At 35.1% G+C, this 288,358-nt stretch overlaps 5 protein-coding genes across 6 annotated transcripts in view; 4 read left to right on the forward strand and 1 right to left on the reverse strand.

Moving 5' to 3' along the window:
• The first annotated feature begins 9,732 nt into the window (after positions 1–9,732).
• On the forward strand, positions 9,733–61,455 carry LOC126976393 (transcription factor Ken). 2 transcript variants are annotated; one of them, XM_050824704.1, is made up of 5 exons: positions 9,733–9,967; positions 56,114–56,296; positions 57,333–57,453; positions 57,546–58,013; positions 58,193–61,455. In XM_050824704.1, the coding sequence occupies exons 2-5, from the start codon at positions 56,121–56,123 to the stop codon at positions 59,111–59,113; spliced, it is 1,686 nt and encodes a 561-aa protein (XP_050680661.1). In that variant the 5' UTR covers positions 9,733–9,967; positions 56,114–56,120; the 3' UTR covers positions 59,114–61,455. The 2 variants fall into 2 exon arrangements, with proteins under 2 accessions (XP_050680661.1, XP_050680660.1); XM_050824703.1 differs by lacking the exon at positions 9,733–9,967 and adding an exon at positions 19,772–20,149.
• Positions 61,456–72,335: 10,880 nt separating this feature from the next.
• Positions 72,336–78,295, forward strand: LOC126976414 (apolipoprotein D-like). Its single transcript, XM_050824733.1, has 5 exons — positions 72,336–72,478; positions 73,814–73,971; positions 74,509–74,693; positions 76,979–77,214; positions 77,817–78,295. The coding sequence occupies exons 1-5, from the start codon at positions 72,398–72,400 to the stop codon at positions 78,147–78,149; spliced, it is 993 nt and encodes a 330-aa protein (XP_050680690.1). The 5' UTR covers positions 72,336–72,397; the 3' UTR covers positions 78,150–78,295.
• Positions 78,296–81,370: 3,075 nt separating this feature from the next.
• LOC126976428 (apolipoprotein D-like) lies at positions 81,371–98,678 on the forward strand. Its single transcript, XM_050824758.1, has 5 exons — positions 81,371–81,508; positions 92,898–93,023; positions 93,949–94,079; positions 94,906–95,087; positions 97,133–98,678. The coding sequence occupies exons 1-5, from the start codon at positions 81,374–81,376 to the stop codon at positions 97,267–97,269; spliced, it is 711 nt and encodes a 236-aa protein (XP_050680715.1). The 5' UTR covers positions 81,371–81,373; the 3' UTR covers positions 97,270–98,678.
• Positions 98,669–115,781, reverse strand: LOC126976383 (uncharacterized). The gene is made up of 13 exons (XM_050824688.1): positions 115,316–115,781; positions 115,080–115,243; positions 114,365–114,564; positions 113,677–113,791; positions 113,404–113,603; positions 112,948–113,201; positions 112,607–112,861; positions 112,358–112,502; positions 109,719–109,870; positions 109,138–109,314; positions 104,620–104,762; positions 103,400–103,621; positions 98,669–100,326 (listed from the first exon to the last, which is right to left on the reverse strand). Exons 1-13 carry the CDS (start codon positions 115,596–115,598, stop codon positions 100,090–100,092), a joined length of 2,547 nt encoding a protein of 848 aa, XP_050680645.1. The 5' UTR covers positions 115,599–115,781; the 3' UTR covers positions 98,669–100,089.
• Positions 115,782–188,138: 72,357 nt separating this feature from the next.
• Positions 188,139–288,358, forward strand: part of LOC126976434 (protein bunched, class 1/class 3/D/E isoforms) — a 109,825-nt gene continuing 9,605 nt past the window's right edge. The window contains exons 1-4 of the mRNA XM_050824764.1: positions 188,139–188,157; positions 189,672–189,698; positions 232,546–232,591; positions 281,003–281,054. Coding sequence (XP_050680721.1) covers positions 188,154–188,157; positions 189,672–189,698; positions 232,546–232,591; positions 281,003–281,054 — 129 coding nt within the window. The 5' untranslated portion in view covers positions 188,139–188,153. The remainder of the gene's footprint in view (positions 188,158–189,671; positions 189,699–232,545; positions 232,592–281,002; positions 281,055–288,358) is intronic.

The raw sequence follows: 288,358 nt of genomic DNA on the forward strand, positions 1-288,358 counted from the left end.
GAAGAATAAAGAAATGCCTATGAAAGACAAAAGGAAAGTATTTAATACGTGCATACTACCATGCTTATTGTACGGTTGTCAGACATGGGCATTGACAGAGCAACTAGCCAACAAAATTAAAATTTGTCAGAATGGAATAGAAAGAAGCACAATAGGAGTAAAAAGAAAGGATCGTGTGAAATTAAAAGCAATTAAAAAGAAGACAAATTTTAAGAATGCATACAAAACATTCAAACAATTAAAATGGAAATGGACAGGTCATATGATAAGAGAAAAGACAGAGAAATGGGCAAGACTAATAACTGAATGGGAACCACTAGATAGCAAAAGAAATAGAGGGAGACAGCCTATGAGATGGGAAGACGACATCAAGAAAATAGCGGGGCAACTATGGACTCGTATAGCAAAAGATAGGACAGAATGGAAATCTTTGGAGGAGGCCTATGTCGGAAGACAAGCTGTACCACAGTAAAAACCGTTTGCCGATAGCATTTAGAGGCACTTTTTTACTATTTTAGTACCTAGTATGTAAAATTTGTACAGTAATAAAGGCTTTTTTATTTTTTATTATTTTATTTATTTTATTATATAGCAATATAATTTTCTGGGTCAGCTAGTAACATATAAAATCACGTTTTAATCCTTGCAAGCAAAGGACTTCAATTACATTTTGCACGCTCCATAGAATATACCATGCTTGAGTCAATCCATTTTCTCTATAAACTTGAATGAGTAATAAATGACTAGATAATAATATTTAAATAATTAAAATCACTGCATGCATGACTCTGCGATCATACTATAATTATTAGTTTGGTAGAGTGTGTCCTTGACTTTGAACATTATCTTCGCAGACTTGTGACGTCACTTATGAATCATGGACACTAATAATGACTGTTTTGCTTATACTAGAGGCAGCCATATGTCGTTGATTATTATTTTTATTTCTTTTTCAAACTGACATTACATTAAGTACGTTCTTTACCAGTACTAAAAGTTATGTGCCATTTGTTTGACATTCTGACTCTATATTTGATATTGTTTCTACTACACGGCCATATTATGATCTCTGGATCTCGGGAGAACTTTGAGAACCTATTTCTTTTTTGAAGTTGGTTAAAAATGAAACTATAATAAACACACTCTTTGAAAGGATTTACATTGTATACATAAGAGAGTCCTAGATTAAAATCCTACGAAATGGCGGTCTAAGTATCATTAGCAACGATTTACCATTGCAGCAGCTATTGAAAAGATCTTGAATAAATATATAGAATTTTTATCGTGTGTAAGTCACATACCGCTCTGATGACTACCTCAATCTTTGCAGTAAACATCACATCCTGCCTTAAAAGAATCTTCATGAAATAGCCGATATTACTCTCCTTCTAAAAGTAGCCCAAGGGCTAATCGACTGTCTAGACCTTCTTGCTAAGTTTTAGTTTAATACCTCTGTTAGATTACTGCGACAGTATGATTTACTAACTACAGATTGAGATAAATTACTACCTTCTACTGTCAGTAATTAGCTGTCAATAATGTGAAGCTGTCCTATATACCCGATAAGTCATTCTTATCGCCTTATATTAGGACGCGTGAATTGCAATTTCCATACAAACTTTATATCGCTGGTATACGTAGTCCCATTGACAAAAGGCGTGCACGGATAAGGTGAGTTACCGTCGATAAATTTATTGGGACCGAAAAGTAAACGATAGTTACGTATTTTATCTCAAGTAAGAGATAGACTGAATATTGGGAACGGCCGTAAGACTTCAACACACTAACCTAAACTATAAAAGAAATACTTTTACTTGGCGAGCAAGCAATAGCTTGAATATCTGTCAAGTAGTGATAATAATCTAGATCTCTTCTGTTCCAGCGTAGACTCTGTACGACGTACCTTAACCAACAAATTCTTTACTAATAACCTTATATAGGGACAGCCCTCTATGCAGAGGTTGCCTGGGGGCAGAGGAAACAGCCGCTCACACTTTGCTAGAATTCAGTGAGCTGGCAAACTACAGGGCGAAACACCTGGGGTCACCAGGCACTCTTCGGGAAGTCTTCCAAGACGTTAAGAAGTTGGGTGACTTCTTGGAGGAGCTTAGCTGGTTGGAGTAGCCTCTACCACCCTCACACGCAAAATAGGCGCATATGACGTCGAGTTGTGGAAAGCGCCCGTATGCAGAAGAAGAAGAACCATACATACTCTTGTGTTGTTACGTTATCTTTAACTTTATTGACCATGTAAATTGTATTTTGCGAATTGTATATGCTCATGTTGTCAGTTCCATATTTCTAAACTAGCACTAATTTTGGGAACCTATGATTGGTTCTCTGTAATCATCTTAAATATCATTTAAGTTTTTAAAGCTGTTTTCCTTACTTAATAAAATAAAATACGTGAAGTTGGAACCGACAATCATGATGTATTGTGGACGCGCTTTGCTCTATCTTTTCTTGGAGATAGAGAAGCATATGTTATCTATCATTATATATATAATTCTTCTTTTTTCTATCATTATATATAAACTCCTCCTAGACGGCTGGAGCGATTTTATTGAAACTTTCTGTGTGTCTTCAGGTGGTTTCGAGAATGGTTTAGATTCACAATTGAACTACCTCCTGAACGGCTGGACCGATTTTGATGAGATTTTTGTGTGTTCCAGTGAATTTGAGATTGATGTGTGTCTTCGGGTAGATTCAAGAATGGTTTAGATTCCCAATTAAACTACCTCTTAAACGGCTGGACCGATTTTGATGACTTTTTGTTTGTTTCAGTGAATTTGAGATTGGTTTAGATTCTCAATTACGTCCATATAATATAATTCTCCTGCTCATGTGTATGTTAGTGAACTCCTCCTAACGGCTGGACAGATTTTTCAAATTTAAGACGTGTGTAAAGGACAACGTCTGTTGGGTCCACTAGTTTATATATATAAAAATGAATTGCTGTTCGTTAGTCTCGCTAAAACTCGATAACGGCTGGACCGATTTGGCCAATTTTAGTCTTGAATTATTTGTGGAAGTCCAGAGAAGGTTTAAATGGTGAATAAATAGGAAAATGCTGCTTAATAAAATAAAAACAACAAATTTGTTTTTCCTTTGATGTGTCCATACATAATTTCTATGACAGAATTTATTGACGCACGGTTTGACAGTTCTGCTGTGAAACAAATTCATTACGACAGCAGGGTGCATATTTTACGAAGTAATTGTTGATGTTATGATATATTATTGACAAATTCATATAAAAACATTATTTTATTTATTATATACAGAACAACGTCTGTCGGGTCGACTAGTACTTAATATAATAATTTTCCAATACTGCAACAGAAACAAGTAATCCAGCTTATTAAAGAACAAGTCTAAATCTTTGTAGCAACTCATGTAGCACTTAATATTGCCATGTAGACGTGTACACTTCAATACCATTATAATCTGCTATAGATCAATAATAGAGATATATAAATCAAGCATGTCATTATAATACGAGCTAAGTACTTCCATTTATGAATTCAATTACAATTTATATTTCTTTGTATTTGTAAAGCGGACTTCAAGAGCAGAATTACTTTAAGCCCGATTATAAACTTATTTTAATTGATGAATGAATGACAGGAAAGGTTTATAATACATTAATTGTTTAATATAAATGGAATATGGTGTCGGAATAAAGCCGTTGACTCTCACCACGTTGCCGTTGGTTCAATCCTCATCAGCGGGACTCAGATAATTTATAAGTCTAAATAGAGCCTCTTGGTGTTAGACAACCGATGAAAACAGGCCAGGTTTCTTGCTTTAGATTGCGTGACAAGCTATGTCTTACACTCGCGATTTATCATTTTGGGTTACTAAGCGTGCACTGCACAAAATAGACGTTCACTGTCAACCTCATTTTTATTGACGTTTTCACAGCTGTCACAGCCTATCTAGACGTATAAATGATCTAAGAGACATTTCACTGTCATCTCGCACTTTTTAGATTACATAAAACTCTACAACTTTTCTATAGAAAGCATACATACACCGTCATTAATATTATCGTCAAGGCAATGTACGTATGAACGCAGTTGTTTGATTGACATTGTAAAACTTATGTTGCATATTAATCATTCTATATATTGCATTCCATAAATAGTTGCAAAAGATGCAATATTTCTCAAACAACACTATATTTTAATCTTCAATCAAAGAGAATACTCTCACTTGTAAAGCTATCTCTAAGACCACTAAAGTTAAAGACAAATATTTTTATTCAAGCTGGTTCATTAAAAAAAACCTTTGAATCATTAATTAAATATTTTACTGCCATTAATTCAACTGCCTAAGTTGAGAAGAAAACATGAAACTCGACGATTACTATTTTAAAAGTCAAATCACTGCATAATATAAAACAAAGTCATGCCTCTATGTAGGCTTAGATCTTAAAAACGGAATGGATTTTGCTGCTGTTTTTTCAATAGATAGAGTGATTCAAGAGGAAGGTTTATATGTGTAATACGTGCATAATACAGTAGAGAAACACTGACAATTTAAGACGTTTCTAATGTAATGTCGTCAATAAAAACATTTTTTGTGCTTACATTGCAAACGCTGGCTGAACCCTACACGGATAGATCAAAATTATGTATTATATACACATTATATACACCATAATAAGGTCTACAAAAAGTTGAAAGGTATATGTCTATCTCTTAGGGATAACCCACGCTAATCATTTATATCCTTTACTTTTACGAGAAATAATGGCTTATTTACGAAGCGATTTTAGGCTATACAGTATTAATCATGATCCAATTAAATACCCTATATACATTTTTAATTTAATATAGATCATTATGGCCTTTTACAGCTCGTATATTAAATGAATATTTTCGAAGATATTACAGATTTAAAATGCAGGGACATAGCGGTTGCGGCGGTACCGGCTGGGAAAGCATTAGAATTAGTATCAAGTTTATAAAGTATTGCAGTCTACGAAACTTATTTTTGTATGTTATCGCCGTTTATTGTTGAGATATAAATAAAGAGATCACTCGGAAATTACACTATATTTATTTAATACTGACTTTTAACTTTTGACAAAACAAATTCTGTCAAAATAATATAACATAGGTAGTAGGTAGTATAATCAATAATTATAATAATATTAACATAAAGTAAAGAACAAAATAATTATGAACCAAATACTAATAATATTAATCTTATCAAAAAGCTATATATAGGTATTTTTTTTTTTCTTTGAGAGGAGGAAATACATGTATTTACGGCAAATTATTAATAAGCAGGACCAATATGTCAGGCTCGGCTGTCCGCGTTATTCCCTACAGATTAAAAATCTCTCATATGTCGGTAGCTCAACAGTTTTTCCAGCGAAACCGGTGGAGGGTTTAGAGTTGTAAATTCTGTTTCATCTCATTGTAATTCTAGGTCTGCCAACCGTACTCTAAAATAGAAAATTGTACTGTATTTTATGTATGTGTATTCTGTCATCTAAGACACTATGAAATACTACACATACACATTAGCATAACACAAAATATGTCTTCCTCAGAGAAACACAATATACGTCTTGTTGATACCCAAAGTCATAAAACTCTGAACCCAGCCCCAACCAGTCACGTATTAAATATATTTTTTTTTCCAAAATAAAAAGTTTATGAAACAAAATTTTTAAAAAGTTTTGGACACGTTGTTCATTTTAAATTATCTCTTTTTAATCTTTATTTACCCTCTCTGAAATGAGATATAATATTTTTCTTATAGATAAAATTTGCAACCCTCTATATATTCTGACTGACTTTTGTAACTTTTGTAACAAACGACTATAATGGTGTCAAGCATAGACTTACAATATACTAGAGTGTAGAAGAACAAAGTGTACGAGAGAGTAGAACATCAAAGATACAGCAAGATGGAAAACTTGACTCTATTGCTACTGTAACCGATTTTTATTAAGAAGAAGTCTTTTCAATATTAAATCCATGCTAACGCACACATTGTCAAATCAGAATTGAAAGAAAGAAAGAAAGAAAGAAAAAAGGTTTATTCATGACGATATAGTACAATACAACATAAAACAAAATTGAGAAATATTATTTTCTATACGTCACAAAGTGGTCCTAACTCAGCATATTTGCTGGTTTGAAAACCAGCGCTGGTCTTCCGTTGGACCATTTGGTGACGTCGCCTTAAAGATATAGTAATTATATAGTAACTAATGCGTAGACTGAGTAAACAAGATAATGTATTTATTGTTATATTTGTATTAATTGGTCACGGAATATCGGGCTGTCAGATCGTATATACACTACTGTATACTAAGTCTATGGCGTAGCATTATCTACACTTAAAACATATTATATGAAATAATTACATATCAGGCGCATTAGTGCATGTTTCGTTAAATCTGTCATCCGTTCTCAATGAACTTTTCGATAAAATATACAACTATATGATACCATACAATAATCATTATACATCCGATTAAACAATAAAAAATTGAACATAATATAATAATATGTTATGTTTTTAAAGTGAAAACCCCCTAGGATTAAAACACAAATAAAATTTGAAAAACAAAATTTTATGAACGATGCGGTATTCGAACCCACGACCCCCGGCGTTCCGTGCCGGTGCTCTAACCAACTGAGCTAACCGTTCGAGTACCGCCTCGTTGTAAAATTCTGTTTGCTTTGTTCAACTATTAGGTTGTGGCTTCATCTACAGGATCTACTTTACAGTGGATAACCTGCTCAACAGTATCATAAAAAATAAGGGTCTATAAGCAACGAAGGGCTATCGTATGAAAGGGCTTATATCGTATTAATTATTTTTATTATAGTTTTCTTTCTTGACGAAGAATGGAAAAAAAACTTTTCCCATTTTTAAAAGTATTATTTATTTATATGGAGAGGGTAGGTTTTTGTCTAGTTCTGAGGAGCCTTAGTAATACCGTGTACAGAATTGAACTATTGAATGTTCGCCAATCATACTTATAGTTCGCCACCAACCACCAACCGCAGTATATTCTTGACGCGAGTATTACAGACAGCATCTGGGATCAGGGTGTAGTCACCAAGGATGGTGTTACACTTATGCATTAGCGGGTTGCAATCGCCGGAGGTCGGAGATGAAGAGGCGTTTCATCAGTCTCAAGGCAAAGTCTGCAAGTTTTATCGATTTTGATTCCGTTGCTGTTTAGGCGACAGTGCCCAGTTAGCATCCTGGTGAGTACGCATATATAAATTTTTTATGAATATAAGGTACGAGGCGAGCCGGACGTTCAGCTGATGGTAAGACGGCCTGCCCATTATAATGCAGTGGCGCTCAGGATTCTTGAAAGACCCTAAAAATGTGAGCGGCACTACAACTGCGCTGGTCACCTTGAGACATAATCTGTTAAGTCTCATTTGCCGAGTAATTTTATAGCTACGGCGCCCTTCAGACCGTATTACAGTAATGCTTACACATTACTGCTTCACGGCACAAATAGGCGCCGTTGTGGTACCCATAATCTAGCCGGCATCCTGTGAATAGGAGCCTCCCACTGGTAAGTATATATAAGAATAGATAGGCACCTAATATATATCTGGTTTTTTATCATATCTGGGTCCTTAAACCACTTGGTCAACCTGACATGAAAGCAGTAGTTTGAAAGTGTAAATTTGTGATTCAACTTCACCCCTACTGCGCCACCGGCCGTAATGCGACATACGATAGATGGGTGTAAAATTTGAGGCGATGTAGTAATAGTTTCATTTCCAAAAATCTCGATGGCAAAGAATCTCTAGACAGAGCAGTCTTTCGCGAAACCATTTTTACCGTTTTATTAGTACACGATGCAATATATATTCTACATTGGTTTAGTTAAATGTAGTTTGAAGGCATCGCTTAGCATAGTTGTATCTGGATGATCCTGTTACCATAAACTCTGCTTCATATTTTTAAAATTCAAATTATCATATTTCTTATATTCGGTTATAAAATGCTCGCATAAGGTATTATTAATTTATTTATGTGGATTGATGGATCCTGCGCCTACTCAATAACTTCTTGCTAGTACGTATTAATTTGAGTATTTTGTTGCATCGTGAGTTTCTTGCCACTTCTTCTCATTAAAGCTCGACCATCTCCGAAGTGGTGGTAAATTTAAAAAAGAAAAGAAAACTTTTAAATTCACAAATGTCATTTCCCTGACTTGTGTTATTTCTTTGTATTTGGACTAAAATAATTTACCACAAAATCCAATGACGTTCTATACACATATAAGGACATATCATTCGCAGTCTGATAGCGGAACGGCAAAAGTGTGCTTAAAGACAATGTAAGCACACTTTTCTCCTTGGTATTGTGTCAACTGTCACTGTCCGAAGCAAACCTGAACTGAATAAATGATTTACATTGCCGCTTATTGAACAAGAATAGTTTAAGCAACTGGACTATATGCGGCAATGTATAGATTTAGCAGTCGAAGCTTAGTATGGTGTAAGTTGTGGCATATTTAATTTTTCGGATTTTTTTATATGACGTGATATATCTATATGTATAGAACGTCATTGACAAAACCGTTCAATATAAAACATCTACATAGGTACTTCGAAACAACCGTAAAGTAGGTAAGCAAGCGGCAAGAAGTATTTTAAATTGTATGACTCAATTTATAAATTAAAAATTATTATTTATACTAAACATACTTCAATATATTTTATTGATATCACTTAAACGTTCCTATTCTCTCTATTTGTTATCCATTAGGGTTATAAATGTACATACGTAATATATTAAGTGATTCATAAATCTAAGAGATTTCCACGTATGTACTCATCACTGTCATTGTCTATTTACCAAGGAAGTTGCGGGGTTACAATAAAAATACTCATTTTTAAACTATAGCACTTATACGTAAAATCATCAGGCAGGCTACATAATATCACGCCAGATGCTGGCATAGTATTTTTATTACTCAGCATTAGCATCCACGTGGATGACGTCACAGGCAGCATCTCCTGTCATCACGTCGTCACATACAGTAGATACTGTGATTAAAAAAATAAACATAATTTAGGCATAAAAGGTATTTATTTTCTCAAAATGAATTACTTTAGAATTCTTTTTGATGGCATTTCTAATATACTAGTTACTACTACCGCTTCGGAAACAAATGGCGCTCTGAGAGAGAAGAAGAGCCGCAAGAAACTCTCCCAGCATTCTTTTTTTTTGTGCTATTTTAAATGAAATATACAATATTGTACTGTCATTGTTATTGCTATAAAATAATCATAATCTAGTCCCAGACTGTCGGATCACTTAGATATTCAACTGTGGAGTAGTAAATCATGATTTAATAATTATAATTGTTTTAATGAAAAGGTTGACTCAGCATTTTATTGTTCTGCACTTGGCAGCAGCGGTGACATTTAGCCCGAATTACATGTACGTCACAAATGAGATTAGTGACGTACCGCTAAGACAAGTTCTTAAAAAACGAATAAATTATGAAGCCACCGGGCTCATTCAGCGGTTTCAATGTCACGTGTATTTCAGGTCGCTTGGTCGCCGCTGGGAGGCGGGAAGCGACCTTGGCTCTCCGTGATTCATTGCGGCGAAAGTGGGAGAAATGCCTCGCCCCTCGCCGTTTGCCGCTCACTTTTACTTTCCATCGTGGCGCAACGCATGGCGGCGTCGGCGCACGACACTCGTTCGGCGCCCGCGGCCCAAAGCGCCGTTGCGGCCTACACACGCGTTCCCGCGACCACAACAGTGCCAGGATTACAGTGTTCTAGTGCTAACTTAACCCCAATCCTTCAAGTGTGGTGAAAGTCGCCCCTGCACGCGCGAAACTTCACAGGAAACGTGTCGCAACTGCGCTGCAAGTAACAAACGTGGCGCGATTGCGCGCTACCACCCTGGATTACGAGACCTCTGAGTATCAGCTCCTATCCGACATTATCCCTTGGTAAGAAATATTCATTCACCTTAAATACGGGAGTTATTATTAAAATAATACAAGCAGTTTGCTTTTCGAATCAAATGGGAAACTAACTCTACAAGACTAAGCATGTTATATCTCGGTGAAGGGGACGTGATTCCAAACACATTCAAAGCGACACAATTTACGTCAGCGAGTGAACTTAGGCTCGAGTGTCGGAAACGCAAGAAATAAAGAAGTGAAATATAACCAAGGACAATCCAACTTTCAAGTGATTTCGCGCGCGGCCGACAATAAAAACTTCGTAACGCCTGCGCAACAGCACCGTCTCACTTTCGACGAGTACAACGCTGAGCGATAGTCGCTTTACAACCACTTTCGATACTTATTACTAAATCAATTTCAGAATATCGTATCGATTACTATTCATTAGTGAAGTCCAGTCTGGAAAGTCCTCGTTTAAAGTTACGCTTCACATAGTTTGTTTCAGTACATGGCTTTTAAAATGATTTAGTTTTATACAAGCGATAGTCGCTTTACAACCACTTTCGATACTTATTACTAACTCAATTTCAGAATATCGTATCGATTACTATTCATTAGTGAAGTCCAGTCTGGATACTCCTCGGTTAAAGTTACGCTTCACATAATTTGTTTCAGTATTTGGCTTTTAAAATGATTTAGGTTTATACAAGCGATAGTCGCTTTACAACCACTTTCGATACTTATTACTAAATCAATTTCAGAATATAGTATGGATTACTATTCATTAGTGAAGTCCAGTCTGGAAAGTCCTCGTTTAAAGTTACGCTTCACATAGTTTGTTTCAGTACATGGCTTTTAAAATGATTTAGTTTTATACAAGCGATAGTCGCTTTACAACCACTTTCGATACTTATTACTAACTCAATTTCAGAATATCGTATCGATTACTATTCATTAGTGAAGTCCAGTCTGGATACTCCTCGGTTAAAGTTACGCTTCACATAATTTGTTTCAGTATTTGGCTTTTAAAATGATTTAGGTTTATACAAGCGATAGTCGCTTTACAACCACTTTCGATACTTATTACTAAATCAATTTCAGAATATCGTATGGATTACTATTCATTAGTGAAGTCCAGTCTGGAAAGTCCTCGTTTAAAGTTACGCTTCACATAGTTTGTTTCAGTACATGGCTTTTAAAATGATTTAGTTTTATACAAGCGATAGTCGCTTTACAACCACTTTCGATACTTATTACTAACTCAATTTCAGAATATCGTATCGATTACTATTCATTAGTGAAGTCCAGTCTGGATACTCCTCGGTTAAAGTTACGCTTCACATAATTTGTTTCAGTATTTGGCTTTTAAAATGATTTAGGTTTATACAAGCGATAGTCGCTTTACAACCACTTTCGATACTTATTACTAAATCAATTTCAGAATATAGTATGGATTACTATTCATTAGTGAAGTCCAGTCTGGAAAGTCCTCGTTTAAAGTTACGCTTCACATAGTTTGTTTCAGTACATGGCTTTTAAAATGATTTAGTTTTATACAAGCGATAGTCGCTTTACAACCACTTTCGATACTTATTACTAACTCAATTTCAGAATATCGTATCGATTACTATTCATTAGTGAAGTCCAGTCTGGATACTCCTCGGTTAAAGTTACGCTTCACATAATTTGTTTCAGTATTTGGCTTTTAAAATGATTTAGGTTTATACAAGCGATAGTCGCTTTACAACCACTTTCGATACTTATTACTAAATCAATTTCAGAATATCGTATGGATTACTATTCATTAGTGAAGTCCAGTCTGGAAAGTCCTCGTTTAAAGTTACGCTTCACATAGTTTGTTTCAGTACATGGCTTTTAAAATGATTTAGTTTTATACAAGCGATAGTCGCTTTACAACCACTTTCGATACTTATTACTAACTCAATTTCAGAATATCGTATCGATTACTATTCATTAGTGAAGTCCAGTCTGGATACTCCTCGGTTAAAGTTACGCTTCACATAATTTGTTTCAGTATTTGGCTTTTAAAATGATTTAGGTTTATACAAGCGATAGTCGCTTTACAACCACTTTCGATACTTATTACTAAATCAATTTCAGAATATCGTATGGATTACTTTTCATTAGTGAAGTCCAGTCTGGAAAGTCCTCGTTTAAAGTTACGCTTCACATAGTTTGTTTCAGTACATGGCTTTTAAAATGATTTAGTTTTATACAAGCGATAGTCGCTTTACAACCACTTTCGATACTTATTACTAACTCAATTTCAGAATATCGTATCGATTACTATTCATTAGTGAAGTCCAGTCTGGATACTCCTCGGTTAAAGTTACGCTTCACATAATTTGTTTCAGTATTTGGCTTTTAAAATGATTTAGGTTTATACAAGCGTTAGTCTCTTTACAACCACTTTCGATACTTATTACTAAATTAATTTCAGAATATCGTATCAATTACTATTCAATAGTGAAGTCCAGTCTGGATACTCCTCGATTAAAGTTATGCTTCACATAGTTTGTTTCAGTACTTGCCTTTTAAATGATTTAGGTTTATACGAAGACTTGTTAACATTAGTTTTAGCCATAGAGTTCTAGTATACTAGGGCATAATAACACCTCTAACGGAGGCTGATTGAGACTGCTGTAACCTATTTTGAATGACAATTCGTAAACAGTCAGCCACGCTTGACATTACCTCTATTATTTTGAATAATAAACCACTATCTAACGCACACCAGTTACCAGTGGGAAGCTCCTTTGCACAGGATGCTTGCTAGATTATGGGTACCACAACGGTGCCTATTTCTGCCGTGAAGCGGTAATGTGTAAACATTATTGTGTATCGGTCTGAAGGGCGCCGTAGCTAGTGAAATTACTGGGCAAATGAAACATAACAAGTGACGAAGTGACAAGCGGAATTGTAGTGCCGCTCAGAATTTTTGGGTTTATCAAGAATCTGGCGCGGCACTGCAATTTAATGGGCATCAAGTATCAATTACCATCAGCTGAACGTCCTGCTCGTCTCGTCCCTTATTTTCATAAAAAAGCACATTAACTGTCAGGTCGTTTATACGTTAGTGTATTCTAAGTCAATCGTTTTATCATAACATTGCTGTTACAAGCAGCATATTACAACTGTCATCATTAAGTAAATCTGAAAGGAATGAGCTTCAAGGCTAGTTGGATAACGAATTTTCGTTTAATATTAATAAATGGTTACCACGGGTGATCGTGATAGTAAGATCTATCATAGATACGGATGTAATAAACATATTATATATTATGTTCAATAACACTTTCACGCCTTTTGCGCCTAATCCATGTATCACAACACACAACTAACGGCCGTTCCCAATATACTATCTACAGATAGAGATAAATTACTACCTTCTACTGTCAGTAATTAGCAGTCAATAATCTGAAGCTGTCCCAATATACCCGATAAGTCATTCTTATCGCCTTATATTGGGACGCGTGAATTGAAATTTCCATACAAACTTCTATCGCTGGTAAGCCATACATCGTCCCATTGACAGACAGCGTGTACGGATAAGGTGATTTACCGGCGATAAGTTTATTGGGACCGAAAAGTCAACGATTGTTATGTTTTTTATCTCAAGTAAGAGATAGACTGAATATTGGGAACAGCCGTAAGAGTTCAGGCGTCTATCAATAGATTGTGAGAACGTCGAAAAAATTGAGGTTGACAGTTAACCTCTATTTTGAGCAATGCACGCACACTGACACTAAGTGACATACAAATCGCGAGTGTAAGATGTAACACACACACTAAAGTAATAAACTTGGCCTGTTATAATCGGTTGTCTAGCAGCAAGAGGCTGTACCTAGATGTTTAAATTATCTGAGTAATTTCAACGCTGCAAAAATACCTATATACCAAGTATTAGCAATATCATTACACAAATAAAATTTGAAATTAAAATTTTATGAACGATGCGGGACTCGAACCCACGACCTCTCGCGTTCCGTTCGAGTGCTCTTCCAACTGAGTTAACCGTTCGAGTGACGGCTCGACAGAAAATCTTGTATACTTTGTTCAACTCTCAGGTTGTGGCTTCATCGTTTATCTTTCATTCTTCGTTCCAAAAAATTTGTTTTCAAATTTTATTTGTGTATTAATCCTAAAAGTGCGGGTAATCACTTTAAAACATAACAAATAGTTTAGTATTATCATTTTCTTAAACCTATAAAGCCATAACCATTTCAACAGTTTTACAAAGGCTGTTATAAAAAAAATATTTAACAAAAAAGCAACCGACTTCAAAAACACTATTCCAAAACAATAGATATAATATGCACTAAAAAGTATGAAAATAATTGCGTATTTTTTTATACAATCTTATTAATAAATCTACTTCTAGGAACGATTATTGTTATTTTTGGAGTAAGAGTCAGACAAGGTAGGTTTGTACTACAAGTATAGGTGAGATTATAGTTTTCTCATGGTTGCCATTGTCAGATCTGGACTATTGCAATGGGACCACACGGGAAGCACCAGCTTTCAAATAAAAAAAGAATTATCAAAATCGGTACACCCAGTCCAAAGTTTTGAGGAAACAAACATAAAGAAATAAAAAACATACCGACGAATTGAGAACCTCCTTTTTTTGAAATCGGTTAAAAATTACACAACATAGGCCCAACTTTCCTTTTCAAATATGAACGAGTAGGCGTGCCGTTAATATTAAGATTATATCTCGATAAAGATCTCGGTTAGCTAGTGACAAAAGTACAATACACACTTCAGTTTAAACTTTCTCCCGGTGAAATGGTTATGGGAAAGTTACGCCTCGGAACCGGATGACTTCATCCAGAAAATATGGTTACTAAACGCATACATTTTTGTTTTTATTTGTAAGAGCTTTTATTAATTGAAGTAGTACTTTGCGGAAATCCATAAGAGTTATCAAATATTTTTTTTTTTCATTTAGGATGCAGGAATATTATTAATCTTATTATAATTAGATCGTAGAAAAAGTTTTTTTCGTATTTAACAAGCACAAAGTCGCTATTTTTATCTGGTTGGTTTCGATCCTATCATATAAGTGACAATTAAAATAATTAAAATTATCCAAATGATTTGAGTTTTTTTTTAATGTTAATTCCGCCAATATTTGTCTTCAAACAATTCGACACGTGTTTCGCTTCTACACGAGGCATCCTCAGGACATGATGATGTCGCCAAGTAACGCCTACTTCAATAAATTTTTTATAATTATGATTAACAATTTTTGGCTGCGAAATAAGACATATATAACCGTTTTATGTTTCTTTTATTGTAAATACAAACCAAAATTGGTTTCAGTTGATGCTCTCGTTGCCGATGCTCTAAATAAATAAAATAAAAATATAAAAACGTTAGGAAAATTTATTGAATTAGGCGTTACTTTGCGGAAATCCATAATTATACAAATGATTTAAGTTTTCTTAAGTGTTAATTCCGCCAATATTTGTTTTTAAAACAATTCGACACGTGTTTCGCCTCTACACGAGGCATCCTCAGGGCGTGTTGTCTCGCCAAAATCTGGCACGAGACATAAAAACGTTAAATGATACGATCTTTTATGGAATTTTATTACAAACAAGGGATAAATGTGATCCAGGCGGCGAAAAAATGCGTTTATGGAGTCAGTAAAAATAGCACAAGATTAATATAAATAAAAATAAATATGAGTCATAATTAAAAAAATACTTTTGACAAAATCCTTCATTAATATAATTTTATCAACGGTAAGCTAAGTAGACAACTAATTTGTAATTGCTAACATTTAGTTCATAATTATTTTTATTTGCATTTAAGTAATTTCTATATCTACTACTTTGTTTAAAATAAGATCTTTTAAATGTAATTCAAAATAATTTTTCTTTTCTTTTTAAGTATTATGTAATTTACTTTTAAGCGGCTTCACACACAGATAAGTTTCCTTAAGTTTAAATTTGTGTTATTATATTGTAAGCTATAAAACTACACTGTATGTTAAATAAATATTATTAAAAAAAAACTCGTTCGGAACTCCTTGCAAGGCATAAAGTCAATATCGTTTTTGAAAAAACTGAAGCAATATCTTAGAATTTCAATATTTTTCATTCAAAATAGGATACAAAACCTCTTATTGAACGTCAAAAACAACCGTCCATGCAAAAGTTAAGATGCAAGAATTGAAATGTTTAGTTCTTTAAATTCAGGGAAAGACCAGAGGAATCACAAGAATATTGCAGACCTTATAAAGAGTCGAATAAATGTTCTAACCACCGGAATTTTTATCGGATAAAAGGGCACATGATTATATTTTAAGATAAAGAAAAAAGATAAAAAAGAGAAATGATAGTTACACGTGGTAGCTCAACTATGAAAAAATACTTGACGTTGATATAAAATACGTAAAGCATTTCCCCGACCTATTTTACATTACAAATCTCAGCGAATATAGAAATCCTAGAAGGATAGAAGCAACAAATAAATATTATGCAACGATATTCTGTTGCTGAATTAAATACTATTTTAACACCCTCTGTTCTAGTGTAAAATTAAATTAAATTGAACAGGTAATTAATTCTACAGGCGATAGTTACACTAATTAATATTTTTGTCAATACTAAAGAAAATTTTCGAAAATCAATTCCATCATTGCCAAACAAGAGATCATAGATGGAGCGATATTTTCTGTTTTAAATAAATTAAAAAATTCTTTTTTAAATTTAAAATTACAAGATACGAGTATAATGAATACAACTCTTAAGATACTAAGGTCACAAAGTACGTAAAGAAGAAATACTGTCGAAATTCTTGTACTCGTTGTTGCAAAATAAAAAAAAATATTTTTCACTATACTTTAGTAGTCCTTAGTCTGCAAGTTAGTCTCAGTTATACACAGTATTTAGGGACTAGCAGCAAGATTCGTGGACATTGAGTGAGAGACTTCTCACTGGCAAAGCCTGTTCAAATACAACACCAAATTACACACAGTCAGCACATTGAATCACTGTTGAAATTCAAAAAACAGGTTGCCAAGACGCAAAGTACAGAAAGAAAAAAAAACTTTCAGTTATGTTTCTTTTACATATAAACCTAGTTTATACTTGAATATTTGGGTCTTATGGTCAATTTACAAGTGTATTGTACTTGGACTAAATAATATGCTGATTATATTAATATATTCAGAGTGGTTTTGCCCGCATACAATATGCAAAAAAATGTCTTCCGGTTTACCAAAATAACTTAGTACTAAAACTTTTACTCTATTAAAATTAATTTTGTCTCGTAATAATTTAAGTTTTATTTCTACTAAAAGTAATTGAAGAAAAAAGTTTGAATGTGGGATAACTATTTATTCTTGAATGAAATTTATCCTGTTTCCTTTTACCCTTTTACGTGTATGTGAATTAACATAATAATCGGATGGTTCAGTAGAATGTGTATTTACAAAATAACTTTCACAATGTTTAATTACTAATGATGTCCGTATTCCAACAGCATTATTTTGTTTAAACTGACTAAAATTTTGTGAGTCTATTTGCTTATAGTTTGTTGTGTCTTCAGTTCAGTGAAAATAGGATATGAATCATGAACAAACTTTGTTGAAATAAACCGAAGGAGGAGATAGTCATAAAATTCTTGGTAGGCAAATTCTGAATAGCAATGATGCAATCACTAATAATCTTCATAAACTGACCTTCTAATTAAACAAAATTATCATTGTTGCAAAATTTTTGACGGTATAATAAAACTGTCTACATTTAAACATATATGAATGGTTCAAAAGAGACTTTGCAAATACCAAATGCCCTTTGTTCAATATTCAAATGAAAATATGCTTTAGTGATTATATATCGTAAATATATTAATAACATCAATGTAGAATATAATAGAAATTCCAACAGGGCGACACAATCATCATCACCAAGTCTGCAACTTTTAATCTTAGCTAGTCCGTTTATAAAGGACATAAAAACTAATATATAAATTAATATGATGACATGTTATTGATATATCGCTGGTAATTTCCGTATTGATGATATTTTAAATAAAAAACGACCCACTAAACATGTAGTTAGCCTCTCACTTGGCTACAAATTTATCAACAACAAATCTGCGATTTACATAAAAGTATAACAAGAACAAGACGCAATTATAACAATTCTCACAGAAGTAGTGCATATCATATTTATGTAATTTAGCACTATTCGGATGATCTTTGCGAAGTTGAATAGTTATTTAATCGTTGTTCAGTAGACAATGAGAGTAAGAAAATGAAAGTGAAATGCTGTTACGTTATCAACGGAACCAGTTGTTCAAGTTGTACAGCATAATCTTATTAAATAACCGGTTCGATGTACCATTTCACTTAATTAACGCCTTTTGATATTTTATATTGTTTCAAGATTCGGTTGCAATGCTTGCTTTACACCAATAAGTTACTTGCTACATGGTGAGTTTTAAAATATCATAGAAATAGTAACAATCTAAAAATAATCAAAGTCTTTCCGAAAGTATAAATTTTATCTTTACATAATATATATGATATCAACGCTAAAATCAAATGTACATTTACCAATTTTTGTCTAGCGTCCTGTTCCTACCGTCTTATCTCCGAAACGTCTGGATCTATTTCAACGGTTTTTTCATAGGCAGATAGCTCTATTATTAGGAGTAAATAAGGCTTAATTTTAATTAGAAGCAATGAGTGCTCAAGAAATTGTGAATATCATCCGATTTCATCACCGGTTTGTCAAGTTAACGAAATTTACGTGTGCAAAATCGCGGGCCGCTGTTAGTTATTAAACTTAAGCAATATAATACAAAAGTATGTGTAATGAACTACATGATCGTAACGAAATTGGGTAATTCAATTCGTTTAGTAGAGAAAGGCCGTAAACTGCGTAACCCCATGACCTATTTAGCATAATTATCTATACCCTCGTTTACATCTTGTGCAATATTCTGACTTCCCACGCGTGGAACGTGTCTAGTTGCTACCATCGTTATCAAAATTTGTTGCATCATCGTCATTGACAATAATTACACTCTTTGTTCAGTCGCCGCTGTCGCTTCAACAATAAGACGATCTGCTTTACTCATTAGCTACAATAGCATCCATGCTCTTGATTTTTACTTCGTGTTCTCATTTTTGTGTTATTGCGAGAATATACAAAATATTAACAACAATCGTCATTCTACAAACCATTGACTTTGACCCAAATCACCTAAATAGGACGCCACTTTTTAATATGCGTACATTTAAAATATTAAATTAGTTTGACCTTACGCGAAGATCAGAATCTTAGACGTCAGCCGTTTTTGCTCATATTTTAAATGGAATGTAGAAAAACAAAACTTTAAAATAGGAGTTATTCAGCATTGTGTCTGTCAATCAATTCACTTATGGCAATTCATCGCTTTCGAGCTATTGCGTCGTGGCCGTGCGCGTCATATATACGATAGGTACAAATAGAACCCCGCTTTAGTCTGAATCCTACAATAACTATCTTGATTTGCTATTCAATGCGTTACTTGATATGCAGTGTTAGAATAAAGTGCATGGAATCATCGTTTAATTTGTAAGTACCATCAGCTACTAGGCAATGGCAGCGTAGGCGAATGCGGTATACATTGCAGAGCCGATTCAAATCCAAGGTCTTTCCTTGTGGAAGAGAACGGAGTTTCCTGCGGCCGCCTATCTCTGCGCACACTTACACGTGCACGCACACGAGCCCACGTGTCGCTTGTGATCACACTCCTAGCTACCGTTTAGAACATCTTCTTTTTGTGGCGAGTGTCCGCGTATGAAGTGAAGTCGGAGCCTCCATGCGTTTCGTTATATAGGCGAATAGCGTTGCGCGCGTCCGCCGTCGACTAGTTACTGTGTTACTGGAACCCGCGCGAGAGGTGGCCTGCAAGGACTGAGCGCCGCTAACCTTTTTTTCTGTGCGTGCGATGTTTTCACTTTCGTCATTTTGACCGGGCCAGGCCAGTTTGATTTGACGTCGCTGGCGCACAGACGTGCCGGGGCTCGGACATTGTGAAATCCTGTGATCGCTGTTGGATTGTTGTTGTTGTTACAATATTGTTTTGTATCATTTTGTGAAAGATATGGCTGTGATGTAGTGTTAATATGTTCGACACCAACTTCCTTTTAAATTTTTACAATGAGATTGCGAATAGAAGTGCACTACAGTTGGCAAGGTGAGCCTATTTGTTTGTTTACTTAAAGAAATTCGTTTTGTTATGGTTTTATCTGAGTTTTGTGAATAGTTTTTACTGTGGCACACAACCTTGTATCTAATGAACGCACTATTCATTTCATCCGTCTTTTGCCTTCGCCTCTGAGCCTCGCTAGAAGAGGTTAATAGGTTCACATTAGATGGTAGTTTGCGAAATCGACTCCGCTCAGTGGAGTCGGCGGATGAAATGCGCCTGCGCAGCTCGTTAAAGCGAATTTCGCGCCTATTTATTTTAACATTCATATTTAATTATTATCTTGTTTTAGTTTTTAAATAATATTTGCTGAATACCTTAACTTAAAAATGAACTTTTTCTTTAATATTCAAATTAAAATGTACTTTGTTGAAGCAAATTAATATTTAAAGCCAAACTGATTTTTTTTACTTTTTTTAAAAATAGTTGGTAGATGCGCCGTCCAAGTAATAATTTTCCTTGCTTGTTTTTCGTCACTATTTCATAAAGGAGATTTAAGTACCAACACAGACTCTCGTGAGTCATTCTTTAAACAAAAACATCTTAAATTATAGGCAATTGTTTGCAATTTTATGTAAATGATAATAATTTTATCAGAAATCACAATCCTTGTAAATATTTCACAGGGAATACACACACTACAATATTAGGTGTTTGTTTAAATTATTATGTTTTAATAAGAACGGACGAATAGTAAACGAGATGGGAACAAGCCAAACTAAATAATATGGCCTAGTTTTTCAATTGCTTAGCAAAGAATTTAGATAACAGGAATTATTCAATCGATTTTTTTTATGTTTATTTACTTTGATATTTATATTAAGCGTAGCAGTATAATGTGTAATTTATTGGGAAATATCTGCGAACTAGGTATAACTGGAAAAAATTATGCACCGCAGCATAGAATCGTTAGATTATTTAACCCAACAATTTTTGTAACCTTTATAGGTATGGACTGCCATAAAAACATTGATACTTATTTGCTATTTAGTCGGAACAAGAAAGACAATCTTCAAACAACACTATTTAAATTTTTTGTAATTGTCGCGATTCTCTGTATCAAAATTTATTTACCTTTAGATTGCAGAGCTAACCTGGTTCATTCATGAAAGTATTCTTATCTTATGACACCTGTTAGGAAATTTAATAGTGGTTATCAAGAAGATTAAAACCTGCAAGGTAGCTAGTCAGATAATGACAATTGATAACGAACACCCGAGGCCTAATTACTAATTATTACCAATACATCCGTTAACAAAATCTTTCAACCCTGTTTATAAGACATTAGAAATGTATGAAGAGGTGAACGAATCGTTCAGTTCTCTGTCAACAGCTTGGTAGCCTTGCGTTGATGATTTTATCTTAAAAAAAGAAATCCGGGCAACAAAAAACTAGCAACCATTCAGGAATCTCAGTGCTATGTAAGAGATAAGAGATAAGCATTCTTCTTCGTTTTTGGTTCTTCTATTGTGTGCCCTGTCATATATTTTATTGTGTCACACACAGGCAGTGGTTTTCGCAGTTTAGTAGTAAAAGACCATGCGATACAATTTCGTATGAAACTCTTTCTAATGCTTTATAGTGCATCTGGTTCTTTAGAGAACGGAAATACTCTTGTTAACTCAAATATTATCGACGTTGCACATTCGAGGTTTCAAGAATTCATCTCTCTAAGGTCTGCAATCCAAAAGGCGTCAAAAACTTATTCCGTGATTAAATTTTTTATATCACTGTCTTTTTGAGTGTAGATATAAGAGACAAAAATGCACTATCATCAATAACCATTATACAAGTATTATACAACTCAATAATAGATGTTCATATTTGGCATTTGAATCGTTTTCAATTTACAAAATTTTCAAAACACATCAGTGAACAGGAAAGATATACTTTGCTTAAAATCATACTTTCGCTTAACATTTATTCAAACTCGTGATACAAGTAGACAGTTTATGCAAAAATTAAATTTTTATTTATTCAGGTGTGAAATATACATGATGTTATTTTTGGAACAAGTAAGCTTTTTATTTATTCATACTGTTCATATACGCTATCACGATTATTAATGTTTACTTGTATTACCTATGTTTTGAGAATTTAACTGATATACCCACTTATTTTACATCGACCCCAAAGATTTGATTTTGATTAGATTTGATTTGATACAAACCATCATGATAAAAACCAAGAAAGCAAACATAAATTTCATATATCTACCTCATATAATGAATATTTATCCAAACGACTCGAAAATCGATGTATGAATCGAATATAACATACGGAGCGGTAGGTCTAATTCACTGTCCACACCACTTATTAGGATACATCCTTCAATGGTCTTGGAATGTATGCCTAGGCTACACACACTCCGTAAATTGACTTTGACAGCTCAGTCAATTTCATCCATCAACAAAACAAACTCATCATTCCCTTTTGAATACCACATATTCTTCAACTCCTTATCGCTCCACGTTTTTAGCTAAGCATGTGTCACTGTTATAGAAATTTTAAACGATATTTTCATCACCTTCAACACATTCGATTTAATTGACATTAGTTGTGGAAAAAAAATCTCCAACACTCAGTAGTTAGAATATTTCTTAACTTCTACATTTTTAACTTTTCTTGTTTTTTTTTTCAATCTTCTAGGCACTAACTCCACATTATCGATATATATATATAGACATACTTCGATTTGACATAATAAAATTTCTACTGTATTTATTCTGATTTAATTTACTTCTGCCACATTTAGCACTATTGTAAGTAAGCTTAGGAACCAACATTTGTAGAACCTATTTCCGTCTCAATACCAACGTAATCCATGATCAAGTATATCATATCACTGCCTTCATAATTGTGCATGAAAGAGACAAAAATGCAACTGTTGAAATGAATGAAAGAGACAACAACACATTGAGACAATTTCTGCAAAAACAGGTACAGAGAATCAAAAGATCTCGAGTGATCTATGCCTAATTGCCTACACCTCGACTCACTGGGAGTTGTCAGTGGAATATTGAGGTATTTCGCAAGCTAGGACAATAAGTACAACTCTACAGAAATATTACGTAAATTATACAAATGATATGTAGTTACTCTTGAATATGGGCTAATTACTTGTGCTAATTTTCCGATTGGTCCTATACAGTGATGTTGTCAATCGCAAAGACAATATTGTCATAAAGTTTAACCCAAATACATACATTTCATATCGAACGCGTGGCTATGATCCATTTTTCGTCGAGCACTAATTATTATTGTTTGAATAGATGTAATCTAAGGAACAATGTATGCCACGACCACAAATGTTTCCTTCAATTAATTAGATTGAAATAATTTTCCTGGAAACATTAAACATATCAACACTTTACGATGCATTTTATGTTATTGTATGTTGATTGTGGTAACTATTATGGGGGCTGGTTCAATTATTTTTCTGGTAACGTACTTATATTATCTAAATTAATATTCTATTTCTACATGAATATAATAAAAATTTTCATTTTTATTTCAGTTAATGGCCGATTTAGTTTTATTATTTATAATGCTATGGTATTTAAATTTTGTACAAAATTTTATTCCTCACATTGAACCGCAACTTTTTGTAGATTTTCTGCCAGTTTTAGGTTGAGAGAATGTTATAGCATTTTGGGTTTTCACTTGAATTTTTTTTCAGTGAATTTTTAGATGGCCCTTATAAAGCAAATACTTATTGTAAATTATCTATATGTAGGTACAATTACCGGGAAAATCGGTACGGATTTTTCATTGTGCTGAAAAAGGAGTATGACAATTAAAACAGTAATTTATTTATTGGGCTTGTATTAAAGAAACAAAGAATTGGTTTTTAGAAGAAACGTATGAAGGCGATGAAAGAATTCAAAAAAATTACTCGGTTTTGATGTAAATATTGAGATATTCAATTATTGTTGTTGATTGAATCATTTATGACGTCACGCCTCAATAATCTTCATCGCTTTTCTTGAAGATTAGGCTGCTTGATTGATTTCTGAAGAGTGACGTCATAATACCACCATGTCCACCATGACACCTCCAAGCGTTTTCGCGCGTTATTGAAAATAGATTCACTAAAATAAATTAATAGGCGTTGCAGATTATTTGATTTCTGAAATGAAGAATTTTTTCGAAAATAGTAGACATATTGTCCCGGCACAAGATATGAGAAAACTAAAATCTGTCTATATATCATATTATGCCTATTCTTTCTTATCGGAAATAGCATTTACAGTGTAACTAGTCTTATAATGAATTTAGTTACTAGCTTTTACCCGCGAATTCGATGCACGTGCAATTCTTTGGGCAGCCTTTTTTGCTTTAAATATACTCACTTTATAAATTATACACTACAAACTGCCGTGATTAATACATTTTTATAACCTACCAACTATTGAACTTTCATTCCCCTTTTTCACCCCACACAGGTCTAAATTTGTTGGTGTTATCTTTGATAATGATGTAATTTCATACGAACTTCCACCCCCTAATTTAACCGCGCCTAACCCTTTATTCGTGATAAAGCGTAGCCTATGTCCTTTCCCAAGCTAATGTCTATCTCTGTAATAAATTTCATTAAAATCGGTCTGGTGGTTTAGCCGTGAAAGTGGAACAAACAAACTTACATTCACTCAATATTAGTAGGTTAACGTTATGCTAAATAGGCGTAAAAAATATCAGCTAGTCAGTGACGTTCTATACTATAGAGCTAGTTAATGCGTCTATCCTTGTCAAACTTGTTACAAACAATATAAACATGCACAAATTCATGTTCATAATTTAGTAAATAGCCAAAGCACTCAAAGCAAGTAGGTTTACAGCCATGCAAACATCACTGAAATTCTTATGTAGGTCCTAGAATGGCGCAATCGCCAATGCTTACGCGTATTCCGAGAAACGGCCATCGTAAAGACACATGTGTTAAACTTATAGAAAATCGTTTAATACTTTATGGGCACTTATTATAAATTTCAGTTAGCACTGAAAATATTAATTGTTTTTTTTTGTATTTTAATGATGCGTTGCATATGATTTGTTATGTATTTTGTAAGTACTCTGATATTTAGTTTATGTAGATATTTGCTTATTAAATATCTTATGATAAGGTTTACTATAACTTATGGTAAAGGTTACTGTAATATTTTCTATAATACCACTCTTTTTGAATGATGTAGTATCATTAAAAATTTGGGAGGTGGTATTTTTGTGATGTTTTTTGTGATTTTATATCCTACTTTGAAAAAAAAAATGATTTTATGTATAGAAGTAACGTTTAATAACAATTTTCACCAATACACAAATCTAAAGAAAAACTAAATGATGAAATAAGCTGTGTTTTTATTTTTTTGTCAAAATTTGTAACAAATATTAGTTTAATGACTCGCTGATACAACATACGCATTTTTTCTTTTCCCTGTATGACGTTCTTTAACTCAAGATTGGCTTGACCATAATAAACAAGTTATTCAATCTACGTATTATTGATTGATGAACAAATGATCTCGATTCATTAGGAAATTCGTTCTTCTCAGGCTGGTGGTACAATTCGAATTTATTCGTAAAGTAGGAATTCATGAACACATGGTAACTAAATTAAGTAACGAACAATTTTGATGAAATGTTGCAATTCCTATCAAATGCATTTTCCCCTTCCCAAAAGTGTCCAACGTGTCGAAAGAAGATTTCGCCTAAAAATCCTTTTATTAATGAAATGTAAGCTGGTGCTGATTGAAGTTAAAGTGGAATTATGTCATGCAATTAAATACAACATTTAGATTTTTTATTTCTATACTTATTTGAATATATAAATGTAGTACATATTTTATACCATAAAAATTATTGTACTATCTTTATATTCTATATATCTATTTTTAAATATTCTTTTAAGTAGAGCTCGTCAGAAGAACATACAAAAAACTCAACGGCCACTATTTTAAAGCAAATAGAGTATTTTACAATGGCTGTAATAATACATATATAACAAATTACTTTGTAAGGTGCTGCATTCAATATATGAATCGTGTTCAAAGCTAAAAGAGTCTTAAATGTCAAATAGGTATTTCATAAAGTAATAAATAATAAAATGTATAAAAATAAATTATCTTATATTGGACGCATCAACCTTTAGAGCTTGAATTCATTGTTTGTGTAAGGATGCTTCGTGAACATGATGGTCGTGATTACTGTCATAATTAGTAGTAGCATCCAATCTATTTTACCAGTTTACCTCACTTTACCAGTGAGAGGCTCCTTTGCAAAGGGGACATTTCTGCCATGAAGCAGTAATGTGTAAGCATTATTGTCTTTCGGTCTGAAGTATTAGTATCTAGTATATTAGAAATAACATCAAAACGAATTCTAATGGAATCAATTTTGAGAAAATAAATGCCTTTTATGAAGGGCGCCGTAGCTAGTGAAATTACTGGGCAAATAAGACTTAACATCTTATGTCTCAAGGTGACGAGCGCAATTGTAGTGCCGCTCAGAAATTTTGGGTTTTTCAAGAATCCTGAGCGGCACTGCATTGTATTCGGTATGGCGTATCAATTACCATCAGTTGAACGTCCTGCTAGTCTCGTTACTTATTTTCATTAAAAAAAAAACATCCATCCATCCCAAATCTGAGCTATTTATAAAACACTAGATTTTCAAGTTAAATGTGTCAGTAATCAGATGTTTTAAGTGTTTCTGTAAGACATTAGTTTAAATGAACTATAATTTTTATATTAATACTAGCTGTCCCAGCAAAAGTTGTAGTGCCGATATTAAAATCGTGATACAAAACTAACTGTTGATCGTAGATGGGTGAAAATTTGAAGTTGTATGTATTTTTAATGCTGACTCATAATCAAACAAATTTAAAAAAAAAATGTCAAAAAAATAAAAAAGTAAAATGGCGTGGACCACCCTTAACATTTAGGAGGATGAATAGTAGATGATGTCCGATTCTCAGACCTACCCAATATGCACTCAAAATTCCATGAGAATCGGTCAAGCCGTTTCCAAGGAGATTAACTACAAACACCGCGACATGAGAATTTTATATATTAGATTATATTAACACACTTATTAATGTGACCGTCAAAAATATTAGCATATTGATTATTTCTCTTAAGTACGCATAAAAGGAAATAAATAATTTAGATTCAAAACTATATATTATATAAATAAATTCTCATTGTGACCTTTAGCTTACCCACAGAATAATTTATGACCACGAATTTCTTCATGCGCCCGACATTGAACTAAATTAAAAATGTTATCGGAGGACTCCACCATATTTATATATCAGTCAATATGTGTTGTGAAACCGTCTGTAAAGTGTAATCTCTACACACTAATACAACACGTCATGTTTTACATTAGAGAGTTATGAACAATGTAATACAAATTAAACTGCTTAATGATTTTAACTCAACAATTCTCTGATCTTACAATACAATAATTGTAATTTTCCAATTTTTGTTTCCGTTTTTTTTATGGAATAGGAGGACAAACGAGCGTACGGGTCACCTGGTGTTAAGTGATCACCGCCGCCCACAATCTCTTGCAACACCAGAGGAATCACAGGAGCGTTGCCGGCCTTTAAGGAAGGAGTATGCGCTTTTTTGAAGGTACCCATGTCGTATCGTCGCGGAAACACCGCATATTGACGTTAATATCTAGAATGAAGTACTTGTGAGAGGGTTTCGTTATATCAGTACGCTTCGCCTTACCTCGGTTTATGATGCGTTACAACTCACGTCATATTTTCACCGCTTAACATCCGATCATTCCGACACTTATTCTTATATTTTTTTTTATTACTGATGATTTCACATGATGACACAATGAAGAGGCATAGGGTACACCAGTGGAAGGCTCCTTTGCACTGGATGCCGGCTAGATTATGGGTACCACAACGGCGCCTATTTCTGCCGTGAAGCAGTAATGTGTAAACATTACTGTGTTTCGGTCTGAAGGGGGCCGTGGATAGTGAAATTAGTAGGCAAATGAGACTTAAGTCTCAAGGTGACGAGCGAAAATGTAGTGCCTCTCAGAATTTTTGGGTTTTTTCAAGAATCCTGAGCGGCACTGTATTGTAATAGGTAGGGCGTATCAATTACTATCAGCTGAACTTCCTGCTCGTCTCGTCCCTTGTTTTGGCGCAATAGGTGGAACCGTTAACTCTCACCACGGAGTCTTCAGTTCGATTCTCGCGCGCCACGTTAAGGTCGGCAACGCTGTGTTCAGTTTTGGCTTTTTATTTCAATCGCATTTGCAGCGGTGTTTTAGAGTAATTCATTTTATAGTTAAATTCAAATTTAAACCAAAAGTAGCTATTATCTAAAGAGTGATATCTTAACATTGTACCACATTGCTCAATCTATTTTTAATGTTCATTGTAATGATTGTAAAAGTCTATTAACATATTTAAATCAATGCATTCTTTAACCTTATTTACATCGACTATAGCAATATACTTGTTCGTGATAGAATTTCGAAATTCAGTTAGTATCAAAGCTGCAGTATATCGTCTCTAATATATAAAATTCTCGTGTCATGGTGTTAAACATTGAACTCCTCCGAAACGGCTTGACCGATCCTCATGAAATTTTGAGTGCATATTGGGTAGGTCTGAGAATCGGACAACATCTATTTTTCATCCCCCAAAATGTTAAGGGTGGTCCACACGATTTTGTTTTTAATTTTTTTGATAATTTTTTATTTATTTATTTGATTATGAGTCAGCATTAAAAAATACATACAACTACAAATTTTCACCCATCTACGATCAACAGTTACTTTTGTATCGCGATTTTAATATCGGCAATACAACGTTTGCTGGGTCAGCTAGTGTTCTAATATAATAATAAAATATATATTTGTTTATATTCAAACTAATCTGTTCGACGAATATTTTATATTTATAGTTTTATTCTTCTATTACAGCCGCGACCTTAGTTCATAGAGTTTGATCTTTTATCAGTGATTCTTGTACAAATAATTTCACTTTTACAACCATAAGCGGCCCGCAACTTTGATCCTCTGAATACCTTATTTGTGGCGTAATGTCTGACAATGACCGGTAGTTAGCCCATCGGCACATCGCAAAGCTTTGTCGCGAACAATAAATTTTATTATACGCTGTCAAAATTACTCACAGCCCTTTCTTGTTCCTGGCGGTACAAATTATTGAAGGACGCCCGAACTGGGTCACTTCGGAAATAGTTTATTGTTATCGGCTAGCGCGTACGCATTCACACACACCGATGCGCGTTTTCAAACGCTCACACACACATGGACAACTTCAATTAGGGCTTGTACATCATCAACTCTTAATCTTACTGGTTCACCTTCGCCGTCCCGGTAACTATTTGTAGTATTCCTAATGCCTTCCGCTTTCGTACCAAATTTGATTAACTTTCGTAAGGTCGACGGGTCGATAAAATTCGAAAAGGCGTCAGATTTATGTTTTCATAATATCACATTAATATATTCAAAGGTCATGTTTGGTCTATTAGCTATATTGCTTTACCCTTGTAGTATTTTATGCTTTCGTACACACAATAATTAAATCTGCTTTAACTGTTCTTATAATTATTATTATTATATTTACTTATATAACTGTTTTAACTGTACATATATGATTATAAACATTGATTTAGCCTCTTCCCTGTCAGCATTAAATATTTAAACAAGCATGTAAAATGTTTAACTGTTAATTAGTTTCTATGACAACCTTTAAAACCTTGACCAAGTGTGTAAATCTATTGCTACTGTGGATGGGCCACCAGAGGTGTAGATTGTTCGGTTTATGTTCAATTTGATTGTTCACAACTTGTAAAGTTGAGTTTCAAGGTTTCTAAACAATAACTCACTCACACACGTATTGTGAAACGTGAATAGAACTATCAATTTGGTCTAGCACATTCACAGACTTGAATCTGCGCTCATATCCGGAGTAGGGCGCGGGAGCGTGTGTGCTTGCTCTAACTGTGTAACACAAACGCACACACACGTGGCTTCCATACACGCACACATAAATCATGAACTCACGCCACGCGGAACACACACATCCATTCAGTCAAATAGTCACAGATAACGAAATCAAATGTTTCTCATAGTATTTTTAGCAATATGTCATTGTACCTATGTTTGTACGCCTAGGTCAGTTCACGATTATGAAAAATACATCGTAAATTACGTGAAGTATCAGTAACATCGCGTTTGTAGGAATATTATGACGAAGTTTTACAAACCTTATAGTCGGATGTAGTGATGTTTGCCATTTGGCGCGAATAATGTCAAATAAATGTATAGAATATTCTCAACGTAGGTATTGAAGAAAATCACTGCAAATTGAATAACACGATATAAAAATATTGACTCACAAATTGTGTAAATTATTGTGTCGAAACCTAGAGAGTTTTAATAAAAGCCTTAGATTCGCATATCGTACATACAGGGTTGCCAATTATATCAAGAAGTAGACTGTCTTATTTCAAAGAGGGTAAAAATAGTGATATTTAATTAAAGTTTTAAATATTTTTTCTCCTACAACAACGTGTCGCGTTTGACATTGACAATGACATTTTAGCGTTGACTTTTATGGTTCCAACCAGTATATTTAGTTACTTAATTAAATAAAAAAAGTTTTTTTTAGATTAATGTATTGGAGTTTTTTTTTTTTTTTTTGCGCCCAAGCAAGGGAATGGGCTACCCTCCGGGATAACGACGGGAGGGAGGTGGTGAATGCTCATGCATACCAACGCAGCCTAAGTCTGCGTTGGTTATGTGGGACTCAGAAAACCTAGGTGCCTACCCACTAAACACCACCTGCAGTTGGCTTTGGGCAGGTGCCCTCTAAGCCTTCATCGAAGGCGACCTTCTCATGGGGAGAGAGAGGCGCCATGGGGAGAGAGAGGCGCACAGTATTGGAGATAATAAGTCACCCTTATTAGTGATCTTGTTAGATATTGGTAGATTATAAAGTACATGATTTTTTTTTTGAGAATAGGGTTGGCACTAGGCAACACGACTGCTAGCGCCATCTACTGAACGAGTCATATATAGTTTATATAATTTTCTCGAAATGATTCTGATATGACAATTAATGGATTTTCTGATTCAGTTTTTTTTTATGAATAATGCTAACTGCTGACTACTTAATACCAACTCGTGCGAGTAATTTAATATACATTCTAGCCATTGTGTTATTAGTAGTGTTAGTGCTGTCCCAATTGCCGATTCCTCGCACGAACATACTCAACGATTGCATGACGCATCGCAAAACTTGAACGAGTCCTCTTATATACTTTATAAGTCTAAATAGAGCCTCTTGCTGCTAGACAACCGATGAAAACAGGCCAGGTTTATTACTTTAATGTGCGTGACAAGCTACGTCTTACACTGGCGATTTGTATGTGACTTTGTCTTGGTGTACGTTTTTATTGTATTGCTCAAATAGAGGTTAACTGTCAATCTCATTTTTTTTCGACGTTTTCACAGCTGTCACAGTCTATCTAGACGTTTAAATGATCTAAGCGAGTCTTCATAAAAGTATAATATTTTGACGGAAAACTGCTTAGTCATTATTGTTAACTGGTGACCTTGCCAAAAGCCAAATTTGTATTTAACTCGATGGCTACCTAATGTCGCAGGTTCTCTTGTTAGATTCATCTGAAAATTTCATCACAATCGGTCAATGCGTTTTGAACTCCACATAACAGGATAATATCCATGAAATCGTTGCTAGTGGATCAATCCAAATATATCGTTTTCATATATATAATATGTAAAAAAAAGTGTATAGTAAAGTGTAAATTATACTTCTTTGGCGCAACAAAATGAAAATCCTTAAAAAGAATATTCCTGGTACTGCTTTACGTTTGTAGATAAAACAATACAATAAATGAGTTATTAAATACAGCCAATGATAATATTATGAATCCGCATAATTTAGTTACATACATAACGTCGGGGTGTCGAATTTACGTGAATATGTGCGCGCGCATCGTAAAAAAACATTCTGATATTTTTTCCCGAACACACCAAAAACCGTCTACGTCCGGCCGTACCAAATCCGACTATGTGCTTTGGCTATGAGGAGCTAATATGTATTGTGTCATAGTGGGTTTTGTTACAATAGCATTCATTGGTACTATTTTGGTGAAAGAATCCTATGAAGTCATCAACCTCAATCACCATAATGTGTTGTCGCTGACGCTTTATATTTTATTCGTAGTTAGTATTTATAAATATGTTATCATTCTTGCGTCATTTGTCACAATTATTATTATTCAAGCGTTGCTGGAAAAGTAGTGGTTAAGATTAATAATTAAACATACATGTATACATACATACATAAAATCACGCCTCTTTCCCGTAGGGGTACGCAGAGACCACTTCTTTCCAATTGCTACGATCCTTACATACTTGTTTCGCTTCGTCCACTTTCATTATTCCTTTCATACATGCTCTCCTGTTTAGGGTACTCTTGACCTGGCCTTTTTTCAAGACGTCCCTGATTTGATCTTGAAACGTCCGCCTAGGTCTACCCCTTCCAACACTTTCATTCACACTGGCTTTATACACTTTCTTCGTCAGTCGTTCTTTATTCATTCTCTCGACCTGTCCAAACCATCTCAGCAAACCTTTCTCAATTTTTGTCACAACATCTTCTTTCAGACCACAACGTTTCCTTATCTCACTATTTCTTATCCTGTCACTCAGTTTGACTCCTATCATACTTCTCAACGCTCTCATATCAACTGCATTTATTCTGCTTTCATGTTTCTTCTGCCATACCCAACTTTCACTTGCGTACATGACTGTTGGAACCAACACCCCCTCATGCACAGCCAAACGAGCCTTATTAGACACCTTCTGCCTGCTCATAAAGGAGTGCAAAGCTCCATTCACCATGTTTCCTGGAGTCACTCTTCTTATAATATCACTCTCATACTTTAGTATAATCTCATATAATTAAACAATTAAGGAAATTTCAAAATTGTTATAAAAATAAGTTGCGTCTATATTTGAATATTTCCTTTTGTTTTACTTGTATGTTATATTTGTTAAATAAATAGGTTTAACCGTTAACTCTCACCATGTAGTCCACGGTTCGATCCTCGCTTGCCACGTACCAATGTATTTCCGTTTTCGAAGTGATATGTACGTTTATTTGACACTTTATCAGATCGGCAACGCTTTTGTGATTGTGACCAGTATGCTCAATAAATAATTATTCGTTTTTGTGATGTGAATATTCCTATCCTAAATAGAAACTGCACCACCAATTATTAAAAAATAAATAAATAAAACTCTAAACTAGTCAAGAATTTTGTCAATATTGAGTACCTTACAAACAAAAATTGACGCGATTCACAGAAATAGTTGCGCACGTAATATTTTGTGTTGTGAGATTCTGACGACGCAGAATAAATTAATGTGTATTATTATTAATATTAATATAAACAATTTATTTATTAAATTCACGTTTTTCGTTATTATAGTATTTTCGCTCAGCTGTTTTTACAGTGCAAACATTTCAAATACATATTATTGTATAAAATAACGATAAAATATTTTTTCAACATTAACATTTCCTTACGAGTGAATTGTAAAAGTTGTGAATTTTGTTATCAACTAATTTAATGTTGTTTTAGTGATATGTTATGATTCTTAGCAGGACAGCTATTTTTATTTTCCATAAATAAAATCGGACGTTCGTGAAATACTTGTTTGGATAAATTATTATTATTAACAATACCAGAGAATATATAATACCTAGTAGAAGTTTATATATATACATTTAATGGAATCCAACGGTATGTTCTATTGTCTGTTTTCATGGGCTTTTGTGTGCTTTTGCTTAGCATAAATCCCATCACTAATTACTACATATTATAAAACAAAGTCCTCCGCCGCGTCTGTCTGTCTGTACGCGAAAAACTCTAAAACTACTGCACCGATTTTCATACTTTTATCACCAATGGACAATGTAGTTCTCGAGAAAGGTTTTAGTATATAATTTGTTTAGTTTTTGTAAACATTTTTGTATAGATTAACGATATTTGTTGATGGTGTCGGAAAAAAATAAACCATCTGGGAGCTTTCAACGAAGCTTTTGAGAAAATAATGTATGGTGAATTGGTGTATCTTATATAAGTCTACACAAAATTCAGCGATGATTTGTGTTTATCTCTTAAAGATAAAATACTATATCCATTTTAATACTTAAAAAAATTGGCAACTATGAAGCGGTATTAATACTTATCATTTTATTAGTACATATTATAAACTCATTCAAAATAACGTTTTTGTTTCTTTTTAACTCATTAACGATTGAACATTTCCGATGGCTTAAGACTATATTATCCCCGAACTATTATGTAAATTTTTTCTTCAGTCAGTTTGTTTATCTATACATATACTATATAATATATATATATATATATATTATATATATAACATTTTTTAAAATTTTTGTGTGTCTGTTTGTTCCGGCTTATCTCTGAAATGGCTGGACCGATTTTGACGGGAATTTTATTGGTAGGTAGTTGATGTAATAAGGAGTAACTAAGGCTACGTTTATTTTAGAAAAAATCTAAAAAAAAATAATAATATATAAAATTAGAAAAATAAAGTAATGTTGCAATGTCCATGAAACGGTTTATATCTAAAAATAAAATAAAATAGTTTATATGGCAAAACAAAGTTTGGCAGGTCAGCTAGTAGTAAAATAAAAGCGACAAATACATATTGTCTATGTACGTACAGAGGCAGTTCACTATGCACAAGACTTGTGAATACATTGTAATTATACAATTATTACTGATCATCTTGAGTAATGATGTTTAATTAAGGGAAATGACAACAATCGCTGTATTCTGTTCCTTATTTTTTTTCCATAAAATTATAATATATTCATCCTTTCCACTGTTGTAAGATTATATCACATTGTCTTCATTGTTAGCAGCAACAACTAATTGTCGGACATTGATTTATGATTAGTTATGCAATGCGTTATTAAGAAATGTTTTAATTATTAAGCTTTGATAGTTGCTGCCCTATTTTTAAAGTGATTACTTGTTATGGGTAGCCCAGGGATGGGAAACGAAGACGGCGACAAATGAAGTACTGGGAGGATGATTTCAAAACAGTTGCCAGTGCAGAATATATTACACTTGCAAGAGACGGAAATAGGTGGAACTCTTGGAGGAGGCCTTTGTCGAAGGACAAGCTGTTGTTGAAAAAACCGATTGCCAATAACAAATATATATACTATTTGCAACTTATTGTAAAACAGCAATAAAGGCTAGTGGGAGGCTCCTTTGCACAGGAGGCCGGCTAGATTATGGGTACCACAACGGCGCCTATTTCTGCCGTGAAGCAATGTGTAAACATTACTGTGGTTCGGTCTGAAGGACGCCGTAACTGCTTTACTGCGCAAATGAGACTTAACATCTTATGTCTCAAGGTGACGAGCGCAATTGTAGTGCAGCTCATAAATTTTGTGTTTGTCAAGAATCCTGAGAGGCACTGCATTGTAATGGGTAGGGCGTATCAATTACCATTAGCTGAACGTTCTGCTCGTCTCGTCCCTTATTGTCATAAAAAAGGCAATTTTTTATTTTAACTTCTTGTATGATACTAAATCGCTTCGTAACGTAACGCGTTACGGCGCCAGACTGTCTGGTTTCCCCTTCTCTCACACCTACGACCCAGCGGTATTAAGGCTCTTCGGTCCTCCTCTCGTTGCGGGGCGTTAATCTCACTTCTCCTCCCGTGAGCCTCTTGCCTGTTTGCCCCCTCTTATATAAAAAAGAGACTTACGTGATGGAACTAGGTAAAATGGACATCCGCAACACCAGGGATCAAGACACATGTGGCCGCTTTGTAAGTTGGGAGTATGGCTCTACGCTTGATAGTCCCTTACGGCCGTTCCGAATATACTATCTACAGATAGAGATAAATTACTACCTTCTACTCTCAGTAGTTAGCGGTCAATAATCTGAAGCTGTCCCAATATACCCGATAAGTCATTCTAATCGCCTTATATTGGGACGCGTGAATTGCAATTTCCATAAAACTTCTAACGCTGGAAAGTTATACGTCGTCGTCCCATTGACAGACAGCGTGCACGGATAATCTGAGCTACCGTCGATAAGTTTATTGGGACAGAAAAGTCAACGATTTTTACCTCACGTAAGAGATAGACTGAATATTGGGAATGGCCGTAAGTAGTATCACTAAACTGCAGCCGGTAAATGATACCAGAAAGTGACTGTAAGGCAAGTGATTGCTCGCATACCGCGCGGTTGTAAAATGCCAAATGTCAAGTTGGTGCGGTTGGAATTTCACGTTTAGACAGTGCGGTGGTAGAATTCGGATACTTTCATTCAAATTTGCTACATAAATGTAAGAATTCAACCCATTCATTATAATATATGTGGAAGGAGATTTGCACAGGATGCCGGCTAGATTATGGGTACCACAACGGCGCCTATTTCTGCCGTGAAGCAGTTATGTGTAAGCGTTATTGTGTTTCGGTCTGAAAGGCGCCGTAGCTAGTGAAATAACTGGGAAAATGAGATTTAACATCTTATGTCTAAAGGTAACGAGCGCAATTGTAGTGCCGCTCAAAATGTTTTTAAAAATCCTGAGCGGCACTCTATTGTTATGGTAAGGGCGTATCAATTACAATCAGCTGAACGTCCTACTCGTCTCATCCCTTAGTCTCATATATATCATCCTTCAATGGAATTACGCATATTGATAGTTCAAATATTTAATATTATAATAGATACTGTCTAATGCTGTTTTATTAAGTGATTTAATAGTCTTACAATATTTCACCATTAACCTTTTTTATAAACATTAGAGTATAATCTGTTTTAGTTGATTTTATTTTTTCATCAACGTTAAATTAATAAGTCAACAATTTGATAGATAAATAGTCACTTTATTACAACCATACAGACTTAAAAATAAAAATTTATAAATATTATAATATATAATATAAATATTTATAAAAGATCTAAAGCTGATTACAGTCAAAGGATTTTTAATTTAATCAAAAGCAAATCAGGTTGTTAGCGCTCTTACCAACTGAGCCAGCCGTCCGAGTGACGCATCGACCGTAAATCTTGGTATGTCACATTCAGCTCTCAGGTTGTCAGAACGGAACCCGAGAGGCGCGGATTCGAGTCCCGCATCGTCAAGAAATTTCGATACAAATTAAGGTTGTATAAATAAGTCTACAGTTACTTACGATCTGTGTAGCCTTTATACTGCAAAGTAACGGAAGCGTGCGGTGAGATTGTACCCATGACTTAAACCATCGTTATCAACGTCACCCGTAGTCCCGTACACACTTCATTTTGATATTTGACTTCCGTGATAACACGAAACTGGAACAGACGACTATCTGTGACTGCTCGATAGACCCACCTTCTTTGATTTGCCTGATATTGCCAAATATTGAGTTTTGATAACACCAAGGTCAGCGACATGTTCTATAAAGGTCAAAATAAACAATACCACACGATTTGCCTGAGCTAAAATTATAACTTTCTTCAGACATGTTTGTGTTGGTTTCAAAATTTGACAAAATATCTCTGTTTTTTGTATTCAACATGTATTTTTTTGTGACAATAAGGGACGAGACGAGCAGCACGTTCAGCTAATGGTTATTACATATACACACGACACACATGATACACCATGCCTATTACAATGCAGTGCCGCTCAGGATTCTTGAAAAGCTCAAAAATTCTAAGCAGCACTTCAACTGCGCTCGTCTCCTTGAGACATAAGATGCTAAGTCTCATTTGCCCAAGAATTTCACTAGCAACGGCGGCCTTCAGACCGAAACACAATAATGCTTACTACAGAAAAAGGCGCCATTGTGGCACCCATACTCTAGTCGGCATTATCTGCAAAAAACCTCCCACTGGTATGATAGTATATAGATATGATATGATTATTTCTATATATAGTAGCTGTATTAGTAAGTATTGTTGCTCATCGTATTTAAGTAATAAATAATTATAAAACATACAGTCAAAGTTGATATATCTCACTTCATCAGTGACGTATAGACAATATGCTGTATAGCGTCGAAGTTTAAATCACTTCAAATCATAACCTTACTTTTGACAATACAGTAACTGTCTAAAACCAATGTCATATCATTGACAATAAAATAAACACCATGAATTTGTTATCACCAACACTAATTTATCCAATCCCCAACAATCAGTGCGACATAATTCAAACTCTATGTGTCACACGAAGACCAGGAAGTAAGACGAGTTAATTGTACACGTGCTAATAACTTAGTCACGATTACATTCCTACATCAATAGATAGATACCTACAATCTAAAGACAACTGCCGGACTATACTGAATACTCTGGGAGAAATAAACAGAGTTACACTTCGATGAATTCCAGGACATCGAAGGGGGCAGCAGGGATTGAAGGCAATGAATGCGCTGATGAACTTGCAAGAATTGTTTACCCATTCCAAAACCTTAATCTAAGCCTTTAACAAGAAGGCTGCGCTGGCAATAGGACTAAGTAGAGAAAACTTACGCATTCAAACCAGGACACTAACGGGGCACTGCAGATTAAACAAACACCTCTCAATTAGGCCTCAGAGATTGCAGAGCGTGTAGATTCTGTAATAGTGCAGATGAAACTCAACGTAAAGATCAAATTCAAATATGTGTATTCAAAATAGGATGTGACATAACTTACTGAAATACAAAATCTACCACCCATTCCAAAACGAATGACCTGACCTGAGAAGAATCTCTGGGAGAAATAAACAGAGTTACACTTCGATAGTTCGATAGGATAGGGCATGCAGGGATCGAAGGTAATGATTAATTTGCAAGAATTGGTGCTAAAAGCACTCAATTTGGGCCTTTTTTGATGTCCCAAGGAGTCATGTTAAATCAAACCTCTATATATCATGTTCACAAGAGTATGATAAATTCTGAAGCAATACTCCGGGCTTACCCATTTCAAAACCTAAGTCCTAAGCCTTCAACAAGAAGGCACTAAGACTAAGGGAAAACTTACGCATTCTGGCCAGGACAGTAACGGGGTACTGCAGATTAAACAAACACCTCTCAATCTTAGGCCTCAGAGATTTCACAGCGTGTAGATTCTGTAATAGTGCAGATTAAACTCAACGTAAAGCATCAAATTCAAATATTTGTATTCAAAATAGGATGTGACATCACTTATTGAAAGTCAAAATGTACCACCCATTCCAAAACGAATGACCTGACCTGAGAAGAATGGGCACAACAAACTCAGCGGACTCTTTTTTTAGATCTCTTTGGGAAGTCGATTTCTTCAACAACTTGAGATGTGCGTCAGCTCACTGCAAAAGATAGAACAAGATTCATAAAAAAACCAATCTAAGCAGTGAGCTATAGTTAACAGTGACTATCACAATAGATCACAATGGTCGCAGTGAAACAGGACTGCACTAAACTGTGCTAAAGCAACTTTACAGACCATAACCATCTACAATTCCAAATAAAATTCCCAACAGAAAATGAATCGCACAATTTTCACAAAAGCACGTACAGTTGTTAAAATTTACACATATTTATTTGAAACGCGCTGTATCTTTTTAGGCTAGTGGTCGACACCATATTATTGTTTTAACTATTTCACACGCTCTTTCAAGCGCAAAATAGCTTCTATGGACATACAAATGTGATGGTTTGTTAAAAGATATAGAAGTCTTGTGTTTGTCTTATCTTAAAGTACGGAATATTGCTTTAACACTGTGGTTTATATTGGATATAATAATAATAATATTGACATACTTTTACTCAAATTATCTATCCCCAAACTAGACATAGCCTGTACTATGGGTACAAGACGACGATATTTTTAATACAATATACTTACTTAAACATACATAAATACATATAAACATCCATGACTCGGAAACAAACATCTATATTCATCATATAAATTGCACCTACCGGGATTTGTACCCGGGACCTCTAGCTTAGTAATCAGGGTCACTAGACATTCGGCTATATGGGTCGTCGGATATAAATTCACCTGCGGATAACGGTGTGGGTTCTCACTAGAAATTAATTTAATATCTTCTGTACTTTGAAATTGTAAAATGTATTGTGTGAACTGTTTGTTATCCCAAAGAAATAAAATAAAAATAAAATAATTTTAGATGCTTATGGAAAGCTCTTTACTTTTTCACATAAAAAAATAAAGCCGATTGATAAGATCATTAAATTCTTGACACTTCTTTGCAAGCATAATTACAACGCCGTTTTCCGAAGCAAAAAAAAAACATAAAACCCTGTGTGAATCTTTTCCTACTACCCTACTAGACTTGCGTCGGTAAACATATAATAGAAGTTTAAAACTTTGTATCGCAAAAGTTACTAAGTAAATACTCTACTAACAAAAACAATATTCGGTTAAGCAAAGATAGCCCAAAAATGATGTAAGTATAGTTAAAGTAAGGAAATCAAAACCGACTTACAGCTCGTTACGTCGGTATTACGTAAAGCCTTTCGTATACTTTCTCTGGCAGCAAAATTTAGCGTGGAGGCTTACGTAAGCCGAAATGGCAGTAACGAAATTTCATCATTTCGACAGTAGAGAGAACGCGCTTGTATGGAGAGCTGTGTCGAAATGTGAAATGCAACACGAACCATCGTATCAGTACCTACTTCTTAGCCATGTTTAGATTTTAGCTTGTATACGATATCATACAATAGTACACTACATAATCTATATATTAATACGTAGAGCGAAAACTTTGTACCCCTTTTTTTTAAAACTGCGTGAACGGATGAGTGTGAAATTTAACACAGTATGGAGAAGTAGTCCATAAAGCTATTATAAAAAAGCCTTATGTAAAATTATATAAAAAAAATTATTAAAATAGAAAGCTCAAGTACGATAATGTACCATGTACCATGGCAGTGGGCCGAGCACATAATTCGACGTTCATATGGCCGATGGGGCAGTAAAGTCCTCGAATGGCGACCACGTACCGGAAGACGAAGTGTTGGTACTAGATGGACCGACAATATGGTCAAGATCGCCATAGTACATTGGATGAGGACAGCGCAGGACTGATCCTCTTGGAGATCTTAGCGAGAGGTCTTTTGGTAGCATTGAACGACCCCAACATACACACACATATACTGTAGAGGTATATATAGTCTTTGACAAATAAATTCTTAATTGAGTTCAAACAAAAGTTAAATGAATTATGATCGAATTTCGACCTCTGGGCGACCACTAGTATACTACATATTACGGCGAGTGTTGTAACAAAAAATAATTAAAATTATCTATAACTAATCACTGTAGGTATTTAAATTAAGCTTGCCTATCATTTTCAAAAAGCATAAACATTAATAGATTTGACTACAGACTACCATTTATAAAATACTAGCTAATCCGGCAAGCGTTGATTTGCCACATAATTATTTCTAGTTTTCAACCGGTTTTTCTCCGACTGACTTTCAAAATCCGACTACCGCGAAAAAGTCTTTTCATTTTTCGGGTAAGTATAGCCTATACATTCAAAAACAATGTGGCTTTCTATTGGTAACAGAATTTTTAAAATCGGTTCAGTAGATCCAAAGATTACCCCCTACCTCCCAAACTCACAAAGTGTACGTCATAATAATATTAGTATAGAGATGAACTTGAAAATTTTTTTCTTCTGTACAATAATACATATTTAAAGTGAAACACTATTAGTATGCCAAACAGCTGGGACGGTTCACTAGTCAGTTCATATACCTATAAACGAAACAATGGCATGTTCGCTTTTAATAAATATTGCTTACTTAGTAGTAAGTATATAATATTTATTAAATTTTATCGTAATGACAACGGTTCAAACTCTCCCATTCAACTCATGTGTAAACTATAATAAAATATTTCAATTAGTTCATAATATTGATATTTTGTAAAATTTTAACTTTTATGAAAAACAGGGGTCTTCATCCATCCATGGGTGATTAGTAGTTAATTTAAATTGTTTTTAGCTTTCGTTTAGTTTAGTAATGTTGTGCATACCTTTAATTTAGATATATAAAAAGTAAAACTTATAATTGTTTATCTTATTCAATTTTAAGTTTTAATTATTATGTTAAATTATTTATGTAGTTGGTAAGGCTAAATAAATAAATAGTACCTATTAACGGTTCGGTTCGCTACAACTCAGAATCAGACCACCAGAATGCCTTAATCCTAACCTCAAATCTTAACCAGTGGGAGGCTTTGCACAGGATTACTGGTTAAGTGGATACCATCTTCTGCCGTTAGCAGTATTGTTTTTCCTCTAGAGAACATAATAATATTATTATTATAACATAAAGAAGTGGCAATTTAAAAAATCCTGGTGAACGTTCCAATAAGTTCAAATGTAAAGCAAACCAACGTGAAAACTTAAACAGCAATGTAAAACGATAGATATAGTTTAATATATAATGTAACTTTCTAAAATCAGCGCGGGTGACCTTGAAACAAAACGTCTTACAAAACCACGTACAAGTCGAAGTCTAACCTCCCACCATCGCCGTATCCACCACTCCCAACCCAACATCTACTACGCTCAAACAACTTGTGTCTGTGTGAGTGACACACCCACAAGCGCGATCCATGTGTGCGTCACTACTGACTAGAAAGGAGTGAAAAAACTAAACTGACTTATGCTGGTTGCTTTGATTTGACTTTTAAAGATCAGCGTGGAAAATTGACATTTATAATCATGCAATTTTAGCACTACGGTATATGACATGATGACACGATATCAAGAACCAGAATCACATTAGCAAAATGTTGACGAAAATGCTTTAAAAATAAAACAAGAGATTGTCGGTTTAATTGGCAAAATTAATGAGATATACTTAAAAGTTGATTCAATTCAATTCCTTGCTATAATGATGAAAATAAATGGCAATCAGGCAATGTTTTATTTATAAGTGATTTAACGTCAATATTTATTAGTATGTCTATTAGTTCTATTATCATCAAAGCTTAGCGCACATTACGTAGGTATTTATCAAAGAATGCTGTAACGTTTGCCACCTTGACAAACGACAACGCACACGCTAACAAAACACACCTTAAAAATTCTAGCAGTTTTGAAATCTTCTTCCAAATATGTGAAATCCTTGAGCACACTATGTGGGTCATGATCAGGCAGATCTGCCAGGTCTCCGATTGGACTATTAGCATTAAGCATAGCGTCGCTCGCGTCGATACATTACGCAACTTTGTTGACTTTCCTCTCGAAGGTCAAGTGCCATCCTATTTCAAAATGGACCTTGTCTCTGCCTAGTTCACCTCGGTTGGTTTGTTGAGAGCAAACTTGAGATGCTACTTATGGATTCATTCAAACATAATATTATGCACACTTTTCTAACGCTTGTTCATCGACGCTTTTCTACTCGATTGCAAGATAAATAACGATAAGTGTAGGTATACATAATGGTTCAAGGCACCTACCGGTTTCAAGGTCAGACGATTTCGTGCGTGAGAACTGCCGCATATGACTTCAGCTATCATAATTTGTTGTAATAACACGATATAATATTAAAATGGCTGCCGACAATCAAATCCGACCTTTTCCTAGACACGCTCTTTATAAATAGTCATCTGACTGCCACTCTGTTCGCGAAATGTCAAACACGAAGTCGATTTTGTGTCTAAACGAATATTGCAAAACGTAGAAATGCTCCTAGGGTACGAAACTAAATATGAGAGGAATAAATCATCTTATGGATATAATATATTCAAATCATCATCAATCAGTCTATTAGACTTTAGATACGTACGAGATGGGTCCTTTAAAAAATGCCTGCACCTTCCTAAAAGGCCGATTGTTCTGGTGTTGCAGGAGAATGTAGGTGATGGTATTGACTTGACATTAGGTGATCCATCCGCTCGTGTTTCCTCCTATTCCATAAAATTTTAGTTTAATAATGGTAGTTACTTTGACATTGTTAATATATACTATCACTATATCAAAAACAAATCACGTACACAAACAAAACAATCGTGTAATTTTATCACCCTAGGCAAAAATGCTAAAATGGTCAAGCTATACAGATTATTAAGAAGAAAGAAATCGAAAACAAAAGTAGAAATATTTAGAAATCTACCATTGTTTGTTGTCAGTTGGAGTGTATCTGGCACGAAGATCTATCGTCAATCAAAAGCAAGGTAAGAGACTAACTCAGATCTATTTTAGCCTCATCGAAGGTAAAACTCATTCGCGTCTTCGACCCAAGACGCTTACAAGGGTGCCATTTATAAATAATTTAATTTCTCAGTTGCCAACAAGTTTGTTTAGGACATTGCAGCACAGAATGGCCATTCCCATAAGAACCATTTGAACATTGTGTGTGTATGTACTAACAACTAAGCCTGCTACATCTGCTGAATCGGAAAGTATGAGAACATTCTATCTACTTTTGTGTTTCACAATTAGTAACACGCCTTTACAATTCATTCTATCACAACAATGATGTTATGTAAATCATTGTATTCATTTCTACCGGTTATAACCTGTCCTGGACATCTTCCTGGTCACTTTTTTCTTCCGCCACAACTTACAACTTTAAATAATAGCTTATGAAATAGTGTTTTAAAAATAAATACCCTCATTCATTCTCATTGTCAAAACATAACTTATATTTACTCGGATTGGTTAAAAGATAAACTTTAACATACCTACAAATCTCAAGAACGTAGCTGTGACGAAATAACAAATTATCATAACGACAATGATCTCGACTCTTGCTTAAATATTATTTACATAAATTTAGACAGTTCCTTGTTTTGATACGTAGAAGAAATTATCGGCGATAACCTTATCGTGAGTAGCGTAAACCATTTTAATGTAAACTACAACACTGATTGGGCTATAGTTATTAAAAACTTTACCACGTGCATACATGAACTAGAACACAGATGAATAGCAGATAACTAAATTGGCCGTGGCTCTTATGAATGAACTGACATTTGTTGTACAGTTGTCGTTACATAATGGTTAAATGTGATGCGGTGGAGCTCAGTCGACGCTGACAATATATTGGCACTAAACATTTCGTCCGAAGGCCGCGGGTACAAAGCGTTCGAGTGTGTGGTATCACTAGCCACGCGCGACTCGCTATTTCCTGTTTGACAGCTATCTGCTTACAGCACTCTCGTTTTCTGTCATACTTTTCAACTTGTATAGGGGCTTGTTACTAAGAACATTAATGTTCAAAATAGTTTGCCTATTGTGGCTCTATATATTCCATATTATCAGTTATGTTCATAGCTACAATAAAACGACATCGCTTCATTGAACTCTGAAATCTAAAGCTTAGTTGAAATTGTCGTAGTTGAATGAAACTGAGTTCATATACTTCTTTATTTCCATTATTATTTCCATTATATAGTAACATGAAAAATCTCTTCCTCATGAGAATCAGAAATAACTTCAGTTAATACACCAACTAATTTGTCATAAGCATATGATTGACAAGCGTGAAATATATTGTCGTTGCTGTCACAAATTGCAACGAGCGTACAATGATCGTTGGAATGGTAATGGACAATTCAATTTATCAGATCATTTCAGGGTTGTAAATAGAGCATGAAAATATGGCAGGCATGCAAAGGCTCATGGGTGTACTGTCGATCGATCGACCGTCAAAGTTCAGTTTGCAATGCGAAATCGCTGAGGCATGCGAAGATCTAACCTGGATTCTAGACAATATAATTGTTCTCTGCATTCCTAACGTCCAGATTTATTACTATGCGCCTGAGTAGTTTGTGACTACTTATTGGACAGTTGCATCATTTACTTTATTGTTTCGACTCAAACCAAACCTATCTTTAAATATTGGGATACTTGTTTATCTACATTTCACACAAGAAAGAAGTTGCTTTTTAATTCGACATTAATAAAGTTTATTTTGGTTTTAAAACTAAGAAGATACTTTTTAAAAGCAGAAAATATATAATATATAAATATATATTATGGAGATCGTTTTCTTCGTTCTATAGCAAAATAATGAACACTGAGATTTTTACAATTTAAAAAAAAAAACAGTAATTAATGAACGAAACCACTGAAAATATTGTATTGCCATATCATATGGCTTCACTCGTTGTTGAAATCTCTAAAGCAAACATAAACGCATACATACTATATAGCGTGTATATAAAGAGTTTATAATTATGGTATTAATAAATGTAGGAATAGAAGAAATTACAAAGGAAAACCAAAATTACTGCTCTAATCAGTCCAAATAACAATCATCAGATATTGAGAATAGTTTACCTATAGATGTTTGTAATAATTTCTATGTATCTAAATACAATCGGATTGGATTCAAGAATATATTTAGTAGGACATAGTTACCCACTCAAATATAAATCGATGTAATTTAAAAACAGTAGCGACTAGTTATTGATGGATTAAATAAGTAAGCACGACTGTTTTAATCAAAGGGAGTGAATTTGCAGAATTTAAAATTACCTTCATCCATTTTAGAGTGATGATATTTAAAACTGCACCTGGCATGTTATTTATGACGATAATATATAAAATTAAAACAGACATTAACACAGAGATATTTGCAATTTGTCACCCAGGCCATTTACGCCTTCACTTTTTGCCTTCTGAATATATTTGACGAATGGTCAGTTAAACGCTCATGCATATGAGGTAAGGTGGCATTGCACCTTAAGAAATGATCTTGTTTGATAATTGGAGAGATTAAAAAAGGGTGGGGATTCCGTTTTTAATGGCCCATTAAAGGAACTTTTTCTTCAGAACATTTTCAAAATCCTTTAATTAAGGCTCGTTCCAGTTGACTACAGACAGCATTCAAGCACGCAGACAAGTTGCATAAAACATTATTATTATTGTGATTCTCTTAGCAGTTACGGAGGGGAATAGACATTCTCTTGCACCATCAGAGGAATCGCAGAAGTGTTGCCGGCCTTTAAGAAAAGTGTACGCGCTATTGAAGGTAACCATGTCGTATCGTCCTGGAAACTAGGAACAAGGAAGCTTAAAGAGAGATTGGTTGTACGTGGAAGAATGTTCCTTGAAAACAGCACTGCAGAGGAAAGCCAGACATCCAGTCTATGGACGCAACTCTAGCGTTGTGCTACAGGAGCTACGTTATAGTTAGTAACCAGTTCAACAAATTTACTTGAAATGACGCTCTTTCATATGAAAACACTGCAACATTATATCCCGCACTATTCATGGTACCTATGAATTGATTTTTTATGAATTTAGTCTCAGAAGGGACTGAGATATGTGATATGACAGATCCTCTTAAGAGTTACGGAGGAAAATTGACAGACACATTTGTTATAGCTCTGGGAGACTCTCAATGTATTGTGAAGTGTTACATTTCCGCATGTACTTCTAAACAACCACAAGCCTAGGCCGTTTACAATTGTGTCTTGGGCGAGTGGCTTTCGTCTTCGATTACGCTGACATTGCTATCATATGTCGTTCTTTACAAGAAGCATAATGCAATTGACCTCGTCTCTAGCGTCATTCGACGTAAGTGTTTTATGTTGAATTATACCAATTAACTTCAAATCTTATTACTTAAACACTTCTCCATGCGATAATATAACTTTAACATGCAAAAAGTGTAATTGTTGACCAAGTGTTTTTCAGTATAATCTCCAAAATGTAGCTAGGTTTAGAAAATTTCTAAATTATCACAATGTATTTGTTTATTTATTTAAAAGTAAAAATTCGTATCAAAAATGCATTGTTATAAATGCTACTGGTAACAGCTAACTATATATAAACAGATTCCATTAGAAACATAGTAAGCAAACGTTTAGCAAGAAAAGGAAAGTTGTTAAATTTTCCCAATCGAACGGTCGAATAGGTCGGGGCTCGCGGTATTTCACAACTAGACACTCAATGAATTGTTATTTCGCAACCATTTTAATCAACAGTTATTATGTTTCAAACAATAAAGTTTCAAATAGTATTTTAATTACTTCTTCATTCTACATCTGAAAAATCGTCAATATAGGTATAATGTCTCTCCTTCGCAGTCATAATACCAAAACTAAGTGAGATTTTATTTATTTTACGCATTATTTATAAAATCTTTGTTATATTATAGATGGTATTATGTGGATCAATCAACTTAAGTCAAAGCAAATATTTATATTGTTCTCGCCCTAAATTTTAGTAATGCTTCGGTAAAATTTAACCTTCTTAGAAGTTTGAATAAACTTTCTATATAAATAGATTAATAACAATTAACACTTTTTTTCATTAAATGAGTTCATTTAATTATTGAAGATAAATTTGTGTTTGCGAAACAAGTCACTAACTTTAAAAACTGTATCAATTGAATATTTTGTAAAACTTTTAATAAGAACAAAAGGCGTTAATATGTAAAACTTTGCCATGGTTACTCAGCAACTATAATTATATTATGAGCCTTGTCTAAGCTGATGATCGTATAAAATTATTTACCAGAGACGCGCCAATCTAAAGAATTACGAATTTTTATTTAAAAATATTATTTCACAACAAAATTGTCTTAATGTTAATCTTCGCACCATTAAACAGCGGCGTTCTCATACCCTCTCACTTCTACAGCGTCGCGGTCGCACTCAAAGAACAATCACTATCTCTTTAAATTCATTTTACTGTAATAATTTTATAATTTATATAATGCACTCCTCAACGCGATACGTGGGTATATAATTTTGTTAAAGATATATTAATATTATCACCTCCCAGCACAACTTGATAAAGTATTTAGTTGTTTTTGATAGAAACTGCGAATTGAGTTTGTTCTAGGTTATGGTTGAATAAATCATAATCTGAAGCCTGAGTTAATCTTTAGAGCATTGGTACTTAGACTTTCCTCAGACTTTACTTATGTAAAACTTAGTTGAGTGTGAGTTTAGCATAATCTTTGATTTCGTTTTTATTACCAAGTGTTTTGAGTTTTCTTTAGTGTTAATTCCGCCAATGTTTGTCCTTAAACAATTCGAAACGTGTTTCTCTCCTACACGAGGCATCCTCAGGAGATGTTGACTCGCCAAACTCTTGAAGTGAGTCTTCGAGCCAGATAATTATGTATTTCCGCGAAGTAACGCCTACTTCAATAAATTTTCGTTTTTATAGACAAGATAATGCAAAAGTCAAATTCGCATTTTATCACTCTCACCAAAGTCTTACGTAAGTAAAGTCAGCTTATTAAGTACGCTCTGTTATAGATCTCAGCCTCAATGTGTAACCCTCAGTCACTGAACAGATGTTCGTTACTGAAACAAATGATACTTACATCATATTTTATACTAATACAAAAAAAGTCTTTAAAATAATACTTGAAAGAAACTGATTCAGTGAATTCCGAGATTGCCAACTTGAAAAAGATTATACGTGTTAATGTTTGAGGTATGTAAACAAAAACGCCTCGTGTAAATTAAAAATTATGTTTTATAAGAATTTATAGCAAGTGTAAAGCAACAATTACCACAATGATTTAACTATCCACTCTAAGACAGCATTTAATTATTATGTAACACATCTAGCGCGGTAAACCTTGGACTGTACTTGGGTCTAGTGTACAAGATATTTTTATTGTGCCCACCTTGTTTACATGTGCCTTATTTATGTGCAATTCTTCCTGTTTAGATGCAGTAAAGGCATAAACGGCATTTATTTTCGCAAAATTGATTTCCTTTAGAATTCTTTTTGATGTTATTTCTAATATACTAGATACTTCTACCGCTTCGGGAACAAATGGCGCTCTGAGAAGAAGTGGTGCAAGAAACTCTCTATTGAAAGGCTATTTTATCTCTATTGAGTTCCCGGAAGAAATTGGGTCATGGCAATCGAGCTACACAATACCTCAACTACAGACTAGAGTTGCATTATTTTAGGGTTACCATTAGTTATGAAATCCAGGCAAAAACGCTGACATTTCGATAAAAGTCCAGACTTTTTTGTTGATCTCACTTAGATTTAGTTTCTCGTTAAGATTAAAGAGTTATTTGATATTAGTTAATAAATCCGGACTAGTGTATTAAAATCTTGACGGATGATAACCCTTTAAAAGACACAACTGCGCCGGCGCGGGCCGAAAGCGTGAGTAACGCTCTCACACTTGACACTTCTCTCATCTGTCATTTGGTAAATCCCTGTCATATCATTCGACCGCGCTAAACGCGGAGTTCCTCAATGTCAAGGATTTGCTTTGGCTGGTTTAATTAATTCAGTTAATAAGTCTGGATGGAACTTTCTTCAGCAGTGTCTCACGAACATCAGTAAATAGTGCTGTGATAGTCGAAAGAATGAGATTATTATGTATTTGAAATTATTTAGCGATAGTAAACAGTGTAGGAAAAAGGATGAAAAAATTTAGATTAGGTAATCGCGAACGAGTTGTAATAAAAGCCTTTTCATTACTACCAATTGTTAAATCAAAACAGTTTGTGCAACTTAATACAACCTTCATATTTTGTCGCTTTAACCTTATAAATAATTAAGGAGTATTATTATAATGCATACAAATATATTTAAAAAGTGATTGTTTTCAATATTTCCGTAATACTGTTTACTAAAATACTAGTGAAATTATGAGCCAATATATTGAAGGCCAACACTTACCCACTTTCGAAGAATAATAATATTCCGTAATATCTGTAATTTAAAACTTAAGCGAGTGTTTTATTTTAAATTGAATTCATTCCAAACATAATGCTACTAAAGTTTTTAGAAAAGCGCTCTCTCGTGGCACGGGCACAAACTATTGTTGAATGTGGATGAGTTAGATAAGTTGATGCTGTTTTCAACAGATGGCAATGGCACTGTCAACTGTAAAAGTAATCAGCCAAATTTAATTATTTTAATATTTTAATGATTAACAATGACATTAAATAATATTTCCTTTTTATATATCTTTGTTATTTACAATCAACAAAGTTGATATTTTATAAAGTAAATTCTGAGTTTATTCATTCTCATTGATTAAAATGATAATTTGTAGTACCTATATTATAATATACTTAGGACTTACTGTATTTATTACTATGATTATTACGTACTTACGTAGTTATTTATTACCTGAAAAAATTACAAATGCTGTTTTTCTATGACCTATGTGAAAAAAAATCCATACCTTCGTAGAAATGACAGCAGAATAAAAACACAAGAACACTATTTAGAATTTTCCTATTGGCATGCTGTTATAAAATGCGGACATTGCTTGTGTTTGTAATAAAAAAGAAATTAATAAAATAATTGAATAAGAACTTCCTCAGTACGTAGACGTTCTTTGTTCAGCCACACATTTATTAGATCATTTGCATGCCCGTTAATTATAATTAATTACCTTGGGGCTAATTACTTTTTTATTGCTTGGATTGGATAAATAATTATTATTCTCATTTGAAGTTCACGAAAAGGCTTAACGACTTGTTAATAGGCAGATGTAAATTATTTGAGTTCAACATGTTTGACAATTATTTCCAAAATAGGATAAGTGGATGCTAAATTTAATAACCGCATATGCAGATGGAATCTCCGAGGAGATTTTTCACCAAATATGTAACTCCACCCCTATCATGTTTTTGCCCCTCACAGCTCAATTGTGGGAAACTTAGGGACCTTCAAGATTATGCGGTAATGGTTACTTAAGTGACTTTCTTAAAAATACCACAGATTACGAATGGAGCGACCGCCGTGTAAACAATGTAGTTCGATCCCCGTGAAAACTAGTTTCGCATCATCCTCCACAAATACTTACTTTCTAGTTTCTTTCAAGTGTCTCAATTTATCCAACAAAAATATAACGCCATTAAAGATATCTTTTAACACTTCTCATAAATAAGATCCTATATCAGATATATATACTTCCCAAATTAGATTATCAAGAAATTTTTTGAATAACATCTTGTTGTTTTGGATACAAATTGTTTGAAATTTTGAAATAGTTTTGAGATGATCAAGCTCTAACAGATATAATAGTATTGCAGGGAAAGCATACTTTTTACTACATTATAATTTTTCTATACGTTAGTTCTATAGTTTATTTATTTATTTTTCTTGGGATAGTTGATAATTTCGAAACGCTCGGTTCTTGAGTTCATAGTTAGTGGCCCTTAAATAATATTGAATTCGTGCATACTGCAGATGTCCGAAAGCCCATCAAATTTTGTGCACCGATATTTCATCGTTCAACTGATAGAGGGCATATCAATTACGCCGTGCCCATTACAATGCAGTGCCGAACCTTGAAAAACCTCAAAAATTCTGAGCGACACTACAATTGCGCTCGTCACCTTGAGACATAAAATGTTAAGTCTCATTTTCCCAGTAATTTCACTAGCTACGACGCCCTTCAGACCGAAGCACAATAATGCTTACACATTACTGCTTCACGGCAGAAAAAGGCGCCGTTGTGGTACCCATAGCCTAGCCGGCATCCTGTGCAAAGGAGCCACTGGTAAAAATTTCATTATTTTGTTAAATGGCACAAGTGTATCTTTTATATATACTACACATTGTGCTTTCTAGATTTTTCCGTGACTTCTCTTTTCATACGGTAATTTTACTCTGGTAACAGAAAATAAAATTTATTTCTCGAAACAAAAATAGTAGTGCTAAGAAATAATATGTATTTATATGACGATAAAATAAACAAAGATTACTAAAATCGTGACACAGTCTGTGATAAAAATCATTATAAACGTTTCTGTTGAGCTTAATGCGATCGTACTGAACAACCTCCATCTGAATTAAGGCTGTGGTTTTAACCTTTCACATAGATGAACATTATACATCGTGGCACGCACACATTTACACTTTAGAAATAACTGACATAAAATTATCAAATTTTCTGTATTAATTATAATATTAAAGAGTTTGGTGAATCAACACCTCCTGAGGATGTGTCGTGTAGAGGCGAAACACGTGTTAAATCGATTAAAGATAAATCTTGGCGGCAAATACACTCAAGAAAATACACAAAAAAAATGGATAATTATGGATTTCCGCAATATAACGCCAATTCAATAAATTTTTATGAAAGTTTTCTGTAATACGTCTGTCACTCATAAATATTAATATTGTCATGATACTTATCGATGTCTTCTCTTGGAACACCAGAGGAATCACAGGAGCGTCGTCGGCGTTTTAGAAAAGTGTACGCGGTTTTTGTGAAGGTGCCCTAGGTATGTCGTATCGTCCTGGAAACACCGCACAAGGAAGCTCATTCCACAGCTTGGTTGTACGTGGATAAAAGTTCCTTTAAAACCACGCCACAAATCCAGATGATGGGGATGATTTTATACGTGTCGTGTAAAGGTGGAATTTGGCGGCAGGAATCAGGTCAAACAACACTTTCCGTGATAAAATATGCGGTAGAAGATAAACAATGAAACCACATCTCTACTCAACGCCAAGTGATCTACCCGTTCACAGACCACTGTATCCCTGATAATTCGAGTAGCTCTTGGGTGCGCCAGACCAGTGATCACAGCAATACTCCATATATGGCTGGACTTGCGCTTTTAAGAGCTCTAGGACATGGGCCGGCTTGAAGTATTGACGTGATCTATTTCTCTCCCAGCTTCTTCAAATCTATTTTAAACCAAACGACCAATAATAGCAAGAAAAACCTTATCCTAAGCTCTATATATTCTCTTATTTAAATCTACACAAAGGCTGAAAACAAAAATAGATTACATACAATGATATTGAAACGTTTATCACTTCACGGTTCATTGGGTACAGCCTTGCCTTCCTTACATCGGCTTCAGCCTGACACAGATCCGACCTAATGAACCGAAAACATACCTCCATTTCAGATTTCACTAATTTACAGCGTATCGTGCTAACTTGCTCACGAAACTGCAATTCTAACCACAATTATGTACGAGAAGAATAGATTAAGTAAATAATGTTGTTCGATGAGTGAAACTTAAAATAGCTGAGTAGAAGGGATCTAATCTTTAATCCATACACGCAATATAAAAACGCATCATAACTCTGGTGTGTGTATGGTGTCCCGGTGAAATATCTTTTCAAGTTTATCAGTGGGAGGCTCTTTTTCACAGGATGCCGGCTAGGCTATGGGTACCACAACGGCACCTATTTCTGCCGTGAAGCAGTAATGTGTCAACATTACTGTGTTTCGATCTGAAGGGCGCCGTAGCTAGTGAAATTACTGGGCAAATGAGACTTAACATATTGCGTCTCAAGGTGACGAGCGCAATTGTAGTGCCGCTCAGAATTTTTGGGTTTTTCAAGAATCCTGAGCGGCTCTGCATTGTAATGGGCAGGGCGTATCAATTACCATCAGCTGAAGGTCCTGCTCGTCTCGTTCCTTATTTTCATAAAAAAAAAAAAACAACATTTAGAACAACTTGTTTTGCTCGGTCGATACGCTCTTGACAGAGCGGTCGTGATTATCAAGAAGTTTAAATAGGGGTAGATGCAATACACCTCACAATTTCTCGCCATCGATCGCCATGTTCTCTGCTCGTCTCGTCCCTTATTTTCTTAAAAAATAAATCTCTCTTGAATTAGCACGGCCTACATTATTAAGCGTCGAATATAAACGTAGGTATATACGAATTAGAAAACATAAAACACATTGATACATGACGGCCAAGGATCCGAAGATTGATCTAGTAATTTCTTATGTGGGTGTTTTATAAGAAGATTTTTTTTAGTAAACTTGTATTTTTTTTGCCAAAATATAAATAACTGGTGTAGATAGAAAAAAAATATATCGTAAGGTAGTCGCGATCAGTAAACTTCAGACAATTCAAATGTTCGGTTCAATTCAGTCCCCCTTGCTCTCAAGAAACGTCGGGATAGCTAAAATGATAATAAAAATATAACTTTTACAAAAACTAATGTATAAACACAGTTACGTTTTAACTATTGCATTTTAATCCTTTAAAAAGGGTTTTATTTAAATTCAAATTCAGCAATGATTATTTTCCACATACTATTTAAAAATTAAGATAATCTGTTTCAATAAAGGAACGTACGTGTTACGCAATAACAAGTTATCAATTAAGCCCTGTTACATGTCAACAACTATAATAATAAATCGTTTATATTTATCGAATATCAAAAAAGACATTTCAGAAATTCACTGACAAAAACATAGCATTCAACAATTACTAAGAATTATGTCGACCTCTGCAAAATAACGTGTGACTTCTTCCCTGTTAATATTATAAAAGTGAATGTTTGTTACTCTGTCATGCCTAAACCACTGAACCGATTTGAAATTTAGTACAAGAATCGACTAGAGCTTGGGAAATAACATAGGCTTCCTTTTATCGCGAACAAAAAGCTTGGAAGGGTTGAAATAGTAGTGGAAATTTGTATGGAAAATGTTCATTATCGAACATGACACTATGAAGCTTTTCAATTTAGGCACTAGATAAGAAATAAATATTTATTCTAGCGTTTTTGAAATTTCAACCTAGGTGGGAATGAAAGTTCTATAGTTGGTAAAATGTATTGACGACAGCAGTTTGTGTGTGTATTATTTGCAAATAATATAAAAAATTCTGTCCAAAGTAAATATTCCACGCACATACAGTCGAGCGTAAAATTATTTATATTTGCATAAAGCACTAGCCGATACCCAGCAACGTCGTTCGCGTACGTATTCTTACACCTTGGGTTAAATTACAGGACTTTTAGTAGGGATCCCAATTTTCTTGAAAATGTTATAAAGCCTATAACAACCGGGGATAATGTAGCTTCCCAACAGTGAAAGAATTATTCAAATCGGTTCAGTAGTTGCGGAGCCTATTCAATGCAAATAAATAAACAAACAATCAAAACTTTCCTCTTTATAATATAAGTATAGAAGTATAGATTAGTAACAGGAAGTATTTATTTCAGCGCTGGAATGATGGGAGAGGGATTGCTGACTCTCACATACGGCAAGCACCACGCCTGCATCCTAAACGAAGTGGGCGCGGCGTGGCGCGGCGCCCGCTACTCCGATCTGGTGCTGATCTGCGAGGACGCCGTGCCGCTCGCAGCGCATCGGATCGTCATGGCTGCAGCCAGCCCCCTCATCAGGTGATTGGCACATACCACCTCTCAGTCATTTAAAAATAGCATCTTCAAAAATATCTTGTAATAGTTCTATAAGTATTAAAATAATCAGAGTTATCTCATCGGCATTATCAGAAAAACTATTTAAGCTTCTCGAAGTTATGAGCCGCATATTATATTAAACATTTTATTAATCACAACCATTTTATCAACCACCAAACAAACAGTAGTCACGACTATCATGTTCACGAAGGATCCTTACACAAACAACGAAATCAAGCTCTATAGGTTGATGCATCCAATTTACGATAATTTATATTTATACAGTTAATTCTTTTTATGAAATAATTTATATTATTTAAACACGAATCATGTATTGGATGCAGCACCTTAAAAATTTATTTGTTATGTATATTACAGCCATTCTAAAATACTCTAAATTTGATTGAAAAGAGTGGCCGTTAAGTTTCTTGTATGCTCTTCTCACGAGTTCAACTTTTTCCGAACATATGGTAGATTCAGTTACAGATTCAGTAATTTAAAAGAAATATTTACCGTGACGATTCAAAAGCGCTTAATTTAATTTAAATCAAAAGATTGTATAATCAGTTTAGATTAATAGTTTTATATTAGTATTTTACATGATATCTGAAGAATACGTATACATTTTTGTGTCCCATTAAAGTCCTAAGTTTTATGTTTTATGTTTTTTTTTATGAAAATAAGGGACAAGACGAGCAGGACGTTCAGCTGATGGTAATTGATACGCCCTGCCCATTAAAATGCAGTGCCGCTCAGGATTCTTGAAACCCCCAAAAATTCTGAGCGGCACTACAGCTGTGCTCGTCACCTTGAGACAAGATTTTAAGTCTCATTTGCCCAGCAATTTCACTAGCTACAGCGCCCTTCAGACCGAAACACAGTACTGCTTACACATTACTGCTTCACGCAGAAATAGGCGCCGTTGTGGTACCCATAATCTAGCCGGCATCCTGTGCAAAGGAGCCTCACACTGGTAAAATGTATGTTATACTAAAAATGTGATATTATAATTTTTCAGAAAAATCCTGGATGACACCCCATCAGTTGAGAATCCGGTGACAATACACATGTCAGGAATCAATAGCACTTTGATGAAGCATCTCTTGGTGTTTCTATATAGCGGCCAGGCATACATTGAGGTGAGAATCATACAGTTACATCAGAAACCACAAATTTGAAACTAAAAACTTCCAACAAAACTTGATAATATATTTTCTTACTTTATTTACAGTCGGGAGAGATCGATGATATGCAAGAGTTATTTGAACTCTTAGAAATAAAATCAGATGTTTGGAAGTCTACTAAAGAACGCCAACAAGCTGAAGAAAGGAACCGATCATGTGACAGATTAAAAGCAAAAAGGACTGATATTAACAGCAACGAGAGCAGTAAACATGATGCACCTTCAGGATCATCACATTCCGAAAGTGAAAGGGTTACGCCTAGCGCAGGCTTTAGCAGGGAGAAGGAGAGGGGAGAATCTGAATCCTTAAGTATAAAGAAAGAGAGCATGTCAACCAGCAGTACTGATGAAAGAGATGAAGATGACGCGGAAGGTGATAAGGAGTGCGGCAGATTATCATCGCGCAGACGGAGTTCCTCAAATCCTGTTAATCTGTCTCTTGGCAGAAACGCTGAAACGACTGGTAGTGAACATGATGATTCGCAAGATTTGGATGTTGAAACAGTTGCCGCAAAGGTAAATTTTGTTTCTCTTAATATCCTGTTTATCAGTGTAAGAGTTAATTATTGTAACAATTAAATTTCACATTGAAATATTAAACTATATCTTTCCATGAAGGAAAAGCAAAGCTTGTGTTTAAAAAGATAAATTTATCTTTAAGGTATTTTATTTAAAACTATGTACAACTTTTTCAGAATATTGAACGAAGACGGTCTACAACGTCGAGTCAAGAGGATCCGCCCCCTGAAACTGGTTACCGGAGGCAACTACTGAATGATAGACTGGGAAGGGGCATTGAGAGAACAAAAAGAAAATCACATTACTTGGAACCACCCGAAATGGACTTACGGACCGTTAAATTAGAGGAGTATGCTCATCTAAAACCACCAGATCAAGATCTTATGTCACTCGTGCAAACATCGCCAGAAAATTATGTTGTAACACCCCATCGTAAGCGGAGACCAGGATTTCACAATTCCCCCTCACAAAACCCTCCATTCGTTTCGTTTCCTCCCAGTTATCTTGAAGAAATGGCACATTTACGGTACGCACAAGGCCCTGGCGTGGCTGCAGTAGCTCGACTTGGAGCTCTACATCCACTAAGTGCATCAGCGCCCCCATTCCTTCCAGAGAGAAGTACTACTCCTCCATTAGCAGCACATGATGACACACTTAAATATCGACCTCCAAGTGCGGGTTCTTGGGGTCCTTGGCTCTGTCAACCACAAATGGGCGGGGATGACACCCCAACTGCCGAACATGAACAAGGTTCTAGCAAACAGGCACCAGTCAGAGAATACCGATGCGAGTACTGCGGTAAACAGTTTGGAATGTCTTGGAATCTCAAAACACATCTCCGCGTGCATACAGGTGAAAAGCCATTTGCGTGTCGTCTTTGTGTAGCTATGTTTAAACAAAAGGCACATCTACTGAAACACTTATGCTCGGTCCACCGGAACGTGATATCATCGAGCGAGAATGACGGCCGAACGAATACTCCAGGTCGGTTCAATTGTTGTTTCTGCCAGTTGACTTTCGAAGCGTTGCCGGAACTAATCCGCCACCTTTCCGGGCCGCACAATAGCCTTCTACTCAGTAAAAATTTACATGAATGACGCCCGTGTGCCTCGTCATCGTGACATTTGTCGCGCGTTCTATTGGACTTTGAAATTTCTCTCTTTGAGAGTGCAATTGTGATATGTGTTAAAGGTTATTTAGAATTAGTTATTAGTTTGTAAAGTTACAATATCGCAGAGCGATACTCAAACATTCGTAAAGAAACGGATGTGGTGTTAATGAACAAGAAAGGATAACGTATGCCGAATGGGTCCAATCCTTTATAATTTGTTTAAAAATTATAATTTGGGACCAATATCTTCCGATCTAGTATTTATTTTAAAATTGTATTTGATTAGAATAAATATTATTTAAAGCCACCGACACATTAATTCCTTAAGCATAGAAAATAGACGAAATTTGTCTTAGAAAAGTTGCGACGTAGATAAGTACAGGCGAATAGACATCCCAACAACTACCTCTTAAGTTAAATCGAGACATTGTGGAACTTACAGGTGATGTCACTGTTCGGCTTATTCAATGCATCTAGTCAGATTGGGACTTTAGTAAACGCAACACAGTAAAGTTCACTGCGAAGTAGCACACCAAGGGTTCCTTGCAGACTGGCAGGAAACAGTTATAAGTATCGGGCGCAGTATTACTAGATTACAGACATTAGTCTGTAAAGAAGGTCGTAACAAAAAATATTTTTGGGACCATTGGTTTTTTTATGGATTTGGACTAATATAAATCTGTAGTTGTTCTTATTTTATGATTCAAAACTATTTGTTCCTCCAACACCTCACAAACTCTTCCAATATCTGACAGAAATCGCAACTTTTCAACGACACTTAATATATAAATCTCAATAGCGTTATCAAGTAAATTGTAGTGGAAATGTGTTCGTTATGTTAAATTTAACGCAAACTTTGTGCCGACAATGCAATGTGGATTCGCACCAAAGATTTGTAAAGCATGAAAGTTTGTATTGGTGTATATCTATGGAGTTGCAACGAAACAACTATCCCAACGCCAACTAGAAAACTTATGTCGGACACTACGTTGTAACGCATTTTTAAAACTTTATGTTGTTTAAGTAGATATTACAGCATGCTGTAAAAATATTTTATAATAGACTGTTTATTTAATCTTTGGGATAAATCGTATCGTTGCAATAAGTCCAAAAGAATTAATGGGACCTGAATTGAATTTGATGTGTAATCGATATTATAGGTACCAATTAAATAATCTCATCTCATAACTTATAGGTATGTTAGAAATCTTCAATTCCTTTACTTTAATATTCTTATTTTTTATACTTTCGTCTTGCTTCTGTATTTTCACTGTGGCCAGTTATTTTTTAAATTATTTCATAAGTTACACTTGGTTATTTAATGCTTATATCGCTTCGAAATTTCGTGTAATAATATAAAGTTATATATCGATTTCGTCACATTTTTATGTTCGAGTCCAACTAAAACAATAGCAATATATATAATGATTGTTTTTATGTAATTATTAAAATACTCACTCGAGTCTTGAAACAGCGAGATTTGAGATTTCGGTTTGCTTATACAAACCAAGAAACCGATACTTAACCTTTAACTAAAGTTACCATAAAGTTGTTCAAAGCTTAGTTTAAAACATTAAAATGTGAAGTCGCTTTAATTTTTCGATGTTACCTTATCGTATACCTGATTTTTTTGTTTTATTTTCATGTTTTTTTTTGTTTTCAACGTCGGTTTTGACGGTTAATTTTAAATTGGGAACAAGTTATTCGTAGGAATTGTGATGTGATAAAGTGTTATTGTAAGTTTATAGAGAACGCTGTCTTCCATTGCGTTTTCCAATAGTTTCGACTTATTTTTTGTAAATATATTTAGTGTTAAGATGACTACATGACAATATCGTCCTCATAACGCTGCCGTACGTAATACGTAAACTTGAACAAAACATAAATGTTACTCGAAATTTTAGTTTTATGCAAAGATTGTGATATTACGGCGAGATGCCGAATTTGCCTTATTATAGTTAGATTTCAATATGATTACTTGTTTTTATATTAGCCTTTTAGCGATGTAACCAAAATGTAAACAATAAACTGATTAAAACCGGATGTTTACAATTATGTTTTGCAGAAGATAATATTCAATATAAATCACAAACATTAAAAAGCTGAGAGTTATTGTAAATAATAATTTAGTTGTAAGTAATTCAAGAGGAGGAAACCTAACTTAATATTTGTTGAAATTTAATTTTTCGTTAATTGTAAATTAAAAAAAAATAAGTTTAAGTTTTCACATAGTGTACAATTTTTTGTAGATATTGTTTAGTACATTAACATTCTGTAAAAATGTGTTCTTACTTTAGTAAATTAAATAACGAGAATATTTTAGTTACACTTCACGCTCTTTTTTTTACTTTTTCTTTGACTTATGGTACCTACTATGTTTTGTACTATAGGACATATACGAGTACCATACAGGCTCATAGATTCACGTCGCTAAATATCATAGAGTCTATAAAATTTACCCCTAGAAAACAAATCCATCCAAAACGGGATGGACATTTGCAGCTAGAGGGCAAAGGAAAAGAAGAAGCCACCATTAATAGAAGGCCCTTAGCGAGCGTTTCTCCAGGGTTCCAAACTCAGCAACTCTACCCAACTTACATGACACCCATGTTGCGGTAATGTAAGCTACTAAGTTCGCACCTACTCCTGTAAAAGTTGGGAACTTGAACAATTAATCCAGTTGGGCAAGTCCAATTATTTCGGCAAAGAGGTTACTCATCGAATCCAACTCGTATGAACAGCGTTCGAGAAGCTCCGTAAAATTTTCTCGTCCCAAATAAAACAGTGTCTCAAGCCGAAGGATTTTAACCAGCCAGTGATGACATACGGAATGCAGACGTGATCGCAGAAATGAGGAGATCCGTAGGAAAACCAAAGTCACCGGCATAGCTCGACGGACAGATGGCCGTTGGGGCAGTAATATCCTCGAATGGCGACCACGTACTCGAAGACGTTGTGTTATTAGGCCGCCCACTAGATGGACCGAATGATGATCTGGTCAAAATCGCCCGAATATGTTGGATGAGATCTTTGGGTGAGACCTCTGTCCAGCAGTGGACGTCTTCCGGCTAAAATGATGAGTGTAAGCTATGCCACCTTCTAAATTCTGTAAGAGATGGGTACTCAATCAATCAAAATCACTTTATTCAAATGAAATGACACTTATAAATGTCTTTTCTTTTCTTTTTACATTTACTTCGAAAAAGATTGAGCTTTAATGAGAAGAAGTGGTAAGAAACTCATAGCCGCTCTTTTAAATCATATAAGCTACAATTGTAAATTGTAATGCAACAAAACTACTTAAACGTCAAATGTCTTACACGAGTAAGTCAAAAAAAGTAAATGTAAATTATTAAAAACAAGAGTTATTGAGTAAATACAGGATGCATCAATCAACATATAAACAGCTGTAAACAAATAAAGGTATTTTGCGAATATCTTACTAGCGTTTATAAAAATACAATAACTTTAATTTTAAAAAGATGAAGCAGAGTTTCTAGTAACAGGATCATTCTGCCACCACGAATAGAGCCCGTTGAAGAGCATGACGCATGGGCCAGCCATCGCCTCCCTAGACCATTTAAGGAAGGGAACGACCCATCCCACAACGACGACAACTCAACCAATTATCAAAAAATAACGATCATCTTTTGCAATACTCACTAAATACCCATTTTGAATTTAAATTTGCATAATTTAATTCATAATTATGAATATTTTAAGTATGATGGGACCCCAATAATAAGATTGAGCCTCTTCAAAAAGAGGTAATGACCTGGTGGTCAGTGGGAGAGCTACCCACTTCAAACTCGATCGACACTTTAAAACCCGATCGTTTCATTCTCACAAGATTTTCGCAAATAATCATTATTTTACTATTGTTATATATAAGGTTTGAAAACTTTTCATGATTAGGTATTTTACATATGTAACAAAAAATCAAAAGCAAACAAAACACAATACTAAAGTTTTGTTTGCAGCGCCATCTGTGTTTTTAGGATATACTTAATTTGCGTTTTTCCGATGACCACTAAATGGCAATATGAGTCTTCTCGTCATAAATTGTGACTTCCACCCAAAGACAGCTCCAAAAAGTATTGATGATCTTTTTTACAAACCGAAATTTTCGTAAATATAAAATGTCGGTTTTTTAAGGCACAAATGAATAACAATATTTAATATTATTTATTAGCTTAAACCACAACTAACGCACTTTAGATATTCACTTATTTCTTACAAAATCAACTCACCTAAATTTTACTGAATGAATTCTATTTCAAAGTAACATAATATTTTAATTCACAATTGTAACTCATTCATGTTAAACGCAATTCATTTTCATTCCTGATGGAATAAAATCATTAAAAATGCTTTTAGTAACTACATAACTATCCTCTAGATGGCAGTGATACAAAGTCGTCGTAGTTCATTGACCTTTGTCAGAATAAAAATGACTCTACCTACTAATCTAAATATTGAAATCAGGTTAAGCGCAAATGGTCCTCGTGCACAGAAAATTCTTCGCTTCTTCAGAAAATCGGTTAATGAATGAAATAGCGTTTCATTTCAGTTGATTTTTTATGGACGTTAGTCATCTGATGATAAGTGGGGACTGCCGCCCAACCAGAGGAATCACAGTAGCTTTTAATACGATTTGGCTTTGCCTTCCAGGTGACTGCGGACTCGGCAATATACCAGTGGGAGGCGCCATTGCACAGGATGCCGGGTAGATTATGGGTACCACAACAGCGCCTATTTCTGCCGTGAAGCAGTAATATGTAAACATTATTGTGTTTCGGTCTGAAGGGCGCCATAGCTAGAGAACTTACTGGGCAAATGAGGCTTAACATCTTATGTCTGAATGTGACGAGCGCAATTGTAGTGCCGCTCAGAATTTTTGGGTTTTCCAAGAATCCTGAGCGGAACTGGTTTGTTATTGACAGGGCGTATCAATTACCATCAGCTAAACCTCCTGCTCGCCTTGTCCTTTCTTAACAGATAAAAACCACATAGATCGAGATTGGGACTTTGCGAATACGTCTGCGGTATGTACTTGGAGCGCAGCGAAGGCCAATCCTTAATCTAAGATTTTAATATTAAATAATTATTACAATAATTTACTCGTTCTCCAAAAACATGGACTGACGAAACTAAAGACTCGTCATCCAAATTCGCCATGGTTGTTAGAGACACGCTGTAAAGAATCCGGTGGATGCAGATCATCCACTCCAGATGCAGCAGCCCTCTGCTAAACATGATCCTCAGACATGAGGCACCGACCCCAGAGAGAGAGACAATAATTTTTAATTAATATTTAGGAGCCGTAATTTATGATTTTAGATTATTTACATCTCATCTCATGAGAAACAATTAGCAATTTATAACTAAACGATTTACAGTGGCTTAGGTTGTAGTTGTAGCGTAGGTACTTGTGTGATATACTCATATCATATACATAATATAATTTTAAACTCATCACTTATAGTTAGTTATACATAATTTGTAGTTGTCTGCTATTCTAAATAAAGAAAAAAAGACGTGTGGCACTCGGGGACTGCCGCGGTAAAGCTATTGCATAGCATTTTTTATCAACTTATGCAATTATAATTATTTATTTATTTTATTCATGCAGTATTTTTTTTGATAAAATTAATTTTAACAAAAGCAAACGGGAAGTGAGTAAAATTTAGTTTGCAAGATTTGATTACAGACAGACAACGGGACAGGTGAAACTAAATTAAAATGCTTGTCATAATAATAAAAATTAGAAAAACGTGCTAAAAAAAATCAAGAAGTATCCCAGGCGTGAACCTGGGACCTGCACAAAAAGCATACGTGATAACCGCTGATAACCAACTGTAATGACCGTGGCGAAATATCTACATAGATCTAGTAAGTAAGTGTTAGGTTATTTTCGTTACGGAATTTCTGGATTCGGTCTCCAGGCCTTGAGGCTCGCGATAGAAGCTATGCAATAGCTTAAAAAATGCTTGAGGCGGCTCGTGGCGCGGGTAAATCTTTTCACCGAGTAGAGGTCAGCTAAGAACGGATTTTCCAAAATTCCATCCGCAAGAGTTTTTTTTATTATGAACAGATCAACGTGTGTCGGCACTAAAGTTCATAAAAACGAGCGCTACCTTCTTACCAACATAACATAACCTGACAATCTTTAAATTTGTTTTTCTCTGAAACTGGGATTTAAACCAGAAAAATAGTTTTGTTAATGAAAATAAAATTATCAATATTTAATATTTGCAGACGATGGCACTGCTATGTTTATTAAACGGCCTGTTGACAGACAGACTGGTAGACAAGTCATGATGGTGGTCATATCAGTGTCGATATATTTAGCCAAAAAAAATAATAGTAGGATGTAACCCATTGGAAATCGAAGAGGATAGAATATAAATGATAGTAACAATAAATTACCTACGGGCGATCTGAGGTCGAGAAGTGGTTTTTTGGATTTTCCACATAAATTTTGAGGTTATGTGAAAAAAGTGTGGAAACAAGAGGTATAGATATCATTATTACCTACAACTTTGCCATTTGACTTTTTTCCATATGACATTGGCACAATAGTTTTGCCGGAAATCGAGATAAACCGTTTTTTAGCTTAAAACACCCCCCTTTTCCACTACCGACCTCAGATCGCCCGCAATTTATTTTTCCTATAATTCTTGTTATATTCTCTTCCTTTTCAGATAGGTTTCATCCCATTATTATATTTTTTTTATCACTTTTTATCATTTTCAAAGGCTTCAGCAATGGTCTAGTAACCCTTATTACCCGTTTGATTCCGTCGCGTACGGAACCCGTTATTTATAACTATCGCTATAGTTGTTAAGAAATTTTTTGACGGAAATTATTGCAAACGTTGTAAAACATATCTACTCGTAGTCTTGCTGTAAATATTTATGCCTGATCATTTTACACTTTTTTATAAATACAATCAATGTAAAGCGTTCCAATAAAACACTCAACTCAATTCAAAGTTTAGTAAGTTTATTTTGAGTAGACAAAAATGTGAGTAAATTATAAAAAACTTTAACACTATAAATAAATAAAATATGATTCTAAAATTTTATGAACTATTTATAGAAAATATAGCTTTAAGGGAGGATCTCTAAAATTGTATGGAACTTGTGCCACTTACAAATATTTTAGTGTCTCCTAAATGTTAGCATTAAATAAATCAAATCAAATTATGTTTATATATTATTACTAGCTGACCCAGCAAACGTTGTATTGCCGATATTAAAATCGCGATACAAAAGTAACTGTTGATCGTAGATGGGTGAATGTGTTTTTAAAAGCTGATTCATAATCAAACAAATTTAAAAAAAAATGTCAAAAAAAATTCGTGTGGACCACCCTTAACATTTAGGGGGATGAAAAATAGATGTTGTCCGATTCTCAGACCTACCCAATATGCACTCAAAATTTCATGAGAATCGGTCAAGCCGTTTCGGAGGAGTTCAAAGTTTAACACCATGACACGAGAATTTTATATATTAGATTAGATTAGATATAAAGTATGCTGTTGTTAGCTTATAATTAGCAGGTGCTCTTATCCTAATAATAAAATCCATAAGGCATGCAAACTTACAAATACTGGAATAAAAACTCAGTCGACGTTTTAATTTCTGTAACAATTATATACTATAATATAAAAGATATATATAAACCCCAAACAAACTTAAATGAACGTCAATCATTCAATAATTATAATTTCACAGGCTAAGTTCTCCACTGCGCTCCAATTTGATACCGCAGAACCTAAGAACAATAGCTTTTTTATTACGGCAACTATTAGATGCCTGTGGGCGTGGCATCTTGACACTTAATGGCATCTTTAAAATTTTGTTATTTTTCATTGCTTTGTGCTATTTTTCATTAAAATTAATAAAATAAAAAATACGTACTGGTTGATGATGATATGTGATACCAGGGTCTTTCTTATTTCTTGTATCATAATAAACTCTTACTACGCACCCCGCATTTTAGTTCCAATTATTAGCAAAGTTTAATAGAACATGAGGCATGTCAACGTCACACATTGTTCGAGACTAGCTCGAGTTGCTGAACTTTGCGACTACGTCTGCGGTATCTAGTTGGAGCTCAGCGGTGACCAATCCTTTATCTAAATTCATAGGCACATTCATTTTAGTTTATAATATAATTTCAAATAATAGTAATATAATTGTAATGATGTCACTTTAAGTTATTATTTATTATTTACTGTTTTATCCTCAAGAAAACTTTTTAATGAATTGAAGAATTCAATGACTTTCAAAGTAGAAAATATTTTTGCGTTTAAAATCCAGTCAGTTTTTTTATGAAAATAAGGGACGAGATGAGCAGAACGTTCAGCTGATGGTAATTGATACGCCCTGCCCATTACAATGCAATCTCGCTCAGGATTTTTCAAAAACCCCAAAAATTCTGGGCGGCATTACAATTGCGCTCGTCACCTTGAGACGTAAGATGTTAAAAGTCTCATTTGGCCAGTAATTTCACTCAGTTGATAGAGATATCAAGCGAAAGCTTTGAAAATATTGTATTCTGTTACAGTCCTTTATCTGTGTGTCTTGCAGGTGATGCAAATAAAAACTATTATAAATCGTAGATACATAGTCATATTAAAATCTTTTTAATTGAAAAATCCTTGGTTTTAAAAATCGAATACCATTTATTTATTTAAAAAAAGATTCTCGGTCTTGTCACAAGGTCTTTTCAAAACTTGTTTAGTCGTTGAGAAAATGGAATTGACTCGAGAAAATTCTAGAGCGATGATTTATTATGACTTTTGAAGTGGTTTAACACAAAAACAGTGTGTTGGACGGATGATTTCTGCATTTGGTGATGAAGCCCCGTCCATAACCACAATTTATCGCTGGTTTGCTGAATTTCAACGTGGACGTGTCAAGCTCAGTGATGATCCCCGTCAAGGTCGTCCAAAAACTGCAGTCACCAAAGAAAACGTTGATGCTGTGCGTAAGCTGATTGAGGAAGATCGACATGTGACATACCGCGAAATTCAGGCATCTTTAGATATTGGCATGAGTCAAATACAAATAATCTTGCATGAACAATTAGGTGTAAAAAAGTTGTTTTCCCGATGGATACCGCATTTGCTCTGTGAAGAGCAAAAAGCGGCTCGCGTTACTTGGTGCGGCAGAGCTCTCGAAAGATTCCACGCAGGATCCTCAAATGCTGTATACAACATCGTATCAGGTGACGAATCCTAGATATATGCGTACGAACCCGAAACAAAAAACCAGTCACGAGTTTGGGTGTTCGAAAATGAGTTAAAGCCAACAAAAATTGTTCGTTCACGGAGTGTTGCAAAAAAAATGGTGGCCACGTTTGTCTCCAAAACCGGCCATGTTGCGACTCTTGAGGGACAAATAACGGTTAATGCAGAATGGTATGCTAGCATTTGTTTGCCACAGGTCGTTTCTGAACTCCGTAAAGAGAACTGCAACCGCCGCATCATCCTCCATCACGACAATGCGAGTTCTCACACCGCGCACAGAACAAAAGAGGTTTTAGAGCAAGAAAACATAGAATTATTAGACCATCCGTCGTACAGCCCCGACCTAAGCCCTAATAATAATTCTAATTTCTATACTTTCCCTAAAATAAAGAATAAATTGCGTGGTCAGAGATTTTCATCACCTGAAGAAGCTGTGGACGCCTACAAAACGGCCATTTTGGAGGCCCCAACTTCCGAATGGAATGGTTGTTCAATGATTGGTTCCATCGTATGGAAAAATGTGTCAAATTTCGCGGAGAATACTTCTAAAAGCAATAAATACATTTTAAAATGGTAATGTTGTGTCACTTCTTTGATTCCCGAAATTTTCAGTGCTGCCGTATATCTACTTACATTATTATTATAACCTATGTCCCAGAGAGACATTAAGAGAAAAATTCAAAGATATAAACATTTAGACTGTTGCGTCTCAATATATTTTTGATGTTCTTTATGTTATAAGCACATCGAGGAATTTGCTAGAAACTGCGACAATGATTATCATTAGTTAACGCGAGGAACAAACATAAACTTATTATTATTTGATTAAGTCGAGTTAGTAAGTCTTTTATTTGGCGATTTATATGCTTTTACAACATGGTCCCAGAACATGTACTAAAGAGATGTGTTACGCAATTTAAAAGAATTGTTAAAAACGTATATGTGGTAAATGTTACTATAACATAAAAGACTCTCCTAAGCGGAGCGAACACCCTCAGGCTTTCTAATTATAAAAATAATATTATAAAAAAAATCTGTGTCTACATAATATACTGTAATAAAATTAAGAAAAGCCCACTGAGTTTCTTGCGCCCGTTCTTCTCAGGTCTGAGGCTTTTTTGACGTTCAATAAGTGATTTTAAGTCCTGAATAAAAATATTTCAATTTGAATTTGAAAAAATATACTTCATATGTTTTGGATATTCAACGAAGGAATATATAAGAATGAATCGTGCTCTCCAGAAATGGTAAGGAGACGCTGGAATTTTCCCATGCACAGTCAGTTTGCACTAAAACATCTGCCTGCGACCGGTTTAACTTTTTGTTTTCTATGCAACTTGTCTATTTTTAAACTTGCATCAGCAAAACTGCGAATGACTGGTTCTTTCTGTTTGTTTTGTCGAGACTCGCCAATTATGGTACTGCTTGTTGCTTCTCTTTGTTCGCATTATCTTCTAAATATTTAAATGTTATAAGTAAACTTTTTAATAATAATAAAATATTTAAATAATTTCAAGCGTTTTTGATACTGGGAATATTTATTTACTTATTCTCACAATAGCTACATTTAAGTTACCTGATTATTATCATTTATCTGGTAACTTTTCACGAGTGGGAGGCTCCTTTGCACAGGATGCCGGCTAGGTTATGGGTAGCACAACGGCGCCTATTTCTACCGTGAAGCAGTAATGTGAAAACATTATTGTGTTTCGGTCTGAAGGGCGCCGCAAGATAAACGCACAAAAGAGGAGAAAAAAAAATGGATTTAACAATTATACATTTTCATAAGATTTTAACATACATGCAGTGAGAAGATGTCGAGTCCTTTAAGTACATTTTGATGCTGTTAAGAACTTTAAAAAAATAATTCGTTCCGTAGCAATATGAACTCCAGTCTTATAACAATAAAAAAACAGCTTTGTATAGAGCGTAGGACAAACTCTTCTTTATAAAATTTTTCTTCTACTTCATAGTTCGTATTTAAAAGCGTTTTTTTTTATTTATAACATACTAAAGAAACCTTATGTATTTTTTTAATATAATTAAATAAAATTTTATTTATTTTCTTTGATTAACGCGATTGTTACACATTTATTTACTGACATAAAATACTTTTTAAATGATTAAAACGCGTGAAATTATAACTATATTTTTACATTAGGTTTTCGCGTTAAATTCAAATATTATTAAAGTTAATTTAAGCAATATGCCCATTCTGAAAGAACTGAATCTGATTCGTATAAAATTTATAGGAGCAAAATGTTAGCCAAATTACAATTGACTCATAGCTGACCTCTTTCTAATAATTCGATTCAATTATTCAATCGTTTTGACCACAGAAGTTCTGTGGTTCTGACGTACATGTCCTTAGTTTTGGGGCGGAATGATTATATTAAATAGTAAACTTAGGTAGGCTTTTAATTAAATAAAATACTTTTAAAAGAATTTAATTAAATTAAAACACGTGCAACTGTTAGTGGAAAACACTAGGTTATTACGTAAAAGTCACATTTTTATTACTATTTGTATAACTCGACTTTCGTGACCTTTGCGAGTACATGTTATTCAGGGGAACTGCGGTTGGCAAAAGTCGGTATAGTAGTTATTGCTGCAGACCAGTATTTACCAGTGGGAGGCTCCTTAGCACAGGATGCCGGCTATATTATGGGTACCACGACGGCGCCTATTTCTGCCGAGAATCAGTATTGTGTAAACATTACTGTGTTACGGTTTGAAGGGCGCAGTAGCTGGTGAAATTACTGGGCAAATGAGACGTAACATCTTATGTCTCAAGGTAACGAGCGCAATTGAATCCTCTCAGAATATTTGGGCTTTCAAGAATCCTGAGCGGCACTGCATTGTAATGGGCAGTGCGTATCTATTACCAACCGCAGTTAGATGTTGCACAAGAAGTCGATGATAACAGCAACATGCACTCGCCCACTTCATTACAAGTGACACACTTTTGAAGTGATAACTTGTTAAACTGCTTCATAACGTAACGCGTTACGGCGCTAGTCTGTCTGTCTTTCCTTTCTCTCACACATACGGCAACGGCAAGCAGGCTTCTCCTCTCTCACTCTAACCAATTGCTACTTTTATAAAATTAAATAATGATACTAATAAATTACATGCAAGAAATTCTAATGTATATATTCAAGAATTGTAACTAATAATAAAATATGTTTTATAATCAATAAATGGTTATGAATAAATAAACTTTCGTTACATCATCATATTAATATACATATAATTTAATTAATAACCTAAGCTTTTCTGAACACAACAATTAGTTAGATTTATTGAACTTATTACTTCTGTCTGGACAGAGACCCACACGTTTTTTTATATTAGTCTTATCCGAATTGTTGAATTGGTTTAGAAAATATAATATAGTGACTGGTCACTACCTACGTTGCTTTAATCGAAATTTAATAAGATATTTTAAAATGCTATAATACGACTACAAATAATGGAGCATAGCTGAGACAAAAATTAGAACAGGTAGACACACATCTTTATCGATAAAATGCTTACTGATATTCATAATAGATATGAATAGACAACAGTCACGTCTACAAAATTCACTAATATCACCTTATTCAGTCGAAGAGCGCTTTACTATCTTGCTACAGGCATGTTTAATCCATCAACGTTCGTTTTCGACCCATATGGATAAAAATATAAACAGGTATACCTAAAAAAAGAAAGAGCTAAGACAAACAGTGGAAAAAGGAATAAAACGAAAGTACTAATGCCTCGCAAGGAGTTTGCACTATTCTTGTACGTATAAAAACTTGAAGCTACGAGGGTAAAACAATGTAAGACCATTAGCACATTATACTCTATTACCTAACAAGGATTGCAGCTTATAATAAGTTAGCAGTTCATTGCACATGGTGTTCCATTAGACAGGGACCGGTTCCCGTTGTTGCGAGGGTTTATAAGCGAAGTTCAGGTCTGAGATCATCATTCCCGATTCTTCGGCCATCCCTGAACCATCCCTGAACAATGTGGAGGCTCTCCGTTCTTGTGTTGCTTGCGACCGCGTCGGCGCAGATTCCATCTTTAGGATGGTGTCCAGATTATCAGGTGAGTTATTTTTTGCATATTTTTATTTTTGAATAATATAGGCCTCTGTAACTACTTTTCTTGCCTTGAAAGAGCTTGAATACTCGATTGGATGCGATTATGACAGTAATCACGACCATCATGTTCACGAAGCATCCTTACACAAACAATGAATTCAAGCTCTAAAGGTTGATGCATCCAATATAAGATAATTTATATTTATATAATTTATTAATTATTACTTTTAATGACATATTTGATTTTATTTAAACACATTTCATATATTGGATACCTTAAAAACTATTTTGTTTTCTGTATTTGATTGAAAGGAGTGGCCGTTCAGTTTCTTGTGTGTTCTTCTCACGAGCATTATTTTTTCCGAACATATGGTAGATTCAGTAATTCAAAAGAAATATTTTATAGTAACGATTCAAAAGCGCTTACTTTAAGCCTAATTAATTGAGTTTTATTTGACTTTGATTTAGGAACCTCCAAGATTTTAAGAATACCAACTAAATTCAAACATAATTTGTGTAATAATAGTTTCACTGGCATAAAAATTACGTTGCAAGTCCTCAAACCTTACCGAAGTCTTGTTAACTTGCCTTAACTAGTTTCTGAACGAAGTCCATGACTTTGGATCCATCCGTCCCATGACTTATACAAAACAATAACTAATTAATTCCACCAACTGAATCCCTGTTAGATAATGTTTAAAAAACAGCAAAGATTTACAATTAGCAGATTCTAATTACTGTAGCAGTTTTTAACAGAAATATTTTTCTGTGCATATTGTAGTAGGAAATATTTAAATTTTAACATATTAGGGGGTGTTAATTACGTAAGGTGAGGGGGGTGAGTACTAGGGGGGAGGGTATAACGCTAAATCGATCCAAATCTCACATAAATATTTTTCTAGCAGAAAACGGTGTAAAATATGCACGAGTCTCCACGGACTGAATGAGAATAAATCTATATTTGATTTTATGATAGTGACTTTAAATAACGGTGATATTCACAAATACTAGTACTTTGCTATTCTTCAATAAAAGTAATAGAACATGTTAGACAAAACATACATTTTGAAGAATCTCCCCTAAGGGAGGGTGTTGAGGAAAATCTTACGATGTCTCACCAAGGGGGGAAAGGGGGGTCGATAAAAACTCATAAATGGATCACGTAAGTAATGGACGCCCACTTAAGCATATTATTATTATTACGTTACACCCTTACATCTCTGTGGCAAGAAAATGTGGGCGGAGGTGATCACTTAACATTAGGTGACCCGTAAGCTCCTTGTCCTCATTTTCCATAAAAAGCAATTTTTTTCTTAACTAATTACTTTTGTTGTTCCAGCCCATGGCCAACTTTAACATGAATAGATTCCTGGGCAACTGGTACGAAGCCGAGCGTTACTTCACGGTGTCTGAATTGGCCACCCGCTGTGTCAACACAAAATATGAAGCCACTCCTGAAGGAAGGATCATTGTGTCCAATGAAATAACCAACTCATTGTAAGTATTTTATTTGAAATAGCTGATACCCCGAGCCTTCATCCGCGTACACATATGACTGACCGGCTAATAATAATCGTAATACCGACAGTTCAGTAACGTAAATTTTTTACACCTTGGATTACATTATTGGAGATTTAGTAGGAATACTGTTTTTTTTAATATCAAATAGCCTTTGTCATCCTGAGGTAGTGTAGCTTCCAAACAGAGAAAGAATTTCTCAAATCGGATTAGTAGTTTCGGAGCCGATTCATTGCAAACAAATAATCAAAGAATTCCTCTTTATAATATTGGTATAGATAAGTTATTTTTTAAAGTTAGTTAAATCCAATTTTTTGTACCCTTAGTGGCTATAGGAATTATATTACTGTTTTTGAGTCTAGACCCATAAATTATCCTAGTTTTCAAACTAAATTATCACGGAATGACCGAAATCATTACATCGATTTTATATCTGCCAATCCATGACTAAAGCTATAAAAATCTCAAGCATAATTAATATTCTTTTATTACTTCTAATAACTATTATAACCACAGGACTGGATTGAAGAGAGTAATGGATGGAACCCTCGAGAACATCGGACGTGAAGGCGAGGGTCGGCTGGTGGTGAAGTACAGCTCACTTCCTGTGCCCTACGACAGCGAGTTCAGCGTTCTGGGCACTGATTATGACAATTACGCCGTCATGTGGTCGTGTAGCGGCATTGGACCAGTCCACATCCGTAAGTAATATTATTGTTCAGGTTCATTTTTTTTTATGGAATAGGAGGACAAACGAGCGTACGGGTCACCTGGTGTTAAGTGATCACCGCCGCCCACATTCTCTTGCAACACCAGAGGAATCACAAGAGCGTTGCCGGCCTTTAAGGAAGGTGTACGCGCTTTTTTTGAAGGTACCCATGTCGTATCGTCCCAGAAACGCCGCACAAGGAAGCTCATTCCACAACTTTGTAGTACGTGGAGGAAAGCTCCTTGAAAACCGCACTGTGGAGGACCGCCACACATCCAGATGTGTGGCGGTCCTCCACAGTCCATCTGGATGGTGGGGATCATTTACGGCCGTTCCCAATATTCAGTCTATCTGATACTTTAGATAAAAATCGTAACTATCGTTGACTTTTCTGTCCCAATAAACTTTTCGACGGTAACTCACCATATCCGTACACGCTGTCTGTCAAGGAGGACGTATAGCTTACCAGCGATAGAAGTTTGTATTGAAATTGCAATTCACGCGTCCAATATAAGGCGATAAGAATGACATATCGGGTATATTGGGACAGCTTCAGATTATTGACAGCTAATTACTGACAGTAGAAGGTAGAAATTTATCTATATCTGTAGATAGTATATTGGGAACGGCCGTTAAGCAATTATTATTATTTACAATATTTGTTTTGTATTGACATATTTTCTATGAGAGAATTCATTGAATGTCTACGAGTATGTGACTCGTTATAGTCTAAACACATAGTCGGATTTGGTCCGGCCGAATGTATTTTTAATAATTGAAAAAAATAAATTAAATATAACGAAATTATATAACGACCAAATTTATCTTATTTATTTATTACAATAACTACTCTTATTCAACTTACAAATTAATATATTTACCAGTGGGGCGCTCCTTTACACAGGATGCCGGCTAGATTATGGGTACCACAACGGCGCCTATTTCTGCTGTGAAGCAGAAATGTGTAAGCATTACTGTGTTTCGGTCTGAAGGGTGCCGCAGCTAGCGAAATTACTGGGAAAATGAGACTTAACATGCTACGTGTCAAGGTGACGAGCGCAGTTGTAGTGCAATTCAGAATTTTTGGGGTTTTTCTAGAATCCTGAGCGGCACTGCATTGTAATGGGCAGGGCGTATCAATTACCATCAGCTGAACGTCCTGCTCGTCTTGTCCCTTATTTTCATAAAATAAAATTATAAAAATAAAACAAAAACGTTTTTGGGCCTTTACGATCATTTAACAATTTGAAATTTAATATGCAAAAATATTTCATCTGAAATAGCCGAAACCTCGGACGCGGTTTGCTACCGGATCATATTCGATGATATATCGCATTGTAGATCGCACAAAATTATCATTATTACCGTACCGTACCGAGTACGACGCCGGACCAATTGGTGCGAGGCGTATGATGGTCCGGCGGTACCAAGTTCGACCATGTGTTTAGCCGATTACACGTCATGCTCTGTGTCAAGTTTTTTTTACATAAAAATTATTGTATTAGTATTTATATTTTGTACTTTATTTTTCTTCTATTTATGCAAAATAAATTTCAACTTGTAAAAATGATCATAAAATCAAATTATTAAAATCACAAAAATGTATTTGAAATTTTAATGACAGCAATTAATGTAATAAATAGATAAATAACTCATATTATAGTTCAAAAATATGTTTGGGTATTATATAATTTAGTTGAATTAATATATTTTCTTTAATTAGTAAAAATACATGTAATAAGTTATTTATTTCATAATTAATGAATAAATTAGATGAAGATTACAATTTATAAAAAAATAAAGTAAAAATTAGAAAAAATGATAGTCATGACCCCGCCACCGCTAGGAATCCCACTTTAATGCATTCTCATTAATAATTATGCTCATAATCTTAGGTAGAAATTTTATATAATATACTCGTAATAATGTAATTCCAGCAAAAAAAATCTGACTAAGTACATAAATTTACAATCTCTTTACTATAATCTAGAAAAGTAACCCGATCTTTTCATGGCACTGAATTACTGTGGTAATTATAAATATCCATTATTTTCTCGCCACGTAAAAAGCACCATCTTAGTCCTTGTATCCTTAACACCGCTCAGGATTCTTATTAAGAAACCTATTCTACTCTCGGGATTCAACATAGTCCCCCTAATTATCTGTTTCTTCTGTACATGATGTATTATTTACTACAATATCTATTATATTAAAAGCAGATGACAGAAGAAAAAACAACCAACACGACAAAATTTTAAAGTATTCATTTATCTACAGAGAATGCGTGGCTGTTAACTCGGGAGCGACTTGCACCACCAGCGGTGTTACAATCAGCCTATGCTGTCCTGGACAAGTACAAGTTGTCGAGAACATTCTTCGTGAAAACAAACCAAGGTGACTGCAATATTCTTCCCGAGCCGGCAGCAGAACCTATGATAAAGAGCGAGGAGGTGGATGCTAAAAACGCCCCTATCGTGCCTGAAGCTGATGTTGAAGTTGAACCATCAGTCGTGGTAAGGATTATTGTTCAATAGCCTGTTAGTAGAATTTTATATATAGGGCAAGGCATTTTCTCCAATCTTTGTTAATGGAATGCTAAATAGGCAGATTACTGATCCATCTAGTGTCTTAAGTCTCGAGCAATGGAACGGTCATTTTCGTTGGTGATTTATGAAGTTTATTCCTAGACCTGATGTCATCATGACGTCACTAAGATATCAGTATATTCCATTCTAAGTTTAAGCAGAATAATGTTCCCATTAAAGTTATATCAATAAAGTCCATTAAAACATTCAGACCGGGACGCAACAATATAAGTGTAAATGCACTGCCATTTTACAGTCCCAGATGAACACTGCTCATACGAGTACAGTTAGTTTTACTGTTATAACTCTCGTAACTGCAAAAGAGCACTTGCCATCATCAGCCTATATCATTCCACTTCTGGATATTCGCCTTTACTGTTTGATAATATATAAATTAATAATATATATAGTAGTAGTATAAGAAATGACATCAAAAAGAATTCTAAAGGAATCAATTTTGAGAAAATAAATGCCTTTTATGCCTTTTTATGCTGATTTACAAATATAATCTTATATTTTCGATGTTTTAGAAAAAGTCGGATCCAGAAACGGTGCCCGAAAAAATCGAGCAACCCGTAGTTCCCGAAATGCCTGCTGAAACTAAGCCAGTGGATATCCCTGAAGTTAAAGCTCCAGAAGAAATGAAACCAGAGAAATTTGAAAAGCCTGAAGAAATGATGGAGAAAAAGGAAGATATGCCTATGAAGACCGAGCAAATGGAGATGAAGCCAGAACAAAAAGAAAAAATGCCAGAAAAAACAGAGAAGAAGCCAGAGAAAACAGAGAAGAAGCCAGAAAAAACAGAGAAGAAGCCAGAAAAAATGGAGAAGAAACCAGAAAAATTGGAAAAACCTTTGCAATAGTGTTGTTTACAATTTATTAGGTCCTAATATTAATTCATTTTGAATGATAGGCTATTGAACCAAATAAGTCAGTCTAAAAGTGAAACCACTAGGATTTTTCTTGTAGGAAATAAAATGATTTGAGTCAAATAAACTATTTTTATTTATGTATGTGTTTTATTTAGAACTTAACTTTGGAATAGTAATTATTTTTAAGGCAACTTTATATACTTTATAGGACTCCAGAAATAACAATAATCGTAACTAATAGAATTAGATTATTTAGATTATACAAAAATACGCAATTATTTTTGTATATTGTATCTTTTATTTTGAAATAATTTTAATGTATCTGAAGAACACTAATTTGTCTGAATATGTATAGGTAGACGTACAAAATTTTGCAATGCTGCTATGAACTTAAGCACATTGCAATTTGATTGCAGGTAGTTTGAAATTCTGCCACAGACATTACTTGACTATAACGACGTTACGGTAGGTGACTTAAATATCCTGGTAGCATATAAAAGATGCAAAGTCAAAGTTCTTTATTTGCAAGAAACATTTACAGCTTAAGTTGTTATAAATTTAAGAGTAGGCACATGTTTCATCTTGACAGACATGCAAATATTCCAGTGGTTACGTTTTATAATTATTATTATAAACTAACAAAAATCAATACCTGGTACATTCAAGTTGACCAACGTAGAGCCATACCTAAAAGATCCAACAATATGCAATTCAACCAGTCGAAAGTTCTGAGGTAACAAACATAAAAAAATATAGTCGAATTGAGTATCTCCTCCTTTTTTGAAGTCGGTTAAAATGGCTGAATTGCAAATTAAACACCTTACATCATTTAAACGTCGAAAATAAATGAGGTTGACTGTTTACCTCTATTTTGAGCAATGCACGCACACTAACACAAAGTGAGATACATATCGTGAGTGTAAGACATAGCTTGTCACGCACACTAAAGTAATAAGCCTGGCCTGTTTTCATGGGATGTCTAGCAGCAAGAAGCTCTATCTAGACGTAAAAAATATCTAAGTTGCTCTATAATAGCGACATTAAATGAACACACGGGTAGAACTATCTAACCTTAATGGTTAAAAAATTTAATCTAAAATTTAAAGTTAATAATTTAGATATTGAAATTTTCAAATAAACAAATTCCATATTTAGCAAACAAAATTTTAATCACCTTACGTTGTCGCATAATACGGCACGATATAGGTGGTAGTGCTTACGCTAAATCGCGGTCTTACTCTTACAACTTGTTCGGAAATGATATTATGGAAAATTGATTTATTTAGAAGATTTATTTTTTTTATTTTTCAATATTTTTTTATGATCACGGTTATGTAGTTGTACCCGTGTGTTTATTTAATGTCGCTATTATAGCGCAATTGTATATTATTATTAATAATGTACAACTAGTATTTCAAATTTTAACATAAAAAGAATTCAAATCTAATCTAATATATAAAATTCTTGTGTCATGGTGTTAAACTTTGAACTCCTCCGAAACGGCTTGACCGATTCTCATGAAATTTTTAGTGAATATTGGGTAGGTCCCATCATTCATCCCCCTAAATGTTAAGGGAACATCCACGCCAATTTTTATTTTTTTTATTTTTTTGACATTTTTTTTAAATTTGTTTCATTATGGTCAGCATTAAAAAACACATACAACTTCAAATTTTCACCCATCTACGATCAACAGTTACTTTCGTATCGCGATTTTAATATCGGCAATACAACGTTTGCTGAGTCAGCTAGTATTATATAAAAAAGCAAAAGAGACGGGTCTGATTGTATTGGTCGGGCTGTTACTGAGCGCTCACTCCCGGCCGCTATCCCACTACTGCCCGATACGGGGACTTTTGGCTGCTGGGTTTCCCCCCTGGCCCGGTTCGCCCCTCCTTAGTTAACCTGCACCCCCCAGACTCCTCCGGGGGGTCCATATTAATACCAGGCTTAGTGTGGACGTCCAGTCAACATGAGCCACACAGCACCAGAACTCCCGACCTCAAACCATCCTCCGAATCACACCTCCGAGTAGCCGGATTACAGGAGGCGCCACACTCCCAGTCGAGAGACGAGTTGAAAATAACTTACATAATATACAAATTGAACATACGTTCAAAACCAGAAAAAAAAAATCTCGTTAGATAACATCAATCATTATTTTTTTAATAATTAATTATTTATAAAATGTAAAATTTTTATATTTTTTTGAAAATATAAAAATTAGAAGCATTTTACTATAACATCCATATAATATAAGCAGTGCTTCTTCAAAACCAGAAAAAAAAATTTCGTTAGATAACATCAATCATTATTTTTTTAATAATTAATTATTTATAAAATGTAAAATTTTTATATTTTTTTGAAAATATAAAAATTAGAAGCATTTTACTATAACATCCATATAATATAAGCAGTGCCTCTGGTAGCGCTTAGTAACACAGCCTCATTCAGCGCCATCTATCGCAAGTAGTTAACAATACTTAAGTTACGCTCATTCATAAGTAATTCAGTATTGAGTTCAGAATGTTAGTCGTGTCTTCAGAAGCAGCTAGTGGTTCTTTATTTTCTATTGTAAGCCAGTATGAAATGTTTGCTTTATTTTACCTCGAAAACTATGATTGAGAATGGCGATATTTACTTAAAATCATCAATCTTATAAACTAATGTTACCTTGAAGTTATTATTAACATCGTTGAGATAGCAGGTGATAAGTTACGAATGAACTATAAAGCCAAATTTTATTGTTTGTGCATGATCAAAGCAGACACTTCACGCTATTAAGCAAAACAACTTTCGTGTTTGAAAACCCAAATTTTCTTTGCGGCACATCACTCGTACTCGTCACCTTGAGGCAAAAGATTTTAAGTTTCATTTGCCCAGTAATTTTACAAGCTACGGCACTCTTCAGACTGATACACAATAATGCTTCGCCGCGGGAGAAGGCGTCGTTGTAACTCGTACTATCCAAAAACTATCCGGCATCTGTACAAAAGAGCCTCCCACTGGTAAAACAGTGTGTCTGTAATTATTATGTCATTACATATTGTATGGCCCGATGGGAGATACAAATTAGATACCTATCAAGAAATAAAAAAGAATTGATTTCAATTAGTCTTTAATTTGTCATCAATAACTACGTAACAATTTAAAATTAAGTTGGAAATATAGATTTTTTTTATGTTAAAACTACAGCAAAGTACGTATTATAACAGATGTTATGTTCTGAAGGTGCTGTTGGCTCGTCGAACCATCACAGTTGTGCACAGACCACATATTTGAGTGGATCTATCGCGAAGTCTTATGCGATTAAATCATTTACGTTTTTGCGGTTAAATACATCGTTCAATGTAAGTCTTAAACATTTTATCATATCTTATATTTATTCAAGCGTTTTGTATAAGGAATATTTTACAATTACCTGGTGAAATATAGGCTGTTGGGTACCAATTTAACTGATACTGAAAATTTGTGTTGTTAAATTCCTAAAAAACATTTTAAATAAAGCAAGGTTATTTGTAAAAAAAATACTTCTTATCAATTACTCGTTCATTACTAAGTACATTTATATATTAGTTAGTAATATTTAATTGTTTCCGGCACATTTTATTTATGTTTAAACTTGTGTGTAGGGATTCAAGGTCTATAAATTCATACAAAGGTAAAGACCTTATTTTAAATTTAATTTGAGCAATGTGAAAGTAAATTTAATCGGAATTAACTTCGTCATACTTAGCTCGACAATCGAATAAGGGTTTATTAAGATTTAACCGAGAAATCCCAGCTTATGATGATAATTTATCTTGGACAAGGGTTAGTGTACCTTTATAACTAGATCTACTAGTTCTATTAACTTAAATTTAATAGCACGCTTATCAAGTTATAAATTAAACATAAAATTACTGGAATAAATAATATTTACTGCAAGTTAACGACTTCTGTTTGCAAAAAGGGCAGCTGGTAAACTTTATTAGTAAAATAATTAAGATGCTTAAGTTTTTTTATTAAGTAGATGTTTGGTCATCATCTCATTTTCATCAAGATCAGCATCAAGCAAATAGATTGGAGTGGTTTAGTCATGTTTGGTGATCTGGTTTGTAGAGAAAATAGATGAGAATAGATTAACTTAGTTTATGGTGGGGGTGGAATGTTATATGTACGGTTTTAGGTGCCCATTTAACATGGGATGTTTTATTTTTTTCGAATTCAATGGCGAATCCAAATAATAATTAAGTACAGCAAGTTAACAGTTGACTGATGATACCGTCTTAAGCTCTTACTATCCCTCTGGGAGACAGACGTGACGGTAGACTTACGGCCGTTCCCAATATTCAGTCTATCTCTTACTTGAGATTAAAATCGTAACTATCGTTGACTTTTCTGTCCCAATAAACTTATCGACGGTAACTCACCTTATCCGTACACGCTGTCTGTCAATGAGACGACGTATAGCTTACCAGCTTAGTATATTGGGAACCTACTAAACTATCTGCAGATAGAGATAAATTACTACCTTCTACTGTCACTAATTAGCTGTCAATAATCTTAAGCTGTCCCAATATACCCGATAAGTCATTCTTATCGCCTCGTATTGGGACGCATGAATTGCAATTTCTATTCAAACTTCTATCGCTGGTAAGCTATACGTCGTCCTATTGACAGACAGCGTGTACGGATAAGGTGAGTTACCGTCGATAAGAAAGTAATAATAAGGACAGAAAAATCAAAGATAGTTACGATTTTTATCTCAAGTAAGAGATAGACTGAATATTGGGAATGGCTTTTAGAATATATTAGCTTATAGAAAACCTGACAGCTCGACAATGCGTGACCAATCTTGATTTGTCAGTGTGTACGTTAGCTAGTGGTTTTGTATTCAAAATTCTAAGCAGCTATTGTGAAAAGTGGCTGTCTATTTACAACTTGTCTATCAAAATCAGTTACAGTCAACAATAGATTCGTTCTACTAAGGAATTCCGCACGTCTAACATAATATTGTACATTTTACTTTAATTAGACTTATTTTTTATGATTTTTTATTTTTATGATAATAAGGAACGAGACGAGCAGGACGTTCAGCTGATGGTAATTGATACGCCATGCCTATTACAATGCAATGCCGCTCAGGATTCTCAAAAAACCCAAAAATTCTGAGCGGCACTACAATTGCACTCGTCACCTTGAGACATAAGATGTTAAGCCTCATTTGCCCAGTAATTTCACTAGCTACGGCGCCCTTCAGACCGAAATACAGTAATGCTTACACATTACTGCTTCACGGCAGAAATAGGCGCCGTTGTGGTACCCATAATCTAGCCGGCTTCCTGTGCAAAGGAGCCTCCCACTGGTGAGGTGGTGGCTTAAGCACTTTTTATGAAATATCTGATTTACAAACAAATTTTGTATGTATATTACAGTCATTGTAAAATGCACTTTTTGATTGAAAAGAGTGGCCGTTGAGTTTCTTGTAGCATCTCCTCGCGAGCTCTACATTCTCTAACAACAGATAAATTACAGGACCGTTGTCTTTTAGAAAGGTGAACGCGCTTTTTTGATGGTACTCAGTTCGTATCGTCCTGGAAACACCGCACAAGGAAGCTCATTCCACAGCTTTGTTGTACGAGAAAGAAATGCAAGTACCAAGTGCATTCCAATACTATATATGTTAGTGACATTGCAACGAGAAAAGCCGTTATATTTACCGTAGTACTGTTCCTGTTGAATGTAACACACGGGTACTATTCCATCTCGCATCTCATTCATTCTATCAGCTGGATATCTGATTACCCGAGCTCATAATGGCTTCAGGTAGACCGGAACGTTGAAACCAATTCATGCTACTAATTACTTATTAATTTATTTACTAGCTGACCCAGCAAACGTTGTATTGCCATAATATACCAACTATAAGTAGCTAAAATTAAGTTTGTTTTTACCTCCTGAGAAATTTAGACAGATGAAAAGATTCTAATTAGTTATTCATTTTAAACTATTCTTTCAATTTGATTTCTGAACGACGGGGGACACATCAAAGGCAAACAAAATTGTTGTTTTTTTTTTATTCCGAACATTTTCATATTTCTTCCCTACCTTTTAAACCTTCTCTGGACTTCTACAAATAATTCAAGACCAAAATTAGCCAAATCAGTCCAGCCGTTCTCGAGTTTTAGCGAGACTAACGAACAGCAATTCATTTTTATATATAAAGATTTCAATTTTCACAATTGTCACAATTTAATTATACATATAAATAAAATTGGAGTGTCTGTTTGTAATATTGAAATAACCGTTTAATACTACACGTATATGAATATACACGGTACATACACTAAAATATTTTTTTTTACCATTGTCTGTTTGTTCCGGCCAATCTCAGAAATGGCGTGGACCGATTTTGACGGGACTTTTATTGGCAGGTAGCTGATGTAATAAAGAGTAACTTAGGCTACGTTTATTTTAGAAAAATTCATTTATTTTAGTTAAATAAAGTAATGTCCAAGAAACAGTCTAACTTAAAAAATAAAATAACACAACGTTTGCCGGGTCAGCTAGTATGTATACAATATAGTGAATGATGTTAGTAGATGTATTATTCAAACAAAACAAACTATATTTACAATACTAAGACTACATAAAATTAAAACTATCATTACGTGGAAGCGTACCAAGAATACTGGCAGCATTACCGCGTTGGATAGCAAGGTTGATCCGTTGACCGAAATAGCTGCCAGCGCTTGGGTTTCCAGTAGCCTTATTGAGGCGCGAAGATAGTATTTTGAACATTCTCCGCGCATCTGGGCCCCACGGGCTAAGTGTCCCGACACCAAACGGCACAAAGATGTATGACTCAGTGAGAGAAACATGTTTGCGACGCTTGCTATCTTCGGCAGTCGAAGCAGCAGCCCCAGCACCAACTGACGTAACTTGGACATGAGAAGGAGCCAGAGTGTCACACCAGCGCCCTTCCCCGTGCCCAAGCCACCAATGTCATTCCATAAGGACGCTTGCCATCGCGGCGGGTAATACCATTTGGCTCTAAAACAGCTGGTATATTAAGAGCGGCAGTTAGTAACTTATTAGATATTGACATATTTGCTACAAGCATTTCCAAGGCAAAGCAGTGCAAAACCCTCAACTTTTTTAATTAAGTATTGTTTCTTGATATCTTTTTTAAAAAGTATCTTTATTGTCATGAATTGGAGCCGAAAAATAGTGTTCACGTACATATTTTATATATATAACTTCTATTAGTGAAAAAATGTAATTTTTTTCTGTTACTATTTAAGTTTCTACAGAAATTGTATTAGCTATTGGTGTTCCTTAAATAAATAAATAATTATAAGACCAAAAATATATGGCAAAGTCATGAGGCCACCGTGTGGTACGATGTTAAAAAGCTAGCACACAAGACATTACACAAAGTAACATTTATGATTTAAGCAGCTAGAATATGGTAACTAATTTACAATTACTATAGTAAAAAAATAGCAATATTGAAGAAGGCGTTACTTTGCGGAAATCCATAATTATACAAATGATTTGAGTTTTCTTTAGTGTTAATTCCGTGCTTTAGTGTGAGTCTCGTGCCAGATTTTGGCAAGACAACACGTCCTGAGGATGCCACGTGTAGAGGTGAAACACGTGTCGAATTGTTTAAAGACAAATATTGTCGGAATTAACACTAAAGAAAACTCAAATCATTTGTATAATTACTATACTAAGCTACTTAGAATATAAACTTAACAAAATAAGGTTACATGTTTGTATGTGTAAGGGTGTGTGTAGTATTTGAGGGTTTATGCAGTATGAGTGTTTTTTTTTATGAAAATAAGGGATGAGACAAGCAGGGTGTTCAGCTGATAATAATTGATACGCCCTACCCATTACTACTTCATAACCCAAAAATTCTGAGCGGCACTACAATTGCGCTTGTCACCTTGAGACATATGGTGTTAGGTCTCATTTGCTCAATAATTTTACTAGCTACGGCACCTTTCAGACCGAAACACGCTACTGTTTACACATTACCTGCCGTGAAGCAGTAATGTGTAAACATTACTACGATCTAGATTAAACCAAAATTTTGAATTATGAAAATTAAGAAGAGATCGGAACATATAAGCAACATATTGTGTAGATGTATATTAATATTGCTGCTATAAGGCGTCCACGGGGGCGACATCGCGTGCAGTAGCTAGTATATTTTTAAGGCCTGCGTAATGGCCTTGGGTTTTATTTGCACTGTATTAGACGTTAGCTAGTGATAATTTGTCCATTCACTTTACTGCCAAATAAACACTACAAAGTTAGTAAGGTTAGACCAAGAACAAGTAATTGACATGTACGTTATATGTCCACTATTTAACTATACCTTAATATTAATTTTTCTTTTTTTGGACAAATGTTACAGTTGGTTGATCGCTGCTGCTTGCTTTCGTATCAAATAGCGTTTCAAGTAGAATTAGAATTTATATTAATTTATAATAGAATATCCGTTTTATGATTACCGTTTAATAGTTTCAATATTTGAATAAAACGTTTTATATTTGTTCGTAAAATTATTAATTTTAATAATAAGTACTCACTAAGTAAAATTGAAATTTATATGCAATACGTTTGGTTATGTATGTAAATGTTATACTTAACAAAACCTAAACATAGTATATGTTAAGAGAGCTTGGGTACCTTCAAAAAAAGCGCGTACACCATCCTTTAAGACCGGCAAAGATCCTGTGATTCCTCTGGTGTTGCAAGAGAATGTGGGCGGCGGTGATCACTTAACATCAAGTGACCCGTACGGTCGTTTGTGCTCCTTTTCCATAAAAAAAGCTCAGATATGAATACTCCTATAGGCGTTAAACGTTCTTATATTTTTAGAAAAATATGTGATTAATGTATAAATTAATGCAAAAATATTTATAATAATGTGCTTCAATGTGCTATGTTAAATATCATTGCTTGTGGCGACGTCGGGTTGCGAGTCGTTCCATTCGTCGCCTGAGGCGCGAAGATAGTACCTATTTTGAACATTCTCCGCGCCTCTGGGACCCACCGGCCAAGTGTCTCGACATCAAACGGCACAAAGATGTATGACTCACTGAGACCAACATATTTTCGACAATTATGCAAATGATAAATTTAAACATATTTCATAAGTATAATCAAATTGTGTACTGACCAATATTCGGCATTAGGTGATGTCATAAATAATCAGGTACGTGTGAGAAGCGAAGGTCAGTTTGTATAAATCTATTCAATTTTTTGCATGACGGACGCAGAGCGACCGACAGTAACATAGACAAAGGTCAATGTTACATGTATCCTCTTCCAAAATACGCTTTAATTTAATAATTCATTTCATGATACCAGTGGGAGGCTCCTTTGCACAGAATGCCGGCTAGCTATGGGTACCACAACGGCGCGTATTTCTGCCTGTATTAATGTGTAAACATTATTATGTTTCGGTCTGAAGGGCGCCGTAGCTAGTGAAATTACTGGGAAAATGAGGCTTAACATCTATTGAAGGAGTTAGGCTTAGTTCTGCAGCATATGCGGTTAAGAAAATTAGACGGTTAACTGACATAGATACGGCGAGATTAGTATACTTTAGTTATTTTCATAGTATTATGTCCTATGGTATATTGTTATGGGGCAGTGCGGCCGATATTAATACTATACTACAGAAGAGGGCTATTCGCGCGATTTATAACCTAGGTCTTAAAGAATCATTAAGAGAAAAATTTAAAGAAATAAACATTTTGACTGTTGCTTCTCAATACATTTTTGATAATGTTCTGTATGTTCATAAGCACATTGAGGAATTTTCTTGAAACTGTGACATTCATAATGTTAACACGAGGAACAAACATAAACTTTTTATGCCTACTACTCGGTTGGGTCGAGTTAGTAAGTCTTATGTTGGGCGATGTATATGCTTCTACAATATGATCCCAGAAAATGTACAAAAAAAATGTGTTACAAAATTTAAAAGAATTGTTAAAAAACGTTTGTGTGGGAAAGGTTATTATAGCATAAACGATTTTCTTAATGACACCACGGACTTGGAATAAAGCGAACACCCTCAGACTCTTTAATTATAAATGTTTAATGTACGATATTACATTGTAAACCATATTTTATATTAAAAAAAAAAAAGCCCGCTGAGTTTCTTGCGCCCATTCTTGTCAGGTCTGAGGCAGTCTCTTTGAATGGGTGGTAGTTTTTGACGTTCAATAAGTGATTTTAAATCCTATTTTGAATAAAAATATTTGAATTTGAATTTGAAAGTCTCAAGGTGACGAGCGCAATTGTAGTGCTGCTCAGAATTTTTCAAAGTTTTTCAAGAATTCTGAGCGACACTGTATTGTAATTGGGCAGGGTGCATCAAATACCATCAGCTGAACGTCCTACTTGTCTCGTCCCTTATTTTTATAAAAAATATTTTGTTTCAATTCAAATTCAAATAATTTTATTCAAAATTGTATATGAAATCACTTATTGAAAGTCAAGAACCCATACCGAAATGAATGCTTCAGAACTATTCGGGGGTCTTCTTTTTTTCATTAAAATTTTGAAACAATCAAAATAATTTAAAAAGCCTATCGACGACGCCATTCCCAATCTGTTGTATCATTAATAAATTCAATTGGTATAGTAACCTTTTATATTTTGTAAACGTGAACAATTCTTTTGAATTTCGTTACACATTCTTTTTCTAGGATTATGTTGAAAGAAAAAAAGACTTGCGAACTCGAATTAACCAAGTAGTAGGCACGATAAGTTAATTTTTGTTCCTGCTTTATGCCTGGCTTCTAGCACTCGCATTAAACCTTTCATCTTGCATGATCTCTTTTTTCGTGCCCTTGACATCACCATGTTAAGCAATCCTTGGGAAACATTGAATCCCCTATCTAATCGTGGATGTACGCCTAGGAAGACCTTTCCCAACATGCAGTTGATCAACCCTCATCCATCCCTTCTACATCACCAAACCAAATATTTTCTTAACAATAGATAACCTATAAATTATTTAAGTTTTCTTTAGTGGTAATTCCGCCAGTATTTGTTTTTAAAACAATTCGACACGTGTTTCGCCTCTACACGAGGCATCCTCAGGACAAATTTGGCGAGACAACACGTCCTGAGTTACATCGAATTGTTTTAAAAACAAATATTGGCGGAATTACCACTAAAGAAAACTTAAATAATTTGTATAATTATGGATTTCCGCAAAGTAACGCCTAATTCAATAAATTTTCTTAATAGATAACCTCTTCTTCCTTCACCTCTCCATATCTCCAAATCTTTTCATCTGTTATATTATAATGACGAAGTAATCATTAATAATCTATGTTACGTCAAATTATAAATCAAATTATCCTTATTCTTGGTACTACTATAATTTTCTTTCGTCCTTATTACCCTGACAGAAAGGAGACAATTTTTTTGGGTCCACTGGATATGGTGATATTTATTAATCGTTTTATGCTAGTAAAATTATTGTCACTAATTTATTATTATAGCATAAATCTAACCGGGATAGTGAAATTATAATAAAAAGGCAAACACTTGATACATTTCCGATTAATGAAACATGAAAATAAAAATATTACTAAAAATGTGGTGGTAACAATGATTATCAGCTTTTTACAAGTAACAAATATCTACTAGATCCATTAACCTCATTTTAAACAGCTGTAAACCATTTCCAACTAAATATACCGTTGTAATGTAGAGATTATAAGGTATAAATCAATATATGTTTCAATACTATAAGCCACATTTGTCGAAGAAAAAAATTGTCTCCTTTAGAATTCGTAAATCTAAGAAAGTCCTCAGGTAATATTAAAATTTAATATTAATATTTAGAATTCGTAAATCTAAGAAAGTCCTCAGGTAATATTAAAATTTAATATTAATATTTAGAATTCGTAAATCTAAGAAAGTCCTCAGGTAATGTTAAAATTTAATATAAATATTTAGAATTCGTAAATCTAAGAAAGTCCTCAGGTAATATTAAAACTTAATATTAATATTTAGAATTCGTAAATCTAAGAAAGTCCTCAGGTAATATTAAAATTTAATATTAATATTTAGAATTCGTAAATCTAAGAAAGTCCTCAGGTAATATTAAAACTTAATATTAATATTTAGAATTCGTAAATCTGAGAAAGTCCTCAGGTAAAATTAAAATGTAATATTAATATTTAGAATTCGTAAATCTAAGAAAGTCCTCAGGTAATATTATAATTAAATATAAATATTTAGAATTCGTAAATCTCAGAAAGTCCTCAGGTAATATTAAAATTTAATATTAATATTTAGAATTGGTAAATCTAAGAAAGTCCTTAGATGCGTGTTGAAAATATATGATTCATTGATAGTAAACTCTACAGGGTACATTGTTATGTGGTTAGTGTTATTCCTATCTTTTAAATTATCAGCAAGATATACAATATAAACAAATGTATGGTATAAATACATGGAAAATTGTACAGAACTAGAAATTTGACAACGGACCATTTTTGCCGGTATCAACTATTTAAAATTTACGGTATGTATGCTATAATTAGTTATTTACATATATTCATAATTCGATCTGATTGTTATTATAAGGGTTTTTGGTTTATTTAGTTTTTATTTGGTTTATACTTTATGCTCAGTTCTTTTTATCAAAGTTCAGCTTAAGTTTCATTTAATTCAGTTATTTATATCAAATCTATATTACTATGTATATGTTTAGGTCTGTACCTAATTAATTTATGACATAATTTTCATAAATTATATTTAGTTATATGACGCACTGATACTTGATTATTTCTTATATTCATCCGGATGTCGGTGTATGATTGGATTGCTCTAAAAGGCTAGACCGATTGTGATGTAAATATATTAATGCCAGTGTAACGATGTAGTCACTCATATTATGTAGAGTCTGTACGGTAAGCTTCAGTTCAAGCCGAATCTCGCCGTTATGAGGAGAGTGTTTTTCTATTACGCTAGTATACTAAGGCAGGCATAAAAGGCATTTAAATATTCTCAAAACTTATTCCTTTGGAATTATTTTTGATGTCATTTCTAATAACTACTAGATACTAATACCGCTTCGGAAACAAATGGCGCTCTGAGAGAAAAGAAGGGACGCAAGAAATTCTCCATCATCCAAACATTTACCCCCTTATTCATTTTCGTCTGCTAACTTAAAGCATTGCTAATTCTCAGTCTGTCTTCTTCTATTGACGTAAGTCAGAATGAGGAAAAACACTCCTAAGCGGCTGTTTAAAGCTAGCGGACCATTATGAATAAGGGGGTTAAAGTTTATGCATTTGACCGCTCAGATTATGCTGAGCTTAAGCAAAAGTTTATTTATTTACTCACAATCTAGCTAGATGTCATAAACTGACGAAAACGAGATTTGAAAAGGCTTTAAACGTCGGGTTAACCAAATTAATAATAAAATTATAACTTTTACACAAAATCTAATATAAAAACACAGTTACAATTACACGTGTTATAATCCTTTAAAAAGTGTTTTATTTAAATGTGTAACACTCGCGTTAATCAAAGAAAATGCTATATGTTTTCCTTTATTTATTTTAATCAGAACTCCATGATTTCCACATTTAATTTAATGACATTTAAATACTACTAGCATCCCCCATTCTTGTATTATACGGGTATGTTAGGTCGTAAACAGCTAGTATTCTTTTTATGAAAAAAAGGGACGAGATGACCATGACGTGCAGCTGATGGTAATTCATACGCCTAGCCTATTACAAATTAGCGACACTCAAGATTCTTGAAAGACCCAAAAATTTTAAGCGGCATTACAATTTGCACTGTTACAACTACAATTTACATTACAGTACAGTAAAAGCTCTTTATTCGCGGGGTATATGTTCCGTAAATATGCCGCGATATGGGGATATGTTCCTAGGTGACAAAATAAAAAACAAACATATAAAAAAACAATTTAACTGAAGCTTTTGACCATGCTTATTAATTATTATCTTCAGGCTTAGGCAACGGTTTAAAGAATTTTGTATTTTTTTCTTGCTTGGCAGTTTTTAAAAGGTCCTTCGTTTCAAACTGATACTCAGCACTGGCATTAGCAATTTGTCTTTGTTCTTTACAAGTTCTTCAAGATTTTTCAGAATTAAATGTAACATTTCCAGTGCTTTTTGAAGCGTCTTCTTCAATGGGCTGTGAATTTAACGTTTCCTCCAAGTCGATTTTAGTCAAATCTTCATCTTGCGATTCAAGCAACTCCTGAATGTCACTTGATCTCTCGTCCTATTCCATCCGCAATTTTGGCTGTTGGATTTTTTTTATTAATATGCATGTAGTATGTACCGATTACATCCGCGAATTAAGAAATCTTTAGCCGCAAATATAGAAATTGGGTCACAATTTTTTAATCCGCGAATAGTGAAAACGCGAATGAAGGAAGCATGAATAAGGAGCTTTTACTGTAATATAAAATTTAACCCACAAGCTTACGCACACATTGATAAATCAAAATTGGTCAGGTCGCTTACGCTTATATATTTTAAGTTTATAATAGACACTAAAGCAGTGCCTTTTTTTTAGCCACCAAGTTTGTCGGTCGCAGTATTTATACATAAAACCTCAATTAGTTTTTCGGTTTGAACAGCGTCTCTACTAAACCATTTTACATTTTTGCTGCATTAAAATACCTTCGGAAGTTTATTTGTAAGTACCAATTTTTTTTTGTTTCAGATGTCAGTGTTAAAATCAATAGCGGTGTTCCTGTTGGTGGTGATGGCAAATAATGTCAGAGGTCAGATTATTCTTCCTGGGGGATGTCCGGATGTTACTGCAATGTCCGACTTTGTTCCCGGCCGGGTATGTTGCAATTCGACTGATTATTTATGATACTGTCTGATACTTATGTTAAGGTCAGTGAGAATGGAAATAATTTTATAAAGAACCGTGTGCATGTGAAAAGTCAACATGCGGAATGCTAAAGCCCAACTGCACGGTCAGTGGGAGGCTCCTTTACACAGGATGCCGGCTAGAAGCAGTAATGTGTAAGCCTTATTGTGTTTCGGTCTGACGGGCGCCGTAGCTAGTGAAATTACTGGGCAAAAGAGACTTAACATCTTGTGTCTCAAGGTGACGAGCGCAATTGTGGAGCCGCTCATAATATTTGGGTTTTTCAAGAATCCTGAGCGGCACTGCATTGTAATGGGCGGGGCGTATCAATTACCATCAGCTAAACGTCCTATTCGTCTCGTCCCTTACTGTCACAAAAAAAATTAAATTCGTATATTATAAATATGAAGTAAAATATAAATATGCCTGAAGACAGATAAGAATTCACTCATGATTGTTTAAAAAAAAACATAGATCTTAATATACTATAATATATATAAGCCACATTTTAGTTTATATTATTCGTAATAATAGTAATAGATTAAGAATAATTACGAGAACGCTTCATCACCATCATCTTCATCAGCCGGAAGACTTCCACTGCTGGACAAACGCCCCACGAAGATTTGTCCTGCGCAACCCTCGTCCAATGTATTTCAGCGATCTTTACCAGATCATCGGCCCATCTGTATGGGAATAATATAATAATATGGCTACCTACACTTCGTCTTCCGGCACGTGGCCGACATTCGAGGACTTTTCTGCCCCACCGGCCATTAGTCCATCGAGCTATGTGCACGGCCACTTCAGTTTCACAATCATCTTAAGAACGTTTAACAATTTAAATGAGTTTAAATACAATTGCTTTTCTACCATGTGTTTTTTTATGTTTCAGTATTTGGGCAAATGGTACGAGGCAGAGAAATACTTCGCAATATTCGAGATGGGGGGGAAGTGTATAACCGCGACGTATTCGGCTGAAGACGACGGGGTGATTGGAGTCAAGAACCAACAGATCAGCACTTAGTAGGAAATCATATTTTAATGGAATCTTTATGAAAAATCATAGTCAAATAATTCATATGGTTTTTATAAACCTTACGTTTTTAAAAAAAATTATAAATTCAAAAGTGTTCTTATGAACACTTTTGAATTTTTTATCATCATCGGAGATTCGCATAGGTAATGTTGCGAAGAAACGACATGCAATGCACCTTTAATAAATATATTAATAACTAGCCGTTGCCGCCCGCTTCTCTGAATGAAATTTAAAAGGAAATAATTTAAATTTATTCATCTTATTACAAATACAATAAAAAATAAGTAGCCATAAACCATCTAGGATAAATTTCGCATCGAATGGTCATAGTTTATGTCGATACGATCAGTGGTTTAGGTGTGATTTAGCCTCAAACAAAGACCATTATCATTATATATATAGAGATAATAGAATGAGAAGAAAATAATCAATTAAGTATATAAAATAAAACTCAAATAACTTTGCTGAAGTTTTTAGTTCTTTTAAGATTCTTAATTATAATCTAAATGGTCTACTAAGAAGGAAGGAAACTCAACAGTTTCCTGACCTTGTGGTTTTAGAATTTAGAAACGAAATGTGGATTCGCGTTGCAAGGAGTTATTGTTAACCGCGGTATTGTGATGCCAGACATTTTCATGGTGCATATAAATTTTTTTATAGGAAAAAGTGACGAGATTCGCCCTACCAAAGGGTGGAAATTAAAAAGACAATACAGCGCCGCTAAAGATTTTAACTCGTTGCGAAGAGTTTAACTCGCGGTAGGTAAAAAATTCTAACATGAATACTAGTTGATGGATATCTTCGTGTTTCCAGTACTGGTATGAAGTCTGAGATAGTAGGCGAGGCGACACAGGAGAGCCGCGATGCCGGCAAGCTTGTTGTGCGGTTTCCTTCTCTGCCAGTCAACGTTCCAGCACCGTACTGGGTAGTGGACACGGACTATGATAACTACGCTCTTGTGTGGGGCTGTTTGGATCTTGGCATCATGCATACAGGTATGAAAACGATTGTAAACAAGCTTAGTTTAGAGTTTAGAGCTTAGTTTTGTACGATGGTCTTAATTACAACATCAATCTTGCGATGATAATTAAAAATAATTATTACTCGATTTCACTTCAGTATTACGCGATGCCTTTCCCGCAACACCAGCCGTTACATCTTAGTACCCCCGCCTTCCCACCGTCTGTCACCCCGTGAGACGGTCGCGCACGAAGTTGTGGGAGTATAGCAATCGCTGATTAGCTGGTGCTCCTCTAGATGCTGCCTATTTTGACACATGCACCCTCATCAAAACCAAGCCATTTCAGTACAGACATCGGGCTTAGGGTTTTTTTATTTTAAGTACTAAAAATATTTTTTTTTTTTAAGAATCAAAACAGTCGTTTACACAAAATAATTATAAAATATTGATTACATATAAGACCTGGAGTTTCATTACTTTACGTTAATGCAGTCTGTATTTTTATTAAACAATAAGTTCTAGTGATTTATCTGTAAATTTGTATATAATATTAAGAATTATGAAAGCCTAAAAAGATATTATAATGATGAAAAAAATACTAGAAACAGCCATTTATTAGCACAGACAGTATAATAACAATTTTACATTTAAAATTTTAGGCAATTCAATTTTAGTCAGTGGTATTACCCACGGACGAGTAAAAAAAGAAGGACTCCGCGCCGTGATATTAGCAAGTGAAGCACCTTTATGCTAGTGTGTGTGCGGTTACGGGGGATACTAGTTGCACAATTTTTTCTCCGTCAAATAGTCTTTAATAAAATATTTTTATAGTATCGTTTTTACACTTTTTCACAACGTACGACGGTATTTTTAAAATATTTTATTGGGACGCAAACTGATCTGTCACAGACGATGGCAAATCTCATAATGGCGGCCGATCGGCTTGTATTAGTGTAAGTGTGTGCGTGGGGCTATGTATTTACACGTTGACCGGCTTGTTTTGGTGCTTCACTGTTATGTAAGGTGACACGGAGTCATTCTTTTTTTACTCGTCCGTGGGTATTACCTAATCTAATAATTATGACAGTGCCTCTTAATGATGTAGTTTTACTTATCATAAACACAATCAACAAATCTATCAAAACAACGCGATAACTGTATTCCATTCTTACACATTGGTAATACGACATTTTCCTATCAGATAGATAAAATATTTGGATAATATTCTATCTATCTGATGCATATAACATAACATATTGAAACCACACTTGGTAAACGTCATCAAGCTACATCAGTCCGTAAAAGGGCTTTCACATGGGGAGAAGAACTGATAAGAAACTTCCAGCCCTTTTAAATCATATTAACAAAATGCTTAGCCAGCTTAATACAATACATACAATTTTAGGTGGCCTGCACAGAACCAGACAAGAGCCACACATTATTATCCTCTATATCTACTATATAGTTTCTTGCGCCGCTTCTTGTCTCTCAGAGCGCCATTTGTTTCCGAAACGGTAGTAGTATCTAGTATATTTGAAATTACATCAAAAAGAATTCTAAAGGAATCAATTTTGAGAAGCCCTTTATGCCTTTTTATATAATCTACTTTACTATAGTAAGTCTTCTTTGTGAAAGAAGCCATATAATATATATTTTTTGAGTTTGTGCTCAGTGAGTCCTAAAATACAGTTTGGTATTCTATTGTAAAATTGAATACAAGACAAATGAAGGAGCCCTTAACTCTATCTAATCTATTATACGGCACGTACAGTTTATTTGATTATTATTATTTTAACATAAGAAACCTTGAATTTTAGTTTAAATAATTTTATTATATGTTTTTGTGTGCCTCACATTTTTAGATAAACAGCACTCAGACAAAGTTGCATTGAACTGCTAAATGTTTGTTAATATTATTTATATTTATTACATAACCTTAAAAACTTTTTATAAATGAGCTCTTTTATAATTTTTAGTGAAGATAAAACCTGCTGTAAGTACGTATTTTGATTTTGATACGTAACTAATGTAAGGTTGGTAAATATTCTGAAATTATAATACCTATATTTAAATTTTCAGAGAACGCTTGGATCCTCACCAGAGCACGTCATCCACAGCTGAGTGTCCTGGAGGCAGCTTACGCAGCCGCAGACAGAAACAATATTAAACGATCATACTTCATGAGGACAGAACAGAGTGACTGTCCGAATAACTAAATATTAATTTAATTAGAGTTATAGCTAATGTGTTACAAATACTTATAGTGAGTCAACTCCTTATTCGCTTAATACCCTGTCTCGAATTATAGTCGCTAAAATTAGCACTTGATCTTGCTACAAGATGTTGCCTTACTCGTGTAACGGCCGTTACAGATAAATTACTACCTTCTAATGTCAGTAATTAGCTGTCAATAATCTGAAGCTGTCCCAATTTACCCGATAAGTCATTCTTATCCCCTGATATTCGGACGCGTGAATTGCAATTTCAATACAAACTTATATCGCTGGTAAGCTATACATCCTCCCATTGACAGACAGCGTGTACGGATAAGGTGAGTTACCGTCGAAAAGTTTATTGGGACAGAAAAGTCAACGATAATTACGATTTTTATCTCAAGTAAGAGAGACTGAATATTGAGAAAGCCCGTAAGACAATGACTATTTGACGTTTGAGTATTTGTCATCACTTTACATATTATATATTGTAATTTAAATGATTCGTAAAACGATGAAGTTGTAAATGTTGTTTTAAAAGAGTAGCAATGAGTTTCGTGCCACTTCTTCATATTAAAGCTTAGTACCTTTTCCGTGGTGGTAAATGTATAAGGACAAGAAAACTTTTGACATTCATAAGTGTAATTCTCCTAACCTACATGAATAAAGTAATTTTGATTTGATTTGATTCTACGTATATCCGCTTACAGCACAGATGGTACGCATATTTAAAGTAACAAGTAGAAACTTTCACTAGCAAGTAACACCATCGTGTTTCGGCATAAAAACGCCAGATACGTACCTTTAATCGATTTTGTGTACATGATATGCCTGAATGCGAGTACCGGTACGCAAAGGAGTAAGCCGGTATCACCACACCCCACATTGATCTATTTGTTGTCCGAGTTGACATACTAGTTGTATTTATAACACAATATATGGCTATTGCTAGCTTATAGAATAAGTTCTAATAATTTTTATAATTGTGTTTAAACATGCCACAATTGATTAATATAGAGCCAATTGGGTATATATAAAATACATAAAGAAGTTTGATTCATTGACTCTATATTGAGAAGAATAATGATATTTTTATATGAAATACTGTATTTAAGTAAGCTCATATTGTATTGTACCCACAACCATTACAAACATACAATAAGCAGAAATATACGTTCTATTCTTTTTTCACCTAAAAAGATGTCGACAAATTTTTTAAACATTATAAATTTATTCATAGATATTTAGTTAGTTTTGATTTGTAATGTACAATTTAAACTAAAGATATAGAAATTATATAATATTATGTAGTGTTATTACAATAATTCCTAAATGCCATTGGTCAGTGGTCTAAGTGAACTTTACCGTTTGTCAATTTACTGGATTAAATAAAACAAAAAACTTATGAAAAAGTATTTTATTTATAGCAACCGTAACCTTATACATATTGTTAAATATTACTTCTTAACTATAAGAAATCATGCATAAGATCATACTCAAATTGTGGCGAATAGATACAAAATTATACTATCCTATTAATGTTAAGAAATTTAAACGTTAAGCATAATTTAGTACCTAGATATTACAATATACATGATATTAAATGATAAAATTTAGAACAAGAACACTACGAAGACACTCCATGAATTGAAATAAAAGAAATATTCAATCCAAAGTAGTGGAAATGTCACTTGATAGATATTGGTCTCATGACTAATTGTCATATTTTTTTTGGTACATACCACATAAATACTGATGAAATATTTGATAAGTGAAATCGACAGTTACTTTAAAAAGAAAGGGTACATTAAAACTACATTTTGTTACTAAACAATAGAGACTTCATTTAATGATAATATTTTTAAACTTAACAGAATGACAATATACGATACAATATTTTCTTTAACAACTAGTGGCAAAAACCTCCTAACAACAGCAGACATTCGCTGAGGCCGTTTTTAGATTGAATAATTCTAAAACATCATACCGTCGCGCTGACGCAAAGCAATCATGAGTGAGATAAGACCAAATGCAGCTCCGATAAAAATAAGCAAAAACTCATAAATCAGGGTTTCCTTCTCAACAATTTTCTTATATTGAAGTTTATTAACATCAAATAGGCGTTGCTTGTATGACCTCCGTTATTTATCTAAGTGTTTTTAGAATGAGATGACAAAAATAAATGGTAAATAGTAAAAACGAATTTCATCATATAAATTGCTATAGCCAAAATACGACCAATTTTCTCTGTTCATCACAAAAAGGCTGACATATGAAATGAGTAACTAAGATAAACCTACCTTATGAATGTATGAATTACTTGGATTTATTTACATTTATGGTCTATCAGTTGGAATGTTTACGTATGTATGTTCACTTATGGCTAACTATTACAATATAAAATTAGTATTATCTATTCTTGGTATTATTATTAATTGTTAAAATTTGAAATTGTTCTTTTAAATTAAATTAAAGATTATAATATGATAAGAGATTAAAGAATCAATTTTGGGATAGTAAAATATAATTTTAAGACTAACTTCAACTTGGCATGCGATACGATCATCTTCTACAGCTAGCTAAATAAAACTAAATATATTTGAAAATGTTAAATATAAAAAGTGGTTTCACAGATCACAGAAAACAATTTAATATGTCGAGTAATACTTGAAGTCCCAAATGCGTATTTCATAATAATTGTACATGTACAATCATTTGTGCATTCATTTAGAATTTAGAGACGAATTGTACTTAACAGCTCCTTTTAGCTTATCTTTATAATTACCAATAAACAGAAACCTATATCTGTGATCTAAGCGATACTTAGGTGGGTGTGCTGTCATCTGAATGCCAACTTTTCCTCTTTTCCTTAACAGCTTCATCGTAGGTGGGAGGTCGGAGATTTTCACTTTTTGTTTTGACTGGCTTCGGGTTCGTTTGGGAGAGTTTATCTTCTTCAGCCTCTTCTGGTATTGAGTCACGCCTTCTGTCATGATCAGCAGAAAGAACCGGCTGTGATATATTGTTGCGTTGTGTTAGTTTTGGCGCGCTATTTGCTAACTGAAAATTCATGACATTATTTCAATTAAACCTGTACATTATCGTTTTGGTACGTGAATATTGTATATCGCTGTAAAGATAAAAGTTAAAGACCAGGAACATCCCCAGTGTGATGAGGCGCGCATTCCTGAAAAAGCTATATCTTCAATGAGAACAGTCACATTTCTTAGTTATGGGAGTTTTAACAAAACTAGAAATTATATAATAAAATGAATTTTTGTACATCAATATCCTTCTAAAATGCTTACAAACATTCACAAAAATCTTCCTAAAGGGGTGCACGATTGTTTAGGAACTTTTATATCTTATTACCCGTAATATTTTAGCTTGGAATGCCAAGCACCCATTTATTAAAATACATGTACATTACTTAGAGATTTATGTGATAATGAGAAGAAAAACAGTTTTTTTTTTTAACATTTCATTCAACATCACCAATACCAATGGTGACATCATCTAAAAACCTTGCTAGGTGTATCTATTTCTTTTTATCTTTCTATATAACGTAGTTTCCAACATTTCGGCGGCCGTGTATACAGACACAATAATAGTTTTGAATACATTGTCTTTTATTTAGAGTGGGATTCATTAAAATATATGTAAGTATAATATTGTCGTACATGGCGTGACTGGATTCGGCCTCTTTACTGTATTGTTATTTGTATTGTGCCAGTAATTTCACTAGCTACCTTCAGACCGAAACACAGCAAAGTTTACACATTACTGCTTCACGGCAGATATAGGCGCCGTTGTGGTACCCATAACCTAACCGGCATCCTGTGAAAAAGAGCCTCCAACTTTTAATTAGAAATAAAACAATATTTACTTAATGTTAATAATAACTTAATTATCAATAATTTGAAATATAAATAGCTCTTAAGGTATCCAATATACGATAATCTTAATGTTATAAAGTTAATAGTGATTTTATGCAATATTATTATTCTATTCTACTAAAAACTATTGCCTTTACTAATTTCTCTATTAATTACCTCTATATTATAATTAATTGTTGAAATATAAGACATAAGCAAACCGACAAGATATTAAAAATTCATAGACGTCATATATTAGTAAATACTTAAGAACATAATTAAATTGATTAGTAGATAAAAACATGTACGTTATAAATTTGCAGTAAGCCGAAGATTATGAGCGCAAATAAGAATCACACAAAGCTACAATATTTGCATTTTGATTGTATTGCTATTATTATAGTGGTTTATTTTCCTCTCTATATAATAATAAGGTTTTTCACATCTAACCTTCGATCATAAGACTAAAACATTCAACTATCTTGCTCTCTAGAATACCTACTATAGGTTTTTACTATCCTACTTCCTACTTATATTATAAACGTGAAAGTTTGTAAGAATCTCTGTATCTACATACATCATGTTTGTTACTCTTTCATGCAAAAACTACTTAATGGATTTTGTTGTTTCTTTACAATTATATGGCTTATACATCAGAATAACACATAGGCTATAATTTATAAAGATATAGTGTGAAATATAACGATAAATGTCAAATAAGTAGGGAAAAAATCTAACGTCTGCGAGCAGCTATTCTGGCGTGAACCGCAAAAAGCGTTGGAGTTGCACGTATATAGTATATTAAGGAAAGTTTATTTATTTATTTATTAGATTCACCAACAGATTATACACTATTACTAGCCTATAAAAATAACAAAATAAGTATTAATTATGGTATAAATCCAATTACAGGCGAACCGGTATGCATTTTTGAGTTACACAAGTGCGAGGTTGCAAGTTTAAAATGAAAAAATAATGTATTGTACTAATATAATGTAAAAGTGAGCAAGTGAAAAAAACTAAAAATTAAAATTAAAACAAAGTTTAAGTTATGTGGTTTCTGCACTGATAAATTGATGCAATATTTTTTTGTAATCCTGAGGGGAGGAGGAGTGGATGTCAATACTCTTGAAAAGATTTTTGGGCTCCCGGCAGATCCTTTCTAAAACACTATTAGCACCGAGTTCATTTCTATATAAATTTCCAATTAATGGTTTGAAATTTGTGAAACGTTCACTTTCGCGTGGCACTGAAAATTTAATATTGGCTAGGATACTGGGACAGTCTAATTTGTGATTTAAAATTTTGAATAGAATAGAAAAGATATTTGATTTATCTTAAATAGTCGTACAAAAAAGCCCGGGACAACATATATCCATATTTTATGTGTAAGATATTATCACCAAAATAGTGATGCATAAAATACAATAAAAATACAATATAGTTTCAAATTGATTCTTATATCAAAACAAACAATTTATTCTCTTCTGTTATGTGCGGTCTGGCGGTGGGTGAAAGTACCTACTGAATAAATTTCAATCAAAATTGCAATATTGGAATGAGGACAACATATAGATGATATTATCACGCTAGACGCAGGCATTATACATATTTTTGCTGTTTCTTAGCATCCACGCGGACGAAGTCGCGGGCAGTACTAATGGCTCATTTGATATGTGGCGGTTATTCCAGGACGATACCACCTGGGCGCATTTACTAAAAGCACGTACACGTTCCTAGTAGGCCAGCGAGGCTCCTGTAATCTTCTCTTCTTTTATTGCACGAGAATATGGGTTACGGTGATCACTTTACATCATAGGTTCTCAACGTGGGCGATAACGCCCCCTTGTGGGGGTTTGAGACTTTCGGGGGGGCAGTAGAAGACCCAGCGATTAGGGGGCATTGAGATGGCGCAGATGGGGCGTGGGTAGATTAAAAAATATAGTCTAAATAGGCAAAATACACGGAAATACTCTAGAAAAAAAAACATATTCTCAAAGTGGGCGGTGAGCAAAACAAAGTTGAGAAACTATGCTTTACATCAAGTGACCCTTAGAGTATTTAATCTTCCTCTTCCATAAAAAACACGCCTAGCCGAACGTGACAGCGTCACGTCGCACAATACCACAAAATAAAGTGCTCATCGAGGCAAAAGTAATTTTCACATCAAAAAGAGATCTGAAGCTCGAATTGATATGATAATATAATCTTGGGCTGTGAGCTGATCACTTGCCAACAAGGAAACCTAATCAGCTTACCTTGTAAGGATGAGTCGTTGTTCTATTGGGGCTCGCCAGCACTGGATTAGAAATATGTCCCCTAGCTTGGTGATGGTTGATTTCTAGAGCAGATCGTAACAAGTCCACTTTAGAAGCTGATCCCTGCGGTGTTTTCGGAGATATTTCAATGTTGCTGCATCGACGCTGAGCGTTGCTGCCGCTCCTACTTCGGCACAGCTCGTTAATGTCGCCTTGAGATAACTACAATATAAACATAATGACAGATATTAACGATTACCAATTTAAGTTGAACACACATCGATTTGGTGACACTTATTAGTTATTAATAAAGGTTTAGTTTAGGCTGGACTACGGTGGTCATATGAAACATACGGCGTCCCGACCATTTCTAATTTTTTTATGAGCTGGCGTCATTAGGAAACCACTGACCGACTGTCCATCTGTCTGTAGCGGGATGTATCTCATTCACAGAGTGTATATTAGTATTTCTAATCCAGCTAAAATAATAAATTCAAACCAAGATAGCGAATTCAAAATTGGGTGCCATGAAATAAACTTTCCTTATACAATATTTTTTTTATAGAGTTCACGCAGACATAGAGCTGTTCTGGCCGGTCTTACTAGCTTACTATGCAAAGATTTCAAATATTGAAAAGACTCGTTTTCTTTAGACCACATCAATAATTTATTTTCTGCAATTGTATAACTACATTTATTATTAATATACACCGTTTCCTTAAAATAAAAAAATCGGTTTAGCAGTTACCCTTATAGAACACATTTATGAACTAACTCTAATAATATTTTCCAGCACAAAATATCTTAATAATTCTACAGAGCTCGACCTTATTTTGATAATTTAGAACTATTGGTATATATAGACCAGTGGGAGGCACCTTTGCACAGGATGCAGGCTAGATTATGGGTATCAACGGCCCCTGTTTCTGCCATGAAGCAGTAATGTGTAAATATTACTGTATTTTAGTGTAACTAGTGAAATTACTGGGCAATTGATGCTTAATATCTTACGTTTCAAGCTGACGAGTGCAATTGCAGTCCCTCTCAGAATTTTTGGGTTTTCAAGAATCCTGAGCGACACTATATTTTAATGGGCAGGGCGTATCAATTACCATCAGCTGAACGTCCTGCTCGTCTCGTACCTTATTTTCATCAAAAATATATATATTTAAAAGCACTTTAATTCGTCATGGTTTAATAAATAATCAAAGTATTATTACCCTAGCCCTGGAGCCTCTAGACAGGGAGTGTAAGGAACCAAGGGGATTGAATCTGGTAATGATGTGTAAACGCTCCAGAGACACCATTGTTTCTGCATCTTTACGGAGTGGTTCGCCGTTCAATTTGTCACCTTCACCACTCTCTGGAACACATTAAACACGTAAATACCTACTTATTACACTCGATCCGTGAAATATCAGCTGCTTCGGGTCATATACTGGAATTTCTATAGCTTTACTATTGGAGATTCCTTCCTTTATGGCAAACAGCTATATTATAACACCCAATACTCGGCTAAGTCGAGTTAGTAAATCTTTTGTGTTGTGATGTATATGATTTTATAACACGATCCCAGAAAATGTTCAAAACAAATGTAGTACGATTGTAATTATTATTACATTCAAAAGAATTGTTGAAAAACGGTTGTGTGGTAACATAGATGACTTTCTTAAAATTACCACAGATTGGGAATAGTACGATCGCTCTCAGGGTATTAAATAATAAGTTTATTCGTACGATATTACTTTGTAACCATATATTTATGATATGAGCCCGCTGAGTTTGTCGCGCCCGTTCTTCTCAGGGCTAAGGCATTTTTAGATGGTAGTTTTTGACTTTCACATCCTATTTTGGATAAAAATATTTGAATTTGTGATCCTGTGATGGTAAGAACACCGCCGCCGAACTCTTGCAATACCAGAGGAATCCCAATATCGTTGCGGATATTACTAATACCGCCCAATGATATTATAGTATTAAAATTTATTAGAAATAAGGACCTAATTAAAAATATAGAAAAATTAATTAATATTTCCAATAAGACAAAATCTAAAGTGATGATGTGTACATTCCCATACTCCTCGGATTTGACACAGGAGCAAAATAGAAAAATATTTAAATTAAATACAACTTTGTATAATGCGACATTCCACAACAATGAAAATTTAATTTTATTTGACACAAATAAATTCATTAATTATAAAATGAAAATAACCAATGGTAACCTATACCTACCATTTAGAGTTAAGCGACAGCTGGCTACTTTAGTAGCTTATAGTCTTAGTCAACAAACTACTTCCTCTGTAGTATTATTTAATAAACATGCCTCTATTGGGCAAAATTGTAAAATAATCGACATACAAGCCCCTATTGGGGAATGTATTAGTACTAATGTACAAAAATATAACAATGAAGATTTTTCTTCAATTAATTTAAATTAAGTTATTTGACAAGGGAGGACAACTCTTGCAATATCATACAAAATAGGCAACATTCACCAAATATAAATGTTACTGCTATAGATAATCATAATATAAAGCTCATAAATATTGTTCACCAGAATATACAAGGTATCTCAAGTAAGGAATTAGAAATTGAACTGTTTTTGAGCTGCTGTAATATAGATATATTATGTATTACAGAACATTGGCGTAAGAGTCATCAGCTCCAGTTTAGTTTTAGAGAACATAAAGTAGTCAGTTCGTTTTGTAGAAGTAGGGCAATACATGGAGGTTCCCTAATTATTATTAATAATAGATTAAAATGTAAAAATAGAAGAGATATTGTTAATCTCTCTATAGAACAACTAATTGAGATAGCTTGTATAGAACTAGAGCAATTTATTATTGTAAGTGTATACCGCCCCCCCACTGCATCATATGAACAATTCCAACATAGAATGGAGGAGGTACTATCAAAATTTAGCAAAACTAGCAAGTCAATTATAGTGTGTGGAGATTTTAATATAAACTTGCTTGAACCTTCGGCCAATTGTACTAGCCTTAAAAATTTATTTCAAAGTTTTAATTTGTTCAATGTATTTTGGGAACCTACTAGAATCACTTCTACAACAGCAACCTGTTTAGATAATATTTTTACAGATGTTACTATTACTAGTAAACTCATAATTAATAATCTTCAGTCCGACCATAGTGGGCAACTTATAAAAGTAAATACAAGATTGGACAATGTCAGACCAAAAAAGGTGACGATTATACCAGTTACGGGTAGCCGTCTTGAGAGGTTTAGAAATAATTTGGTAAATACGATACCATTTTTACACTGTGGTGAAACTGCTAATTTTCACTATAACTTAGTCTTCAATTCCTTCTGTGAGGAATTTGACAGGATTTTTACTCCAGTAACGGTGACAGTAAACAACAAACATAGTTTTAATGATTGGGCAACAATGGGTATCCACAAAAGTCGTAAACGCTTATATGACCTTTATTATGAGAAACATTACAATAATAGTGAAGAATTTAAAATATATGTAAAAAAATACTGCAAGCTCTTTAAAATAGTTTGTCATGAAGCGAAAACACGTTTCATTGCAGATAAAATTAAAAACAGTAATAATAAAGTAAAAGCGACTTGGAGTGTAATTAACAATGAAACTGGTAGATCGAATTGCCGTAACACCTCTATCTGTTTAAATATTAATAATCGCGTTATAAATTCGGAAATAGAAATTGCAAATGAATTTGATAAATACTTCTCCGAAATCCCGATTGTCACGACCAAATACCTTAATTCTTCGCCAAAAGCAGCATATGATATGCTTAAATTACACGTACCAGTATGAAGATACTGATCAGTAGAATTAATTTAAGTATGTTACAGGTAGCGATATAATAAAAATCTTCAAATTAATTAACCTAAAAAATACAAAAGACCTATGGGGCCATTCGACTAATATTGTTAAATACATACTTGACATTATAGCACCTGAATTAGCAATAATATTTAATGAATGCATAGATGAGGGTGTGTTCCCTGACCTCATGAAATACAGCAAAGTTATACCTTTGTTTAAATCGGGCAGTTCTTTTGACCCTGCTAATTTCAGACCTATTTCAGTGCTGCCTGTTTTTAGTAAAATTTTTGAAAAACTTTTGCTTCAACAGCTACAAATGCATTTTTGTAAATTAATGAACAAAAATCAGTTTGGTTTCACTAGGGGTTTATCAACAATTAATGCGGGTACTAGACTCATTGAGCACATCTTTGACGCCTGGAAGGGAACTTATCACGTTAGATAAAAAGCTTCAGTGGGGTCCACATATTACCCATCTAGCAGATAGACTCAGCTCTGCGGCATATGCAGTTAGAAAGATTAGAGAGTACACGAATGTTGCGACCGCTAGATTAGTGTACTTTAGTTATTTTCACAGCATCATGACGTACGGTATATTACTATGGGGTCATGCTGCTGACATTGATATAGTGTTTGCTCTGCAAAAGAGAGCTGTTCGTGCTATATATCAGCTTGGTTATAGACAGTCTCTCAAAGAAAAATTTAAAGAAATAAATATTATGACTGTTTATTGTCAGTACATTTATGAAAATTTAATATATGTTCACAAAAATCGTCACCTTTTTGCTCTTAATAGTGATTTTCATTATTATAACACTAGAAATAAGGGATTGCTTGTAACTAATTCTAGTAGGCTTCATAAGATACATAATAGCTTTAAGGGTAAATGTATACACTTCTACAATAAAGTCCCAGCCACTGTTCAGGCATTGTCTATAAATAAATTTAAATGTTTTATAAAAAATGGCTCTGTCGTAAATCCTATTACTCCACTGCTGAATATCTAAATGATCGGACAGCCTGGGACTAGATTGTGATTATTTTATAGCAACTGTACAATATTGTATATTTTTATTGAAAAGAGCGCAAAAAAAAAGAATGCTGGGAGAGTTTCTTGCGCCGCTTCTTCTCTCTCAGAGCGCCATTTGTTTCCGAAGCGGTAGTAGTATCTAGTAGTATAAGAAATGACATCAAAAAGAATTCTAAAGGAATCAATTTTGAGAAAATAAATGCCTTTTATGCCTTTTATGCCTTTTAAAAGAGGATACCACCCACATAAGTAAACGCGTTTTGTTTAAATTTGGCTTATCATATCGATCTGGAAATATCGTGGTAGGTAACATTCTTATAGAAATCTACAATAGTACCTAAGTAGGTACTATTGTATTGTTTGATTTGTTTTCCTAGAAAACTGTTGATTAACTTGATACATATTGTTTTCTGCATATTATTACGCCATCGAATCGTCTGGAATACAATATGTACAGAAATGTGAACAACTCCGTCGCTTGCCGTTGCATAGAGACGTCATTTCAGTGTATGTCTTCTACTGCTTTGATTGCTTTGAGGAGCTGTTTGACCTGATTCTGGTGTCAGAACACCATATTTATTATCACGCCACAAACCGCCAACTTAAATATCATAATCACATCTGGAGGTTACTTCGCGCTGCAGTTTTCAAGGAATTTTGTTAGTTTTGAAGTGATACCCTCACTTTTGGAATTAGGAAGCACACAGGCGCGAGTTCTAGTCCCGCATCGTCCAAAATAAATTTTGGTATCAAATTTAATTTGTATAGTTTTCAAGAAAGTTAAAGTAAAGGAAAAATAAAGAAATGTCTTTCTTTCTTTCACATATTGTCATTAACTTAGCTTTCAAATAAAAAAATATTATATTGAAAATTTAATGTCAGTTGTCTTACCAGTATCCAGATCACAGATGTCACGTAAAGCCATGTTGATGTGTCTTAGCCAGAAGTAATGCAGCAGACCATAGAGTACACCACCCAAGAACGCGATCAACCCCATGTACCTGAACGCTTCCCGAGTACCCAGTGAGGCTATTAGGAGTCCGCCGCCGAAACTGCCACTTCCACGACCTGGGATCATTAATTGTGAGTAATATATCGTTAATTGAAAAGAATACATAGTATAAAATCAAAATATATTCTTCACAAAAAAATACTATAATAAATTACAACAGGAGGGAAAAACAATCTTAACTGTGAAAGATGCAAATTTTACGCAAAAGTATATATTATTTCAAATAGGGATTAAAACGACGATAATAATAAATAACACTTTGTATATTAATCGCACCAATTGAAAGGAAAATGATAATTTAATCAAATAAATCATCAGGTCAAAGTCTCAAAGGTCGTAAGTTCACCTCAAAAATGCTCCACAAAACCTTTTCGTATAAAAAACCTCAGAGCTATTCTTGATATTTTCATGTTGCACGCGGGTAGAACTTCTTCAACAAAAAATCAAATATTTCACTAACCGAGACTGAAATGAGCCATCCCCAATACGCCAATAAGGGTGGCTAACAAACTCTTAGGTGCTAGCATGGCACAGTAAGTTGCCGCTGCGACCCACATCAGGTGAACAGATAGTGACTCCATAGCTTCGAATGGGAAGCACCACCATGAATTCCTGAAATAAACATTAAAACCTGTCACTGATTTCAGTCACAGTATAAATAATGCACGCATTACAAATGACACGAATAAAAACAATAAAAGGAACGAGTATAGCCAAATTTAAATAGAGATATTCAATCTTTCCATAAGCGTCCTAGTTGTGATCAGATCTGCAAAGCAGCTGGGTCAAGAATACCAAGAATAAAAGCTAGAATGTAAGAGTAGATACGAGTACAACTATAACAAGACAGAAATAACAAATGCAAAACGAAAATATTTACTACAAAAACTTCTTATACTAAAAGGTGCATTGGTATCAGCCAAGGTTGTTCTTTTGACCCTGTCAAATAATAGATCGCTAGAAAATGACGAATATGAGAACTTGTTTCTAATTGCACATTACGTTAATTTATCAAAGATGCCGTCCAAGAGGATGCGGACATTACTCGTGATATTTTCAAAAGCACAAAACGAGCACATTGCCATAATTTTTCAATAAAAATAGAACAACAACATTTCCTTATTCCGACGTTACCTAGTGCCCTTCCACTAGTTTAGAATTGGATCTAAGTGCTTAACTGTGCGCACCCACACACTTGTGTGCTCATACACTTGACAATACACTGAAATGTTGCAATGATAAAAGCTGGTAGAATTAAGAGATATTCTCATTTATTAGTGAACTCGGCCAGAAACTTATAATTGTATTAATTAGAACTTATCAAAATCTCAACTGCACTAAAGCGAAAATTCTGTGCAATTAGCAAAACTTTAGCTTGTTGTTTGCTACACCGCAGCTAACAACATAATATACACATAATGCTATTTTATTTATACCACGGATCATATTTTTACTTCATTATCTCAGAAATCTGATTTTAACGTCAATACTAGTAATTAAAATTCAGGACTAAACTTCCTAATTGCTTCCTAATTATTGGATACAGATTCATACCCCTATTAATGTTTAATTATAAAAATACCAAAACGTGGGCAAATCTTTCGCAAGAAACATAGAAACCCAATTAAAAAGATGTTAGTAGAATTTCATAGGCAAAAATATAGGCTTATATTTTCATTAAAAGAACAGTAGTTTTGTTAAAATAGTTGCAAGTAGTGGAAGACTTTTCGCATTTAGATATACTGAAATACACCAATGATTGTTAGGCGTAGCTTGACGTCTATCGTTCAGATCATAGCCTGATGCTAGCGCATAGACGACTTTACAGCCCGATAATCCGTTACCAATTTTGATTTGTCAATTTATGCGTTAGCTAGGGGTAATAACATTCCAAATACTAAGGAGCTTATGTCAATCGTAGTTGACTTTTTACGGCTTGTCAATCAAAATAGTTTACTGTAACAATAGATAGACCTACGCTTTGCTTCTCTATCTTGCTGTGCATCCATTGTCCTTCGCTCTTGCACGCTTTGCTATGGTTCCGATTAATACTAAGTCACTAGTTACTCGATGGACTAGACAGTAGTCTTGTAGTAACTAGATGGATTAGACTCGTGGCCTATAAGTCACCTTTGTGGCGACTTGTTGTGTAATCTATACGGCGTTGGAAGTTTTATTTCTCAGCAACCACAATAGCTACAGACCCCCATGATATAGTCGGAAAGTTCTTGATGAGGAAAGCTTAAAATTGTTGAGTTTGGATTTCTAGATGGTCGGTATCAAAGGCTATACAGGTTGAAACATTTCCCAAAAAGGAAGATTGAAAATGAGATTTGTTGAATAGAACGTGCCACGAATGGCAGGAGACACGCGAAGGACGAGCGGGTCGTCACTAGTGAGCAATAAAATATTAAACCAGGGTTAGTAGTGATCGATGTAATTAAGTTACTATTAATAATTAAATACTTTTATGTACTTTAAGTTGATATCTATAAGCACACCAACACCAAGAAAAGTAAGGTAATTGTTATTACCTAACTATTTCAAATTTAGAATACAAATATTGTTAAGAGATATCTTTCAATCATCTTTCATTGGAATTGGTACATACTGTGCCCTTATCTGATAACAACTCTATTGTGATGTCATTAAATGTTAAGCGACTCTTTAGTGAGTCATGTAAACAAACCTTAGTTGTCCAGACTTGCAGATGTAAACATCGGCCTCTCTATTTATTTTGTTTATCATTAGAAATTAATTTAGCACAACATTGCAATTTCACCGTTTAAGGGCAATATACTCATCATACATTTTTATTTGATTTATACGTTGATCTACAGTATTGTTCTAAAGAGACTTCCTTCCAATTACAACTAAACTATGGAGTGAGTATTCTTCTGCAGTATTTCAGAACAATTAGTTGCAGTTAAAAATTATCTTTCATATGGTCAGGTGATTTTCATGCTATATAATAATAAAGCTTCACAAAAAAATACTTATAAGACCAAGTTAATACTTCAAATACATTATATTGAAGTACTGAATTTAAAACTGTCACAAAAAATTGGTCGGCGAAAATAAATATCAATCATTACTTACTCAATGAATGAATATCCGACAAGACGGGCAGCATGAGAAAAGAAGGCAACTATAATAACGTTGACGTGGCCAATACGCGCTGTGATAGCATCAGCACCATACAGAAATGGAATGCTACTCAAGGTTCCTACTGTAACTGTTATTCCTGAAATCATATTTATTATAAACCAATTGCAGAAATAAAATGAATAACTGGCACTTTTTATTCTGAAGATAAATTGTAGAATGCATTCAAAATGTGTAGCTTACCTAATAAGAAGTTGGGTGCACCAAGTTCCTTCAAATATAAAAATAAATACGATTCTATAAAACCCCAGAAATTACCTAAAGCAAAAAGGAAAAATATGAAAATAATAATATGAGGCATTTTGATTATATTAACTAGATCATGTAATAAATTATCTGCAGGCAATTTTGCTCCCAGTGGCATGACAGCAACAGTTACTGCTGATATTAAAAGCAAGACGTCATAAGTATAGAAGGCTGCTGAATAATCAGTATATCCTGAAACAAACCGATGTAAACATTTAGAAACGTGTATGCATATTGACATTGGAGATAAAGGCTTTACAAAACTACGAGATACACACCAACTTGTTTACTCCTCATATCTATAAGGATTCCGGTGATAGGTGAAAATATGGCCATCCCTATACTAGAGAACAGCCTTTCTCTGCCAAAGTCACCCCCATACTTCTGTATCATAGTTAAAGCAATGGGATCCATTATTGTAACCCCAGCTGACAACATTATAGTACCCATAAACCTCAAGAAGAAGTAGATATAAAAAGTTTTATCATCACTTTCCTTATAGTCCGGAGGACAAATATCCGGTCCGCCTTTTCTGTAACAAATCAATCTCATCAGATTATACGCAGCGGCACTTAACGATTGGATAAATATTGAACTAGGTTTATCAGTCAATAAATTATATTTGATATCATGTGGAAAAACACAACTATCTACAGCTAATAGTATACTAGTACAGTACAATATATTAGTAAATTTAAGACGTAAGAAACATTCAAACTTTAAACAGAAATTACCTAAAATCGCATTTTTGAACCATGCAATCTGCTGAAAGATTTGCAAGACGTTGCTGCGATAATTTGGTCATATTATGCAACATCACAAGCCCACCACATCTCAGATCTTCTTTGTCGAGAGCGGTTATGTTAACACCTTGTGACAGTAGTAATTTTTCACCAAACCTTGATCTAAAGTCAGTTACAGTATCATTATCATCCTGGAAATAAGATATAGTTTAAATATTTTTATAATATTGAATTTAATTACTATCTCTTCAAAATTTTACTAACTCTTTCCATTTCAATACCAAGTTGTTCTTTCGGTTCCCCCAAATCATCATGTACTTCGATCAGAAAGAATGCTGCATCATTGTAATCTTCTTCGTCGTCTGTCATGTTAAGAAAACTAAAATAATTATGAAGTGTATGAGTAAGCAAGTGCATAAATTAATTTCTACGTTTAAATTAAATAAGTCGAACCAGTAATATCATCGAGATTATCTTAATTAAAATGAGAGCAAGAATATAACAAGCAGACAACTGGAATATATTTTGCAGAAAAATATTACCTACCATATTGACTTTGATTTCTTTCGCGATATCTCATAGGATATTAGGAAGGCTTAAGTACCATAAAAGAGTACGATATTGTTTTTGACTGTTTACATACACATTAACCACTCTTTACTCAGTCGGCGGTAGTATGAAAATATGTAGAGTAGTCTTGTTTTATCAATTTTTTTTAAATAAATTGTTTCATTACGTTTTTAGTAATATGATATGACTATTTGATAAAAATTCAACTTGATTTGGGTTCTTATGAATAAGGAAATCTATTCCGAAATAAATATTTTAACTGGATTGGATTGGAAAGTATATTGATTTTAGTTATAAAACTTTAAAAAATCTATGTTTTGTACAAATAAAACGGGTTAAACCGATGCTCATGGTGATATTCCTGTGAATTTATAAACATTACCTGCTGTTGGACCAATGTGGTGGATAAATTTTTCGCGCAATGTGAAAATCCAAGTCATCTTTATCGTCCGATGGATCACTTGTCGGGCTGGTTTCGGTTGGCCTAGACAGCATACAATGATCTACACAAGTATCTAGAACAAAATCTACTTGTTCATCCTCATCTGGGCATTCTCTACTCGGACAAGGACTCCACCAAATCTACAATTATTGGTAAAACAAAAGTTAATATAAATTTTGCTAGAATTTTTATGAGCAAATACCAACGTGATTTATATTTCAACCCTATGGTAAGTGGCTAAACCTGTAAACAATAAAGAATTATATAAAAGACAACAGATACAAAAATATAGATTACGTAAGTTAATCATAAAACACATTTGAATTCCTCGTTATAAATGGAACTTTATTCGTGGTGATAATCTAGAACAAAGAATGATTGCTGATACATTAGTATTAAAATATACTCGAAACAGTGGGTATACTTTATAAATAATCTCATATGATTCAACATTATCATGTGACAGGATAATGTCCTTATATTTAGCTTTATTCTCTTAACGATTGAGTGAGTCGCGATATTACACTGGCTAATCTGCCTTGGGGCCGGATGAGGTCGATTTGCTCAAATTCTTAGAGGACAGGAGTTAAGTTCATAACCGTAGCGATTAGCTAGTACTGTGTGGAAACAATTGTCTAATATTCCGCATAGTTACCTCGACACTCTTTTTAATTGGATGTCTCATGACATACGCAGATGGCATCACTCCGGGAGTTTCTTGATGTGGAATTAAAAGCAGCGAATGGTGAAATGCCGCGTTTAATATTAAAGCAGTTATTACTACTGGCTTATACTCTCCAAAGCGGTCCACAAGAAAACCTATAAACAAAATAAAACGTGATACTTATAAAGATATCTCACACCTCTGTTCAAAATAAAATTTTTACTTACCAGTAATTGGCGGACTTAAAAAGGTGGTAAACGGCAAAGCTAAATACACAAACGAAATTTCTGGCACAGTTAAACCAATACTTTGCATATGAATTGTCAAGTAAGGTAACAAAGATGCCGTAGCGCCGTACATCACAAATAAAGTCACTTTCAGCATTATAAGATTCGGGTTTATCCCTAACCAATGGATAAGTCTTTGCCAGCATCCTGAGGAAGTCTCGCTATCGTAGTCCATGGTGTCCTCGCTATCCTTCTTGGAGAGATCGTCGCACGATCTAGTCATATCTAGTAAACACGTTTTACATTATCGTAACTGAGTTTCAGTGTAACTACGAGGGCTATATCTTATCGACTGGCGTATGCATCGCCGCTGACGCTGATGCGACAATTATTTATTCAGGGATTACGGTGTTGCTCGGTGGCATCGGGAAGCCTAGAGGGTCCCGTGCTCCCGAGCGACTGAGGAGCTGAAGAGGTCGCCGGGACGACAATTTACAAATAATAGCAAAATTACCTTCGTTAAAGAAGTGTCACGGTGATTGGTGGGGATGTTGACTAAATCGACTAGTGATTTGAAGACCTTGCGGATAATAGCTGGGGTCATACGATCCTGGGATCTGCATAGACATTAGTTCTCAATTCTGTGTCGGCGGTAACGAATTACTCACTTCGACGAGTACCTGTGATTGTAAGTGTGAGTATTGATTTTTTTATTACAACAAAATGATGATGGTTATTTTTAAGAATGAGAACGAAAATTGCTGCCTCATATGTTTGCGCTGACGACGATTACAGTTGAAGAATTTGATTTTAATGAACGTAGATTTATGTAAAATAATACTATTATTTCTTAAGTATTTACATTTCATTTCAGTTAGTAGGAAGCTTTTTATATTATTATTTTTTGATATATATATATTGAGAAGTAAGCATAATCCATTACTATTTTGATAAAAATTACAATTTGTGATCTGTTAATTAGCGCTTGATTACTTATTAATGACATTATATTTTTTTTTGAAAGGGTCAATAGGTATTTCCTACTTCATTAGTATGGTATTATTTTCTTTAGATTTTGAAAAAGTCAAATTTCTCCTTTTTTTCAAATTATTATTATCCGTATTAAACATCAATACATTATTTTTATTTGGTAATGACACTTAACAACTTCTGTCGAATTCGGAGCTAGAATTATTCAATTCTTGAAATGGGCAGGGCGTATCGGTTTTTTCAGCATTTCCTAATTAACCAGCACATAACATTCAAATTATTTAATAATATAATCGGACAGGTGAACTGACAGTCAAACTTACACTTGAACTCCATATTATGAACAATTCCAAGAAAATACCTTAAGATTATTTCGAAAACTACCACAATTCCCCTCTACTGCAACAAAAGTTTGTAAAAATTGTAAAAAAAACTCCAAAAAAAAAAATCTTTAGTAATAATCCCTACTATTACTATAAATGTGAATGTAAGTTTGTTTGTTACGCTTTTAAGCCGATTAAATCGATTTTGATGAAGTTTTGTACAGCGATAGACTAGAGCTTGGGAAAGGACGTAGGCCACATTTCTCCCAGAATAAATTCATGGTTCCCGTGGGATTTGTGAAAAACTGAAGTTCACATCTTCATTTCCAAACTTGCTTATTATGTTTCAAAATCTATATCTACGCGGACGAAGTCGGGGGCATCTGCTTGTATTCTATATTTATAGGTATCCACACTTCTTAAACAATAAGTTTACCTCTATCCACGTTTATCTTTGATTAATTTTAGTATTCCGTAAAAGGGTTCCCTACCAAACCGCATTAGCTAGACAGGCTAAATTTTGACAATGAATATATTGCTGATATGTGAACAAATATTAAGAATCAAAGATGGCAAGGCTAGGGCGAGCTTCAACTGCCAAAATGGCTGCCATATTAATTGAAAAGAAATGTTTTTTACTAAAGCAATTAGAAAGTATACGATATTATTTGAGTGTACGATGGTACGGAACCCCTTCTTGCGTGAGTCGAACGCATTAAAATGAAATTAACATTAAATAAGTTTACCGTCACTTGAAGGTATAGGAAATTAACCCAAATTGAAACTATGTTCATTTAAGGCGATTTTTTATATGTTAATTAATTTAAATTTATACAATACCACTTGTACAGTGTACTATTTCATATTCTTTGACAATACCTACTTACTCACTAATTGAGCTCGTGCAATTCACAATTTTATTCACAAATGGCCCCGCGACACTCTCTCCTTGCCGGGGCAGGATTTCTTCTAATATCTGCCTATTATGTGGCCTATATTATATGCCTGCCTATTATACTTTACCAGTGTGAGGCTCCTTTGCACATGATGCCGGCTAGATTGTGTGTACAACACCGGCGCCTATTTCTGCCGTGAAGCAGTAATGTGTAAGCATTACTGTGTTTCGGTCTGAAGGGCGCGTAGCTAGTGAAATTACCGGGCAAATGAGACTTAACAACTTATGTTTCAAGGTGACGAGTGCTAATGTAGTAACTGGCAATGCATGTAATAGGCAGGGCGTATCAATTACCATTAGCTGAACGTTATGCTCGTCTCGTCCCGTATTTTCATAAAAAAAATATTAAAACTCTTCTTCAAGTACTTGTAATAGTATGTAATATGTATTCTTTGTCTCTTCTTGAAAGGGTTTACTCCCAAATCAGTTCCATTGTATTATAATTCAAATCTGATGAAACGGATCTTTAAGCACATTTGAAATTTAAAAAGAATATATACCCAGAGTGTTTGTCGTATGTTTTTTTCAACAACAAATCAAGCATTTGCGGAACACAAAGTATCATTTGGTAAAGTGCAACCGATGAATAACACCATTAACGGCCGTTCCCAATATCTCCTACTTGAGATAAAAATCGTAACTATCGTTGACTTTTCTGTCGCAAAAAACTTTTCGACGGTAACTCACCTTATCCTTCTTATCACCTTACACTCTGTCTGTCAATTGGAGGACGTATAGCTTACCAGCGATAGAAGTATGTATGGAAATTGCAATTCACACGTCCCAATATAAGGGCCGTTCCCAATATACTATCTACAGACTGCTTCTCACCTTACATTGGGACGCGTGAATTGCAATTACCATACAAACTTCTGTTAACTGTTAAGCTATAGGTCGTCCCATTGACAGACAGCGTGTACGGATAAGGTGAGTTACCGCCGATAAGTTAATTGGGACAGAGCTAAGTCAACGATAGTTACGATTTTTATCTCAAGTAAGAGACTGAATATTGGGAACGGCCGTAAGGCGATAAGAATGACTTATCAGGTATATTGGGACAGCTTAAGATTATTGACAGCTAATTACTGACAGTAGAAGGTAGTAGTTTATCTATATCTGTAGATAGTATATTGGGTACGGCCGTAAATGACCACGTGTACTTTTAAATTTTAATTCAATGAAATCTGAAGGTATTTTAAGGTCTTTAAGGTATTTCACTGAGATCGCAACAACATAAAACAACAAAGTATCCTTATTCCTAGTTTAGATTAGAATGTCATGAGACGCACTCTTTTTATATACACCACGGCACGCAGAAAGTTTAACGAAAAAGTTTTTAAAGTCAAAGTCAAATAAACTTTATTCAATAAGGCTTACTACAAATTACTTAATTTACAAAATGTTCGTAAAAAGTTGAGCTCGTGAGTGGAACATTTAAGAAACTCAAGGGCCACTGTTTTCAATCAAATAGAGTACTTTACAATGGCTGTAATATACATAACAAATTAGTTTGTAAGGTGCTGCATACAATATATGAGTCGTGTTTAAATAATATACATTATATCATAAAAAGTAATAAAAAATAACTGTATAAATTTAAAGTATAGTATATCGGAAGGTTGATGCTTGAATTCAATGTTTGTGTAAGGATGCTTCGTGAACATGATGGTCGTGATTACTGTCACAATTAGTAATTGCATCTAACAAATACAATGATTAATTATTAACTATAACAGGTCGACCTGGCACCACAAGCAGCACCCGTTCACGAGTTGACGCATGGACCAGCCATCGTTCCCTTCGCACATATTGATATTTGAGGGAAGGAGACGACCCGGCACACGACGCCGCCGTAAGCAATGCCATTCAGTGAGCATGACGAACCATGTTATAACATACCAACACATGATAACTAAAAATTACAAAATTAATGCTGACAAAGCAAGCCCAAAAATGATTTTATATATATAATGCAATTAGGCACAGTAGATTCTACATAAATCAAAATAATATAATAATATATTACCCTCCTGCGTACGTCTGTTTCTATCATTCAGTCGCGAGCGCGCCACTTGTGTTCGATCGAAAACCGACAAGGCTGATTGCGTGATTTGTCGTTCTGCGCAGGGCTTGTAACGCTCGTAGCGTGCGCGTGAATTGCTCGTTTCGCGCGCAAAAACGTCCAAAGTCCAAACTACGGGAAATTGTCACGCAGTGTGTTTTACACCTTTGATGATACATGGCAGGGATGCGTAGTTACGGCTAATTTTTTTCATCGCATGATCCTTTACTGTACGCACTATATGCCTAATATTAATACAAATACAACGTATTTCAGCTATCGAACGACAGAGACCGCTATGGTACTGTGTGGTTTTGACAAAGTTTAGTATGGCTGCAGTACTATAGCTACCGAACAAAAGAGGGCGCTCAATACTACAATAACTTATAAAGTTTTACAGTGAATAAAGATTTTTTTGACTTTGACTTTGAAATATCACAGTAGACATGGTACATAATATGTCTACTGTGATAATATTAACAAAATGTTGTAAAGCGGTGTATGATGAAAATTATGTATTTTATTTTATTCATATTATTAAGAAAAATTAAAAGTTACTCGCAAAAATATAAAGTCTCGAAAAAAATTGTGCGAAATAAATAAACTAGTCTACTGAATAAAACCAATAAAATACCTAATTAGGTTGATTGAAAGTAATCAAATTGTTTCACAGATCTCTTATATTTAATTTATTTGAAGATTAAGAGACTGTTTATTTCATTTAACAATGTTTTATCATACACGTACGTAGGCTATTATGCCAGTCATTTTGAATATTCTTTGGCAATAGCGAATTAGTGGTAAGATGATAGATTACCTACCTATATATATTATACAGTCTGAAAAAGTGCCATATTGTCTTTTTAATTATTAAAAAAAAACAATTATTAAGTGTTTCATTTCAATAAAACATTGAAATTATACAAAAATTTTAATTTCACCTTCGTATTTATTGTATTTAAATCTCGTGGAAGATGTGGAATACATTATAATATTTTAGTACCGCCCGCTAGTTTTCATGGTGATCGGTTTTCATTTAAAGTTCGTTTGATATAGCGACATCTAGGGGCGACATACGACAGTGTAGCCACTGTAAAATCCACGCAAACTGCAAACCATCTTCATGCAAAACAACGACTAGCAAAATTTAAAAACCGAGAGCTCAGATCACCCTCCTGTTTGTGAAATCAATACAGAGTGCGCGGCATCTAGTGCAACATAGATGAATTAAAATTCACTGGTCTCAGTGGTCGTTTTATACGTTCAACAAAAGTACAATATGAAATGTACTTCACTAATACACCATTATAATGTTTTTGCTACTATTAAAATCATACTTATAAACAGTCATAACTATCATCTATAATACGAAAATATCTCAATAGCTACATTTTTTTTTAATATTTTCTGACAATCTTCGTACCATAGATTGCTGATTGAAGATTTGACAAGTAAGATTTCTTATCTATAGTCTGTAGACTTCTGCAAATGTCAACCATTATGCATTGCGCATAAATGGCCGCCATGTTGCTGCCGTCTGAAAGATGTTCACATCTGTCTGTGTTTACTAATGAATTTTAAGAATTTTCATAGCTAAATTACAGTGTTTGTGAAATTGTGAGTGTACCATGTTTTTGTATCTCACTTAATGTTTTGTGTTAGACGTCTATCCAATGTCTCAGAGGCCAATAAACAGTGAAATTTTCTTTAGGTAGTCATTCAAGTCGGACGGCATAATGGCTGACAATCTGATTCAAAAGTCACATAAACCTAGTGAAAAAAACAAGTATAACAACGTTATTCATCGTACTACGAGTGAATCTCTTCGGCTGAACGAGTCAGAGAAGGGAGTGACTCATCCGACAAGTCTCCAATCCGCGCATAATCCAAGGAAAATATCTTCCTTTCAGATTACCAGTGTGACTGTCGGTTCTCGGGTTAGCACAGACGCAGGAGAAGACTCCGCCGATGACCTAGACGAATCTCACACCGACGACATATCGAGGGTAACCGACATTGAAAATGAAACTCCGAGTTATTCCGAAGATACGTTCTCGAAAGATGATGTGTTCTACAATGCATCGAGTGCATCTCTAGGTTGTGCACCCGTGATTCCGACTAGCTCTCAGTACGGTCTAGCGATCGTCGGTCAGGATACGAACACCAACCAGGCTGGAGGAGCAGTGCCAAATAGCAATAACACAGAAATTAATGACATGCACGTCAGTGTCACGAACGCCGGTACTGGCAGCATTATCAACCTCATTGGTAATGCTAAGCCCCAAGAAGGAATGAAGGAAATACAGGAACATGTTAGAAACGAAAGATTTAAAGTGGTTAAAATAGAAAGTACAGAACCATTTCGCCGCGGCAGGTGGATGTGTATGGATTATTTAGACCACACAACAACCCAGCAAAACACTCCAATAACCTTAAACAACAACATAGATGTAACAGAGACTGGACATATGCAAGCTCCTGATAGTGGTGTTGTGATTAATGATGTTGATATAATATGCAATGATCATAATTTAATTAAGGGGCCTAAAGAACAAGTAAGTGTGCCAGTGCAACAAATTGATCAAAGTGTTCAGAAACAGTTCCCAATGGCCTCTCCTGGCCAGTCACTAACTCAACCTATCAATATGGTTCAACAGCAAATGCCTGTGGCACAATCAGTGTCAGTACAATCTCCTCCGATGGAGATGCCTCAACAAATGACAAACCAAAATATGCAGTCTAACCAGCAAGTAGGTCAACAACACCCCCAGAGTATGACACACATCACAATGCAAGCAGCAACTCAAGGTCATCCACAGGCACCCCAACAGCAACAAGTTCAGCAAATTCCTCAGAGCTTCCCGCAACATCAATTACAACAAGTTATTGCTCAGACTCAAAATATGGCAATGCAACAGATCCCCATGCATCAACAGATGCCGCAGCAGATGCAACAGATACCTAATCAACAAATGCAACAATTAAGTCAGCACATCCCCCAGGCACAGATACCTAACATGCAAATACAACAACAAATGCCCCAGATTCAAGGTATGCCGAACCAAGTGACTGGTCAACAACCACAAATGCAACAAATTCAGATGCAGCCTATGCAAGGACAACCAAACCCACAACAAATTCATCAGATGCAACAAGCACAGATTCCTAACATGGGGCAGGGTCATCACTTACAAGGTCAACAAACAATTGGAGCACAGCAGGCTCAACTTCAGCATTTGTCTAGTCAAGCCCAAATGCAAGCCTTACAGAATCAACAAATACCGAATCACATCCAACAGATGCAAATTCCACCACAGCTGGCTGCTCCAAGCCAACAACAGATATCTCAAATGCAGCAACAGATGCATCAGCTGCCTACCCAGCCTCAACAACAAGTTGTTAGTGGGATGCATCCACAAATGCAACAGCAAGCCATGGCTGTGCCACAACCACAATACAATCAGGCTGTTAATCAAGCAAACACTCAGCCAATGATTAATGCTAATATCCCTTCATCACAGCAGACAATAGTCCAACCACAACACAATGTTCAACAGTATCATACTCAACAAAATCAGATGAGTCAACAGGGGCAGACACTGCCTCAGGAGGTGCTAACCAATATTGTGACATCACAACAAGGTGCAACATTGCCTTCTAATCTGCAACAAATGTCAAATCAGCCTCAAGGAGCCACTTTACCCGCAAATCTCCAACTTGCTGGGCAGCAGCAAACCCCTGTGCATACAATGACAGCTCAACAGGGATCTGTGCCTCAAGGAACTATACAATTAATGACAGCACCTCAAAATATTCAAATGACATTAGATGGCAATCAACCAGGCATGCAGATGCCTCAATCTGAACCTATGTATATGCAGCAAAGTGTGGGTCAACAGTTGCCATCTCACATGACTCAGCCACAAAGTATGTTACAACAACAGGTGTCTGGTCAGGGGCAAATGGGAGGTGTGCAATATGTTCCTAATCAATCAGTACCACAGGTGTCTATGGCCCACCAAAACATTCCTATGTCAATGCAGCAGAACATGCCAGTTGGTATGGGTGGTGTTCATGCCAATGTGGTGCAGTCACAGACAAGTATGGGTCTGAATTATGGAGGTGTAGTGCCAGTTATGTCTCAAAGCAGTGTGCCACCAGTTGAAGCTACTGTGTCCGGGACTAACTCACCGGTAGTGTCTATGCCAGTTAGTTCGACCGCTTATACAAGCGGAACTCAACCGAATCATGAAAATCAGGGCTTCGGCAGTCCTGTTAGTGCTGTAGTGTCTCATGCAATAAGTAGTGCAGTGATAAGCAATGTGAATGTGAATGCATGTGATAGTGGTGCACAGGATGCTTCCTCGGATTTGCAGGGTGGTGATGCTGGCGATGGGAAGGAGGAAAGTCATATAGCCCAACAAGCTGAGGATGAAAGGTAAGTGATATAATATTTATTAAAACTCAGACTAAAAATATATTTGATACTTCCTATTTAAGTGGATGCATAGAAGGTCTGCTGAGTGAAATCTGTTGTGCCATATCTCCTAGTTTTGTTTATTGTTATTCAAATATTTTATGATAAATATACTAGTTAATATAATAATAAAAATCAATTTTTAATTGTAAAAGTTCAAATTCGAATATGAACAGGCTTTGCAGTAGCCTTCACTTTATGACAAGTTGAAAGTAAAATAAAAATTTTATTATAATAATTTATGTTACACAGTGAAAGTTTAAAATCAGAATTCTAATTAACTAGTTGGTAAATATATTTTAATGATTTAAAAATTAATATTTTAATATTAATTTTTATATCTGGCTCTTATTATTAATGAGATTTCCTGCTTGTTGGGTAATAGCTATTTAAAGTTAGCTCAGTTGTAAAGTGAATAGCAATACTTCTGCCTGTGAAACTTTAACCTATCAACTAACGGCTGTTTTCAATAACCTACTATCCTTAGTTTAACTTACTAGAGGTAGAAAAATCTATCCTTTTATGCTTACTGACATTTCATTAACCTATTGACATAAAGCATTGGACTATAACTATACTGGACATAACTATGGGTAGATAAGATCTTGTCATTATATGGTGACAGCATGGTATCCCTAACTAGAGATACATTATTGGAAATGGCCCGAAATGATTGAAATAATACTATGATTTTTAGTGTCACATAGCTAATTAGCAACAAAAATATAAATAAGTTAAAAGATTTGTTACAAGATGTGTAAATAATTAAGTGTTGGTTTTATGAAAGGTTACTTACTAGATTTCGTGTTAATAATCTAAAATGATTAATTTACTAGTTTTGTGTCGATGCAATTAATTTCCACACATGAAATGTTAACATTGTGTATCTATAATTGAACTATTTGCAGCAGTGCAAAAAAAAACCGGCCAAGTGCGAGTTGGACTCGCACACAAAGGGTTCCATACAATGGTTTTCTAGTAAGGTAGGCACTGTGGAACTAACTAGTCGTAGTTGAGCTTTGGAATATGAAAAGATTGCTTACCGTAGGTATTTAGTATCTGGCGTAAGCAAAAATTTTATGAGTCGGTGTTCATTAGAAGTTTGGTTATAAAATAATGGAACCAAATTAAACTAAATTAACTTTAACACTAGTGTAATATTTATTTAGGTTCATAATAAGGTAGACACTGCCTAATTGCCTATATAATATGCACGCATCTGATCCATACCATCTATAAAAACCATGTTTGTTGTAAGAGAGCCCTCTTAAAAATTTATTTCATTTATTACCCTTAAAATTATGCAAAAGTATTTTAAAACAGTGTTAGAGATGCCATTTATTTTCATACATTGAACAAATATTTTTTCTATTGCATGAAACATTTTTTCACTGTAGGGTCAGTTTGTTTTAAATACTGTATTATTATTTGACCATTAGGAATCCATTAATTCCTTTAAACATTGAGACCAGTTTTGAATTGAAAGAGTTTCTCTGGAGGAAAAATGTGTGGATTGTAAATTGTTGCTCTATACTAAAACATAGACAGTCAGATCTGTTTCTGTCACAAACATATAGCCTTATACACAATCAATCCAGTACTTAATACCAAGCAGATACAAAGTTTCATTATTGTCGTTTGAATATTGCGTTTACTCCATACCTTCTAAGTTTTTGTAATTCTGTACACTGTAATTCTAATATTAGTATAGACAGATAGGCACAAAAATGTGCAAACTTAAAATTTAAGTTTTTGTATATTTTATTAATCTAAAAGCTATTGCTAAAAGAAAGAGAGGCAGACAGATACTAAGGTGGGAAGATGACATAAAGAAGGTTGCTGGACCAGTTTGGAGTAGAGAAGCGCAGGAGAGAGAGCACTGGAAGGTCCTAGAAGAGGCCTATGTCAGTGGACAAGCTAGATACATTCTTAAAAAATAGAGGAAATAAAAAAATAAACATGTCACTACATAACTAATATCTAGAAATAAAGGCTATCTTTATTTTTTATTAATCTAATACATAAAATTCTCATGTCGTGGTGTTTGTAGTTAAACTCCTTCGAAACAGCTTGACCGATTCTCATGAAATTTTGAGTGCATATTGGGTAGGTCTGAGAATCGGACAACATCTATTTTTCATCCCATCATCAATTTTTTTTTTATCTTTTTGACATTTTAAATTTGTTTGATTATGAGTCAGCATTAAAAAATACATACAACTTCAAATTTTCACCCATCTACTATCAACAGTTACTTTTGTATCGCGATTTTAATATCGGCAATACAACGTTTGCTGGGTCAGCTAGTATTATATATATTAATTAACACATTCTGTTATATAACATAATATTCCAAATACAAACGATTTTTCTTAAGTTGCGACAAATACATAAGGAAAGTTTCTGAACTAATCTTATAGTGTCGGTAAATATCAGAATTAATAAGGGTTAGAACTATCTTTTGCATTTAGTATAATTTAATGAATATTTGTTCTATGAGTGAAAAAATAATAAACAACTTATCCTAACAATCCTTGATTAATAAGAGTTATTTATTGAATAAAAACTTGAATGCAGCTTTAACTGATTAAAATAAAACATAAAATGTTTAGTATTTATGCAAAAGTAAGCATTTAAGTAAGTGTAGATACAACAGTAGTATATGTAAGCCCGAAGTAACGAACTCGCGATTGCTATTTGCGTAAATAACTCATCCGTAGACAATGGTCGTTGTTTTGTTCACTTTCGGACGTAACTCTTGATGGCGAGCGGAATCCGACATCCCTTTGATGCTGTTTATTTGCGCATCGTCCTGTGACATAAATAGGTGGTTGACACGAATGGTGCATGGTGAGCACTGGTATGTCGCCTATGTCGGTGACTCACGCGCATCCAATATGGATCGACTGAAATCGACTGGCGTTCTTTTACTCTGCACAAGTTGTGTGCGATTTAGTTCTTATACCTTTCCGCTTTTAAAATAAATGTAGACAGCCGACTCTGTTTGATGATAATTTTAGAAGTTTCTATGGTACATAACATACTTCGTTAATGTGTCTCTTGTTTTCTAAATAATGTAAAGCCGGTATGTGTCGTAGGTACATTATCTGTAATATTTCTTTTATAGAAAGTAGGACAAAGGAGCGGACGGGTCATCTGGTGTTAAGTGATCACCGCCGCCCACATTCTCTTACAACACCAGAGGAATCACAGGGCCGTAGCCGGCTTTAAGGAAGGTGTACGTGCTTTTTTTGAAGGTACCCATGTTGTATAGTCCCGGAAACACCGCACAAGGATGAAGAATATCCAAATATTAAATATCCTTATCATTTATTTTAATCGCATGAAAGTTTAGATGGAAGTACTCAATTACTTTCTTTTTCTCTCTTTTCGATTTTCTGTGCGCGAAGCAAATGTGTGTTCAAATTCTGATGATCATTATTTACTGAGCGGATTAAATATCCGGCTTTAGTGATATCGCGATTTGAAAATAGCTCGTTAGAAGACTGTAGTCTTGTTCAGTGGTTGCCCGAATCTCATTAAAAAGTTGCGATTGGTAGTTGATAACATGTCGAGAAATCAATCTGTCGCTGCATTGACCTCCCTAAAGTAATGATTTTCTATTGCTGACTGTACTGTGAATATGACACAATAACAATAGTCTTTTATTCAGATAAACAATATTACATCTTAATAATAGGTTAAAACTTAGTATCCCGTAGCACGAATTATGAGTTAAAAATATTGTAATTAAAACCACGATTATAATGCTGCCACTCTAAATACAAGGTAATGCACTGTTCCAGAGAAAAAAACCAATATAACCTCACCTCAAATTATGACATTTTTAAGGATTGGGACATTTTTATTGGGAGGAAAGAAAGGGAGACGCTTAGAATTCGTTTCTGGCACTCGCCGGGCGCTGCCGCATTGTGCATTGTTTTAACTATTCTAATATAACCTAACCTAACCAATTTTTATAAATTATAGTTGATAGAGCTTTAGGTCCTCAATTATTGTGCTACTAATCTTATTACAAGGTAATGCACAGTTTTATAATGAAGTTATAAAACATTAAAGGAAATATAAGAAAAATAATTATTGTTTTTTGTACTGGCTTTAAAACTCTGGGTTTGTTAGTTTAATAATTATAATTGATGAAGCCGTCTTGTCTATTCCTTTCATACCTTTCATTTTACTTTTTTTCATTTAAAATTGACAGTTATTAGCAAGTTTTTAGCGCTAGACAGCGCTCTCAACAGTTTTTTGACTTACCCGTTTTAGGTTCGAATTTTTACTAATTATATTTTTAAGAGTGGTTTCATTATTATCGAGGACAATATTTTTACCCCCTAATTCGTGCTATGGTATACTAAGTCCAACAGGTATTCCACCATATGACATACTCGAGTCAAATTATCTTCAAACTTCCGATATTAAAAGCGTTATACCGTCGAAATATTGTTTGGTAATAACCTATAATATATAAAATTATGACAAAAACCTAGAATAACGACGTGATCCAAACAGATTTTGATCTGATAATTTAGTAACTGTTTGTTTTTTGTAGCATTAATTTACGTATCGTTCACATTTATAATTAACATTCATTCTTTATCTCATATTAAATTCTTTGTGCAGTATACTTAAATACTTAATTTATGTATAACTAACTTTAGATCTAGAAGATACAGAGTTGCTCGGTGACTGCTATTTGAATAATATCCCGCTCTAAAAGCCTTGTGGTGCAATAGGCACAACCGTATGTTCTCATCACGTTGCCCCCGACTATATCTTCACCCACCACGCACCAATGTGTTTTTGAATTCATATGTACCTACGTTAATTCGATACTTTATAAGGTCGCCAACGCTCTCCTGTTACGCGAAAGTGTAGGCCGCGGTGATCACATACTATGATATAGTTAGTATACAGGATGTAATCGTGAAGGGTGACCAGGTGAAAATACCGTATTTATTATCGATATTAATTTTTTTTAAACTGATATCGAAAGTACGTTACCTAATCAGTAAAATGACATCAATAACAGCTTTTTAAAAATCAAATGAAAAATTTTGACACTAAACACATTCCTTCAATTGGTTAAAAATTAGTATCCCTTAGCACGAGGGTGGGAAGGAGGAGGGGGAGAGGTGACCCCCTCACCCCTGACACTACTCCCATTACAAGATAATACACCGTTCCAGAGAAAAGGCTTTAGAGCCTAACCTAAAATTATTACATTTTTAAATGGAGAGAAAAGAAAGGGAAACGCCTACAATTCGGTTCCAGCACTCGCCGTCCGCTGCCGCGGCACGCTGTGCTCGGCTCATGCGTTGTGGTAACTGTTGTAACGTAACATAATGAATTTTTATAGATTGTAGTTGATAGAGTTTTGGTCCACGTATCATAGTGGCGTGAATGTTCCTGTGTTCTATTTCGTGTTCAGCATTAAGGGGAAGAGTAAGGAGAAAACATGCAAACATGGTGTATTTAGACAAGTTTTGTGGTGAAAGTATAGCTTTTCGAGCTATGAACACTACTTAATCCTGTTACACATATCCTTGAGTCTTATTTATAGGTTGCTAATGCTTGCTGTTGGTTATAGTTAACACTGCCGAGCCTTTTTGAACTACCACTTTTTTTTGAAGTTAAACAGGCTTTTTGGTACTTCTCTCAGAAAAGTTATTCTTATAGCTTGTACTTTTTTGTGTAGGTTAATTTATTCAGATTTCTAGTGAATAACGAGGATTGTAAGCTTATAAACTGTTTTCCACCCAAGAATTTTGAAAATATTGGCTTTGTTACATAGATGGCGAGCTGGCAGCCGTGAACTCATATCGCTCAAGGTCGCTGGCATTTAGTGTCGCCTTAAGCCTCCCGCCACCATGCCAGCGCTTATGTAGCGTTTTATTATAACGCAAGCGTCTCAGTAATGAATGAGGGATATGACGTTACAAAAATCACTCTTAGTGGTATACAATTTCTTAATCGAAAAACGGGACGTTAGCGCGAACCCACTACACTCACCCTGATGAAGGACCTTCGAATGGTCCGAAACTAGTCAGTACCGACACCGATAAATCGTGAGTAAAGCCGTATTACTAAATAAGTTCAAATCAAAATTAATCCAAATCGTAGTACCCAATCTTTTTTCTTTCACCAAATACTTCGATATTAATTTATGTTAAGAATAATTGCCTATAAGGATATAAGTATATATTATCCCCCCTCTATACTTCGAAACCTGCTGGAACATCTATTTTCTAACCTCGCTAGGTTCGCAGAGTTGACTCACGAGACGTACGTATGTGAGACTGAGGCAGTTTATTATTCATGGCACAGTCATTATGCCAAGGAACGGTAGTAGGCGCCAGCACAGCGCCGGCGTCTCCGTCGTTGGTAATCGTATCGAGAACGTAAGGTCACGAAACCTGAGCCTGCCGTACCCTCCATTGGTCGCCGCTTGGATCTTAGTAATTATACCACACGCGCACAATGTACTTGTCAATACTTGTACAAATAATCACTGTAATTTATGTACACGTTTTGTTTGACTCACGATAGTGGATGCAATTAGCTTCTGACTCATTACACAAAAACGCCAATGGCTTCACTGACGCTGAGACCTATAGAGCGTACTCAGACATTGCTCAGATTTTACTTGCATAAAACTCGGCTGAGTGTTAGCTTAGCATGATCATGATGCATCTTTAATTAAGTTTTTATAGTCATTTGACAGCTGAAATTATGCTGAGCTTAAGCTAAAACAGTTTTTTTTTTTTTTAATGAAAATAAGGGACGAGACGGGCAGGACGTCCAGCTGATGGTAATTGATACGCCCTGCCCTTTACAATGCAATGCCGCTCAGGATTCTTGAAAAACCCCAAAAATTCTGAGCGGCACTACAACTGCGCTCGTCACCTTGAGACATAAGATGTTAAGTCCCATTGCCCAGTAATTTTACTAGCTACGGCGCCCTTCAGACCGAAACACAGTAATGCTTACACATGACTGCTTCACGGTAGAAATAGGCGCCGTTGTGATACCCATAATCTAGCCGGCATCCTGTGCAAAGGAGCCTTCCACTGGTAAACAACAGTCCAATGCATAAGTCTAGTTCGGGTTTTATCACACTCAGTTAAGTTTTATTACTTGAGGTCCTTTTCGGATTTAAGAATCATAAAATAATATATATTATAACAGTCGCATCAACGCGGGCGAGACCACCATCAGTGCGGAAAAGGACAACTGCATCTCTGACTAAAAATCGTTGGTAAAAAACTCAAATATGTGGGTTTCTGTTCTGGCTAATTTACTCATTCAATAATTAATCAATCGTAATGAATTTTTTTTAACCGAATGGGAAGAATATAATATATTCTGTGTCGGAATGTTTTTATTTTTCCGTTTATTGTTGTCCGATTTGTAAACTAGGCCTCTGTTTACGGCCTATATGATAACCCGTTTGGGTTGGGTTTATTTGTACTCAGCTCATGAGGAAGCTCATTGTCGTTCAGAGGGCTATGCTCGGAGTTTCCCTGCGAGAAATAAGGAAATTCGTAGGAGAACCAAAGTCACCCAAAGCTGCCCAGGCGAAACTGAAGTGGCAGTGGGCAGGGCACACAGCGCGACGGAACGATGGCTGTTGGGGCAGTAAAGTCCTCGAATGGCGACCACGTGCCGGAAGACGTAGTGTTGGTAGGCCCCCACAAGATGGCTCGACGGTCTGGTCAAGATAGCCGGAATACGTTGGATGGGGGCAGCGCAGGACCGATCGTCATGGCGATCTTTGGAGGTGGCCTTTGTCCAGCAGTGGACGTCTTCCGGCTGAAATGATGACTAGCACTTACGAAAGCAAAAATATTATCAATAAAAACAACACAGAGAGACAATGATACTGATCATATTTAAAAACATTCCCGATCTATTAAAAACCAAGCAGAATAGAGTTGAGAATGGTCGTATGGAAAAATGGCCACTAAGGCGTGAGATCTATACAGCGGACTTAGACTTTACTTACGTAAAACTTAGCTGAGTGTGATTAAAACGCGAACTTGACTTTTGCATTGGGCTGTCTAGCTTAATCTCAGCATAATTTCAGCTGTGAAATGACTTATAAAAACGAATTCAAAGATAATACTTAGTTTACACTCAGCTAAGTTTTACCTGTTATCAATTCAATTTGAGATGTATCTATCTCATGTAGCGGCTAATTTAAGAGTTCCTCGATGTCTTCTTGCAATGGCCTATTGTGTGTTTTATGTTTCTGAACTCTCCATTCGCTGAAACGTTGTGTTTGTGGCGACTTGCGTTTCTGAAATATAATTGGATGACGTTTTTTATTGCGGAAACATCCAAAGGCTTGTTGTGCTTACATATCTTGTAGATGTGGTGCTAATGAATGAATGTTTACAGTAATTTGTTATTTTACAGGCTATTAGCTTATATACGACAAACTACGATTTAATGTTAAAGGTTTTTGCCCTAGACCATTTATGCGTCTAGATAGACTCTATTTTGAGCAATGCTACTACTACAAACTGACATATAATATATAATATCTTTCTTTTCTTTCTTTCTTTCTTTAGCAGCAAGAGGCTCTGTCTAGACGTTTAAATTATCATAGGTTTTTTTGCATCAAACAATAAGTTAAATGATATTTGGTCTTTCCTTTGTCACGTCACGTATAAGTCTGGCCTCGGCGGCATTTTGCATCTCAAGAGGAATCTTATTAAACACAACAACAATCTCTTAGGTATATTACTTAAAGGGCTTTGTGTGTTTATATCTTGATAGTAATAACCTTAAATATGACTAATGAAAATGTTCTCAATGCTTTATTATTCTGAGCTTTATAATATACAGCTTAGTAAAAAATGTTTGTATCGTTGTAGTATTTACAGTGTTGCGTCACCTTGCCACTTCTTCTCTTCAATGCTAAACTTTTCCGAAATGCTGCTAAATGGGCAAAATCTATCTTTTTCAATGTCATTTATTGACTGTAACGGAGTAATTATATATATATATATATATATATGCCGTTGACCCTTCCTATATATATATATATAGGAAGGGTCAACGGCAGTAGGTCAAGAGGACGCTCCCCTATGCGCTGGACAGACCAGATCAAAGCCTTAACCAATACTCCCCTCAACACATGTGCAATAGCCAGGGATAACTGGCGTAGAATCGTTCGTCGTTCGACGTGACCACGACTGCTCTGTCAAGAGTAATCCGACGAAGAAGAAGATATATATAGTCTTATCTCTAGGTGTAAATCTATATATATACATATATATATATATCATATATATCAGAACCAGAATTATCGCTAGCTATCAATGATTGACGCCTTCATTCAGTAAACGCTAACAATTAATTATGCGTTAATTTCCCTCCCCGCAGGCGTACGCGGGTGATGTTATCCATTTCTCGCGGTATACATGTTAAGATGTTTTGTTTAACAAAACTGTTAAGCCACGCCCCTAATCTGTTAATAAAACATATTTTTGTGTTAACAAGCGCGAAAACACGACGCAGCGGACGCGACTTTAGAACCCGCTTCAAAAAATGACAGTTGACACACGGCCGAAAGTTGATGAAGATGGTAGTTTACGCACTAGCTCCTGCATCCGTCATCCGAATTCTTTTCTGAATGAAATAGTTCGACATAATAATAAATTATTATTATCTTTATTACATTTTTATCTTATTTTCTACATTTATATATATAACATATTTATAAAAAAACAATATTACAAGTATAAATATAAAAAAGAGAGTCCCACCGGCGTTGGTTCACGACAATTTCGCCGGTGGTTAGGGCGACAGACTGAGGAACTTCCGTACGATGCGTCCCGTTCCCAAAACAGCTGCTTTCTGTAACTGACCCTTTATCCAGTTATTAAGTGAGAGCCTCTTGAGATGATGGTCGAGGCTCTTTGCTATAAGACAGTTTACGGAAACGACTATTGGGACAATTATTGTTGAATCAACATCCCACATGACAGTAACCTCGTTTGCTAAGTTAGATACTTCGACAATTTGTCTATTTCAGCTTTCACAAGGTTATCATCACATGGAACGGTGATATTATTATAATTAATAAAAATAATATGTACACTTATACACTAGTATTGTTGTCAAACAATCAGACAACGGTGGGCGGCGCGTGACGTAGTTGCGCTATGCAAGGACAGAGCTAGAAAAAACTCTGTTTAGTTTTTTTTGCTATAGTTGTTCTTCGTGTGCCAACTTCTCAACGCTCAGACGTTTTCATCATCAGACGGAGCGGCATTTTGCAAACTAGGTTTATAGAGGCACAATGACAAATAGCTTAAAGTATCTAAGTTTGTGCAATTGGCCTTGAGTAAAATAATCTTTATGCAAGTAAATCTGAAAGAGAAATGTTAATTGTTGGGAATCAACTGGTGATCCTATGAGTTTACCATGAGGTGGCAGTAAATTATTCTTTCCATGATGCAGCAGGTTTAAGTAGAGAGCAGTAGTAAAAATACCTAAATACCTTCCGTAACATAATTGTGACCGTAATAAAACATCCAAATATGCACATAGAAACATTAGGGTGTAGCAACAAAATACTGTTTTATCGTCAAAATTTCTTGTCTTGAATATATTATATTGCCTTTCCGATTTCTCAAAATAATATTTGAAGAAAAAGATGTTATCAAGTCCACTGGTTGTTTTTATCGTCTGTCCAATTCGAATCGATATACAAAAACAAATGAGCTTTCAAGTATCATCGAAACCATTCATGACTCACTTTGCTAATAATTATTTTAAAATCATAAAACACTTCGGTTTATATTTGCACGAAAAAGATTGTATGACAATTGTTGGATTGTCATTGTCTAATAAAATGATAACAGTTACTTAGGAAATGTATCTTTCAAGCGAATTTCGACCTACTTGTTTATTATGTTACTGTACGAAAATGACTAAGGTGGGTCGTAATTCAGTTATGTTGATGGTACATGTTTAATTATTGCCCGATGCTCCGTCTACAAATAATATACCAGTACAATTATAATTACCTTCATCCCAATATTAGATTTATTACCGCGCTGGTCTTTACAGATTCATTGAACATATTAAATAATTTTAATGTCGGGAATAATGTGGTGGAGCGCCGTTTTCTACGTTTTCTTGTCTAAGGCGAAGAGTAAGCAGAAAACATGCAAACATGGTGTTTTGAGACAAGTTTTGTGGTGAAAGTATAGCATTTCGAGCTATGGACACTACTTAATCCTGTTACACATATCCTTAAGTCTTATTTGTAGGTTGCTAATGCTTGCTGTTGGTTATAGTTAACACTGCCGAGCCTTTTTGAACTACCACTTTTCATTGAAGTTAAACAAGTTTTTTGGCATGGCGTGACGCATTTTTTTGGTACTTCTCTCAGAAAAGTTATTCTTATACCTTGTACTTTTTTGTGTAGGTTAATTTATTCAGATTAGTAGTGAATAACGAGGATTGTAAGCATATAAACTGTTTTCCAGGCAAGAATTTTGAAAATATTGGCTTTGTTACATAGATGGCGGGCCGGCAGCCGTGAACTAATATCGCTCAAGGTCGCTGGTATTTAGTGTCGCCTTAATACATAAAATGATTCGTCAGAATTTCAATATAGATTGGATTATGAATCCAAGCTTAAACAGAATTATGATTCAAGTTCTAAATATTGATACAGCGGGTTGCGAAAGTATCAACTGTTCAATATGTACATTACGAATCATCCGCATCATAGTTGAACATACCTTTAAACATGCAATCTATCATCGATATACTATAGATATTTTACAACAAACTAAATTTGAACTTAAAACAGTCCGCATCAACATAAACATTAGTAAATGCAAATTATACCTTACCGTCTTTACAAGGTTCAAGTTAACTTTAAATTTAAAAATCTTTGAAAAAGTGCAAAACATAATGATATTATAATAATTTGCGTTTTCAAATCTATGTGTTATGTCTACAGTGTTGTTGTAAATGTTGAAAAAAATGCGATCTTCAGCTGTCAGTCATCTTCTTAACTGACTTTATAAGATTTCGACGCAATTAAAATTATATTGACCTTACAAATAAACTTGGTATAAAGTTATACTTACCTGAGAATAAACCAAGAATTGAAAATGTTGACGATATCGCGGAAAACACTGTCAATACAATGATAATTCTGAAGTTTTCCGATTTTTTTTACAAAATTAAAAGATGAGATGAGCAGGACGTTCAGCTGATGGTAATTGATACGCCCTACCCATTACAATGTAGTGTCGTTCAGGATTCTTGAATGAAAAACCCTTAAATTCTGAGCGGCATTACAATTGCGCTCGTTACCTTGAGACATAAGATGTTAAGTAAGTAATTTCACTAGCTACGGCGCCCATCAGACCGAAACACAGTACCTAGTGTTTACACATTACGGTAGAAATAGGCGCCATTGTGGTACCCATAATCTAGCCGGCTTCCTGTGCAAAGGAGCCTCCCACTGGTAATGGAATGTAGCAGTCTTGCAAATAAACGCGGGAAACGTTATACGTCCCAATAAACCAATCATAAGCAAAATGTATATTTGTAAACATTTTGCTTATTCTTGGTTTATTCTCAGGTATAGCTTTATACCAAGTTTAATTGTAAGTATTTATAAGGTATCTAAAATATTTTAACTGATATATTTATAGCAAGCAAACACATGTTATATTATTTTAGAGAGTTAGATGGTTATTCGGAATAAATATTCCGTTCAGCATTCATTCATTGGCGATATTCTGTTTGACACAAACTCAAATATAATATTCAAAATTTGTAATGTAATAGATTTAAACACTATGTTGAAAGAAAATTGAGTTATAAACCTATTACAGTTTAAAATACTTCAGTAATGCTAAGGCTGCCAATTTCAGTGAAATAGATTGCCCCTAATTATTAAAATTGAGACTCTATTTTAATATTATGTAATCACAAAAAAAATGCTCACTGAGTTTCTTATGGCTTCTTCTCAGCTGAGTCGCGATAGTGAAGCCATAGTTAGCTAGTTATTTAGCACTTAAGCCAGATGATTCAAACTGATTATGTACATTGATCCTTTTGAATAAAGAAATTTGGATGAGTAAAAACACACATAATCACAGATCGCTTATTGATAGACCTATTATTTTTGTATTCAGTGTCTATTGTGTGTTTCGGAGAATTGTGGCCTTTTTGTAATAGCTAACCCATGTTTAAAATACGAATGTGCGTTATTACGCATTCACGCCTTAACTACTCAACTGATCGTCATGAAATTTTGCACACACTTCGTCTGGGGCACAGAAAAAGATATAGTATTGGTATATTTTGTCCCTACTACTTTTAAATTTCCTAAAGGAGCGCACTACAAACTTTAGGCAAGCGAACGACGGCGCAATAAAGCTATGAAACGAAAGAGAAAGACTATGTGTAGCAATACGAGTGAAAGAGAGGGGAAACTGTATGTGGATTCGTTGGTCGTCAAGTCGCAGGCAGATGCTAGTTATAAATACAGCCCCCTACCGAGTATATCTGAGTTACGCGCGACGGTAGATAAGATAGTACTTAGTTTTAATTATAATTCGTTATTTAAAGATAAAGTTGTATTATTATTGGGAGAAAATCGCAAATCGAAAAATATTTAGTTACTAGCTCTGTATATTTTGTGTTGTATGTTTTGCAATCAATTGCCATTTGATATGCGCTCGCAAAGTTTCGTGCAAATAATAATTATCTCGTTTAAGCATCAATATACAATCTCGTGCATTCCACAATTCAGTACAATCCAATAATAAGTAGTTTAGCCTTCGGTGCTCTGATTAATAAAATGAATACATTTTTCGAACATTCTACACTACAATATTTAATGTCGACTCCCATAACCTCTTATAACTATTCTGGTAAAGATTTCGAGAGTTCTATAGGCGTATATGAGTGGGACGCAGAATTTTTGGGGTTTTTCAATAATATTGAACGGCACTGCATTGTAATGGGCAGCGCGTATCAATTACCATCAGCTGAACGTCTTGCTCGTCTCTTCCCTTATTTTCATAAAAAAAGGTACTTACAGGTAAATAAACCTCTACTTGCAGTTGTTTATAAAAACAAGTTTTTCTTGTTACTACCTACTACAATACAGTAATAGAACAGAACTTTAAGTTCATACTAGAGGGCCGAATCGACGCACGCACACATACACACGATTTAAACGGCTGCTAAGCACTCTTGGGAAGCCAAAACTATTGAGTGAGTTTGTCCAAGTTAAATTAGGTGCGCAGCGCCATCCGCAGCGTCAATCCGTAATTTTACTATTTGGATGTACCTACCCTAGCGTTCCGCCCAGATGTAGGTATAAATTTCAAGAGGCGGCGTTGCCTGTTCCGTGGTTAAAATGTAAAAAGAAAACGTTTATTTGTTACATGCCAGTCTCGCTACGAAAGATGTGAGAATTATGGCAACAGACTAACGTCGGTCGACTCTATCAATTCTATCTAGTGTTTATTGCACACAGAAGCGTCCGCCTTTTGATCTTTCCTATTAGTTGTTTTATCAGAGAAACAGATCTATAAACGTTTCATGTCTTTCAGTACTGTTGCTGTATTGCATGCGATTTATAAATTATTAGAGACACACTGCGAAATTATAACTATGTTTTACTATGACGTCTAGGGCAGCTGATCCAAAAACCACTGTTGTCTCCCGGTTTAATGGCTGTGGGCAACGGCCGTACGATGTGATTAGGGTGATACCGCATTACGCTTACGTAAACCTTAACTTGCGTCACTCGTTTCCATAAAAATGTCAATGTTACTGTGTTGGAGAAACCGCGTTCATGTTCCAAACATTGGGTCATCAGCGCTTCTCTTGCATTTATTTTTTATTTCTTTCTTATTAACAAATTACGTATTTATTAATATCAAAATTCATGCACATACATGAACTCATTCGAGTTTTTCCGTGTACAAAAGGTCGTCGGTATACATAATATTATGTAAATTTAAAGTGTAATACTTAATTAATTATAAAAGAAAAAGGAAACAACTTAAAACTACATACAAATTTTAATTATGTAGAATTACAAAATAAAACAAAAGCATAAACATTAAGGTGGTAAGACACATTTAATGAACAAAATTACAAAGTAAAGAATTTACGAATAAACGCGAGCTTAATGCCTTCTGAATTTTTATGGAATGGCACTCTTATGGAAAATATATGACGGAACTAGCAGACGCCCCAACTGATCGTAAGCGTAAGGGACTACGCGCACTTATTCAGCTCCATTCGCGTTTCGCTGAACGATTTTGGTCACACTTATACAGCTCTGCTTCTATCAGCCGCGTACGGAACTTTAAATCAAGTCTGCACTCTTTAATCTTTGCGTGCATAATGATTACGTCAAATCAATGCAGGAACAATACAGGTCGCAACTTGTCGACAAGGAATCGCGAACCATCCCTGTAAAGAGCTGTTCCGCCGCATTCGCATAATAAAAACTCATTTATCCTCATTTTATGCTAGTTTGCCGCGAAAGCAGAATGGACGCGGAAAGCTGAATCGACGCGTTCACGTCTCCATACAAAATTGTTGTTTTCTATGGACAAAAGCTGAATAAGTGCGCGTAGTCCATAATTATCCGCGCATAACATTGGCATTAAGTCATATTTTGTGGTACTTACTTTGCGATTCAACTTTTAAAATGTCTTTCAACATGGTTTAAAAGAAAATTATTAATAATATTATTATCAGTCAGATCAATTGTCTGTGAGCATGACGTTCGAATCAAAAATGCTCGAATCATGGCAAATATCCTGTTATTAGTAGTGACTTGACGTCTGGCATTCTATAACCGCGCGTTTTTTCAAGAATTGACTTGCTCTTCGTACAGCCACTTTGTGGAGTCAATTACCTTCTGCTGTTTTCCCGAACCGATACGACTTAGGGACCTTCAAGAAGAGAGAATACCTTAAAGGCCGGCAACGCATCTCTTGGCACCTGTTGTTGTGGATGTCCATAGGCGATTGAATCACATCTCCCCATCACGTGAGCCTCTTGCCCGTCTTGTATAAAAAAAACTGTGATATTATTGTACATAGAAAAGTAGTTACTTTAATCGTGTGTGTAAATTTTAATACCTTGACAACATTATTAAAATAGGTACAAGATTATTAACACCTGTAATAGATCGGTGCAGTAAAAATGTGCTGAATTTCCTTTTGCTCTAATAATAATGTTCAGTCTCAACTCTGAACACCGCACGCGTGGTTTGTGATTTTTTCCTATCGATAAATTACTATCGCGGTCAACTTACTGATAATATAATTCAGTTATCGGTCGATATTTAATACACAATTACGCACCACTTTTAAATCGGTAGTGTTGTAGGTAGTCGAGATTATCGATATACTATTTACCGTTGGCATTATAGTCAAGTCAATATAATAAGAATCGTAAGACAAAGTCCTTTTTAGTCGCTAGTGACTAGAGTATCGGTGTAGTTTCATCATCTCCCCCCAAAGATCTAGAGCAATCGGTCTTTCGCTGCCCTCATCCAACGTATTCCGGCGATCTTTACCAAATCGTCGGTTCCTCTCGTGGGGGCCTACCAACACTGCGATTCCGGTACGTGGTCGTGATTCAGGGACTTTTCTGCCCCATCTGTCCGTCGAATGTGCCCTGCCCACTGCCGCTTCAGTTTCGCGATCATTTGGGCTATGTCGGTGATTTTGGTTCTTCTACGGATCTCCATTGCCTTCTGAGCGACCATGAGCTTTCTCATCAGGCCCATAGTTAGCGACTAGCGACTACGTCTGCATACCGTAAGTCATCAATGACAACACTGGTTGAAAAAAAAAAACAATGTAGTTTGCATAACAAATACTTATTGTTTCATAGATTGGTGACCAAATATCTAATGTTGGTGTGGTTGGGTCGATACCGCGATAAGAACTCTCAAACAAAGTGCGCACTTAAATAAGTGACAAGGATCACCTCTCATCAAAAGTTCCACATGCTTGTTTATTGCAAGCAACACCTCGTCATCTGATTACATTTTAATACCAAACAAGTATTAAAACAATCCTCTTAATAAAGATAACCTTTCAGAGCTCGAAAACGCATTACGTATTCTAAATATAACATAATTATTTATAATGCTAAGCACAAGTACAACACGAACGTTTTTCATGTTATCGCACGGCTCTGTGTACGGGAATATAACTGAAGATTCATTAATCCTCCTTTTAATAGTGCTCTCATAATACACACAAGCGACTCTGTATTGCAAAGTACAATTATTGACCTCTGCGTGAACGGTATTTCTAATTATAACCATTATCGGCTCTTTGTTTATGTATTGCATGCTTAGTGATGAAACAAGTATCAACTGCGTTCAATTTTACTATATCTTTTACGTGCTATTAACAATTAATTATTTTTAATAGGGTATTATTAATTGTAGTAAACAGATGCATGTGGCATATGAAACTATTTTGTTTACCTCCTTAGTATCGTTTCCTATATGTATAATATCTTTCTTAATATATATAAATTACGTAACACGTTGTTTGTCCGCGATGGACTCCTAAATTAATGAACGGATTTTAATGGGGCTTACTTCATGGAGTGCAGTTAGGTCGAACTTTAGAAATAGGATAGTTTTTATTTCGTTTTGGGGCCCATAATTATTTTTATTTCCAATATTTGTTTTGTATGGACATATTTTCTGTGAGAGAATTTATTGGCGCACGGTTTGACAGTTCAGCTGAGAAACAATTTCATTATAACAACAGGGAGCATATTTTACGAAATCATTCTTGATGTTTTGAAATATTATTGGTAAATTCCTATGAAACAGTATTTTTTTATTATCTACAGAACAACGTCTGTCGGGTCAGCTAGTAATATATATATATATATATATTTGAGTCGGTGCCTTATTTTACTCTTCCAACATTTTATGTGTGTTCTTTTTGAATTACTTTTTTTATTGATATTATTAACAACTACTTTTGGGTAAGTGTCTCTATAGTGGAAGCTCGTGGAAAGCTGCTTTAATTTTTATAAGTAGGTACTGCACAATGTTTTCTAACTGTTATACATAAACCTATACTATTTGGATAAGCAATCTATTGCTATCTTTTTCACTTGATGTGGTAGTACTATTATATATAATACCTGAAACACATTTGTAGTCTTGAAAGACTATAATTAATATGTATAATTATTATGGAAAATAAACATTGACTTAACATTGCTATTCTGATTAAGCAGTAAGTCAGTCAGCAGCAAAATTCATCAATGTTACCCGGTTATTTTTTTTATGAAAATAAAGGACGAAACGAGCCCATTACAATGTCGTGCCGCTCAGGATTCTTGAAAAACCCCAAAAATTCTGGGCGGCACTACAACTGCGCTCTCGAAACATAAGATGTTAAAACTCATTTGCCCAGTAATTTAACTAGCTACGGCGCCCTTCAGAACGAAATACAGTAATGCTTACACATTACTGCTTCATGGGAGAAATAGGCGCCGTTGTGGTACGCCTAATCTAGCCGGCATCCTGTGCTTAGGAGCCTCCCACTTATATTACGCATATTAACTGATAATCTTTCAACACTGGATTCTACTATCTTACTACTGGCATTGCCATTTCTTCTAGCCCAGGAAACATACTAATTAACATTTATATATTAGTATTATATATAATTATATCATCGATATATATGAAGCATAATCCACATACATCCTTTCAAGACGCTCTTTTACTCATTATTCCATACTTTTCCGCCAAAACAAGTGTTAATAATAATATCCGATCATATAAAAGCATATTTTTTTTACAAACTGGTTCAGAACTCAATAGCCCCATTAAACCGTGCTAATAAATCTGCCTATAGAATATGACACGTGTTTCATCGATAGCAGTTAGTCTCGTAAATTTGTCTATTTTCCAACAAACTTAACACTTTAACGCGATAAAGTAACATCCGTGATTAATTTTTAAATACCGATATCTCATAACTAAAGCATGTATATAAGTGCAAACAGATTTTGGAAACAAATAAGTCGCATAATATTTAATTTTATATATATGACTTCATAGCGTGCTAGATGTTTTATTAGCACAGTATTAAACGTGAAACGTTATCAACAAAATGGCTTGTAATGCAAGTAATTCTGTGTATAGCAAAGTGGAAAACGTGGGCGGTTGATAAACTGCGGACGTAGTCCTATTTCAATATTCTGCTTCAAGTTGTAGATCATTTCCGTCCGATCAGTTTTATAGAGCCAGCTATGGTCGAAATTATAATTCATGAGCCCATTGGCCAAGCGATGTTGCTATAAGTCTGCGATACCTAACAACTGCATGAAAGTGAAAAGTGCATGTTTTGTTCTCAATTTATGGATCACAGAGTTTGAAGTTACATACACTCACGCCTTTTTCCCGTCGGAGTACCTAGGTAGAGACAACAGAACGCTACTTGCTTCTATCCTTACAAACCTCACGCGCTTCCTCAATGCTCATTACTCTTTTCATACACATCGCCTCATCGGTTCCGTGTGCTTCGGACCTTTCCTTTTTTCAAAACTTCCCAAATTTGGTCAACGAATGTCCTACGAGGTCTCCCGCGACTGACATACCGTCACACACACACTCAGTTCGAAGTTAAAAGTATATTAATCGGAAACCACAGAATCGATGTCAAATGGGGGAGTGGGGTCATCTACCACCAGCTGTACTTCATTCCCGTTTGTTTTCAGTTAAATAGACTTTTAATTGTAATTTAAACAATAGCTCATTTGAGTTGTATTTCGCGGGAACTTTTGTCGACCGTGCGTATGGCGTGCCAATTACAGAAGAACCGCATAAGAACCGTCTTGTCCTTTGATACACTTTTGTGCATGTGACGTAGACTCCTTTTCATATGTGACGCATGTTATGTTTGTGACCGTTTGTAATTGTGCGATTCAGGCGTCACCAGAACGAATCGATGGCGCTTGCCGGAAACGTTCCAAGAATGGCAGGCTGCCAGTCTTAATAAACGTGTCTTTTCAACGCGTATTACGAAACATACGCTAATGAAATAGTAGGTCTCATTAATGATCTAGAACGGTTGGTTATTTTTTAAATTGCCACCGGATTTATCCGAAATAATCTAGTATGATATGATTAATTAAAGCGAGAAGCTGCTTGCAAGATTGATCTGTGTATTCATTTTCAAGCTGAACGGCAATTTGGAAACTTGAAAATACTTACATAAAAGCAATGTTTTGTATTGTATTAAAGAGTATTTAGAATAAGCTGTAATTAGTCTAAGACTAAATATCAGTTGCAGCGAAAGCGCTAACCATGCAAGGCTTTTGCTTTCCCGATGACAAGCCAAGTTCATTGGCACGAATTCGGAGTCGGCAGTAAACCCCGCCACTCCGCCCAACCATCCAAAACTACTGACACAGTATAATATTCTTAGCGATTAGAAAGTAGTTAGCTTCGTCATTGATGTCTATTTTTAGGCACAGCAGTTAGAACACCATTAAATGCAGAGTAAATGTAATGTAGATGTAGTATTGAATTGATTTGAACGATAAAGGCAATCGCTGCGAATCTTTTTGCTAGGTCGTTTGAGATTATTTCCAATCAATGGGAATTAACATAACCGCATCGACTTCGATTGCAATTGCGGCCTCCTCGCCCATATGCACACAATTGCATTACAAATTCATGTCTGACACAGTTCCATTCATATTTTCATATTTAAGCACGCTACTTGGAAAGCTGGTCCAAAACTAAATTATGACGATTTACGGTACGCTCAGACATGGAGTGAAACTGTTCATTGTTCGCTCATTGCTGTTTATTGTTAATGATGACCCGCTGGTTTGTGTTGCCAAAAATGATTTGTTAACAGCACTGGCATTATGTTGGAATTAAAACAAGTTTAAATTTACAAAGTAAACGGTTGTTTACGAAGCATTTAATTTTCCTATCTGCGCAATCAACCCGAGTAAAACATAATTAGTTTTGTTTATCTTTTAGTCTGAATCTTGTCATTCCAAAAGATTCATTTATTTAAAATGCAGTCACAGCTTGTTTACATATTAGCTGGTACGTGCTCGATCAACTCGTAAATCTTAGAACGAAGAAGGCCAAGGTTGTGGCTTTGCACCAGTTAGTACCAGCTTTGCTCATTTCTTACAAGCATCAACTGTATTGATTATTTATTGTTGGATAAAATGAGCTTATTGCGTTTATGAATAGTCTTGAACTGTTTGTAATTTTTGTCTTAGTTATAAATACGAATCTTCAAGAGAAAAATTTAAACAAAGCAACAACCGTTGCCTCACAATATATTATTGATAATGTTATTTATATATGTACATATGTGAATATGCGAATCTTCTAGAAATTGTGATAATTATAATGTTGACACCAGCAACAAACATAAACTTTTAAGTCAACTTAGTAAGGCTTTTGTGGGGCGATGAATATGCTTTCACAACATGATTTTAGAAAATGTTCACAACAAATGTTTTACGTAGATACATAATTCAAAAAAAAATTAAAGCCTTTTATGTGGTACAGGCTCCTATAACGTAATGACTTTCTTAATGAATAGAAATTCACATATCTGGAATGGACCGACCGCCCTCAGGGTATTTAAATTATAATTTTGATTGTAACGAAATTTTATGAAAAAGAAAAGAAGCCCACTGAGTTTCTTGCGCCCGTTTTTCTCAGGTCTGAGTCATAAATATTCGAATGGGTAGTTTTTTTTATGTTCCATAAGTGATTTCATGTCCTATTCTTAATAAAAAAGCCTGAATTTGATTCCGTACGTAATTTCAGGGTTTTAACAGTTTAACGTCCTCTTAATTATATAAGTTACCCAAATAATCTTAAATACTATGTTATCTTTGAGATATAGATAAAATGTAGCGTATCTCCTTCCCAAGCCCCAGTCTATCACTGTACAAAATTTCATCAAAATCGTTTTAGTAGCTTCGGCGTAAAAACGTAACAAACAAACTTACATTCACATTTATAGTATTAGTAGGGATTTAGAATGAGTAAGCGTTTCTTAATTTTTACATACTTTTTGCCATAAAATTAATTGACAGTGTTTTAATAAAGAAAGTTGTTCCTACAGTAAGTGTTCTGAGTAAGTGATTACTTTCCGATTTCACATTCCCATGGGTAGGTAGTTACTCTTTAAACAATTTATCGACTTGCCGTCGGTAATTGTAAAACACATTACATGCCCGATCGGTCGATGCTATCTACAGAAGGTGACGTATTATCTGTTGGTTAAATAAGGAAAGTTTGTGCCTTATCTTAATTGTTGTTAAACGGCTTAATTTTGGCACACTGAGTTGAATTTTTAAACAAAACTTGATTTGAAATAAGCATTTATATTAAAAAATGAAAGAACTTGCAGATTCTGCCTTGGGGCCGATGAAACGCCTCTTCATCTCTGCAATTGCGGCCCACTAATGCATAAGCGTACCACCATCCTTGGTGACTACACCATGCTCCCAGATGCTAGCCAGTGTAGCGATAGAATGCTTATCATTAGGATAATTTGAGTCGCTGTTATTGAAAGCTGTTGAACAAGCTATAAGAATAGAACGTTATAAATTATTAGTACCTATTGAATTTTTATTTTATTTGAATTATTAATTAAATAGTTTTACGGCCTTACAAATAAAATTGGCATAAAGTTATAACTAAGAATATACCAAGAATATGTAAAATGTTTACAAATAGACATTTTGCTTACGAATGGTTTGTTCGGACGTATAACGTTTCCCGCGTTTGTTTCTTTATTCGGAAAACTTCAGAATTATCATTGTATTGACAGTGTTGTCAACGATATTGTGAGCATTTTACATTTTCTTTGTTTATCATCAGTAATTATAACTTTATACCAAGTTTATTTGTAAGGCCGCTGATGTTTTTATAATAAGCATGATCTCTCTTGTTAATAAACACAGTATGTAAAGTTACTCAAAAGTTTAAAATCACTTCTCCCTGTCATGTAATTCTATAGTGTAAAAGGTAAGATAAAGACAAAAATATAACGTTGATTAATACACATATAAATCTGCTTTATGATCGAGCTCACTAATAATATATTTACTTTTTTATAGTCTACTAGCTAACCCAGCAAACGTTGTATTGCCGATATTAAAATCGCGATACAAAAGTAACTGTTGATTGTAGATGGGTGAAAATGATGAAGTTGTACGTATTTTTGAATGCTGACTCATAATCAAACAAATTTCAAAAATTTCAAAAAATTCGTGTGGACCACCCTTAACAATTAGGGGGATGAAAAATAGATGTCGTCCGATTCTCAGACCTACCCAATATGCACTCAAAATTTCATGAGAATCGATCAAGCCGTTTCGGAGGAGTTCACAGTTTAACACCATGACACGAGAATTTTATATTATAGTCTATTGATTCGACGTGACTCGGTATATCTTCTAATAAAACCTCACTAAGTTCAAGTTTCTAAAAATAGACCAGTAAGTACAGTAAAGCGGCTTTACTCTCACTTGAGTCTGGTGCCTTTGTACAAGCTCACAGCGAAATCAACTGTATAGTTTCCTGACCGAATTCTCCAACCCACGCCTCGCTGACTCGTAACAGACAGCTCATTTATCATGGATTAGATATTTTTTGCCGCGTAATGTAAATAGTGTATGGCACTACAAACCTACATCTCATTGAACTTTCATCTTATATTGATTCATAATAATATTTTAAACTTGAATACAAGATTATAACCGCTATTCATTGGTTGATTACTATTTTTATATATTTAGTTTATGCCCGCGACTTCGTCTGTGAATTGAAGATTATCTCATGTCCTATTCCAGTTCCGTTTCCCGTTTATGAATCCTATTTCAAGGACGATTGCTTTGGCAAATTAAACCTACTATTTGTATAGTTATTGCTCATCGACGTGCATTTCAGTTTTTCGCAAACCCCGCGGGAACTGTAGATTTTTTTCGGGATGAAATGTAGCCTATGTCCTTTCCCAAGCTCTAGTCTATCGCTGTACCAAATTTCATCAAAATCGGCTCAGTTGCTCCGGCGTAAAAGCGTAACAAACAAACTTACATTCACATTTATGATATTAGTAGGGATTTAGAATGAGTAAGCGTTTCTTTTATTTTGATCGGTGACAATTTTCTCTACCCGTACAGTTATTGAGTCGGAATTAAAAGTAGTACTTAAATAATTTTACGCATCGCTTTTTAATAGATAATCGTTATATAAACCAATATTGCCAAAGTTGTTTATCCATTTTTATATATTGTAAATTCCGTTATTGGATATTTTCAAAACTAAATGTTACTGAGTTAAATGCATATTGTCAGTCTCGTCGACCAGTGCCGGAAGAAATTTGTTTCGAAATACTGGGTCTCTGTATCTCGAGTTATTGTCATTCCCGCGGTCATGTGAAAGATTGACGACAAAATTACGTTTTACGCATTGGGTTCATTTTTGCGGTAAACATAAACTAAATTAGCTTCTACAGGCTGCACACGTTATATATATAGTCCGTTATTAAGTAAATATAAAACAACGGTATTAAAGGTATGAACAATAATGTTTACACGCGGTCGTCTTCCATAAATAACTCAGTTACCTTGGAAGGGTACGAGAAAGGATATGGTAATTACTCATAATTGCACGAATGCGGGTAGCCGGCGCATTGGACTCGTGTTGTCTTCGCTTAATATAATGTGCATTTGCGTTTTTTTTATGACAGTTAGAGACGAGACGAGCAGGACGTTCAGCTGGTGGTAATTGATACGCCCTGCCCATTACAATGCAGTGGCACTCAGGATTCTTGAAGAACCCAAAAGTTAAAAGGCATAAAAAGGCATTTATTTTCTCAAAATTGATTTCTTTAGAATTCTTTTTGATGTCATTTCTAATATACCAGATACTACTACCGCTTCGGAAACAAATAGCGCTCTGAGTGAGAAGAAGCGGCGCGAGAAACTCTCCCAGCATTCTTTTTTTGAGCTCTTTTCAATAAAAATATACAATATTGTACAGTCATTTCTATCGCTATAAAATAATCACAATCTTCTGAGTTCTGAGCGGCACTACAATTGCGCGTCTCATTTGCCCAGTAATTTCGCTAGCTACGGCGCCCTTCAGACCGAAACACAATAATACTTACACATTACTGCTTCAAGGCAGAAATAGGTGCCGTTGTGGTACCCATAATCTAGCCGGCATCCAGAGCAAAGGAGCCTCTCACTGGTGAGTGCGTTTGTTAAGTACCTACTGGTGTACAAAATGTAGCACATTTCGCGAGTGAATCACTCTGGTCAACGCCCCCGACTCCAATCTACAACTTTCTAATGAGATTATAGTTTATGTAGCCACCATCCCGAATAACGACAACCTTTGCAGCCTAACAGCGACTAGCATTCATCTTGGCCCCGTAAAGTCGAGCATTAATAAGCGGCATGGTCGTACCATCCTTTTCTCGAAGCATTTTTGCCATTTTTGGACCCACATTAATTTCGTTGTGGATAAATTTAGAAGCCCGAAGTAAATGTATTTATATAAAATATTTTCAACATTGGTACTGTCACTTTAGTTAGCTCATTAAGCACAGTAGGACCCTTAAGTAGGGACTAAATAAATTGACAGACTTACCCCCTTATACATAATGGTCCGCTAACTTTAAACAGCCGCTTAGGAGTGTTTTTCTCATTCTGACTTAGGTCAATAGAAGAAGACAGAGTGAGAATTAGCATTGCTTTAAGTTAGCAGACTATTATGAATAAGGGGGTTAGTATTTTTGACATGGATCTCACAACTTTTTACGGTAGACGAACTGAGTTGCGAGACTTGTTTTTATTTACAAGTTATGTTTTTGATGGCATCAAATCTATACGCACCGAAAGTATCGCTGATATAATGCTGATACTAGTACGAAAGGATAGGGTAAATCACAGTAATGACAGCCACTTGGTTATTTATAATAATGAAAGTTAACTCTGAATAGTAATAAGTTATATCGTGATTAAGAAACTGTTTAATGGTTCTTTTCTAATTGCAATAAAGATTATTATTATTATTATTATTATCAAACCCTGAGGTTTACTGTACCTTACGAAATCGTAAAGGATTTCTCAAGGTAGCTTTTTAAATGAAATATTTGGAAGTGTGAGTTCTCTTACAATCTACGCTTATTTATTTATAGGGATTTTGACGCATAATTTAACAGAAAGTTTGCCGATGAAATTTTTTTTATTTAGTCATTAGTTCGATTCTTAAAGACACTAATAACTATAAATACTCTTTGTGGATCGGGTTTCGGGCCTACATATAAATCAAACCCAAATTAACTCACACAATTTTGTCAATAAAATAGCCATTACGGAACTTTTTAATATATTTTAATAAATAAAATTAGAATCACAAGATATACCTATTATGTTAAAAGCACCTCAATGTGTAGCAATCATAGTATATAAACTAAACGAAAACATTATTTCATGTTCTATTCATATATATATATATGTGGTAACTGCATAACCAAGTTTAACTACGTAGTTATAAAATATAAACTAGCGACCTTAAGAACGGTAGCGTTCAATGTAAGAATTTTATTAAATTTAACATAGGTGCGTGTTGAGATATATCTAAATTACTTCACTTCATTTGTTCGGCAATTAAAGTAATCTGTTATATATTATATTAATATACAGTATATCGGGGATTGCTAGTAAATATTTCCATTAAACGGGTGGTTCTCTGGATGCTAGTGAAAGCTTAAATCATGATCAAGTAGGATGTCACCACTTCATAAGGATATTTAAATTATTTATTGTATTATACTAAGCCTCCCTTTGGAATACTTATTAGATTCCATTTCCAAATTTTGACAAGGAAAAATAATGTTAGAACTTATAATATTTTTTGGACACTAAAATAAATTCACATACCTACTGCTGTTTTTATTGGCATTTTATCAAAAAAAAGTGTGTTTGTGTGTACTTATGTGTACACGCAAGAAGTTATATATTAGTTACTTCTTTGGCCCAACGAAGCAAAAATAATTAAAATGATAGATTCCTCGTGCTATTCTACGTTTTTAGAAAGAACAATTTTGTAAAAATCTTGCAAAGATGGCTTTGACAATTAATTATTAAATAATGAATACGACTCTATGGGCTTGAACCCTTTGCCTGTCCTAATAATGGACGTAGGAACCAATAAAAATATCGAATGACGCAAAAGTCAGAAAATTTTAGGAACCAACTTCATCCTGTTACTTTTGTGATAAAGTGATGCGCGCGCATCTTAAAACATCACTCTCATAATTTTTTCATAACGCGCCCAAAGAAGTATAACTTCGAAAAAATCCCATGTCGGGTTGCCAATGCGTTTGTTTACAGTCTGATATACCTACGAAGGTCATTCACCATTATTTCGTCAGACTAAACAATGTTTTTGCTTTCAATTGCTGCTTATAACCAACGGCATATTTTTAGAGTCAACATTAGCTGCGAATCATTAGCGTTCACAAATTGTGCACCAATTATGAGAAGAACACAGTCTTCCGGTGCTTCCAATGTCGTATCTGTTAAACATTCGACGATATATTTATCTTGTCGCTTAAAATAGACATTATCTCGACCGGCTGAGGTCAGTGGGCGCAACTACGCACTATCATTAACAATTCCGATTAAAAACCCTTTGATTCTGCGTAGTATTCTTTATATCTTGACAAGTTATCGAACTACGTCACGCTTTTATGAATGGAGAAGTGATTATTTGTGAGCACATTGTGTGGCTTTATTGCACTGTAAGTTCCAACAATGAGTCGGTACTGCGCCGCATTTTATGTCCTTAACGTGAGTAATGTTAAAGAAATAAATATAAAACAATATACAGAGTCAGAAATGAAATAATCAACTTCATGTGAATACAAATATACACAAGACTGAGCGCGTAGTATCGAAATTTCAATAAAATTTTCTAACTAAAAGAACACTAATGACATATGTTGTCGCGACAGTTTTTGCAAATAATGATGTTTTCTGCAAATTCTTAGTACATTATTTTATTCTTACATCAATACTTTTCGCAGCGCACTTGATGTATAGAATATTTAAGCTAAACTTTTTACACCTTGAGTTAATATAGCCTATGGGCTATGTCACCCGGTGATAGTGTAGCTTCCTAGCAGTGAAAGAATTTTACAAATCAGTTCAGTAGTTTTGGAACCTATTCAAAGCAAGCAAACAATCAAATCTTTCCTCTTTATAATATTAGTATAGATAACTGGAAGCTGAATAAATTGACAAGGCTGGATGTTGTCATCACCGCAGCCTACATTTTCTGCAACTCCAGAGAAATTACAGAAGCATTGTCGGCCTTTTAGAAAGGAGTACATGCTTTTTTAACCACACAAGGAAGCTGATTCCACCGTGCTGTAGCAAAACGCCACATATCCAGATGGTGGGGATGATGTGTAAGGTTGTGACCCATCGTGCAAAGGTGGAATTCGGCAGCAGGTCAAATCGCTCCATAACAATAACGAAATGTACAGAAAAAAATATATTTCATGCCCGGTTATTTGTATATGCATTCCATTTTCAAAAATTTTAATAGCGATCAAACTAGGAACCTCCAATAATAGAGCATACTTCCACCTAGGACGGGTAAGCATCTCTTGACCCCTGGAACGATGTCTCACCACTCGTCATTAACCTATAGCCCGTTTGCCCCATCTTAAATTAAAATAAAATTGCGTGCGACGTACAAAGTACACATGTCAGAAGATATATTTAACTACTAAACGAATACATCAACCAATAGTGATCGATCTCCCTTTCTCTCTCTCTCTCTCAATCTTTCTCACTAGCTCTCTTCGACCTCGCGCTCCATGGCACTTTGCGTGATGCGACGTACGCTCTATCTCTCGATCTTTCTCACTCGCTTGCTCCCTACCCTCGCGCCATGGCTATGTGCTTCATGCTACGTTCGCCCTTTCTCACTCTGTCTCAATCGCCCCATCCCTCTTCTTCGACAAAAACGTTGCACATTTTCGTGACGCTAATATTATTACATTTGCGTTTCTCATGCGCCTAAACCTTGCCCACTTCGAATGTCTATGGTTTGCGATGGCCGGTAATGATCGCCGAGTGTGAATCTTTTATTGCTCTTATAGTGCGCGAGTGTAAGTTCCCTTCTACACGAGCCTCACGTACGTGCCGGCCGCTGTTCGCTGCACGACACGTCGTAATTATCTTCACTTTGTGTTTCTCGAGTTATTTATAGCGTGCACATGTTTTCTGATACTTAACGCCTATCTATACGTTGGCCACTTTCACTGGTTTATTTGAAAACATAAACAACGTGACGTCTTAAGGGTCTGTTTGTTCAACTGATACGCTGATAGCCTTATGATATGTATCCATAATAAAGTCCATGTTAAACACACCTCAGTACAATTAAGAGTAGGTGTATGTTTTTATTTAACTGTTAATTTTGAAATGAAATAGAACAACTATTTTGAGGAAATAAAAATATACATATTATATTCATTTTCTCCAAAATAGACTCCTTACTTTTTATGACAATTAAAATACTCATAATAAAACGACATTCGCCCATAAATATACATAAAAAAGGCATAAAAGGCATTTATTTTCTCAAAATTCCATTAGAATTCTTTTCGATGTCACTTCAAAAACTACCATGGCTTCGAAAACAAATGGCGCTCTGAGAGACAAAAGCGGCGCAAGAAACTCTCCCAGCATTATTTCTGCGCTCTTTTTTGTTATTGCTATAAAATAATCATAATCTAGTCCCAGGCTGTCCGATCACTAAGATATTCAGCTGTGAAGTAGTACGACGGAGCCATTTTTTTAATAAAACATTAAAATTTAATTAAAATAGATAATGCCTGAACAGTGGCTGGGATTTTATTATAAAAGTGTATACATTTACCCTTAAATCTATTATGTATATCATACATATATGTCATTTTATTATCATATACGAGTTCGGTACTGAAAATTTCGGGAATCAAGGAAGTGACACAACATTACTATTTAAAAATGTATTTATTGCTTTTGACACATTTTTCCATACGATGGAACCAATCATTGAAGCAACCATTCCATTCGGAAGTTGGGGTCTCCAAAATGGCCGTTTTGTAGGCGTCCACAGCTTCTTTAGGTGATGAAAATCTCTGACCGCGCAATTTATTCGTTCTTTTAGGGAAAGTATAGAAATCATTAGGGCTTAGGTCGGGGCTATACGGCGGATGGTCTAATAATTCTATGTTTTCTTGCTCTCAAAACTCTTTTGTTATGTGCGTGGTGTGAGAACTCGCAATGTCGTGATGGAGGATGATGCGGCGGTTGCAGTTCTCTCAACGGAGTTCAGAAACAACCTGTGGAAAACAAATGCTAGCATTCCATTCTGCATTAATCGTTTTTTTCCCTCAAGAGGTATAGTCGCAACATGGCCGGTTTTGGAGACAAACGTGGCCACCATTTTTTTTGCAACACTCCGTGAACGAACAATTTTTGTTGCCTTTAAACTCATTTTCGAACACCCAAACTCCTGACTGGTTTTTTGTTTCGGGTTCGTACGCGTATATCCAGGACTTGTCACCTGATACAGCACTTGAGGCATTTACACACAGCAACAACGTTTTCTTTGGTGACTGCAGTTTTTGGACGACCTTGACGGGGATCATCACTGAGCTTGACACGTCCACGTTGAAATTCAGCAAACCAGCGATAAATTGTGGTTTTGGATGGGGCTTCATCACCAAATGCAGAAATCATCCGGTCAACACACTGTTTTTGTGTAAAACCACTTCTAAGTCCTAATAAATCATCGCTCTAGAATTTTCTCGAATCAATTCCATTTTCTCAACGACTAAATAAGTTTGAAAAGACCTTGTGACAAGACCGAGAATCTTTTTTTTAAATAAATAAATGGTATTCGATTTTTAAAACCAAGGAGTTTTCAATTAAAAAGATTTTAATATGACAGGAACAGTGGAAATATTCCATTCCCGATACTTTTAGTGCAGCCCTCGTAAAAGGTGGTGGGCACACAATAAAAGTAGGTTTGAACACGTTTTAGTTATACAGTTGTCGAGACCAAAAAATGTTTTTAATTAATTCTGTGTTCATGGACGCTAATCTCAGAAACGGCTGAACCGATCTTAATGCAGTTTCCGCTCAAGTATTGGGTAAAGCTACCCGTAATATTTAGTGTTTAATTCCACTCAGTTCACAAACAAAATTGTTTAGTTACTGGAAATAACACGTCGAAATCTACGGCAATGTCGCGGGCGACCGCTCGTATTCTACATAAATCTTAATCGATATCTGGTTTCGGTGAAATTAATTCAGTTAATTCGGTATCGTAATACAGACCCGTTCCATTGGAATGTTAGAATTAATTAGTTGTATTATTATGGCCCGGTCGCTGTAGAGGCCAATACATGTTGCTGACACTAATTCATGGCGTTGTGATTATCGTAGTGCGATATGTAATTAATTAATTGTGACTATGGATATGTTTTCAATGTCTTTGCAAACCTGTACAGAGTACCATATATAACTATATAAGTACTATGGAGTTTTCTTAATGACACCACAGACTAGGAAAGAAGCGAACACCCTCAGGCTCTTTAATTATAAATGTTTATTGTATGTACTTATATTGTAATTCTAAAAAAAAGTCCACTGAGTTTCTTGCGCACTTTCTGCTCAGGTCTGAGGCAGTCTATTTTGAATAGGTGGTAGTTTTTGAGGTTCATTAAGTGATTTTGAATTAAAATATTTGAATTTGATCTCATTCATAGGGTACATACTGTAGCACCTTTAATAATTGATAAGATATATGCAGGGGCATAATTTGGCAAGTTTTAGCTTAATGCGAGGGCAAACCAAATTTGCGTGTTTCAACACCATGTAAGTAGTTTGTTATGTTTTAAAGTGATAACCCTCACTTCTGGGGTTAATTACACACATAAAATTTGAAAACAAAATTTTATGAACGATGTGGAACTCGAACCCGCGACCTCTCGCGTTCCATGCGAGCGCTCATACCAACTGAGCCAACCGTTCGAGTGAAATATCGTTTATAAAATCTTGCATACTTTGTTCAACTCTCAGGTTCTTCATGAGACATAATAAATTGTTTAGATTTGCAAGAGTGACACTTGAAGTCAATTTCCTAATATGCAAATATTGGGGTTGAGCAGATATCAACTGTAAAGTAGATTTTATCAACGATACGTCACTCAAACGGTTGATCAGTTGGTAAGAGCGCTCGCACGTAAAGTAAGAGGTCGCGGGTTCGAGTCCCGCATCGTTCATAAAATTTTGTTTGTGTAACCATAGCATAGCTACCAGGTAGTATACAGCTTACGTACCACATTACATTGTGTTCGGTTGAAAAGTAATAGCACAAAACATTCAATACAATTTAATGAATGATTTCGGAAACTAGAATTTAAAATACATAAACATTAAAGTACTTACTACTGTTTTTGGACTAAAAATTGATAATAGACATTTTAATTTTCACCTTTTGTTGTTACATACAGAAATAATTACAAAGGTTTGGCCAGATATAAGTATATATATAAATAAAAAGCGAAACAGTCACGAAACAGTCTTTAGAGCAGCCTGTGTGTGTCACGCAAACGTTCACGATCGTTTGCCGAAATAATTGATGACCTTGCCGAGGTCGCGGCTGTCTATCCTCACCCGCAGTGAGAATAAAACGATTTCGTTAATGTATAAGGTCGATTAAAAATCACCATTGGATCAATGCCAGCCTGCGGTAATATAAACATTGCGGATTTGAAGACGAATCTAAATCTTACCTTTTAAATGCCAATCATTCTGAACTAAAGTTAGTTGAAAGTTTTCATTTATCTTAATATAGTATATCTAGTGCTAATACCAATGACGAACATATATAAGAATTAGTGGACCCGACAGACGTTGTCGTGTACACACGTCTTAAATTTAAAAAATCGGTCCAGCCGTTAGGTGGACTGGTTCACTAACATACACATGAGCAGGAGAATTATATTATATGGTTGGAATTGAGATGATGAATATGAACCAGTCTCAAATTAACTGGAACACACAAAAAATCATCGAAATCAGTCCAGCCGTTTAGGAAGTAGTTCGTTTGTGAATCTAAACCATTCTCGAATCCACCTGAAGACACACACCAATCTCAAATTCACTGGAACACACAAAAAATCATCAAAATCAGTCCAGCCGTTTAGGAAGTAGTTCATTTGTGAATCTAAACCATTCTCGAATCCACCTGAAGGGACACACTAATCTCAAATTCACTGGAACCACCAAAAACTTCATCAAAATCGGTCCAACCGTTTAGGAGGTAGTTCAATTGTGAATCTAAACCATCCTCGAATCCCCTTGAACTCACACAAAAGAATTCATCAGGAGTTCAGTGACATACACACGCACACAAGAAATATATATATTAAGATTAAGATATATTTGCAGTCTGATAGTGGAACGGCAATATAATAGTGTGTGTGAGTACACTTTTCTTCAAGTCGTGTGTCAACTGTCACTGTCCGAATGTAATTCAGATTTCATCTGAATAAATGTTTTACAATGCTGCTTATTGGATAAAAATATTTAAAACAACTGGAGTAAATGCGGCAATGTATGGAAAAAGTAGCCGAAGCTTATTATAGTGTAATTAGTGGCATGTTCTGTATTTCGGTTTTATATTTATACGACGTGAATTGTTTTCAAATTAAATCTTTCCGTTATGCGCAGAGACTATTTGTATAATGTTGAGTGAAACCGTAGTTTTCTAGCAATTCTTAATTGCTGTATAAATTCCGTGAATATTTGGCTTTACCAACTCGCGTTAGAGGCAACTGAATGCAGAGCAATACGTATCACTGCATAGTATAAAACAAAGTCGCTCCCGCTGTTTGTCCTTATGTATGCTTATATCTTTAAAACTGTGCAACGTATTTTGATGCAGTTTTTTTTAATAGATAGATTAATTCAAGAGGAAGGTTTATATGTATACATGCATGATATAGTAGAGAAACACCCATAATTTAAGAGATTTCTAATGTGATGTCGTAAAGGAACACTTTTATTTTTCGCTTAGATTGCAAACGGTGACTGAACCCGAACGAGATAGATCAAAATAATGTACTGCAGTATTTTACACCTTTAAAAGGTCTACAAAAAAGTTTTATCCTTTACTTTTTACGAGAAATAATGGCTTATTTACAAAGCGATACAACCTTAATCGTTAATCACATGAGTACCTTAAAAACAATGTAATTTAAGTAAATATATTCGAAGATATTACAGATTTAAAATGCACGTTGAGACATAATTTATAATAACGGGATCACTCGGAGAAGTAGCTACGTTATATTTGTTATTTTTTATTGTGTATTGTGTATAAAAAATACGCTCTCCTGTAAGGCAAATAGAATACACACACACACATACTCACGCCTTTTTCCCGTCGGGGTAGGCAGAGACAATAGAATGCCATTTGCTTCTATCCTTACAAACCTCACGCGCTTCCTCTACATTCATTACTATTTTCATACATGCTCGCCGGTTGCGGGTGCTTCGGACCTCTCCTTTTCTCAAAACGTCCCCAATTTGATCGACGAATGTTCTACGAGGTCTCCCGCGACCGACTTGCCCACACACACTTGCCTTATATATTTGATGCGTCATTCTTTCTTCACTCATTCGCTCCACGTGTCCAAACCATTTAAGCATTCCTTTTTCAGTCCTTGTCACAACATCCTCTTTCAAACCACAGCGCGCTCGTATTACCGCATTCGGAATTCTATCAGTCAGTCTTACACCACACATACTACGCAGTGATCGCATCTCAACTGCGTTAATTCTGCTTTTATGCTTCTTCTGCCATACCCAACTCTTACTTCCATACATTAACGTGGCAAATAGAAAGGGCTTGAAAATATACGTAATAAAACAACAGATATATAAAAACATCGTCTTTATGGCATTCCATATTATTAATGGTAGCTCTTAACTTTCCAATATCCGAGCGATGTTTGTTAGTATATGTATGTTAAAGCGAAACATAAATCTTCCTATTTCCAATAAGCTGCATCGTGCGTTCTCCGATGCAATTATGATTGCATGCAATAAACATGCTGTCGGCTCACACAAAAGATGTCATGGATCTATAAATATAAATGCTTGTTCAACTCGAGTGGGCACAGTACACAGAGGTATCACGTAGGGTGCTGGTATACTTCAATGCTTTAACTTGTTATCAAATTCATCAACGTCAAATAAACTTTTTTCAATTAGGTTTATACCAGTGGGAGGCTCCTTTGCACAGTATGCCGGCTAGTACCACAACGGCGCCTATTCTGCAATGTGTAAACTGTGTTTCGATCGGAAGGGCGCCGTAGTGAAATTACTGGGCAAATGAGACTTAACATTTTATGTCTCAATGTGACGAGCGCAATTGTAGTGCCGTTCAGAATTTTTGAGGTTTTTCAAGAATCCTGAACGCCACAGCATTGTTATGCGCAGGGCGTAACAATTACCATCAGCTGACCGTCCTGCTCGTCTCGTCCCTTATTTTCATAAAAAAATCGTCTCTATAATTTTTTTCTTTTAAACTACTGAATCTACCACCAGTAGTGGCTACAACACATGAGATAACAGACTGCCAAAGTCCATTTCTCCGATACATACGAAAAAGCGGCACGCGATTTCTAGCTGACTTTGCATGTTGGTGATGAAGTTACGTTCACAAGACAAGCCGAATTTGATTCGGCTTGTCTTGTGAACTCAATCTGGATGAAGATGGTGAATGTAATGCAAAAGGAAACTTAAATTGTTTAAGTTTCCTTTTATTGATTTAAAAATAATAAACCGGCATGTTTCTATCAGCCAGAACTTCTGGAATTGCACAGATTAAGTATGAATATAAAAAATATAAAAACTATCAAAGTCAAATAAAATAAACTTTATTAAATTAGGCTTAAACTAAGCGCTTTTGAATCGTCTCTATAAATTACTTTATCTACCATATGTTCGCAAAAAGTAGAGCTCGTGGGAAGAACATACAAGAAACTCAACGGCCACTCTTTTCAAACAATAGAGTTTATAAGGTGTTGCATCCAATATTTGAATCGTGTTAGTTAAAAGCGTTTTAAATATCAAACACTTAATAATTTTTTATACTACTTTTGTAATGAAGAATAAACTGTATAAATATAAATCATCGTATATTGGATGCATTAAACTTTACAGCTTGAATTGTTTGTGTAAAGATGCTTCGTGAACATGATGGTCGTGATTACTGTCACAATAAGCAATCGCATCCAACATATAACACAATGATTTATTAACTATAACAGGTTGACCAGGACCCACAAGCAGCACCTATTCACAAATTTACTCATGGACCAGCCATCATTCCCTTATCATATATGTAGGAGACGTCCCGGCACTCGACGCCGCCGCAAGCAATGTAATTTTAGCGAGCATGACGAACAGTGTTATATCATGCACATATTACAAAAATAATGCTCACAAAGCAATATCAGCGCTAGAAGTTGCCTGGAATTTCATCCGGGAATGCGACTTCATGTTCTAATATTGCACTGCCACGTCGAATTGAAACGGGTTTCACGCCGGACCTATTCGAACTCCTATTGAATTTACTTTTGCATAGGTATCCCATAAAATACGAATGCATATATATAAACTATGCACGTATAGGTATATTTATAAACATACTAGTTAAAGCTGACCATAGGGAAACCATGGCTTATCTATGCATATAGATAAACGTTTGATTAATTATTTTGCCGGCATTATTACTTACCTACGTAGATATTATGTTAAATCATGCATCTAAATATAAATCCACCTGTCGCATATAGTATGTTATCTGACGGGTTATCCGTACATTTACATCGGTACTTAATAATATTATTATAATATTGTCGCATCTCATAAATTACTTTAGTTGTTACCAGTGGCTTCGTGCACAATTTTTCTGTTGCAAAGTAAGTTATGTTTAAGCATTGTGGGCGCTGTGAAGTTACTGGGCTAATAGGAATTAACATCTTTCTCAAAGTGCCTGGTCAGAATTTTGGGTCAATCAAGAATGTTGAGTCTAATTTTAGCTATAAACTCAATTTGTATAATTAATCCCAGAAGTGAGGAATACCACGTTAAAAATAATAAATTGTTTAGATTTGATATAGCGACATCTCATGTCAATTTCCTAATATGCAATTACTGGGGTTGAGCAGGTTATCAACTGTAAAGTACATCCTGTAGATGGAGCCTGAGCAGGGGCAGTGCCTTCCTCGTTATGAACCTAAATAAATATAGTGTTAAAGTTAATTAGCCAATTAACCAGACTTCTATTGAACCCCCAAACATAAATTTACCTAAATACCTACGGTAAGCAATCCCCAGGCTCAAATACTACTAGTTAGATCTGCAGTGCCTACCTTGCTAGAAAACCAATGCACGCCCCTGAGCCTGAGAGTTGAACAAGACATACCAAGATTTACGATACATGCGTCACTCGAACGGTTGGCTCAGTCGGTAAGAACTCTCGTACGGAACTCGAGAGTTAGGTGGGGAAACGGTTCGAGGCCTGCATCATCCATAAATTTTGGGTACAAATTTAATTTGTATAACATTGTAATGGGCAAGGCGTATCGCCTACCATCAGTTGAACGTCTTGCTTTTCACTTTTACTCATAAAAAAAATGCCAATTCCAATGGTATGGTGGTGTATTTTTATAGATGCATCATTAGGAGTCTTTAGCGATATATTATGATTGTGCAGTTTATCTAATCAAGCGTTTGCCTTGCAAGGAACTATCTGATCGAGATTTCGATCTGATTCGACTTTGTATACGTACCTAATTAGAGCTACTGGGCTAACAACTGGAATGCATGAACACAAAATGTCCCAAACATAATATTATTTGAGAGGTAAACAGTCCAACACCTGTGATACATGCAAATTTTAGCTGGTTTATTTTTTGTGATCCCAATTGTGTCAATATATAATATAAATATATGAATATGCTATCTAATCTAATGCTATTTTCTAAGAGTAAGTATCGTTGTTCATTACCTCTAATGTCACGGGTAAGGGAAGGCCGAATTGGCCTCTGAAAAGCTCGGTGTGCTCTACTGAATAAGCAGTACTTCACTTCAGGTAAAATGCAACTCTATACTGCGCAAATTAGGCCTTTTGGAGTGTTTTCCCCCAACTCCTAGCGGTCTGAATGATCGATATTCAAGTGCTCTCCGATCGACTTGTCTCTTTAGCATTAGGTAGATGTTTGATGTACTAAATATCGGAACGTTCGGAGAAATTGTTTAGAATAACCTGCAGCCGATTTTAACCACAACGTCGAAATGCGAAATATCAACCGGAGCACGTCGATATCGTGCTATCCACCTCCGCGTGATTTTCAAGCAACTTACTGCCTTACACAAACACTTTTAAAAATCCTGTGCAGGCCGGAGCATTATTACATTCTTCAAAAATCGCCATTGCATCTCAAAGACCTCTAATGGCGGGCGGATTTCAACATGGACGTTTGCTTCATGATGTTAGAATTCAAAGACTCCATTTGAAAAAATGAGTTACATCGGCTCGCACAATTTCATCACACAATCTGCATTCTCATCAGTCTTCTCATCCATTACGGAACATCAGAACGGCTAATATTTTCAAAGACATTGACAGACAGGTGGCGCATGGCGTCCTGTTCTCTGGGTACGTTGACTTCCCGGCCTTGGCGTCCGTACACCTCGGTGTTATAGCCTAAACACACGATCGGATTTGGTACGGTTAAACCATCGGGCACGGTCTGGTAGCGGACCATATTCGATGTTATGTCGCAGTGTCCATCGCACAACATTATTATTATTTCCGTCCGGACCGTACCGTATCGAGTACGACTCCGGACCAGTTGGTGCGAGGCGCCCACCGGAGATTCCGATGATCCGACCATGTGTTTAGGGTATAACACTCGCGTTATGGTACTGTCAAGGTTTTTTGCACTCAAGGCCGCATAACTATCGGTCATTCCTTCGAACAGGTCTCGGGGCGTTGTATATTTAGGAATTCCACACGTAATGAATAATTAAACTGCGCGCAAACATGAATAGTTAAAAACTTGTATAATATATTATTTATTTTTCATATTATTCTGTTAACTAACTTAAATAAATATATAAAGTCATCATTTTTGGTGGCTTGGTCTTTATTTCACGTAAAAGGTTACATATAAGAGTTTCGAGTTGTTAAAAAAGGGGATATTTTTTTCTTTTCTCTAATACCTTAGTCTAGGTAATGTGTATTATACAAACGAATGTTTTTTATTGTAGTTGTCTAGCCTTGAATTTCCTACTGTTGTGATAACTTAAAAGAGCGAGCGGTGAATCTTTTCTAAGGAAACTTTGGGCAGTTTATAGCTTTGCGTACATACGTGTAACGTGGCAAGGCGAGTCTGAGCCAATATTGGCCATCATGTCTTGCTACTTAAAGCTGGGGACCGAACCAACGACCTTTAGGACTCGAGCGGAGCTAGGTTACCTCTCTCACACAAGAAGCATTGTTAATTTATTACAAACATGATATACAATTTTCCTTACAAAAATTACAAAACTTTGTCATGTTAAATAGTATTGGACAACAGTTAATAATTTATCAAACAATTTTTATCTAGATTGAATGATTAACATGGCTCCAACTGTAAGAGTTAGGGGTAAAATGAATAAAAATAAATTTTCTTTTCATATTCTGTAGACGTATGATATTTTTTTGTAAAAATAAAAGCTTTTTGTATAATCCGTTAAGAAATGGTTTCAATTATACGTTATTTTGACAATATATCGGGATATCAGCCTTAAGAATTAAATTTAAGTGTCTATACTTACACGAAGCTTTTAACAGATTTTCTTTTTTTAATTTTTGTTGCTTGTCTGTTCTTCCAATTAATCAACCGCTGGACTGATATTGACTTGACGTTCAATAGAAGATAACTTATAACCTTTGCTTATTTTATTTTAAAACATCAACTTTATATATAATAATATTGACACACTTTTTACAAAAATTATCTTGCCCCAAATTAGGCATATATAGCCTGTGTTATGGGTTGCAAGACAACGATATATTTAATACAATATACTTACTTAAACATACATAAATAAATATAAACATAGATGACTCGGAAACAAACATCCATATTCATATAAATGCTTGCACCTACCTGGATGAGAACCCGGGACCTCTAGCATAATAGGTAGGATCGCTAACCACTCGGCTATACAGGTCGTCAAATATAATAAATATATGGCAAGACTGTCTAGCTAATTAGTTGTAAAATTTCATGACACCAGTAGTAAACTGTGTCAGTGTTATAAACTTACATTATTAATAATTACTCGACTGTAAAATAGCTGAGACGGTCGACGGCACCGCCTCTCTGTCCCAATTTGCGGGGTATATGACGTCACCGCTCACCATGTCTGAGCCTCGTCTGCCCTGCCTTCCTGAAACCGATATCCGCAGTGCCTACATGTTTCACCTACTCTTATTTAAGTACATTCGCCTTGAGTATTAATTACAAATAACACTACACACATATTATTATGAAAAATATTAAGGGCTTCACACACGGCAGTTATAAAGTATATATATTAATGCACACACACAACAGGGAATATAATGAATATTTCCCTTCATTCCATTGGTATACGTTCCGTCTTTGTACTGAGATTTTTTAAGATGTATCGAAATATAAATGTATATTTTCGTCTCGCTCTGTATCTTCAGATATTATGTTGATTTCTATGGAAACATGTAATGAGATGTATCGCGCTATACTAGCCATATTTATACTATAGCTGCCGTGTGTGAAGAGCCTTAATGACGAGAATTTTTTACATGAAATACTTGATATTTTTTGTATTGCATATTACAAAAAATATTTTTAAATCTCGCGCCATCCACCCAGAAACCAAAAAAAAAGGTACTGCGCATGTATTGTAAACGAACCTTATTTACATAAATATACTATGATGACCCATATAGACGAGTTAGTGACCCTGATTTTTAAGCTAGAGGTCCCGGGTTCGAATCCCGATAGGTGCAATCATTTACAAGATGAATATGAATGATTGTTTCCGAGTCATGGATGTTTATTTGTATTTATGTATGTTTAAGTAAGTATATTGTATTAAATATATCGTTGTCTTGCACCCATAGTACAGGCTATGCCTTGTTTGGGGCAAGATAATTTGTGTAAAAGTGTGTCAATATTATTATTATATTAACTTAGATATACAAATGGTTCGTGGATTTTTAGTTTGTTATTATTAAACTACATTGAATTAGGCCGTGATCTTCGAAAGGACTTGGTTTTAAATCATACTGAAAAGGCCGGCAACGCTCTTGTGATTCCTCTGGTGTTGCAGGAAAGTGTGGGCGGCGGTGATAACTTAACACCAGGTGACCCGTACGCTCGTTTGTCCTCCTATTCCATAAAAAAAAGCGTATAAAAAATAAATGGACTTCATCAGTTAAGTTTTTCTGCAGTTATCGTGACCACGCCGGTTTTCGTACATATATTTGACAGCTAGTCCACGGAATATTTTTTTTTAAAAGCAAAATGTCATAAGTGTAACATTTATATGTAAATATTGTTCTACAAGTGCGATAGAAAGTTAAAAGAGACAATTTAAGTTCAAGAAATCGCTTGATGTTTGTAAGACGAGTGTATAGCACAACCCTACGGTTATGAGGCGTGCAAAAGAACAAATAAAAACGCAAAGTCTATGTCTAAGAGAGTTTCATATATTGTTTTAATACAAATAAAATTTTAAAAACAAAATTTTATGAACGATGCGTTATTCGAACCCACGACCTCCGGCGTTCCGTGCCGAACAAAGCAAACAGAATTTTATAGCGAGGCGGTACTCGAACGGTTGGCTCAGTGGTTTAGAGCACCGGCACGGAATGCCGGAGGTCGTGGGCTCGAATCCCGCATCGTTCATAAAATTTTGTTTTTCAAATTTTATTTGTGTGTTAATCCTAGAAGTAAGGGGTTATCACTTTAAAAACATAACAAATTATTGTTATAATATCATGTTACATAAACTCCGAATCGTAACTTTAATTCGAGCTTATAATGAGTAACTTTTCAGCGATGTAAATTAACCATTGTGTTTATAATTTGCATTATAATTAAGATCGCTATCTCCTTTCTATCTACACTGTCTGGACGTCTGTCTGTAACCATTTACGTAACGATGTCAACGAACAACGCGTCGTCTATTGTAAACCATACCCCGTATGTAGGTACTGCGAATCTAACTGTTATATTGGTGAATGAGTTTTCACTCTTTATGTCGTTGAACTTTGCTCCACATTCATTCATGTGTGGGTGCCGAAAAGAATTTACGGGACATGTGCGAGTGGTTATTTCAGTTGGCCGAATTTGTTCTCGGAAATCTGATATTAAGGCGAAGAGTAAGCAGAAAACACGCAAACATGGTGTTTTTAGACAAGTTTTGTGGTGAAAGTATAGCATTTTGAGCTATGAACACTACTTAATCCTTAAGTCTTATTTGTAGATTGCTTATGCTTGCTGTTGGTTTTAGTTAACACTGCCGAGCCTTCTTGAACTACCACTTTTCTTTGAAGTTGAACAAGTTTTTTGGCATGGCGTGACGCATGTTTTTGGTACTTCTCTCAGAAAAGTTATTCTTATAGCTTGTACTTTTTGTGTAGGTATATTTATTCAGATTAGTAATGAATAACGAGGATTGTAAGCATATAAACTGTTTTCCACGCAAGAATTTTGAAAATATTGGCTTTGTTACATAGATGGCGGGCCGGCAGCCGTGAACTCATATCGCTCAAGGTCGCTGGCATTTAGTGTCGCCTTAGGGTGGAACATAAACATCTCTCCTTATAAAGGTTACGCTGCGCCAAATCACTGTTGTACTGTCTTTTCTCTCTTTCATGAACACTCAAAATGCATAATTAAAACCTGTATTTGTATAGCAATTAAGTGAAATTTTTGTAGTGTTTCGTTTAAAATTGCTTTCCTAAATTTTAAGCAGTATTGATTTCGAAAAGAAACACACTTTTGTATTTAAACAGCTAAAGCGTACGTACAATCGTGTATTATATATTTATTGAACGAACATTTTAATTAGTTTCTCCCTACTAATATTATAAATGTGAATGTAAGACCAGTGCTGACGCCTTTTTAAATGGTAAAAAGTAAAAAAATATAATAGTAGGATGAAACGGGTGGTGGAAAAAGGGGGGGGGGGGATTAAGGAATTAAAACAAATAATAATATAATATGTTGGGGACGGGAATATATATATTATACTAGCTGACCCGACAGACGTTGTAGGTACTGTAGATAATAAAAAAATACTGTTTTGTAGGAATGTGCCAATAATATTTGATCAATTATTTTGTAAAATATGTTCCCGGTTGTTATAATAAAATTGTTTCACAGCGGAACTGTCAAACCGTGCGTCATTAAATTCTCTCATAGAAAATATGTACATACAAAACAAATATTGAAAATAAAAATTATTATGGGTCCCAAATCGAAATAAAAACTATCCTATCTCTGAAGTTGGACCAAACTATAATCCCCATTAAAATCCGTTCATTAGTTTAGGAGTCCATCGCGGACAATTAACGTGTCACGTAATTTATATATATTAAGATAATGTTTAATATATGAAACAGAATTACATAATTGCTTAGCTAAGATCTTAAATTTTATTGTGAAATAAATAGCAATCATATCACAAGTGCCGGTTGCTCTTATTTTACGTAACAGGTGCCAAGACAATGTACGTAATACATGACGTCTCCAAAATCAATGGAGGAGACGTTGTCGCACTGCAGATACCTAAGTATTATTATAGGCCTTAAATCGTGACCGCTATTGCCTGCTGGAGAAAGTTTCTCGAGTGTCCTTTTTATTGAAAACTAGCTGTAACCCCGCGACTTTGTCCGCGTACACACAGCACTGAGCACGTAGTAGCGACATTACAATTAAATTTTAAAAATTAAATAACACTTATTACATATGTATACACTTCTACAATAAAGTCCCAGCCACTGTTCAGGCATTATCTATACTAATATTATAAAACTGCAGTGTTTGTTTGTTTGTTTGTTTGTTTGTTTGAACGCGCTAATCTCTGGTACTACTGGTCCGATTTGAATGATTCTTTCAGTGTTGGGTAGTCCATTTATCGAGGAAGGCTATAGGCTATGTTTTTTTTTTCAAAATTAGGGATCCGTAATAAAATTGCTATTTTGTAACACAAGGTGTAAAATCGAAAACCTATTTTTGCGTGCGCTGCAAAAACTATTGACAATGGAACAAAATGATGTACAGGCTATAATATAGGCAATATTTTATTACTTATAAAACTATCGCGTGAATTATACTTTATATGGCAAAACAACGTTTGCCGGGTCAGCTAGTCTATAAATAAATATGTTTTATAAAAAAATGGCTCTGTCGTAAATCCTATTACTCCACTGCTGAATATCTAAATGATCGGACAGCCTGGGACTAGATTGTGATTATTTTATAGCGATAGAAATGACTGTACAATATTGTATATTTTTATTGAAAAGAGCGCAAAAAAAAGAATGCTGGGAGAGTTTCTTGCGCCGCTTCTTCTCTCTCAGAGCGCCATTTGTTTCCGAAGCAGTAGTAGTATCTAGTAGTATAAGAAATGACTTCTAAAGGAATCAATTTTGAGAAAATAAATGCCTTTATGCCATATGCTATCGCGACACTTTTTCTAAATAATGATGTGTTCTGCAAAGTCGTAGTACATTATTTTATTCTTACATCAATAGCTTTTCGCAGTGCACGCGATGTTAAGAATATTTTAGACAATTTTTTCATACGTTGGGTTACATTATTGGAGTTTTATTAAGGATCCCTAATTTATTTGAAAATATAATAATATAGCCTATGTCACCCGGGGATAGTGTAGTTCCCAACAGTAAAATAATGTCTCAAATCGGTTCAGTAGTTTTAGAGTCTATTCAATGCAAACAAAAAAAAAACAATCAAATCTGTCGTCTTTATAATATTAGTATAAACTAGACTAGCTGTTGCCCGTGACTTCGTCCGTATTTTCCTGTGTAACCATTTTAGTTGGTGTTCCAATGCTGCCACATGTATGCATACAAAACCATCATATATCTGTAATCGTTAAGGCAGCGTTCGTGACAAACGTTTTCGTTCGACCGTATCTTCTCTGACTTACTTTGCAAATCCGACTAGAATGAAAAATTGTTTTAATTTTTCGACTTAATATATGTATATATATAGCTTATGAAATATTGTGGTTTTCTATTGGTAACAGAATATACAATCTGACAAATTTTATAATATTAGCACGGATTAATAGAACGTAGTTGATACTCTGAACGGTTCACGGTTTCATTTTAATGGCTTTTTGTTAATTTAAATATTTAATATATAAAATTCGCGTGTCATGGTGTTAAACTTTGAACTCCTCCGAAACGGCTTGACCGATTCTCATGAAATTTTGAGTGCATATTGGGTGTCTGAGAATCGGACAACATCTATTTTTCATCCCCTTAAATGTTAAGGGTAGTCCACACGACTTTTTTTTTTTTACATTTTTTTTAAATTTGTTTGATTATGAGTCAGCATTAAAAATACATACAACATCATCTACGATCAACAGTTACTTTTGTATCGCGATTTTAATATCGGCAATACAATGTTTGCTGGGTCAGCTAGTTTCCTTATAAATCAATAATTTGACTGTTAACTTAGAGAATTTATACGTCCAGACTGTGACAGGTGTGAAACGTAAAAAAATTAAGGCTGATAATTAACCTTTATGTGAGCAATGCACGCACACTAACATAAAGCCACATTCAAATCGCGTGCGTAAGACGTAGCTTGTTTCGCACACCAAAGTAATAAACCTGGCCTGTTTTATAACGTATAAATTATCTTAGTTGAAACATTTGCAATGATCAGTTTGCCACGCTGTTAATTGAGTACGCAGATCAGATCTTGTCATTTGCCAGCGGCTATGACTGTTGTCTTCAATTAACCCACTTGTTGTGTTCGGTCTGCTCGATGTCTGCTTTCTTCCACCGTTTCGTAATGACTATAAGTTATCTGGTCTGCCTCGAATCGTTTGTTAACAAGTCACTTGAGAAGCGAATACACGCGTCTAGTAAGTACACTTTCAGTATTACCTTGACTAATGTCCTATTCAGCCCAAATTTTCTCTATTCAAATATTTTAAATGGGTGTCAATAAATTTCAGAAATAACACTTGGGATGTTTGGGAAAAAAATTAACAGCTGCCTCTTAATAGATATATTTTTGATAATGTGATGTATGTACATGCCTACGCACATAAGCTAGCATTCTAGAAATTGTGATAATTATAATGTTGACACCAGGGACAAACATAAACTTGCTGTGCCTACTACTCGTGTAAGTCTTGCTTTTACAACATAATACCAGAAATTGTTCAAAACAAATGTATTACGAATTTTAGAATTTTTAAAAGAAGTGTAATATGGTGATGCCTCTGATTGGAATTAAATGGAGCGATCCTCGTCAGGCTATTTAAATTATAAATTTGATTTTGATCGTTATTTATAAAAAAAAAAAGAAGAAGCTCGTTCAATTTCTTACGCCAGTTCTTCTCAGGTCTGAGGCATAAATTTCTCAATGGTTTGACTTTCAATAAGTGATTTCATAATTTATTTTGAATACAAATATTTGATTTTTTTTAATGAAAATAAGGGACAAGACGAGCAGGACGTTAAGCTGATGGTATTTGATACGCCCTGCAGGGTCGCTCAGGATTCTTGAAAAACCCTAAAAATTCTGAATGGCACTACAACTGCGCTCGTCACTTTGAGACATAAGATGTTAAGTCTCATTTGCCCAATAATTTTAATAGCTACGGCGCCATTCAGACCGAAACACAGTAATGCTTACACATTACTGCATCACGGCAGAAATAGGCGCCGTTGTGGTACCCATTATTTATATTTGATGACCTATTCGCAAAGCAGCACGAAATTCATATTTAAACGATTGCTGTTCGGTGGCCTAGATATTTAATGGATAGGAAATATAGTCTAGAATATAATAACCTCAATGGCTACTTTTTTGCTCGTAGTCTGGTCTTTTTACAATAGATTTTTTCCTGTGACTATTATATTTGGCGAGACAGCTCGTTAACATTATCCATTCAATTGAAAACGGAAAAAACAGTTCTACAAATACGTTGTTGGTTTTATAATAGGTATCCAGTATTTATTTTACATCGCTGCGATCCATCAGTTGATGTTATGCTTAATACACGGTAAAGTCGAGTTTGTAAGTCTTTAATTGGGTGATGTATATTATATTATGCTTTTACAACATGATCAGAAAATGTTAAATACAAATAGTGTTACGAAATTTAAAAGAATTGTTGAAATACGTTTGTGTGGTGAAGGTTATTATAACATAAATGATTTTCTTAATGATACCACAGGCTATTTAATTATGAATGTTTACTGTACGATAATAACGCCCGCTGAGTTTCTTGCGCCCATTCTTCTCAGGCCTGAGGCACACTAGTTATTATGTATTTCGAATGGGTGATAGATAGTTTTTGACGTTCATTATTTGATTTTAAATCCTATTTCGAATAGATAATATTTGAATTTTAAAGGTACCGTGTAACCAACCGTGCTTTGGAGGAATATTTCATAACTAATTACAAAATATCTTTTCTAGCGTTGTTCACCTGTCAGTTTTGTAAATGTTTATTTTAATGAAATTATAAGTGGGTAGTATTTATTTTTTGAAAATAAACTATATTATAATTACATATATATGTAATTAGAACCAGTGGGAGACTCCTTTGCACAGGATGCCGACTAGATTATGGGTACCACAACGGCGCCTATTCCTGCCGTGAAGCAGTAGTGTGTAAACATTGTTTCGGTCTGAAGGGCGCCGTAGCTAGTGAAATTACTGGGCAAATGAGACTTAACATCTTATGTCCCAAGATGACGAGCGCAATTGTAGTGCCGCTCAGAATATTTGGGGTTTTTCAAGAATCCTGAGCGGCTTATATTGTAATGCGCAGGGCGTATCAATTATCTCGTCCCTTATTTTCATAAAAAAATATATAATTAGTACTTAGAAAGAACTTAAGGTCGAGGAAAACATGATGTATTGGCTCAAGTATAGTTAATACCTACTTAAAGCGTTACTGGCGCATTAGGCACAACCTTTGACTTCCACCCAGCAGCCCCCGGTTCGATCCTCACCCGCCCCGTACCAATGTGTTTCCGGTTTTCGAATGTACGGTTCTACGATTTTAAAAAGTCGACAACTCTCTTGTGTAACAAGAGAGAATGGCCCGCGGTACTCACATACCATCAGATGACTCTTCTGTCTTCTTCCATAAAAAAGACCTTGGCTCGCCTCGAATTACGATCGTGTGTGATAATTGAAACAACAAAAAAGTAATCGCAAAAAATCATACCGATCTCAACTTTTTATATAATAGAGCCATATTTGATTACTATTGGTTAAATACGTAATTCGATTTCATGATAAACGCTGGAATTTTTCGTGGTTATATTGTAGATACTGTAAAAAAACTTTGATCGATGTTGATGTTGACTTGACTGACCTAATTGGCATCTATCTCACCATTACTATTGAAACATTATTGTTATGTGTCCATTAGGTTATCATTATTGCATCTCGAGTCTTGAATCTGTAATGCGGCTCATTTTCTAGTCGGATAATGATCCACCTGTTAACGATTTTCAATATTTATCTAAACAACGATCACTTAACTAATAACATATAACCCGCACGACGCACAGTAAACAACTAGGCCCCAAATCGCCTAAAAGATCGTCAAAAATTATCCGAGTGGCGTTATATAAACGTACATATATTAAACATTAACACCTTATTTCGTGGCAGTAATGTTCAAAGTCTATCGTATACGCTCATTAGAAGCTCGGACTATGCTGTTTATTCGACAGTTTTTCACTGAGCACTGTCATCGCGTGGCGTTGTATTCAAAGCGCGGTCGAAACATAAACTGAACAAAGACTCTGCCTAATAGACGCGTAGGCAGTGTATTGCTTCAGACAATTTTAAACGTGATTGTGAGTCTAGATGATTATTTTACGTCATTGTATACAACAAACAATATTTTTTTGTGATTTTGTAATATGTATATAGCAAACATATATGTGTAATAAATTCAAATAAAATCAAAAATTACTTATTGAACGTCAAAAACTACCCCCCATTCAAAAGAGACTGCCTCAGGCCTGAGAAGAATGGACGCAAGAAACTCAGCGGGTTTTTTTTTAAATATAAAATATGGATTACAATGTAATATCGTACAATAAACATTTATAATTAAAGAGCCTGAGGGTTTTCGCTTTATTCCCAGTCCGTGTTGTCATTAAGAAAATCGTTTATGCTATGTAGTAACCTTTCCCACACAAACGTTTTTTAACAATTCTTTTAAATTTCGTAACACACTTGTTTTGTACATTTTCTGGGATCATATTGTAGAAGCATATACATCGCCCTACAAAAGACTTACTTACTCGACCCAACCGAGTAGTATACATAACAAGTTTATCTTTGTTTCTCGTGTTAACATTATGAATATATGTTTGCTATATTAAGCTAAAATATTGTAACAGTATTTTCGATTAAACTTTGAATGAAATAAAGCTGCAGCAGATCCTTTGCTCATCGACAGCAAAAATATCACTTTCTACCGGAGTACAGGGACCTACTCTTTCTCGATATAATTACGGTTCAATGATTATTGATAGTCTATTTAAAGACGAGCATTAGAGAAATCAAAGGAATTCGTCCTATCATCACGCACTATTGACAATCGAAGTGCGTGACTTACATCGAAAACAGTGCGTGCTGTCGAAATTTTGTGACCTTAGGAAGTAAAAATGACCGACGCGTCGTCACTCGTCACCTGAATCGAGCTTGCACGGCTAATAATTTGTCTCGTATGATTTGTAATCACAATGATGTTACCTTGAAATTCGACTGTTCAAATCAATCGACCGTAAGTTTATCAAACAATGTTTTTAGTGTTTGCGCTCCGTCGCAGCGTCTCAATGATGTGTATCTACGTGTCTGCCGTTCGAGTATCCTCTTATATTCTTATTGATGTATACATACCTATATATTGTATAAGAAATGTACGCTATAGGTTGGAACTTTGAAAATACTTGGCACTTGCGCGACGCGTGACTATAGATAAGTTGCAGATATACCTACAAGCGCTCGAATGGCGTCTGTTGCCGGCGCTTGCGCACTCAAATGACCAATATGATTGACATTCTTGTTTTATTATTCCTGTCTAGGCCAGTTATTGTAATCTTTCGCCAAAAGTAATAGTTTTTCAGTGTTTATGATTCGGCTAGCCAGTTATGTTATCATTACGGTACAGATAGAGTTCAATCAAGCTTATTAATATAAAGCTTAAAAACGAACTGAAACTCAATGATACAAAATTATGTTTTATACTGACACATTGAAATGATGTCAAAAGGATGTCGTGATTAAAATTAAAGGAGTACGAGTAAAATTAAAGAGAAAACGCTACATATTATCGAAATGCATCTCAATCAGCTAGTGGTGCTATTCTCGTAATTTACGTTAAGATCCAATCCTATCCAGAATTTGCTCTAGACTATTGTCATGACTAGAATGTTAACGGAAGCGGAGTCGCGCGTTAACAATATTTGAACGCTTGCACGACGTTACCAATATTGTTGTATCAGAATACCACTGACCAGATTTTTGTGCCCATTTGAAGCGCCACTCGCGAGCGTCTAGAGAACTAGTTTTGACGTATAATACAAATGGCTGCGAGAGAAGCGTACAATATTCGAAGGTATTTTTGCATTTGGAATTAATTTCGGTCGTTTTCCGTGTTATTAATACTTCAGGAATCAACGTAATAAAGTACACATTTTTTTTTTGTAAATAGTTTTCCTATCGATGTTTGTTTAGCTACGGCTGTCATTACTGTTTTTAGTACCGCAGACTCTCGCTACATGGCCAACAGCGCTAAAATGGCGAATATCAAACAGGCACAAAAGCACTTTGACAGCCGCTAGTTCAGTGGTGAATAGTAGAGGTCAGTGCAGAATACGGACGCATCTCCCAACAAGTATTGCCGTTTGATCTTGTTACGAGAATACACATCGTACGATTTCCCTAAATCGGAACTGAATCGTCAATTTGTGTTACAAGAATGCGAAATATGACACAGGGCTCTGTAGGACGATCGGCGCACTATTAACATATTATACTTATGCTGTTCTTTTTAATGTATTATCAAAGAATATGTAATAGTAACTAAAAGTATTATTAAATTAATTAAAACTCAGATATTTTTAATCAAAATATAATTTTAAAGTCCGTTATTAAACGTAAAAAATCTATGACTGAGCTAAATGATCTAAGGCTATAGAAAAATAAAATTTTTCGTCATAATGGAGAGTATATTCGGCTGACTTGTGATAACTGAGAGATATGCTGCTCATCAGCGCGGTCACTTAATTTAATGGCATAAGGACTTTTAAATTGATATTTATTAACCGCCTTCATTCAACCTCTACAAAATACAAGCAAGTATTGTGAATATTGCATCGAAGTCGAGTCGTTTATCATCATATTGTCTCGTCTAAAGGATATTAAATGATTTGACTTTTGATTAATGGCTTTGAATTTTATTTATTTACTATCAGCCGCACATGATTCTCTACATTCAATAATGTAATAAAATTCTTTACAAGCACTATCGGCCGATGAAGCTGTGAATGCCTTTTCCACACAAATTCATATTGTTATCAACTCTTACCAATTCCTCTTGCCAATATTAATTCATCTAAATTGCCCACCTGGTTATCTCGACTTTAATAAAATCCTTAAAACGTGAACTCAAAATATGGGCTTATTGGAAAATTACAAAAACCTCTGCGATTTTCACTATTACATTAACGCATTAAATTGGGTTTAATCACATGTCATAATAAGTACATTAAAAACATTGAAATGTCTTTGAAGAGTAATATTTTTTTTTCTGAAAAACGCAACTTCTTTAATAGAGACTAAGAAGGCTAAGATCTATAGGTAGAGCGTACTTAGCCTTTACTTATCTACGTAAAACTTTGGAGAGTGTGATTAAACGCGAACTTGACTTTTACTTTAGTTTTGTCTTAGATTAAGCTAAGGGTAATTTCAGCTGTCAAATCACTATAAAAACGAAGTCAAAAAGATTATGCTTAGCGTACACTCACCTAAGTTAGTAAAGTGTAATCTCAGTTTTATTCTGGTTATCCTCGCGAAATGTAGTATGACGGTATCAAATCTGATGATCCTAAATTCATTGCTGATATGTTGTCTAAATATTATCACTCGGTCTTTGAACCTTTTCGCTTTCGGTGGTGCATAAAGTATTGACGGCCATACTCCTTTAATTGACAATATACGTCTCCAAAAACCCAGAATATGTGCAGCACTCCAAAATATCGACCCAATACAGGCGCCTTATTACCATTTATATCTAAAGTTTTAAATTTAGTTCCATTTACATACTAAGAACGGAGCTATTTCATCGCAAAGTATACCAGTCACGGGATCCCTTGCCGCTTCCCAATTATGCGAGAGGGCGTTACATCATTTGATGAATTTAATATGTAAATGACGGAAGTCCGTCAAAACATTGCTCACAGCCGTGATTGTAAAATAACCTATTTCCGGTACGGCTATAAAACACGTTCCCCAACTTTTACATGATTTGCACTGACTCTAACGTGTATATTGTTCCTTACAATACTAGTTAGATTTCCGTAGCCAAATGGCAAAAAACGGAACCCTTATAGATTCGTCATGTCTGTCTGTCTGTCCGTCCGTATGTCACAGCCACTTTTCCGAAACTATAGGAGTATACTGTTGAAACTTGGTAAATAGATGTATTCTGTGAACCGCATTTAGATTTTCACACAAAAATAGAAAAAAAAACAATAAATACTTAGAAACACAAACTCAAAAATTTTATTTTCATCAAACCCATACGTATGGGGTATCTATATAAATCTTCAAGAATGATAAATTACCATGCAAACTTCAACCGAAAATTGGTTTGAACGAGATCTAGAGTAAATAGATTTTTTTAATACGTCATAAATCGTATTATAACAATAAGTTAATTGAAAAAAAATACACTTATTATTATTATTATTAAAATTTACAACGAACTACAAGAACTTTTATATTACTTGCTGCTACGGAACCCTTACTTTGAACTTTTTTTATTAATGCTCCTATCCCAACATTCAACAAATCATAATATTGTGTGCCTACTGAAATGTCTTAAGTTGACCTCCACAACAGTGTTATCGGCTGCATTTTTTCAAATGTGTATATTTCGACACACTATTTTTATAGCACTCTCGGTATTAGATGAGGCGTAATGTTTGTATTTATATCGAACATGTTGGTGATTGGGCCTCAGTCGTTCGGCACACCGCGTCGGTAATCGCGGATCATTGCACCTACGATGGAATATTATTACGTGTATCCGTGTTTTCGTCAACCTGTCACCGGTAAGGTTACGTTTATTGTTACAGGAAGTGCAGCTGTTAGCTTATTCGGCGTAATTATTATTGTTTACAAACATGTTTATTGTCTCGTTACGGGAACTCGTTGCGTCCGATTCGCGGGAATTCTTCTCAGATGGTTTGAATTGTTATGCAATGCAATGTGTATAATGTATGGGACACATGACTGATTACTCTTATGTTACTAAGTAGTGGGTGATCACTCAAGAACAATCCATTAATATATACATTAAGTAAACACAGAGGAAATCCCATAACATGATAATATTTATAAAATATAAGAACAGTTGAAATTCTCTCTCGAATGCTATGGTTATTGACTAATAATACTTGTAGGCTGTAACCTGAGTCTAGTAGAAAAATAGTAGCGTGTTGTATATTGGTAAGAACATTTTTTTAAAATTTTTTGCCATTACTAGGGTTTATGCTTCATAGAGATAAATAATTTCCAGTCGGTAGTTTGTGTCATATTTACAATGGGTGGTTTTATAATTCTTGGATGGTATAAAAATTACAATCTCCTGCTATCATTTACTGGTATTTTCCAAAGCTCTTACCAACTGAGTGAACTGTTCGAGTGACACATGGTTCGTCAGTCTTTTTATGTCTTGTTCAAATCTCAGGTTTTGGCTCTTTCTACAGTTAATGACCTGCTCAACCCCAGTAATTACATATTAGTAAATTTACTTGAGATGTCTCTTTAAAATCTAAACAATTTAAAGTGGGGGACACTTCTGGGATTAATTATACAAAATACCAAAATATTGGTTATGTAAAATCTTATATCTTTAAACGAGCAATTCTTGTATATATATATATATATAATCTGAATCTCGGAAACGGCTCCAACGATTTTTATAAAATTAAGTATGCAGGGGATTTCGGGGGTGATAAATCGATCTAGCTAGGTTTCAATTTAAAAAAAATGGTTTTATCCATGTTTGAATGAGAAACAGCTACAATAACATTAGAATACAAAGGTAAATTTCGCCACTATATACAAGACTATTATAGCTCAATGTCCCATATTGGGTGATCCGTAAAGCAGAAGACCCCGGTTCGAATCCAGATGTCCTATTATTATTTTTTTTTGTTCAAGTTTTGTACATTCTTAAAAATCCGAGCAAGGCTCGGTCGTCCGGATATTTAACTTTAAGCTAAACTACACATATTATTTATCTGTCACTAGTAACAAAAGATGATCAAGTGTATTTCACACTTGAAAAGTAATTTTTGTTTCGGTTATACATCATTGGCCCTCTTGATCAGGCCGATAGGGCATAATTTTCTTATAACAATTTAATAATATATCAAAACATAATATTCTATTAAATCGCTTCTCAGGAGTTGAGTGTGTTTTATTTATTTTGTTTTTCAATTAATAAAATAATCAAACTATCAGGTTTCCACTGCATTTGTATCGCGAAATGGATCCGAAACTAACTATAAAAGACACGTTTTGAGGACCAGATTATACCGCCATTAACCTTCAAAACTTATTGTTAATAAAATCTTTGGTAACTTAACCTTTTTTATCAGATTCATTCAGATATCATTTATTCGACTTTTGTTGTAAATGAAATTACATAATATTATGTGACGAATTTTTTTTTCGTTTTTAGATAAAACAACGCGTTATATCTCAAGAATGTCAAAAGTCAGCAGACTATATTTTAGCAAGTTCAAGTAAATTAATATTAGCTTAATAGAACATTCATTTACTTAAGAAGTTGAAGGTAACATAAGTAGTAATGCTACTACTACTCTTTATCCTTTGATTACAAACATATTTTTTATTTACATTATGGTCTAATTGAAACATATCACGAAATACTTAAGGTACTAAAGTATGTGTTATTTCTTTGTGTGCCTACTCTGTAAGTTGTAGTTGTTTGCTTTTCCTAGTAAAAAAAAATAAAGTACCTACGGATACTCAGGGACCAAGTGTTTTTTTTGTCTCTTCTATGCACAGTTATGCAGACAGTGACAATTGTGATCATGGATCACGTATTGAAGCTTTCTGGAATACGAGCCTTAGCCTGCTGAATAATTTTGCTGTTTTTTTTTAACTCATGCTGAATGTCCTCTTAATCCGCTTTTATATTTTTCGCAAAATAACAAATGTTTCTTTTTTGTAAAGACGTTAATAGGCTTAACGTAAGATTTCTCCACGAATAAAACCGTTCTAATGTGCGTCTGTAATCTATCAATATAATATTAATACTAATCAATCAATGTTCATCGATGCCAGAAGATGTGTATGTGAGCGAGTCATTTTTAAAATTTAATTGTAAATGATCGATTGTTATCGGTGCTGAACGTTTGTGTGATAATGTGTGTGGATCCGACAGACTTGTGTTTCCGGCATGTGTAACTTTAGTCTAACTTCCAATAGCTGATTGTAAAAATAACGCCATAAACGCCGCGGCCTTTCTTTTGTTTTTTTTTTTTGAATTTTGTTAATTAACCAGGTAAATACTGTATGTGGTATATATGTATACATCGACTTTACCATAGGCGACAAATGCTTGATTTCTTGATTTTTTCTTATTCAATGCGCCCTGTTGCACGCTAAATCCATAAAGCTGTTTATCTGCACTTAGTTACGTTTTATTCGAAAAATGTTCTATTAAATTTCGAGTGAAATTGAATACTTTAATTTGCATAAGCGTTGTGTTGGCTGAGTTATCACTTTTCGTCAACAGCATGGTCAAGGTCGTTGTATAATTTTGCCCGCTAATTCTTCTCTCGACTCGACTAGCGGTGGTTTTGGTATTTTATAAAACAGATGTCTTAGGCCCGGTATCCACCAAAGCGGAGCGTGAGGGAAGTGAAGAAGAAGAAGGCGGGCGTGATGGCGTCTTCCTTTAGTAAACATCACTTGACTGCTCTCACAGTTCACATCTCCTCTCCGCTTTGGTGGGAATAACTTGACGGCTTATCTGCCCTTGTCTCTCTCCTCTTCATTTTGGCCTCTTCGATAGGTGGTAAGCTTTGCGTTTCAACACGAATCTGGGCATGTTTTCTGTATTATAAAAAAATCAATAAATTTATCAGTAATAATATATTTACGTATAAATAGGTAACATGACGCTTAGGCCTTTTTAGATTTAAGAATACAAAATTACTTAATATTTCTTTCGTACTAGCGGACGAGACATACCTATATCAGGGCGAAATAGGAGAATTGCATCTCTGCTTAAAAATCATGATTCACGTTCTCGACAATTTCCCCCTGCAAAACTTTACCAATCGTTGCCAACTTTTGGAACCTTTTCCGCTGATTCAGATCGAATTTTCATAGTAATCTTCTATTTGCCGCCTAAAATATGATTAAGCCGTTTTCAGTACTGTTTAAAATAATCCAACACTTACAAAAACAAAAATATCAACAATTGTAATTTTCCCTCTTAGTTCCACCAAAAAACAGGCAATTTTAGCACTGACTGACTAGAGGTTCCTTTGTACTGGTTATTTTTGTTGATATTACCGAGCTGAGACAAGGAGACAAGCGAAATATCATACAAATTTAATTTGTACCAAAATTCATGGACGATGCGGGACTCGAACCCGTGCCTCTCAGGTTCCGTTCGAGCGCTCTTACTAACCAGCCAGCCGTTCGAGTGAACCATCGACCGAAATATTGGTATGATTTGTCCAACACTCAGGTTGTGTCTTCATCTTTAGGATCTAATTTACAGTCGATAACCTGCTCAACGCCAATAATTGCATATTAGGAAATTGGTTGTTTATATTGCATATTAGGAAATTGGTTGTTCAGTTTAGGTTTAAATTGAATTTTCAGGCATTAGATGGATTGACTTTGTTATGTCATTCAAAACTCGCGTAGTTGTCACTTTGATGCTATGAAATGGGCTTAGCCTCTAAGCTTGTTGAGTGCGATTTAAATAACATTCCAAGACGTATTGTCTCGCAACCGGATTAGGGCGACGCGAACAGTCAATAATCGACGTAGTAAATTGTCCTTGATCTCTATTGAAGTGACCTGCCGTATAGGCCGCTTTGCCCTTTGTTATATTCTTTATACACATCGAGTGCTGACCCGGCAAACGTTGTTTTGCCATATAGATTTAGTACTTACTCCGTGCCCGCTCATTGTATGAATTGTCAGATGTAATGAGATGTCATTGAATGAATTATTTGTATTGCGAATATATAGGTAGTTCTAAGTCAAAAAACTATAGGTACCGGATAAGTAATCACGAACAAACACATAATAAAACTTTCTCCGAAACACGCTGCATCTTATGGTGTAATTATTATTCCGATCAGATCAGTATTTTGCAGTATGACCCAAGGATAAAACGGCTCTCCATTTCTCTACACAATATAGCTCATAGAGAATTATTAAAACCCTTAACGTCACTGTATGTATTAGTCTCAGTCAATATCGACCTTTATCCATCCGATTAGGGAAAAGTATTTGATATCAATTTTAATATGTTAAAAAATTTATCGCGAGTTTGTCTAAAAAATTTCCGTCAAGGCTGTGATTTAATAAAAATTCATAGCAGATATTTCGCAGACACATCTTTTGTCACCGTGTATATGAAATATTTTTATTTCCATATCATTTCAACCGACATGACCACTGGACAAAGCCCTCCCCCAAAGGTCGCCTTTACGTTACGCTGCCGTCATCCAACCAATTCCGGCGACCTTTACCAGATCGTCGGTCCATCTTGTGGGGGGCCTAGGCACCTACACTACGTCTTCCGGTACGTGATCGCAAGTACGAGGACTTTAATGCCCCACCGGCCATCTGTCCGTCGAGCTATGTGTGCCCTTCCCACTGCAACTTCAGTTTCCCAATCTGAGCTTCGTCGGTGACTTTGGTCCTCCTACGGATCTCCTCATTTCTGATTCGATCTCGCATGGAAACTTCTAGCATAGCCCTCTCCATTACCCTCTGAGGCTTCCTCATAATTATTTAGATATGTATAAGGTTTATATCTGGAACAGATGAGGAAAACCTATCAGTATCTACTTACTGATGGGATAAAAAGTTGACTATAACTTTAAAATTTGATTTTTTAATTTGTAGTTAATAGTCTGGTAAACATTTTTGAGACAATCACGTGAGATGTCTTTTAACATATTTAATTTGATAAAAAATACTTTTCATCCATAAAACGGTCTGGTGTAGGTTGCTTCCTATTCGGATCCTCTAATATTAGGCAAGATATTTTTTCATCATGTAGAAAAATATTACATATCTGAGGTTTATATTGAGATATTTGAATTCGGATACATCCCATAAACGTAGAAAGTTTCATTATTAGCTTAAGGTTATTTTCAGTGTTATTTATATGCGTTTCGGCACCAACCTATCACTATTGGAGTAGGGAACTTCCTAGTGCGGTGTGACCGGGACAATACGACGGGGGTACCTTAAAAAAAGCGCGTACGCCTTCCTTAAGGGCCGGCAACGCTCCCGTGATTCCTCTGGTATTGCAAGAGAATGTGAGCATCAGTGATCACTTAACACCCGGTGACTCGTACGCTCGTTTGTCCTCCTTTTCCATAAAAAAAATAGCAGTGTCCAAGTACCTAACATACCATAGTAGAACTGTTTAGACTTAGAGGAATCAAAGTCCATTTTAACATTGTCACGAATGCAGCAAATGTTGGGAGCTGGTGAGGTTTTATCTTTGTGGCCGGCGACAGGTCAACACCAATAAATCATACATTTTACGAGCACCATATTCAAATCCCGACATTGTATTTACACAGTTGGTTAATTTGATGCGCAGTATGACAAGTGTATTCTGCGAAACTGCTGTATGTACTTAGTATTTATGCAATTTGTTTAAAAATGGTTGCATGTGCGACGAGGTTTCACATACAAGTTACTGTAATATTTGTTTATGATAGATGTCCATTACTTGGATTAAATCTTGTGCGAATGATGCTACCTACTATAGTCCGACAAGTTCGTGTGCAACCGTGGTGTTGCGGGGAAAGGCAACGCGTGAAACTGCCATAACCCGCTACCCGCTGAGATCTTAGTACGGCGCTACTAAGCCCCGCCACCGTCTGTCAGCCCGGGGGACGGTCGCACACGTAGTTGTCGGACTATAACATTCTTTTGTTATTCGATAAATCACGTTTAATATAAGGGCACCGGCTCAGATCCGGAGGTTGAGCCTGTGCACGAGTGACGAAACTACTAATTTTTACGTTGGGTGCGATGTATACATGTCACCCCCGTGAACTCCACCTGTGAAACCAAGCAAGATCTGTGCCGAGGCGAGTATTATTTTTCTAACACCAAAAACGCTCCAGATTGGATAATTATCACGTTTATTGCTATATCACGTATCGACTTTGTATCGAAGTTGCACTGTCTACTACAATTTTGAGGGATATTTTGGCCTCTCGGCCTGTGGGAATCAGCTGAAGCCTAAGACGGTAGTTGATCTGATGTCGTTGATTCTCAATTGGCGCCAACCAACACTCGTCATCCTGTACGTGGTCGCCATTCGAGGACTATAGGTACTACCCCAACGGCCATCTTTCCGTCGAGTTTTGTGCCCTTCCCACTGCCACTTCAGTTTCCCAACCATCTCGGCTATGTCGGTGACTTTAGTTCTCCTACGGATCGCATATGCAATCGCATATACTTGTAAATTCAAATACTAATAAATAATTCATACTGATGCCTACATAACAAATGAATCGCCGAAATTAACACAATTGCGTGACTCGCGCTAATTTTCTGCTCATGCAGCACGTTGCAGTTGAGTGGGTGCTTGGTGATATAGCCTCACGTAAAAATATACTGACCCCACCTTATATGTTGATATTATTAAAATTATGTAAAAGCGAAAGCATGGTCAACTCGGCGGCATACCTAGAGTACCTTCCGCGTTCTCAAACTGAAAGTATATAATAACAATATTATTTATTTTAAGCCATTACTCATATTGCAATAATAACTCGATGGCTATTTATTGACTGATGCTTGCCACACTTTTTTATTCATGATAATATTCTGAAATGATTTAATAATCTAAATCTAAATAGAATATGCCCTCGCCAATTTTTTACGAAAGAAAATCGCAGAGTATAGAAATTATTTTACTTATATGTCCACGATTCTAAAAACCTAATATCCATATTGTCTTCTGTCAATTTATAAATACATAGTCTCCTACGCTTTTAGGTTACCCGTAAGAGAATGATAAGAGTGCTACTATTACTCTTCTGTACAAATTGTAACATTAGTTATTTTTAGTGCAATAAGGAATTGTAATTCATTCATTCATACAATTTTAGTCGACCTCTTTGCGCAGTAGTTTGTGATCTTGACATCTAGGGGCCTAGGGTGCGACTCCCGGTAAGTGCAAATATTTCTATGATGTGAATGTTTGTTTTTTTATTATGAAACGTTATTGAAAGAAACAAAATTTAGGTGTTTGTGTTGGCCCATAACATAGAAGATATCCCTTATCCTGTGACTATGACTTAAATATGGTGAAGCCTTATCGTATCCCTTAAATTTTGATTTTTAAGTATAGTTAACCCTATATAGTACACCTTAAACTATGGCTTAAATATTATGAACCCTTGTATCCGTCAAACTGTGATTTCTAAGTATGATGAACCCTTGTATACCATAAACTGTCACTTTTGAGTAAAGTGAACGCACTGGACAAGCTTAAAACAGTGCATTCAGTTCCATAGGAAAATTACTTTTAAATTTTTTTTTGTCAACTATTTGAATTCCAAATAACGCACCTTTCGCGAAAATGTGCGCAGAGGACATCATTACTAAAAAAACAAAAATGACATAATAATTATTAATAATATTTGCTCAGTGTTGATGTAATTCAATATAGCCGTGTTGCTTACGATGGTAACGCGATATTTACTATGTTTATAAATAAATCATTCGTTTTTATACACTCGAGTTGTGTTCATCTGTACAGCTATGATGGCAACGCGACTTCGTCCGTCTACGGTGAAAGCCTCGAAATGTTTTTTCAATAGAGGGAAATCATATTACGACACTTCCACTTCTATCTAGCTTTAAAGATTAACTCTTGGCAAAGTTTTTTAAGACAATCTATAGACTATTTATTGATAATGAGATCGAAATGAGTCGATTTTGAAAACAGGGGATTAATGAAAGTGAAAATTATACAAACAAGACAATTATATACAAGCTGCTTGAGATCCCCGTTAAAGTCTATAAATCTATATAAAACTTGTCTATAAAACTTGAAATCTATTTATGTAAGATTAGATTATATATTATAACTGTCCGACAATTTTGAAATGAAAATTTCTTTACCCGTGCTGAGCTAAAGAGCTCCTAGAAACTAAAGAGTATTTGGGTATTGAATAAGACTGAGGTGTCATGAGAGAGCGTGATTAGTCAGGGCAAATTTTAAAGCCATTTATATTCACAATTATTATTATATAATTTTTTTACATACATACATACATACATACATCACGCCTCTTTCCCGTAGTGGTAGGCAGATCCCACTCCTTTAGGGTACTCTTGACCTGGCCTTTTTTCAAGACGTCCCTGATTTACCCCTACCCTACCCCTTCCAACACTTTCATTCACACTGGCCTTATACACTTTCTTCTTTCTTCTATAAATTTATTAAAGCAATTTATATTATTTGTGAATATAGATAATTATAACTGTGACTTGATGAAGGTTTTATGTTTATCGTATGGTCATATGCACATAATCTTTTTTACCAATATTTTACTAAAGGTATAATAGCAAAAACTAGCCACCTGTATTTAGCTTGAACGTAGTGAACATGGCTATAAACACCAACAAAGTGGTAGTGTAACGTAATTAAATTCTCATTGTTTTATTAATGAACGCGAAGTAAGTTTATTCAAAATTTAAAACTTTTTGTCTTTATCTTATCTTTGCATTGTCACTACTGAATTACATGACAGAGAGAAGTAGTGAACTTGGAGTATTTTACACTGTGTTAAGACAGCCAGACACACACACACACACACTATTCCATTAACTAAAAGCTTATTGATTTGATGAAAGAGAATCGTTAATAAGTAGAGCGGCCTACTTAAAACCGACCCCGATGTCTGGGCCCGCTCAGTCTGGCCGAAGTCTCGCGTTTTGTTTATTAGGGCTAATTTTATGGGCGTAGATACTCAACCCCACACCGATCGCATGAGCCCAAACTATTGCGACCTTACAAATAAACTTGGTCTAAAGTTATACCTAATATCAAACCAAGAATATGCAAAATGTTTACATATAGACATTTTGCTTACGATTAGTTTATTCGGACGGTGAAAGCCTCCTTGACATTCGGAAAACTTCAGAATTATCTTTGTATTGACAGTGTTGTCAGCGATTTACGGCCGCTTTCAATATATCTATCCTTTTGAGAAAATTTATTGAATTAGGCGTTACTTTGCGGAAATCCATAATTATACAAATGATTTAAGTTTTCTTTAGTGTTAATTCCGCCAATATTTGTTTTTTAAAACAATTCGACACGTAAACGTGTCTCGCCAAAATCTGGCACGAGTCTCGTGGACAGGACGAATACGTTCTGAGGATGCCTCGTGTAGAGGCGAAACACGTGTTGAACTAAAGAAAACTTAAATCATTTGTATTTCTATCCTTTGTTTAACTTACGGATACATTGCTGCGTTTAATGACAAAATCTTATCTATCCATAGTTATGTGCAATGCTATCTGTCAATAGGTTATTGAAATGTAAGTTAGCGTAAAAGGATAGATTTGTCTACCTCTAGTAAGTTAAACTAAGGATAGATAGGTTATTGAAAACGGCCGATAGTCAACATTTTGCATATTATTGGTTTATTCTCAGTTATAACTTTAGGCCAACATTATTTGTAAGACCGTATTTATTCTAGTGACAAAGACTGCGAATGACTGCAACAAGAAATGACTCGAGCTCGAGTAGAAGCCAGGAGTCTCTCGAACGTGCTATCAATAGATACGTTGTGACACAAATCTCTAATCATTTATTGACATTAATGGCAGGTCGTCGACACCTCAGTGCGATTATAATTGTTGCGATCGCACACGACCGTGATTATAAATTGAATACATTTGATAAAGCGTTCCTTCCACAAGTGGACTAGTGTTATGAGTGCAAACTGTTTGCTTTGTGATCCTGCTATGAGTCGGTATCTTATTTAATTATTAATATAGAAATAATGTTTCATTGCATGTTTTTTATGGTAAAGGAGGACTATCAAGCGTACAGGTCACATGGGTGTTGTCGGCCTTTAAGTAAGATGTACGCGCTTTTTTTTTCCGAAGGTACCCGATGTCGGATCGTCTTGGAAACGGCACACAAGGAAGCTCATTCCACAGCTTTGTAGTACTTGGAAGAAAGTTCCTTGAAAACCGCACTGTATTATATTTCATATATTGATTGGTGCATCTACAGCATTGTTCTTTTCTTGTTTTTTTTTTTTTAAATTACAAAAAAATAGACAAACAGTTGATTTTTTCTTGCATCATTTTCGTTGCTGATAATGATAATGATAGAGTGTGTGATGTTGGACCGCCAGAAGACCAGTAGCTGTTTTACAACCTAACGCATTATTGGAAAGCGTATGTGTCGTATAAGACATAAATATTGTACAAATTCAGTCATTAACCGATTTTTTAAGTAAGGTACTTCAAAAATCTCCAAATAAATTTAAAAATAAATATTTTCTGCGACATTTTGCAGTCGAGTATATTTTGCATTTGCAGTGCTCTGGAATTTTCAGCCAACTGTAGCTTGTTCAGTAAATACTGAAATATACTTTCAGTATTTACTAGTTACATTTAGTATCTAATTATTATGTTTTAGGTACTTGGCACAAAGTCTAAGGTGTACAAAAACACTTTTTAGTCGCCTTGTTTTAAATTCATTTATATAGTATAACACAGTTTAAAAGCTAGGTTAAAAGATTTATTAAAAAAAAAAAAACTTTTTTGAAATTCTGTCTAAAAAGACTATTAAAGAAGCTCTGGCAGCAGCTAAATTATTGGAAAATTACTTCCTCTATCACCACGATGCCTCAATATCGCAAGATAATATGGATAAAATAAGTAAAAAATACAACAAAAGTACTGGTGCAGCAAAATACGTCAGACAAAAATAACAGACTACACGCAATAGCGTTCAAATAGGATTATTTTTACGCACATAACTACTAACGCTACCCTAAAATAAACTTTTTCTTTTTCTAATTCTGATTTTTCTTCTATCAATTAAACAACAACATTGTCCTTATATAGAGTTTACACTGTGCCTTAATAAAATGTAGCTAACCGATGCCTGTTTATATTTTACTATCATTTGATAATAATTTGTTTATAATCACAAACTATTATAACGGTGAACATTGAAATTGATTCTCTCTGACTTCCCACGTTTCTGCTTTTATTCCATTAAGCTGAATCACAGTAACAGAGTGAAAATACTTTCATTGAATCCAATCTAGTATTGCATATTTGGATGTCGGAATGATAGCAGTTGATAAATGGAGGTCAACCTCGGTTTTCGAAAAGCGTTTGTAGCAAACTTATTCTATAAAATCAGTTTCCTAATCAATGTGTATATATATTGTTGAATATTTCTGATAACAAGTAAGAGAGAGAACAGTAAGATAATAATGGATTGTGTTTCATTTGTTCCAGGTACTATGACAGTCTGCAGCGGGCACAGTGAGTTAATAACACAGTTAATTGACGCTTCTTGACGTTTGTATTTAACTTGAAGTCTGTCTGGGAAAGGTTACACTTTTATCAGACGTAAACACTTCAAATGCATCGTAATTGACACACACTGTGCTTGTTATTGTTGCAATAACAGTACCCAATATGTACTATATATTGTACGTTCAGGAAGAATCTTACGTACTTATTATAAAAGTACGCTTGGTAAATTTCTTCCTCTCTTCTTCGAAACAAAACTGCAATAAATATCTAAAAGTTTACGCAATGCAATGTTCGTGATTTGTCAATAAGCGTCATTTAACGACTTTTTTCTTTGACACAAGTGAATAATATAAAACTGCGCTTACAGCTCGGTGTATTTCCGGGTAGTTAAAGACGCATACAATGCTTTTAACTACAATGACTCAATTACGGCTAACAATGTAGGTGGTAGGAATGTGTCGTGTTTTGGTTTTTATCGGGTACAGTAATAGGTGTTCTTTCGATCCTAAAGTTTGGTTCTGTTACTTAGCTGTGTGGCTATTAGATAAAACAGCGATGCTCCCGCCAAGGAATTATTTGCTAGAAGACAACCCACAGGGTCTGAAGTTCTACATAATATGTGATGGCAAGGCTACATGTAATAAAAACGTATAAAAAGTATTAAACAGTCAGTACAATATTATCTGATTTTCATTGTGAAGTAAACACGTTGCGCCATCTAGCGTCGAGTGGCAATACTGGCATAGCTCTCATGAAAATGTATAGATGGCGCGCATTCTATTGGCGGTTAATGTAGTTACCACAATGCTCAACCAGCTTTCGGTGTCGTCACGTGTGGTCAAATTATTAAGTTCATGTGGCATTTGTGTGTCATACAAATGAATATTGTAATATGTTATAATGGAAATTTATTTGCGATGTCAAAAGTTCAGTAATATTGTGAGTTCTGAAAAATCCATTGTATAATTTCACAATTACTGACATCGGCCCGGATAGCTCAGTCGGTAGAGCATTGGACTTTTAATCCAAGGGTCCAGGGTTCAAGTCCCTGTTCGGGCGGCCAAAAGTTTTTTTGTTAATTTGTTATAAAATAAGATGTTTTATTCTTATTTATATTTATTTCTATATTTTGTTAGTTTTTTTGTTGTGTTTCTAAGCATTCCTTGAGATTTTTTTATTCGGTTGAATAAATATTGTGCTGCGAACTATTTTGGCAATTGAAATTGCCTGGACTCTTGAATTAAACCAATTGCAGTTTATTTAAATAAGTTATAACTTTTCTACTATATTATATTAGTTAGTTTCGAAGAATTCTACGAGATTTCTATTTGATTGCGGTTTATTTAATAAGTTACTAAATAAAATATTTTTTTTCTATTTTAATATTATGTTAGTAAGTTTCTAAGAGATCCACGAGATTTAATTTGGTTGAAAAAATATTACACTATTTTGGCAGTTGAAATTGCCCGAGTGAGATCAATAGCAGTTTATTTAAGTTATTTGTAATTAATTTGGAGCCATTACTCTTTTACTAATTTAAGATAACAACGCCATCTATGTTTGTCGTAAGAATTTTCGTTACCTATAGCTAAGATGTTAACTGACTGAAGTATTGAAACAAATGCGCACTATAGCATCGCTAGCTGGCAGCCATACCAAGCAAAAGATTCGTTCGTGCAACACTAGATGGCGGTCTACGCAACGACATACCACTTTTGTTAAAAGTAGGGGCTTAGGATCATGTTGTTGTGTCTTAAGTTGTTTTATTGTTTACTCCTAAGTGAATCATATTTTATATGACATATTATTAAAGAAACCTTATTATGCTCTTATCATAAGTCCAGTAGCAATGCTGCATTGTTTTGGCGAGCGTGTCCATTTCTTTTTAATAAACTGTACCATTCAAACTTGGTGTCCAAACTTTCAATACCTAACGAAACGTGTAGAGCTTTTAATTTTATTTAATTAAGCCACAAAAGAAAATTAAAAACTATATCTATGAAGTTATATATAAATAAAGATTAAACAAAAGACACAAAATATTGATCGAACTCGATCCACCCCTCAATAAAACTGTCTGTTTTTTTTAATTGCTATCAAATAATGTCTACTAGATCATGTTATCCTATTTATAATTGCTGGCCTATTTTATAAACATTAATGTATACTCTTATAAGAATAATATAATATCCATCTAAAAGTTTCTATTGTTAATACTGATCGTTATAGTCATATGCCTTTCTTTAAATAAAAATAGTTTAAAAAAAAAACAAAAAAACACACTTTGATTGAAATTTAAAATGAACATCATTTCCTGCCTTATCGTCGATAAATGAAAAATATATATAAATTAACGAAAATCTTATTTTGCATATTGAAAAATGTAGTAATTTTATCAAATTAATGTAAAGTTATCGGTCCTCGATAAATCTACGAAGTTTGAACGAAATCTGCCCGTTTAAAGTGGGTCAAAATCGCGACCAAATGAGTCGGTTACCAACAAACATACATACATGTGAAGCTCATAAAAAGCGTGCAAAAACGCTTACGTCTCAATAAAGAATCGTAAATGAGTACACGGCTCATTAGGCAACACGTTACTCGTGACGAAATAATAATGCATGTTTTTTTTTAATTTATGTGCATTTACTCAGAGAATTTCCTCAATGAATTACCATCAATATCATTAGATGTATTAAATTGTAAAATGACAAACCATGCTTATGGGTCGGCGAACGCGTAAGAGATGCATTTTGATGGTAATTTAGGCTTGGAAACGAAATTCTAACCGGTTAAAAATTTAATCTACCTGTATTGTTTTTTGAATATTTAAATTTATTATCAAGGGTTAAGTTCTGTTTCTTCCATTGCCGAGCCATTTGTCAAAGCACAGTTTAAATTTTTATGATTTTTTTACCTCACATTTGTTTAACAACACAGTATTTACAGTGGTCTTGTTTCGACTCTTTCAGCGTTAACCAGTTTTTATAAACAACCATTATGGGTTACAAAACAATTCTTAATCAACATTTACACTTCGAACTATGACTTGATCGATTTTACCGTTAAATATATGCTCACCTTCGGCCATATTACTACCATCTTGCAAAGTCATCGGAATAACAAGAGAGTGAGAAACACATCGCGTATTTTAATTATTATCTTGCAAACCTAACCGGCGCGGCGTATCTTATCGTGTGATGGCTTTGACCACTGATCCAACCCTGCAGTCGGGGGTCACTGTTTGATATCCTCTCTCGGTGTCGCCACATCGTCTACGATAACAATTAATGATGTTGGTACTCTAAACTCATAAAACACTGGTGTCCCGCAAGGTTACATGCTATCCCCTAAAGTATATATTCTGTTTATCAATGATATACAGGAAATCAGTGGCATTAGTACAGACAACAGCACGGGGTACGTTTCTTAAAACTGCCGTGCCAGTATTCTCGGTGTATCGTCGACGAGAACTGCATCAACATGTGGTTGATATCAAGACTAATGCTATGCAAAGTCTCGGGAAGGGCCGGCCAATTTAAAAAAAAAATAAAGCCACCTTCCGTGGGTTGAAATAGACTTAAGGCTTGTGAATTCCCTGTTAAAAGTGTCCTTTTGTCAGATCCCCTCGATTTAAAAAAAAATTCCCTAACTGTCTCAGCCTGTGTCGGCGACAGTTCAATGGTCATGGATGGAAAGCTCATTAAGAAGCGGGCAGTACTTTACTGAATAAGGTTCAAATTCGTTTTCACTATTGTCACTTCTGAACGGTTCTTCGAATAAGTAGATATAGGTACCTACCAGCTCCTTTCTTTTCACCGCTTACATTTGGCATTCTACAACCGTGCGTTTCGAAGAAAGTTTTTACTCGCACTCTCCGCTCAGTTGTCATCACATCATAATATACTTTCCGAGGTGGTTCTGAACAAGCTCAGTATCTGCAATTACCTAAATTAAAATTAATTTTGCATACCCCTCCCTGCGTGCATATATTTTTAAATTTAAGTAGAACCAAAAACGTTCCTCTTAAGTCAGGAGTATTTCTTAAACCCAAGACCGTTTCCATGCAAAATAGGCGCGCGCACACTAGACGTTAAAATAGAAATAGCCCGAGTACAATAGGTTTTTGGTAGGGGTACTTGGATTTGTACTCCTACTGTTATCGTGAAGCTCACTATTGAGTGTTGTAGAACAAGTGCCCGCATTGCGTGCTCTGAATGAAGCACAATGTGCCATGTGGGAGTCACTTTGGGTGGCGCGACGATAATGTTACTGCCGCAAGAATTCTCCAAGGTCTGTGTCACTTCCGGCGTCATTTTAATCTCCTATCGTATTCTACAATTATGTCCTTTAAAAATACGCCGAACTAAAAACTTCATAAACCTTGAATATGTTCATGTCAGTAGACAAAATATGTGACGAACAATGTCATATAAGAGGAAGTTGTAGAAAAGGTATGAATTCTGAAAGGAAATCTTGATTTTTTTAAAATTGAAATACAACAGAAATTACTTGGGAGGTGAGTTCGTAACTAGGCGAACACTAAGTTTTCGTTTTTGGACAAGTTTTCGATTTTGGATTGAACTTCGTATAAAACGTGTAAAATCACCATTACGTTGAATATATATATTGTAGATTATATGTCCTCAATCAGTAGGTCATGAATCTGTATTTGAATATGTCAAACTTCATTTGCGAATACATATTATAATACATAAAGCAAACGCTACCGGTAGTATTTATACAATCAAAAAATACTATCCCATTAATAGATTGATAGAAGAAATCACCAAAACTTACACATATAGATCGATTATTAGGTTAGCAGGAAAAGGATTAAAATGTCAAGATTGTCTTGCCAATTTGGGAATGCGAAAGCATATAGAAATTGGTCGCTAGAGGTACTTTCGCAATTGATAATAATAGTTTGTCGGATTAATTTGTTAAACTTGCAGTAAAACACTAGGCAACAGTAATCTGTAATAAAATAAGGGTACTTCATGTGAACCTTTCCAAACAAGTCTTACAAAAACCTTTCAAGGCCTATAATAGCTTTGCTTGTAGTTTGATCAACTTGTCCTTAAGGGCGTAGAATAAGTATGTGCTGTCTCTAATAGATTTGTCTTGATTTAATGTTATACAATTAGCATCTAATATCACAAAATTTGATCAATTTAACATTAAAAATATGTCAATAATTTGAAAAATTCGATCAACTTGGGAACAGATTTATCACTTGCTTGCTTCAACAAGTAAAGAATTGTCACTGTTATTAGTATTTGTATGGTGAAATATAAAATGTTGTTAAAACTGGCGATAAGATTTGGTAATTCTTATGATACTTATTTCGAGTAAAGTGAAGTCATCTTTTGAGAAAATGCAATAAAATGTAGACGTATTAATTTTGTAAGACACCGTCACGATATTCTAATAGACATATAAATGATGTTATTCATTTATGCCGAATTGAAGAATAACCTCAAGTAGGTCAATTAAATATTATGAGACTGATCTAAGATTCTAAGATCTGATTATTGTATTATTTGTCAATGCGCAAACTTTAATAATAATTATATTACACGTTCACTGTATTACAAACCTGCTTTATCTACAAAAAGAATCGTTTCCATACACTCGGCTTTGGTTAGGTTGCGAAATATCTTCCACTTAGTCGAAATGCCTCGTTGCGTGTCAAATATATGAATTGGTGCTATTATATTGATTGATACCCGCAATATGCAATCATAATGTCAGTGCGTCGCGGTCGGGACCAGGCTCTGCTGTTGTAACGCGCCCGGCAAATAGATCGTGTGGCTGGAATAATGCGGATTGTAGGATAAGGCTGGTGGTACACACGAACGACTTTTACAGTTACATACGTACCTACTACCCGGTTACATTATCTCTGCAACTGACGTCGATGACGTCATTGTTCTGGATTCAGTATTATAGATTGATGTAAAGGTGATGTGTTGTGGTGCTGATTATCTATATATATAAAAATGAATTGCTGTTCGTTAATCTCGCTAAAACTCGAGAACGACTGGACCGATTTGGCTAATTTTGGTCTTGAATTATTTGTGGAAGTCCAGGGAAGGTTTAAAAGGTGAATAAATATGAAAATGCTCGGAATTAAATAAAAACAACAATTTTGTTTTTCCTTTCATATGTCCCCCATCGTTCAGAAATCAAATTGAAAGAATAATATAACTTAATTTTAATTATTGATTTTTTTCTTATTACTTTATACGGCAATACAACGTTTGATGGGTCAGCTAGTCTAATATATAAAATTCTCGTGTCCTGGTGTTTGTAACGGCTCAAGCGATTTGTATGTAATGTTGTGTGTATATGGGGTAGGTCTGAGAATCGGCCAACATCTATTTTGCACAGTATGCCCTAAAAGATAAAACCCTCCACTAAATATTTTTTTTGACATTTTTTTTTATTTTTATTTAATTATTATTCAGCATTACAAAATAGCCAGCTAGTTATTATTATAATAATGAAAGAATCTAGGTTAGTATTTATTTATAAGAATATGTTTATATTTCTGGTAGTACTATCATAGCGACACAGAACAAAAGTGACTACAGAACTATTAACAACAAAAGTCAAAACGTAACAATGAAAACTTAAAAAAAATACTTCCCTCAAGGTATACAGATAATATATAGTACCTAAAATAACGTCCATCTATGTATGAGATTGGTAGACAGATAGCGAGCCTCCATTTGCTGACATACTTGCTTGGTTATCATCCGCTCGTATCAATGCCTTAAGGTGCTCTCTTGTTCGTGTTATTTTTGACCTGGTCCCTTTTCATTCTCCCCTTCTGATCGTTCCCAACTCAGGCATTTTTTGTGAGTATAACTATGCCAGAAGGCGATAAGCAAGGCCTTGTGGCCCTTGCGAAGTTCTACGCAGTCTAAACAAGGGAGCGGTTTTGCCAATGTCGCGCTCTCACTCTGAGTGACCTCATTTATGTGAGGCCGCACCACATTATGGCTTTTGTTTTTTTTTTTAATTTTTCATGAAGTAAAATCTAGAGGTGATGCAAAACTAAATTTTAACTTAAAAATTACGTGATATATTCAGGAGAGAGCAGTTCCTGCAAGATTTTTACAATAAATTTAATGATAGTTTTGTTTTGTCTGATTTTTTCATTTTTCATTAATTTATTTGATAAAGTATTTTACAAAAATATATGTTGTTAAAAAACTATAAGTACGCTTGTCGGTTTGTCAGTGCACTTGTTTGTCTTCACGTATCAGAATAATATATGTAACGAAATGAAATATATAAATCTTTCTGCATAATTAAGTCATGGACGTTTATGAGTTATCTGTTGTTATTTATTCCTTCTACTCGCGTCACGATAGAAATAAGTTCATGTTTTTACGGCCATCGGGTATTCCCGACAGTGGTAAAGAGGCATTCTGCAGACGATTTATGTCTGCTGTTATTTATTTTGTATTTTTTAATGTGAGGCGATGTGTTCTAGGCCTTATAATGCGGCAACGTGATTGACAGTAGCAACTCGTAATGTAAGTGCTATTTTCATGTCTTAGAAATTAATATTATTTCAATCCTCTGATACGAAGCACGATATAGTATATTTATTTTAAATAGAATAGACAAACAGAAGGAGACCAAAGTTTGCAGTAAAATCAAAACGTGTTATTCCAAAATTTTTGAAATTTTTTGTATCTAATTTAAATGTAATTCTTTAATTTGTTCTGCTATGTTAATCACTTATGCTTACCGACATGACAAAATGTGTTAGATTCTTTTCATTTCTTATTTGCTTTATATTTCTAGTGGATACCTAACTTACAAAATAGTACGCGTGATAAGTCCAATGTGTATTGTAAGCAGTTTACCAGTGGGATGCTACTTTGCACGGGATGTCGGCTAGACTATGGGTACCACAATCCCGTGAAGTAGTAATGTGTAAGTGTTATTGTGTTACGGTCTGAAGGGCCGTAACTTAACATCTAGTGTCTCAAGGTGACTAGCGCAATTGTAGTGTCGCACAGTTTTTTTGGGTTTTCAAGAATCCTGAGCGGCACTGCATTGTAATTAATATACAGCGTGTATCAATGACCATCAGCTGAACGTCCTGGTCTTCTTGTCCCTTATTGTCATTAAAAAAAAGTAAAGGGTAATCAGGTGGCCGATTGAGATCGCGTAACGCTTTGGTTCAATACTGGTTCAATGTATACTACCGCAGTTTGTGCTTTGAGCCAATCATGCGGTCTGCGTAGTGCTTGCAAAACTAGAGCATAAAATATGACTAATGTAAACAAAAGGGCGTTGCGTAAACTGACCGTCAATCTTGTTCGACCTATACAAAGATTCTTCAGTGTTATCATCCAGGAACCAAGGCTTTGGGCTTGGCAATGTTAGCGTATGAAGGTACATAATATAGTTCTATTATATTAGTCTGCAAAACATTTATGTTTAAAGTACTTCATATAAATAAAAAATCTACGAGAAAACAATATATGTAGAAAAAGAATTAGGAAAACGGTTGACCCTAAAGGCCATCCTTGCAACATCCCGCTTATTCCTTCCCTTCCAGCTCTTCGATCTCAAAGAGTTAGCTGTTCATGTTTTTGAGCTATTCGAGGATATTAAAAGTTTGGTAAAAGTTTAATAAAAACACTATTTTTTGAATTTCGAAACGGCAATAACTTTTGAATGATAAAGCAGTTTAAAAGTTATTCCAACAAAAAAACACAAATGAACAAAAATATTTGTAGTTTTTTTTTTGAGATTTCTTTAAATCTTCCGGTCCGAATCGGTCCAAATTGTATAGAAAATTTAAGTTTGGTCAAGCCCTATCGAATGGCGCCACCATCACGGAATTGGTTAGGGAAGCTTCCTAGGACCTCAAAACGTCGAGATCTGATGATAACTAGATTGTCGAAAAACGCGTTAAAAGCTAAAACTAACTTCCCGAATTTGCGCAAATTTTCAATTTTATTAGTGGAAAGTCAAAAAAGAGCAAATTATATAAAAAATTATCTTTTAAATCCTTTCGTTGACATAGTTTTTATTAACGTATTAAGCACACGCCCTTGTGAAAGTAAATAAATATTTACCCAATATTGGTGTTAGATAATGCGGTGTTCAATCTCAATCATCAAATATTTGTCGCAATGATAAAGACGTGCCAGTTTTTGCCAACTAGTTATTTTATCGGATCTTATATTACTGTTAAGAAGCTCTTATTCACAGAAGGGAAGATATTAATTTAAAATTCAAATAGTTTTATTCAAAATAGGATGTGACATATATCTTATTGAATGTCAAAAACTACCACTCATTCCAAAAAGAATGCCTCAGACCTGAGAAGTATATACAAAGTCAGCGGGCTTTATTTTTCATCAAAAAATATGTGTTATTAGTAATATTGTAAAATTAAACTTATTATTCAACAGCCTGAGGGCGGCCGCTCCATTCCCAATCTGTGGCATCATCATTGAGAAAGTCATTTATTCTATAGTAACCTTCACCACACAAACGTTTTTTAATAATTCTTTTGAATATCGTAATACTTTTGTTTTGAACATTTTCTGGGATCCTGTTGTTAGGCATATACATACGCATAGGTATGTAAGTAATACAACTTTTTAATAGATTAAAACGCGTGTAATTGGAACTGTGTTTTTATATTAGATTTTGCGTAAGAGTTAAATTTTTATTATTATTTTTGTTGATTCGACGTTTCGAAACCTCTCCAGATCACGTTTTCAGGGGAACTAAAATAATAATAAAAATGTAACTATTACGCAAAATCTAATGTAAAAGCAGTTACAATTACACGCGTTTTAATCCATTAAAAAAGTGTTTTATTTAAATGTGTAACACTCGCGTTCATCAAAGAAAATACTTTTAGCTTATGAAGTTCTTCTGTTCAGTTGTTCTGATATGTGCTGCATTTCTTGCCAAAGTTTTCATAAATTTCATTTAGGTGCCATGTTAGATTTCAAAATTTCATCTTCCAAATTTAAAAAGGCAACTATCTTGTACAAAGAGTTTAACGTGATTTTTTTTACTGATTTAATAATTTAGCTTTAAATTTTTTTAACTCTAACATTTCTTGCTTACAACTATCCAACACTGTGAAAGTTAGCTGGTGTCATTTACCTTTACCTTGGCCATGAGTTTTCGCGGTCAACTAGTTTACTAACCTTGCTCAAAATTTTTATGTTATCACACAGTTTTTATTGTTAAACAAGCGTGCCGTTTTAATTTAAAATAAAAAAAGTTACGAAGAATTCAACAAAAAATCCTTTCGTGTAATATTTAAAATGGCCGCCAAAATACAGCGTATAATTAATTTAATACGCTTTTCATTCGCTATAATTATTAACAATCCAACCGGGACCTCATTCCCTTAAATACATTCCTTAAAAGTCCTTTCATTTCACGCAGCTGTCGAATTGCAAGTCAAAAGATCATAACTGCACCGGACTATCAATCATGAATTATAAATTATTTTCCACGCTCAGGCTTGAGGTCTTCGCACTGACCACATGATAACGATGCCTGCAGCATGCAATTTTTTATTACGCCACGGGGCTATTTTTGTTGGTGAGCTCACCGCTCGTTTTGCCCGATGACGTCAGAGCTCAATCATAACACCCAGTGCTTTGCGATTTGCATTTTTATAATGAACTTGTAAACAGCAATTCGACTTCGTTTACTGTTTCCCGCTCGCAATAAAGCATGCACGTTCGGAGATAATGCCGTGTGTTTTATTGACGCTTTGATAGTCTCTCGTTAATGTGCTCAACTGACTGGTTCAAGTCGGTTCAGGCCGCACATAGAGGTTGAGCAATCTAAACTCGGAGTCAAAACAAATAATCTCGTACCAAGTGGGCGTAATCTCTTTTGAATCGTGAACTGTTTCGCACTGCGTATGAACTATATATGAACAACTAGTAATAATTAATAAGCTCGATCGTAACACAATTTTAATATGGTTAAAACTTACTTCACTCCAATTTTCTTCCACTACAGCTGAGATAGAGCCATACTCTTGAAGCGTTACGACAAAGCGCTTTGATGTAAAATGGGTACTTTAGCACGAACCATATTCTATATAATCATAGATTGTAGACATAGTCCAATAACAAAATGTGTATATATTGTGCTGGATTATAAATGCATATTATATAAATTGTAAAACAATCACGGCCACCTTTCATTGTGGCTTATATTCTTCTAAAAGTTGAACTGTCTATAATCCATTTAACTTTCGACTTCTTACCTTAGAGGTAAAATTTTGTAATCGATGATAAAAATGTACCAAATATTCGATAACATGAAACCAGTATTGCGAACAACTTCCGCTTTAATGGAAACATACATTACATCCATAACTTTTATAGTTTAATCTATATTAAATCTGCAAATTTCAAAAACACAACTCTTATCTTTCACAATTTACAATTTGAAGTTTGCATAAAGATTCATATTGGGATTGAGATTGCCGGCTTTTTAGGAAAGTGCTTCGCTTCGTGCTTCTTTGAAGATAACCATGTCGTGTCGCATAGTCCTTGAAACACCGCGCAACGAAGTTCATTCTACAACTCGGTTATACGTCGAAGAAAGTTCCCGTAAAACCGTACTGTAGAGGAATGCCAGACATCCAGATTGGAGGGATGATATCCTAATTTGTGGCGTGTCGTATGAAGGTGCACTTCTCTGCTACATCATTGTCAAATTGTCTCTATTGGAATTGTTAGGCAAACAAGGCGTCCCTACACTAAAATTCATTGTTATTAACATATAAATATTTCATTAAACATATTCGCAATGTATAAAATAAATTATCAATCTATTATTGTGAACATCATTAAACTGTTTTTATTGAATAGAAGAAATACACAGAGCTTCGCCAAAAGCACCCTTACAGCATCATACCTATTTCATTGACGTTGCTGGCTTTTCCTAAGCGACCAATTTCAAACACCTTACTTCGTAATTAATATTGTATTAAGGCTCCCGTAATAGAATATTGCGTGTTGTACCAATGAAGAGTCGAGCGGCACGATCTACTGTTTATGTTTACCCCACCGGTCGGTTTAGTAATAGCCCGCGCCGCTGTCCGATTGTGCTAATTAAATTATATCACGTCCAATTTGCGAGCTTATGATTTCTAAATTATATTTGAAACGTGATTTATAATATCGCCAGAATTCACACAGTATTGATATTTCTAATTTTCACTTGGGGTTTTTTGAATCATTAAACGTATGCTCGGCTGCTCGGAGTTTGCTTTTTTACTTTTGTTACTTTTGTCATTCGTGTCTCTTAAACCGACATCGTCCCAATACTTGGAATGAAGCAGCGCATATGTATGTAACATGACAATTAAAGAGTTCGTAGTTTATACATTTCGGAAATTATTTATTGAGTTTCACTTTACGTTTATCCATTAAATATTTAATTAACCCATTCCACCTTCACACGACATGCCACAAATTAGGATATCATCCCCACCATCTGGATGTGTGGCGGCCCTCCACTGTGCGCTTTTCAAGGAGCTTTCTTCTAAAGCTGTGGAATGAACTTTCTTGTGCGGTGTTTCCGGGACTATATGACATCGGTACTCCTCCTGTGATTCCTCTGGTGTTGCAAGAGAATGTGGGCGGCGGTGATCACTTAACACCAGGTGACTGGTACGCCCGTTTGTCCTCCTTTTTCCATAAAAAAAACAAAATGACGTATTCAATAATAATTATTAATTAGTGTTAGAGTTGTTCCTAGAAGCGGCGGCGTTGTTTTATGTTCAATTAACAGTTCCCAAAGTTCGTTTGTATCCAGTGATTCACACTGCGGATGTTGATACTCGTAACGCCGGGAATGCGGCGAGATAAATAATATTAGCGGATATTGTGCGCAATTTTATCGGTACCGCCGGAATGAGGTAGTGCAGGCGAATTGCAACTACTGGTTTTGGCGAATTTTTATATTTTGAAATGGACAGATGTTTTAAACAAAGCGAGCAATCGTATGCGGGGCGCGGGGCAACAAACAACAGTAGAATATAAAGGCTGTGAAATGCAGTTTTCACGTTCGCTCTTAGTTTAAAATATTCCTAGCCTCTAGTTTAAAGAAACCGGGCTGTGGTAGAACGGCGCGGTTTTTCTACCGTCACGTAGTAATGTGCAAACATTATTGTCTTTGAAGGGCGCCATACCTATTGAAATTACAAGGCTAATTGAGGCTTAACATCTCAGGTCTTAAAATGACGAGTGCAATTGTTGACGCTCAAATTTCAGACTTCTAAGCGACCATTCATTGTAATAGGCAGAGCGTAATCACCTACCATCAGTTGAACGTCATTATCGTCTCGTCAAATATTTATCAATAACAAAAATCTGGGTATCCAGTACTCTGTGAATCGCTTTGCATTACGCAGAAACTTAGCTTCATTGTAAGTCTTTTACCATTTATTACGAGGTGTGTTCCGAACAGCTGTTTGACCCTTCCGCCGAATACCACCTTCGCATCTCACGCTATATTCCACTGGATCCGTGACGTCCTCCACAGTACGGTTTTCAGGAAAGAACTTACTACCTACCTATGAATTTCCCACACGGTGTTTCCCCTTTAGGTCATTGCTTGTTTGCCTTCCCTTACATAAAAAACATATTAAGGGTTTATCTTCGATTAAAATATCCCCTTTCTCTGCAAATTACTGACTTAATAACTAGTTTCATATCTTATTAGTTTGTCATATCATAACTATATCAATAATAATTATAAGTAGTATCACACAATATTGCATACTTTGTAAAAAAATTCCTTTACCTTGTATTTTTCCGAAGTGGCATAAAAAGGCATAAAAGGCTTTTATTTTCTCAAAGTTGATTCCTTTAGAATTCTTTTTAATGTCATTTCTAATAACTACTAGATACTACTACCGCATCGGAAACAAATGGCCCTCTGAGAGAGAAGAAGCGGCGTAAGAAACTCTACCAGCATTCTTTTTTTGCACTCTTTTCAATAAAAATATACAATATTGTACAGTCATTTCTATCGCTATAAAATAATCACAATCTGGTCCCCGGGTAGTCCAATCATTTAGATATTCAGCAGTGGAGTAATAGGATTTACGACAGAGCCATTTTTTTATAAATAATTTAAATTTATTTATAGATAACGCCTGAACAGTGGCTGGGGCTTTATTATAGAAGTGTATACATTTACCCTTAAAGCTATTATGTATCTTATGAAGCCTACTAGAATTAGTTACAAGGAATCCCTTATTTCTAGTGTTATAATAATGAGAATCACTATTAAGAGCAAAAGTGGTGCCCCGTATCTTAATATTTGTTATTTGGCAGGCTCGAATGGTTGGAAGGTTTATTGAAGAATAATTTAATTAAACCTGTACAAAATTACAAATGAAATGAAAAGAAATGGCTCTTTTGCAATCCTCCTTAGCCTATATTTTGTGCCGACTTCTTGAATTAGACCTTCCGAATATGCATAAACACAAGCAGACAAAAATTATAAACTTCTTATTTGGGTACGGTATTGTTAGAACACATAGCTTGTTCTTTTAATTACAAATTTCTTTATTATTTTATTATATGCATAGATATTCAGACAACATTCAGACAAAATATTTACAAACAATAGTAATATATTTATTCTAGATTTAAAACCCGGCAAATGATACTAGAGGAAATTTTATAATCATGGGTTTTCTAAGTAGGTACCAAATTTATTTTACTTTGCTTCTAATTCTTAAAAAGTGTTGGTGTTTGGAATTTGAGTAATATTAACGAGTATTCAATATAATATGAAACGCAATTGGATTTTATCATAATTTATGACTATGTTTACCCCTTGTTTTGTATTTACATTGGGTTCTCGCTTATCAAAATACGTCGCGTTGGTTACTTGGATTTAAAGATGGCACGTATATAAATTACGTAAAGTATACTCGTGACTAACTGAATGTTTTTGTAATGGACAATTATTGTCATAGTGTGTCATTGTGGGATGACCAAGATGCGTACGTCACTATGAGGATGTATTAACATGACAATGCATGAAAAATTAGGGTACCGCGCTCGTGTCGAATAAGTTTTGCATGGAGGTACGCGTACCATTTTTTTTTTTTTTTTCAATTTATTGTTCAAATCATAATCATTGGCACATTAAAAGTTACATTTTTAGATACAAAGAAAACGCTTAAAGGTTTTTTTTTATGGAATAGGGGGACAAACGAGCGCACGGGTCACCTGTTGTTAAGTGATCACCGCCGCACACAATCTCTTGCAACACCAGAGGAATCACAGGAGCGTTGCCGGCCTTTAAGGAAGGTGTACGCGCTTTCTTCGAAGATACCCATGTCGTATCGTCCCGGAAACACCGCACAAGGAAGTTCATTCCACAGCTTTGTAGTACGTGGAAGAAAGCTGCTTGAAAACCGCACTGTGGAGGACCGCCACACATCCAGATGGTGGGGATGATATCCTAACTTGTGGCGTGTCGTGCGAAGGTGGAATTTGGCGGCAGGAATCAGGTTCAACAGCTCTTCGGTTTATCTTAGTAATTATAATAATTACCTACATACTGTTTTTTTTAAATCTAGATTAGTCTTCACATAAATATGGTTGATATTATAAATATTTTTTTCAGTAAGCTTGTATGTCTTCCGTTCATTTTATATACAGTCTGTAGACTGGCAATTCGTTTATTATAATATTAGGTGTTATACACATTTGTATTATATAACCTATTGTTCGCTATAAAAAAGGGTTTCAACGATATTCATTCCAACTTTATCGAGTTAAACATAGCAATCAAAGCTTTTAGTCTTTTCAAAATATAAGAAGAACCTTGGTTGTCCGACAAGAATAGAATATTGCGAAACTGAGAGTCTATGTTTGTATTGGTCATGTTATTAATTAAATGCGGTCGAATTAGACTAGATAGATAGACTCCTTCAGGACTAATAAAAGACAGCTGCGAAAATGTCGAAAAAGATTACAAAATGAGGTTGACAGATAACCTCCATTCTATAATACATAGCTTAAAAAGACGTAGATTGTCAAGCACACTAAAGTAATAAACCTGGCCTGTTATCATCGGCTTTCTAGCAGCAAGAGGCTCTATCTAGACGTAAAAATGATCTACGATGCTATATTTAAACATATAAAAGAAAACAATCATCAATCACCATAGAAGTTGCGGTTATTAAAAACTAAAACTGTCATCTAGGAAGTGGCAATTCCTGATATAGTTCTCAAGTCGCGCTTATCCCTGTTAGCAGTCGTTGACCCGCCCTAATTGCCTGTCAGCTTCATCGCGGTGACGCGGCATCAATCATCCCCAACTCGACACCCGGAAGGGACGCGCGGGTTCAACGGTCGACCTTACCCTCGCGCGACCTTGGGTGCCGACTTATAGGGGGTGTTGTTTGATTCCATTGTGGGTTAATGTCATTCACTTGTTTGGAGTCATTGGCATTGAACAGCTATTGAAGATTATATCTCTTTATGTTAGCGATCGATAGACGAATTCTTTTATTAGTCCTGAAGCAACTGATTTTTCACTGCGTTTTTACTTTTTTTTTATGAAAATAAGGGACGAGACGAGCAGGACGTTCAGCTGATGGTAATTTATCAATCAACGCCCAGCTCGTTACAATGCAGTGAAGCTCGGGATTCTTGAAAAACCCAAAAACCTTGAGTGGCACTACAATTGCGCTCGTCACCTTGAGATATAAGATGTTAAGTCTCATTTGCCCAGTAATTTCACTAGCTACGGCGCCCTTCAGACCGAAACACAGTAATGTTTACACATTACTGCTTCACGTGGCACCCATCATCTAGCCGGTATCCTGTGCAAAGGAGCCTCCCACTGGTAAAACTTACCTCCTTCTAGACCTACCTACATAACTGAGGACTTCATGTTTAAATTATCCGATTTCGACTTCAAATATTACAAAGCTGTTATGAGCATCTTTTACGATTTAATATTTAAGTTTGGGATATAAAACAAAAAACTTCTGATTGATTTCTGAATCCATTCACAGTCTTTAAATTATTAAGACGTAACTTACGTACTTTCAAGTAGCTCCTTTATTTTATGTATATTTATATTGTAAAACCTTCATTGCAATCTTATTATCATTTAAATATTTCGACCAGATACAACAGTTACAGTAACAACTCTAGTGTGCGTTCGGTATACGAGTGTATAATTAGAATTAGTGATCGAAGCTAACATGTGCTCCGAACTCTCCAGAAAGTTCTGTACAATTCAATTGATTTCGCCTTGTTACTGTTGTCCGTTGGCGTTTGAATGCATATCTCCTGTTTTTTATGTCTTTGAATGAGAATAATTAAAAATAGCTTTGGTATTTAACTATTTAAATATGGTGTGATATCAAATTTAAATTATATTTCGGTGAAAGAAATACTATAGCAATATACTTACTAGATACGAAAACTTTATAATTTGCAATAATTAACCCATACAGATCTTTTACACGTTAACGTAATAGACGTAAGTGACAAATCGTCGAGATGATATTAAATAACTAGAGACTAGTTTCATTTATTACCTTATTTTAGGAATCACGAAGAATAAATTTCTGTTAGGACTTACAATAAAAATAAGACTTCATTAATCTTTTTTGTCTTGTTTCAAGGAAACGAAAAGGATTAAAGTAAAAACAAAATATAAAGAGCGTAAGATTTCACTTTGTAATACACCACCATGTTTATGATGAATGCTTTGCGTTCAGTCAATCACTCACGCCCGGTCAGCCGAGACGCGAAGTTTGACTTATAAATGAGTTCACAAACTCATTTGTTGAACTAAACGTAAAATGTCAACTTAAAGATGAATGCAGAAAGTAAAATGACTGTATACTTTTATTTATTGGTAAATATTAACTCGGTTCAAATCATTACTTATTACACTAAACAAAAGTAGGACTAAATATAAGTTCATTGGAATTGGGAGTTTACGCAATCTGCAAATCTTTTTTTGACTAGTATCTCCCATTATACTCTGATACTTTTTATTAAATGGACGGACAGGAGCGTACCAATCACTTGATGATAATTCACCATCGCTGCCCATCACTCTTGCAACACCACGGTAGATCGTTCCAAAGCTTGGTTATACGTAAAAGAAAGTCCACTGAAAAACCGCTCTGTGGAGGAACGGTACACATCCAGATGGTAATGATGATATTGAATGTTGTGGCGTGCAGTGCGATTGGTGGAATTTGACAGCAGGCAACGATCGAACCGTGCACAGAATACTGGGTCCCACACGATTCTAGAAGCCTTGCTTTGAAAACGCGACCAAATTATTCGAGTTTATAGAAGTGATAGAGACACTTCCGCTAGACCTGCGTTATGACGCAGGTTATAGAGTGCAAAAATATTGGCTGGCTTGAAGTATTTAATGACCTCCCAGTTTCTTCGAAGCCAATTTTGGTTTGCTAGGACCAGGTGACCACTGAATGAATCGCCCGGCGAGGCCCACTTTTTCGATAGGCGAAACATTAAGAGTAGTGATGTCGAAGAACGGTGGTATGACAGTTCAGTGATTTGCTGCTCAGTTAATAAGCTAATTTTCATATAAAACCTTAACACCACGTCTTTAGGTTAAGCCCGGCCAAAGCATGTTCACATAAGCCGCGCAATCGCCGCTCTCAATCAAATATGTCACGTATTACGTTGATATAAGGCGGCATTACATCATTTAATATGGGACAATATACATACATACATAATACAAGGACTTCAACGTTACTCAGACGCCGATTATATCTGGCCTTGCTCCTCGCCACACAATATTATAGGAAAATAAAATATATCTCTCCATAAAACGTATTCATCTCACGGTCTACAGATACAATATGGTTTTTACAGCAGAAAATACAGTAAGATGATTTATATTTATTCATACTTCTCCTCTAAATAAACAACCAGTACTCCTTCCATCTTAAAGGTATTTCCACCTCTGCCGACTGTTTCCTACTTCTTGTACGGATGTACGGGTTTTGCGATGTACTTGCTGAACAACACAACAATGGTTTTAAAATTGCCAATAAATCCAAATTAAATCTAAGATGTTTTTGAATAATAAATAAAATAACATTGTTATGTTATTTTATTTATTATTACGAGTCTTACTTGAAGGCCTTATAAATGAATTCTTAAATTTCGTATCTACCGCGATAATACTCATAAAAGTTTAAGTCGTAAAAATATTGTTAACTTGCATTTGCGTTGATATGTAAATTCGATTTTTCCAACAAAGCGCATTGAATTACGACTGACCATTGTTCGTGAAATTGTGGTCGTGACACGGAAATATATACTGACAGAAACGTTTTTAATTTCAGTTACACACGATGATACGATTTTGTTAATTATTTAGCAGCTTAAAATCACTTAGTCTTCTCTTAGAAAACACGCATAGATGTAAAATAACAATAATGACTTGATAAGGAGTATTGTTGTTGATTTCTAACGCTTATTCATTAGTTCAATTTAAATCAATTTTGATTGATAAACATTTGTTGTATAACACGTAAAGTAACGATGCATTAGTCACATTTAAATCTGTAGAGCTGTGGGCGGTGACAACGTTCACATTATTCACCCGATTGTCCACGGCCGGCGGTAATTACTCGCTGCAAACCTGCAAAATGTATTCTTCACATGACAGCTATATTAATGATCATAATACAAACGCGAGCATCACGAGCTGCCGGCGTGTTACCCGGGAGCTAAACATTGTTGAACAAGTATAAGCCGTGTTTATGTAGAGTACACATTATCTGCGGTGTTTAGCTCTATAATATGCACGTATTTGCACACACACAATAATATGTCTAATTACTCGTTGAATATGCAGTTGCTACTCAGAAGCTGCCTTAAGCTAAATGATCTGTACACGTTTAGTATACTGTTATTTGTTCGATTATTTCCCATTCACTTTAAAGTTTCATGGCTTTACTCACGGTTTGTCGACGTTGGAGTGTTCCGCGATGATGTCCCGTCTCAAATTGATGATGATGATCTACACTCACCCTGATGAAGGACCTCCGAATGGTTGGAAACTAGTCGTTACCAACTCCGACAACTTTTATACAAATGAAGTTTATTATAACTCACGAAAGTTTTTATAATTTAATTCATTAAAATTATTAATCTTTCTGCGCCTGTCACTAACTTGTTCGATATGTCAAAGGCTTTCTCTAAGGTAACATAGTTACACTTATTTAAGATTTATTTTCGAGTACATTTCTATTACTTAATCATAGTCATGGAACACGCGAATGCTGAATATGAATGAATTTCATAACCCGAATTCACTCTATAATTTTAATAATGAAGGTATGACTTGGTAATATTAGCACGAAACTTAGTGGTTACTGATTATCGTAAACGAGGTGAATAAGAAATGTATGTAAAATAAGACTCATACTGGCGTATGCTACACGTTCGATATTTATCGCGATATTTGGATCTCGATTTTTATCGAGTGTGTAGTGCAATGTATCACGGAACGTGAAACGGATCGCTGGATTTCTAAAAATCCAGAAATCTGGTCGTTATTTATCGTGTCAATATCAAGCCTGTTAGCAATGGAGGAGGACGCTCTGAATGAGACTGCGACTTCCGCTGGAGACCTTACGAGCGATTAATTGTTTTTAAAACAATTTATAGTTTATATAACCATCTATTTCTTCGTGTAAACGAATCTAATTCAACAAGTTTACGTGGGTCAATTTATATCTCTCTTGAAGCCAATATTTCACACGCTTTTTTAATACTAATGCCAATATAATATGATAGCAATACTAGCCTTGCCTTTTTATATTGTCATTCATTGCAATAATCACAATGCACGCCTTTGGTGAATCAATTCACCTGATTCCTACTGCCGAATTCCATCTTCGCTCGACACGCCACAAGTTAGGATATCATTCCCACCATCTGAATGTGTGGCGGTCCTCCACAGTGCGGTTTTCATGGACCTTTCATCCACGTACTACAAAGCTGTAGAATGAACTTCCTTGTGCGGTGTTTCCGGGACGATACGGCATGGGTACCTTCAAAAAAAGCGCATACACCTTCCTTAAAGGTCGGCAACGCTCCTGTGATTCCTCTGGCGTTGCAAGAGAATGTGGGCAGCGGTGATCACTTAACACCAGGTGACCCGTACGCTCGTTTGTCCTCATTTTCCATAAAAAAATCAAATTTATCACGTCCACGCAATAAATCTCTTTAAACAAATGATGTGTTCGAAACCTTTTTTTTTTATATATTTTGTTGGCATTGTAGAACTTGAAACGTCTCCGAATTTTCGCCATAGTGTACATAAGACATTATAAAACACTTTAAAGGAATTAGGTATATGAATGCTACAATGTTTGCACCCAATAAAATCTAACTTATATATGCGCTCATCTAAATTGAGGCGACAAACGAAATATTTATTTGTAGTCCACACCAAAGCCATTTGGCTTCTTAACTGTGTTAATGATATAAGCGGATCGGATAAATATATCTGTCAAGATGTCAATAAAACTATTTATAAAAATATCCAGGAAATGCGAGCAGAGCTTTATTGTGAAATTCGGTAGCTGTTTCACTTGCCGCAGCGAAATGATTGAAATAGATTTTACGATTCGCCTGTTTGTTTCAAATTAATGCATAAACACCGTTGAATTCTCACACTTCTTGTACGAAGTATGCATTCCATAAACATTTGAACTACAACATACAGATGTTATGAAGTGTTACACGGGACTGTGAGGTAGAAATAACAGGTTGGCATTTCATGTGGATCTTTCGGCTCATATTACGAAAAAATACAATATTTTTTTGAAATTCGATTTAGTTACACGGTTATTTAAATTTTTCTAATTTAGGGGAATAACAAATGTTCTTATATCTCTAAGTCTTTAAGTTAGGGTCAAACCCCTTTCTAAGAAGAGTTATATGATTGGAAAATAAAGGACTGTTTGTTCTATTTATCAACGCTTGTACTAAACTTCAACAAGAATCGCTGAATATTAACGAATCGCTATCCTCGATCCATTTTGGTTCAATTTCAAATGAAATTTCATTAGCGTTTGTATCGTTTAAGCTCGCGCTCATAAGACCTTTTGTATGATTTACAACATTCTCTTGAGGGATACCTTTGTCGACTCCATTTCTTAGTCCACGATCACAATTGTAGCGTTCGAAGCCAGTCGAAGGTTATCGTTGTGTACACATCAATGAGTTCCCGACGACCTGACTTTGGATGCTTTGTGGATTGTATTTATGACATTTCACGTTTTAGCTAACTCTCGTATTGAATATTACGACTATGCGCTGACTCATTTGCTTTTACCACAATGTTGCCAAGTCTTAATACTTTCAAAACATTGTTAATCTTTGAGCAGTGTTGCGGTTTAAATTTTATGGCCTCAGTTAATTTTATGGTGCCACTTAAATACAATTTCTTAATATTAATATCCGATTCGATAAAATTTACTATTATGACCAATAAGTAAGTAAAGCAGGTCTACAACTCAATAGATCAATGGGACCATGTCAATGGCTTCAGCCTCAATATTACCGGGATGTGAAGCTAATTACTCGATTTCTTGTTGTGAGACCTTAGTTGCGTCTGGGTCAGATATGTCAACGATTTAGACTTTGTAGCACTTACTATATCAATAAGTTTTTCGTAGTGTTCATTAAAAATTAATTACTGGCATCATTTGTCAAGATGTCCCTTTTAATTACCTAGAGCTAATCGTTAGGTTCAGAGCCGTTACGTTTCTACATGTACCGCAATATGCTCACGTCTAATTTTATTTGGAGAGCAGCTGAGAATTTATTTGTAGATTAGATTAATGTCTAAACAGAAATATCTTCAGGAAATATAACGTCAAATCAATGTAAATTGCCGTTTCGTCTTGGAGAATGCATATTTATTTTGTTGTGTGTGAAATAGCAAATGCATAGCGAAAAATTATACGGGTTATAGGTAAGCAATGAATGAACTAGTTTCGATAATTAACAAAAGAATAGAATAGTGCATAACAACACTTTACGTGACGGTCTTCGATACCATCATGATGAATCGTTTCAGCACGAACCGAGCTGTTTTTTAAAACAATTTCCTAGAAAGAGGTCGTAGTTGGGAGTTTATGGCTGTATCGCATGTCGACATGGAATACAGTCGTTCGATTTTATGACTCACTCCATTCCTATACAACTCAGCACGTGCTGAATTGCTGCTCATTCAAATAATCTCGACATCAATCAGAACTAAAGTGCTGCTAAACGAGAACTGACAGTTCTTGGAAACAATTCTTCCTAACGAAGGCTAGATACGAAATTACTGCAAGTCTTATGCAACTCGCAAAGGAGTTTTAGGTTTTTCTGCCGTCAAGGAGTAAATTTAAAAGGTGCTGTAGCTAGTGAAATTACTGGACTAATGAGTTTAACATCTTGTGCGTCAAAGTGACGAGCGCCATTGCGATGCCGCTCAATATTTTGGGTTCATGAAAGATCTCTGGCGGCACTGTTTTCTTATGGGCTGGGCGTATTACTTACCATAAGTTGGACGTCTTGCTCGTGTCGTTACTTATTGTCATAAAAAGGTAAATTTTGTTCACCATCACGAAGAGATACTAACTGAATTATACGTTGTTATCGAACTGGATGTTGGTTCATTACAAAAGTTAAAATAATAAGCTGAAACGTCACTTTACTATTATTTTGTTGCAATAGTGTTCATATCTTTGTTGAATTTGAAGGGAGTTCTCTAACCTAAACAAAAGATATCATATTATATACATAATATAACAGTTAATAATGTGGTTAGATTCCACTTAAATCAAATTGACTAGGACAGCTCAATCATGATTGAGCAATCTGGTCTGCATCAAAAAACAAACTCTTAAAAATGAAACTATCGACTAGACAACAAATTTAATATGGAAATCTAATTTGTTATTCAAATCATTTGAATTAATTATTTTGATTTATATAATATAATAATCATTAGATTACCACATTGTAAATAATATTATAGTTCACTCCTAACCTTAACTCTTGGCCTTGTCTCCGCCGGATGTACTTATAATAGCACAGAGGCGTGATGTAATTACTTCTTAAAGATGCCTCTGCCATTCGGGAAGCTTTGGACTTTGGCGTGATGCGTGCCAATTCATTCTCTTAATTAGCACACCTGGCCAACCATTCCGATTATCAATTTGTATTAATAAACCTGGCTACTATTGGTTGTAAATTATTTTGAATGTTTTTAAAAACAGCACGAACTCGAACGGTTATTTATAGCGGTCCTTTATTAATACAACCTTGTCGTTCATAAACAAATTGACGTTGGTAATGTGCACATTTTAGTTTGATATGTGAGGCCGAAATATAATGGATTTCAATCTTATTAACCTCACTATCCATTTATTCATCTTCATCATTATACAATAACGCCTTGTCTCCAAAATAGACTCTCCCTCAGTCAGAAATTACTCACTCATACACAACTGGTTCGCTTATTCTTTTGTCTCGTATTATTAGTTCTCATTTCGTATACCGAAATCCTAGATATGAATCCTAGAATGTAAGCTTACGCCTTAGTTGTCTACCTTTCCCTAATCTTTCAACTCTATAAAATGTTTGCAATCATTTTACTTCATGCTACATGACGAAACCACATTTACCTTTTCTTTGCTTAATTCCAATGATGATAGGTTGATGTTACAAGTAGGTACTCCACATATATGTAAATACTTAAGCAACATTAATAATATTTCCTTTGTTGTGAATAGCATCCGTGTTTATTCGACCTCATGTCAAATGATATCATGTACCTACCGGGAACTATAGAAATTAAGAGCCGCGGAAATTATTGCTCAATTCCGGGACATTTATGCACTTTTATTGTCGTTAAATCGTTTACATTCGGTGCCACGGAAATGTACAAGATTATGGAAATCCTTGTACTTTAAAAAATGACTGTCCTTTGTTTTGTTAGTGATAAAACATACAAGCTGCAACTGATTTCGCATATTATGCATCATTGTATTAATATATAATCACTTAGCACAAAGTTGGTATTTTTCCGGGAATTTTAATGTCAAGGATGCACCTCGCACTGGTCGCGCTGTTACGAATAAAATTTACGTCATATTTGAAAAAGTGGAGCGAAGATGGCATGTAAACAAAACAGTTTTGATCGATTAAAAACAACACGAGGTACATATTAAAGCTCTGTATTTGGGTGGCCGTTTACCCAATTGCGATTAATTATTGAGACGTAATGAAACCCATCCGTTTTTGAAGGGATTGATGATGAAACGTGGATCATGATTCATGTACGACAAGAATCTTAGGATAGGGCCGTGGTCAAGAAAGGTCAGTTAGGCTTTACTAATGTAGTTAAACCATTAAGTTAGATCTTAACTGCCGTAAACTGATAAAAATAAAGCAAGAAGAAAAGAAGAGAGAGAGCGGCCGGAACTGATCAATAATAGAAAGGGTGGTATTTCATCACGATAAGACACAACACCTTTGAACCTCTGGCCTCTGGCCTCTGAACAAAAATTAAGAGAGTCTGACTGGGACATTAGACTTTCAGATTTCCACCTGTTTCAGTCTCTTCATAATCTCTTAGGCAGTGTCAGGTTAACATCAAGAGACAACTGCCAAAACTTGTCCGATTTTTTGATCATGAGTTATTATATGAGAGTAAGATCATGTCACTACCTACAAAGATGGCAAAATGTCATCTAACGAAATTGCACATATATACTGTAAATAGATTTTCTTGAACACTGAAAAAAATTTTCATAAAATACGTATGACAAAATACTTTTTCCTCAACCTATTATTTATTGATATAAGTTGTAATACTGCCCTAACAAAGTGGTTGTTTGAGATAATCAGCATTATTATTTGGAAACTTAAACTATTGTTAGACGTTATTTGTGTTGGCGACATGCTGGCTGTGATGGTTTTTGGCGCTTCACCCATTAACTCGTTCTAGTTGATGACGCCATTTTGTCAACTAATTGCGTCTTCTACGCCCACGCCCTTACCGTGCCTGATATCGAGTCTTCCTCGTTTCGCTGATGGTATTTGCTAGTGAATGTTTGGAATAAACAAAATGTGCTCTCTATTTTTTTTTTTGTAATGAAAATTAGTCACGAGACGAGCAGAACGTCCAGCTGATGGTAATTGATACGCCCTGCCCATTTCAATGCAGTGCCACTTAGGATTATTGAAAAGCCCAAAAATTCTGAGCGGTACTACAACTGTGCTCGTCACCTTCAGACATAAGTTGTCAAGTCTCATTTGTCCACTAATTTTACTAGCCACGGCGCCCTTCAGACCGAAACACATAATGCTTTTCCTTTTTTTAAATAGGCGCCCTTGTAGTACCCGTAATCTAGCCGGCATCCGGTACAAAGGAGCCTCCCACTATTTTTTATTACTATCATTCAAATATGATAGAACCTGTTAGGGCGGATTCGATCAAACTGTCAACAGTAAGTTTTTACTCGCAAGTAACTACGGCTATTCTAATATTAAAGCAAATTTTTAATTTTACCATACACTAACCTAAGAATAATACACCTATACACGAATAAGTATTTACTCGGACAATTTTAGCGGTATAAAAGGTTAAACTGAGAATAACAGTTGTCAGAGCAGACATGTCACTTGTCACTTAATAGACAAATAAAAATAAACAAGCTGTCAACATTTGACATTTCACTCTATTATTGTACAAAATTGAATTATTAGGGCATTTCATTTCACGTTAAATGAAACAATAGACCATTGATTTTTGTCGGCGTATCCATTCACTTTTAAACCATTGGATAACAATACCGAGATAGTGTACTCCGCAAGTGCGTTGGAAAAACGGAAACGAAAATTTCCAAGGGATAGATTCTAAAAGTTTCCCCGTGTAGTTATCCTCGTGTAACATCGTGTTTGGTATAATTTTGCGCCTAATAAATTTTAGAATACTCGTACAACGGTTAAAGAATTCAATCTGTACCATATTTATAATTTGAAACAGACTAAACAAAAACTTTATGACGTTAGCACCGCATCTATAAATTTAAAACAATTTCACCCGATCGTGGGCTTTTTGCTTTTTTATAAATGCATTTAGGGAGTGAGTTGTGTTGACTCAATAAGGAAATTTTGCAATAAGAATACTTTTTATAAAATATCAATCTAACCAAATAATGTGACTTGCGTGCATGATAAGAATGACGTAATTAATCAGATGACTATGTGCTTGCTTGACAATATTCAGATTCTATAATAATATTAATACTCGCACAATCGTTGCCTTGCCACTAACTTAACATCACCGCTTATGTATTTCTTCACCTTGCTGAGAATTTCCCGCTTAGCTCGGCATTTTTTTTAAATTAACATCTTAAGAAAGTTCTCGAATTTTTGCCATGCATTTTGGCGGGGATATCGCTGAATGAACTAGGATTATTTTGGCTCACTCGAAGGTTTTTATAAAATAGACTAGCTCATCTTTAGATAGAGTATGAAATTCTAGTTCCATTATTGGTCAACTTAAATGCTCCATCGACACAACCAAATGTATAATAATGAAATGATATGAGGTAAGAAAAAATATGAGGAAGAAGATCTGAACGTAATCCTGGAAAGTTCACCAAGTACGTAATTGAAACGTTAATTGAAGGATGGAGCATTTAGGATGTCGGTGTGAGTGTTTGGTCGACTCGCTAGGGTTGTGGTGACGTAGTGGTGTGTCGGCAGCATCAGCGGACTGGCGCTGGCGCTGGGAAGCAGCGGGGCCGGAAGTCCGTCGGCGACGGAGGCGCGAGACTCAACGACCACGTCCCGTGCGCCCTCGCCGCCGCCCGCGGACAGGCAGCATCACACCAGGTAGATCACGCCACGCTACAAACGTTCCCTCATTTGGTTATGGATTGTTTTCTCTGTCTCACTGGAGCTTCCATGGTTTAATATAGAGACTTGTGTCTCAATGCTACTTAGACATCATATATATATTTGATCATGGAGGCTTCGCTTCCTGTGTGTTTTTTTGTTGTTGAGGTGTTGGCTATGCTTTCAATTGTTTCACATTTTTGTTATTTTTGTTTTGGTTTTTTTTTCGTAGAGTTGCCAAATCTCGTTGCAGTGCATGTTCTGCTTTTGGTGTCGTACATTTATTTTTGTTGTTTCTAGCAGTGGTAGAGGTAATATTTTATTTTTTAAGTTGGTTTAAGTATCGCGACTTCGCGAAGTTTTCGAATGCTTAATCTGTTGTAATTATTCAATGTCAGTGTGTATGTGGAAATAAATTGCTACCATCTGTTGTGTATATCCTCGAATTGAGATCTAATTACAGTCGTTATTATCGGCTCTGTTATGGTTTTAGGCATGAAAGGCCTCTAAAATGTTGTTTCAAAATTTAAATAACCGCAAAAAGTTGTGCTAAAAATTACATAGCTATACATAATTAGCGTACATATTTAAAGATCAGTTTAATAGGGTTTCGAAATAACTTATTATTATATTTTACGTGATTATAATATACAACATGGTTAAAATTCAATAATACGCATTATTGTTACTTATGGGTCAATAAACTAGAGTTTCCACACGTTTCCCGGTGAGCGATGACAGACACCATCGTTAATGCCAACTTGTGTGTACAGTAGATTATAATTTAGCCGTTGCTTAATGACAAAAACAAACGGTTTCACAAACAGGCACATAAGCTTATGTCTGGTTCAGACAGCTTTTGGACACAGCTGCTTCACAAAGATAAATAGATGGGCAAAACACAGGGGATTGTTTACCTGGTACGTATCACATATTTTTAACGAAACGTAAACGTTTCGAAAGTTAGCTGATATCATACAAAATCATGAGAAAGCTTGTATATCCATAGTAGTAAAATAACTCTGCGTTAAAAGTGTTTGTTCACTTTGTACGTTGATTGAACAAATGTAATACGTCTCGGCGGTCACTAGTTTTTAATGTAATAAAAAAATTAACACATTTTTTTCAAACTCCAGAACAGAAAATTTGTTACCAGCACTATTGGTTTTTGCACGAGCTAAACTTTATCAGATAATCTCCCAAATCAACTGACTGAATCTTGACCGTTTTGGTGCAAGTACACGAAACCTGTGTTCAGCACAGTAGGATATTTAACCTCAATGGTTAAAAATTTATGCTTTAATCCTCGAGTGCGGTGACAATACGTGACTATGATAACTATCAACAGGAGACCTTGCACTCAATGTGCTGCAGGAAAATGATGTGTTCAAATATCCACAATGCAATTGTATTAGTTGAGCACCATTTTAGTGCCCCAGCGCCGGTTCGCTGATCTCTTATAATAAAGAATAATTCGACTGTACAGCGAACACAACCGTAAGACGTGGTGCTTACGTCACGGCCGAAAATATCAAGCCGTCCTGTCGATGTAGAGTTATTGTAAGACTTTTTGCTCAGGCTGGGTTGTTGACTCCGCGTGGATGTCACGGCAAGGATTTTGTTCGAGTGGGCGGCGCGCCCGTTGGGGTGGCCGCTCACTGGCGAAAACTGTATCAGAAAAGTAAATTGATTTTTATTATATTTTCATTATTAATGGTATGGTTATTATTTAATTATTAATATTATATGATTACTTAAATTCACTCGTCTCACTGTCCATTCACTTAAAGCTACTAGGTACTAATTATTAAAAGAGTGATGACTTGATGAGCGGCGATATCGATATTATTAATTGTCATCTATACACTGAATACTGTACACTATTTTTTTGCGCTGGTGGTAAATCACGGGAGTCACAAGAGCGTTGCCGGCCGTTTGGGTAGGTGAACGGGCTTATTTTGAAGATACCGATGTATCGACCGCGTAAAAACCAGTAAGGATTCTACAGTTTGAAGTCCTTGCAAGCATACAATGTCGACTGGACCAGATCCGTACTACAATTATTCACATTATAAATCAACGTAAATTTTAGCACTTTAGTCCGAAAGTTAAAGTATTGAAGCAAAAAGAATTACGTCCGTATTGACTTACATATTAGCAACTGTTACAATTGTTTCTCTATAAAAAAATATTTTTTTATGGAAGAAGAGGACGAAGGAGCGTATTTTATATTGACTAATTACCGCCGCCCACTGTCTCTTGCGACACCAGGGGCGACGAATTTCAGCTTTGCTGGCCTCTGTTGTGGCTGTAAAAGTTACGCGCTTGTGTTAAAGGTAACCATGGCGTATCATCCTGAAACACCGCGGTAAATTGTTTCAATGTGCACCAAGCCTTATAGAGTCGCTTTCAAACTGGGCAGCTTTGGGTATCGTAATTTTGACATGCGTACATTGCATGATTTAGTTACAAAGGTTTTGACGACTGTATTCAATCCGTTTCACATGTTATATAGTTTTGGACTGTATGTACCTAGGTACCTATATTTATTTTAATTTTTAATCTATGGATATTTTTATTGCTTAGTGCGTATAAACAAGACAATTTTACTTCAATAGACTATATCGGCGGCTTATCATTACATGAAATAATGGGCGGGAGTGGTCTGCCTTAGTCGACGCGCCAACTTTACCCAAACAAGCGTTACATAACCGAGCATAACGGCTCAGTCTCATTCACCCAGAAAATAAAGTGCGCAAATAAATTTTTCTTTTTGTGTGTGTAGTAGGTAAGTAAACGAATGTGTAAGCGGTAATTAATATTAAATTAAAATTTTTTGAATCCTAAATGATATTCTCGTCTGTGCCAGCCCTTTACATTTAACACGCACCACTTGAGACCCCTTCGTAGGGTGCTTGAGACAATGAGAAGCCAATTTCCATTTATGACGAGAGTGGGAGAGTAAGCAGCAGTGAACATACACGCGTATGTTTGTTTTATTTTTGTTATGACTGTCTTAAAAAAACTAGATTTTTTTGTTACTAAATTTAAATGTTTTCTGAGTCTAGTGCTGCACACGGAGATAAGATCTGTTTAAATTATATATGGGACAAATTCGAATTTTTGCAAATGTATGTAATTAGTTCTGCAGAACAATCTGTGCTTAATTGTAGATTCTTTTGGGTTTTGTAAAATTTGTGTTAGATATACTTAACTGAATATAAAAACGACCCACAGTAAAGCGTAGCCGGTTTTTGCTAGTATACGATAGAAAAAATTGTAAACTAGAATGATGTCTATTTAAAACGTAATTCGAAAGTCATCACCTTAATTGTCTGTACTTACGAGTCGGTGTTGGAATGCGCGATTTAAGCACGACCCGTTACAATTCGCCTGGTAACAGTCGGGTTCGATGCCCGGCGAAAGCCTCATTGTGATAGATTCGCGAATCACGATCCATCATGTTGTGCTTTTCGCCGTCAATCAATAGTTTTTGTGTTCTCTGTTGTGACCCACTTGACCCACGCGGAGTTCTAGTATCTTCATAGTAGTACATGAACTGAGCAGAAAATAGCTTTATTGAAAATTAAATGATACAAGCTTTTTCAGTCTCTTTACTGTTACACTTAGCTAGCCAAAAATAAAAAATAAACTTAATAAAAAAAGACAGCTGGCTTCGTTCCACAATAATCGTTCCTAGATTTTATTTTATAAAAATAAGGGACAAGACGAGCAGGACGTTCAGCTTATGGTAATTGATACGCCCTGCCCATTACAATGCAGTGCCGCTTAGGATTCTTGAAACCCCCAAAAATTCGCCACCTTCCACCTCGTCACCTTGAGACAAGATGTTAAGTCTCATTTGCCCAGTAATTTCACTAGCTACGGCGCCCTTGAGACCGAAACACAGTAATGCTAACACATTACTGCTTCACGGCAGAAATAGGCGCCATTGTGGTACCCATAATCTAGCCGGCATCCTGTGCAAAGGAGCCTCCCACTCCTAGAATTAGATTGTATAAAAATACGCAATTATTTTTTATACTTTTTCGTGCATATATTGTATTGGAGTAGTGTTTTTGAAGTCGGTTGTTCTTGTTTTTATTTTTTTTTTATTTCAAGTGAATCTGGCGTAATATAATGAATATAAGTAAGTAACTTGTAATTTGTGTAAATATGTGTAGATCTACAAAATTTTGCAATGCAGCATTGCAATTTGATTACAGACAGTAATAAATTCTGCCACAGGTCGCACCCCGACTGTAAGTCGTTATGGAGTTCCATTGATCATCATATTTGACTTCAACAATTACTTGAACATAACGACGTTACGGTAGGTGACCCAAATATCCAGATAGCACTAAAAAGATTCGGCCGAGTATCGTTATTTTGGTCCTAAGAATTGTAGACTTCCGCTACGTTGTCATGGATCCAATAATCAGAACCTAACCAAACTCTCATCACTCTACCTTTGAATTAGGTACATTCTTTTAAAAAAAAATTGAGTTATTCGTTAATTTGTCGCGCACATACTTATAGTTAAGACATATCGTGTTCTCATGAATGCCACTGTCAGATCTGGACTAAATGCAATGAGACAACACAGGAAGCACCAGTTTTCTAATTAAAAAAGAATTATCAAAATCGGTTCACCCAGTCAAAAGTTCTGAGGCAACAAACATAAAATATTAAAAATAGATTGAAACTGCATGCGACACGAAAAGGTCCAAAGGCAATTTTCGTAAGCGCGCATTTTTACAATTTGTGACATTAAGGATATAACGATACATAAAAATGCTAATACGATACCGATACCGATTATTAGGTTGATGCTTAAATAAATGTTAGTAAATGATAATATTTTGAAATCCCTCAATCTCAAATACTCATAGATTTTTGGATTTCGGAATTCTGAGGAACAAAACTGCGTATTTTGAGCTGCATTTTCTGTTCTTGCGCCAATAACGAGTTTAGTCATCATACTTCACATAGCCACAACCTGAGAGTTGAACAAGTCACACCAAGATTGACGAACCATACGTCACTCTAACGGTTGGCTCAGTTGGAATAGCGTTCGGACGGAACTCGAGAGATCGTGGGTTCGTGTCCGTGAGAATTTTGGTAACAAATTTAATTTAATTAATCCCAGAAGTGACGGACTTTGAGCTTGATTTTCTTCTCTTTCGCCAATAACAAGTTTGAATTCATACTTCCAATCTTTTGTTGAATGTACCTGTAATTACATCTCGGGTGTTGTAAACTCGCGTGGTACGTGATGCTGACGTTATATAAATACTCAAAACAATGGCCAGATGAAAGGTAACACTCGGGCTAATGGCCAAGGACACAATTGTTTTGTTTGAATGTTTTCAAGGCCCCTGTAACATCAGCCTTCGGGCACCCGACCGTACAAGGGCATGACATCATACGCCATATTATTCCATCACACGCCCGCGGCGTGCAACTTGCAACACTCCGTTCGAAGTAATAAAGTTTAATTGGCTGTGCACTCGTTGTTCTAGAATATTCGCGCTGGTGTGAAGTGTTCTCAATGTCATGTTCACTTTGTTGCGAAGTGTCATATATTTTACCTATTATGTATTGATAGTAATATTATTTACCTTTGTTTGTTCATTTCATTAGGATCCCCAAAGCCGTAGCCTAAGTTGGTAGGTATACTTATATACATATATGTCTATCGATGGGTAGATTACGAGATATTTGCCTCACGACAGGTGTTAAGTCTATACATATTTCCAAATAAACCTCTTATAGTAAATAGTATACGATTTATGTATCCATCGTTTAGATACCCAAGTTTTTTATCATCCTTTAAATTAGGTGAAAATTTAGGTCGATAAGTTAATAAATATTTAAAACTAAATTATCACCCTACTTAAAAAAAATTTATGTCAATATAACAATTCTCGCTTAGCGTATTGTTATATTATAAATACACAATTATGCGCAATTTGTTTTAAATAGTGTTCGAGAAAAGTATTCCCTGGTATTAGTAGCCCGTTCTTCTCAGGTCTGAGGCATTCATTTTGGAATGGGTGGTAGTTTTCGACTTTCAATAAGTGATGTCACATCCTATTTTGAATAAAAATATTTAAATTTGAATTTGAGTGTCATATTTAGTTTCAACATCGTCACAGTTCCGAAGAGTGATTAATGACGCCGTTATTACAACTTAATCTATACTAATGTTATAAAACTGCAGTGTTTGTTTGTTTGTTTGAACGCACTAATCTCTGGTACTACTGGTCCGATTTGAATGATTCTTTCAGTGTTGGGTAGTCCATTTATCGAGGAAGGCTATAGGCTATGTTTTTTTTTAGAGATCCGTAATAAAATTGCTATTTTGTAACACAAGGTGTAAAATCGAAAACCTATTTTTGCGTGCGCTGCAAAAACTATTGACAATAGAACAAAATTATGTACAATATATATATAGGCAATATTTTATTACTTATAAAACTATCGCGTGAATTTTACTTTATATGGCAAAACAACGTTTGCCGGGTCAGCTAGTGGTTCATAAACTTAAAGATGAAATGTGGCAATCATGTCTCTATTATATTGTTTACGGTCCCTAGTACGAACCGCACCGCAAAGCAGTCTAGCACCAAATGTCACCATACAAAGATTTTTTATACGAAACTATCTCTATATCTGTGACGTACTGAGAAAATGATCCAACGATCTGTTCATTGGCTGATCTTCTGATTTATACAAATGTATTTGTATATAAGTAGATATCGTAACACAATGAAAATAAGATGTGCTTATTGTAATTTTCCTCTTGTTGAAAGGAATGTTATATATCCTATATTTTTTATGAGGAGAGATAAAGTAGAAACCAGTTTGTTACATCAGGAGAAGTCTAAAATGTATCCATAGTTATTGTAAAAGTTTGAAAAGATGCTAAAAGCAGTAAGTAATATGGCATTTTATTATTATTATATATATGCCAAAATAGTATAAGAAAAGTGTCCAAGAAGCTGTCAACGTTACCTCTCTGTATGGCCAAACTTATCATCTGACAGAAGTACGTAATACGTACCCAAACCTTGGCTCCACCTTATAACTCGGTAAGGCACCTGTTTTACTCTGCTATGAGTTTTTGTGATGACGAACCCCAAGGACCGATCGTCTCCATCCTGAAGGGAACAAATATAATTATTTTATATTATATTAAAAAAAATATACACGTTCCAATAGCATTGCAATTTCACACTAACTACATAAGCTTTGCACAAATTGTATAAAATTGTTGGCGAATGCATCACGAACTGGAAGCAAATATTGTAATCTTAATATATATAAATTACGTGACACGTTGTTTGTCCGCGATATACTCCTTAACTAATGAACGGATCTTAATGGGGATTACTTCATGGAGTGTCTTCAGTTTGGTCCAACTTGAGAGATAGGATAGTTTTTATTTCGATTTGGGACCCATAATTATTTTTATTTTCAATATTTGTTTTGCGTGGACATATTTTCTATGAGATAATTTAGTGGCGCACGGTTTGACAGTTTCGCTGTGAAACAATTTCATTATAACGACAGGGAGCATTGTTTACAAAACAATTCTTGATGTTTTGAAATATTATTGGCAAATTCCTATAAAACAGTATTTTTTTTATTACCTACAGAACAACGTCTGTCGGGTCAGCTAGTAATACATATATGTAATCCGTATCATTTAAAATACGATGTTTCACTGTTATATGATACCTACGTAAATTGATTATGTTACGTTAAGCTGTGTCAAGCTGTAATCAATAATTAATAGCTGGTATGCGTTTTAAACACCGCTGCATTATATTCCAAATGTCTTGTTTTGCTTATTTATAGCTCTGGTTATCAATAATAATAGGGTCGAGTTTCTTGCCGCCACATTTCATGTAGGTACGTTTAAAACGTGTGTAATGATTAGCTTAATGAGTGGAATCCATAAATTATTATTGTGTATGTATGCATTACTGCTTCACGGCAAAATGCGCCGCTGTGGTACTCATAATCTAGCCGGTATCCTGTGTAAAGGAGTATCCCACTGGTAAAACTTAGTTACAAATTGCCGTTATAGAGTGACCAATTAGTCTCCTGGTAAGTAATCATCGCCGCAACTACTACTACTACTCTCTTGCAGCAGGCTGAATGTGTATAGAATGCAAAAGTGTGGCCAAACAACGGGTACAAATCCTCCAATCTGCAGCATCGCTCCCTGATGCCGGTAGGTGATATGATAAGGCTGATAGACTTCTGGGACAGTCTGGATTCGTTGGAGTAAGAAGACGAAAGGACGCACAATGGCCCAAACAAGAGTCTAAGTGTAACTCTCTTGCAGCACCTGAGGAATTACAAAAGCGTCTCTTACCTTGAATGTAGCTTTTTTTGATGATATTTAAATGGTACTACTATTCTTTAGGTTGAAAACTGTCCAATGAATTTACAGCACACATCCAGATGGTGATAAAAGTATTTGCGGTGCTGGACTACATCAGCAGAATTCGGATTAAATATTCGGAAAACTGCATTACCATAGCGCTGCGTCGAAACTTTGGAGATCTTGGCGCTGCATAGAGACGTCACCACATTTGTCATGGGGAAACTGACGATATCTGGATATGTGGCCTTCCATCACAGTTTCTTCCACGTACTATTAAACAATGCAGCAAAACTGCCCAGCATTTCCGGGACGTTATTACAAACACATACACACTATTTTAGAAGCGCGAAATACTCCCGTGATTCCATCGATTTTGCAAGAGTTTTGTAAGGCAGTGATCACTCTCTAACAAGTGAAATATACGCTCTTTTGATAGCGTTGGAAATGCATGTAGTACCTCGATAATTCTGCGACAACTCCTCGCCGCGCTTGTAACGGCATGGCGCCGTGCCGTTCAGACGGCAATCGTCTGCATGTGTTAAGGGCACTTTTTTACATACCTACCGTTAACATCTACCTATGAGCTTCTCATTTGGAAATGAGAAGTATTTTTACTGATAAGATTTAAATTGATGAAATACTATTGATAACAATGGCTTGCTTGTTTCAATTAGTGTTAATCACATAAATTATTCAGTGTTATGTTTCTGAAGAATAAATTATAATTATAGTCACGATATCGTTAGCTGTGTAATATTCATAATAAGGTTGTCAGTAGTTTCGATTTAATCTTTCTATTCCGTTAATATTTATAATTATGTACAAATTATATATATTTATAAAAATATATGACAGAATCTATGACTCTTATGAGCTATAATTATTATACAAATTTATTTTAGTATTATCATTGTACACAAAAAATATTACTCTGACACTTGATTATAATTGGTCATCTTCTTCGTCACCACACCATTTAAATCACCGTTATTGATTGATATGATTGATTTTGTATGAAAATAAGGGATGAGACGAGCTAGACGTTCAGCTGATGGTAATTGATACGCCCTACCCATTAAAATGCAGTACCGCTCAGGATTCTTGAAAAACCCAAAAAGTACTATTTGCAACATTAAAATAAATAATAACTTTAATGAACCATTATACATATAAATTCAGAAGCACCGTTCAAGGGCAAGACCAATTAAAAATATTATATACAAAATAATTAGTCTAAAGGAAATAACAGCTTGTAGCATATGACCACTCTTCGTATTGGTCAAGGTATGGATTATAATAAATCAGAATTTGCACTTGACGACCTTGCGTAAGCGTTTGTACAACGACTGTGATGTTTTGATCCTTTCTTATGTCTCTGTATTATCACTGCCCCACCATGTTTTTCATTCGTTGCTTAACTCCGCTCATAAAATTGCCACAATAGTCCATAATAAATTATGATACACATCATGATAGTTTACGTAAACTTAAGATTGTTTTCACAGATTACAAATTAAACACATTTTGATTGATGTTAGATAGAGACGGCGTTAGCGAATACGAAACTTTAGTGTCTTGTGCAAATTTAGTTTTATCAGGGACATGTCTGAGACCTGCTATTTATTTTACCGATAAGTGAAATTTGTAGTGCCTTTTCATTAACCGACTTCGAAAACGAGGAGGTTCTCAATTCGATTGTTATTTTTTTATGTATGTAAACCGATGACGCTGAGATTTATGATCCCATTTTCGTGATTATTTTTTATTTGAATGCGAAATTTTTGCCATTTGGTACCATAAACTTCCGACTTCAAACCTATTAATAGCTAGCTATACATAGACATATTAGTATTTTATTAATATAACAGGTATAAGATTTGCATAAGAAGATGGAGTAGTAAATTAAATCTCTATTCAGTTATTTTTTACTTTTGAGTTTTGAAGTCGGTTTTTTACGTTTAGATTACGAGTATCCTAAAGATAATGCCTAAACACCGCCAATTTTCCGGCACCGACTTGCCGGGACCTAGAACGTCGGTAAAGACACTCACAGTGCAGTGATGCTGCAATTGCTAAGCTACTACTAGTACTAGTATCAAAACTAGTTGCTCAAAAGCCCTATGTAATTTGTTGTAAAGTGTAATCTGTATGATAATGATAATATAATTGCAGCCGCGGCAACTACAACTGATATGTAAACAGAACAGTAAATTATAGCACTCAGTAATTGGTATCATAGAACTGCGAACACTATCTAAACATTGTTTCGAACAACAATTATTATAAATTATTATAATAGATAATAAATTATATCACATTTTAGAAATGTATAGAAATTTTAAATTGAAACAAGTCAACACAGCACTTTCCTACTGGAAGTAGCTTCGGATTTCATTTTTATCTTAGGGTACTATACTATGTATCCGAAAGTTAGCTGACGGAAACCCTTTTATTAATTCTCCACTGTTTTTCTGCCCGTCTATCTGTCTGTCAGCATGCTGTACCTAACTTATAAACGGCAGGAAACTGAAATTTTGCAGTGTGCATTACTATCGTTGCTATAGGAAAACATAGTAAAACATTCAGATTCAAATTCGAATTCAAAGAAGTCTTAGTAGTAGTCTATTTAAAATGTTCTAAATGATCATTACTGCTAATTCCGCTAAATTTCACAACATCACTTCAATGCATGTTTGCCTGTACCCGTGGAGCTTCAGAAGCTGTTGACTATCCAAACACTATAACTACACACAATAAGAGTACATAATTATAAATCTTGCCTGACTTTGCCGGGCGAGATTTTAAATAATTGCGATGAGCATCCATTAATTGTTCCTATATTTTACGTAGACACTTAGAATGTGACGGTTGTTTGATGCTTTTAACGATCTCTGTAAATGGGAGTTTGAAACTTTGTCATGCGTAGGTATAAAACTTATCACCTACGTAGGAAAATACTATCTTTTTAAGCACTGCAATCTAAATCCACTCAAAAAACTTCTTTATCATAAAAATTTTGATATTAGTAATGGCGAGTCATGCGCGTTATAAGATTTTACTGCTTTCGTCACAATAGCGACGCTGACGTTCTAAAATTGGGTTTTCCGTGAAAACTCTCCAGTAATTATTATATTTTAAGCTTTCTCCTGTTTAAATGTGTCTTATTTGCCAAGTCGTTATCTCGGGTTGCCAAATGATGAAATCATTGTCCCAAGTATAAAATAAAATTATAATTGTCGATTTACCTACATGTTTTCTCTATCCACTTGATTAGCTTTTTACGATTTAGACTCCGAAATGGTGCCCATATGTCGGGCTCGCGTGTCAAAAAAATCCTCCCCTATGCTGGTAGTTCGAAACCGGTCCCACCGACATAACAGGTGGGCCACGGAGGCCGCAACTTCTACGCAACAACATTCGCGGGGCGCAGGGTTCTGAATATCTCATGCGCTTGATTTTTTTTCTATTCTTTCTCCTATGGCTCTGCAAAGCTAAAGTTTGTTTGAAAGTCACAAATGTTAGTGATAATGATAATAGCAATTAATGTATTGAGACGTATGCTTAATATTAACTCTTAGCGTGCTTATTATTTTTAAGAAAAAGGTAAATCCAATAGCGAAGTAGAATACAAAACTTACAAAAGTACCCAAATCGTATTATTGATAGATATAAGTTTCTTTTTCATACTTGATTAAAGTTTTTCTTAATGGCTTGGAACTAACTTCTATATTCTTTTTTAATAATACAAGGAGCACAAAAACACAGCTAAATATTGGATGATTTCTTTCATTTGCAATCTAAATTGTATTGTTTTTCTATAATGTAGAACTAATCACTCATTCAACATAATTTAGCTCACGTCTTGTGCTCTCGCTGTTAATTATATTTGAAACAAAATTGCCCAATCATTCATTAGACTTATAGCATAATAAAGTAGTGGAAGTTATGTTTAGATTGATTGATATTGATTCAAGCCTTTTAACCTTGGACCAAATCGCGCCGATTGTTACCTACAACTAACATTTCGCCCAACTAAGTATATAAATTATACTGCGCTTGCGTTTAATTTTATTAATTTTCATTGAAAGTAAACTCGGTTGCCTTGTCTGGCTGTTGTACTTTGTTCTGTCTGTAGTGTATCATTATCTTGTTTCAAAACGCATAGCCAGCTAAATAATATCAAGCACGCCCATATTTAATGTCGTAAAGTTCTTACAAGATTTTTCAATCACTAAAAGCGAATTGGAAGAATTTATAATTGTTGGCAAGTTGCGTTACGTCCAACAGGGCTGTTTAGTTGGGTATATTATGAATATTTAATCCCTAAGTGCGTCGACCAATAATATTATATAATGGATTTAAAGGTGTTCATTATATTATGTCCTTTGGGTTGTTATGGGGCAGTGTAGCCGATATTAATACCATCTTTGTGCTGCACAAAAGGGCTATTCGCGCTATTTATAACCTAGGTCCTAGAGGATCATTAAGAGAAAAATTTAAAGAAATAAACATTATGACTGTCGCCTCTCAAAATATTCTTGATAAAATTTTGTATGTTCGTAAGCACATTAACCAATTTGCTAGAAACTGTGACAATCATAATGTTAACACGAGGAATAAACATAAACTTACTATATCATTTTCGCGAAATTTAAAAATAAAGCCCGCTGAGTTTTTTGCGCCCGTTATTCCCAGGTGTGTGACATTATATTATATTAATAAGTGATTTTGAATCCTATTTTGATTAAAAATATGTAAAGTTTTGAGGCTTGGCAAGCCATTTCATAGAACTAATCATCGTATTCCTGTAGAACGCATTGACTTTGAATAGCTATTTAAGATTACTGCGAAAAGTATGTTGGTCCCTCGATTGATGTGCCACATCTATTGAATGAGCCATTCTAATGCCGGGCTGCGGAGCGTAAGAAATGTCGGTTCCCGTTAGCAGCTCTATGTTGGCTTTATATCTGATGGATGGACGATGCCGGTAACGGTGTACCGCGTACAATGAAAGAGCAATAGCCCAGGGGATACGGCTACGAAGGATTGCCGATCAAATTAATACAAAGTTTATACTTGCAATATCAAAACAAAATTGAAAATGAGGTTCTTTAGAAATACGTCTTCTGATAATAATGTTGTAGTAGAACTGTATGAATATCATATCTTAATGATTAATATCTGGACGACCGAGCCTTGCTTGGATTTTTAAGAATGTACAAAACATGAATAAAAAAAACGTTATAGGACATCTTAATTCGAGCGGCGCTTCTGTTTTCCGGATCACCCAATGTCCCATCTGAGCTATTATAGTCTTCTATATAGTGGCGAAAGTTACCTTTGTATTCTAATGTTAATGTAGCTGTTTTCTCATTAAAATACGGATAAAACTACATTTTTTAAAAATGAAACCTAGCTAGATACCTGTATACTAAATTTTATGAAAATCGTTGGAGCCGTTTCCGAGATTCAGATTATATATATACAAGAATTGCTCGTTTAAAGATATAAGATAGGTATTGTATTTGCAATACTGACAAACTCGCTCAAATTCAAATATTTTTATTCACAATAGGATTTAAAATCATTTATTGAACTTTAAAAACTAACACTCATTCAAAATAATATGCTTCAGACCTAATAAGAACGATCAGCGTATTTTTTTTTAATTTCGTTACAATATAATATGCAATTTCGTACAGCAAAATTTATGATTAAATAGCATGAGGACGCTCGCTCCATTCCCACTCTGTGCTATCATTAAGTAAAACATTATTTTGTAGTAACTTCACCACACTAAAATTTTTCAACAAACATTTAACTTATCTAAGCCGGCTTTGCGAAATATATTAAATGTCTATAAAATAAAAACAAGATAATATCACTATTATTTTAAATTAAATCGTTAATAAATTGTTAGCTATTACTTTACGCCGTCGTTATGAAATGTTATTATAAGCATTATATTATAATACTTTAATAATGTTGAGATCAGGATTTACATTGAAACGATCACACACTCGACAACGTGATCTGTCTTTACCTACTTAAATGTAAATAATATTTATGTTGTCTTGCATTTCTAGAAAATTCTCTCTACTTGATCAATTCTGATGCGCCAATGCATTATTAAGGGCTATCTATTGATTTTGATAGCTTTAATGCTCATGCGTAGGCCTCACGTAAAGCTTTTGGCCACCGCGTGTTAGCTTCAGATGGTAGCAATTTATATTAATAATGATTACCCTGTTAGGGCTATATTTCAAACTAGACACCATACAGACACCAAATTGGTTGTGCAACCAAACGGGCACCATGTGAGTAACTTCCTTTTGAGCTGTATATGTTTTTGTTGGTTGCGCCACCCGTGGTTGCGTGGTCTCTCGGCGAAATATAGCCCTTAGTCTTTTCGATATTGTAGATTTGTTACACATATGACGTTGCATTTAATAAATTCTAACGAATTTCTGTTCTATTACAGGTAAGGCAATGTCTTCCAAACGGGTGACACATATGCCGAGGCGGAGGTATGTTCGCAGTGATCCATCAAACATAATATGAGAGATGTGAGGTCGACAGGCCGATGTCCCAGATTACTGACTACAAAGTGTTCAACACTTATAGAGAGATGTGACTCGAAACAATTTCAAACACACCGAAATGAAATGTGACCGCAACTCGACTGTAGTTGTCAAACACAAACGGTCATCCACCTTTTTAGTCTGTAACTTGATGTCCAACGAATTAGTCATGAGCCACAAAGCCAATATTTGTTGCTTGTTTCGCTGTTTGCTGTATGATGTGATCGTATGATGACATGTTAAACCGCGAACTGATGCCTGAGCATTGTTTGCTTGCATAAAATATTGTCGTGTTATTCGGATTTCTTAATTATGTCATCGTCATAATTTATTTTGTACTAGCTTTTACCGCGCTACTTCGTCCGCGTTGAATAGTTATTTTGGGCAAATGTTTTTTTTTATTTTTTTGGATAATTTTCAAATAATACACATACAAACTGCTCTTTCCGCTGCTGGCAGCGCTCTTCATATTATACAGGGCATATTCCTTGTCATTGTAGACAGTCTCTTTAATAGTATTTCCCTGTGAACTAGAATCTCCTCGACTTTCCATACAAACTGCCATCCTCCATCCATCTGCCTATTTCAACCCCTCCATTTATTTTTTTGCAATAAAAGTTAGCCTATATAAATACAAACTTACATTCACATTTATAATATTAATAGGGATTTAGTTTTGTTTGACTCGACTGAACATAACTGCAATGTTGCAAGATTAGTAACTTAGCTAAGTGTAAATAATCAATATTGATAAATATGAGGCAGTAAAATTTTCTCTACAAAGAGAAATAAAACGAAGAGTAGGTAATTTTTGTTTCCGATTTTTGATTCGTAACATTTTTAACGTAATGAATGAACCTTTTGAATGTACCTTTGTTAACAACTGATATACAAAATCTTTTTAATCTCAGCGAAAATTGAACCCAAATTCTTTTCTCCGGTACAAGGGACGCGTTCTCAACACCCTTAATTAATTTTTTTTTAACATACTTGTGTAAGGCATTTAGTATTTGACGTTTGAGTATTTATGTTGCATCACTTTGTATTTTATACTGTAATTGGAATGATTTGTAAATTTCATTTAAAATTGAAAAAGAACTTGTAAACCTATCTATATCTGTTTTGAAAAGAGCAACCTTAGTGTTTCTTGCTCGCTCTCTAAGGAAATCTGTCTTCCGAATGAGCTGTATGAAAAAAATGACAATTTCAAGTGTAATGTGATTTAACTATGAAGTATAATATTTTTGATTTGATTCGGTAAAGTGACCCAATCAATTAGGAAATTTAGATTGACAAGGCAATTACATTCAGTCTGCTAATAAGGGGTTCGTTTACATCTAAAATAGATTGTTTACATCAGTGCGGGCATTATTCCAGGAGATACCTTCACGGCAGCGTGTTTTAGCACACACGTAAAACTGTTTAGCTTTAATATTTCCAGGAAACAAAACGAATTCTTACAGCAGTGTTGTACTTTCTCAAGATATATCACATGGAGTAAGTCTTTTCAAGTCGAGACTAGCTTGATAGGAAACTGTCAACGCCGCCTTTACTATCTAAAAACACCATATAATATCCTTAATTTCTGGAAGAGGAGGACAAACGAGCGATTCTCTTGCAATATCAGAGGAAATACAGGAGAGCTGCTGGCTTTTTAGAAAAGCTTACTGCTTGTTTTGAAGGTACCCATGTCGTATCGTCCTGGAAACACCGCCCAAGTTAACTCATTCCACAGGTTTGCTGTACGAGGAAGAAACTTCCTTCCAAACCGCACTATAGAGGGACGCCAGGCATCCAGATTGGAGGGATTATATCCTTATTTGTGGCGTGTCGTATGTAGGTGGAATTTGGCAGTAGGAATCGGAATATTAAACGGCTCTGCGGAACACGTCGCCTTATGATAAATGCGGCAGAATACAAACAATGATGCGACGTATTCAAAGATGATAACATTCTGAGTAAATATTATATCTGCACTTATTTTTTAGCTTATTTTGATGTTGTTTATTTAATATAAGTGGGGGCAAGTTACGAGATTCAAGTGACTAGATATGAAATTAAGGAATTGTCCCCATGGACGTTGGTTGCCTTAATCTCCATACATTGACGATATAAAAGATCAAGAGATGCGCTGCTGGCCTTTGCGGTGGGAGGAGTTGTTGTTGCTCGTCAAATTTCGTTCAAGGCAATGAACGAAAGATGGCATGTTGATTTTAATATGAAAATTATATAAAATAAACAAATTATAGAGGAATGCCCCATAATATTTACAAAAAAACGTTTTCCACAGAGCGCTTGATAGCCAGCTGCAATAATCGGTAAAGGGGTCACATAACGTCAGATAAACTCTTGCTGGCAACCATCTTTATTGGAATCACTCGCTTATCGGGTTTGTTTACATTGACACGGGCCCGGCGGTACGGGCTGTGATAACGGCATTTCGCAGACACGCACCCTATGTGACAATAATAACAAATAAAATATTATATCAACGGTAATGGCATTTAATCATTATTACAAATGTTATTGATCGAATAATTGTTAGACAAATAGCTAGTATTTTATAGCGAAAAATTCATATTATAATTAATAGCTTTTGTTTCATAAATTATCGACAAGCATGGACACGGGACTATGCAACTGAAGTGAGTTATAGAATGTAACTAAATACAGCTACTTTGCAATTTATGACAACAACAGTGAAAACTTTGGTCCAGTTACTAGACATATTGAACAAAATCATCCAATGGCAAACCTAGTAAACTTTGTTTAGCATCTTTGCTGCCTCACTCCTTATAAAACTAATTCCAGCCGCACAATCTCTGCGACTTAGTTATTAGACTAAATTTAGTAGCGGTTGAATTGTTGACCCTTAAAAATGCCGAATTGTTCAGTTTTTTGCTGAATAATGAGATCTGCCACGACAAATTTACATAAAGATGGTTTAACCTTTAATATGTAAGTCAATAAATAGTGATCATATTAGTGTTAAACTTAAAATTTTCAATAATTTTAATGAGTGAATGTGGGGCGCGGTGATCACTTAACATCAGATGACCCGTACGCATTTTTGCCATTCTCATCCATAAAAATAAACTTCGTGTTATTTGAAACACTATCCGCTCGCTCTCAGACAATATACCTACGGATTACGGATCGGTCAAGCTGTTGACTCGAGTTTTCTCTATCACCGAGCGATAGTGTCTTTACCGGTCGCAGATAGACATCGATAGAGATTGCTATGGAGTCTCTGTTTTAATTGTTATATCTATTATGCGAGTTTCATAGTGACAGACGTTTGTTTTTGTCTTGGAGTCTGAGAAAGTGTGCGTGCTGCAGTTTTCCTTTGGCAATTAAACATGTCTTTATCGTAATTGAAATTATTATATTATGTGAGATGATACCGTCAGTTTCATATTATACAAGTATCTGCAAAGGTCACCGGTCACTCGTAGCACGAGTAGAATTGACGTCATTAATACGGCGATTGCTAATTAGCTGATTCCTAGACACTTAATTATAATTGATATAGTGTGTTGTTATAATATATCCATAATCGTATCTACCAACGTCAACGTAAACCTTAATCATCCGCACGTGCTATGGTAAAGTGGATACGGCTACATAAGCGATCATCAAAATATTTGCCCAGCGTATCAGCTCGTGACCTGACCCGTTGGAGCTCACCGCATCGCGGAGACTGCGCTGATAACCCACATCTTGTTCACAGGCTATCTACTCCACTTCTAATTGTCCAAATACGGTTACGTAAAACATGTTTGTCTTCTAATCATGTTTGTTCATTCACATCCAACAGTGCCAATTGTAATTTGGTTTATCAGTTCAAGGATTGTTGAATTCCGCCGCGTGTCCTCGTTCGATGTTTACCACGTTCAGTTGCTAACTGGTATTTGCTCAATTATTTGAATTTGTTATGTTTGTACGACTCCGATAATTTATTGCGCCCTTCTATTGTTAGCACCACACCAGTAATTGTATCTGTTGTGTTACTAATTATTCTGTTGAGAAACACAAAACTGATTTCTCAATAGTTAATATTTAACTTTTTCCTTTTTTCTTTTGTACTTTTCCATTAAATTTAAGCCACATAATATGATTTATTCGCAGCGGCATACTAAATCTTCATTTCGCATCCGGCATTAAACTTTATTTAACTTACATAAAGGCAAAAACCGAATATGTTGGAACCTACGCGAGAAGCTTCCTATTCCTGTTGCAACGTTGTACATTAATTTGTTGTAATTAATACCAGTTCACATTTATGTATCTATATGGATTATGGGATTTATGAGCGTAGGTTTTCCGTACAAGTTCAACTACTCATCAATATTTTAATCATTTTCAATGATGTGTCTGTTATAAATATATTACTAACACATTGTATAGTACCTACATTCAGTATTGTCTTACTAATTCTTGTTTACAGTAGTAAATTTAAGGTTGATATATATCAATATTGTTGATGCATATTACTTTTGTAATGAGTATGTTTTCTAAATACCTTCCTATTACTATATCCACAAGGCAACCTACGTTCCTACACGAAGCAAGCTTGACCGTTAAAACGCAAATTGACTTTCCAAATCATAGTGATGCTATTCATAATTCTTATACAATATAATATTCTTCTTATTTTAATAACAATAACGATGAAACACATGATATAACAAATGATTCAATGAAATCACTAATATGGGCAAAACAAGTTGCATCACTCCACTTCACTATCGCCTTGTGTTGATGTCATTTATGACGTCATCCTTGCCGAAACGGGGATATAACAATTTATTAGCTTCCTTTTTATTGCATATTTGACATTTTCAAACTGGCTGTGTTATGTGACTTTCGCTTATTTGAATTAATAAAAAACCACTTTGATTTACAGCATATTGCAGGCCTTTTCATCAAGGCAATCAACATTCACATTAAAGGCTGCCATCGAGTCTGGTGTAACTGCGCTCATATATTATTATACTGACAACTTATATTGCCATGAATAACTGCAATGCCATTACTAATTACTAACACCTGAGCTCTAAATAATCTGAATACTGCTCACAAATATATTTTCCTAGATGATCTAGCCATTTAGAAATAAATATATATATTATCGAAACAAAGCCGATGATCGAAGCCTTGCATGTCTCGCTCTGGTTGCGTCATTAATCACGGCTGTGGAGCGACTCAGTTTTTAATATCTGTACTATGGCTAATCGACTGTCTCGCTTATTCACGCTATTTCTCAATATATTTGTCTCTTGTTACTTGTCGCGGCGACAGGCTGTCTGGTGGTTGCTGGCGGGCATCGCGTCGCAAACAAAACCCTAGGTCACGGGCAATGGACACAATTTCCTTCACATTTTAACTTGCGTACTAAACCCTCGTTTCACACCATTTCTTGATGTAGGAGGCCGCGAATTTCTTGTGAATGTTGCGATCTTGTGCTGATTCTGTTTCCGCAAGCTAACTAATACGTATGTCCTTATTATGATAAAGGAAACTGTTTTTAATTTGCTGTCAGTGAAATTAACAAATATCTGTTTCCTTTTTAACTATCGTCAACTTAACGTGCCAAATTTATTTCCAGCATGATTCATTTGAAAAGAACAGAAATATGATAGGCTGAGTGAGAAATGTCTATGCCAAGCAAAATTGTGGCCGTGCCAACACTTGCACATGATTTATGTAGAGTCTCATTTAATACGCCTCAATGTACATTATTTAATCGATGTTCATAATCATTACTATCAGGAACCATTTCTCGAACATTATTTAGACCTTTAACATTCTCCTTTCTAAAACTATTTATATGCCTAAAGGACAACGTAGTGTCTCCTATAGCGGCTGCATTGCGGTGGTCTCTGATTTGCTTTGTTGCGTTTTACGATTTCCTTAAAATAACGACCGGCAGCCCGTGTTTGTTTTTACGACTTTATGATCGATCATCATCATATTATGATAAGATCTGGTTCATAGCACTTACCGTGAGCTATTCTTCAATTTCTTCTTTATAAATAGTTACAGGTTTATAATCGTGTTTTATAATCTATTCATCACTAAAACTATTGTTTACACTACTACTTTTCAATAATCCTTGAGCATAAACCATTAATATCGGCAACTTAATATTTTGTATAATAATAATTCCACATTGAAACCGGTTTTGGTATTTTTCTTTACATAAGTGTTAGGTATTATTAAAGTCGCTCTTAGCTTGTTAGTGTGAGCAAGTATTATTATATCCTTATATTTCATAATTGTTTACCGGCTCACATTCTTAGCAATACACTCGACCGTACAAAGAGCCATCCATCTCACACTTATCATTAACCATGCAGCAAAAACGAATGACATCATGCTTATTTTGACCAAAACGGTCGCGGTGGGTGCAGAGTTTTTACAACCAGTTCTCTTGTAGCAAGCACCAATGGTTTGCGTCCATTTGGTCGAACCATAAAACAGTTAACACTACAACTAAATCGACCTACATTCTCAACTTTGCTGTTACTTTAAAATTGATAATTTAATATGGCATTAATTTTACTGTTGTAATCAGCAATATCAATGAATGCTTGAAACAAATTGATGGCGAAGTACTGCTATTCGATAACAAAATTTGCTGCTCGTGTGGTTGGCTATTGTATTTCAAAGTCTTACCCTAGTTGATATTAGTGTGCTACTAACTTAGGGAATTAGGTGATTTATAAATATAACGTCCTAACATTTTTCACGACTTGCATAAAATTTTATCTAACAATAATATATATGAAAAAGTTGGGGTTATTGGTATTTTAAGTAGTAGTTGGAATCCGAAATTGCTTTAAAAGTAATATTGGGTTGTCATTTTAAATATAGCCATCGTTAATCAAGTTCGCAAATACTCATCAGTAAAATTTTTTGTACACATATACGTACACTTAATTCCGTCGAGCATAAAAACAAAATAAAATTGAACAAACAAGTTTTTGTGCTATGCTTTTTCTTTTTTTGTGTTGGATAAGAATGTTTGATTCAATATTATTTCCATTAGAGTTTATACTCATGTATGGGGCGAAACATTCTAGTTGACATTTATTTATTTCACGAGTTATTCCCTGATTTTGCACTGTGTTCAAATTTAATAGACCAGTGAGCTGGTAAATGTTTGCGTACATGAATAGTAAGGCATTGAACTTCAAAATTGAGTCATTCGTTAAGGTTCATTTCATTGGTATGATTGAAACACATTTAATATTCTCTTTGCTCGTCCGATATGCGATAACCCATCTTGCTCTCTATGCTTGGTGTGTCTTGAATAATAACAATAGGTTTAATTTTGGCCGGTGATGTCATCCTCGCTTTATACAAACACAATTTGACTTAACTTTCATGAATGTTTATATTATTTGGTTATATATATCTTCTTACTTTTTTGTTGCATTAACGTCACGTCTAATATTGTAATTCGTATGTATGCTCCAGTGATGAAAACGTTTTAGAAAACGTGACAAAATAACTGAATATTGCAAATTTCCTTCATCAATTCAGCTCAAGATTTTAATAAGATAATATGATATTATTGTGGCCTATATTATGTATAGTTGATGGCCGTATTATGAAATTATTTATCACGATTGTATATCAAGCCTGTTGTTTAGTAATTTGGCACGAATACGCGTTTACTCTTATAAGCGAGCTCTCAGACCTTGAAATTACCGCAGCGATTTATTATTGTAATCTACCCGCCATAAGCATTATTTGGTGAAGTGCGCATCAAGAAAATTATTGAAATTACACAGTCATTGCCCTTTGCGAAATAACTTTTAAGGGGCAACTTTTGATTGCTAAAACTTCGTTGTACTTTTTATTTTTTTACTACCGCGGTCAATGCTTTCTTGTATTAACAACATCCTCTGTTGAAAGTTTATGTACATATGTGGGGGATAAGCGTAATCAAAACACATACTTAAAACTTTATTGGCTTTTTAAAGGTGAAATAAGAAAATGGATACTATCAAAAACGCAAGTAACGTAACCTTCCAAATAAAATACGAAATCACTTATTGAAACCTCAAAAGCCGAAATTTATGCCTCAGGCGGGAGAAGAGCGGGCGCAAGAAACTCAGCGGGTTTCTTATTTTTATAAAATTTCGATAAAATCAATTTATCCCAATCTGTGGTATCATTAAGAATTTCATTTATGTAACAATAGCCTTTTTACCACATACACGTGTTTTGACAATCCTATTGAATTTCGTAATACATTTGTTTTGAACATTTTTTGCGATCGTGTTGTACAAGAAATAACACGAAAGTCTTATTAACTGGACTTAGCCGAGTAGTAGGCATAATAAGTTAGATTATTCCTGGTGTAAACATTATGATTATGACAGTTTGTAGAAAATTTATTTATGTGCCTACGTACATACATAAAATTATCAAAAAATATATTGAGAAATAACAGTTAAAATGTTTATAAATTCTACTAAGGGTCATCAACATGGATACAGGACGATAGCTTTCCTTGTGACCTCAATATTGGTATAATTTTACTATATTCAAGAAGGTCAGGAAACACGCCATGCTTATAAATAAGTAATAAAATGTATAGTAATGCATTAATTTGATTTTTTTACACTCAATGCAAATAACTTAATTACTAAATTTACAATGTTTAAAACTATTACAAGATATGGTATACATCAATTTTGAACTTTATTTACAGAAATCCCCCATATATCAGCAGGTTTTTTCATGTCTAGAGAACTAGTAGTTTAAATTATTTTTGCAGGGCTTAAAAAAATAAATTAATAATTTGTTTATATTCCCTAACATTTTCCAAGTGACTCAGCAACGCTGGTGGAGGATACAAGAGTATTTGTGATTGGAACGTCAGAAAAAAAAAATTTAAAAGCGGAAGCAACCTCCTGCTCAGATTGAATTAATGTATTGTTTATTAATAGATTATATTCAAAGTTCCAGTCTTTCACTGTTCCAGATTCCCAGTTAACGACATTCATTTTATTTGATGCATTTAAAATTATTTGTCTCATTTGCATAGAATTTGCCAATAGAGCAGCGGGACTGATAGTTTTGTAAAACGATAACGAACGAAAATTTTTGTATACACTTACTTCCTTTTCTTGGAGTCGGTTGAATACTTTTGCCATGCCAAATCTCACAATGCTTCGTGGCCGCAGAATGCTTAAAAGTGTTGTAAAGGCTGGTCTTATGAATTAACTTTGTCTATTTGAATAATAAGAATATAAATAAGTGTTTGCAATAAATGAACCTTATAATAGAATATCCGTCTACACTTGTTTTCAAGCTTATTAAGATAATTTGTAAAATTCATTAGTGTGAGATTTATTTTGGACACGACTTCCTGTCGTCTCTCTCAGACTACGGTTACGGTATCAATATTTAACACACTCCGACATGTTCCCATCAGCGTGTATTCTTAGAAGACACTTGTTCATTCTCATGTTGTTAACCCCCGGTGTCGTATATTTAGCCTCGGAATGCTTCTCGGTCGCCCTGTCCACCGGTCTGCCGTTGATCAAAGCAACGGCTGCTTTGGTGACGTTTGCTGGCGTGTTGCTTGACAGAATAGGACTCGTTGCGTTTGTGGGAGATTACTTCTATTATTTAGATTCTGCGTCACTATTGTACATCTCATTAAGCTTTTTCCAAATCGAATTTACAAATTATATAAAACCGTTAATTGAGATGAAACTGTATTCAGTAGTATGCAGAAAACACAATCTGCTTAAATTAGGATTACTTTATATTAATCATATATTGTGGAATAAATTGTTGTAATTTACTTAAATAAGTGTTATAAGGCATCAAATATACTTTTGCGTGCTAGTAGCAGTATCTATAAAAGGTGATTATGTGTTCGAATGTGAATAGCGGTCAAACTAAAAATTTAAGCGTTCTAAGAACGATTTTTAATTATCGCACAGTGAAACTTGAACTCCGATACCAAGATGTTTTTTAAAGCGACAATATAAGCATGACACCAGTAAGAAGTTCTCTGCACAGGATGCCGGCTAGATTATGTGTACCACAACAGCACCTTTTTCTGCTGTGAAGCAGTTATGCGTAAGCATGTGTAGGCGCCGTACTTAGTGATGTTACTTGGACAAATAAGACTAAGCATCTTATGTCTCAAGGTGATAAGCGCAATTGTAGTGCCGCTCAGAATTCTTGAAAAACCCAAATCTTTGTAGCGATAGAAGCGCTTGTCACTTCGAGATATTTTCTTAAGCTTACGGCACACTTTAACCCTAAACACAAAAATGCTTGCACAATACTTCTCGGCGGCAGATTGGCTGCTGGGTACTTTACGTAGCTTTGTGCAACCTAACCCCAGTTGTAGGCCACTTGACATAAGACTTGAGTAAAATTCGTTTTGTGATTTGGTCTTTTGATCTAGGACATCCGACAAGGACTTATGCTAGTTTAACTACAGACTGCTAATTTGACCGCAAATCGATCAATTATTTTGCATTTTTTACATATTTAGCATAACCATGGAAAATCTGTTGGGCTTTATACCAAATATTTACAACAAAGTTACTGGTAGTTCCTATTATATTTACTTCTAAGAACGCCGATATGATACGTTCTCATTCAAAGTATGATAAGGAACGTGAGAAATTCGCCCACGGTCGTCGACCACTCAGTTCCCATGGTTTCCATGCAACTGTTTATTAATCTTATACATTAATCCGATGTAATATTGTCTACTGTGGCACTCAACATTTCGTCTGCTATGTCAAATGGGCGTTTACTGCTGCCGGTCTATTGACTGCTTATATTTAAACTGTTTGTTCTGTATAGGGGTTTCTCGTCTTTGTTTATACATTTTGTGATAGCTAGTGTAGAAGGTGACGCAATAGGCAGCACGGTTGACTGATGACTCTCACCACCGAGCTCCCGCTTCGATAGTTTATTCGATGGTTTATATGAGATCAGTAACGTTCCTGTGATTCTTCTAGGTTTATGGGCAGTTATCACATACCATCAGGTGACCCGAGTATGTTCCCGCTTGTCACCCTCTTTCATAAAAGGACTGCTTTCAATCTAGTTCTCGTTGTCCAAACTAGAACGATAAAGGATAGTTTCTAAAAGACTTGGAAACATTTTGTTAGCCTCAATAGATCTGTATTATCTATATGTTATGAGATATTTATGTTAATTCAGCTAAGATTTATAAGTATACATGCAGAATGCGCCTAGAGCCCAACCAAGTACGGCTTAGAGTTATGTACGCGTCCTCCATCCAAGAATCGACGCGTGTGAACTCCCTCCCTAACGACCGGCTTAATCGGCGGCGTATAACCTTCAACACGTGTTACACGAGGCACCTTCAAAAGATGTTGACTCAATAAATTCTGGAACCAGCGTGTCTCTTCTCATGTTGACAATCTTCTCGGAATCTTAGCGAAGTAAAACATAAGATAACTCATAAACACATTGTTGATTTCTGCAAAAAACACTATTTAAATAAATTTTATTAAATTTAAAAAAAAAATCAGGTATTTAAAACATTTTTATGTTTTATAAGCGTTAAACACCTTAAGAAGTGATACTGCAGACATTGTTATTTTAATGTTATGTTTATATTGCACTAAGTGTGGTCATAACTTTCCACACGTTTTATGACGCGGACGCTGGACATACAAGATAGCGCATTAATGCGGTTTCGGTTTTATATGATTACCATATATTATGGTCGAGTTGTTTGTGAGTCTCACAGAAACAGGTTACTAGGTTCATTGTGTCGAAATATGCACACAACACACGACAAAGAGACGGGACGTCGTGTGTTTGGTAACACTCCACGTTACTGTTTATTTAAGCCGTGTCGTCACCTGTGTGTACCTCTACATACATACATACAGGCTGTATGCGCTCGTGCCAATATAATATTATGTTGATCTATATTGAAACCCTGTTCTTCTAAGCCACAGCCATATTATAAATTATAATATTTACCACTGGGAAGGCTCATTTGCACCGGATGCTGGCTAGATTATGGGCAACACAACGGCGCCTATTTCTGCCGTGAAACAGTAATGTGTAAGCATTAGTGTATTTCCATCTAAAGGGCGCCGTAGCTAGTGAAATTACTGGGCAAATGAGACTTAACATGTTATGTCTCAAAATGACGAGCGTGGTTGTAGTGCCGCTCAGTCACTGCATTGTAATGGGCAGGGCGTATCAATTACCATCAGCTGAACGTCCTGCTCGTGTCGTCCCTTATTGCCATTAAAAATATATTATAAAGGGGTAAAGTGTGTGAGGTTGTAGGGGGTAATCTCTGGATGTACTGAACCGCTGTTAACAATTCTGTTACCGATAGAAGGCCTATTATTTGAGATTCTTTTAGCCTATATATAAACCCAAGAATGAGAAGCATTTTTGTGTTAGTCGGATTTGCAAAGCCGCAGAAAAAACGGTCGAATGTAATCGTTTAGATTACGAACGCGCTGAGAGACATATGATTGTTTTGTAGATGTGTGCAAGTGGTAGCATTCGAACATCAACTAATATTTACCCCTTACATAATTTATGCGTCTAGATAGGGTCTCTTGCTGCTAGAAAACCGATAACAACAGGCCAGGTTTAACGTTTTCGACGTTTCCACAGCTACCATAGTCTATCTAGAGTTTTTAATGAACTAAGATCATCCTCTAGTTCGGTTTGAAAACCGCTTATCTTTATCGCTTAGTTTCTTGCGATTCTATATTATTTATATCTGTATAGCCAAGTGGTTAGCGATCCTACCTACTAAGCTAGAGGTCCCGGGTTCGAATCCCGGTAGGTGCAAGCATTTATATGATGAATATGGATGTTTGTTTCCGAGTCATGGATGTTTAAATGTATTTATGTATGTTTATATGTATTATTAAGTAAGTATATTGTATTAAATATATCGTTGTCTTGCAACCCATAACACAGGCTATATATATGCTTAATTTGGGGCAAGATAATTTGTGTATAAAGTGTCAATATTATTATTATTATTATTATATCTATATATTAAAATAATATGAGTTGTAATTTTACATTCGACAATAATCGTACGTATTAAGTATTGTGAACATTATAATCCGTGCAAAAACAAATTCAATTTTGCAATAGTGACAATTTACAACTTTAGTGTAGTGATCACAACCTTAATGACATATTGATGTCAAGATATTAGCCGGTTGTGCAACTTTCTTGCAAACACATACTTTGCTAGTCACCTACGCTGAATTATTCTGAGTGACATACTTCTTGTCTCGTCACTAATTTAAAATTCTACTTAAATTGTAGAGTTTTATTGAATTGGATAGTTCAAATCTCGATTATTAAATTTGTTATATTTTAAAGTGATGACCCTCACTTCTGGGATTAATTATACAAATCAAATATATAAACAAAACTTATGAACGATGCGGGTCTCGAACCCGCGACCTCTCGCGTTCCGAGCGAGTGCTCTTTCACTGAGCAAATCGTTTGAGTGATGTATCGTTCATAAATTTAATTTGTGAAATCTCGATTAACTTACTTGCAAATGGTAAAGTATATAAGAACTGCTTTTAGTCGAACTTAACCGATATGCAAATTATTGTTTTTTTTTTTCTTTCGATTATGCTGATATTAAAGCTATTTGTATAGAAAAAGTTTCACTTGCGTCATGGTTTCATAAAACCACACAATTGTTTTTTGTTTTTGTAAGCAGTGTCAGATCAAAAACATCGTCTCATCTATTGTAAACAGAGAGCTAAGAAATAACTTAAAGTAAAACTAAATTTGTATGGTTTTCCCCAACATTATGTTTATTGACGGTAGTTCTAGAACAATCGATAGTATAAAATGGAATCGGCATGCCAAATGGCGGACACCGTATAGCTCTCGAGTCCTGTATTTGTAATAAGATAATAGACGATGCGTTCACGTCGGTGCATTCGTCGCATTATTTCACTGACATTCACAAACTCAGCAGAAAGACAGCGTGCAACATAATAGTGTCTCGCCGATAGGTTTATGTTACAATAATTTAGTGTTTGCTTTACAAGAATCGCTCGCGCGACTTCAAATCAGATCAGAGACATTTTTCACACAAATATTCTAATCTTTTTCTGATGATAGAAGAACAGCATATATAAAAAGTTGATATTGGTTTTTAGAATACCTGCGAATGTCATTGACACAATATACTAGCAATCGGTGCTTGAATATGCCTTTACTTCATCCAAAACTTGTGCTAACAGTAAGAAAATAAATGCGACTAGATCAGTAAAAAAAGAAACAGTTTAAGGTGTCTGTATTTAAAATTAACGCGGACAGACCTTGTAATAATTATAAACCTACGTTTATAAAACCGACTTTTAAAAATTGAAAGGTAAAAATAATAACATGATATAACTTAATACAGATTTAATTTAATACACGTCTTATGCAAACCTAATACATACATTTAATCTTAATAAAATACTAACTATTGATAGGGTGTAACTCGGTGCCTGCCCGTTTGGGTTGTTTTGTTCTACACGAAGCTATCCCGCTCAAAGACCCGCGTGGCGAGTGTAGGTACTTTCCAGCTTTTACATTTGTCTTGGCACCGACTTGAAACCTATCAAAAGGTAGTATTTTATTAATATTAAAGCTTTGAATAAGACGTGTATTTAATTAAATCTTTATTAAGTTATTTTTTACTTTTTAGCGTCTGTAACAAGTTGTTCTGTAATTTACAGTAGGATTTTTCTAGATTACATCAGGTAAACAAAAGTGGGTAGGCCTACAAAAGGTACCGCGCGCCTTAAACTATATAGATTCCAAAAAATGGGAACGGAAAAAGGAATTGACTCCGAAAAACGCTGTTCGAAACTCTATTTTACGTTCTTGTGAGACACTGAAATATCGTGACGAACGTTTACTAGCTTTGAATAAACTAAGACCCACTTATCGGAACACGGATCAATACTAAATAATAATAAATAAGCAACCTACATAAAAACTCCTAAAAAAGCCGTACTACGTAAACTATCACTATATCATCCACGTAAACAAATATATACAAATAAAATTTTTATAAAATGAAAAGTACTGGGCCAAATTCCGTCAAATTTTTATGGGAATCACGAAAATCGGATCATATATATATATATAGAATAATCAACGATCAATAATAATTAAAATAATAAATAGGAGATGAAGGCAATATATATATATATATATATATATATGAATTGCTGTTCGTTAGTCTCGGTAAAACTCGGGAACGGCTGGACCGATTTGGCTAATTTTGGTCTTGAATTATTTGTGGAAGTCCAGAGAAGGTTTAAAAGGTGAATAAATATGAAAATGCTCGGAATAGAATAAAAACAACAATTTAGTTTTTCCTTTGCTGTGTCCCCCGTCGTTCAGAAATCAAATTGAAAGAATAGTTTCAAATGAATAACTAATTAGAATTTTTATATCTTCCTAAGTTTCTCAGGAGGTAAAAAATAAACTTAAACTTAATTTTAGCTAACTATAGTTGGTAAATTATCTACAGTTGTTAACTATCTATCAGATTATTTTTTTTTTGTAGATAGATAAATCATAAGTTTTGTCACATATTAAATTTTTGAACCTAATATATATATATAATAATCTGGATATTTGACATTTGACAACCAACTATATGTAGATTGATAAATTTTAAGTTATTAAATCCACAAAAAACAGAATTTTATTTATTATGTACAGAACAAAGTCTGTCGGGTCAGCTAGTCATACATAAAAATGCATTTTCGAAAAGGTCAAATAAACAAAATTCACATTAACGATCTGCAAGTATATACATGTAACTTATACTTTTGAAATTACCCGCGGCGATGAAGAAACATTATGTAGTTTCATAATGCCACATTATTTTAAGCAAATTACAGTTTATGCAAACAAGGAAGAAAATATTCACATTGAAAAGGACACCTTTTGTTTATCAGCGCCTGACATTTTCACATTAAAACTGAAAAGGAAGTGAGCACAACAGAAAAACAGAATCCAATTTATGCGCGCAGGCAAACATTTAAATTTCGTATTATGAAAATCAATTAGTTTCGTGTTTCCTCTTTTAAACAAGAACTTATTTGAATAAACACAGTTGTGTGAAAAACGTTTAAATGTTTTTTTTTATGAAGTCACATATTTGGCAAGGTTATAAGTCAACAACATTGCGTGCCTATAATGAGTTTAATGATATTACTTTCATATCACTGCCATGGTAACGAAGAACGACTAAATTTTTATAAAATTAAGAGAAAATTTATCTTTTTGTTTTATGGAATAGGTGGACAAACGAGCGTACCTTTAAGGAAGGTGTACGCGCTTTTTTTGACCATGTCGTATCGTCCTGGAAACACCGCACAAGGAAGTTCATTCCACAGCTTTGTAGTAAATAGAAGAATGCTCTTTGAAAACCGCGCTGTGGAGGACCGCTACACATCCAGATGGTGGGGGGTATCTTTATAAAAAAAGACCAAAAAAACCGACATCTGATTTAAATGCAATAGGCAACCTAAAAAGAAATCTTTAATAAGCTTTTTTATCAGGTAGGTCGTTAGTGACTAAGTCAGTACTTAGTAGTGATAATAATAATGAAAGCTTGCGCCACAAATCGGCGCGGGCGCATGCCTTATTGAAAGCTGCAAACGCTTGCGTAAATACGGTAGCCGAATCGGAGTGCGAGTTAAAATTAAACGCGTCGATATAAACAGATCGAAGAATTATGGCGGTCGGGATTCGATAAGGACTCACGTGCTAGAACACGCTGCTTTTGGTGGTACTGATGATGGTCCTTCTTGTATTGTTTTGTAATTATCACTTGGTAATTGTTGTAATAAATAGGCATTTATTGTGCCTTAACCAGCGATAATTCTATTATCTGCAATACTACGGTATGAAATTTGTCACGAAAAACAAATTGAAATAATTTTACGTCAACATCAATTCATTAAAATTACAAAAAAAAAAGCCTTTTTATATATTATAACTTTTCCATAAATGTCTATATGCCTTTTCTTATTAGTTGAATGCATATTCCTCGTATATAAACCTCGTTTGAAGAGAAAGAAATATTTTTGTCAAGTTTTGGATACCCGGAAATCGGTTTATACATTTTAATAGCTGATCCGACTAGCATTTTTTTATTTGTTAAAAACCATCGTCAAAAATCTAAACTAATAAAGATTATAAGAATAAAAAAAGGCGCGTTCCTTTAGTATTTCATTGACATACTCCGGCGGTGCAACAAACCTGAGTTCAAAATCAGCAGCCGTTAGCTGTAAAGGGCGAATCTCTTTGTCTTCAGGTGTAGCGTTAATAACTGAGGTCAGACATAAAGGATATTTCTGAGTTGTAGTTTTGGCTGCTATAAAAAAATGTAATAAGTTGAAGCACCTACTAAAAAACAGAAATAAAGGCAACTTTAAAACAAACTTGTACCTACCACAAGGTTTTTGTTTCGGTCTGAAGGGCGCCGTTACGTGAAATTACTGGACAAATGTTACTTAATCTCTATCTTTTGTCTCAAGGTGACGAACGCAATTATTGTAGGTGCGCTCAGAATTTTTGGGGACTTTCAACAATCCTGACCGGCGCTGCATTGTTATGAGCAGGGCGTATCAATTACCATCAGCTGACCGTCCTGCTCGTCTCGTCCCTTATTGTCATAAAAAAACATTACTACAAACCAGCTAGACTCATAAAACGCCAAGTATATGACTTCATCTTATATTCATCATTTATATTTTGCATAACCGCGAGCTGATGATGAACGCAGGTACTAAATTGTTAATCTCGTAATTCCGAACAAAGTAACAAATTTATTACACTCGCTGGCACTAGAATAATTGGAGACCTATAAGAAATTGCTGGTAATTGTTGGCTTATTTATTGAGGAAGAAATAGTGTTTATGTAACTCCCCGAGACGTTTTATCATTGCAATCGTGTTAACTAAATATACTCGGGAAACGCTCATCACAGGTACTTTACTAGCCCAAGTCCGCGTATATTATTGTTAAGAATAGAGCGATGTTTTTTTTTTAATTCTTCCCTCTACAATTTATATTGAAACAAAAAAATGTCAGATAACATCAACGTTTACTGAATTTCTTTCTTGTAATGTGCAATGATACTTCATTTAATCGACCACCTAGAAGTCTGCAAAAGTGCGAAACTGATTTGTCCTGCTGAACGGGAGGTCCGTTATAATATATAACTATATATATAACTTATGATTATTATCAAGGAGAGATTTCCGAACGTTCTATTATTCTAGCAGTGGGAGGCTCCTTTGCACGGGATGCCGAACCTGTGCGAACAATAACAACGGCCTCTATTTCTGCCGTGAAGCAGTAATGTATAAGTATTATTGTGTTTCGTCCAGAAGGGCGCCTTAGCTAGTGAAACTCCTGGGCAAATGAGACTTAACATCTCGCCCCTAACTGTCATAAAAAAAATATTATCAAAAATTAATAATGATTTAAAATATATCGATTTGGACGATACAAGAGCAACGCAATAATAATTTTTAATTTAATAATTTTAGGCAGTTGAGTCGTCCAAATCTTGTTGAAATTACTCAGTATTGCTAATTGCTTCTTATCAAAGCGAATGCTCCAGTTAATTTTCTTCGATGTGGTTTACTTTTAAATGAAATATGTCGGGTTTTTCCTTATGCGGTTTGTTTAAGTTTTTTGAGGGCTTACTTGATTAATTGATGTTATGATTCTTTGAAGCATTGCTACTGTTACAAAGAGCTGTTCATATTCTTAGAAATTGTTCTTGCAGCGTCCATCTTAATGACACATCCTGTGCTATAGATATTTTAATAAGTTTATCAACATTTCCATGTAGAGAAAAATATATTTCGTAAAATTCTCCTACATATTGAATAAATGTATCCTGACTTTCTATTATTTTCTATATTTAAATCCTGAAATCTTATATTAAATCGATTACAACGAGAATTTTTAGGCAAAGTTCTTTTAAAATAATACGTAATTAAAATATTATTGTTTCAAAAATCAACAGGTGAATAAATACAACAAAGATTAATTATGGAAAGGTAGTGACACTGTAGAAAAAAAAATTCAAATATTTTAATCTTAGCTTCATTATAGTATTAGCAACTTTGCATGATTGCGTCGCCTTTAGAAGCTACTACGTCGTACATTCGAGGACATTGACCGAGGTTCGCCTATTTTGGAGGTTTCGAATTTCAGTTCTAGCTGAGCATTGTTGTTTTATAATAACAACTTCGTTCACTATATGGAATACTAAATCGTTGTATTATTATGTGGCACGGGTAACCAACGATTATACCGCGTATTAAATATTTTAATTATCTTTATCTCTTACGACACCGGGGTGAAAAGCTTACTTTAAGATCATATTATGATCAAATATTTAAATGATAAAAATTTTAATAATTTTGAAATTACGTTATTAACCTCATGGTTTTTAAAGCCATATTTTTGTTGTATATAATTAAGCATTTCGAACAGCGCTAGTTAAAATAATGTTTGAGATTATGTCTGCTTAAAATTTCTCATCCAACACAAATTATTAAAGATTAATTATTAATAGTTACCTTGAGAGAAGCCCATAATATGGAACTTTAAAGTTGAACCGTTGTATATTTATGAGCGTGTTTAACATGTAAATGAAGGTGGTGTGTGTGAATGCATACACCGTAGCGTACGGCGAGCGATAGGTACTGGGTGTAGACTGTAGATAGTGCGATGCCGGGTGCCGGGTCGAGCTCCGAGCACGCGGACCGCGGCGACGGACAATCCCACGAGCGCGACCAGTCTGAGTGCCGCCGCGCCAATAGACGCACGCGCGCACACGTGTCCAAACAGCCACCATAAACCAAACTCTAAATTACCATGTCACTCTGCATGTACTTGTTCTGTCCGTGGTTCTTCCTCATTATGTACTTGGCGTTTCTCATGCTGGACGTTTGAGATTGAATAGGGCGAGCAGAGCGCAGGCGCTAGTTGCGGCGTCGCGATCGATATCCCGCCCCGTAGCGCGCGGCTTGTCGCTAGTCGGCGGCTCGTAAACACGCGGGTGTCGCGCTCCGGCGCCGGGCCGCTCGCTTAGTGCAGCAGCCAGGGTCGAGGGTCGAAGGTCGAGGGTCGCCCGTGCAGGCTCCACCATCGCTCCGCACTCGACGGGCCCGAGGCCGCGCGCGTCCGCCATGAGCGCGGCACCGCCGGAGGTGCGCGGCCCTCCCGGAGCCGCTTCGCCCGTCATCTCGCTGCCCACCATCAAGCCCGACCTGGGCCTCAATGATGCTACGCTCTTTGCTGTCTACTGCTTTATAAAAAACTTTATCGGGTGAGTATCGTTTGTGGATACGATTACAGTTCCAAACTACGAATACTGACTTGTGCTATGCAAAAGTTGAAAGAAGCTTCGATTACCCAATATTAATATACTGGGGACACACATATTTTGTTGAATTCCGTACATGAAGTTGAATCATTTACAATAAGATGGCTGCAGTTGCCCTTAGTAGGCAACACGTATCGTGTGTGTAAAGATTATTAGAAGCATCGCGAGAATTTTCCAGTTGCATTGTAAGATTTATTTATTACATTCTTCAGACCTTGTTCTGTACATTTCATTAGCGAACAGCCCTGACTTTTACAAACACAATTTGACTTTGAAAGACATAAAGGTCGTGTCGCCGAATTAAAAAGCTATTTGTAGCATCGTTCGTTAATAATTTATTTACCTATAGGGTCAACGTATTGATTGGGTGTTTGATGTCTTGCGCATTTGGTTTTAATTTATGCTCGCCTACTACTAAACAATAAATCCAAACATATGATACTACAAATTCAGAATAGAAATATGTCGTATTTCAGTTTGGGTATCTTTAACTCATCTTCTATGCGCCAACTCTAAAATTGTGGAAGGTAAAAGCATTCTCTGAGAACTCAAAGCACGTATTCAGCAACGTGTAACTCGAAACAACGTCTGAAAAGGCCCTTTTTAAAGTGGTGCGGCCTCCTTTAAAGCCCTGCTCCATGGGGCACCACTCCACCAGTGATGTGCAAAGTAGATGACCTGTGCACTCATTTACACTACTTCCACTGTAAAGCTTATTCCATTGTATTTAAGAGGAGTCTATAGGACATTAAACGAAAATTGTTATATTTTTTATTACTTCAAACAAAAATTTTGTTGTATGAAGTAGGTACTTACACTATATAATTTTTATCATTTCAAGCAAGCAAGGTTTTTAAATTTATAGTAGTTTATCATAAAAAAAAAATTTCTGAATGTTATGCTCCATATTGGATAATTATTTTTGGAATAAAATTTACGTCATTGTGTAGAGAATTTAATTTTCTAGACTCTTAAGCGGCATTATTTTAAAAAGAAAATTAATTGTCATAATTTAAGACAAATAAAAACTAAAAAAATCACTGCTCAGTGCCGCACTCTCGTCTATTTAAGACTTAATTTGATTTTTATTTTGGCATATGAATCCTCTGAAAAAGTAAAATTACTCACAAAGATTCATGATCATAACTTTTTCCCTTCATTCAATTAACATGTATAAATTTTAAAATTTTAAATCCATACCTGATGATATACCGCCAGTTGCAGAAAGCATCTTTATAGTTAATGTTTCGTTATATCACATGCCATCTGTGACTGTCAAAATGAAAATTAAGTGGCGGTATTATATTTAATGAAACATTAACTTTTAGGATGCTTTGTGCAACTGGTAGATTTTCTTCTATAACAGCATATTATAAGCAATTCATTTGATGTATTATAGAATGCTTAAAATAGATGCTATATAGAATACTTAGATCGCCATTGAGATTTTAACAAGTCTATGTCGTTGCTATTTCGACGCTTTATTCAAGGCCCGTGTGGTTTTGATTATCGACACTATCCATTCGTTCGGCCACCAAGAGTTAACTACAACAATTTAATTTTTAATTAAATCTCCAAGGCTGGCGTATGATTTATGATTCTAGATTTTTATAAATAGCTCGGACTCTATCTGATTATGAAATGTATTATGGTCGGTCAAGGAGTCTGTGTCGTAATTGACATTGTAATTAAAAGAAGTGTAAAACACGTTCACCGGCTCTTGGATCGGAAGCAGTCGAACTGTTCGAGACAATTTCAGTTTTTTTATGTTTGTTTTGCGTACAACTGTGCGACCTTGTACTAACCAACGCTTTTGTAGTCTGATCTAATTAAGTAGTATTTAATATGGTATTATCAATAATGATTTACTACAATTGTATACTTTCCTTGTGTTGTAGTCCTTTTACTTGATACTACTAGGGTACTAGCAGTGACGTGCATATCATATAGGCAATTAGGAAGTGCCTACCTCGTTATGAACCTAAATAAATATAGCAATAGTGATTAAGTTAATTTGGTTCCGTTATTTTAAAACCAAACTTCTATTTAACATCCACTCATAAATTTTTTCCTTACGTTGATACTAAATACCTAAGGTAAGCAATCTTTCATATTCCAAAGCTCAATTACGACTATTAGATCCACAGTGCCTACCTTACTAGAAAACCAATGCACGCCCCTGGGTACTAGAGAAAAACAAAAATATAAACCTTAATATCCTTATGACTAAGTAGGTTATATTATATTACGTTGCCATAAATGCTATAGCCACTTTCCCTTTGCTGTCATAATTCTGATAAGCTTCTATGCATCTAATTCCCACCCATACCAAGGTGTTGTACGAGAATGCATTTGAACTGCAACGAAGGTTATTATCAAAATTGCATTTATAATAACGTTAGTTCTATGAAGAGATCAGTTCTCTAAAGAATTAAACCTTTTCTTGCAATTTGTCGGTGATATGAAAACATCTTAAGGAGTATTTTACGGACTAAGGTCCTTAAAGTTCTAAAGACTCTCCAGTCTTTAGTGCTAAGAAAGTTAAGAAGCTACAAAAGTATAAGAAAATTTCAATATCTGATATGTGATGGTAATGTTTGATACACAGGACAACAAGCAACAAGCTACTACGGCCCGCATGCATGGAAAAAATATATAAATAAAAATATAGCCTTTTATAAATCGTTGAGTGAGTGTCTAATATTGTTTGACTGCACAACATTCTACAAATTTCTATAACATCTAAATGCAAATTCATCCGAGTTTATCATCTACATCGAGAAGGTATTAATCCAGTATAGGTACTAGTACCTATCCCTTTCAAGCATATCAGTTGTTGGATACGATCACCCAAACCAAACATAATGCTCAATGGGCAACAACAACCAACTGTACATTCTAGTAGACAGTACCTAATAACACAAGTAAAACTGAAAAACTGGGTTGGAGGTTGGTTCTTCTTCTTTAGCCGTTCTCAACCTCTAAGGTGTAGGCCTCCTTCAGTTTATGCTATCTTTTCCGGTCTTGAGCAGTTTCCAACCACTTTGTTCCCGCCACTATTTTGATATCGTCGTACCAACGCATCTGCAGTCTTCCTCTCGGGCGTTTTTCACCCCACGGTCTCCATTCTATCACTACCTTGCACCACGAGCCATGCTTGCGGGCGACATGGTCAGCCCACTCCCATTTCAATTTCGCAACACGTTTGGTTACATCGCTCGCTTTGCTCTCTGACCCATTCGTTTCTTTTACGGTCTCTCAGTGTAACTCCTACCAGTTTTCTCTCAACTGCCCTTTGAGCCTGAAGTTTGTGGAGGATCTCCATAGTAACAACCCATGTCTCAGCCCCATACGTAAGCGCTGGTAAGATGCACTGGTCGTGAATACGAGCTTTTTGGTCGGCACTGATTTTCATGTTAATCGCGAACTTGAGTTTGGAGTAAGCTGCCCACGCCAGTCTTATGCGCCTGTCAATTTCGTTAGCCTGATTGTCCTTTCCCATTACGAGTTATATATGTGTAATTAATCCCACAAGTGAGGGTTATCACTTTAAAAAACATAGCAAATTGTTTAGTACCTACTTATATCGGTTAGTGACCAAAAGACTCGACAGTTTTCAACGAACCGACTTACGGACAATGGTGGGCATGCTGACCGGTCACTGCCCACTGAATAAATATCTGTTCGCCATCAACGTGACAGGCAGTCCTGCAGGGTCTGTCTGAACGTGGAAGAAATCGCAGCCCATATAATCCTGAAATGTTAGGGTGTGCCCAGGGACACAAAGCTTTCGTAGGCCGAGGTCGCTTCTAGAGACTTCTTAGCTTCTAGAAGGAGATGGGTTAGCTGCTCAGTAACACTTTAAATTCATAACATTTAAATAATCAATGGAATACTAAGAAATACGTTACGTGTGTGCTCTACTTTATGTCTGCAAAAAATCAGTATATACCAAAAAAGGGTCTCGTGGCGGATGTTAAATTATTTATGTCTGGCCATGACGTAGCACAGAGATCTGTCGCAGTCTGGCATCCACATCAATCTGATCAGGCGATTTTTAATGTGGCTGTCTCATTGAAATTTTAAATACTTGTATACTTGTGGCAATAACAGATAAGATACGTGTTAACCGATAAGTTTCATTCGAAACCTTGAGCTCAACATTAACCAATGCCCACGCCTGTATTGACATAACCTTAAACGATTTTATCACCAACTCTGTATCATTTTTGATAGTTATTTACATCATACGTTCTATATTTGAAGATTACGAAACATATAAAATTATCTTATCCGCAGCTAAAATACTAACCTAAAATCAAGAAAGTAAGGGTATCGAAACGTTTTTCTGTCAATTATCTTGCAAGATAAAGTCAAAAAAAAACTACCGACTTCAATAAAACTATTTCAAAACAATATAATATGCACTTAAAAATAATTGCGTATATGCTTCTATAACATAATAATCAATATAATGTAGTTACAATATTTGGAATCGAAATATGTTACATTTGTTTGGTATTTTTTCTGGGCTCACGTAGTTAAGGCATATGCATTGCCCAATAAAAGACATCCTAACTTGACTTAACTGTGTTGTATGCATAACAAGTTTATATTTGTTCCTCGTGTTAACATAACGATTGTTACAGTTTCTAGCAAATTCATTAATGAATGCTTATAAAGAACAACTAGCTGACCCGACAGACGTTGTTTTGTAGATAATAAAAAAAACACTGTTTTACAGGAATTTGCCAATAATATTTCGTAATTTTTAGAAAAAAAATGCTCCCTGTTGTTATAATGAAATTGTTTCACAGCAGAACTGTCAAACCGTGCGTCAATAAATTCTCTCACAGAAAATATGTCCATACAACACAAATATTGTAAATAAAAATAATTATGACTAAACAGCACTCCGTGAAGTAATCCCCATTTAAATCCGTTCATTAGTTTAGAAGTCCATCACGGACAAACAACGTGTCACGTAATTTAAATATATTAAGATATATTGCGATGCAACAGTTGAAATGTTGTAAAAATATACTCCGTAACATTAATAGATATAACAGTAATCAAATCTATAAATATCTATCTATAGTCAATAAAGGGCAGTTTAAGTTATAGGTAATCTGCGTGCCGAACGTAGAAAGCCATCGTTTAGAAAGTGCGTGCTTTGTTTTGTTTTCTTGTTCTCCTCTTGTCTTGTGTCTTGTTAATTGATGATATTGGTGGATATAGCACGGCGATGCAGTCCCAGTTCCGCCGTGCGGCCCTTGTTGTTACTAAGGGCTCGTTAACAATAGATCATTGTTTTGCTTTGTTCAGTAATTAATTAAGTTTCTTAATCCAATATGGAATCACACAAAGATAACGGTATTTCTATATTAACAAATTTATTTTTAATTGGACATCCATATGTTGTTACAATAGAACGTACGAATAATTATGTATCAATAATCTTACTACTAATTTTAAGAAGTTGCATCTGTATTAGATGAAAGAATTATATGTTCTCTTTCAACAGTCTCACAATAGCTCCTTTGAATTCCGGTAATTTGTCAACAAATACAATCAACCGTCTCACAAATAGCGTTGCATGTTTCTGGTTTTATTATATATTATTTGAGGTAAAGATGTCAACCCTAATGTCGTCAGAAGAGATAAGAGTTACGCGATAGAAAGAGAGGCAGCTTCTAGGTGAATTAAAATGTAGGTTAGTAGCGATCTGAATTACACCTTATTCTATGACCGCAAGAGTCCCTATTATTATAATTGGTTTTGCGCAGTGAGACTTCCGTACTTGAACTATTATATTATATTCTTTGGTAGGGTCGGATAATCAAATTGTTTTCTTGATAAGGAATGTCATATTCGCGGCGTCTCGGGCTCCGTCCAAGCGCTGACCCAACCGTTCGAGTAACGAATGTTTCGTAAATCTTGGTATTTCTTGTTCAACTTTCAAGTTGTGGCTCCATCTACAAGATCTACTTTTCAGTTGATAATCTGCTGGACCCCAATAATTGCACAGTGGGAAATTGACATGACATGTCGCGACGCATGCACTTTAGATACATGTAGTAGGGCACGTACAAGAAAATGTAAGGTTTTTGTTATGAAAATAAGGGTCATGTTCAGCTGATGGTAATTAATACGACATGTCCATTACAATGAAGTGCTGCTCAGGATTCAGATCGAAACACAGTAATGTTTACACATTACTGCTTCATGGCAGAAATAAGCGCTCTATTGGTACCCATAATCTAGCCGGCATCCTATGCAAAGGAGCTAGAGCAGCTCCCACTGGTAATCATAGGTATCCCAGGAATCGTTTCTGTATAATGTATATACGATATAATTCCTACTAAGTATTTGTAGGGCTGACCCGTCATTTGAAAATCTGAATCAGTATTTGATGATTTCCCGAATAATATTATGTTAATCCAACTCACACTATGATGTATCGGCCGTCCGCGATTTTAGTCAGCCGCATTTAGATAAGGTGCGTGACAATTTGACCACTGAAATGGGTTTTATATACGATTTGAATGATATGCAAACCGAACAGACAGACAAAGACACTTAAAATTTTAATTTCTTAGATTACAATTTGCACTTATTTTGAACATTGAAATGCATTTATTATAAACCTACATGAAATTTTGGAATTAATTTTATAGTCGTTAAGTAGCTAAGTGTCGTAAAACGCGAACTGATATTTTGCATTGGGTCTTATCTAAATGTGTCTGGTGTCTAATGATTATAATAAGGAAAACAAAGATTATGCTAAGCTAACTACACAGCTAAACATTACATAAGTGATGTCCTAGCAAAGTCTAAGTAAGCTCTATAGTACAAGTAACCGTCACAGTATAAGTAGCCTACAGAGTAAGTCGCGGGCCGCGAGCGCTCTCAACGATCGTACTCGTGATAACAGCAATGTTACTCGCCCGCATAACTAAACAGATTGACGTTCTACTTACTTCTTAAATTGTATCAATTAAATCTTCACCAGTTTTTTTGCGCAATTCTATTTCCCGGATGTTGTTTTTTACACGAAACTAGCAGGCGCTGATTCTTCAACGGCCGAGCGTTTCTACGAATTGGAATTGACTCTAGCTTCATCCACTCGAAACTAAAACAGCGATTGTGTACCGTGGTCTATTCTTTGATTTTTTATAGATTTCCAACTTTCATTGTATGTTATCTTGTAATTCAATTACTTACGATGCTTATTTTAATAGTCGCCATTCTTACAGTTTTTGATTTTGATTGATCGAATCGATTTGTAGATTCATCAGTTGCTGTTTGAGATGTCTGTATGTGTCTTAAAAATAATACTCAAAATAACAACTAAAAAGTAAAAACAGACTGCATTGGTCAATTGAACCAGCGAGCCAGTCACTAAGCAAGTTTTCCCTGAAAGCAAGTTAAGTTGCACAAACATTACTTAGACCGAAATAACAAAACTATTAAACGTCAAGTTGATACAAAACAAACCATTTCTTACCTGGAAAGCAAGCACAGGGGCCATTAAGCTGTCTCTTTATATGTTAGTTAACGTTTGAAACGCGCACGCTGTGATGAGCTTCGGTAGGGTGTGTGTATCTCGTGTTCGCAATCATCGCTTTCACAACAATGAAAGGGAAAGTGGCGCCCGGACCCAGGCTTGTGGTCAGATAAAGGTGGAATGGTCGCCTTCGCCGCTAATTCCTCATGTTTATTCCATCTCGAGCAAATTGCTACACGCCGATCTGAATCATATTTATTGCGCTCGCTACAAAGAATAGACCAATGTTGTTTGCAACTAAACCTACTTCGCTTTAGCAGCAGTCGGTACAAAAGATGTTGTTTATTATATTTAGTGGCTTAATAATTTTTTCTTCGTAATTACGAATGCAAATTTATCTTAAATTTTCATACTATATGATGAATTTGAATACATCTTGCTAAAAGATGGAATAAATACTAAATCTAACAAACAATGCTATAGTGGAGGATTGAGTCTTGATATTGCCAAGTATGAAATCCTTAATATTTTATTTATGTTGTCTCGGCGATTATGTCACTAGTATGTTTCTTTAGAGGTCTGCCAGTAAAAACCATCGGTGTCTCATAAAGTTAGTCGTATCATTGTCATTACTTAGTTCTTTTTCAGAAGTTTTTATTATTTATTGAATTGGAAAAGCAACCACTTTAAACAACATATCTACATACCAAGTGTTCAAAATTTTATTGCACTTAGATTGTCTTACAGTGTCAACATATGTTACATTACATAATAGCATATAAGAATATGCGGGCAGCAGGTTGCATAACAACAAACGATAATATCAGGAGCACGTAGTGTGATTTTATCTGTTTGTAAATCACTCCTCTAGATAGATTATTCGTTATAGCGTACCAGTCGCTGTTGTGGTCACCCTTATCTTCATCATCATTAATGTCATTATCATCAGTAATTACAAAATAATATATCATCCAAATAGCCATTACAATGATTCTATTATCATAAAACATTACATAATAGGTAATAATATTTTTGGATTGTAGTTTACAAGTTTAAATTTTTTGGGTCTTTTTTTAAAATCATAAAGATAGCAATTATTTTTTAATTGTATCTAGAAAAGTCCATATTATTTCAATAAAAAAATATTTGATGAAATGAATAAAATACGTAATTTTATATCAAATGAGCTCGCTTTTCAATTTTCTAAATTAGATGCCAGGCAAATCTAACATGAAGATCTAAATAAAGTAGAACAGAAAATTTTTTGAAAAATGACCAGACGAAGGTACGTTGGTCTAACAAATATACAGGACAATTTAAAAAAGTATTTGTTGGAGATGTCATTGTATTTTTTATACCGCCATTACTTTTCACCGCATCGTCTAAGTAGTCGTTTACTACTTCATTCGATCGAAAAGCTGTAGGTACCAATATATTTTCGACGTCTTGTTAAAACGGCCCATTTGTGTAGTGGAAGGAGCATCATTCAAGATAGAAGTACTTTTATAATCTACGTTTGAGGACCTAGGGCTGGGACTTGTCCATACCAACTTGTACTATTATATATTCTTTGTCCATACCCAAAGAACAACGGCGTACGAAAGTTCTTCTTGATCACTTGCCTCGCCACATACTCTTTCTCTTTCGTTCCATAGTTTTCCTGCGCCGAATTCGTTATATCAAAACCCCACTTTATTATTTTTATACAGCAATAGTGTCAGCATAATATATGGTGTGCTTTCATTACGTTGAGAAAAAAAACCTTATAACAAGGTGTAGATCCTCGACAATGCAAAAAATTCTAATTTGCGCGAGGTCAAATGTTTCGTGATGATAATAGGGTGCACCAGACCAGAGAGTAATAACTCTATATGTGCCAGCGGGAACGGTGCCTCGCTTGCGACTTGGCTTCTCAAACTATCGTGGCTTACGCTCGAGATTTTGAGAGTATTCATATACTAGTCGAGTCATTTAGGCTTAAGGGAAGTCTAATTAGAATACGACAAATCTTTTGTAGTGGTTTACGTGCTTGTAAAGTTGTATGTCATCTATATGTCTCTAGAAGACTAGAAGATCCCTAATCAACTGTGGCGAAAGCCGTACTGTTGGTTGGTGTTGGTGATTAATAAACTGGCGGTCCTCACCAACCTTATTAATTCCTCCTTATTTAAAAAACGCGCTGATGTTTTCATAAGATGTGGTAGAAAAGTCTCTTCTAAATATAAAGTATTTTTTATCAAGTGGATTTAGTGATATTAGATACCCAAATGCTTCTGTGTGATTTATTATGATTTCAGCGGACCATTCATAAATATTTCACGGCTCGTACTAAACTATTCGATTCTTTGACATTTTAAATTAAAACATCCGTTCTCGTGCCTTTGTAGTTTAATTTTATTTTATTCTAAGAACTATGTTTTTCTATTATCTTAGTAACATTTTTTGATTTATTTAAATATATTTGTTGCTGGCCTCAAATAGCGGTAAAATATTGTTTTTTGTTAGAACGTCATAATACGACTTAGGGACCTTCAAGACTTTGGTGTTGCGGATGTCCAAGGATGTTTGCCCCACCTCTTCCCTCTTACCCGTCTGTCCCCTCTTAAATGAAAAAAAAACAAAAAGGTCCCAAAAAATGCTCTCTTATTAGTTTTGAAAGGATGAAATGGCATATTATGCAAATTGGCATAATATATTAGCACTTGAAATTATGCCTATGAGCGATATGAATTCCTAATCGATATATTAAAATTATGAATTCAGGTATAAAGGCTGACAGTTTTAGAGCTATCGGCTGTCCTATCACAGTGAGCCACGGTTAATAATGTTATTATATTACCTGCGCCAAATATTATTCCGTATCTACTGTTGTGAATCTTATCAATAAATTTAGATGGTTAATTTATCTCGGAGTTAAAAAAGACTTTATCTTAATTCCAACTGTACTTGAAACAAATGTAAGAATATTAATTACTAGCTGAAACCTTGAAAGCTATGTTGTATTCACACTAACTTCGTTATAATTAAAAAACAAAATATTGCCAATAGAACTGAGAAATGCAATTAATAATCCTAACACCTTATATTAAGGATTAGTCTCCGCTGCGCTCCAACTAGATAACGCGCTACCCAAGAACAATAGCTTTTTTTATTAAGGCAACTATTAGATGCTTGTTTGTGTGCGTGGCATCTTGACACTCAATGGCATCTTTCAAACTTTTTAAGTTGTAACATTAGCTTAGTGTTGTTTTACATTTCAATTATTAGCAAAGATTAACAGAACGTGTGGTAAGCAACGTCAACAACAAAATCCTTAATCTCAGCCTTACATTCAAAGCGTCAAAGAATCGTTTTCATGTTACCACGCACCTATGAGACACTTGCAAACTTATCCATGAGGTTTTAAAACTTTCTCTCTTGGACCGATTGATACTATTATTTTAAATTCTTTGATATTTGTACGTAAATCTGCGGAAGATGTAGACTGTTTCACCTGCTCCTTTACACAGAATGCCGGCTAGATTATGGGTACCACAACGGCGCCTATTTCTGCCGTGAAGCAGTAATGTGTAAAATTTACTATGTTTCGGTCTGAAGGGCGCCGTAGCTAGTGTAATTACTGGGCAAATGAGAATTAGCATCTTGTCTCAAGGTGACGAGCACAATTGTAGTGCCGCTCAGAATTTTTGGGTTTTCAAGATCCTGATCGGCACTGCATTGAAATCGGCAAGGCGTATCAGTTACCATCAACTGAACGTCCTGCTCATCTCGTCCATTATTTTCATTAAAAAAAACTGTAGGTAGATGATCCCTGCTCTAAAACTAATAAGATCGCAAGCAAAGCGTATCCTATAGTTATCCAAACGCGATGCTTTCATCTGTAAAGTATACATAGAACCTGCAAGTCGCTTAGGTAATGACTATCATGCGTCGATAAGAACGCACCCGAGTGTTAGCACGATTGTATGCGTTCGCATTTCAGCTGTCGGCTCTCGCAACGATGCGTTTCGATATGACGAGAGATAGTGCGTGTCATTACCGTTGTACGTAATCGAGTTGCGTCACTCGTGCTTCGTATTCAACGCTCTGTTATATCACTCCACTGGTATTGTTGCATCCTGTGTCTTTTATATTGTTGTGATTTGGATTAAATCAATATTACCTGTCACAACGCTTTTAAAACTATAGAGGGTGTAATCGTAATCAGCAAATTGTCATCAATAACTTTATAAAAATCAAACGAGAAGTATCCAAAATTTAGATTTTAACAGTAACGATACATTTAGTACGAGATCAGTAGAAAGGTCATTGTATCGCACAACAAGGACGTAACTTCTAATATCTGTTTTGAATAAAGAAAAAATACTTACTAAGAAATTAATATTATTCAAATAAAAGATAGCTTTATTACTTTGTTAGTTTACTAAACAGTTTCCTATTCGCCGCAGTCTATTAAGCAAATCGGAGGTTAATATCCGTACAAAGCCTTAATAAACTTTTAATATAATGAAACTAAAACCTTTCTTCTAATACTAAATGAACAAAACAGAATTCGTCAAATAATAAAAAAACACCGAGAGCCACTTTATTCGATTAAGTCGATTTAACTGACATGTCTGTATTTTAAGCATTTTCACCAAACCCAATCATTATAGTATTCAGTTCTAGAATAATTTTATTATAATACAATATTTATCTTGCTGCCACTTCAGAATTACATTTAGCTGAGCTATGAAAAACAATTGCAATCGCGCTACCCGCTGTTCAGACAAAGAACGCGACTTGCCACAATGATGTAAAATTTTAAATAATCATTGTTATTTACTGCATTTTGTGAGAAACAGACTTTAAGTTGAAAATGGGGCGACCTTTGATTGAATATTATTAAAATTCAATTGGAATAGTCTGTACAGCGAGTTGCTCACGTCAGGGAAAATGAGGCAGAATTTCTGCTATACCAGTCAAGGCCTGTTTGCTGAAATGTTGCGTGAATGTTTATAAGAGTCACGCACGTAGCAACAACTTGTCGATCAACCTGAGTGATCTCGCACACTCGCATATTGATTGACGCTCAGCCACAAGGCACAGGCGGCCACGGCGCCACCCTTCCCGACCGCCCCATTCACTACAACGGGACCCGGGAGTCGGGACGCGCGCACTCAGTACACGTTCAGTTTCTACACGACCGTCGTTCAAACTTAACGTACTCAGTGTTCTAGCCTTTGACAACCCTCTAAAACTTCAAACAAAAGTGACAAAGTTATTGGCCGTGATTAGTTTGTAAAAGGAGATATCGGGTACACTGGAGGACCATTTGAAACATCACCTGTAAGTGTAAATCTTAGCATTATTGTGACTCTTGCACAAGTAAACTAGGTCATGCTTACGCGTCCTCAACCCCAATGTTATTCGTCATTGGACACGGTATGCTCCAACAATTTTTTAATTCTGCAAATGCATTTTTGATAACAAACGAATAGAATCTTATTTCATACAATATCCATATCAAATATTTCTGTGTCGTGTTACCTGGTCATTCCCCTTAGCACTTGCTTGTATTTAATCGATAAACAGCGCGCTAGAACTTGTTAAGCTTATGTACACTGTCACACATGTAAATGTATTTATCTGTTTTGTGATATGTGATTGCTTATGGGGCTTTATGATGTATGCGATGGTGTATCTCTTATTAATAATGTCATTGCAAACGTAAAGTAAAAAGCAAAAGTTCATTTAGATTGTTATATTGTGGCTATATTGTCATGTCATGAATAATTTGTTTCATCTTACCAGCAGTATGTTTGTTCTGCTTGAAACTGGAGTCAAACAGAAATATAAATAAGTCTTTTGGGTAAAGAGCTCAAAAACATCAACGATTTCTCCAACTCAGGTGTTTGTGAGCTGCTGTGGTCACCATCAGATAGTTTAACTCAGGTGAAAGTAATTCTCAGCAATTCGCCACGAACCAACACTCCTATATGATCCAGGAAATATGGTTAGTTTCCTGTATTACATTGTGACAGCCACGGAATCATTACTCTATAGTACGCTTGTCGATTATACTCTGATAATGTAGATCTAATCTCGTCTGCACCACCGATTGGAGAAAGTCAACCTTCACTACCAGAACCAACCGTCAATCTTTGGAAAGCAAATCATGTCACAATTGCACAACTGTAATCTACATTTGATCAGTGAGTGATGAAATATTATTGTAAGCACAAAGAAGACGCCTTAATATAAAAAGTGACATGAAATTTATTTGACGCCGCTGTCTCCGTTTCTAGTGCAATAAATTATTGTTAAACGTATGTTTCCTTTTTATGATGACACTGCGCCTCGTAACTCAGTGGCGACTTAGACGGTCCACGATTTAAATCTAAATATGACAAAAATCCAAGGACTCCACGTACACTTTGATAATAGTATACATTTTTGTGTATTAAAATGTTGTTGCTAATGCAGCGTTGAATGCGGAAACATGGACTTAACCATAATTATTGGCTGCACCAAATAATTCTCGCGTGACCCCATTTTTTGGCCTCCTTTGTTTCGATGCAGCTGACCTATATATATGTTGTTTGATACTAGGTACTTAATGAAACGTGGGCACGCATTTTTACATCGCTTTTTAAATATTATAGTAAGTCCATCGTTTCATCCACGCGTTCTGACGATGCTGACTAAATATAAACGGGAGAATTTATCTAACGAGCACCTTGCGCACTCATCGGACACTTATAAAAAGCGACGAGGTCAACAGTGGAGTGGAAGCGAGCGAGCGGAGAGCAGTGTAGACGCAGCACGCGCTATGCGAACACGCTCGCGATGATTTTTGAGTGTCATCACGTGGAGGCGTGACGTCAGCGGGCGAGGCGATGCGGCCACCGCTGCGGGTGTGTTTGGCAGCACAACTGATTAGGAACAAAACATAAGTTTACGGGACGCGGTGATAACGAGTCGTGTCCGCATGGTGCACACGCTAGTGGCCGAGCTGCGGGTGCTGATCGGCAAGCGGGCCCCGGCCGGCGCCCCAGCTCCCGCCACCACACCGCAGCCCCAACAAATGCAATACACACGGCGAGATCTCAAAGCAAACCTGCACAGACACATGAGTATCGTGTTGGACAGGTCAGTGTGGCTTGGACGTTTTTCGAATCGAAAGCATTGCTGTACCGGATTAATAGCTCTGTCTTACTATTAATATGTTAGCCAACATCTATGGATGGTTTCCTGTAAAATGAACGGCCTTGCTCGCTCATAAATATGGGTCGAATAAATTGTTATTGATAGTACTTCTGTTCGCGCGCATTGTTTGTTATTACACCCAGCGCTATTATTGTTGTGTAACAGTGTATTATGTTTGTACGTTAATTCTACGCCCACGCACTGCTGCCTTCAAACACACAATTCAGGTGAAACTATTGAATGTGATTCGGTAGTCCGCAACAACTACAAGTATGCAATAATATGTTATCTGTAATATTAACCAAAATACAAGCTTTTTTTCTTGATGATGAGTGATGTACACAATTCAATGTTTTCTTCGCGTTATAATGTAAACAAAACAGTTACGGTTTCAGTTTATCAGTTCTTAGAGTGAAATATACTGCTTAAGCACAAATAATCTTTATTTAAATAGGCTCTCAGATTTTTAGCACCTTTGAACCATCTTCATACTTTATCATTTAACTAACTGAATCTACCTTAAGTAGACATGCCTTACAAGAAACTCACAGGTCACTCTTTTCTACTATGATAAATTGTTGAATTTTGCAATTATAATTAAATTTCCAATACAATCATATCTATCTATTTATCCAATTCCAACCGTAATCCAAGTTTTGAATTTGGCCATGCAGCATCCAGAGAATGCAATAGTTTATGAGACAAACGGACAAGAGGCTTACGTGATGAAAGGTCCCTAAGTCGTATCGGTTCGGGAAAACTGCAGCCGGTAGTTGATTCCACTAACTTCTACTTATTTTTTGAAGGGCAATGATCGCAATTTACAAATGGATCACAAGGTAAAATGCAAGTGCGGAGTTTATGTGCTATATCTCTAATCAGTCAGCGAAATGCACATCAAATGATTTAAAGACAACACAAACTGATTTTTTTATTTATTTGGTAAAATATAGCATTGTTTATTTATCTCGACGTTTCGTTGACAGCGTGTTCACGAGCGACCTCGTGACCTCCATAACTCATTAACGTTTTTTTAAACAATTCTTTTGAATTTCGGAACCCATTTTGTTTGTACTTTTTCTGGGATCATGTTGTACGTAAATCATATCATATGAATCGCATAACAAAAGTCTTACTGACTTGACTTAACCGAGTAGCAACAAGTTTAATATAATTTATTTATTTATAATATTGCCCCACTTGTGTTACATTCTAGCCTAAACTAAAGCTAATAAGTAATTCTACTTTAACGTAAACTGCTAGATAGCTTAAACTAAGAATTAACACTTTTCTTAATGTCTCTTTACATGTGTCTTATAATACAATACTATATATTGTAACGAATATAATTCTTACATCACAGACGAAGTTGTAACAATATCCTTTTTTTCATCATTGTTTTAGTCTGTACGAAAAATTCCATGTTTCGAAAAACCTAGTATGTAAATTTCGTACATAAATATTCATGCGGATACATACACAAACTTTATAAACAAAATTTCCCATATTATGTAATATATTTCGACAGCGAGGTGTTTCACAATTTTGTGTTCTATACAAAAACAGAAGTTATTTGCGGATTTATGTGCAGCGTTATCGCAAGTGTTCTCAAGGTCGGCAGCACCTTCATTCATTGTTTGATAATAACATTGTTATTCGTATGTGTATATGTACAAATACTGTTCGTTTCTCCGCAAGATTTAGGTCTCATATTTTATGTATTGTAATATCAACTGTCTAATTTATCCCTTATAATCATATCAGTCAGCATTTAATCGTATATATTTAATGCATTACTAATATACTTGTATAAACCTTCTGTCATAAAATTATATCTCAGCCGTCTCGGATTTATGTATTTATGATACATACTTGTTAATAAAAAAAATACTTTAACGTAACATGACATTTACAGTAAGGAAATAATAAACTTGATCAAGAAATGATGTCGCACCTTATTATCATAATAATAATAAAATCTTTAGTTGTTGCAAAATGAAAATACAATTTTGCTTAAAATTACCCTCGATCCCCAAAGTAGGATGCTATTGTTTATTGTAAGATAATTATATAATGAAAACCCCGTAAACGCGAAAAGAATGGACAACATAATATATTTTAATCGTCTGCCAATATTTCGTCCAACTATGTCGTTTGGCATACACTTGTCTTGGAATCGACCTTTGTACTTGACGCGATTTCTATCGTTGATATATGATGACAGTTCAACTACAATCAAACGTGATTGAAATAGCCTGACAACCAAGTTAAAAAATTAAAGATATAATGACCTTTTAATATTTTCAGAACAAGAATGTAGGCATTCAATCAAAAGTTACATTTGATAATTGAGTTATAATTCAACTGGATTAAGATTGAATTATCTCAGATCGTGCGTCTGGACAGCAGCCAGTACTATGTAACAGAGTAGCGAAGTCCTCGCACCTCATTATTCTATGACACTATCATGGCCTTGGGTCACTTGATCACTTCTCAAGTACTCTTCACCACAATCATTGATATCGTGCATGTCCGATTACGTGTCGAGTGTCATGCTCCTCCGCAGTCGTATCCGCTCGCCGGAACATGGCAGTGAGCTAGGGTCGCCGAGAAGCCTTGCCTGTCGACTCTAGGTCAATACACTCATTCGCGTGTCAGCCTTATCGCCTCCCTATTTATCGCATTAAGCCTATTTCGGTCGTATATCGATTTCTCGGGCCGGCTCCGATACAACGTAGTCTCAGATTCTGGCCGCGGCGAGTGCGAACACGACCGTCAGTGCGCGTGTCGTTAGTTAGATGACATCAGTTGAGCCTCCACGACCGGCGGAAACAACACTCAGTGCACACGGCGGGGCCGCTTCGGACGCACGAGGACCCTAATGGAGGACGCTCGGTGCGCGACTTGTGAAGCCCTAGGGCGGCGGAGTCTCTCGAGTAAACTGCTTCAGGTGGCTACAGCGCAAGCGCACTTGAGGACTTGTAATCACGCCGTCCCCACACCTGACCAGTTGCACGGCTCCGATCTGGCCACGCGTGCGCTCGCCGCCAAGCGAAGGAAATCCATCGCTGGTCTAAAATTGAACTTGTCTTCTGATAGCGCCCCTAGAAGTGCTGTGCCCGAGAAAACGCGCTCAAACGCCGCACGCCGAAACACATGGTGCTCGTAAGTTTTGAATTTATATTTTCCTTTAAACTGCAATCATATCATATTCATGAAATATCGGAACTTGCTTGCAATGTAACGCTGGTAATCTTATCGAGGTCGTGCCATATCATCATCGACCTTATCAATCCCTGTATTGAAGACGTGATTGTTTTCGTGTTGTTAACTTGATATACAATTTGTAATAAATAAATTGCACTTGCAAATATTAACTATTTAAAAATGTTTAACAACAAGACCTTGAAAACATCTAGGCAAGAAGAAAAGGTAATATCTAAATAACAATAATACGTCCGTAAGCTACGTTAATTCCATTATCTCTAGGGTTAATCGTCAGTATAATTTATAATGTCATTTACATAATAATTGCTATGATAGATTTTTTAATACGAAGCCAGTGTCGTGGTGTTGTTATTAATAATATTATTTAAGTGTCTTTGACAAATCGATATGTTACGACTTAGTTTTGTAATGAAATATTCATGTATTATTTTTATTACGTTATGCTTACTGTAATGCAAAATTTTTATGCCATTACCTCCTAAATAGAAGTCTTCGGGTTCTTCTTTAGGTAGTTAGGCAAATTTTTAACGGTTCGTTGGTCATGAAGCCTCTGTCAACCTGTACCTATATGCTCATGCAGAAATTAAAAAGGTCTAATAGTCAACTCTATGCACCAACACTTAGCGAATCGATGTCTGTTGCAACGATAGACAGTGAGCGCCGGATACACCAATCTGTACAAGTAGCTTCAATTGGGGGTAATAAGGATGGAGACAACCAACCATGAGACTACGATCCAGGAAACCTATTCAACTTGCACATGCAAGTGTCTCAGAGAAAACAGTTTGAAGTCGCCATAAAGATTACGAAAATCGCCTGTGTATCTATTTTAGCTATCTTCATTGTAAATCTACCAGTTGAACAATTATATTCCAATATAGTTTTACATATAAGTGGCAAAAATAATTGCTATACAAGAATCTGGATATGCGAAAATATAACGATGTAAATCTGAATCAGATATAGAGTACTGAATCTGCTGCTTGCGAAGCCTACATATCCTGGTGTGTTGTAACTGTTTAGTAAGACAACCGAATTATGATGGCGTATCAAAAAATCTTATATTACATTATATCTTAAAAGTTTCATGAACTACGGTCTAATTGTGTTAAAAACATTGTCTGGTTGGTAGCCACAATAAAGGGTAAGCCTAGTTTGGGGCTAAACTATCTGATAGATTGCGTCAACTGTTATTTTTTCTTGTTAATCTTATATCTTTAAACGAGCAATTCTTTTATATATATAATCTGAATCTCGGAAACGGCTCCAACGATTTTCATAAAATTTGTATACAGGAGATTTTGGGGGCGAAACATTGATCTAGGTTTCAATTTTAAAAAATGTAGTTTTATCCCTGTTTTTATGAGAAACAGCTATAATAAAATTAGAATATAAAGGTAAATTTCGCCACTATATATATACAAGACTATAATAGCTTAGATGGGACATTGGGTGATCCGGAAAGCGGAAGACCCCGGTTCGAATCCAGATGTCCTTTAAGAATTTTTTTGTTCAAGTTTTGTACATTCTTAAAAATCCGAGTAAGAAGGCTCCGTCGTCCGGATATTATAAATAATACTGGAGAACCGCACTTGTTGTGTTGTTTATCAAAGTTCATGTAAAATAAACAAATATGATCTGACGATGCGTTTTGCTGCCTCTAGCTATATATCATTTTCTCTCCTATATAATTAATGAATAAATATAATGTCTAAAAGCATCAACGTAAAGGCCAATATATATAACGATCTCCTTTGGCCTTAAAAGGATTCCTATAGCAAAACAAAATTGTAATTGCCCATCTTTAATGGGCGCACTGCAACACAGTGCAGTTATTGGTGAATTTTGTAGTTTTTGTTATGTTTAAACATTATAAGAATTTGTTTTTCTCAAATAATGCTGCTTTAGTGTCTAGAAAATGAAATTCCAAAATAATTATCGAGTATGCTCGTCATAAGAAATTGAAATAGGGTCGAATTAAGATTTTTTTTTCTCACACATCCAGATGATAGGGATGATATCCTGATTTGTCTTTTGTAAAACCTGACCATAAGTCATAATCCATCATATTAAGATCGGGTCTGGGTGACGGCCAGTTTTTCAGTTTGGATAAAGTCGGAAACTTTCGTTTCCAACCACGCTTTGTTATCTAGCTATTTGATCCGGTTTCGAATCTTACTGAAAGGACCAGTCCTGGCTATGGAACGTGGTATTGTTAAGAGGCTTAACAGCTTCGCAATTATTTTATCTTCATACACCTCTGCCGATGTTATGACAACTTTTTCACAAAAATACGACAAATATAATAAATCGCTCCTTGACTAACTACTAAGGTCGCCCTACCAAACCATCACTGAAGTATGCTATGGTTTTAAAGAGCTTTGAGCAATTTGGGTCATATTGCTTCATTTAAAATGTGGCTCGATGGTAAATAAATCCCGTCAGTAAAAAAAATCTATTGCGTATCGCTAGAGGATTTTATTTATTTTCTACCCTGTTTATTTTTAAATTATTGGTTAAATAACGATCAGTGCGCCTCTTATACGCTCCAAGTAATCTTATATATTAAGCTATATATTATCATTCTAGGCTCTATTTTATATAAGTAAATAAATATATTAATTAACCTTAGACCAATTTTTTTTAAGAATGCACACTAACACTATGTAACATGCAAATCGCTAGTGTCAGACGTAGCTTGTCACGCACACTAATGTAATAAACCTGGCCTGTTTTCATCGGTTGCCTAGCAGCAAGAGGCTCTATCTAGACGTATAAATTATCGAAGATATTAACAGTCAATTATTAATATTACGGTTATGTCATACCCTGAGATCACCATTGCACATAACTATAACATGAAACAGCTATAATTACCTGACCTTATAAAAATTCCCACATAATCAGCAATAATCTTTATGTTCTTAGTCTGTTCTGCAATTCTTTACGCCATAGGTAATTGTTGTAGCATGCAAGCTGCAAAGGCAATTACGAAATTTATAGTTTGCAGTGACTCAAAACAATACAGTCTAGCAAAATTATCTGAAGGAATATGTTGATGTAGTAAACTTTATACAGACTTAGTGGCAATTGTATAAGATTAATAGCATACAAAGATGTGAGATGGATCCCACACATAAAAACTAATGGCTGACCTAAATTTTCGGATAGCAAAACCAAATTTGATTATTGTACAGGAAATTATGATAAGTAACTTTTCTATTTTGTAATGTTAAGCGCGGAGTTCTGTCGATTTTGAATTTTTTTTAATGCACATTTTTTGGAGAGGATGGATAATACATTTACGTATTGAAGACCCCGAAACGGGGCCCATGTGTTGGGCTCGGGTGTAAACACCCTCTACCGACTAAAAACTCACTCTTGCTTTCAGCCCTAAAGGCTTTTATAGCCAGGTTGGGCGTGGACCTTGGAGACCAAAAAGTAGCTCAAAGACGCCGGGCGTTTCGGAAGGAGACTCGAACCTCGTACTGTCTGCTCGCTAGGCTAAATGAAGAGACGATCACTAACGGTCTAATTTTGAAACTAAAGTAAATCAATCATGAAAGAGAGTGACGAGATATATACAGCTAGCATAGAAGTGTTAGATTTAGAACACAACTAAGGTATCTGGCTTTTCGTCTTCGTTATTGGTTAAACTTACTTACGATATTTAGAGATCTTCGTTACTCTTAACATCTTTCTTCGTTCTTTCGTCTGAATAGTTATGGAATTTGCATCACTTATGGAATTCATCTTAATAAAAGCAAATACAAAATGAAAGGCTAATAATAGTCTACACACTCATACATCCTCATTCTAATCTGTTGAAATATAAAATACTAGCAATGTCCCGCGATTTCACTCGCGTAGGTACCGATCTCCGATACCGACTATAGATTTATTTTTTGTTAACTTAAAAGTCTTACTCCACGTAGTTATTATTTTATTATTTTCTTTAAATTGACATTTTTAAATTCATAATACCTTTTAAAGGGAAAGTCTGATTTTAATAAGTTAATAAGTATTTTACAGGTATTGAAACGGTCTTTAGTAAAATATCATTTAATGGTTTATGGATCAATACAGAGGTACGAATATTATGGTTTGATGGTCGGCACTTTTATCAACTTTTGAAATCAAAAATATTTCTAATTATGTCACTCAGTGAAAATGCAGTTTTTAATGATGAAATAATTTTTGAAATCGGTCCAATAATTTTTGTGTGAAAACAAAACGAACATACATACTAAAACACAAAGCGGAAACATCTCTTTATACTACTAGTTTAGATGAACAAAAACACAATATAATTAAAACAATTACACAACCTTAATTTCACCCCATTAAGTTAAAGGACATTTATAAACATTAACTTAACGTGAACATCCATTTGTGGTTAATCCGGTTTTTGACACGTTGCTCTGCTAATTAAAGAAGTATTAACGGATCACATTGTGAACATTGTTTACGCACAGAACGACCTTGGATTTATTGCATTATGCATCGAACCATACCAAGATATAAGTAGTAATGTATAAACTAATGCCGCATGCTGAATGCGTGTTACGTGAACATCTTTGTACTAAGACCACAATACATAAGTGCATGAGCAGTGCTTACAAGCTGTAATTACCAATTAATAATTCATTTTATCGTCAATTGTTCTTGTTAGCACCGACATAGCAGCTGTTGCTACGGCTAGCGGAAAACGAGAACTCAATAATTTTATGAATGCTTTACGGAGCTAATATTTAAGACGGCCAACCAGCCTCATATCACCGAGAGAGAGAAATAAATAGAAATGCTCTGAAACTGATCAACTAAGCGTTACCAATTATAGCTTGGAATCTAGATACAACAATAACTTAATTTTTCTGAGAACCGCTACTTAAAACTTCAAAATTGCTCAAGCCATTTTGGGGAACAAGAATTATTTACTAGCGTTCACAGAATTTATATAGATTAAAAATACTGTTAACTGTGACCTGGCTTTTGTGGTCAATACAGGCAAAAATCTAAAATCTACTGCGATATAAAATATTTGACGGTTTAAAAGCCCCCACAAAAATCATCTGACGGCTTAAGTATTTTTACTAAAGAATCATTGAGAGGAAAATTTCAAAGAAATAGACATCTTAACTGTTGCATTTCAATATATTATTATTATTTAAATTAATATTATTATTAAAATAAATAGATATATAATGATAATAATTATTATTAATCTATTCTTGATAATCTTATGTTCATAGGCACATACTAACTGAATTTGGAAGACACTATCATAATCATAATGTTAACACCAGGAACAGACATACACTTATAGTGCCTTCTACTCGGCTAAGACATAATCGAGTTTGTAAGTCTTTTGTGGGGCGATGTATATATGCTTTTACAACTAGATCCCAGCAAAACGTTCAAAACAAATGTATCGCGAAATTCAAAGGAATTGTTAAAGGAAAGTTTGTGTGGTAAAGGTTACTATAGCATAAATTATTTTCTTAATGATACCACAGACTGGGAATGGAGCGACCACCCTCAGGCTATTGAATTATAAGTTTTATTGTACGGTATTATATTTTTACCATATTTTTATGAAAAAAAAAGAAGCCCGCTGAGTTTCTTGCGCCCGTTCATCTCAAGTCTGTCATACCTTTTCGAATGGGTGGTAGTTTTTGAATTTCAATAAGTCTTATATGTATCATATCCTATTTTGATTAAAAATATTTGAAATTGAATTCGATAAATATTTCCTATTTTTAATATCCCTTCATCAATTTACTACGGTACTGATCCATGTGTAAATTTGCTAAAACAACGATTATCATTATGCACAGTATTTTCTTGCAAACATTTAAAGCTCAAACACGCTACTCGATATGGGTTGCGTCTGGTAAGTATACATAGTCTGAAACTGGTTAAATCTCGATAGCCTTGAGTCAAAACTCCTAATGATCTTACGCAAACATATCAAAATATACGCCGTGTGTTTGTAAGTGCTCGACTCAAGCATTGGGTGTACCAGGGCGGCCATAATACCGTGCTGCCGGACGCGGTGTTTGGTAGCGCCATGCGTAGATCCGTAGTAGGTGAAGCCGTGCGCGCGCCACTTGCTCGAGCTGCACTCCCCCTCCCCCCTCCACTGACACCCTCCGCCAAACCCCAGTCTGCCGCAAAGCGTCGTTTCGTTCGCTCGTGTATTGACTAACGCAACCGGCACACAACGCAGTTACACCTCACCAAACCGTTCGCTAGACTCATCAAACACGGCTCCTTTACAAGCTAAAGTTGGGACGCATCGGTCCCGCAAACAGCAATCGCTCGACAACGTCGAAGCCATGCAATCTAAACTGATAAGCTCCAGCTATTCGTCGATAATGAACAAACAGGATCTGCTCAGAGAGGTCGTCATCAAGTACATTGACTACTTCTATCCTGTGTGAGTAAATCTTTATTCTTCGACATGCTTTAAGCTTTTTCTATTGTATTTTATCGTAAAGGTTCACTCCGGTATAACACCGGTCTGTTTTGTCTGCATATTGGTCTGGAAGACAGCGATTGGGTAACTTAAGCACCGCCTATTAATACTATAACCATAATATCTGCTGCTGTATCGATCGGTTGCACAAAGCTCGAGCAAGATGGACCATATAAGCACTCTTCATGTTTGTCCTCGAAGAGCTTTTATTTCCAAGGCCAATGTACATTTGAAAGCTTTCTGTACTTAGACCAGTGCTCTTGATATATTTTGTCTCTTATTTTACATTATTTTTAAAACTTGACTTAGTATGTATTATGTATTCCTATCCTCTTTTATGTATAAGATTCATTTTAATCAAATTTTATGACTATTTTATAAGCTTTTGTCTTATAAACAATGGGTCTGAGTAGAATTATTCCTGAATAAGATTTTGCTAATTTAAAATAAACCTACTTGCAAGAGATTTTATGCAGTCTGCTAATACCAGTTTTACCTGTAACCGGAAACTATTCTTGGAGAAAACTACATACATACAATTGAAATTTTTTTGTGTCGAAATTATTTTGTTCAATGAATCGGTTTCATTGAGAGTTATTACTCCAAAATCAACTAAGTTGTTACCACTCTGTTTCCTCACTTAATTAAGTAATGATCAACACAGGCAGATATTGTGAAACGTTGCAGCGAGATGTAACGGTAGTGAAGAGCTGCGGAGAGGTCCGCACTCCGAGTGTCGACATCGGCTACACCCGTCGATTTACCTTCATCGACCTTGGCTTCACAACGCGCGACTACAACCACTGCAATGCACCAACAACACCGAAAAGCTATCATTTTCTGGCCATCATTGATACTTTTGATGAAATAGATTACTACACGCGCGTTGTGATCACACATAAATCTTCAAACTAAGATTTGTTCTTTCCTAAACAGAGAAGTATAATTGCAACAAATATCCTTCGGAATACATTGTTACATCCGTCTATAATCAATTTTGATCTTTTAAGATCTTTTATTTTTTTACATAGCATTAATTTTAGATGAGTAACACATCATAATTATTTATTCCGGATATGTTCTTTTCTATAAAGGAAACTATAATCTTAATACAAATTCCTCTGAATCTTAATACTGCACTACATCCGTGCATTATCTGATCTTTAATATTCTTTGTTTTTTTTTTACACAGCATTAATTTTAGATGAGTCATAAATCGCTTTTATATAGATATGAAAAAATTGTTGATGTCATTCTTCTTAAACTCCTATGCGCGATTTTAATGCATTAACGGCAATCGTATCTGTGTGTGCGTAAAACTTATCTCTGATGGACAATTAACGCTTAACAATAATATGAGGATAAAACATTGGCAAAAACCATGTAGTGTTTCTTGTCAATAGGCATTTTTCTATCTTTTGATCGAGACTACACCTGGCTAATAAAGCTATTTAATTGCATCCTATTGCGCATTGTACTCCAACAAAATAACAATAAAAGCGTATGAGTCAAGGAGGAAATTAAATTTTCATGAGTTGATAATATATTCTTGAAGCCTGGACCTGACCTTTGCTTTCATGATTTAATTATCTTTAAATACACCTATTATGATTCACCAGAATGAATAAACAATAAAACAACACAAATAATTAAAATACATAATATTATGTCGTACAATAGGCATTGTGTGATACACTTAACTATACAGATAACAGTTTAGACTTTAGGCAATTCGAATGGTTTTTCTTGTTTTGAAGGCGAACTACATTAAGAAAACTATTGTGTTATAGAGCATTCTTATCTCTTTACTTCCAATTTAATTTTGTATATTTTATACACGATGATAAATGATCGAAATTAAACTACTAAGCAATTTTACACGGAAGGTGCCTGTATGAGAAATTACTTAATATTATTTATTAACATGAATTGAAATGAAGTCATTGTACTGCACATCATAAAACGTTTTCTTCTTTACCTCTTTGTGCCTGTGCCATTTAGAATACGTTCAAGGCATTTATCAACACGTGCGTAGCGACAAAACACTTCTTCGTTCTCTTTGTCTGTGCACCGCAACATACGTCAAGTTTTTATTCAATGGCTTTAGCTTCTTATTCTTATTGCGCAACTCGTTAGGTTCCTTTTAATGTAATTGATTCAACAATTATGAAACTCGTGTGTGTGTCAGTTCGTGTCTCACTTCTAAGCATGTGAGCACATATCATAAAAATAAGTATGCTATTTTCGCTGTCTTGTTTTGAAATATTCGTTTCATTCCAAGTTCTGACACTTTATTAACTCATCCGTTAGAAGTTTATTTGGCAACAGTAGAGTGGATCGCAAAATGTTCATTAAAGTCACGTCTGTCAGCTGTATTACGATATAAAATTTCACAATTTTATAACAATTTTCATTTGGTATAACAGTTCATATTTCATATTTAATGTTGCCCTATAATCTGATGTTCTCAATATCTCATTTCATTACATCAGCTTTTTATAAGTATATCACGTTATTGATTACCATAAACATATATGCAATTTTGTCAACAACCCTTGCATAATCAGTTTGAAACTTGTTTTTATAGATCCATTGAGTGAAAGCTATTTTTTCTACTTTATAAAGACTTTCTAAATTTGTCTGCGGTTGGGTGGCATTTAGGTACAATAATTCTATATTAATGTAAGTCTTATATGTAAACGTCAGCCGGTGGTCGTGAAATTCTCGAAGGTTATTCAATACTCGAGAGAGCAGTAATCAACTGGTCGAAATCGATACGGGGCCGCGGTCGCTCTCAACGCTTCAATGCTTGTCAACTTGGGCTGAGTCGCTGACTGCTCGGGCTCAATGCTCACCTCGGTGACGCGGCACGGATCTGACGAGAGAAAGTCAAGTACGTTTCCATAGTGTTCTACATTGTCGTCGAGCTGCTAAGCGCTAAAAACGTTACACTAAACAACGTTTGTCCATGCCGACACTATCTATTAAAACCGTTTTAATTATTGCTAGTAACTAACGTCCGTCCCGTTAAAATAATATTCAGAACGTTGAGTTTCTCCAATCTGGTGAATTACCTATCTGTTTGAAGTACTAGGGTTTTAGCAAAAAAAATGTGATCATATAATATATCGATTGATGTTTTGTATTGTTTATACATAACTCATTAATTTTGTTGATGCATCGGTCTTGGCTGAACTACAACATCAGTTTACTGTTTGGTCATTGTTTTGTCGTTTTGTGCTATCAAATATTGGCCGGTTATTTTGAAATTATAGGTCATTGTCTGTATCATTTGTTTATAATACTTAATCTGTCCTAGACTAACTCCTAAATTACAGTAGATTTAAGTAAAGTTCGGAATATTCCTTACTTTAGTATTATCTAATGTATTTTTTTTATTAAGACTTACAAATTTTTTGGTATATTACAACTAAAAGATACATACAAGTCTAATCTTTTATTTATATATTATACAAATATACTAATATTATTTTTTGTTTGTTGCAGTGCTTCTGGCACAAGCGCCGTGGCCATCGACAACAAGATCGAGCAAGCTATGGTAAGTGCCTACCTACTTTTGTATCTCATCTTGAAAATCTTTCATTAAAATATTTTTGTACGGAAACGCGCCTCAAGAGATCGGGATCTAAGCTCTAATAAAATTTTTGTTTTAAATATCGCGTATGGTTGTCGAATTGATTTCATTTTTTCTATCTGTCCATATTAACAGCTCTCCCACATGCATTATATTTGTTTTGGTAACTGTATGATCTAACTCACGGTCGCGTTGGCATGACGTTAATCTTTGAGACATTGATATTCTCACTTTTCATATAATGTAATATTTATTTCACCTTTATTTATTAGTTGAACCGGAAATGTCGCTCAGATATATACGTTTTGCGTAAAAGTTTGAGGATATAAACGTCGCGGACATTAACATTAGTAAAAGTTAACCTCAGAGGCGCGTATAGGCATTTATAATAAATCCAGTAATACATGATACAGACGTTGGCATGATTTTCTTAAACCGGTCGTAAAATTATGTACCTATTGTAATGAAATAATTTTTAAAAGTGAATTATGTCAAAATCTAGAGTCATCTTTTTTTAATTGCAATTTCTTTAATAATTCACGTTTAAATGCATTATTTCAGTTTAATAACCGTTCATTTCAAATCTCTGCCCTTCTTTCTTGTTTCTCGTCTCGTTTACTAATTGATATTAATAGTATTGAGATGATTCCTTAGAATTTTCTAGACTACCTTGTTTTATAGTTACCTTCGTTGCGCTCACTACAATCTAATCTTTAACAAGAATATATTTAACAACGGCTTACACGATATTTGTTCTACAAGTTCTTTTGTCTGTGCAACTAACCTATATCATTGTTTATTATTTCAAGACTCGTGTATAAATAGACCAGGTTTCACCCGCGGCTTTGTCCGCTTTATATATTTATGTACTCCCTTGGAAACTTTTAAATATTTCGGGATAATGTGTATCCTAAATGCTGTCTTTGATTGAGTGATAAATTAATTGAGTAGTTAAGTAGTGAAAGCTTAACAACTCACATTTGAATTTTTGAATGTTAGTGCACAAGGATAACAATATATTATATCTTGACATTATTTTGACATTATATCTTAGTAGGCTAATGTTGTTCATTAAAATAAAGTGAGAGCAGTGTTTGCTATTAATGTTAATAGCAATTAAATTTACTATTGCTGCGCTTTTATTTAATATAGTTGTTCGTTGTTGATAAGATTTCTATTTAAAAAATAACTGCCTCATGATTCATGTTCGAAAACTGGTGTATCTACAAAGTTATTGGAGTGTTCAACCCAAGAGATTGATATTTCTATATTCTTTTTAAATTCCTGTAAATATTATCTCTAGCTAATCTTTTTTCCCCTGTTCGGTGGATGAGAGTTGCTCTGTAATTATGAAACCCTGTTAATGATGGATTATGTTGAAATACTGTTAAATGCAATCTGCTTATCGGAGGTACACATCGCCATCCATCATGTGATGTACCCACACGGAGTCTAATCATTCCTCGTCACTTGTCATTTTGTCACTAGACGTGAATTAATGACTAAAAGCTCTCAAGTTTTTAGTTTTCTTAATACTACAACTAAATCCAGATTACAGAAAAAAACCTGTGAAACTTTAACGTGCTGGAAAAAGTATTGTTTAAACCAGTAATCCTAATGCCATGTCGCAATTTTGAAATCTGTAAGTAATTGTGTATGCCATTATTTTACCGAGCCAGAAATCATTGGAAATGGTGTAGAAGTAAAGGTTACAGGGCGTTTTGTCTAAACCACCGACAAAAATCAAGTCGACAATAGGTTCTAAAAGAAAATTTTACTAGGACTTTCGAACATCCGAATTAATTGTTTCATTTCGGATCAGTAGGAATTTCCTAAATCTAAATTTTATAATTTTATATTCCTTGAGGTGAAGAGCGTTGTGCGTGCAAGCTCTTCAAAATGTTCAAAAGCCTTTTCATTATTTTAATTTTAATAACGCTAGAATTTGGAACTGGAATGCTCACCCGATTCCGGATTTAAAATATGGTCTGATATCCAAGTCTTATTATAAGTACTTTTTAGTAGAAAGCTGGGAGCACATACACTTTGACTCGCCAGAAATAATTACGATGGCACGTTCAAACTGTAGTCGTGTCACTCGGCCGCGTCAGTTCCGTCTGGGCTGCTTACAGTTTCTAAGAATCTATCGAGACTTCAAGAGGGTTAGAAGTTTATTCTATATAGGGAAAATACACTCCCACTTGCAAAGATTTCTACTGATATAGGAATTGTGAATGTTCGTCCCGCTGTCCTAAGTAAATTTAAAGATGTAATTATTTCTATAATTGTTAAATATTTATTAATTTGAAAATCTATCAATAAAATAGTTATGTTTCAAGTTATAAACCTTATTATCTTATCTGTTATCTTCTATGTCTATATATATATATATATATATAATGGAAATGGTCTTTGTAATTTATTTCTTTTTATAATTCGCCCAGCAAAGGGGGCGGGAACGGCTAGTAATATATAGTATAGTATTATTGTCTTGTCTATTATTTTATAACATAATCTACTTCAACTCTAAATCTTTTCACTGTCAATATCCATGACTTCAAAGTGTGAATAAAAGCACACCTATTATGAACTTGTATTTCTTCTTATTATCTAATGAATTAACAATAGAAAAACTATTACGGAATAATAATAACAAAGTATTTTTCCATAGGTTTAATTATTATTATTTTGTCTGGCGCAATTCGTTATCACGGTATGGCAACAATTCAATCTGCCCTAATAAGGAAGTTACTTCAAGAAGTTACATTATCTCTTAAATTAAATGTAACTAGGTATCTCCGGTTGATATAATTTCGTAAGTGTGCCGTTTCGTAACTACTTCTTATTTTGTACTAGACGAGTTTCATGTGCAGACCGAGGTGTCGTATGTTTACTTTTTATAGAAACATTTTAATTTTCAATCGTATCGTTATCCCCTAAATGTCATCATCATCATCATCACCCGGAAGACGTCCATGCTAGACAAAGATCTCCACGACGATCGGTTCTGCGCTGCCCTCATCCAACGTATTCCGGCGATCTTGACCAGATTGTCGCGCCATCTTGGGGGGGGGCATTCGAACACTGCGTCTTCCGGTACGTGGTCGCCATTCGAGGACTTTTCTGCCCCACTGGCTATCTGTCACCCCTAATTATAGTTTCATAATATTTTGCCAACTATTATGCATCCATAGATGAATCACAATAGAGTTGCCGGCCATTTTGAAAGTTTGAATTTGGAATCTCAATGTACTTACAAAACATATAGCGGAAACTATCTATGTCAGAAACTAAATGATTCTTTAATATCAGTCCAAAAAATCTTACGTACGGGTAGTAACCCGTTTTGATTCTAAAGTCATAACGGAGCTCAAGCTAATGTACATATTAGTAGTTTGTAGTTTTTTCATAGAATATAAGGAAAATCGAGCGTTTACCTTATGTTAAGTGATCCTGGCACAGCCTCTCTCTTTTCTCTTTCTCTTTCTAGCAACACTTTATATCCATTGTCGGATGTATATATTTAAGCTGATTATACCGCTGAACTGCTGGTACAGTTACAGAGTTTCATGTTGTAATTATTGAGAATTCAAATATACAGGTCTTGATATAATTTACATATAATTTTCCCACTTTTATTTGGTATGGAAACAATATTCAACGTTTTGGAAAACCAAAGCAAATAATAGCAATCTCCTCAATCATGATATATCATCTGGATGTGGGGCGTTCCTCCATAGTCCTCTTCTCATACTTTATTTGATTTGATACGTTGAGATGACATACTATCAGGTGGCCCAGTACGATCGTTTGTCGCACTATTCTATAAAGCTTCTATTTTCCTAATTGTGATAAACAAGAAAAATGATATTTCTGAAGGTAGCTGTGTAGTGTGTGTAGTGTTTAATAATTAATATCGGTATTATTTTATTTATTAAACGAAATGATTAACATTTAATCAAAGTTTCAATGGAAATGGCTTAGAATCATGGGGTAGGGATTTTTTGTTTTTAATTTATTTAATTGTATAATATAAATGTAGGTGTCTCAAGCATGCTGCTTAATTTCGTTGTTCGTAGGGTTTATCTATTTCCACTTATGTATTGACTCATCACGATACCTCTGGAACCATAAGGCGTAGAGACTTGAAATTTGGCAGTAATATACCTTCCGCCGAGTAGAGGTCAGCTAAGAACGGACTTCAAGAAATCCCACCCGCAATAGTTTTATTTTGTTATCAACTGAACAACGTCTGTTGGGTCAGCTAGTGTAAAATATATTTGCCACCGACTCACGTGTATGTTTGTAATATCACTTGAGATTAATAGACGTGAGCATTCGGTTTCTGTTTGTCTCGTCTATAATTAGCAATAGCAGATGGCCTCAAGCGTTTGACCTCAATCCGGCCCTAATAAACACCATCATATTTTTATCACTGCAAAGCCAGTGCGATGAAGCAAGATTTCCTGCCAAACTGGCAATCGAAATCATTCTCAAAAACAAATATTATTTTTTCCGTTGGTTTTATCACATTTTAATATTGTAAACAAACATAACGGGAATTCTGATGTATAACAATAGTTAAACAAAACCACAGCTTTGTCTCGTGATTTGAATTAGCTTTATGGCCTGTTCAATTATTTTAGATGATGTTTCCCATAACAATGCGGTGTCGCTTAGGATTCTCGAAAAACCGAAAAATTCTGGGCGGCACTACAATTGCGCTCGTCACCTTGAGACATAAGATGTTAAGTATCATTTTCCCAGTAATTTCACTAGCTTCGGCGCCCTTCAGACCGAAACACAATAATGCTTATACATTACTGCTTCACGGCAGAAATAGGCGCCGATGATCCGTAGGCACCCATAATCTAGCCAGCATCCTGTGGAAAGGAGCCTACCACTGGTATATTATAGATGTGGTTATTATGGCTCCAGGCTATATTCGATACATAAATTAAAACCACTACTTACCTTTGTAATAGTAGTCTTTTATCGTTGAGATTGTCTATTTTAAATATATAGGTGTCGTTTGATAAGCCTCTCATACTAAGCTTATTATCGGTGTTATTTTCCATCAAAGATGATTGTTATCATCTGGGCTTTATATTGTTATTGTTTTTTTCAAATTGACCTAGACTCGATTGATTGTTTGATATTGTATCTGCTGAATTGTATTGTAAAACAAACACGGCTCTAATAATAATTCTTAAATAGCCGCCACTCAATGGCACAGGTTGTAAATTCTTATCCAGATGGGCTCCGCGCCATAAAACAGCTGTTTCCTTACTAACGTTTTGTTTGGCCTTTGTTGCTTTGTACGACTGTATTAATATGCCGCACGTATGTAATTTTATATTCAAAAGCATTATAGAAACTTACATGGCCAACAAGTGTGCAACCATTCAGTTGGTAACACTAATATTTTATTATAATTCATTACAAATTATGTCTAATATCACTTTAATAGTGTTCATTATTCCGCGGTCTTAATTATAAAATCCATTTAAAATATTAATGAGTATAAAAATTATAGTTATACATTGAAATAAAAAATATTGAATCTTATCATATTTATTATTATTATATAAATATAAGAAGCGATGAGTTATACATTTGTGATCAGAAGAATATATCTAAAGGTACATTTCTAGCAATTTTTTTTTATAAAAGAGCGGCCATACGCCGAAGGCCCGCCGACCATAGATATCTGCAACAAGAGGGGTCAAGAGATGCTTTGCCGGCCTCTTTAAGACTTGGGAGTATGTTCTAAGCTCGAAGGTCCCGGTGTCGTATCGGTCCGGTAGAACTGGACCCGATAATTGATTTCATAAATTGGCTGCGAGACAAGAAGTTCCTCGCAAAACGCGCCGTTGTAGAATGCCAACCGCATATTGACGCGAGTGAAAGTTGACATAATTCGTTTGCTGGTGTAAAATCCTCTGAGCACGCCCGTGATATATGCCTAGTTATGCAGTAGGAGATACAGAGAGAACTTACATCTCTAGGCAACGCCAAAGAAGCAAGTCGATCGGAGACGAATTCATCGTCGATTATTCGAGCCGCTCTTTGTTGTGTGTGATCAAATCTAAGATGAGTAAGAACCAAGTACTAGGGAGCTCCCACCAAGAGGTGAGAACGGGCCATGTGAGGCCGAATTTGCGTCTTATATAGTTGCAGGCGGTGAATGACTGTTTCACCTTACTGAGTACACCAAGCTTTTTTGACGCCAATTTGGCCTTCTCATCCAACAGACCACGTCGGTACACCGTCTTCCTTTTACGCGGTGAACGCACAAGCGTCTTTCGTCTTCTCAGGGTTGAGCTGGACTCAACTAGTTTATATATCTATACATAGTAATAAATTCTTTATTTATATTATCCAACAGTTTTTTACGAATCTATAAATGTTTCTACCGTAAGGATTTTATTAATTATTTATGTTCTGGTCTAATAATGCCCGGAATTGCTAGTCCGGAGTTCCTAATTGCTTATAAATAGACTTTTAGCAAGGTGTCCCTCGAAAAACAATCAAAACTCATTGAATTGTGAACAAAATCAAGTTTGTTAGTCATGTCGCCACGTAAAAGAAATGTATGCGGGCATAGTCGCGAGCTGCCGCTAGTGTATTAACTATTACTATGATGGTAGAGTAAGTCCGTGGTTACATCATATTCGAGTTGTGTTTTACGCGATATTTTCTCAATTACATTTAGCGAGTCCACCACACCACTGACCTGAATTCCGTCGGCCGCAAGCCGCGCGCGCAACACTAAATGGACCGTGTTATTTTTTCTTTGATCGTTGAATCTTACAACTGTCTAGTGTCATGTTTGTTCCATCTATCTACATGATATATTTTATCGTCTTCAATCCGTATGTTGGTTAGCTCGAGTTAAGCTTCTGTTCAACAGTGCGTGTAATCTAGTTCTTTGTTTCACAGTACAGATTGGCCTGGTAATGGTCATTTTCATTAATTAAGTTCCTGTAACCCCTAGCTGGGGCATCGCAATCGATCCTGAGCATCTCTCTTGATTTCACTCCAGGTCTTTCCGACTGGTTAGGTTTGCTTTAGACGGCCACGTTTGCGTTTTCCTTGAGGGTTCCAGTCTAGGGCTTGCCTCGGTATACGGTTGGAATCCGGAGTGTGAGGCAGGTACCCAGCTCCATTTGCGGCGTTTCATCTTCGGTCGATTGGAACTTCATGATAGCATTACCAAAGATTATCGTTCGATTCTAGCTAGTGAGGGTGACCTGTATTATTTTCCC

The sequence above is a fragment of the Leptidea sinapis genome, chromosome 40 (genome assembly GCF_905404315.1).
Source record: "Leptidea sinapis chromosome 40, ilLepSina1.1, whole genome shotgun sequence".
In the NCBI taxonomy this organism is placed as follows: domain Eukaryota; kingdom Metazoa; phylum Arthropoda; class Insecta; order Lepidoptera; family Pieridae; genus Leptidea; species Leptidea sinapis.

Bases quoted from the DNA above. Each gene is read 5' to 3' on its own strand.
- LOC126976393 (XM_050824703.1), top strand. From the start codon at position 20,079: ATGTTCGACACCAACTTCCTTTTAAATTTTTACAATGAGATTGCGAAT. The intron at 56,297-57,332 runs GTGATTGGCACA...ATAATTTTTCAG, and splicing joins GCAGCCAGCCCCCTCATCAG to AAAAATCCTGGATGACACCC. The intron at 58,014-58,192 runs GTAAATTTTGTT...CAACTTTTTCAG, and splicing joins TTGAAACAGTTGCCGCAAAG to AATATTGAACGAAGACGGTC.
- LOC126976414 (XM_050824733.1), top strand. From the start codon at position 72,398: ATGTGGAGGCTCTCCGTTCTTGTGTTGCTTGCGACCGCGTCGGCGCAG. The intron at 72,479-73,813 runs GTGAGTTATTTT...TTGTTGTTCCAG, and splicing joins GATGGTGTCCAGATTATCAG to CCCATGGCCAACTTTAACAT. The intron at 74,694-76,978 runs GTAAGTAATATT...ATTTATCTACAG, and splicing joins CATTGGACCAGTCCACATCC to AGAATGCGTGGCTGTTAACT.
- LOC126976383 (XM_050824688.1), bottom strand. From the start codon at position 115,598: ATGACTAGATCGTGCGACGATCTCTCCAAGAAGGATAGCGAGGACACC. The intron at 109,871-112,357 runs GTAAGTAATGAT...TGTTTATTTCAG, and splicing joins GTCGGATATTCATTCATTGA to GAATTCATGGTGGTGCTTCC. The intron at 109,315-109,718 runs GTTAGTGAAATA...TAATGATCCCAG, and splicing joins GATGGCTCATTTCAGTCTCG to GTCGTGGAAGTGGCAGTTTC.
- LOC126976428 (XM_050824758.1), top strand. From the start codon at position 81,374: ATGTTATGTTCTGAAGGTGCTGTTGGCTCGTCGAACCATCACAGTTGT. The intron at 93,024-93,948 runs GTATGTTGCAAT...TTTATGTTTCAG, and splicing joins CCGACTTTGTTCCCGGCCGG to TATTTGGGCAAATGGTACGA. The intron at 94,080-94,905 runs GTAGGAAATCAT...TCGTGTTTCCAG, and splicing joins AACCAACAGATCAGCACTTA to TACTGGTATGAAGTCTGAGA.